This window comes from Balaenoptera musculus, chromosome 18 (genome assembly GCF_009873245.2).
Source record: "Balaenoptera musculus isolate JJ_BM4_2016_0621 chromosome 18, mBalMus1.pri.v3, whole genome shotgun sequence".
In the NCBI taxonomy this organism is placed as follows: Eukaryota; Metazoa; Chordata; class Mammalia; order Artiodactyla; family Balaenopteridae; genus Balaenoptera; species Balaenoptera musculus.
The window spans coordinates 31,005,740-31,294,097 of NC_045802.1; the positions used below are offsets into that span (position 1 = coordinate 31,005,740).

General features: G+C 34.2%; 1 protein-coding gene across 1 annotated transcript; it reads left to right on the forward strand.

Annotated features, from left to right (window-relative positions):
- Positions 1-22,494: 22,494 nt before the first annotated feature.
- On the forward strand, positions 22,495-183,216 carry LOC118884041 (kinetochore-associated protein NSL1 homolog). The gene is made up of 2 exons (XM_036831376.1): positions 22,495-22,542; positions 182,668-183,216. The coding sequence occupies exons 1-2, from the start codon at positions 22,495-22,497 to the stop codon at positions 183,214-183,216; spliced, it is 597 nt and encodes a 198-aa protein (XP_036687271.1).
- Positions 183,217-288,358: the final 105,142 nt, after the last annotated feature.

Sequence of the window (288,358 nt, forward strand, 5' to 3'; positions counted from 1 at the left end):
AAGGAAATGGTAATAGGAACATGCATATCAATAATTACCTTAAATGTAAATTCCTTAAATGCTCCAATGAAAAGACATAGACTGGCTGAATGGATACAAAAACAAGACCCGTATATATGCTGTCTACAAGAGACCCACTTCAGACCTAGGGACACATACAGACTGAAAGTGAGGGGATGGAAAAAGATATTCCATGCAAATGGAAATCAAAAGAAAGCTAGAGTAGCAATTCTCATATCAGACAAAATAGACTTTAAAATAAAAACTGTTACAAGAGACAAAGAAGGACATTACATAATGATCAAAGGATCAATTCAAGAAGATATAACAATTGTAAATATTATGCACCCAACATAGGAGCACCTCAATACATAGGCAAATACTAACAACCATAAAAGGGGAAATCGACAGTAACACAATCATAGTAGGGGACTTTAACACCCCACTTTCACCAATGTACAGATCATCCAAAATGAAAAAAATAAGGAAACACAAGCTTTAAATGATACATTACAAAAAGATGGACTTATTTGATATTTATAGGACACTCCATCCAAAAACAACAGAATACACTATCTTCTCAAATGCTCATGGAACATTCTCCAGGATAGATGCTATCTTGGGTCACACATCAAGCTCTGGTAAATTTAAGAAAATGGAAATTATATCAAGTATCTTTTCCGACCACAATATTATGAGACTAGATATTGATTACAGGAAAAAGTCTGGAAAAAATACAAACACATGGTGCTTAAACAATACACTACTTAATAACCTAAGAGATCACTGAAGAAATCAAAGAGGAAATCAAACAATACGTAGAAAAACTGACAATGAAAACACGACGACCCAAAACAGATGGGATGCAGCAAAAGCAGTTCTAAGAGGGAAGTTTATAGCAATACAATCCTACCTTAAGAAACAAGAAAAATCTCAAATAAACAACCTAAACTTACACCTAAAGAGGTTACAGAAAGAAAAACAAAACAAAACAAAACAAAACAAAAAACCCAAAGTTAGCAGAAGGAAAGAAATCATAAATGTCAGATCAGAAATAAATGAAAAAGAAATGAAGGAAACGATAACAAAGATCAATACAACTAAAAGCTTGTTCTTTGAGAAGACAAACAAAATGGATACACCATTAGCCAGACTCATCAAGAAAAAAGGGAGAAGACTCAAATCAATAGAATTAGAAATGAAAAAGGAGAAGTAACAACTGACACTGTAGAAATACAAGGACCATGAGAGTTACTACAAAGAAATATATGCCAATAAAATGGGCAATCTGGAAGAAATGGACATATTCTTATAAGAGCACAACCTTCTGAGACTGAACCAGGAAAAAATAGAAAATATGAACAGACCAATCACAAGCACGGAAATTAAGACTGTGATTAAAAACCTTCCAACAAACAAAAGCCCAGGACCAGATGGCTTCACAGGCGAATTCTATCAAACATAGAGGAGAGCTAACACCTATCCTTCTCAAACTCTTCCAAAATATAGCAGAGGGAGGAACACTCCCAAACTCATTCTATGAGGTCACCATCACGCTGATACCAAAACCAGACAAAGATGTCAAAAAGAAAGAAAACTACAGGCCAATATCACTGATGAACATAAATGCAAAAATCCTCCACAAAATACTAGCAAACAGAATCCAACAGCACATTAAAAGGATCATACACCATGATCAAGTGGAGTTTAACCCAGGAATGCAAGGATTCTTCAATATATGCAAATCGATCAATCTGATACACCATATTAACAAACTGAAAGAGAAAAACCATTTGATCATCTCAATAGATGCAGAGAAAGCTTTCGACAAAATTCAACACCCATTTATGATAAAAGCCCTGCAGAAAGTAGGCATAGAGGGAACTTACCTCAACATAATAAAGGCCATATATGACAAACCCACAGCCAACATCGTTCTCAATGGTGAAAAACAAATCATTTCCTCTAAGATCAGGAAGAAGACAAGATTTCCCACTCTTACCACTATTACTCAACATCATTTTAGAAGTTTCAGCCACAGCAATCACAGAAGAAAAATAAATAAAAGGAATCGAAATCGGAAAATAGGAAGTAAAGCACTCACTGTTTGCAGATGACATGATACTATACATAGAGAATCCTAAAGATGCTACCAGAAAACTACTAGAGCCAATCAATGAATTTGGTAAAGTAGCAGGATACAAAGTTAATGCACAGAAATCTCTTGCATTCCTACACACTAATGATGAAAAATCTGGAAGTGAAATTAAGAAAACACTCCCATTTACCATTGCAGCAAAAAGAATGAAATATCTAGGAACAAACCTACCTAAGGAGACAAAAGACCTGTATGAAGAAAATTATAAGACACTGATGGATGAAATTAAAGATGATACGAAGAGATGGAGAGATATACCATGTTCTTGGATTAGAAGAATCAACATTGTGAAAATGACTATACTACCCAAAGCAATCTACTGATTCAATGCAATCCCTATCAAACTACAACTGGCATTTTTCACAGAACTAGAACAAAAAATTTCACAATTTGTATGGAAACACAAAAGACCCCGAATAGCCAAAGCAATCTTGTGAAAGAAAAATGGAGTTGGAGGAATCAGGCTCCCTGAGTTCAGACTATACTACAAAGCTACAGTAATCAAGACAGTATGGTACTGGCACAAAAACAGAAATATAGATCAATGGAACAGGATAGAAAGCCCAGAGATAAACCCATGCACATATGGGCACCTTATCTTTGATGAGGTTGTAAGAATATACAATGGAGAAAAGATAGCCTCTTCAATGACTGGTGCTGGGAAAACTGTACAGCTACATGTAAAAGAATGAAATTAGAACACTCCCTAATACCACACACAAATATAAACTCAAAATGGATTAAAGACCTAAAGGTAATGCCAGACAGTATCAAACTCTTAGAGGAAAACATAGGCAGAACATTGTATGATGTAAATCACAGCAAGATCCTTTTTTACCCATCTCCTAGAGAAATGGAAATAAAAACACAAATAAACAAATGGGACCTAATGAAACTTAACAGCTTTTGCACAGCAAAGGAAACCATAAACAAGATGTAAAGGCAACCCTCAGAATGGGAGAAAATATTTGCAAATGAAGCAACTGACAAAGGATTAATCTCCAAAATTTAACAGCAGCTCATGCAGCTCAATATCAAAAAAGCAAACAACCCAATCAAAAATGGGCAGAAGACCTAAACAGACATTTCTCCAAAGAAGATATACCAATTGCCAACAGACACGTGAAAGAATGCTCAACATCTTTAATCATTAGAGAAATGCAAATCAAAACTACAATGAGATATCATCTTACACCGGTCAGAATGGCCATCATCAAAAAATGTACAAACAATAAATGCAGGAGAGGGTTTGGAGAAAAGGGAACCCTCTTGCACTATTTGTGGGAATGTAAATTGATACAGCCACTATGGAGAACAGTATGGAGGTTCCTTAAAAAACTAAAAATAGAACCACCATATGACCCAGCAATCCCACTACTGGGCATATACCCTGAGAAAACTATAATTCAAAAAGAGTCATGTACCACAATGTTCATTGCAGCTCTATTTACAATAGCCAGGGCATGGAAGCAACCTAAGTGTTCATCAACAGATGAATGGATAAAGAAGATATGGCACATATATACAATGGAATATTACTCAGCCATGAAAAGAAACGAAATTGAGTTATTTGTAGTGAGGTGGATGGACCTAGAGTCTGTCATACAGAGTGAAGTAAGTCAGAAAAAGAAAAACTAATACCGTATGCTAACACATATATATGGGATCTAATAACCAACAGAAAAAATTGTCATGAAGAACCTAGGGGCAAGATGGGAGAAGGCTAAGATGGGACAAAGTGAGAGAGTGGCATGGACATATATACACTACCAAATGTAAAATAGATAGCTAGTGGGAAGCAGCCGCATAGCACAGGGAGATCAGCTCGGTGTTTTGTTACCACCTAGACGGGTGGGATAGGGAGTGTGGGAGGGAGGGAGACGCAAGAGGGAAGCAATATGGGGATATATGTATATGTATAACTGATTCACTTTTTTATAAAGCAGAAACTAACACACCATTGTAAAGCAGTTATACTCCAATAAAGATGTTAAAAAAATAAAAATAAAATTTAAAAAAATTAAGAAAAAAAGAAGTAAGGGAAAGCTGGTTTACTAGTCAAGTTCTAAATACTGAAGAAATGACAAATGGAAGAGTGTTTTTTTTTAATCTGAAAATTTATCAAATATCCTTTTTCAATGGAAATAATCTGAATACAACTTTAAACATGTGGTCATAATGGATCACACTTGTTCTAGGTATTCCCAACCTAGGACTTTAGTCATATTATTTGCATTTAGTCTTGCTAACAACTCTGCTTATATTCTTTTCAAGAGTTATTATACTGCCTTCTGCAAAGAAAGGCAATATCTGTATTTCCCAACCTTCTAGAACATAATAAAGAAGCAAACGTTTCTGCCCAAAGCCTCTTTGAGCTATTTAATTTACTTTTTGACAAGAGGAGAATGACACTGAGCACTCCACAAAGAACAAAAGCAATTTTTCATACCATGAAATGCAAATGATAATTTAATCATTACTAGAAAAACCATTAATATATATTCAGGAAAATCTTATCTTGTCTTCTCCTTGTAGAACAAGTGTGGCTTAAACACATGACATCTTAAAAAAAGGTAACTTTCCATTTCTCAAGAAAAACATTTTAAAGTTTTTATTTTGATGGAAATTAGTCAAAGAGAAAAAAATCAATTAAAATTTAACCAACAGAAGAGATTAATCCTCTATATCCCTGATGACTTTCTTCATCATTATATGTTACCATTCATTCACCTAATTTTAGAAAGACATGAACATCTTTATTAAAGGAGATATTTTTAATAATACTGCAAACTATATGTGTGTGTCTATATATATACATATATATATATATATATGGGCAGTTCATGAAATCACTGAAGAGTTGGGTAGGGTGGAAAGATTACAGAAATATTACATGCACAGTATTAATTTCTAACTTGGCAAATGTTAATGGTGAGAATAATATATTTTATATACTATATTAGAAATAAATAATAGTGAGTAGAAAATTTGTATATTATAAAAATAAAATTATTATTTTATACTTATGGCGGTCTGCCTTGAACTTTGTCAGGGCAATATTTCAACTAGAATCCCATAAAATATTGTCATACCCTAGGTCCCAGAAGACTTAGAACTCCCATACCTAAGCAAAGGCAATACTGAAGGAACCCTCTGACTTTGATATCAGCCCAAGTCAGACCATTATGCAATTCTAGAGTAGACAAGCTAAGGGCTGCCAGGCTGATTCATGAAAAAATGTACCTTTCTTCCTTCATAAACACACACATTTTCACAGGCAAGAGACTTGATGTTTGCTGCATTAAATACTTGGGATAACCCATCCGTATTGCCCTGTGCCTCTTTTAATTTACCTTTGTGACCAATAAAACAATCTGGTTCTTAACCTAAAATATATCAGGGATGGATAGCTCCCTTAAATCCATCTTCTCCCTTTAGCATTATTAAATTCCATTTTCCTGTCATGCTTTATTCAACATATTCCAAAAAAGCTTATTGTTATTTCCATTCAAGTTATTTCTTTTGACTTCTCTATATTCTATTAATGGCTTTCACCAGGGTTGAAAATTAGGAATCTGCTTTTCTATGATCCTAGAATAAGCAGTTACCAAATCCTGCTAGTTTCTCCCTGCATCACATTTTTATTTTTATTATTTGTTGATCACCATGGTAGCAATCACTTTCAAGAGTTCATACCTTTAGGTAGTTTCTTGAAGTACCCATCCCATCTTACTCTCTAAAATTTGTCCTGCACAGGAAATTATCCTGTGAAGCACTACTCTGATTATAATCTATTCTTCCGGAAATTCTTTAATTATTGTTCTACACATGTCATTACGATGTTCACATTTATTAACATGCAGTTGTGCAAAATGATGTTTAATAACTTTTAATCTTTTATATTGGTGTGAGTACACCATTTATCACTTTATTGTTTTTAGTTATTTGTGTTATCGTCCTCTTTTTCTTGATTTGATCTCCTAGAAAAATGTATATTTTACTATATTTCAAATGACCCATTATAGTTTTCATTTACATATTTGGTTTTTAGTTCTATATTTTATGTGATTTATCATTGTAGCATCCTGATGTTTATTAATATATACTTTTTATAAAATTTTCTTAAAATTATCTTTTAAATTGTTAAAAATATATAAACAGCTCATACAAATCAATATCAAACAAGCAATGAAATCAAAAAATAGGCAGAAGACCTGAATAGAAATTTTTCCAAAGAAGACATACAGATGGCTAACAGGCACATGAAAAGATGCACAACATTACTAATCATTATAGAAATACAAATCAAAAGAACAATGAAATATCACCTCACACCTGTCAGAATGGTTATCATCAAAAAGTTTACAAATAATAAATTTTGGAGAGAATGTAGAGGAAAGGGAACCTTGCACACTTCTGGTGGGAATGTAAATTGGTGCAACCGCTATAGAAAACAATATGGAGGTTCCCCCCAAAACTAAAAATAGATCTACCATATGATCCAGTGATTCTACTCCTGAGTATGTATTTGGAAACAATGAAAGCACTAATACAAAAAGATAAATGAACCCTAATGTTCATAGCAGCACTATATACAATAGCCAAGATATGGAAGCAACCCAAGTGTCTATCAACAGATTAAGATGTGGCATATATATCTCAGTGGAATATTACTCAGCCATAAAAGAGAATGAAATTCTACCATTTGCAGCAACATGGATGGACCTAGAGACTACTATGATTAGTGAAATAAGTCAGAGGAAGACAAATACTGTATATCACATATGGAATCTAAAAAATAATACAAACGAATGTATATACAAAACAGAGACAAACAGATATAGAGAAAAAACTAGTGGTTACCAGTGGGGAGAGGGAAGGTGAGAGGAGCAATTTAGGGGTATGGGATCAAGAGATACAAACTAATATGTATAAAATAGATAAGTGACAAGGATATATTGTACAGCACAAGGAATTATAGCCATTATCTTTTAGTAACTTTTAATGGAATATAATCTGTACAAATTCTGAATCATTATGCTGTACACTTGAAAGTAATATAATATTATAAATCAACTATACTTCAATAAAAGCTTGTTTAAAATTAACATAACCCTCAGAGATTCTCAGTTGACTACAGAAAAATATCCAAACACCTTAGATTGCATTCAAGAGTTTTCAGTCTCACCTCAAAGTATTTTCTAGGTTTAGTACCAACATGGGATTTCTTTTAAAACTATGTTTCCTTCTTTCCATGATCTCCCTTGCTCTCATTTGAGCCATTTTTATTTTCCTCCTGTATTAGTGCATTGACGACCCTGCTTACATTCTTGTTTCTTTTCTTTGGTTTGTTCTCAATATAACTGCCATTGATCCTGCTAACATTTAAATCAGATGAGTTCATTATTTTGTTCAAAACCCTCTCAAGGCTGTCGCTTTTGCTCAAAATAAAACTAAAGTCCTACTAAGCGCCTACAAAACAAGACTGTCTGACCCTTCCATCTCTCTGACTACATCTCCTCCCAGGCTCTCCAACTCACTTGATGCTCAAACTTCAGGGATCTCCTTATTTCTCTAGAAGAATGCCTCTTTCACTCTTTGTGCTCCTATACTATCTGCCTTGCATTTCTCTAATGATGTGCATCTCCTTGTATACCATATTACAATTACTTGTGTCTCTCTGGCTGCTCTCCTGCTAGTTTATCAGCTTTTTGAAGGAGGACACAATTTATTTTCCAGCTTGTGCTTGAAAAACTGCCCCATCAACATCTAAAGGCTTAGACAAATACGTCTCTGATGTGACGATAAATGCATGTTGACTCATAATAAATGAAGTTGAGGGCATTCAATTCATTATGGGCACAAAATGATATTATATTAGAATTAATTCATATTGCTATTTTAAACATTTTAATTAGATACAATTATGTGTTCATTCTATAAGATTTATAGGAAATATATCATTTAAATATACACAGTCAACCACAAATGAGTGAGTGTAGCCCTTTACAAGCACAATTTCCAGTATGTCTTCAGTTTTTAATAATTCCCTGAGCCTGTTGGGTTGAGAGGGTATTTATATATATGTAGCCTGCAAGAAACTACCAAGACTAACAGGCTTCTCTCAGATCACTCTGCTGAGATCTCAGAATCTGGGAGGGTAATGACAGATACTTAGATCAGTCCCACTTGTACACTGTGGATAAGCCTAACATTGATCAGAGTGGCTAAAAAATAAATTTGAGCTGGGTTCATTACTGAAAGTAAAGTTCAAGTCTGCGAGTCTCTATGAGTCATTAGTTCCCTGCAGAATGTACCGCATGATTCCTGCAAAGGACAATGCTTCCACCGGAAAGGCAGATCTAGTTTTCTCACATTGGGTGAGAATTGGATTATTTAGCTGTGTGTTATTTTTAGCAAATTTGTCTGTAGAACATTTATTAAGACTTTTTTTTCCTGAAGTGTGGGAACATTTAGGAAAATTGACACTTTTGAAAGAGACACGTTGCAAAAGCAGTTCCATGTGGTTTTCTTTGATTGGTCTTAACTATGTTACCATTTCCCTATTGGGCTCCAAAAGAATATCAACAGAAGGAAATGTATCTCTAGCTTTTGTTTTAGTTTTCAGAGGTTTTTTTTTTATTTATTTATTTATTTTCTTTTAATAATGATAAGCACTTCAGAAAAACTGAGAAGTCCTTTCCTTTGGCATGTTTCTTGAAAAAGAAAAAAAAAAACAAAACTCTTTTATTTGAATGTGCCTTCTCTGATGGTGAGAAAGATTCCTGTCTCACACTGTAATTTTAGTTTTTCTGCAGATGTTAGGGACCAAATAGGCACGAGGTAGTCTTGGTGTGCAAATTCTGTAACCAGCAGAACTCTGTTATCTCCTAGTCGGATTTTCAGACAGCAAACTGCATCAGCAAGACACAGCATCTTGTGCAAATTATTTAATGATAAAGTTTTTATTTTCTTAGAGTTAAAACAGCAATAATAAGAATACATCTGTCATAGTAGTATTCTAAGTATTAAGTGAAATAATAAATGTAAAGGATTTAGCACAATGCCTGGCATAAAGTAAGGGACTGGTCATTTTGTTTTAAAATCTGTTTTTGATTTTTTTTTTTCCTTCTGCTTTTCTGTTTCTTTTCCCTAATCCAGTGATATTCAACCAAGGGCAGTTTTGCTCCCTGACCACTGACCTCACCCAAGGGAATATTTGTCAATGTCTGGAGACATTTTTGGTTGTCATAACTGGGAGAGGGGAAGCTAGTGGAACCTAGTGAGTGTCAAACACCTTACAATGCACAGGGCAGGCCCCCAAAGTAAGAATTATCAGTCCCAAAATGTAAGTGTGTCAAGGTCAAGAAACCAGCTTTCATCTATGCCTTTCTCTCCCGTCTATCTACTTACCTCATTCTTATTCCTCTACTGCCCTCTGCTTTTTCCTTTTATTTATTATTATATTTGTGTCTGTATTCCTTAGAAGCAATATTTAAGTAAACCATAAAACTTGAATTTTATTTTACTTTTATGTCTTTAAAATATTGCCATGAAAAATGATCCACATCATTCTCACTCTGGTATTGGGAGAGGCAGTCTGCGTGGGCCCTAAGCATCAGTGACCTTCCGAGTTAAGTGTGTCAGATAGCAAGAGTTATCCTCCCCAGATACCAAGCAGTTTCTGTTGCTAGTTCCAGAAGCAACTACTTAGATCCAAGTGACCAGAGTGTGTTTACCATGTAATTTCTTGCTCCCCAAGGGAGGTGAGAGGGGAGCTGGCTTGTTTGCTGCCTGCTGCTGAAGTTGCTGAACACTTGGCCCTGGATTTCTCAGTCGTGGTGCAGTATTGGGTGCATAATCTTCCTCTGAGCCCATCGTGTCACCCTGTGGGTCTTGAGGGCAATGAGAACGGGCATTACCGTGCAGATTCTCATACTGTTGCTTAACTGCGAATGATCAGTTGTCCTGCTCTGATCCACCATATCTCGTTATCTAATTTTGGGTTGTAGGGAGTTGTGGTGGATTTACTCATTTCCCTCTGTGAGGCTGGGATTTTTTCCTTACTGCACAACCGGCTAATCTGTGCGAATCAGAGTGCCCTGTAGCATTCAATTCGTAAGGTTATTTTTTTGTTTTGTTTTGTTTCTGTTCCAATACTATAGCAATTGATCATAACAGGTTTATTCCATCATCACATCAATCACTGGTAGAGCCAAGATTTGAGCACAGGTCTCTCTGACTCCAAACTCCATTTTCTTTCTACCTCATCAGGTATGCTTATTTTGGTTTTATCCTAATACCTTTTAACCGCTCTACATAAACTTTTTCAAATTTTAGATTTTCTAATAACTCTGCCTTGAGTTGCAATGATTCTTGAGGTATGGACTTGGATTTTAACTCTGCTAGACCGTAAATTCCTCAATATCTGAGTCTTACTAATCTTTGTATTTGTAGACTATAAACTTAGAAAATACCACAAACATCTATTTAGTAAAACTGAGACAGCAATATATATTTCATTCTTACACACGGTTTTGTTAGCCCTTAATATGGTTTTGATATTGTGGGGGGTTTTGTAAAATTATTTTATCAATACTATTTTGAATATATCTCAGTATTATATGCTTTCATGAGGGCTCGTCTTTATGCAATCTGAAGATCCCAGCCTCAGTCCCTGAGGGCTATTAAACAGTTTATCTGTTGAGAAATCTTAGAAGAAAAGGTATGGTCCTCCAAAGGTTAGCCCTGAACTCAAGTCATGTAAAGAAAGCTACACTCAAATAATTATTTCAACAATTTTCTTGGAACTATTTCACCAGCTTTAGCCAATGTTTAGTTCATTTATCTCTTTTTCTCTTTTATGTCTCTATTTTCATATTTACCTCACTTTGATTTTAGTATATAGTTATAGGAAAAATATTTTATTTTAAATCAAGGTTTTACAGCTCACTTGATATTCAACCACTTTAGCAGGACAGTGATATTGTACCATAAATTGAAAGAAAAAAAAGTTTCTGCATAGACTGATAAGAGATTTACTAACTTCTTGCTTGATATTGAAATTCTTCATTTTTTTTTTTTTTTTATTCAATATAACAAGGAAAAATGAAGCATGACTCCAGACCTCATTTTGGTATTGGTGCCATTCTCCAGGGTTCTTCATACATAAATTCTCTTCAGGAATAAATGTTTTACATTGTCCAGAGGAGAAACTTTTTTTTAAAGTAAGTGAATTTTTCGGTTTTGTAGGGAAAATTCTTGAGCAGTTAAATGGCACTCCTATTACAACTGCACACTCAGCACACTTCCTCTACCATAACAGTTTACCTGATTTAAATCAATTTATTTTTTAAGCTTATAGCTTATTCTGAACCAACGAGCATACAATATATGTTTTAAATAATGTTCCTACTGCAAATCAATATTTTCCAGTTTTTATGAGCACTCTATGTAACATGGTAAATAGAAAATAACTTTTTCATTGCATATTCTTCAAGCCCTCTTTAAGAAGCCACACATAGTGGAGAATGGGTTATCTCACATCTTGTATCCTTATGATAGGTCAAACAAATAACTTTTCAAATCTAGCTTCACATATTTTGCAAATGTGTTTGCCATTAGTGATAAATACAAAGAATACTATAATATTTAATTTAAATATGGAAAACAAGCAAACAGAACAGGGAAGTAAATTTATAAATGCTGCCTTCTCTGGTTTTAGAACATAATGCTATATGTAACCTCTTTTTTAAATGTTCTAAAATTGCATTATGTGGGTTATTTCTGAGTTTTGAAAGCCTATTGAAGTCTTATAATCATCAAGAGCAAGAAGGACAAATGTTATAAAGCTTGTTCTTTTTTGTGCTGAGTTATGTGTATTAGTTAAACTTCTAGTTGAACTTCTCAACCTTTGGATAATATATATATATATATATATATATATATATATATATACACATATATATGTATATATATATGACTCCACATTACAGGCAATCTAATACCTAACACATTGGAGAGACGTGGTTTATCACAAACGTTTTTAAACCATATTTTCCTTACTCTCACTGGAATCATGCTTTCAAATTCTCTGTCTGTGCTGCATTTGTTTAACTTTGATTTTAAGGCTATTGAATTGACTGTGTGCTCTGCCATGTCTAGTACATTGTGGGATAAATGGGCTGTAATCAGCTGGAGTATTCCAGTATGCAAATGACTTGCTGGGACTAAGCACACTGGGAACTGCGCTTCCTCTTTCTGATCACCAGAGTACCATTTAGCAAATTGCCATTGCAGTGGGCTCAGTGATAGGCTGAGAGCTCTGAATAAGTTAATTGCAGATCCTTAAGGTACCTAACTTACCCTCACAACCCAGCTGAAAACAGGAATACAGGCAGTTCAGTTTGCCTATAAGCACTGAGTTGATGGTCTATTAAGGGCTCTGAACTTTTTAGAATGGCTATGTAAATGAGCAGGGTTTCTTCACTTGCCCATTTATTCTTTGAAATATCCTGCCCTTCCAGGGACAGAGAAGATACAACTGTTCTTCTGCTTGGCTCAGACTTTGGGGAATCTGTTTTTCAGCTGTTGGCAAAGAATTCCTCTTACTTACCTTCATGACTTAAGGAAGCTTTGTCAGATGTGGGAAAGCTATCACTGTGCATCTGAATTTTGAGGATGAAGTGGAAGTACTCTGCAATGTCTTGATTTTTCTAGGTTTTCTGGGACTGTTTTAAGTACTTCAAAAAATAAACTAATGAGGCTTACATTCTATTTAGGGATGGAGGAAATCAGTACACCGTAGATTTTCCTTGCATATTTCAACCAACAGAACATGCAATTGAAGACATATGGGACTTGGACTCTTCAATTAACTGCTGTGAGAGATGAATTTTGGAAAGGGAGAAGGTCAAATGAGAAGAGAACAGATCAGGGTTAATGCCATCTTTCTTGAATGGCATCTTGGCCTTTGAGCAATGGTAATTAACATAAAACAATTCTCTTTTTCATTAGAAAACATTCCGACCATGGAGCCACACCAAATGATATGACTTTGGGATGTTGAGTCCCTTGGGGGAAAAATATTCAGACATTTAGAACAACTCAATTAGGGAAAAAAAGGTTCTTTCTGAAACTAGAGTGCTTGACTATATGCCCAAAAGTATAGAGAATGGCAGGCATGGAACACCCCCCCAAACCTGCCAAACTCTTTATGAAAAGTACTATCTTCCATTCCATTTATGAGAAGACTGCTGCTTTAGGGGCAGTCCTGAGTAAAATAATTAAATATAAATTAATCTATGAATTTTAAAGGAAAAACGATATGCATTATTTTGCAGGAACATTGGACAGTTTCCATTAACGTTTGCTGTGCCACTGAGATATGTAAGTGGTTAGTCAGAAATACAATTTAAAAAATATTGTATACCTTTTAAAGCATATGGGACTCTAAAATTGTCTAAATCAAAACAGCATAAAAAATAACTCTGTCTTTCACACCAACCCATATTAAGAAATTATATTAAATACACACATATATGTACTGTGTTTATTCATATATATATATATATATATATTGCATTCCTATTTGTGTCTATGTATGAATGTAGATACATATTATTACGTAAGCATGCAAACTGGGAAACAATTGCATTGCACAATAATAATTTATACTTTTCAAATAATATTTTTATTTCAGCTACAGACAGTGGTAAAATGCTTATGATTTTTCAGAATTTATTCCTAAATTTTTTTTCTTCTTTAAATGTGCACTCTTTTAAAACCCAAACTTTTTATATCCTGGTTAAAAAGAAATATATTGGGTTGCAGTTTGGAAAGAGCAATATCTGTCATTGCATTTTCTTGTGACTGTCAAGAGCCTACGTTTCCTTCTGTAAGATCAGTGTTTATAAATCACTTGCTTTCTAAGCAAGCACTTAACAGACATCATCTCTTGAAACATCACAATATTCCTGTGAGGGTAAAAAGGAGCAAATAACATTCTTCTCACTGATCAGAATCTGAGGTCTTTGGCTGAGTTACTGAAACACAATGACAACTGTGTCAAATCACACAGTAAACTTAGAGCAAAAATTATAACCCAGGGGCAGTATTCTCACTACCATGGTTGCAACTGGTTTCTCAGTGCAGTTGAATGTCTTTTACCTTTTCTAAGGGGGTGTGGGAGATGCTACATTTATGATAAAAATAGGTACATATTTCTTCTAACAATACACTTACGGGTTAATGTGAATTTCACTTGCACACTCAATTCCCCAGTTAGATTTAAGCAGCTCACAGTCTAAACAAAAAAATAACATTCACCATATTTCTGCTTAAATTTTATTTTTCAAAAGGCTTTCTCTTTCTACCTGACTCAACTGTGACAACCAAGATGACAAATTAGTTTTCTTTTGATTACCCACCCTCAATATATATCTGTAATCATGTACAGTTTTTTTTCTGGAACATTTTGACATTTCTAAGTGATATGTTTCCTGGGTAAAAGAACTCTTTTGTTATATAAAGGGTTACTACAAGGGTTAGCAATATTAATGCATAATGTCATACATGGTTGTTTGGACATTATAGTGGAGGCTGCTTACAGTTGCCCTGTTTATTGTTGGCTGTGACTGTCTGCTGTTCTAATGTGACATGTTCAGTAAAATGACATGGATCACTGGCTGGTTCAAGGTTTCCGCTATAACACTATGAGGTCAATAATAAATAATTTTTCCCAGTCTAAAATGTTCCTAAACTTTGTCCATATAAAAATAAATGGAGTATTGACTAAAATTCCACTTATTTACACACTGTCATGATATTTAATACTTTAAAGCAGATTGCTAATGACCCCTCCCACATTGGGAAGAAAACCACCCTACTGAGTTTCATAAAAATGTGGTTTCCAGAGGAAACCTTTCTACTGAGTCCAATTGAAAGTTTTATATCTTTTCCAGAGTTCCAGTAGTTTGATGAAAATGCATATGGGTGTGCAAACTTGTTTCTATTTGCCACTTTCACAAATTCAATATATATTTGACTTATATCTTGAGCAAAGACGCAGGTTGTCAAGTGTTAAAATTAGTTGAAGCATTGTTTTATAATCTGAGGAGTTCCCTTAAAAGACAGGCATAAAGGCTGAATTAAGGCAAATGAACTGAGCTCCACTGCTCCCCCCCACCCTCCGCCCCAGGTAGGAGGAGCAGCCCAGCTCTTACTTCTTTTTTTTTTTTTGAATAGTGTGTTTGTGATCAATTATTCTTTTTTTTTTAAATTATTATTTATTTATTTATTTATTTTTGGCTGTGTTGGGTCTTCGTTTCTGCTGAGATCATAACAAACTCATGTGAGTCATTATGATCTCATGAGAAGTATATGAGATGCTTTCATTGAAATTTCACTGAAATCTTAATACAATCATTATGGTTCTTCCACTGAAAGCATAATCCTATGTTGTGAAGCCATCGTGGTGTATTCTGTCAATGCATACTAAGGGAGTCCTCACATACAGATTATTGGCATGATAGACTATAATGGCTCTTTCATAGCTGCCATGGTCCACTGTGTCAATGCACAGTGAAGGAGATTTTAATGCACTGATCCGAGGCTGAAGAGTGCTTCTCCGCTATGCAGAGGAGGGATAGTCTGATGAGTATTTTGATGAAAAGCTGGTTGTTAGATTTTCATTAATTTTTAACAAGCTTCACAGTGATAAAGAGATTAGTGTGCATCATATTAGTGCAAAGTTCAGATTTTAAGAATATATACCAGTTGTCATCTTCCCAAGATGCAAAACAACTTCTGAAAGCCTTTGTCTCTACCTATCAAGGACGAGAGCACCTGCGGGGTTCATTAGTAGATGCTTCAGGGTAGCCTCCCAAGTTAATCATCCCAGAATCTTTGCCAACCACTAAGAGAAGCTGCAGAAAGCACTTCCTCATTATTCCTAAACAATATCTCTCTGCTTGTGATTTATTATTGGGAATTCTGGATCCAAAAAGTGAAGTGTTTTCCTAAATTCATTTCTAAATGGAAGAAAAGAATTCAAATACATTTTTAGGGAACTTCAAAAGTCTTAAAATTAATGAACAAAATATAGTCATTTTCAAAGTCTTAATTAATCATGCATGACCATATGAATGCTTTTTCTTCACTGTGGAAGAAACTGTTAGATTGTACGCATGGACACTCATTTGTCCTGAATTTTAAATTTGCTTGCTTAAATAAAAGCTATAGCCACCTTTATGCATTTTGCAATTAACTAAAATTACTAACCAATTGGGAATCCAATTTACAAGGTAATTCTAAGACTAACAGTCCAATAAAAGTTAGAAAATTAGAAAACATTTTGCTGAGTTTTTAGCCTTTGTTTCTTCTCAGGGCTGGACCTTATCCAAGTTTGATGTTGCCCTTTTCCACTTATAAATTTTTTTTTTCATTCCTTCCGCTTTACATTACTTTTCCAGGTATGTGGACTATTTTCTTAACATACTTTTGCCCTCAGCTGAATGTCAGATCATTCTTTCTAAAGTGTGAACTTATAGCTGCAGTTACCTCTGCCTCTATATCATTTACTTTGTTATTAAAACTTCAAGGAGTATAGTGCTATCATATAAAAATTAAGTCTTACAATCCAACTTCTTAAACATCCCAAAGAAATTAAAGTTAAGTGACAGGATTTTTTTGTGTGTCAAGAAATCTCTTTGTATAACCCATGCCACAGAATTAATTTCATTTTTGTTTGAAAGGCTCTCCATGACTAGACTCACCAGTGGCCCAGAAGTAGTAGAGATAAGACTGAAGACAGATTAATAATAATTAAATAACAATAATATCTAACACAAATATGCTAGTTATTCTCTATCTGTCCAGCCAGATCCATTCTCCTTTTCCTCTGCTTTTTGTCTTGGTGGGTTGAGGCCTATGGGTTTTATTGCTTCAGTTTCCTTGGCCTTTGGTATCCAGTTGGTTGCAATTGATGGGAGGCATAAGCAAGAAGTAGGAGGGAATGAGAAGGTGGTCAGCTATTTTTTTTCCTTTGCTCCCTTCTGCTTCAATTCAGCAGCCTGACAGTGGCTGAGAATCAGTTCTCAGGCCCCAATAAAAATATCAGGCCTATGGTAGAAATGACTTTCTGCTCTTGCTAGTTCCTGGGCATCTTAACATGTATTTTTGGTTCCTTTACACTGGGGCACACATCAGTAAATGGTTGCATCATTAAACATTTTCAGTTAAGTTCTTTGAGTAGAATTATATTTCCTATTAAGACTATTTTTTTTAATTATTAGCACCTTTTTAATTAATTAATTAATTAATTAATTAATTAATTAATTAATTAATTATTTTGGCTGTGTTGGGTCTTCGTCCCTGTGCTAGGGCCCTCTCCAGCTGTGGCAAGCGGGGGCCACTCTTCATCGCGGTGCGTGGGCCTCTCACCATCGCGGCCCCTCCCGTTGCGGAGCACAGGCTCCAGACGCGCAGGCTCAGCAGTTGTGGCTCACGGGCCCAGCCGCTCCGTGGCTCGCGGGATCTTCCCAGACCAGGGCTCGAACCCGCGTCCCCCGCACCGGCAGGCGGACTCTCAACCACTGCGCCACCAGGGAAGCCTAAGACTATTATTGACATAACAAATGGCACCAAGACTGATCCCCAAGAAACAGACTATCAAGATGGCTTTCTGAGACTGGTTACACTCACCAAGGATATAGAAATTACTGTGGCATTTATGCTTGATGACCACAGATTGACTCTAATAATTTGCTTTGTTGGTCCATTGAAGGCTGTACTCAAAAGTATCCTAGTGTCAATAAGGTTAAAACTCAAGAATATCCTTGGCAGGCTATATAAGATTAAATGCAAACACTTTGAGATGGGGAGTGGGTGCTTGGCATGCTGTCATTATTATATTAGGATCCATCCTTTCAGCCACTGTCTATACCACAGACCGGGATATTCCTTTCATCAAGGCACTAAGAAATGCATTGTCAAGAGAAGTACCAACATCATTTGAAAAATTCTGTCTTGGCTGCACTCTGGAGGTTGGAGAAGATGGCTGGATATGTTGCCACTGCATTGTGTGCCTTAATTTCAATAATTAGCTCCTTGAGACACAAAGGTAAGACAGCAGCACCTGATCATCAGAGACTAAGTGGGAGCAATTGCCACAGGAAACAATTGGTAATTAAAGTGCTTTGACATCTAAGGATATTTGGCAATGGCTAATAGATATGTGTCCTTAAGAATGAAATAGCTAAGTAACCTACTAAGGTGCCTCCGCCAGTTTCCCTTTGGCAGGCCTGTGCATCACAGCTTGTGTGAGTGTCAGATGCTAATTGTTCACAAATGCTCCTTCTTCAGAGAATCGTTCTCTGCTGAACAGATGTCACTTTGTTGACAGGGCTGAGAGGACTGATCTCTTTATCCTAGGGCGTCCTATGTCATGTTTAAGTGTTCCATGTCATGGAGTTACAAAAGCCCATCCTCCATTGTCTTAATAGCGAGACAAATTCTGTGGTGCAAATCATGACAAAGCTGACAAAGGGATCAGCCTAAATAAATGTAGACTTAAGCTGAGCTATCCAATCCTTGCATAACTTCTTTCCTCACATTGTCTTGCCTGCCTTACTCCTTTTCTCTAAAGAATGCTCACTTATTTAATAATGTACTCTTGAACCCTTACTTCAGATTCTGCTTTTAGAAGACTTTCCTTAAGTTTACTGGAGCAAACAAAAACAGCATCTCACCTCTCCCCTAGCAAAGGATATTCTTAATTTGAATAAATAATGTCAATTGGCAGCATCTCATTTTCATTTTCTAGGAAAGGAATTGCACCTTTATTACCTAACCTCCTCACATAGATCAAGAAGGACTTTTGACAACCAAGTAAAGAATAACTTTGACTAAGAAATTCATTTTTTGGTGGAGGTGTACAGAAACAGGCTCATGTACACAAAAATTACTGGCCTCATGATATACCCCATTACACAGAAGTAGCTGGACTGATGCAAAGGTGGAATGACTATTGAATGCCCGATTATGGTGCCAACCAGGAGAATACATCTTGTAAAATAACGGTGCTATTCTATACGATTCAGAATAAGCTTTAAACTAAAACCCACACATGTTGGTATACCTTTGATAGCCAGAGAGTAGAGGTCTGGGAAGCCAGGTATGGAGGTGAGTTCTTCCTCCTTCTCTATCTCTCTCTCTATATATATGCAACACTCCTATGCCACTTAGAGAATTTTTATTTCTCTTTCCACAACCTTAGGCATGGCAGGTTTGGAACTCTTAGCGAAGAATGTTTCCATGAAAGAGCATAGCCATTCTTCCAGTAAGTTGGTAGCTAAGACTATCTCAAGCCATTCGGGCTTCTTATGCCACTATACTGCAAGCAGAGTGACCAATCCTAGTTATCAAAAGGTTGAATAGTCATTATAAAATTAGTAAAAGAAGACTATATTTTGAAACAAGGAGACTCTCTGAGGCACATTTGAATAATCCACATCCAGTAATAATGACCAAAAGTAAACTGCAGCGGCCCAGTGAGGACAGGATCATTAAGGTCTTTGATCTTGTAAAATTGATGACTTGGATCACTTCTCTGGGTACAGAACCCAGACCAACTGAGTTGCTGACAGAGGTTAAGGGGAACATAGAATAGATGATGTAAGAAGGAAACAATGGTTAACAATTTAGGATTTATGACCTGCTATAGTAGGTTTTGTTGCAGCTATATTTTATGTTGTGTTTGTTTCTTTTTTCCCTTTACCCTGTCTTTTATATGAAAAGTATTGGCTATGGCTCAAGTTACAGTTTATGTTCTAGATAGTAAGAAGACTGAACTGACACCATCCCATGATGACATGATGGCTGATAAGACCTCTTTGGGTATGAAATATATACATCCAAATAAAGGACAAAAATGGATGCTGAGTGACAAAAGGAGTAGAATGTTCTGGTTATAAAACTTTATTCCTTCCTCCCCCTTCTCATACAATCTCTGCTCCTCTGTGCAATGAAATGCAGGCAGCTGCCCGCTAAGGGCTGTATCACCTGTGTGTCTTTGTCTTCTTTGAGTTCAACCAACATGAAGCACAGGTAGACGATGGTAGAAAGAAGTAGCTCCAGCTCATCAGGCACGGGTATTGTTAATTCCTCTCCTTCCCCTTCAAGCTTAGGTGCAGCAATGACTCTCTACTGTTGATAGTCCATGAGTGTCTCACATTCCTTGTTGGGTCCCTGAACATTCCACACACCTCTTTAAACAGATTATCCTTTAACTCCTCTTCAGTGAAACACATCAGAGAGGAATTTGTTTGTTTGTTGAGATGACAACAAATAACATGTATTGACCATTGATGGGTCAGGCACTTTTCCAAATCCATTACATACATTATCCTACTTATTCCTCACAACCTGATAAGTTAAGAACTACTCCTCTGCCATTTTACTAATGATGAAAATGAGCCACAGATGGCAAATGTCTTGCCCAATACCACATGGACAGTAGTTAGTACCAAACAGAATTGAATTAGAATGATTTGACTCAAGTCCAATCTTTGGGTGCCTTAAAAAATTTAGAGGTATATAGTTTTTGTGTAAATAAAGTGCCCATTAGAAATGGGACATTCTATTTGTGGAAATTCTATTTTAATTCTATTCTTGTTCTTACTTTAAAAACAAGAGACAAAGTTTATCTGGGCTGAAATTCTTTCTACCAACAAGTATAGACACTGAGAAACCTGCACAATATATACAGATATAAGAACCTTGGCACACCAATTTCGTATCCTATAAATAATCTGAGGTCCTAGATTGAATAAATTGTTTTCAGGTAATGTTTTATGTACTCAAACTTTAACAGAGCATTCAGCATTGCTGTCAGAACTTCTCTTCTGAAAATGCGTTTTTATCCTGAATTTGTGACACTTTTCTTCCAGCTTCTCTGGCTGTTTCTTGTATTCCCCAGCTGTCTCCTAATTGCATGTTTAGTTTAAATGGTTTGGAGTTCATGACTTTATCTTGGAGCCTCTCCTGTTCTTTCTTCTGTTTCTCTCTCTTCTTTCTCTTCTTCTCTGTCATTTTAATTTTATATTTTGCATTAGTTTTTCTTGCAAGGTATGTTTGGTTACAGGTTTATCCATCAAAGTAAACTGCTGGCGTGGTTTACCTGGTGGATTTGTCCTGGATGTGGTCTAGTTGGTTGATTTTGTATATTCACAATCTGGAATTACAGAAATGAAATTGAGTGAAAAAGTAATAAATCAATAGAAAGTTATAGTAACAGATACAAAAACATTCAAGCTAGGACTTCAGACTACTGAGACCCGCCATCTAGGAGACCTACAACTACCTGTAACACACAACTTTTCTGTTGGTTTCCTCTTTTGTAAAACCCTATTCATGAGTTAACTCCATATTTTTCATGATTTTAGATTTCTATTTTTCTACTGGCCAAATTAAATAATAAAGATTTGCTTTTGATATCAATTGGTATCCCAAGAAAAATGTGTTACATGTTCAAATAAGTTTGAACACTCCACAATATATTGTTATCCATATTGTTAACTCTGAGCAAATTAACATCTGGGAAAACATTTTTAACTTGTGAAGTTTCTTAAATGGAAGAATGTTTGTTTACACAGAGAAGAATTATGTTATAAGCAGTACATTTTAAATTTAAAGAACCATATTTTTCTACCTAAACTCCTCATTGCACATAACACTGTGGGACAGTCTAAATACAACATGAACTTGGAATATTTTAAGAATTAGTCACCATCAGTACAGCCCTTTTAATATATAGATTATCCAAAATAATATTATATTTGTTCTTGAAGTAAATCCACATGGGGCAGAAAACTGGTCTCTGGATAGTGATGAAAGCCATAGAAGAAAATTGTTGCTTTTCTTAAAAATGAAAAAAAAATCTCATTTAAGAGGTCAGTTTTTTTGGCATGAACAAAAACTCTATTTTAAAATCATCTGAAAATGACTGTCTATGTATGGTTAGTGAGAGACTGAAGCTATTTCAGAGAAAATGAATGAGTCACAGTAATGAGTTCTTCCTTTATTGTAGAGTTTAAAATAGACTGCTCAGGCTCTTTCTTGGTTGAAGCTACAGTATCACACAAGCATCTTTGAATCTGCTAAATAATAGCTCTCATCCAACACTTCTGATACATTTCATCTGAACTAATCATTAGTGATAGAATTGCATACTTGGTACTTATTATAAGTAAAGATTTTGATAAGTAAACTTTTGAGACCCAACATGAAAATCCAGTTTGAATGAATTTTTCACAAAACTGAATAATGACACATTCAAGATGACCCCGGAATGGGCAACTGATTATGAGATTGGACAAAAAGAGAAGGTAAACATATGAGAATACTTTCAGTCTCAGAACATCTTTTCTTCTCTTTTCTCCCCCATTCCTCTCACTTCTTTGCTCCTTCTCCTTTCTCTAGTCTTACCTTTATCATCATTTTTTCTCATCTCTCTTGCTTTTTCTCTTACTTCCCTGAAACATTGTTTGATCTTTCTTATACTCTCTCCTGCACTTTCTAACTCCTTCCTTCTGGTCACTTTTGTCTCATTTCCTTTCCAATTCTTAATCTTCATTTTGATTATACCTTGAAAAAGGAGGAAAGGCTAAACTTAATGATCATTATTATAATTGAGGAATGTATTTTTGAGTGGTAAATTTAGGTCATATACATTAATGTCATCATTTGGTTCAAATGTTATAAAAACTCATTCAATTAAAGTAAAATCACTCTGAGATTTTTTTTAACATGAGGCTTATCTTTTGAAATAATTGTTTCTCAGCCTGGGCAAAGAATAAGATTGAGTTTATGATGAGAGCAATGTGCCAAAGATCAAGCTGGCCTACTTCTCAATGTTGCCCTGCCTGAGCAAATTGGAAGCTCATCAATGCGTTGGTTGATGATGCAAACAAAAATACATGCATGGGAGGCCAGGCTGCCTGTTGCTATGTGTGGCCAGCCAGATGCTGAGTCCAGTTGCAGAGCTGCTCCTGGCAGACAGAGGTTTCCATGGAGCAGGACATTTGGAAAGACTTTCCCATGTATTTGGAAGGGCATGCTGCTAGCTATCACTCTGAGACATAAAAAAGACAATGTTTTTAATGAACTTCACATTCAGAAACATCATGATCTGGAGAGAGAAAAGCATTCAGTTTCATGTCAGGATTTAGGGCCTATCCCACTGAGCCCCATTTTACTAAAGAAATAGATTTAAAATGCTTATTAAGAGAAGCCTGAAAAAGGACAGGGAATTTCAAAGATATAGGCTGAAAGAGGTGTAGAGTATATACATAGGAAATGTAAGAGTCCTACACTATTTGTACTGATATTAGTGTGTTTTAGTCTGTTTATAGTCTTTTTTTATGTATACAGTAAAGATACGTTTTCCCCTATGTACCCATGAACATTAGTAGCTAACCTACCCCAAGCTAAAGATAATCACTCAATTTCCTCCAGCCTAGGTGTAGGTTTGTTTCTCGTCTCCATCCCTTTTCTTTTCTCTTCCCTCCCCTGAAGGATTCAAAGCAACTTAATGGTATTAAGCATATTGGGAAAGGATGAAGCAATTCACCTAAAATACGAAATAGGGGATGGCCATGAGGGCTAAGGACCATGTAGTGGAGGTGGTATTTGTGGTCATAAAGAAAATATATGTTTTTAATGAAATCACAATGTCATTATCACAGCTAACAAAATTAAAAGTAAATCTTTACCATTATCTAATACACAATCCATAATAGAATTTCCCTTCTTTTCCACAAATAACTTTTTTTTATTTATTTGTATCAGGTTCCAAGCTAATTTCCATACATTCTATTTGGCTGTTATATCACACAGTTCTGATAATTTAAATATATCTCTTAAGGCTGGCACTTCAAATAGAACCTCAGCATTGGTTTAATATTATCTTTGCTTTAAGATTTATGAATTATGTGAATTTTTAAAAAAATTAATTCAAAGTTATCAAGAGAAGAACCAATATAACATTGTCTATAATTTAGAAGATAATTTATCAAAAAAAAATTTGAGATAAAATGTAGAAATTATGCCAAAATATTTTGTCTTCAAAGTTAAAAAAATCCTTTAAAGAGAAATGCATATATATATTTAAAAATATGTTTAAATTTATAAATATATTTATATAAGTCTAATGCACTTAAAATACATAACATGCTAGCTCTTATTTTTACTACCTCACTCTACTATCAGAGGGAACATGTCTAATAGTCATTATTAAGAATTGGATAATCCAATATTAAATTTAGATGTTTCAGACATACTTAGAGCAAAATAAAATAATTTTCTAAAGTACTGTTTATATGTGTCAATCAAGAATTTTTTTTAGTCCTGATTAATAATTTGTACCTTGGTTCAGAAGACTCAACTTATAGTCATGGCAAATTCTTAACAATTCATCATTAATATTTGAGATTATAAACATATAAATGTGTAATTAATTTAGTTTATAGACATAAATGTACAGATAGAATTTTCAGCCTCATATTGGCTTCACTCATAAGCAGAAATGGAATTCTTATTGCATATTTGAAATTTCTTTTCTATGAAAAGAATTTTGAAAGATTTATTTTCTTGCCTTTTTAATTTTTTTTTACTAGTTGAAGAGTACTGTGAGCTTATGAATGTTTTAATAGAAAGAAAAAAGAGCCCCAGCTCCTTCTTTTTCTTAAAGCAAATAACATTTTCATTCTAATTCTTCCTCACTCTATAGTTTCACAAGAGTTTAAAAATTCCCCTGTCCACATTTCACAGAATCTGACAGACCCATACCCCACCCCCCACTTTAATCTAGTGACTTCCGTATTGATCAGGTATGAGTGTTTTTTGTGCTATTTGACAAAATGAAATACCGTGTGATTATTTTAACCATGTGAGTGTATGTGCGTGCGTGTATGTACACATATGTGTCTTATTATTGTTATGAAGCCAAATTAAATTGCTATATGATAACTGAGATTTAGATTATTATAAATATTATTTTGAAAAAGACAAAAGGCCAGTATGGATTAATTTTGTACAATTGTAGATAAAGTTGATCTTTTTCTGGCTTGCCTAAAATCAGTGTTTGGAACATATTTACATTGTTAGTAAAAATTTCTCCCTTATATAACCATTTAATCATTTCATGTTTAATTCCTTGTTCATGGCACTGCAGAAAAGTAACAAAATGTCATATTTTAAATAACACTATATCTCAAACATTAAAAAAAATCTGATCATCCTAATTATTGATGACTTGAATTTTATATACTCTGTTTCATTGCTTTTTTCATGAATTTAAAATTTTGTGCGAGATTCTAGCTTAAAAAGTATGTTATTTTCCATGTTCATTAAGGGAGTATTTTTACCCTAGATCTGACGTTTTGTGAGATGGAATATTTGGTGTTTCCCAGGCCTATTATCAACAGTTAACACTGTATTCACTGGACAAATGTTCGGAATTTTTTGGTAAACTACAATCACACAATTTTTCATTTGCTTGATTCCAAATACTGATATTAACAAAAGAAATATAACTGATGATGAGATAAAATATCAAACAAATGAAGAGAAGTCCCAAGCAATCCCAAATGACACTCAAATTTTGATAAGAACAAACTATTTCTACGTGGGCTGGTAGGCAGAACATCTGGTGAAAATGAAGAATCATCGGTTTAGTGAAGATGTTTATAATTTCCTCTTTTGATCTTAATGAAAATTTGAAATTTTGTGGTATTTCTGAACAGATAGAGCTGTGACCAATGTTTCTCAATTCACACAGGTGATTTTTGTCAACTTTTCATATTTAATCTTTTGATGTTATATTTTCTCCCTTTATGGTAATCTGAGGGGAAAGGTATATCATTTTGCAGGTGTACCTGAGGACCATTATTGAGATAACGTTTCAAAAGGTTTATTTTTAGCTTGTTGCATCCAATTTTTTTGTTTTGCTGTTAGGTTGATTAATTGGTTAATGACAACTTTAGGTCAGTGCTACTTGCTTCTCACAAGCTCTTATATAATAGATGGCTATATTTGACAATTTCCCTTGCTGTTGCTTAAAGAAGCACATGTTTTCCCCTGAACAGAAACCTGATTTAGGAATTGATAAGGATGGCAACAATGAAAGAATTATGGGGTGTATCCTAGCCTCCCCTCTCACCAAGTGTAGCCACATAGCAGATGTTTTCTCTATCAGAAAAGCAAGGAGTGAGCACTGGCTGGTGAGAGGAAGGTCAAGAACAGAGAGGAGCAAACTTGGCAGAGGTTGGGGTCTGAGACAGCAGGAGCATTCCCTGCCTCTTCTGTGTCCATATTCCAACCCTGTGACCTTTACAGTCTATCAGTAATATGATCACAAGCGGAAAGTGGCTTTCCCATATGGTTCATTTTCTTCACATAACAGATGAAGAATCATGACAGAGTGAGACCCACAAAAACTCAGTGAGGGTATGTTCCACTAAAAAGGCTGTAATTAGTAGAGTGACAGCCATCAACCTCAGTGATTATCAGTGACACCTATTTCTCTCTTTAAATAAAAGTCAATTTAAAAACATCTTTAAATAGAGTCACAGATGTAGAAAACAAATTTATGGTTACATGAGGTGAAAGGGGCAGGGGGTAAATGGGGAGACTGGGATTGCCAGATGCACACCACTATATATAAAATAGATAACTAATAAGGACCTACTGTATAGCACAGGGAACTCTCCTCAATACTCTGCAGTGACCTATATGGGAAAAGAATCTTAAAAAGAGTGTATATATGTATATGTATAACTGATTCACTTTGCTGTACAGCAGAAACTAACAAAACATTGTCAATCAAATATACTCCAATAAAAAATAAATTAAAAAAAATAAAAAGCATCTTTACCCAGCAGAGTTTGTGCTAAGGAAAGATTGGTTAATGTTGAAATATTAGTTAAAAATAAATACTTTAGATTCCTAAATAACCCACCCTTATAAAACTCAGACTCTAACCTCTTTTTAAATATGCTTTTGAAGACATTCTTTAATTAAGAAGGAAAAAAAAAAATTAGGATGATCAACATTTCCCTTTCTGTTTTAATTCCACGTAGTGAAAGAAGCGATTCCTGGAAATACTCATGATGTGCTTGGAGAGTAAGGACAATCTCCTCCTACTATTTGGAACATTTAATTTGCAGCTTGAGTTGCGGGGGGTGTTCAGATATTTTCTGAACAGCCTTAACATACAATATACAATCTTTTTTGTTTGTCTCATAACACCAATAAGGAGCTAACAGAGCTTACAAGCTCCTTTATAATGGGATGAATGACTGTTGTATTATAATTGCAAACAAAGCTGCAGATGCAATGCAAAATTCTTTTTATGCTTGCAAATATATTTCTCATTGTTCCTTGTTTTAGAAGCAACCTTAATTTGCACTGAAAATTCTGTCAGCATCTTATTTTCATAAGACTATGTATCTTTTAACATGGACCTATTGTTTTTTTCCAATTGGTGAATACTTTTTTCAGGAAAAGTGTTTACTAAATTCACGAGACTAGCACTATTCCTACTGCTATAATTAAGATGCAGTACTTATACCTTAGCCATAAAACTATTCACTCCAGAAACTCATCTTATGAGCAAAGTTTTAGCTTACAGTTTTCTAAAAAGGCCTTTGGGCATATTTTATTTATATATCCATGTGTACAGAAATGTGTTCAACATATTTTTAAAAACTTCTTCCCGGGAGACATAAGGAAATTTTTCAGGTAAATATTTATATGAACCATATCAGAAACCTTACAAATGTATATTACTAATAGATTACTTTAAATAATGTATATTATTTTTTCTTTCTAAAATGTCCCTATATTTGTATAGATAGTCTTTCTGAATAAAATTATAAATCATCATTAAAAAGAATGGAGGGGGCTTTAGATATCTTATTTCTTTGCTATGTATACTAAGACATTTTTCTACATTTCCTAAATGCACCAGAGATATGTATGTCATTGAATTGAACAAAACAATATTAGTTATAACCCTCAAATCTGTTGATCATGTACTATATCCCAGGCATTATTCTTGTCAATTTAGCTGTGTTAATAAGTATAATTATTATAATAACACTATAATGTTAACACTGTTATTATTTCCATTTTACAGATGAGAAAAGTGAGGCACAGAGATTTATTTACTTGCTCAAAGCCATTCAGCTAATGAATTGTAGAACTAGTATTGGATCCTAGACACTTTGAATGAAGAACCTATGTTTCTATCAAGAAACTTTGTCACATTACTAATTCTGGTCAGTCTAGTGGATTGATTTGTTATTTTCCACCATAAATTGCTTATTCCTGGAAAAGAAGATATGCTTTTCAGCTCTAGAATTTTCCTGTATCCTTCCAATTGACTGTGCATGGTCAAGTTGTATGTTCCAAATATATTTATCACTCTTGATTGTAACATTGCTAAAATTAGCTTACATAATTAAATCAAGCCCTTTACTGTTTTTACTTTAAATACTGGAACAATATTAGGAAATAATTATGAACCCATCATTTGTTGCACTCATATCTGTATAATCATCATTGTCATTTTCCTCTGGGGAGAGGATACTGGAATCTGCTAGGAGACTTAAAAAATTACAAATTATTTTACAAGACTTATTTCCAAATAAAATCAAGTTTAGCACATTAAAGACTTTGTTCACAATTACCTTTGGTGTTTTGTGATGGAGAAAATAGCTAAAAATGACAATCAGCTAAGAAATAGTAAAAAAATCCAAGGAATAATGACCTAGGGATCCCCATTGTGTTTGCAGCTTGAAATTTTTCAGTTTATTTCTATTGTATGGGATTTCTTCAACAATGCTAAACCGTGTACTTGCCTAAGTCAGAGGCCATCTGTTGGATGGATGCTGCTCACCTGTGATGCCATAATTGTAGAATCTTTTAGGACAGTGTTCAAATCCAGTGCCTTACTTTTTTCCTGCAGCTTGCATCCCTGATTCTTGCTGCAAGGACTTGTAAAGGGAGCAGGAGAGAGCAATATTCTAGTCTTCCTGGAAATTTGCATGTAGCAAAGCATGTAAATCCATATTCACAATGTGCATGGTTCATGGAGTGATGAAGACAATATGAGCCTCAGAGGGAATGATTGTTTCACAACAAGGAACTCATGCATTTCAAATTGCTTGACACCTGGGCTTGAAATAAGTCCATACTCCTGTTGGTTAATGCTGCTGCTGTACTGGCAAGAAGACTGACAGCTTGAAGGGGCATTCACAAAGTCATACAGCCTGTTAATTCTGGGAATGCATCTTTTTTTTTTCCCCTGACTGGCATGATTACAAGAAAAAAAAAAAAAAAAATGGCCATGTTTTCCTAGGCCTGCATCTGGTTGCACAGCACAATGAAAACATAGACTCTGCTTTGAGTTTATGGAATTCAATTCTCATTATTTCTGCTTGTACAAATGCATTTTGCTGAGATTGTATAAAAAACTGAGATTATCTGGCATAGACTTTCTTTCATGTCCTTCATCAAACTACTATAGTATTATTCATATCCTTTTAGTTTTCTGTTTTAGTTTCTGGTTTTTTTTTTCCATACTGTCTGGGCTTTGCCTCATATAGATTCTTGCATAGAAAGGATAAATATCTGATTACTCTTTGGTCTGTGCATAAACATGGTTTTCAATAGATTTCTTGGTTATATTGAGTACAAACTACTTAAAAATATATTAAGCATCTCTTTATTTTCTTTCTCTGCATGGCTACTGATATGTATATATATCAGTAATATATATATACATATATACACACACACACACACACACACACACACACATATATATATATATATATATATATATATATATCAGTTCACACGGATCCACTTGAAATATATAGGTCCAAGGCTCTCAGCTCCCCATTATCATCCCAATTATCCTCTTAACTAATGTCCCGTGCACTGTGTATTTAAGGTTTATTTTTGACCTTTTCAATTGCAGCTACACACGTTATCTTTGCAGTTACTGGGGAAAATGGAATTAAATCAGCTAATCACAGGTCTGGGGAAAAAAAAAAAAAGGAGCTTGTTCCACTGAAACCTTAGAAAAACTCTGACAGCACACTCTGTAGCTATTCATATCACTTTTTCAAAAACAAGCTCTGTCTTTAATCTGTTATTTGGTTTCAAGCCTGCTTTGATCCATTATTCACTTTGAAATCCAACCTCTGTTTAGACATTCACCTTAGCCCTATATTCTAAAATTGCACCCCACAGTTCAGAAAGATGGAATCTTGCAACAGCAGCATTTTCTTAATTTCCCAGATAATAGAAATCCACAGAGGCTACTGAACAGCCGAACACCTCTGAGTTGGCTCCAGCCCCAAGAAGCACAATAATTGGGATTCAAGCAATTAGACAGTAATTTGTTTTTGTATTGTTAGCTAAGTACAGTAATAATGTAAACTAATAACCAAATATTGAAATGTTTCCCAGCCTTTCTTTCAAAGAGCTCTAAAATTCTGGAAGATTAGCATCTTATCTCTATGTGTTGGTTGGTCCTAGTCAGTGCCCAATAAGTAGCATTTTTCTTTACTGACTGAAAACTGTTTAATTTGAGAAATAATATAAAAAAATAAAAAAGCCTCCCTTTCCTGAGTGGAAGCCCCAGAGATCTAGCAACTGAGGTCATCCTTGGGACCCCCTTACACCGAAATATTGTTCTTCTCAAGTTTTCCAATTAGTAAATAGTTTACATCCTTAGAGATAATATGAGTAAAGGGACAAAAAAGAGGCCAAAAGTACCACTAGGGAAAATTCTCCTCATGGAAACCAGGAATGAGGAAAAGGTATTCACTTCTCATAGAAGAAAATGTTACTTTATGATTTGAAAATGCATTGCTTTCTTAAATGAATTTAATCCCCCTAGTAATCTTGTTTAGATAACTAATTTGATTAGTGATTTTTCATTTCATGAAATATTAAAAAGTTCAACATTATTTTTTAAAGTTATAAGAATTCTTTAAAATTCTGAATGAGAGTTCCAAATTATATGGTATTGATTTACAAAGTAACAGGGGTAAATGCCTTCTTGTTCTCAAAAAGCCCTCAGTACTACTTCTATGTGCTCCTTTAACCAAGGAGAAACTTTCACTACAAAGGGTTTTCGGAATATGAATTTCAGTTTCTCATTGGCAAATTGTGGTTAATCCAGGGTGGCCTAAATTATATCAAAAAATATATCAATGTATTTTATTGATAATTTGGTCAGCCTCACACAGAAACCATGATACTTTATATAATTTTATTTAAAAACAAATTGTACTATACTTATTGATTCACAATCAATCATTTTTTGATCAGCTTCAAAGAATTTAAACAATTTATAATGAAAGTTTCATATTAAATACTAATATCAGATTTAAATTATATATATATCTGAGAGTATTCATGAAGTTTTAGCCAAATACCTGAATATCATAAAATTTACATTATGTATTCTTTTTTCTTTTTTATTGAAATTGATGTACAATATTGTATGTTACAGGTGTAAAATATAGTGATTCACAATTTTTAAAGTTTATACTCCATTTACACTTATGATAAAACACCAGCTATATTCTGTGTTGTACAATATATCCTTGCCGTTTATTTTATACAGAATAGTTTGTAACTCTCAACTGCTACCCCTATGTTGCCCCTCCCCCACATCCCCACTGATAACCATTAATTTGTTCTCTATATCTGTTTCTTTTTTGTTATATTCACTAGTTTGTCATATTTCTTAGATTCCACATATAAGTGATATCATGTAGTATTTGTCTTTCTCTGTCTGACTTATTTCACTTAGCTTAATATCCTTTAAGTCCATCCATGTTGTTGCAAGTGGCAAAATTTCATTCTTTTTAATGACTGAATAGTATTCTATCTTTTATATATGGAGTATGGTAGTTCTATTTTAGTTTTTTAAGAAACCTCCATTCTGTTTTCCACAGCGGCTGCCCCTATTTACATCCCCACCAACAGTGAACAAGGGGCTACCTTTTTTTCACATCCTTGTCAACACTTGTTATTTGTGTTCTTTTTGAGGATAGCCATTCTGACAAGTGTGAGGTGATATCTCATTGTGGTTTTGATTTGCATTTCTCTGATGATTAGTAATGCTGAGTATCTTTTCATGTGCCTGTTGGCCATCTGCATGTCCTCCTTGGAAAAAATGTCTGTTCAGGTCTTCTGCCCATTTTTAATCAGGTTGTTCATTTTTTTTTTGCTGTTGAGTTGTATGAGCTGTTTATATATGTTGGATATTAATCCCTTATCGGTCATATCACTTGCAAATATTTTTTTTTCCCATTCCATAGGTTGTCTTTTCATTTTGTTGATGGCTTCCTTTGCTGTGCAAAAGCTTTTAAGTTTAATCAGGAGAAAAGACAGTCTCCTTCCTGGTTTCCATGAGTATGCTGACTACTAGTTATCCATGAATTTTCTACTAGCACCTAAAATAATTTCACTAATCATTCCATTAAATGTATAAGCTTTTCCAGATAAGCTTAAATTCATGAGAAGTGAGGCCATTTGTCATTTCATTACATTTTCAGAACCTATATATTACCTGATATTTTGTAGGTGATCAATAGTTGTTTTGAATATATGAGCGGTTATATGCTTTGGGGTCTTTTTCTTCCTCTTACTATGAATGCCATCTCTATCCAATGCTCACTCTCTGCAGTATAAATATCCTCCATCCTTTATGGTTCAGCCCACTGTCATTTCATTCACAACACATTTGCTGACCAGTCAGCTCTCCTTTTCCACATAATTGAACTCTATCAATTGTGATGACACTTATTTATCAGTCTTGTGCTAAGATATAAACAGACTAAATTAATTTTCTCTCTACCCAATCCATGCGTGTGTCCCTAATCTCTGGAAACAGAATCTAAGGTAAGGAGGTGAAGCTGTACAAACAGACCCATTACTGTTCTCATGCACTAAACTTTCCCTTTATGATTTCCTACTTAATTATCTTCATCATCATCATACACAATTCTCAGTGTGCAAACAACAGGGATCACAGAATTTAATGCATTTCAAAAGTGATGATTTCTTTTTTTTTTTCATTCTGTACTGTTCACAGCAGAATTGGGATCAATATCCTTTTCAATCTCAGGCTTTTTTACCTCAACATTTCATCTCAAAATATACTTTTCTACCTTTTTTACAATGTTTTCTATTAATTTACCTTATGTCATTAAGGTATCAAGAGGTATGTCTTTATATTCCTCAGTCACATTGCTGTTACTGCATAGGTTAATAGCTGACACTTGAGTGGCAAAAAGGAATAAAGCAAGAGATGTGGTATAATGAAGAATGAGCTCTCCAAGTGTATCATAACTACACTCCCTGAGTATACCCATGGAGACAAGTGGCTTGAATGAATTACCTGAATAAGCATAACTTCTTGTATAGAACTAATACAGATGTCATAAATAGAGAAGAAATAATTTCAGTAAGTTAAAAATAATTTCTTGAACCTTTATTGTGTGTCCATGTGGAAAGTAATCTATTGTAATGATCACATTTGTGCACATTAGAGTCAGACAAACTGGATCCAAGTCTCAGCTTTTCTCCTTCCTGTAAGAGTAACCTTGGTCATTTGATTGGTCTCTAAATCTCATTGGGAAGAATTATAATAATAGAACAACTTATAGGGATATCGTGCACACTGAATGTTGAGCATATAGAGTATGTAACTAGTAGCATAAGTGATATCAGCAAAACATATAGGGCATATTAGATATAGATATGTAATAAGTAGCATGTATGTGTGAGACAAAATGGATTTCATAAGGTGCATAATATATATATTACATATATATAGCTAGTAATCTACAAAATATACTACAGATAGAATACATAGAAATGTGAGTGCTGCTTATAGACAGAAAGACCAACTGGAAAGACCAGCTGGAAAGACCAACTCATGATCATACCTCTGCTTGACAGTTCTGTTACTCTTATATTTGGCATCTACTTGATGACACTCAGCACCATCCTCTTCTGGCCCCCAGATATGCTCTACCTACAACATATGCAAATATAATGCAAGGCTGTTTAGCAGGTGAGTTTATAAGCCACAACTATGGTGATAAACTATCACTATGCTCTCTCTTAGAGCACATGTGTGCAAGACTCAGGCAACTTCTGCCTGATCATGCTCCCTTGTTCCTTGCTGAACTTCAGTTTTCTTAACTACATTATCAGCAGGGAGAGCTGATGTGGCAAAAAGAGAGACAGGACATATGGCTATTATGTATTCTAGGACCCAATTGGTATACACTTTTCACCATTCCCCACTTGCTATCTATCCATGTCAGTTGATTCCTTTGCTTTCCCTTTGCTTCTCATTGTGAGTTTTAAACTGATTTAGTAAACTGTGCAATCCAAACATTTAAATTTGGTCAGTTCCACGACTCATAGCATAGCTTTTTTGGTCGTGACTTAGGGACTATTATAACATCATGGGGTTTCCCATACAACACACTTTAAAAAAAAAAAAAAAAAAAAAGAGGGAAAAGGAAATCAGCAAGTGCATCATAAAAAATAAATACAAATAAGTAAATACATGAAAATAATATTCCTACTAGTGACAAATTAAAGAAAAACTAATTAAAACTAACAGTCATTTTTATTTCTCATGCATGCAAATTTGAAAAAGAATAATAATGGTTAGCATTGACAAGGGTGTATATGTGGCTGGGACATAAATTAATAAAAGCTTTCTGTGTGCAGTTTGGCAATATACATGAAATTACATAAATATGGTGTAGTGTTTGACCTGGCAATTATACTGGTAATATATCAGAGACTACATCCATTAAAAATGTTGATGTTGAGTTCTGCTAATTAGTGTGCTAAGCATTCACTGTGTACTCTTAATTCAGAGTACATATTATAGAATTTCTTTTTGAAATTCATATGCATTTGTATGGTTATATACACAGACAGTACCTGAAAGGAAATATAGCAATTTGTATTGGTACTTCAGAATGGAAAAATATCATTCTTTGCCTTTTTGAATGCTTTATTATGTTTCTATAACAAACATGGATTACTCATATAAAATATGTGTTAAAATGCACTTTCTTTTCTAACCTTTTCATTGTGAAATATAACACACATACATAAAATGTAAATGTTCAGCTTAACAAATAAATATAAAGCAAATACCCATGTAACTATGTCAAAAGATAGAATAGTGCCTGCTCCAGAAGCACGCACCATACGTGTTCTTGGTTCCCCTCAGTGGGCCTGCTCCATTTAATAACTATCTTTGTTTTCTGGAAATTATTTCTTAACTTTTCTTTGCCAACTAGATAGTCATCATGAACAATAGAATTTCATCCTGCTTATTAATAACCTTTCAATAAATGCAATCATACTGTATGCAGTCTTCTGTATATGATGTATGCTGTGGGTTAATTTTTATAGATACCCTTTAAAAGATGAAGGAAATTCTCTCTTATTTCTAATTGCCTAAGAGCTCTTTTGTTTAATGACTGTATCCAACATTTCTTTCAATTTATTAAACAACCATATGATTTTTAAAGTCTCTGTCAATCTGTTGATATAATAAATTAAAATTGCTTTCTAATCTTAGATGCATCTTGCATGCTTTCAATGAATCCAAATTGTCATGTTGGAATTATTTTGCTAATATTTTTCTTAGGATATTTGCATGATTTTGTGACTGAGATATTCTCTTAATTTTCAGCTCTCATAGTCCCCTGCTGATTTTTGGTATCAAGTTTAGGCTATCTCGTGAAAAAAGTTGAAAAGTGGACCCCTTTTTCCTACTCTTTGGAAGACTGTATGAAAACACTGCAAAGATTTCTTTTGTAGGTAGAACACTGGACTCCCAAAGATGCCCATTTCCAAATCCCTTGTACCTGTGAATGCATTTTTTACAAGGCAAAAATAATTTTGCTGATGCAATTGAGAATGAGGACCTTGAGATTAGAACTTAATCTAATCACATGAATCCAAATGGGGAAAATCTTTCCTTACTGTGGTAAGAGAAAGACATGTGAAGACAGAATCAGAGTAGGAGAGATGCTACGTTGCTGACATTGAAGATGAATAAAGGAGGTCAGAATCAGGGAATTGAAAGCAGCCTCTAGAAACCAGGAAAGAAAGAAAACAGATTCTTGCCTAGGAATATGGTCTTGTCGAAATCTTGATGTTAGTCTAGTGAGATCCATGTTGGATTTTTGACCTACAATATTGTATGTAAAATAATAAATATGTGTTGCTTTAAGCCACTCTGTTTATATCAATTTGTTACAGTGCAACATGAAACTAATACAATTCCTTTCATGAATTTTATTGGGATTGGAGTTGAAGTTATATGGTCTTGAGTAACATTTAGGGAAGATATGTAAATTTGGTTAATGTTTATGGGTTAATTAAGGTTTTAATTTTTTATCATCTAAAGGACATTTAATAATTAGCTTTTGAGGAATTCACTTATTTTTTCTAAATTTTAAAACCTACTACATATATTGCATATAGAATTTTTTATTATCTTTTTTAAAATTATGGTAAAAACATGAGACCTATCATCTTAACAAACTTTTAAGTGTATAATTCAGTATTGTAAATTACAAACACATTGTTGTGCAGCAGATGTCTAGAACTTTGTATTCTTGCATGACTGAAACTCTGTACCTATTGAAAAGCAATCTTCATTTCCCCCCTTCCCCTTGTCCCTGGCAACCACCATTCTGTTTTCTGTTTCTATTAGTTTGACTGTGTTGGATACTTCATGGAATGAAGCCGTATTTTTTCTTCTGCGACTACCTTATTTCATTTAGCACAGTGTCCTCCAGGTTCATCCATGTTGTAGCATGTGATACTGCATAAACACAAAACTTGGTACTCACTGAGGCTCTATTTAGAATAAATAAGAAGGAAACTGGAAGAATTTAATGAACTAAAATACAACCCTACACATAGAGAGAATAATTAATGTCAGAAATAGGTTCTTTGAAATTATTAATAAATTTGCTAAACCTGTAGTGAAATCAATCATGAAAAAGAAATGAGAAAAAGCAAAAAAAAAAAAAAATCTATAAAGTGAACTAAAAGGGAACTGGGAGACCCATATACCTAGGATTTATAAGATAATAGGAACTACATCATCTAGATGGTGGAATAGGAAATCCCAGAACATGTCCCCTTGCAGGAAGAAACATTTACCAATGATATATAATCCAAAACACCTTTACAAGATTTCCAGAATCTAGTTAAGAAATTTCAATACTTCAGGCAAGCACAAAGCTGAGAAAAGCCTCACTGAAATGAAAAAGAAATTTCACTTTATCTACATCAGCCCCTTCCCCAAGCCAGAAGATAGCAATGGGTTTGTGACTTCTCCCAGAGAGGGGAGATATTTACTCTATAACATATATTTGTACACTATATGTAATTATATATAATATATGTATATATAATAAATATATATACATAATTGTATATGTGGTGTTTCTATTATATTTTTATCAATGCTCTAGATAATTTCTTCTTATCTATTATTCAGTTAACTAATTTTTTTAGGTTTGTTAATAATCTTTCAGTTATCAAATATTCCATTCCCATAACATTTACATTTCTTTTCCGAATTTGCACTGATTCTCTGTGTAGTTTGATTTTCCTTGTAGGTATCTTCAAGTTTATTGCTGTTTTAAATTTCTTTACGTATAGTTAATTTATAGTCTGTGTTTGTTATTCTAATAGTTGAAATTTCGATGATTTATTTCTGTTTTTATTTTCTATATTTTTAAAATTTTCCCTGCAGCTCTCTCTCACAGTGTCATATTTTTTTTCCCATTTGTGTCTCATTATCACTGATTATGTGATGGATATTAATCTTGAAATATTATCTATAGTAAACATGTGAAGTTGGGTTAAAGTTTCTTTTCCTTCAGAACAGACACTTGTTTCAGCCAAGAACCTGCAAAGAATACTGATTTAGAACCAGTTTAAATCAATTTCAAGATGTAAGATTTCCTAGATTGTCCAAGAAAATTCTGTGAGAGATTAGTTCTCCATTTCTCAGTCTCATCCTGAGGGTGCTGCTTGTTGAGATACCAGCAAGTTGTGAGGAAGGTAATTATTTTGGACTCACTGCTTTCAGTTGTCCTCTGCTTTGAATTCGGCCTCACTCAGTGGAAAGTTCAAATTTCCTGAAATCTGTATATGTACTCAGGACAAAAGTAGATTTAGAATGCATTTATGTCTCTGAATTTCATTTCCTTGTGATATTTCTTCACTCCCTTGTTCGTTGTTACTGTTACAAAAATTTTAATAATATATTTTATCCCTATGTTATTCCTCTCCTCAGAGGGACATGTGGTCCATATATTCTGGCCTGCTATAACCAGAAACAGAAAATCAGAAATGAACCTTTAGTGTGTACTACAGACAATACAAAATCAACTAATTTTAAAAGATTCTTAGGTTCACAAGGATTATTATTTTTAAAAATTTATTGACTTATGGTTGACAATTAAAATTTGTATATATATAGATTTTTTTAATGTATTTAATCCCAATTTCAATGTCCATTAAGTTTCTTTTTTTTTTTTTTTTAGGTTTCTTTTAAAAAATTCATTTTATTTTTTTAAATAATTTATTAGAATATAATTGCTTTACAATGTTGTGTTAGTTTCTGCTATATAACAAAGTGAATCAGCTATATGTATACATATATCCCCATATCCCCTCCATCTTGCTTTTCCCTCCCACACTCCCTATCCCACCCCTCTAGTAGGTCACAAAGCAGAGAGCTGATCTCCCTGTGCTATGCAGCTGTTTCCCACTAGCTATCTATTTGGCAGTGAATATATGTCAAATATACTCTCTCACTTCGTCCCAGCTTACACTTCCCCCTCCCTGTGTCCAAAAGTCCATTCTCTACATCTGTCTTTATTCCTGTCCTGCTCCTAGGTTCATCAGAACCATTTTTTTTTGGTTTTGTTTTAGATTCCATATACATGTGTGAGCATACGGTATTTGTTTTTCTTTTTCTGACTTACTTCACTCTGTATGACAGATGCTAGGTCCATCCACCTCACTACAAATAACACAATTCGTTTCTTTTTATGGCTGAGTAATATTCCATTGTATACATATTCTACAACTTCTTTATCTGTTCATCTGTCAATGGACACTTAGGTTGCTTCCATGTCCTGGCTATTGTAAATAGTGCTGCAATGAACATTGTGGTACATGACTCTTTTTGAATTATGGTTTTGTCATGGTATATGCCCAGGGGTGGGATTGCTGGGTCATACCATAGTTCTATTTTTAGATTTTTAAGGAACCTCCATACTGTTCTCCATAGTGGCTGTATCAATTTACATTCCCACCAACAGTGCAAGAGGGTTCCTTTCTTCCACAGCCTCTACAGCATTTACTGTTTGTAGATTTTTTGATGACGGCCATTCTGACTGCTGTGAGGTGATACCTCATTATAGTTTTGATTTGCATTTCTCTAATGATTAGTGATGTTGAGCATCCTTTCATGTGTTTGTTGGCAATCTGTATATGTTCTTTGGAGAAATGTCTGTTTAGTTCATCTGCTCATTTTTTGATTGGGGTGTTTGTATTTTTGATATTGAGCTGCATGAGCTGCTGGTATATTTTGGAGATTAATCCTTTTTCAGTTGCTTCATTTGCAAATATTTTCCCCATTCTGAGGGTTGTCCTTTCATCTTGTTCATGGTTTCCTTTGCTGTGCAAAAGCTTTTAAGTTTCATTAGGTCTCATTTGTTTATTTTTTATTTTATTTCAATTTCTCTAGGAGGTGAGTGAAAAATGATCTTGCTGTGATTTATGTCATAGAGTCTTCTACCTATGGTTTCCTCTAAGAGTTTTATATTATCTAGACTTACATTTAGGTCTTTAATCCATTTTGAGTTTATTTGTGTGTATGGTGTTAGGGAGTGTTCTAATTTCATTCTTTTACATATAGCTGTCCAGTTTTCCCAGCACCACTTATTGAAGAGGCTGTCATTTCTCCATTGTATATTCTTGCCTTTTTATAAAAGATAAGGTGCCCATATGTGCGTGGGTTTATCTATGGGCTTTCTATCCTGTTCCTTTGATCTATAATTCTGTTTTAATGCCAGTACCATATTGTCTTGAATACTGAAGCTTTGTTGTGTAGTCTGAAGTCAGGGAGTGTGATTCCTCCAGCTCCGTTTTTGTTTCTCAAGATTGCTGTGGCTACTTGGGGTCTTTTGTGTTTCCATACAAATTGTGAAACTTTTTGTTCTAGTTTTGTGAAAAATGCCATTGGTAGTTTGATAGGGATTGCATTAAATCTGTAGATTGCTTTGGGTAGTACAGTCATTTTCACAATGTTGATTCTTCCAATTCAAGAACATGGTATATCTTTCCAACTGTTTGTATCATCTTTAATTTCTTTAATCAGTGTCTTATAGTTTTCTGGATACACGTCTTTAATCTCCTTAGGTAGGTTTATTCTTAGGTATTTTATTCTTTTTGTTGTAACGGTAAATGGGAGTGTTTCCTTAATTTCTCTTTCAGGTTTTTCATCATTAGTGTATAGGAATGCAAGAGATTTCTGTGCATTAATTTTGTATCCTACTACTTTACCAAATTCATTGATCAGCTCTAGTGGTTTTCTGGTAGCATCTTTAGGATTCTCTATTTATAGTCTCATGCCATCTGCAAACAGTGACAGTTATAATTCTTTTTTGGTTTGGATTCCTTTAATTTATTTTTCTTCTCTGATTGCTGTGGCTAAAATTTCCAAAACTATGTTGAATAACAGTGGTGAGAGTGGACAGTCTTGTTCCTGATCTTAGAGGAAATGGTTTCAGTTTTTCACCATTGAGAACGATGTTGGCTGTGGTTTTCTCATATATGGCCTTTATTATGTTGAGGTAAGTTCTCTCTATGCCTGCTTTCTGGAGGGTTTTTTATCATAAATGGATGTTGAATTTTGTCAAAAGCTTTTTCTGCATCTATTCCGATGATCATATGGTTTTTCTCCTTCAATTTGTTAATATGGTGTATCACATTGATTGATTTGTGTATATTGAAGAATCCTTGCATTCCTGAGGTAAACCCCACTTGATCATGGTGTACGATCCTTTTAATGTGCTGTTGGATTCTGTTTGCTAGTATTTTGTGGAGGATTTTTGCATCTTTGTTCATCACTGATATTGGCCTGTAGATTTCATTTTTTGTGACATCATTGTCTGGTTTTGGTTTCAGGGTGATGGTGGCCTCATAGAATGAATTTGGGAGCGTTCCTCCCTCTGCTAGATTTTGGAAGAAGGATAGATGTAAGCTCTTCTCTAAGTGTTTGATAGAATTTGCCTGTGAAGCCATCTGGTCCTGGGCTTTTGTTTGTTGGAAGATTTTTATTCACAGTTTAAATTTCAGTGCTTGTGATTGGTCTGTTTATATTTTCCATTTCTTCCTGATTGTCTCAGAAGGTAGTGTTTTTCTAAGAATTTGTCCATTTCTTCCATGTTGTCCATTTTATTGGCATATAGTTGCTTGTAGTAATCTCTCATGATCCTTTGTATTTCTACTGTGTCAGTTGTTACTTCTCCTTTTTCATTTCTATTTCTGTTGATTTGAGTCATCTCCCTTTTTTTCCTGATGAGTCTGGCTAATGGTTTATCAATTTTGTTTATCTTCTCAAAGAACCTACTTTTAGTTTTATTGATTTTTGCTATTGTTTCCTTCATTTCGTTTTCTTTTTCTTTTTTTTTTTTTAGAAATTCATGTTCTTTTATTTATTTATTTATTTATTTATTTATTTATTTATGACTGTGTTAAGTCTTCGTTTCTGTGTGAGGGCTTTCTCTAGTTGCGGCAAGTGGGGACCACTCTTCATCGTGGTGCGCGGGCCTCTCACCATTGCGGCCACTCTTGTTGTGGAGCATGGGCTCCAGATGCGCAGGCTCAGTAATTGTGGCTCACGGGCCCAGTTGCTCCGTGGCATGTGGGATCTTCCCAGACCAGGGCTCGAACCCGTGTCCCCTGCATTGGCAGGCAGATTCTCAACCACTGCGCCACCAAGGAAGCCCTGTTTCCTTCATTTCTTTTTCATTTATTTCTGATCTAATCTTTATGATTTCTTTCCTTCTGCTAACTTTGGGCTTTTTTGGTTCTTCTTTCTCTAATTGCTTTAGATGTAAGGTTAGGTTGTTTATTTGAGATTTTTCTTGTGTCTTGAGGTAGGATTGTATTGCTATAAACTTCCTTCTTAAAACTGCTTTTGCTGCATCCATAGTTTTTGGGCCCTCATTTGTTCATTGTCATTTGGTTCTAGGTATTTTTTTAAATTTCCTTTTGATTTCTTCAGTGATCTCTTCATTATTTAGTAGCGTTATTGTTTAGCCTCCATTTCTTTGTCTTTTTTACAGTTTTCTTCCTGTAATTGATATCTAGTCTCATAACATTGTTGTCAGAAAAGATACTTTATAAAATTTCAATTTTCTTAAATTTACCAAGGCTTGATTTGTGACCGAAGATATGATTTATCCTGGAGAATGTTCAATGCACACTTGAGAAGAAAGTGTATTATGTTGTTTTTGGATGGAACGTCCTATAAATATCAATTAAGGCCATTTTTTTTTTAAATTTTATTTATTTATTTATCTATTTATGGCTGTGTTGGGTCTTCGTTTCTGTGCAAGGGCTTTCTCCAGTCGTGGCAGGCGGGGGCCACTCTTCATCGCGGTGCGCGGGCCTCTCACTATCGCGGCCTCTCCCGTTGCGGAGCACAGGCTCCAGACGCGCAGGCTCAGTAGTTTTGGCTCACGGGCCTAGCCGCTCCACGGCATGCGGGATCCTCCTGGACCGGGGCACGAACCCATGTCCCCTGCATTGGCAGGCGGACTCCCAACCACTGCGCCACCAGGGAAGCCCAAGGCCATCTTTTTTAATGTGTCATTTAAAGCTTGTGTTTCCTTATTTATTTTCATTTTGGATGATTTGTCCATTGGTGAAAGTGGGGTGTTAAAGTCCCTTACGATGACTATGTTACTGTCAATTTCCGCTTTTTTTGCTGTTAGCATTTGCCTTACGTATTGAGGTGCTCCTATGTTGGGTGCATAAATATTTACAGTTGTTATATATTCTTCTTAGATTGATCCCTTGATCATTATGTAGTGTCCTTCTTTGTCTCTTGTAATAGTCTTTATTTTAAGATCTAATTTGTTTTTTATGAGAATTGCTACTCCAGCTTTATTTTGATTTCCATTTGCATGGAATATCTTTTTCCATCCCCTCACTTTCAGTCTGTATGTGTCCCTAGGTCTGAAGTGGGTCTCTTGTAGACAGCATATATACAGGTCTTTTTTTGTATCCATTCAGCCAGTCTATGTCTTTTGGTTGGGCCTTTAATCCATTTACATTTAAGGTAATTATCGATATGTATGTTCTTATTACCATATTCTTAATTCTTTTGGGTTTGTTCTTGTAGGTCCTTTTCTTCTCTTGTGTTTCCCACTTAGAGAAGTTCCTTAAGCATTTGTTGTAAAGCTGGTTTGGTGGTGCTGAATTCTTATAACTTTTGCTTTTTTAAAAGGTTTTAGTTTCTCCGTTAAATGTGAATGAGATCCTTGCTGGTTAGAGTAATATTTGTTGTAGCTTTTTCCCCTTCATCATTTTAAATATGTATTGCCACTCCCTTCTGGCTTGCAGAGTTTCTGCTGAAAGATCAGCTGTTAAGCCTATGGGGATTCCCTTGTATGTTATTTGTTGTTTTTCCCTTGTTGCTTTTAATATTTTTTCTTTGTAGTTAATTTTTGATAGTTTGATTAATATGTGTCTTGGCGTTTTTCTCCTTGGATTTATCCTGTATGGGACTCTCTGCCCTTCCTGGTCTTGACTGACTATTTCCTTTCCCATGTTAGGGAAGTTTTCAACTATAATCTCTTCAAATATTTTCTCAGACCCTTTCTTTTTCTCTTTTTCTTCTGAGACCCTTGTAATTCGAATGTTGATGCCTTTAACATTGTCCCAGAGGTCTCTGAGACTGTTCTCAATTCTTTTCAATCTTTTTTCTTTATTCTGCTCTGCAGTAATTATTTCCACTATTTTATCTTCCAGGTCACCTATGCATTCTTCTACCTCAGTTATTCTGCTATTGATTCCTTCTAGAGAATTTATAACTTCATTTATTGTGTTGTTCATCATTGTTTGTTTGCTCTTTAGTTCTTCTAGGTCCTTGTTAGACATTTCTTGTGTTTTCTCCATTCTATTTCCAAGATTTTGGATCATCTTTACTATCATTACTCTGAATTCTTTTTCAGGTAGACTGCCTACTTCCTCTTCATTTGTTTGGTCTGGTGAGTTTTTACCTTGCTCCTTCATCTGCTGCATATTTCTCTGTCTTCTCATTTTGTTTAACTTACTGTGTTTGGGGTCTCCTTTTTGCAGGCTGCAGGTTTGGAGTTCCCATTGTTTTTGGTGTCTGCCTCCAGTGGCTAAGGTTGGTTCAGTGGCTTCTCTAGGCTTCCTGGTGGAGGGGACTGGTGCCTGTGTTCAGGTGGGTGAGGCTAGATCTTGTCTTTCTGGAGGCAGTGCCACATCTGGTGGTGTGTTTTGGGGTGTCTGTGAACTTAGTATGATTTTATGCAGCCTCTCTGCTAAGAGGTGGTGTTGTGTTTCTGTCTTGCTACTTGTTTGGCATGGGGCATCCAGCTCTACAGTTTGCTGGCAGTTGAGTGGAGCTGGGTCTTAGTGTTGAGATGGAGTTATCTCGGAGAGCTCTCACTGAGTGATATTACGTGGGCCGGGAGAGGTCTCTGGTAGTCCAATGTCCTGAACTCAGCTCTCCCACCTCAGAGGCTTAGATCTGATACCAGGCTGGAGCACCAATACCCTGTCAGCCACATGGTGTCCTGTAAGTCAGAACTCTGAAATGGATTTCACTGAGCTGAAATCACAATGTTCACAGGATCATCATCATTCTGGATGTTCTGCCGAATCAACTAGCCCTAAAAATGGATGGCACTGGAGCATAGGGCCCAGACCTGCCATCACTGGCAGTCAGAGAGCATGGGCATATTTAGATATTAAAGTGTGGTTTTAAAAAGATGTACAATGATATAATGATGATACAAGTATACATTGTGAAATGCTTACTATAATCAAATTAATTAACACAGCCATCACGTCACTAGTTACAATTTTTGGTGATGAGAACCCTTAGCATTTACATTCCTAGCAAATTTCAAATAAATACAGTATTATTTACTACAAACTCTATGCTGTACATTAAACCTCTGGAACTTATCAACCTTGTAACTGAGCATTTGTATCCTTTGACGAACATCTCCCCATTTCCTGCAACCCTCAGCCCCTGGCAACCACCATTCTAATCTCTTCTATGAGTTTGACTTGTTTAGATTATAAACATAAGTGAGATCATAGAGTATTTACTATTTTGTGTCTAGCTTATTTCATATAGAGTAATGTATTTTAAATATAAGCTATATTATAGAAATATTCTGAAATACTGGTTATCTTTTACATAATTACAAAAAAATTCAATTGGTAACTATGTTAGAAAACACAACCTTTTCCCCCTTTTCATTAATGCCTTAAATTATTAGCTTTGAAACTGACAAGTATAGTGGTATGTATACCATCTAGGAAAAAAGACTTTTAAATAAAAAAACATTTTTTATTCTGAGAAGAGTCACAAAAATGGAAGGTGCTTACTTAGTAAGCTCTTTCACTGATATAATCTAAACAGCTGCCTGGATTCTTGACACATTAGAGAATCTTAAGGAAGAGAGACAAAACCTCTCAGTTCTACTTTTTAAAGAAAACATGATAGCTCTTGTGTTCTTTTAAAATCAAGGTTAAAATAGACCTGTAAATTAAAAATCTTCTACACTCTACTTTTACTCAGAGGATTTGACACTTAGGTATTATGAGTTCCAGAGCATTCATACAAATTCCATAATCAAGAAAGCCTTGCTCTCGATTGTGACAACTTTTCAAGGAGAAGCAGTGTACTACATACTTGTCACATGGCCAATCATGGTTGAAAAGCCTTGCTTTGTTGATTTCTATAAGCATTCTATAAGATATTTTACTCTTTTATTCATTTTGATAGACTAGTGCAGGCAGATATTAAAAAGATCAGTATAGGATCACCTGCCAGTTGAATACAACCCTATATTTAATAATCAATATTTTGTCCTGGTGATTTATGTTTTCTAAATACAATTTTTTTTTTCCTTTTTCCCTTTGTTTTCAATTACAATGAAATAATGCTTTTAGTCTCCAAGTATGTATTGTATATGCTTCTCATTTAAGAGAGTTTTGTTCCTTTGGGCAGCCTGAATTTGATCAACATATATCCTTTGTGACTAAGGGCAACTTATGATTAATTAAGTTTTTAGAAGGAAAAAAAATTAAAATAGAGAGTAATAGACATATGTGGTTTTCTTTTTAAAAATTTCAGTTTATTGAGGTATAATTGACATGTAATGTTTGTAAGTTGTGGTGATTTGAAGTACATATACATTGTGAAAACATTTCCCATTCCGTCTAGCTAATTAACACATCCATTACCTAATATATTTGTCCCTTTGTTTTTATTTTCTTTGGTGAGAGCCTTTAAGTTCTACTCTCTTAGCAAATTTCAATTATACAGTACAGTGTTATAAACTACTGTCCCCATGTTTGTTTCACATTAGCTCCTTAGACCTTATTCATCTTATACTTGAAAGTTTATATCCTTTTACCAATACTTACCCAATTCTTAAGTCTTGGAGAGACAGGTATTATAAAACAATTGGGTGATTTATTTTATTTGTACTTTTCATCGTAGGGCCATACATTTTATTCACACTTTTTCATTAGTGCTTTTCACTGTCACTAAATATTAATAAGGTATCATTTGGCAAGTTTGGTAGGTAGAATTTTAAGATTTTCACATTGTGTTTTACCACCTTGAATAAAAGCTCCCTTTGAGTGTTACAAAACCTGTGAATATAACGGGATATATCTCCTATGACTGTTTTACTTTTTATGGCAAAAGCGCTTTTGCAAATATCATTAAGGCTTCCTAATCAGTTCACTTGGTGATAATCAAAAGGGAGATTATCCTGGGTTGGCTTGATTCTGACAGTTGAGGACATTAAAAGAGTCAAGAAGCAACAGTATAGATTCTCTTACTGGTTTTAAAGGAGCAGACTAAAAGTGGTACAAAGGACCATGTGGCAGGAAGTGATGGGTGGCTGCTAACATCCGAGAATAGCCCTTGGTTGACATGTAAGAAAGCAGGAATCTCAGTCCTACGACCACAGAGGGCTGGAATTCTACTAGCAACCAGTAAGCTTAGAAGAGGTCCTTGAGCTGCAGGTGAGACCACAGAATGATACCTTGCTTTTAGCCAAGTGACACCATGAAAAGAGGGCTCAGCGAAAAAGTGTCAGATTCCTTTCCCACAGAAACGGTGAGATCATAAATGTGTGCTGCTTTAAGCCACTAAAATTTTGGTAATTTGTTGCACAGCAATAGAAAACTAATATAGCAAGTCAAAAGAACATTTGAAGATACAATTTAATGATTTCTATTGCTCATTATACATCTGTGGCAAATATATTACAATGAATAAATTGGTTTTGGGAAAAATTCAATATCAACTTAACTTGCCAATGTTAACTTGAAATTGTAAAAATATAAATTAAATTTTAGTTAAAAAATTTGGGTCACTTTTCTCATGATTATTTACCAAGTTATAACAGCATCATCTATCTAAGATGATTTTCAGATAAGAAAAGAGACAGAATCTTCCTCCTGATACGCTTCCAAGATTATGATTTAGTGATCTTAGTTGCGTGGATTATACCAAGTTACTTAAGTTTTCCATGTTTCAGTTTCATTAACTATAAAATTTAGTTAGATTATATTCCTCTAAGTCTCTTTTATAACAAAAGTTCTCTAGTACTCTGATATTTTAGTGAAAATGTAACTAAGTATTTTGAGGAAAAAGTCAGAGTTTTTAATGTCTATTAACAAAGCAAGTAAATAAAGATCAGTACTGAAAAACTTTCACTACTGGGAAAACCAAATTTTCTAATGGCAATCAAGAACTAGATCTTGTAATTCCTTTTTTAAGGATAAAAAAGGAAACCTCTATGTATACTCCTAGGAATTTAGAAAAAACATTTGTGTGAACATTGAGGAAAGTTGAAAGAATACTTAGATCTTTTCCTTTAATACTAGATTTCTTTTTTTATCTGTTACTGGGCCTATAAAGGCTCAATAAACAAAGTTGAGATAAGGATGAATTCTATTCTAATTCAATTCTGTAAATATTCTATAATAAATATATTAATGTGAACATGAAAGTCGAATGAAGGCAATACCATTAACTCATGCAAAGCATAATTATAATCAGGTCGAGTCTCACACAGGGGTCTCATTCATTTTACCATATAAAAGAAATGTAAGACAATTAATAGTTTTCAAATTAGCTTGATGGGAGAAAACCTACAATTGAGCAATCCATTACTTACTAATGAAGTTACATTCCATAAAGGAGTTCCTCCAAGGAACTTCCTTTTGAAATAATATTTATGTACAGTTTAGCAGAGGTGAGCACTGATTGCTTATCTCAATTGCAAATTTAACAAGTTCCCCAGAGGAAAAAGCACACAGATTGTTTGACTGAATTGTTGTGGCTGGTTTAAAATTATGATGAAAGGCAATGTAAAAATAGAAACCATGTGGGTTTCTTTATTTTGCTTGAAGGGAATGTTACTAACTTATTTTTCCTATAAAAACTCAATGAAATTAGAATTTACATTTTGCTTCCAAATTGGCAAAAACAAAGGGGGGTATTAAATTAACCAGTTTGTTATATTTATTAGTTTTATGTCATTCATTTTAGCCCAGCCACTGAACACGAGTGCTTACTCAATGTCAGAAAGTACTAAAGAGAAATAAATATTAAAAAAAATGATATAAAATGGTGTGTTATTAACTACATGTATGAATGTAAATTTAAAACATTCAGTAAAGATTTAGTTCCAGTGTACACACAGATAGAAGACTTGTAGACATACAAAGAAGCATGCAATATTATCTCTGACTTTACACACTTACAATGAAATTGATTAAAGATTATAAACATGCTTTTTTCAGACCTATAATAGTCTATAATTCATTCATCTATATAATAAATGAATTCTAGTAGATACCTGGCATTGAGAAAAAGCCATAATTCCTCCTATCATGGAATTTCCTGTAAAATGAGAAACACAGAAAATAAACATGGAAACATTAAATAACTTTAAAATGACAAAAGTTTTCTCTGAAGATGTTGAAAAGAATTTAGTGATAGAGAAAAATAGATGAAGGGGCAGCTAATTAGATGGGGGGAAGCAACATATGCCTTTTTGAGTATGCACCATTTAAGTTGAGACATGATGTTTCTAAAAGAAACAACTATGCCACGAAGTGAGAGAGTGGCATGGACTTATATATACTACCAAATGTAAAATAGATAGCTAGTGGGAAGCAGCCACATAGCACAGAGAGATCAGCTCATTGTTTTGTGACCACCTAGAGGGGTGGGATAGGGAGGGTGGGAGGGAGGGAGATGCAAGAGGGAAGAGATATGGGGATATATGTATATGTATAGCTGATTCACTTTGTTATAAAGCAGAAACTAACACACCATTGTAAAGCAATTATACGCCAATAAAGATGTTAAAAAGAAAAAAGAAACAACTATGTAATGAACCCACATAATGCAAATGGTTTGTGCTGGATTAGAAAGGATTTAGCTAATTAAAGGATGTATAGAGACCACTGTGATTGGATTACAGAGAACCAGAATCAGAGTTGTTTAAAATGTGTTGAAAAGGTACCTAAGGGTCAGGGTTTCTAGGCCATGCACAGAATTTTAGATTGCATTGAAAGTTCTACCAAAAGTCAATATAACAATTTTACGAGGTATGATATGTTCTGATTTATGGCTTTTAAAAAAGTTGACCCAGGCTACTTTAGTTTTAAAGATCATTGGTAGTTAATCTTTCATTGTTAGTGTAGAGGAATGCAAGAGATTTCTGTGCATTAATTTTGTATCCTGCAACTTTACCAAATTCATTGATTAGCTCTAGTAGACTTCTGGTGGCATCTTTAGGATTTTCTTTGTAGAGTATCATGTGATCTGCAAACAGTGACAGTTTTACTTCTTTTCCAATTTGGATTCTTCTTATTTCTTTTTCTTCTTTGATTCCCATGGCTAGGATTTCTAAAACTATGTTGAATAATAGTGGGAAAGTGGACATCCTTGACTTGTTCCTGATCTTAGGGGAAATCCTTTCAGTTTTTCACCATTGAGAATGTTGTTTGCTATGGGGTTGTTGTATATGGTCTTTATTATGTTGAGGTAGGTTCTATGCACACTTTCTGGAGAGTTTCTATCATAAATGGGTGTTGAATTTTGTCAAAAGTTTTTCTGCATCAATTGAGAAAATCATATGTATTTTATTCTTCAATTTGTTAATATGGTGTATCACATAGATTGATTTGTGTGTATTGAAGAATCCTTGCATCACTGGGATAAATCCCACTTGATCATGGTGTATGATCCTTTTAATGTGTTGTTGGATTCTGTTTGCTAGTATTTTGTTGAGGATTTTTGCACCTATGCTCATCAGTGATATTGGTCTGTAATTTTCTTTTTTTGTGATATCTCTGTCTGGCTTTGGTATCAGGGTGATGGTGCCCTTGTAGAATATACTCAGAAAATTATAAGACACTGATGAAAGAAATCAAAGATGACACAAACAGATGGAAAGATATACCATGTTCTTGTATTGGTATATCAATATTCTGATAATGACTATACTACCCAAAGCAATCTACAGATTAAATGCAATCCTTATCAAATTATCAATGGAATTTTTCACAGAATTAGAACAAAAAAGTTTACAATTTGTGTGGAAAAACAAAAGACCTCGTATAGCCAAAGCAATCTTGAGAAAGAAAATGGAGCTGGAGGAATAAGGCTCCCTGACACCAGACAATAATACAAGGCTACAGTAATCAAGGCAGTATGGTACTGGCACAAAAACAGAAATATAGATCAATAGAAGAGGACAGAGAGCCCAGAGATAAACCCACACACCTATGGTCATCTAATCTATGACAAAGGAGGCAAGAATATACAATGGAGAAAACACAGTCTCTTCATTAAGTGGTGCTGGGAAAACTGGACAGCTACATGTAAAAGAATGAAATTAGAAAATTCCCTGACACCATACACAAAAATAAACTCAAAATGGATTAAAGACACTGTAAAACTCTTAGAGGAAAACATAGGAAGAACACTCTTTGACATAAATCACAGCAAGATCTTTTTTGAACCACCTCTTAAAGTAATGAAAATAAAACCAAAACTAAACAAATGGGACTTAATTAAACTTAAAAGCTTTTACACAGCAAAGAAAACCACAAACAAGATGAAAAGACAACCCTCAGAATGGGAGAAAATATTTTCAAATGAAGCAACTGACAAGGGATTAATCTCAAAAATATACAAAGAGCTCATGAAGCTCAATATCAAAAAAAATAAATAAAATAAAACCCAACAAAAAATAGCTAGAAGACCTAAATAGACATTTCTCCAAAGAAGACATACAGATCACTAAGAATCACATGAAAAGCTGCTCAACATCACTAATTATTAGAGAAATGCAAATCAAAACTACAATGAGGTATCACCTCACACCGGTCAGAATGGCCATCCTCATAAAATCTACAAACAATAAATGCTGGAGAGGGTGTGGAGAAAAGGGAACCCTCTTGCACTGTTGGTGGGAATGTAAATTGATACAGCCACTATGGAGAACAGTATGGAAGTTCCTTTAAAAACTAAAAATAGAACTAATCTATGACCCAGCAATCGCACTCCTGGGTGTATACCCTGAGAAAACCATAATTCAAAAAGACACATGCACCCCAATGTTCATTGCAGCACTATTTACAATAGCCAGGACATGGAGGTAACCTAAATGTCCATCGACAGATGAATGGATAAAGAAGATGTGGTACATATATACAATGGAATATTACACAGCTATAAAAAGCAACAAAATTGGGTCATTTGTAGAGACGTGGATGGACCTAGAGTCTGTCATACAGAGTGAAGTAAGTCAGAAAGAGAAAAACAAATATTGTATATTAACGCATATACGTGGAATCTAGAAAAATGGTACAGATGAACCTATTTGCAGGACAGGAACAGAGACACAGATGTAGAGAATGGACATGTGGACATGGGGGCGGGATAGAAGGTGGGATGAATTGGGAGATTGGGATTGACATGTATATATATATAAACTACCATGTGTAAAACAGATAGCTAGTGGGAATCTGCTATATATCACAGGGAGCTCAGCTCGGTGTTCTGTGGTGACCTAGATGGGTGGGATGGGGTGGGGTGGTGATAGGGAGGTCCAAGAGGGAGGAGATAGATGTATACATATAGCTGATTCACTCTGTTGTATGGCAGAAACTAACTCAACATTGTAAGGCAACTGTACCCCAATTAAAAAAAAAAAAAAAAAGATTATTGGCAGTTGAGAGTGTAGAGGGCAAGAGTAGAACTCAGGAGACAAATGAGAGACTATGGCCACAGTGCAGCCAAGATGTGGCCTGAATGTTAATAGTAGCACTGGATAGGAAGACAAAGAGGTGAATAGTAGATTTATTTTGATGGTGGTATTAACGAAAATTGCCAGTATTTAGGACAGAGGGGTTTAGAGGAGAGGGATGAATAAAGACAGCCCCAGAATTTTTTGCTTGAGAAGGTGTATGAATGATTGTATCATTTATTGAGATGAGAAACACGTCCAGGTTTCATAAGAAGAAATAATCATGTGCACTGTGGATGTGTTATTTTTGAGATTTGTAAATAAAACAAGAAAGTTGGCTTTAAATATGGGCAGTAAAGATATCCAACAAGAAATCTGAGTCATTAGCAACCATAGGAACAGAATGTAGACAGAAAAGAGCAAAGGATGGAGGAATAAGCCTTGGAGACTCCAACATGAAGCTGTCAGAAAGGTTATTGGAAAGGTTATTAGAAAAACCAAGATAAGATCGATATCCTTGAAGCTGAGAGAAGAGAAGGTTTTCAGAAGACAGGAACACTCAGCTATGATAAAAACTGCAGAGAAGTAAGATTAGGACAAAATATGATCACGGAACTTGGCAAAAGTAAAGTTTCTAAAGATCTTTACAAAAGCCATTTCAGTGTAATAATCGGGAAAGAAAGTAAATTATAGAACACTGAGAAGTGAATGGAAAGTGAGACAGTGCAGTCTGTGTGTAGTTAGTTCTTTCTAAAATTTTATCTATATAGGTAAGCATAGAAATGGAGTAGAAGCTGGAAAGAACTGTGGGGAAAATAAATTTATTAAGAAAATTAAGCAGTAAGGCAAGTTTGTATGCTGATATGAATATTTTACTAGAGAGAGAGAATGATGATTTAGGAGACTAGAGGAATGAATGACCAAAGTAGGAAATTTCTTAATTTCTTAAGATTGTTAGAGGAGACCAGAACCAGAGTAAGTGGAATGGAATGAGAAAGAGGAGTAAACTGTGAATATAACATGAGAGAAGATGAACAAAAAAAAAGGCACATGCAAGTAGGTTAGAAATTAAGCATGAGTCAGAGAATTCTAAACAGATAATTTCTATATTATAAATGCTTTGGAAGCAAGGTCATCATCAGAAAGTGATTAGGCAGATGGGACAGTTGAGGAGTTCCAAATTGTTTGAGGATAAAAGGTAATATGTGAAATTGTTGTTTTAGAATAGAAATATAAGCTTACCAGAGAAATTTTTTTTGGATTGCCAGAGATGTTGAGAGAAGACTTAACATCTGACATCATAAATTTAATATAACACTTTACTTTGAGTCAGCCTAACAGGCTGTGCAGCGTTGATTCTTTATTTTTTTATTTTTTTGTAATTTTTGAATTTTATTTTATTTTTTTATACAGCAGGTCCTTATTAGTCATCAATTTAATACACATCAGTGTATACATGTCAATCTCAAGTACCCAATTCAACACACCACCACCCCACCACCAATGCCCCCCCCCCTGCCGCTTTCCCCCTTTGGTGTCCATAAGTTTATTCTCTACATCTGTGTCTCAATTTCTGCCCTGCAAATCGGTTCATCTGTACCATTTTTCTAGGTTCCACATATGTGTGTTAATATATGATATTTGTCTTTCTCTTTCTGACTTACTTCACTCTGTATTACAGTCTCTAGATCCATCCACGTCTCAACAAATGACCCAATTTCGTTCCTTTTTATGGCTGAGTAATATTCCATTGTATATATGTACCACATCTTCTTTATCCATTCGTCTGTCAATGGGCATTTAGGTTGCTTCCATGACCTGGCTATTGTAAATAGTGCTGCAATGAACACTGTGGTGCATGTGTCTTTTTGAATTATGGTTTTCTCTGGGTATATGCCCAGTAGTGGGATTGCTGGATCATATGGTAATTCTATTTTTAGTTTTTTAAGGAACCTCCATACTGTTCTCCATAGTGGCTGTATCAATTTACATTCCCACAAACAGTGCAAGAGGGTTTCCTTTTCTCCACACACTCTCCAGCATTTGTTGTTTGTAGATTTTTTGATGATCCTCATTCTAACTGGTGTGAGGTGATACCTCATTGTAGTTTTGATTTGCATTTCTCTAATAATTAGTGATGTGGAGCAAATTTTCATGTGCTTCTTGGCCATCTGTGAGTCTTCTTTGCAGAAATGTCTATTTAGGTCTTCTGCCTATTTTTGTATTGGGTTGTTTGTGTTTTTAATATTGAGCTGCATGAGTTGTTTGTATATTTGGAGATTAATCCTTTGTCCGTTGATTTGTTTGCAAATATTTTTTTTCCCATTCTGAGGGTTGTCTTTTCGTCTTGTTTGTAGTTTCCTTTGCTTTGCAAAAACTTTTAAGTTTCATTAGGTCCCATTTGTTTATTTTGTTTTTATTTCCATTACTCTAAGAGGTAGGTCAAAAAAGATCTAGCTGTGATTTATGTCAAAGAGTGTTCTTCCTATGTTTTCCTCTAAGAGTTTTATAGTGTCCCATCTTACATTTAGGTCTCTAATCCATTTTGAGTTTATTTTTGTGTATGGTGTTTGGGGGTGTTCTAATCTCATTCTCTTACATGTAGCTGTCCAGTTTTCCCAGCACCACTTATTGAAGAGAATGTCTTTTCTCCATTGTATATCTTTGCCTCCTTTATCATGGATTAGTTGACCATAGGTGCGTGGGTTTATCTCTGGGCTTTCTATCTTGTTCCATTGATCTATGTTTCTGTTTTTGTGCCAGTACAATATTGTCTTGATTACTGTAGCTTTGTAGTATAGTCTGAAGTCAGGGAGTCTGATTCCTCCAGCTCCTTTTTTTTCCCTCAAGACTGCTTTGGCTATTCGGGGTCTTTTGTGTCTCCATACAAATTTTAAGATTTTTTGTTCTAGTTCCATAAAAAATGCCATTGGTAAATTGACAGCAATTGCATTGAATATGTAGATGGCTTTGGGTAGTATAGTCGTTTTCACAATATTGATTATTCCAATCCAAGAGCATGGTATATCTCTCCATCTCTTGGTATCATCTTTAATTTCTTTCATCAGTGTCTTATAGTTTTCTGCATACAGTCTTTCATCTCCGTAGGTAGGTTTATTACTAGGTATTTTATTCTTTTTGTTGCAGTGGTAAATGGGAGTGTTTCCTTAATTTCTCTTTCAGATTTTTCATCATCAGTGTATAGGAATGCTAGAGATTTCTGTGCATTAATCTTGTATCCTGCAACTTTAGCAAATTCATTGATTAGCTCTAGGAGATTTCTGATGGCATCTTTAGGATTCTCTATATATAGTATCGTGTAATCTGCAAACATTGACAGTTTTGCTTCTTCTTTTCCAATTTGTATTCCTTTTATTTCTTTTTCTTCTCTGATTGCCATGGCTAGGACTTCCAAAACTATATTGAATAGTAGTGCTGAGAGTGGACATCCTTGTCTTATTCCTGATCTTAGAGGAAATGGTTTCAGTTTTTCAGCATTGAGAATGATGTTTGCTCTGGGTTTCTCATATATGGCCTTTATTATGTTGAGGTAGGTTCCCTCTGTCCCCACTTTCTGGAGAGTTTGGTATCATAAATGGGTGTGTTGACATTGTCAAAAGCTTTTTCTGCATCTATTGAGGTGATCATATGGTTTTTATTCTTCAATTTGTTAAAAAGGTTTATCACATTGATTGATTTATGTATATTGAAGAATCTTTGGATCCCTGTGACAAATCCAACTTGCTCATAGTGTATGATCCCTTTAATGTGTTGTTGGATTTTATTTGCTAGTATTTTGTTGAGGATTTTTGCATCTATATTCGTCAGTGATATTGGTCTGTAATTTTCTTTTATTGTAGTATCTTTGTCTGGTTTTGGTATCAGGGTGATGGTGGCCTCATAGAATGAATTGGGTAGTGTTCCTTCCTCCACAAATTTTTGGAAGAGTTTGAGAAGGATGGGTGTTAGCTCTTCTCTAAATGTTTGATAGAATTCACCTGTGAAGCCATCTGGACATGGACTTTTGTTTGTTGGAAGATTTTTAATCACAGTTTCAATTTCATTACTTGTGAATGGTCTGTTCATATTTTCTATTTCGTCCTGGTTCACTCTTGGAAGGTTATACCTTTTTAAAATTTGTCCATTTCTTATAGGTTGTCCATTTTATTGGCATAAAGTTGCATGTAGTAGTCTTTTAGGATGCTTTGTATTTCTGCGGTGTCTGTTGTAACTTCTCCTTTTTCATTTCTAATTTTATTGATTTGAGTCCGCTCCCTCTTTTTCTTGATGAGTCTGGCTAATGGTTTTTCACTTTTGTTTATCTTTTCAAAGAATCAGCTTTTAGTTTTATTGATCTTTGCTATTTTTTTCTTTGTTTGTATTTCATTTATTTCTGTTGTGATCTTTATGATTTCTTTCCTTCTACTAAATTTGGGTTTTGTTTGTTCTTCTTTCTCTAGTTCCTTTAGGTGTAAGTTAGATTGTTTACTTGAGATTTTTCTTCTTTCTTGAGGTAGACTTGTATAGCTATAAAATTCCCTGTTAGAACGGCTTTTGCTGCATCCCATAGCTTTTGGATCATCGTGTTTTCATTGTCATTTGTCTCTAGGTATTTTTTGGTTTCCTCTTTGATTTCTTCAGTGATCTCTTGGTTATTTAGAAACGTATTGTTTAGCTTCCATGTGTTTTTTTTTTCCTTTTTTTCCCCTGTAATTCATTTCTAATTTCATAGTGTTGTGGTCAGAATAGATGCTTGATATGATTTCAATTTTCTTAAATTTACTGTGGCTTGATTTGTGACCCAAGATGTGATCTATCCTGGAGAATGTTCAGTGCGCACTTGAGAAGAAAGTGTAACCTGCTGTTTTGGGATGGAATGTCCTATAAATATCAATTAAATCTATCTGGTCTATTGTGTCATTTAAAGCTTCTGTTTCTTTATTTATTTTCATTTTAGATGATTTGTCCATTTCTGTAAATGAGGTGTTAAAGTCCCCCACTATTATTGTGTTACTGTCGATTTCCTCTTTTATAACTGTTAGCAGTTACCTTATGTATTGAGGTGCTCCTATGTCGGGTGCATATATATTTATAATTGTTATATCTTCTTCTTTGATTGATCCCTTGATCATTTTGTAGTGCCCTTCCTTGTCTGTTGTAACAGTTATTATTTTAATGTCTATTTTATCTGATATGAGTATTGCTACTCCAGCTTTCTTTTGATTTCCATTTGCATGGAATATCTTTTTCCATCCCCTCACTTTCAGTCTGTATGTGTCCCTAGGTCTGAAGTGGGTCTCTTGTAGACAGCATATATATGGGTCTTGTTTTTGTATCCATTCAGCAAGCCTGTGTCTTTTGGTTGGCGCATTTAATGCATTCACGTTTAAGGTAGTTATCAATTTGTATGTTCCTATTATCATTTTCTTAATTGTTTTGCGTTTGTTTTTGTAGGTCCTTTTCTTCTCTTGTGTTTCCCACTTAGAGAATTTCCTTTAGCATTTGTTGTAGAGCTGGTTTGGTGGTGCTGAATTCTCTTAGCTTTTGCTTGTCTGTAAAGCTTTTGATTTCTCCATTGAATCTGAATAAGATCCTTGCTGGGTAGAGTAATCTTGGTTGTAGGTTCTTCCCTTTCATCACTTTAAGTATATCATACCACTCCCTTCTGGCTTGTAGAGTTTCTGCTGAGATATCAGCTGTTTACCTTATGGTAATTCCCTTGTATGTTATTTGTCATTTTTCCATTTTTGCTTTGAATAATTTTTCTTTGTCTTTAATTTTTGCCAATTTGATTACTATGTGTCTTGGTGTGTTTCTCCTTGAGTTTATCCTGTATGGGACTCTCTGTGCTTCCTGGCCTTGTGTGGCTATTTCCTTTCCCATTTTAGGTAAGTTTTCGACTATAATCTCTTCAAATATTTTCTCTGGTCCTTCCTCTCTCTCTTCTCCTTCTGCAACCCCTATAATGTGAATGTTGTTGCATTAAATGTTGTCTCAGAGGTCTCTTAGGCTGTTTTCATTTCTTTTCATTCTTTTTTCTTTACTCTCTTCCACACCAGTGAATTCCACCATTTTGTCTTCCAGGTCACTTATCCATTCTTCTGCCTCAGTTATTCTGCTCTTGATTCCTTCTAGTGTAGTTTTCATTTCATTTACTGCATTGTCATCTCTGTTTGTTTGTTCTTTAATTCTTCTAGGTCTTTTTAAACATTTCTTGCATCTTCTCAATCTTTTCCTCCATTCTTTTTCCGAGGTCCTTGATCATCTTCACTATCATTATTCTGAATTCTTTTTCTGGAAGGTTGCCTATATCCACTTCATTTAGTTGTTTTTCTGGGGTTTTATCTTGTTCCTTCATCTGGTACATAGCTCTCTGCCTTTTCATCTTGTCTATTTTCTGTGAATGTGGTTTTTGTTTCACAGGCTGCAGATTGTTGTTCTTCTTGTTTCTGCTGTCTGCCCTCTCTGATTTTTCATCTATCCACCTTGTTTAGTGGTACATCTTGTTGAGTCCTTGTAATGTTGAGGTTCTTCCTCCTGAGCAGGGATGAAAGTGAGAGAAATGGAAGTTAAGTATTTTTCCAATGTATCATTTATTTTTATGGATTAGAAGACAGAAGAGTTTTGATAGATAGTTAAGATAATGGTGGTTTTAATATATTGGAGAGAATGATGAGGAGCTACCTGAAAAGATGAGCTGGAAGTGGAGAAGTGAGTGGGATTTAATATCTTGGTATTAGGTATGTTGGAATTAGTAAACTTGTGAGGGTATGGCTGAGAAGGAGAGGAAATGAAGGTCAGTGCTGATATGGGCAAAAATAAACAGATAAGACAGTATATTTTGGGAATAAGGATAGGAAATGCGGTGGAGCTATAGAGTCTAAATCTCCAGTTTTTTGCATGGAAAAAGGATTAGAAGGTTGATAAATGATAATAGCATTGAGCATCCTTAATTTTAGATCTCAGCTAGATAATCAAATATTTCTAATAATATACTTGAATTGCTACTTATTTTATTGGTTTTAGAAATTGGTATTTGGCTCTCTGCTATGATGAAAGGGGATATTTTCTCAGTTACAGTAAATATGGCTTACATCTTCTTCCCTCTGATCTTCAAAAACAGTTATATCTAGGGTTTTTGTTCAGTTGGTACACACCAGTACAGCCTTACAAGTTGCTTAATATTGAAATAGGCCTGAAAGTTAGTCCAATAACTGCATTCTAGGGCCCTTGAGTGCCTCCTGCTGCCTCTCCCCATGTCTCCTTGGACAGAGGGAGTTTTCAAGAGCCCTCATCCAGCACTTAGCCTGGTGGGTGGGTACATTCTGAATGATCTAATTAGATGTAAAAGTTGACATATTATGTAAATATTACCCTTGGTTATATGCCTATCTAAGTTCCTTCAGGGGGCCACTCTATCAATATCAAATGCATATGTAAGCCTTTTTAACTTTTTTTTTTTTTTTTTTTGCCTTGACACTTGGCATGTGGGATCTTAGTTCCCCCAACCAGGGATCAAACCCCTGCATCCTGCAGTGGAAGCACAGAGTCTTAACCACTGGACTGCCAGGGAAGTCCCCTAAGCCTTTTTAAAAGATATATACCATCCACTATAAAAATAGGTCCTGATTGTTCACTCTTAAAATTAGGAGTTAGTGACCTACTCTTTTGTTTATCTGCTTTATTTTTTGCCTTATGTCCTATCACATATAGGCCTTACTTTATTAAAATTGATAATATCTGCCTTACATTATATATACAATTAAATGATAGTAATACGTAGTATCTAGTAATTTCTATGTACCACACTATCTCAGGTCATAGGAATGGTTGGAAAATTACCTATAATTATTATTTTTTTCACTTCTTTTGGCTAACAATAAAAAAGGAATTGGTCTGACTGACTAGTTCTCTGTAACATGTTGCGTTCTAGCTGGCATTTACAAATAGCTTCATGAGTTATTTATGATAAAGGTAATCATTCACATTTTGGAAATATTGCACAGATAGTAATTGAATGACTAAGCAAAATTTAACAACTGGTATGAAAAAAAATCTCAATTTCTTGAAATCCTTCACTTCCTTTTCTTGCTGGTAGTTGTATTCTGTACTTGAATAATGACTTTCTGGTGCAGCTTCACTCGTCACTCTGTTTTTTCAACATCTCATCACATTTTTTCTACACTCCCAATAATACCATATGACCTCTGGGGTCTACTTTTTTCCCAAAGGACAACCTTCTGGATTAATTATTTAAAATTGTATGAATGATGATATAGAGAAGAATAAGTTTCCCCAAGTCAGCTTAAGAAATAAAGGGTACCTGTAGAGCTGAGTATTTCTGGATCTCATTTGCTTGCTCTCAACCATCCTATTCCCCTCTGACACTAGTCTCAGCTAACTACCATCCTGAATGTATGGTTTATAATTTCCTTAAATTTCTTAAATAAATATATCACTAACCATACATATACCACTAAAAACCATATAGCATTTTTTTATGTACTGTAACTTTATTTAAATGTTACCATACCATGCATACCATTCACTAGTTTTGCTTTTTCATTTATATTATGTTTTAAGACTATCCATGTTAATACATCTAGTTTTAGATCATTCATTTCCACAGCTGTGTAGTAGTACTTTACTCCATGAACTTAACACAAATTATTTGTCTTCTGAAGTTGATGAATGTTTAAGATTGTCTTCGTCTTATAAACAATTTTCCAATAGACACTTTTATACATGTATATTTGTGAGTCACAGGAAGGATTCTCTAAGGGATTATATATATAAGAGAATAATTGTTGCATCATAGGCATATGCACATATCTTCAATTTTACTAGATATTGCCAAATTACTTACCAAATTGCTTTCAACAATCTATGCTGTCACTGATTAACACTTCTCTAAATTCTTGCCAAAAGTTGAAGCAGTCAGACATATAAAATATTTTGAAATGACAGTTTTAACTATTTCTTTGTTGCTTAATCATTTGCATTTGTTGATTCTACAAATGTCATCTTTATATATCTGGTTATTTTTCTAGTAAGTGTAGTCACTTTTTTCTTATTGATTTGTTAAAATATATGCACAAGGAATATATATTTATTCAATATTTACACATTTTCAGTGTATGACTTTTATTTTCACTTATTTAAAACAGACTTTTGATCCACCGAGTTTTTTTTTTTTTTTTTAATATAGCTTTTAACATTTAATGCCATTTTCCTTCAGGGTTTGTGTTCTTTTTTGTTTGTTTGTTCCTCGTTTAATAAATATTCCTCTATTTTGAAGATGTAAAGTTATTTTTCTCTATTTTCTTCCAAAAGTTATACAACGTTTCATTTGATATCGAATCCACCTGAGTAGACTTTTGTGTAGGAGTAAAGACCCCATTTTATTTGGCTTCAGGAGAATAATGACTTAATTCTGCCAAAACCATCCATTGATGGCTTCCCCAGAGAACTTCACGGATGCCTCTCTCCTTTTGGTCTAAACTGGACATGTGGCTCCCTTCATCTGCTGCACAGCTGCCATTGTGAACATTATTCTTCTGAGTTATATCCATATTTTGTGAGATAGACTATAGTAACTTCCTAAGAATGCAAATGTGAGAAGTAACACATTATATTCTTTATATCTGAAACATATCATCAAAGCAGATCTAGAAACCTGTACCTCAGGCAGTAGAGTATGATAAAGAATTGAGATTCTCCAGACAGATTGCTGGAATTTGTGTCCTAGCTCTTCTACTTACTACTTATGTGATGATCATGCCAATCTTCAGACTGGGTATGTGTAGCCCTTAGGGGTACATGAAGAGCTTAGAGTGGGTGAAAGGGCATAAATAGTTCAAAGGATTCAATTTTCATATCTCCTAACTATGTATACACATATTTATCTGACTGTGAAAGTACCTGGTTTGACTGAGGTTTGAGTTTTCTTTCCTACCTACCTTTTCACAATCACCTCTCTCTACCATTTTATCAAAGAAGGACATAAATCCTACCCATACTGAATCTTAGTATAATCTACTTTTTGTGGATAAGGTCATAGGGCAACTAACAAATGGACAGTTCAAAATGCTGTTTATGAGTGATTCTAAAAACCGAGGATGCAACTAGAGATTATCATACTAAGTGAAGTAAGTCAGAAAGAGAAAGACAAATACCATATGATATCACTTATATGTGGAATCTAAAATATGATGCAAAGGAACCTATCTATGAAACAGAAACAGAATCACAGAGATAGAGAAAGACTTGTGATTGTCAAGGGGGAGGAGGTTGGAGGAGGGATGGATTGGGAGTTTGGGGTCAGCACATGTAAGCTTTTACATATAGACTGTATAAACAACAAAGTCTTATTGTATAGTACACATAATTATAGTCAATATCCTATAATAAACCATAATGAAAAAATAAAACAGGTGCTAAACATTTTGTGTATGCCAACTGATAAGTTTGCTTTCAACATAATTGAAAGAGAACTTGATCCAGTTGTTAGCTGAAATATCACTAAACATAACTTTTGATGATAGATCAGTCTGCGATTTAGCATGTAACTTAGTGAGAAGTCTAGCTTCTGGTTAAAAGCCTGTCTGATTTCTCAGATGGGATCACAGGCAATTACAAAAGTTTTGCCTGGGAGGTCTCATGGAGAAAGCTTTCCTCCCCACACCCAACTTGGTACACAGCTCATGGATTACATGCATTGGGAACTCTGAAGGGATTGTAGTCAAGGACTCAGGGTCCCCTGACTGGTCAGACTCTTTGCATATTTACATTCCTAGCCCTTGGCGCCTTTATCCCTAAATCTCTTTATCTGAGGCTTTGGGCAATAGTCTCCTTCAGACTTCTCTGCTGAGGTCTTCTGTGGGGTGAGAAAGGGGAAACCTTAGAGACTCATTTCCCCACTCTGACTCAGTACAGATAATTTCCCCCTCATAGCCCTCCCCCTTTGCTTTCCCCTCCATCCTCCCTTCCCTCCCTCCTCTTCCACAAACTGCCAGAGTCTCTTCTTCGGAGCTTCCTCAACGACGTGACAATTCCAAATCTATACTGATCCACCCAGCCTTCTACCTGGGCGCTGGTCCATGAGAGGAAGACAGGAGATGCTTTCTCCTCCGTTCTTTCTCTCCTAGATCAACTATCTCCTTGACACTTAGGAGCCAAATAAATGAAGTGACAGTAATATAACAAAGCTCTTATTCTCATTAGCTATTTATGTGAACAAATTTCTTCAGTATTTACATCTAAAAAAATGGGGGGGGGGAGATAGAATTGAGGTTAAATTATTTATCCTTCTAGCAACTAGTAGTATCAAAAATAATTGGAGCAAAGAAATTACATTCATTTCTTTAAGAATTATGTGCATAATTAAATATTTTTTACTTTTATGCTTAATTATTATATGTTAAAATTTTAATATATTTTCGTTGATTTGCAATCAATTTGGAGCTCAGACCAGGGGAATTTTTTTTAACACATAGTTTAGGTTATGGGAAAAAAGTTCAATGTTAATTTATATATTTTTTCTTCAGTGAAGAATGAAAAAGGATCAATAAAATACTTTCAAGAATAAAAATATACTATATTAAGATGTAATTCTGTGTGGGAAGTAAAATGGAAATATGAGTACAAGGAGAAGGGAAAAATGATATAAAATTCTCATGTATTGATGAAGAGCTTTTTCATCAATATATAAATTAGATTATGATGATATCAAATTCTTATGGTATTCTGATACCATTGGGCATATAAGATTGAATGATGTGAGAATAATACTTTACAATATCTAAATTTACAATGCATAGAAATAATATACCTTGCAACTATATTTAAACTTTGGATAAAATATTTGAGATGTCAAGTTAAAAGTATGTGCTGGGTACATTGCTTTTGAAAATTATGTTAAGGGTGCATGATCAAAAATATTTGATGACCAGTTACCTAAGAGATCATGATGTTCTCTGATACATGAGAAAGAACGTGGAACACCTTCGTCCTGGTGAAGTACAGCCTCCATGAGAAAGTAAAGCTTACCGAAAGGAGACAAAATCATTGTCTCCTACACAGATACCCAGGAGGAGTTGCAAAGTCATGGAGGATCTAGAGAAAAAATTAGACATAAAACTTCTCAGGTACCTTTTAAAAACCTCTAAGGGCAAAAATTCAATTCTCACACTTTACATTAATCCCCTCAGGGTTCACTCCTAAATATACCGATTCCTTAGAAGAGTCAACTGTATAAATAATGGCTATAGCATAGATAGGATACTCTCTGTGTCAATCAAGGTCCTGGCAGGAAACAGATGATTTATTCAAACGGGTGACTGAAGGGAATTGAAGGTAGGGACTCTGTACAGAGGTGTAGCCAAGGTTAACTGAAGAAAGAATGCTGAAGCACTAACATGGATGTGAAGCCTTTACTACCTGTGGTCTTTACCAGATCCCATTGAGAGAACTGCAGGTAGAAAACACGGGTTGCTTTTCAGCTTATGGTCTTACACAGAGAAACATAGCCAAGGTCAAATTGGGGTTGGCGGTGAGAGAAACAGGAAAATAACTGCCCAGAATCTCTTTTCTTCCTCCTTCTTGGCCTCCTATTGGGCAAATCAGATTGGAAGGCAGGGGTTAAGGGATCCTGGTGATGCAGTCAGTTAGAGATCAGACTCTCATGGTGATGGAAGGGTGAAGAAACGAACGGTAGAGGGGAAAATAAAGACAGTCTAATATTTTCAAAAATATTAGTGACTTCACTTTTGAGTAAATTAAAAGTTTATCAAAATGTTGTAAATCCCTCTATACTAACCCTAAATTACACAAGGCAACAGAGTAATTAGTCATTCAGAGTTTACAATGAAGTATGGGAGTTGGAGGAGATGTGAGTAAATGATAATTTTAAAATATATGTAACTGTAAGTAACTCCATTTTAATGTGTGAGGCATTCTCTGTTTTACACATAAATGTATTTGCTCAATCTAAAAGTAATTAGAGTGCTAAGGGTCACATACACATTTTTAAAATGTATTGAATTAAGAATGGTGTTTAGTTGTCTCAGGTCTCAAGACAGGTTGTCTGTGTGGGAAGATGCTCTCCTAACAAGTGCTGATCAAACAAATATAATGAGAGCCACATAGGTAATTTAAATTTTCTAGTGGCTACATTTAAGAAAGGATAAATTAACTTTAGTACAGATTTATTTAACACAATACCTCAAAACTATTATCAATTCAAAATAGTTACATTAAAAATTATTAATGAGATATTATTACATTCCATTTAGCTTCATAGTGTCTTACAAGCCAGTGTGGATTTTACATACATGCCACATTTCAGTTGCTCAAGAGGCACACATGGTAAGTAGTGAACTTCTTGGTCAGCGTTGTTCTAAAAAACTGTCAAAATATACTTGATAGAAGCAAATGAGGATCTACTGGTAAAAGTATACTGAAGAGATTGTGTTTGAATATTTTTATGGAATGTGCTTTTATATTTCTAACCAGAAAGGCAGAGAGATTATGCAAATGAATTTTATGGAGCTAAAAATTATGTGAGTTAAATCCATTTAAATTCAATAATTCTACCTATCTCTTTCACTCTCTCTTGTTCTTGCCCTTTCTAGTATAATTTTGAGGTAAATTAGGAAATGTACCTTGGACTAATAAGAACAATATACAGTTGAAGTAGTAAAATAAAAAAAAAAAATCAGGAATGAGACTACAGATATTTAAAGAGGGGAGAAAAAAAAATGCAGACTTTTTCCAATTTCATTTTATTGAGATATAATTCACATACCATAAAATTCAGCATTTTAAAGTATATAACTATGGTTTTAGGAATATTCAGAAAGTTGTGCAACAATCACCACTATCAAATTCCACAACGTTTTCTTTACTGCCAAATAAATGCTGCATCAGTTACCAGACACTCTCCATTCCCTCTTCGACTCATCCACTGGCAACCACTAATCTATTTTGTGCCTCTACGATTGACCTATCTTCGAGATTTCATACTACAGAATCACATAGTGTGTCACCTTTTGTGTTTGACTTTTTAATTTATCATAATGTTCTCAAAATTCATACATGTTATAGCATGTATCAGTACTTCACTCATCTTTATGACTAGATAATATTCCATTGTATGGATATATCACATTTTGTTTGTCCTTTCTTCAGTTGATGAACATTTGTGTTATTTTCACTTTTTTGGCTCTTGTGAATTATACTGCTATGAACATTCATGTACAAGTTTTTGTGTGAACCTATGTTTCCTATTCTCTTGAGTATATATGAGAATTGGAATTGCTAAGTCATGTGGTAACTGCATGTTTAACTTTTGACTCATTGTTAAACTCTTTTCCAGACCAGCTGTACCATTTTACATTCTTACCAACAACAGTATATTGAGGTTTTTTTTCCATAACATCCTCACAAACACTTGTTATTGTCTAATTTTTTAAATAACCCTCTTAGTAGGTGTGAAGTATATTTCTCATCATGGTTTTCATATATGTTTCACTGAAGATTACCAATGTTAAGCATCTTTTCTTGTACTCATTGGCCATTTTAATATCTTATATGTAGAAATGTTTATTCAAATACTGACTTTGCACATTTTTAAAGTCGGTTATTTTATTTATATTGTTGAGTCGTGGGAGTTTTTTATTTGTTTTGCAAGTATTTATCCCTATTCTGTACATTGTCTTTTACTTTCTCAGTTGTGTCTTTTAAATTGCAAAAGTTTGTAAATTTGATGTAGTCCAACTTATTACTTTCTCTTTCTTTGCTTGGTTTTTGTTGTCATATGCAAGAAACTATTGTCTACTCCATTTCACAAAGACTTACATATATGTTTTCTTCTGATAGTTTTTCACCTTTGCTCTTAAATTGAGGTCTTTGGTAAATTTTGTGTTAATTTTTGTATATGACATGGGGTGGGAGTTGAAATTCAGTTGTCACAGCATCATTTTTTGAAGACGATTCTTTCTTCTTTGTCTAGGCATGCTTGTTGAAAATCAGTTGACCATAAACATAACATTTTATATATGTACTGTCAATTCACAGATTTTGATCTATGAATTGTTTTAGTTATATTGTTTTATAGTGTTCTTCAAGTTTTAATTTACTCATTGATCTCTGTCTAAATGTTCTATCTATTATTAAAATAGAGTATTGAAGTCTCCAACTGTTACTGTTGAATTTTCTGTTTCTAGTTCATTTCTTTCTTCAGTTCTGTTGGTTTTGGTTAATGTATATTGGGGCTCTGTTGTTACAAACATATATGTGTTAATTATTATAAGTTTTAGATTTTCCTGATGGATTAACATTTTTATGATTTTAATATTTCCTCTATTTTTCTTTGCCAAAATTTCCATCTTAAACTCTATACTTTGTGATATTACTATAGTCATTTCAGGTCTATTTTTGTTACTGTTTATCCGGCATATTTCTTTTCATCCTTTTACCTTCTACCTATTTGTGCCTTTGAATCTAAAGTTTATCTTTTGTAGACTGTTCATAGTTGGATCATGTTTTTTTTTCATAAACCATTATGCCAATCCCGTTTTTAGGTTGAAATCTTTAGTCCATTTGTACTCAGTGTAATTACTGATAATATAGGATTTATGTCTATCATTTTATTATTTGTTTTCTACCTGTCTTAACGTTTGCTTTGTTTCTCTAATCACCCATTGCTGCCTTCTTTTATGTTAAATAAATATTGTCTAGTGTGCCATTTTAATATCCTTGTTGTAGCATTAAAAAATTTATTTTCCTAGTGGTTTCCCCTGGAATTACAATTAACAATTATAAGTCAAGTTTGAATTAATACCTACTTAATTTCAACTTATACAAAACTTTGCTCCTTTATAGCACCACTACCTCCTTCCTTTGTGATACTATTGTCATACAAATTGCATCTCTGTACATTATATACACCTTAAAATAGATTTGTATGTATTGCTTTGCACAGTTGTATTTTAAATCATACAGAAGAAAAAAAAGATTATAAACAAAATAGTCCTTTATACAGGTATACCTCATTTTATTGCATCTCACTTTATTGCACTTCACAGATACTGTGTTTTATATAAATTAAAGGCTTTTAGCAACCTTGGGTTGAGTAACTCTATTGGTGCTTTTTTTTTAAACAGCCTTTTCTCACTTTGTGTCTCTGTGTCACATTTTGGCATTTCTTGCAATATTTCAAACTTTTTGTTATTATTATATTTGTTATGGTGATCTGTGGTCAGTGATCTTTGATGTTACTATTACAAAAAGGTTATAACAGGCTGAAGGGTAAGATGATGCTTAGCATTTTTTAGTAATAAAGGATTTTAAAATTAAGGTATATGCATTGTTTCTTTAGACATAATGCTATTGCTCACTTAATAGACTACAGTATAGCGTAAACATAACTTTTATATGCACTGGAAAATCAAAAAAATCATGCGACTTTTTCTATTGATATATTTGCTTTATTGCCGTGGTCTGGAACTAAACTTGCATTATCTTCAAGGTAAGCCTGTACTGTCTTTTACATTTACACATGTAGTTACTTTTACCAGATTTCTTCATTCATGTGGATTTGAATTAGTGTCTGATGTTCTTTCATTCAGCCTGAAGGATTCTGTTTAGCATTTCTTATAGGACAGTTTTGATAGTGACAAATTCTGTTTTTCTTTACATATAATGTCTCAATTCTCCTTCACTTTCGAAGAATCATTTTCCTGGATATAGAATCTCGACTGTTCATCTTTTCTCATTGGAAGTTTGAATATGCAATTCCACTACCTTCTAGCTTCTATGGGTTCTGATAAGAAACTTACTGTTAATCTTATTAAAGATACTTTGTATGTGATGAGTCACTTTTCTCTTGCTGCTTTCAAGATTCTCTTTGTCTTTGTCATTTTAGTTTGATTATAAGGTGACTAGATATGGATCTCTGAGCTTATCTTAGTTTAGCTTCTTGAACTTACTGGCTGTATAGATTGTTTTACATCAAATTTGGCAAGTTTTCAGCCATTGTTATTATTATTTTTTTGAATTTTATTTAATTAATTTTTTATACATCAGTTTCTTATTAGTTATCCATTTTATACATATTAGTGTATATATGTCAATCCCAATCTCCCAATTCATCAGCCATTATGTTTTCAAATATTTTTCTGACATTTTTTTCTTCTCTCCTTCTGAGGCTCCTATTACAAATATGTTGGTACACTTGATGGTGTGCCACACTCTCTGAGACTCTTCATTTTTTTTTTTTTTTCTTTTATTCCTGTTACAAACTCAATAATTCCAATTAACCTATTTTCAAGTTTGCTGATTCTTCTGCCAAGCATATTTGCTCTCAAGGCCCTCCAGTGAATATTTTTTTTTCAGTTTTAGTATTTTCCTACGCCAGAATTTGCATTTGGTTATTTTTTATAATTTCTCTCTCTTTATTGATATTTTTTATTTTGTGAGGCATCTTCATTATTTAGACTTGGTTTTGGTTACTTCTTTGAAAATATTTAAAATAGCTGATTGAAAAGCTATGTTTAGTAAGTCCAATAATCTTGAATTTCTCAGGGATGGTTTCTATTCATTCTTTTCCTTCCTTCTGCATATGGGCTATACTTTCTTCTTTCCTTGCATGTCATGTAGATTTTTGTTGAAATTTTATTATTTTAAATAATATAATGTGACAATTTTAATAATCAGTTTCTCCCACTCCCCAGAGTGTGTTGTTGTTGTTTGATTTTGTGGTGTCTTTCCTAAAATAAATTTGTGAAGTCAGCAGTCTTTGTCATGTTTGGCCAATGTCTCTGCTTGATTAGCTCAGTGGTCAACTAATGATTAGACAGGGATTCCCTTAAAAATCTTGAACTAATAAGTCCCCAGCATTTGCCAAGGGGCTCCTTGTGCATGTTGGGTCATACATTCAATCCTAAGGCTGGCAGTCTACAACTCTACCTTAGCTTCAACTTCTCTCTTGCACAGAGCTTCATTATCTTCTGGAAGAGAGATTTTAGGGCCTTTTCAGGTCTTTCCTGGGTATGTGCCCAGTTGTACATATGTGGGTCACTTTTTATATGCCCATGAATTTCTGAAAGCTTTTAAAAGCTCTCAAGGGTATTTCATTTTCCAGCTTTTTAAAAGTGTTTTGATCAGACTCTTATTTGCCCAAACTATTATTGCCTCAGCCAGCTACAATGTAAGCAATTGATGTTAACTGTTTTTTACAAATGCCCAGAAATAAAGACTATTTACACAGAACAATATCAGAGTCAGGTTAAAAAATACAACCTTTAGGAGTGAGAGTTTCCAGGGAACAGCCAAACAGGTCAAACAATGAGAATTTTCTGGCAATGGGGATTTTGTGTTTCAAATCCATCTGCTCTTTACAGGGTATCACTGTAATTGTGGAGCTCTTGGTTTTTGAGGCTTCTGTGGAGCTGGGGAGAGAGGAATGGGAATAGGGCAAGTCAAAATGTCACAAATCTCAATGTCTTTAACCAAGATTCAGTAGTTTTTATTGAATAAGCACTGCAGATTTGGGCAAGCCTTTGGTAAATTTCAAAAACTGAAAAAGTTAATTTTTATTTTTTTTCCCCCAGTGTTCTCATAGCTTTTATTGAGAAACAGATTTTTGGAAGTTCTTATTCTATCACTACTACTGATGTCACTTCAATAGAAGCATATTTAAATCTTATCCAACAACAACAATGACAAAACAAAAGCAAAATCTGGTTCTGGAAATATGGAGATTAAACATGTCACTGCATTTTTTTTGTAAAAAAAACAACTTATAAATATCATTGCTTATCAAAATATTTGTTCAGAATTTAGGGATTTGTATTATATTCTTTTAGATTTCAAAATGTAATTCAAATGCACAATTTAAATAAATTAGAAAATTTAAGTTTTTACTTAATTAATAACATACCAGTAATTTTGATTTTTTTTTTTTATGGCATTGATGATATTTGTACAGAATAAAGAAGTGGAAATTGAGAGACATAGAATATTTTTATACATTTTAAGAACTTGGATCTCTACACTAAAACATAATAACTAACGTTTTATGTGATATAAATTGTTATAAAGTGAAGTATGTTAATCAAAACATATCATGGAGTTGAAGTGTATTATAATTGTTAAAATATTGGTCTTTTTAAATGTATCCATAATAAAACCCAAATAATTTGAAAAAATTATGTTAGCGATGTAACATGTGCCACTCTATTCCAGATATTATTAGTCTAATCCTATTTTTAAAAACTATTCTTATATTTTTTTCTATCATTCCTACTTGCTTTGGGGAATCTGTATATCAACTTGGTAGGAATACAACATTTATCCATGGACATTTGAGAAACTGGATTTCTACTCTAAAGCTGTCCATAATTAAAAATACATTATACTGTTGACCTGTGAGTTAAACTGGTTTTCAAACAAAACTTCAGGAGGTTTTATTTACAAGTATTATTCTTTGCCAATTATGTGAAATTCTATGATGCTAGTTACCTTCTTGATCTTATTTGGAGAATGAGTAGTCTATAATTGGCATTGGCTCAAGATAATGCCAACTGGGAGAAGTAGTTGTGTTTATACACTGCAAATCCAAGTTAATTAAGCTTAAAGGGTTAAGTTAAAATAAGAACCCAGAACTCAAAAGATACATTTTAAAGTTTTAATATTAGAGCAAGATTTAGAAAAATTAAATCGTAATTGTATATGTGATAATGTGTGGCTTTTGATATAATTTGAAATTTATAATATTGAGGCAGAAATTGTCTGTCTAGCCAGCACTTCTGAGTATGATTCCTTTACCTATAATTATGCAATGGATTATAAAAATTCACCATTTGTTGGCAAAATAAAAATTTCACATAAATTTTGGAGAATGGATAACCCATTTTTCATCATCTAAAACAAAACTCATATAGGCTTCTTTATTTTTCTGTTGCTGCATTTCTTTGCTTTTAAAAAACAGAACTGTTAAACATTACAGTGTCAGTGTGTTCAAATAGAAGGTAAATTCAAAAAGTGAGCTAACATAGCCATTACTTAAGCATATATATAGCAAGTCACAGTAAGGAATTATTATTAATTCTAATTTAAATAATTTTCTTGCATATTTATAGGGAGATGCAAAAAATAAAATGGCTACCAAGAAAAATCTTGAACTTCATTTAGTGACTTTCTTTTGTTGTTTTAATATTTTACTGTTGTTTTAGTAACATTTTATCATATTTTCACTTGTTAAATAAGTAATTATGCTTTTTTTTGTTAGTGGTATAATATTTCATTGAAGAGGGGAAAAGAGCTATAGTCATTGACTCAAAAGATTAAAGTAGAAACTATATTACTATATAATTAAAATTTAATTGGATAGCATGGACACATTCTTTTTAGATCTGTACATGGGAAGGTTTTAGGGGTAATGTTACTGTAGATGGCTGAACATAAAGACAATCTAAATGAGTGATCAGATTGTGATTACTAGTGTTATTTTTCCACTAAACTTTCAAGGAAGAATGGTTAATTCTATGTCTGCAGCACAGAGGTTCAAATTAAGGCTGGAAGATCTTGTTATTCCATACACAAGGATGCTTTCGAAGATTAATGGAATTTTGTCAAAAAGACACAGAAGCCAATCTAAAAGGACTCCTACAGCCAAAGTTTGTTAATTTGAGCATGGAAAAGAAGATAATGTCTGTAGATCACAATACATTAAATCCTTGATACCCCAAAGTAAAAATTTAATATAATGTAAATATAAAGTATTTTACAAGGAGACACATGACATCAAATAAAGTAATTTTGAGCCATGCTATTAAATGATGTTGGTATTTTTGATACATTTGCTTTAATGGTGAAAAATACAGAAACTAGTAAGTGTTTTATACTTTGATTAAAATATATTTTTTTTGATTAAAGGTATGGCAAAACCAAGTCAGATATCTAGAATTCAATTAGCTATTTCTTTCTGAGGTATAGTTGATGTGCAATATTATATGTTTCAAGTGTACAACATAGTGATTCACAATTTTTAAAGGTTATTTTCCATTTATAGTTAAAATATTGGCTATAGTGTCTGTGTTGTATGATATATCCTTGTAGTTTATTTATTTTATACATAATATTTTGTACCTTTTAACCCCCTAATCCTATTTTGCCCCTCCCCCTTCTCTCTCCCCACTGGTAACCACTCATTTGTTCTCTGTATCTGTGAGTCTATTTCTTTTTTGTTATATTTACTAGTTAGTTTTATTTTCTAGATTCCACATATAAGTGGTATCATACAGTATTTGTAATGTTATAATTTAAAATATCAACTAAAGTAGCATGATAGGAAGGATATCAAAAAATGCAAGTGCTTATTAAGTGCAAATGATCTAGAGTTATAATGAACAATGTATACAAGCATCTTAAGAATTCAAACTCCAATCAAGTGTTCAGTTTCCAGGAGAGCAACAGATTTCTATGTAAAGATGGAAGAATTGAGTACTGGCTATAGCTTGAAACTGGAAAAGTAGGTAAATAATTACTCATATTTTTGAGTCACAGAATCATTAACATAGCTACAAAAGAATATAAGCACACACCAGGGAATATCAACAAGAATCTGGTCAGCATACCTGTCAGAAATCTAACCCAGTAATAGTCTCAATGAAATGTTAGCAAATATCTCTAAAACCTTGGACAATTAAACATAAGAAGATTAAAAAAGCACAGTATTAACATTTCATGTTAAGGGATCTCTACACACTTGGTATTTTATTTACTTGTAATTTGAGTGAAAATTAATCCTGTTGGAATTACTGTGTTATAACTATGGCTAGAATAAATAATTGAATAATTGATTTATCTTTATAATTTATATCTTACAAGCATACAGTTAGTATTGAAATGTCTCACATAAATATTTACTTACTATGTATTTTTAAAATTTTGCTGGAATGTGAAGAATTATATAGAACTAAGGAAGATTTATGGTATTTCTAGACAATTGCATGTATGAAAGAAAAATTTAATTTGTACATGCTTTTTAAAATCTTTTGAAGTAACATTGAGTAGTTTGTACACTGGTTGAAACTTTATTTAAAAACATCTTGAAAGTGACCTTGTATATGGCAGAATTAAAAATAGAATATTAATGTTTCCGAGCTACACTTAAAAAATGCAGATTGAGGAAACTAGTTTTTTATGGTTTGATGATAGCTTTAATCTAGAAGGGAAATGGTTATCCTACAGCATCCAGAGTGGACTGTGGAAAAACTTTGAAGAACCCTATGGTGACCCAGAAGAAATAACTTTAGGAATTATAGCATGGAAAGGAAAACTATTATTCTAATTTCTACAGCTGCAACATCATTTCATCTAATTTTTCAATATATTCCTCTTGCTTACACGTCTCCTCAGTGATAACTAACAATTTCAGTCTCTGAAATGGATAGCATACAGAACACTTAGATATAAATATATGGATTACACAATAAAAAAGGAAGCAAGGTGATGAAAAATTATCACCTTATAATAAGACAGCATTACTGTAAATGGAAAGAAAAAAATAAAACATGAACAAAATGATAGATTCTTAACATTGTACTGTACGAACCACGTGACCCCTTTCAACTGTGTTATCAGCATCCCTTTCAAGTAACTTCTTTGAAGTTTGCTCTTTTGACCATGTTATTGCTGAGTAACATTAAGTTTTCTTTTCTAAGTGTCAAAAGCCTTATCCTCTGACGACCATAAAACAATTTTTGGAGGAGATCTAGTTTTATTACTGTTTAAAATAAAACTTGTATTTTTGTGTGGTCAGGATCTTTCCTTCCTGTGATGAGAAGGTCTTATTTTCTGCAACACTACATTTTAAGGATAGTGAACAGGATCTAGTTCTATCTGGAGAAAATCCTCAATGCCAAAATGAGGAGGGCTTAACTAAATTGCCAATACCAAAACTAACTGACCTAATTAAACCCAATTTATTCAATCTCTAAAGAAGAAATATCTACTTGTTTTCTCCTCCTAGACAAGAACTGGCTCCAAGCAATTCTGATAGCCAATGCTGTGAAGAAAAGTGGAGAATTTTTTACCTTTTGTGCATGTAGACTAAGGAATTCCCATTTTCATCTCTACTACCACTACTGTATTCAGCCTCATCTGCTGTTTTCAAATCCAAACTTTCCAGTATTCCACTTGGCTGACCAGCCCCTTCCTGGTAACAGAGAGCTCACTTTCTAGGCTCAGTGCCATTTCATCCATCAACACTTCGTACAGTTTCTGTTTTTGAGAAGTTTGTCACAATTTCTTGACCACTGGTTACCTTTCTCTGTTTGCTTAATTGTTCTGGTCTCATTCCCTCTTTTGTTATGTATTATTGTTTTAAGAATCTTGGGCAAAATATAGTAGGCTCTGTCAACCATGTGGTTATTAATCTTCATTTAAAAACCACCCTTTCCCAGGCACTGCACTAAGCACTTTTCTTATATTTCTTCATTTTTACCTCAGACCAATCTTTCAAGATGAGTATTATTTTCTTTTTACATGTGAGAAGTTCAAGAATTAGGCAAATAAAACTTCCTTTTTGAGGTCCTCCTGCCGTAAGTATTAGAATTGGTTTTTCAGTCCAAGTTTTCTTAATTATAAATCTATTATTCTTTTAGACTGACTTCTTTTTATTATCAATGGAGAAAAAAATTTCCTTTAATTTTGAAATTTTGATGCAAAGTTGATGCAAGTTTTTTTCTTTTTTTTCTATACCTTCACCACTATTGAAAACTAGGGAAAAGGTACATTCATTATTGAATGTCTCTAATGTATAACCCTGATAATATTATTTAATACCTATTCTATACAGGTAATATACCTCTTCCATATAGTCAATCCTTCTCTCCCAAGTTAGAGAGAAAAGGTAGTAGTATGGGTGGTCCAAGGTTTTACCAAAATAATACTAAATTGCTAAAAAAAATTTGAGTTGTCAACATTAGAGAAAAAAGTCACTAATAAAGTTTGCAATGGTGATGTCAGAATTCAAGAAGTAAACTGTAAGTATCTTTCTTCACTTTAATCAAAATACAGGACTAGTAATCATAGTAGTAGTAGCAGTAGTGATAATATTCTCTGCTATTGACTTCTTCAACTTTATTCAGTTGAGGAAGCTTTTACTATGTTGTTTAATGAAAATTCGTCCCAGGACTTGTTCTCTTATTTTTAGGCAACCAATATTCTTATGGTTACTTTACTTCAAAAAGCCTCAAATTAGTATTCAAAATTCTAAACAAAAGAATTAATCTGCAAGGATCTTACATTCCTAAAATTAATATGAAAAGGAAATTTAACTCAGTGTTTCTAAACATTAGTCATTGATAGTCTCTCTTTCAAAATGCAGTAAAACAACCAAAAACCTAAAAGATACTTAATTTTAACATATTCCTGAAGAATGTATTTGCTAATACCTCTAGTGAGAGAATAACTTCCAAAAACACTTGATCCCTGCACCACTAAATTATCTCATATATTTTATAAGAAAACTAAATAGTCCCATTCACAGAAGTTCCCAGAAATTAGAGTTTTTAAAGATTTTATTATACTTCACAAGTATAGAATACAGAATAGACATACTTCATAAGATGACCAGTTTGTTTTTTTCATCTGTATGTACACTGAAAGTGATTGAATCCAATTCAGTTGTTGTGAGATAGATATATAGATAGATGATAGATAATAGAGATTTTTGTGTATGTTTTCATAAAATAAAATTAACAGAGAATGTAACTCAGTTAATTCTTAAATTTACAAGTAGAATTAGTGCTTGTGTATGTGCTGTAAATTTAAGACCACTACTAAAGCCCTTCATTACTTTCTTGTTGATACCTGAAATTCTAACATTAATGATTTATTCATTTGGTAGAATTCTATTACAGCTAAAATCAGCAATTAAATACAATATGCTAAAACATTTTAGTATAGTGCTAAAATACTTTATTGTAGATTTTGCTTGTGATAGACAGCAATAATGAGAAAAGTCCCATCTGGTGGAATGGAAGAAGACTCTGAATATAGGACAAGGAGAATAGCATGCAAAATATGACAATGTGACGTGAATTGTAATAGATGACAGATTTTTATCTATGAAACAGTTTTCTCCAGAATCAATTCTTGTTCCAGCAATGAGTAAAATGGTGACACTTTGAAATCCATGAATTGACAAGTACTGTCAAGTGTATTATTACTGTGAGTCTATTATCTGAAGATATTCACCTCCAGGAGTCAACTAATCTTTGCTGAATGTACCATAGTCAATTCTGCCAGTATGCAAAATGGTGAAGAAACATAGGAAATGGTCTCAGTAAATTAAACTGAATTGTCATCTACATTTAGCCTCTGCCATGGCATCATGATTCATATTGTTATGGCAACTCATTTGAAAGAGAGCAAAGATCAGAACAGATATTCTTCTTTGGTTTGATTAACTGAGAGACGTTCTGGAAGAAGAAAGTATAGATTTTGATATACCTTTTATAACGATCTTCAATTCTAAAAATGTATTTTCTAAGAGAATTGCATTTTAATGAGTAAATATTACTTGTATCTACCTACAAACAATATAAAAATATTTGCTATATGCTAATCTATTGCCCAGAATATATCCTGGACTTTGCAGACATAAAGATGGTTCAGAAAATGTTCCTGACATCAAGAAACTTACTATCAACTGTAGACAACAGTTATACTTACTGTTCAGGTAATGTGATGCATATGATACAGTCTTAGACAAAATATCTAAGAAAATGAAGTAGGGAGAATCATTCATCCTGCTGGACAAATCAGAAAAACTCTCAAAGAAGAGAAAACATTTAAACTGGAATTTTAAGAATAAACAGTTACATTTTTTCCATCTGAGGAAATAGTTTCCGCATGAGTATGGTATGATCAGGAACTCTGTTAGTGTCAGTTACAGAATTGGGCAATATAAGTATTTGTGGAAGGAAAGAAACTGTACATAATACCATTTCTACAACACATTATGGTGAATAGGTACTGGTTTAGGAACAATGGCAAATTAGGTGGAAATAATACAACACAAACTCTTAAATTCTCCTTTGTAGACTCATTAATCAGTCAGTTCAACATTTAACAAAATATGATTTATAAATATCATGTAGAAAACAATTATCATCAGACAACCGACTCCCTCTTGCGAGAGCACCAGAATCACAACTAACTGCAGAACAATCAATGACAGGAAAACACTGGAACTCACCAAAAAAGATACCCCACATCCAAAGACAAAGGAAAATCCACACTGAGACAGTAGGAGGGATGCTATCACAATAAAATCAAATTCCATAACTGCTGGCTGGGTGACTCACAAACTGGAGAACACTTATACCACAGAAGTCCACCCACTGGAGTGAAGGTCCTGAGCCCCACGTCAGGCTTCCCAACCTGGGGGTCCGGCAACGGGAGGAGGAATTCCTAGAGAATCAGAATTTGAAGGTTAGTGGGATTAGGTTGCAGGACATTGACAGGACTGGGGGAAACAGAGACTCCACTCTTGGAGTGCACACACAAAGTAGTGTGCACATAGGGACCCAGGGGATGGAGTAGTGACCGCATAAGAGACTGAACCAGACCTACCTGCTAGTGTTGGAGGTTTCCTGCAGAGGTGGGGGGGTGTCTGTGTCTCACCCTGAGGACAAGAACACTGGCAGCAGAAGATCTGGGAAGTCCTCTTTGATGTGAGCCATCCCAGAGTCCGACATTAGCCCCACCAAAGAGCCCAGGTAGGCTCCAGTGTTGGGTCACCTCAGGCCAAACAACCAAGAGGGAGGGGACCCAGCCTCACCAATCAGCAGAAAAGCATATTAAAATTTTACTGAGCTCTGCCCACAGGAGCAATACCCCACTTTACCTTCCCACCACCAGTCCCTCCCATCAGGAAACTTACAAAAGCCTTTTAGATAGCCTCATCCACCAGAGGGAAGAAAGCAGAAGCAAGAAGAACTACAATCCTGCAGCCTGTGGAACAAAAACCACATTCGCAGAAAGATAGACAAGATGAAAATGCAGAGGGCTATGTACCAGAATAAGGAACAAGATAAAACCCCAGAAAAACAACTAAGTGAAGTGCAGATAGGCAACCTTCCAGAAAAAGGATTCAGAATAATGATAGTGAAGATGATCCAGGAACTCAGAAAAAGAATGGAGGCAAAGATCAAGTAGATGCAAGAAATGTTTAACAAACACCTAGAAGAATTAAAGGACAAACAGAGATGAACAATACAATAACTGAAATGAAAAATACACTAGAAGGAATCAATAACAGAATAACTGAGGCAGAAGAATGGATAAGCGACCTGGAAGACAGAATGGTGGAATTCACTGCTGCGATATAGAATAAAGAAAAAAGAATGAAAAGAAATGAAGACAGCCGAAGAGACCTCTGGGACAACATTAAATACAACAACATTAACATTTTAGGGGTCCCAGAAGGAGAAGAGAGACAGAAAGGACCCAAGAAAATATGTGAAGAGATTATAGTCAAAAACTTACCTAACATGGGAAATGAAAAAGCTACCCAAGTCCAGGAAGTGCAGAGAGTCCCATACAGGATAAATCCAAGGAGAAGCACGCCAAGACACATAGTAATCAAATTGGCAAAAATTAAAGACAAAGAAAAATTATTGAAAGCAGCAAGGGAAAAACGACAAATAACACACAAGGGAACTCCCATAAGGTTAACAGCTGATTTCTCAGCAGAAACTCTGCAAACCAGAAGGGAGTGGCATGATATACTTAAAGTGATGAAAGGGAAGAACCTAAAAACAATATTGCTCTACACAGCAAATATCTCACTCAGATTCGATGGAGAAATCAAAAGCTTTACAGACAAGCAAAAGCTAAGAGAATTCAGCACCACCAAACCAGCTCTACAACAAATGCTAAAGGAACTTCTCTAAGTGGGAAACACAAGAGAAGAAAAGGACCTACAAAAACAAACCCAAAACAATTAAGAAAACGGTAATAGGAACATACATATTGATAATTACCTTAAACGTGAATGGATTAAATGCTCCAGCCAAAAGACACAGGCTTGCTGAATGGATACAAAAACAAGACCCATATATATGCTGTCTACAAGAGACCCACTTCAGACCTAGGGACACATACAGACTGAAAGTGAGGGGATGGAAAAAGATATTCCATGCAAATGGAAATCAATAGAAAGCTGGAGTAGCTATACTCATATCAGATAAAATAGACTTTAAAATAAAGAATGTTATAAGAGACAAGGAAGGACACTACATAATGATCAAAGGATCAATCCAAGAAGAAGATATAACAATTAGAAATATATATGCACCCAACATAGGAGCACCTCAATACATAAGGCAACTACTAACAGCTATAAAAGAGGAAATGGACAGTAACACAATAATAGTGAGGGACTTTAACCACTCACTTACACCAATGGACAGATCATTCAAACAGAAAATTAATAAGGGAACACAAGCTTTAAATGAAACAATATACCAGATCGATTTAATAGATAATTATAAAACATTCCATCCAAAACCAGCATATTACACTTTCTTCTCAAGGGCGCATGGAACATTCTCCAGGATAGATCACATCTTGGGTCACATATCAACCCTCAGTACATTTAAGAAAATTGAAATCATATCAAGCATCTTTTCTGCCCCAAATGTTATGAGATTAGAAATCAATTATAGGGGAAAAAACGTAAAAAACACAAACACATGGAGGCTAAACAATATGTTACTACATAACCAAGAGATCACTGAAGAAATAGAAGAGGAAATCAAATAATACCTGGAGACAAATGACAATGAAAACACGACGATCCAAAACCTATGGGATGCAGCAAAAGCAGTTCTAAGAGGGAAGTTTATAGCAGTACAATCCTACCTCAAGAAACAACAAACATCTCAAATAAACAACCTTAACTGACACCTAAAGGAACCAGATGAAGAAGAACAAACAAAACCCAAATTTAGTAGAAGGAAAGAAATCATAAAGATCACAGCAGAAATAAATGAAATAGAAACAAAGAAGACAATAGCTAAGATCACTAAAAGTAAAAGCTGGTTCTTTAAGAAGATAAACCAAATTCATAAACCATTAACCAGACTCATCAAGAAAAAGAGGGAGAGGACTCAAATCAGTAAAATTAGAAATGAAAAAAGAAGTTACAACACATATGGCAGAAATACAAAGCATCCTCAGAGACTACTACAAGCAACTCTATGCCAATAAAACGGACAACCTGGAAGAAATAGACAAATTCTTAGAAAGGTATAACCTTCCAAGACTGAACCAGGAAGAAATAGAAAATATGAACAGAACAATCACAAGTAATGGAATTGAAACTGTGATTAAAAATCTTCCAACAAACAAAAGTCCAGGACCAGATGGCTTCACAGGTGAATTCTATCAAATATTTAGAGAAGATCTAACACCCATCCTTCTTAAACTCTTCCAAAAAATTGCAGAGGAAGGAATACTCCTAAACTCATTCTATGAGGCCATCCTCTCCCTGATACCAAAACCAGACAAGGATACTACAAAAAAAGAAAATTATGGACCAATAATGCTGACGAATATAGATGCAAATATCCTCAACAAAATACTAGCAAACAGAGTCCAACAATACATTCAAAGGGTCATACACCAAGATCAAGTGGGATTTCACCCAGGGATGCAAGAATTCTTCAATATACGCAAATCAATCCATATGACACACATATTAACAAATTGAAGAATAAAAACCATATGATCATCTCGATAGATGCAGAAAAAGATTTTGACAAAATTCAGCACCCCTTTATGATAAAAACTCTCCAGAAAGTGGGCAGAGAGAGAACCTATCTCAACATAATAAAGGCCATATATGACAAACCCACAGCAAACATCATTCTCAATGGTGAAAAACTTAAAGCATTTCCTCTAAGATCAGGATCAAGACAAGGATGTCCACTTTCACCACTATTAGTAAACATAATTTTGGAAGTCTTAGCCATGGCAATCAGAGAAGAAAAAGAAATAAAAGGACTACAAATTGGAAATGAAGAAGTAAAACTGTCACTGTTTGCAGATGACATGATATTATACCTAGAGAATCCTAAAGGTGACACCAGAAAACTACTAGAGGAAATCAATGAATTTGGTAAAGTTGCAGGATACAAATTTAATGCACAGAAATCTCTTGCATTCCTATACACTAATGATGAAAAAGGTGAAAGAGAAATTAAGGAAAAACTTCCATTTACCATTGCAACAAAAAGAATAAAATACCTAGGAATAAACCTACCTAGGGAGACAAAATGCCTGTATGCAGAAAACTGTAAGACACTGATGAAATTAAAGATGATACAAACAGATGGAGAGATACACCATGTTCTTGGATTGGAGGAATCAATATTGTGAAAATGATTATACTATCCAAAGCAATCTACAGATTCAAAGCAACCTCTATCAAATTACCAATGTCATTTTTTACAGAACTAGAACAAAAAATCTTAAAATTTGAATGGAGACACAAAGACCCCGAATAGCCAAAACAGTCTTGAGGGAAAAAAGCGGAGAAGGAGGAATCAAACTCCCTGACTTCAGACTATACTACAAAGCTACAGTAATCACAGTATGGTACTGGCACAAAAACAGAAATATAGATCAATGGAAAAGGATAGAAAGCCCAGAAATAAACGCACACACCTATGGTCAACTAATCCATGACAAAGGAGGCAAGGGTATAAAATGGAGAAAAGACAGTCTCTTCAATAAGTGGTGCTGGGAAAACTGGAGAGTTACATGTAAAAGAATGACATTAGAACACTCCCTAACACCATACACAAATATAAACTCAAAATGGATTAGAGACCTAAATGTAAGACCAGACACTATAAAACTCTTAGAGGAAAATAAAGGAAGAACACCCTTTGACATAAATCACAGCAAGATCTTTTTTGATCCACCTCCTAGAGTAATGGAAATACAAACAAAAATAAACAAAGGGGACCTAATGAAGCTTAAAGTCTTTTGCAAAGCAAAGGAAACTACAAACAAGACAAAAAAGACAACCCACAGAATGGGAAAAAATATTTGCAAACAAATCAACGGACAAAGGATTAATCTCCAAAATATATAAACACATGCAGCTCAATATTAAAAAAGCAAACAACCCAATCCAAAAATAGGCAGAAGACCTAAATAGACATTTCTGCAAAGAAGACTCACAGATGGCCAAGAAGCACATGAAAAGCTGCTCAGCATCACTAATTATTAGAGAAATGCAAATCAGAACTACAATGAGATATCACCTCACACCAGTTAGAATAGACATCATCAAAAAATCTACAAACAACAAGTGCTGGAGAGGGTGTGGAGAAAAGGAAACCCTCTTGCACTGTTTGTGGGAATGTAAATTGATACAGCCACTATGGAGAACAGTATGGAGGTTCCTTAAAAAACTAAAAATAGAAGTATCATATGACCCAACAATCCCACTACTTGGTATATACCCAGGGAAAACCATAATTCAAAAAGACACATGCACCCCAATGTTCATTGCAGCACTATTTAAAATAGGCAGGTCACGGAAGCAATGTAAATGCCCATCGACAGACGAATAGATAAAGAAGATGTTGTACATATATACAATGGAATATTTTTCAGCCATAAAAAGAACGAATTTTAGTCATTTGGAGAGACGTTGGTGGATCTAGAGACTGTCCTACAGAATGAAGTAAGTGAGAAAGAGAAAAGCAAATATCATATGTTAACGCATATATGTGGAACCTAGAAAAATGGTACAGGTGAACCGGTTTGTAGGGCAGAAATTGAGATACAGATATGCAGAACAAACATATGGACACCAAGGGGGGAAAGTGGCTGGTGGGTGGTGGTGGTGATATGAAGAATTGGGAGATTGGGATTGACATATATACATTAATATGTATAAAATAGATAAGTAATAAGAACCTGCTGTATAAAAAAAATAAAATAAATTTCAAAAAATAGTAAATAAATAAATAAAGTTTTAGAGAACCTATGGAAAAAAAAAAAGAAAGAAAACAATTCTCATTATTGGATATCACTACGGCATAGATATAGGGGGGCAACCATGTCTGAAAACACGAATTCATAATAAAAATTTTGTTGATATTTTATTGCAAAACATGATAAGATAATTTTATCTATGTTTTCAGACTTCATGGTCATGCTGTAAAATAGTGAAAAGAGATCACTCAAAGAAGGAACATAGTAGCCTGGTTCTCCTTTACCTTCAAGATATTAAAGATAGGCAGGATATAAATTTAACGAATTCAGTTAAGATTGTCAAAACCATTGTTTGATCAAGATGTGTATAATACTTCATCAGTAATTGTTTAAGGCCTAGATTCCTCCAATACGTATTGAAAAGCCAATAGGCAGAGAAAGGAGGCAAGAAAGAATAATCACAAATGAGCCCTTAAGAATACAGTATAACAAAAATACTGAATCACATGTAAATTCTTTAGTGGCAGAGCACACTTAAAAATCTGAAGGCATGCAGCAGCATATAAAATAGCTCACATTTGTATAAGCTTTGAAAATTAATTTTACACCTGTTTTTACATTTGCTTCTCTCAACAGGCTTGTGTTGTAGAATGGGCAGGAAACTTTATGTTTATTTTGTAAATGAGAAGATGAGTTATTAAGAGGCTAGGTGTATGCCTCATTAATGAGAAGTCCCAGAAATGCAGAGTCTTTACACAGCATCAGGTGCATCAACATAAGTAAACTAAATAAAGATGTCTGTATCATCAAGTTTTCAAATTTAAAAAGTAGTCATCTGAGTATCTGTTTCCATTATAACCAGACTTCAGAATTAATTACCTTGAATTAAAAGGAGAGATCCAATTCATGCCATCATGTTTTCAATTTTTTCCTATCTTGTAGAAAGTAGAAATATCTGAACTCTTTAAAAAAAAAAAACTATTCAATGTGATGTGCAAAACCCTGTGTTTTACTAAGATAATAAATTCCAGAATTTAAACTTATACTCTTGGAGTGAGGATATACACAAATAAGGGTTTGAGCCAGTCAATGATAAAGTCCAATAAATGATTCAGACCATCATTGTAAGAGTGGATTTCAGTTGCTGTAGTCAACCAAGGGTTCACGAATGATAGAGAATTTAAGTTGTGCCTGTACTATGGAATAAGTGAGATGAATATGGAATAAAGGGTAAGCATAAACAAATTTATGATCAGATCAAGAAGTAAATGATTTTTGACTAGTGTGGAATATTTATGAGGCTAGAAAGATAGGTTGTGCTGAGATTACAGGCAGATTTGAGGCAGCAACTTTACTTGATGAATTTTGATGAGGGACCTTAATCATTTTCTATGGGCAGAATAGGTTAGAAACAAGATAATTCTTGAAAGAATCCACAAAAAAAGAGCTCACATAATGCACTGACAATCGATTTGGAATGAAGGCCAGATTTTGGAGACTTTGGTAAGCAAGGAATAAGATGCAGTCAAAGACAGTTTCTGGTATCTCAAGACTATGTTAGCAAGAGAAGTGGTTTAAAGAACTCTTCCTAAGAGCACATACCCTCTGACGGTATTTTCTAAAGGTCTTTTTTTTGGAATTAATATAGAAAAAATTCTGGAAAGCAAAGAGAGATGATTGCAAATCAGGTGTTTCACCGCAGGTTTCTTCATAATCAGTTGTTCATTGATTATGCAAACCCCATATGCAAACCTTTACAATTAGAAAAAAGGCAGCTAAGACTCCAGCATATCATGCTGGAGGTTTGTAAAAACTGATGAGTGCTTTCACTCCAGCATTTCAAAATGTTTTCCATTCAGTTATTCTTCTCAAGGTCTTCCAGATTTTTTTTCTCATAGCTATTCTTCTATAATTTTTTTTTTTTTTCCTGGCAGGATAAACAGTCTTTTAGTTAGGAAACATTATATGCTTCCTCTGCCTAAAGCATATGTCTTACTTCTCTTTTCCACTGGGATTTCAGGAATTGGCTTCCTTACTAAGTACAATACAATGTTGCATCCCTTCTTCCTTAAATTGAAAGTCATGCAGTGATTATTCATTTTAAAATTTCCTTCAACACATATACCTTCCCAACCCCCCACACCCACACAAACCACACTTTCATCTTAGCTGTTAAGTTCCTTACCAGTTATTTGATGAGTTCTGATGATATGCAGAAACTCCTTTGTTTGGCATATTGGTTCTTTCTGATGCACATAAGCAAAGTTTATTTGGATGCTCAGAGTGCATAGAATTTGTTGTTAAGACTGGTAAATTTCAGAAGTCAGTGTAGTGAGATGGTTGTACTTGATTTATTTCTAAAAGATACATGAAGAGAAGCTTTCTAAGTTTTATTGTGCTAAAGCACCTCTTTCCATGCCACCAGTTTTTCAGTGTATGCCGCTCTTGCTAAATTTCGCAGACACCACAAAAAAATGTGGAGAATTTCTGTAAATATAACACTCCCATAATTACTTCAAGAACAGTACACACGTCATCATATTCATTTGCCATTTTCATGGTGGCTTGTCCTTTCTACATTTTATTATTCATTTATGATAGCTATTATAGGCCTTTCAGAGTCTCTCTTGCTCTCCTGAGGAATATTTATGGCTATTATAGGGCTCTTATGAGAAGACCCAAAGATAGTTATTGCAGAAACCCTGTGAAATGCTATATTAGTACAGGGATTGGCTGGCAGTAAAAGATCTCCAGTTGTTTCAGAGTCCCCCTTGATGAAGATAAAGAGACAGGTTATTCCTGGTGAGGTTTCCTTTTCACCCAAGAGAACCAAGTTATTTTTGACGAGGAGGTTAGAACGCATAAATTAACACAGTTCTGCAAATAAAAGCTGTTTTGGAAAGGTCACCAGGAGCAAAGCAAGAAAGGATTTGGGATATATTTGCAAACAGATTTGTGAATGCAGTTTATAACTCTATCTGTCACTAATGGGGAGGTGTGAGGTGCATGAAAAATAAATGACAATGTCTTAGCTAGCACAAAGTACAGGTTTCAACTCTCATCTGAATAGTACTGTCATAGGATGTAGAATGTAAGGTCCTCCAGAGAAGGGCACTAGAATGTTCTATTCACTATGTCTCCTAAACAGATAGAATGGTGCCTGGCACATAATAGGCTCTCAGTCAATACTTGATGAATGAATACATAAACTTCTACCATATCTGCTAAAGGTGCTCATTAATTTATAATTAATTATTATTTCTTTATGCAGAGCATTTTTTATTTTCATTTGTTTTGCTTTTGTTTAAGTTGATTTGTCATAATAGAATGGTGTAAATTTTAGTCCACAGTAAAAAGCTGATCAGTCAAAATACCTTCTGATCTCTTAATGTGTCACATTTATTTTTATTTCAAAAAGATTTTCAATTGTTTCTTTGAAAATGATATACTATTTTCATTGCTTTAAACCCCTGTAACTGATCATAAGACCTAAATATTAAGAAATTCATTTAATTCTAGATTTGTTATAAAGTTATTGATGTTAAACATAATGTTCCACATTCTACCAAACAACTCTAATCTTGATCTAAAAAAAACAAAAAACAAAAAAACAAAACCCAGAAGGGACAAGAGGAAATCATTGAGATATATCTCAATATATCTCAATTTTCATTTAAGTGAAGAAAAGTTTTGCCTGAGGTTTTCTCATTTACCGTTTTCTTCTGAGCAATTATAAAGGTGAGATAGGATTAGATCTGGAGATTTGTTTAATTCTTCAAATATGTATATTTTGATATCAAGTTGTAGTAAATGTTACATTATTGCCCAGAATACATCAACCGTAGTCACTAGTCTAACTTTATTAGAATCAACTCATAAATTATTCACAAGGTACTATTAAAAAAACCAAAAAGACTATTGCAGATTTTGACAAAAAAAAGAAAAAAAATGGACTTTTGCTTGAATTCCAGTCCAGCTATTACTACCCATATAACCTTATACTCTTAATTTTTTAGTCTAATATTCCTCATGTGATAAAAGTAAAATTTTAACAAGTCCTGTAATTCACAGGATAATTGGAGAATTAAGTGACATCAATATTATGGACACAGAGGAGGATGAAAGCATTTAGATTTAGTTCTAAAGCAGTTAGAAATATTCTGGATTCATAGATACTTATCACTTTTGGCAGAAACCATTGGCAGATACCTAGAGTAAAAGCCGTGAGGTCTGGGTGCAAGAGGAAAGGCATAGGTTAAGACACGAAGCTTGGTGACTTGTCCCAGTCCTCTGTTTTTGGTCATGTCCTCCTGGACATGCCACTACTTTTGTTTAAACACCAATCTCTTAATTTACAAAATATTGATACTTATCTGCCTCATTGAATTCTTGTGAGGATACCATTAAATAGTATATTTTAAAAACATTTTAACATTGGGTAATTTCTGTACACGTATAAAGCCTTGTTGCAGCCAGTCAAGCACTATGTCTGTGATCCTTCTTTATACTGAACATTTCTTTGCAACATTAAAAACATGAAGTTTTGTCTTATATTATTCCTTGTATCCTCATATATTCCTGGCCATTTCTTGCTTTCCAAGTATCCTTAGCTACCTGGTTGCAGGTACATTACAAATGTCCTCAAGGCCTATGAGGAAACAGAATTGGCCCCTCAAGGATCACGTCACTGTGAATTTTAAAAGAGCAAAAGCAAAATCCAGAACAGACACAGAAATGAATTTTCTGTGTGATGATACTGGTACCTACCCAATGCATCCCTTTCTTCTCTCTCAAGTTTCTATGAGCGCCTACTCTCATATGTAACTATTGTTAGAATACTGACCAAGAAGAAGGTCATCTAGGCCCAAGGGTATAGAGACCTCTTAATGTGCTTGGAGTAGTTGAGTTTTGTTTTCTTCTATCTGTACTTTGTGAATAATACAAGATACAGTCAATGCTTTGGATTTCATTTTAGCTCAGCACAAAGCTCTTTAATGGACCATGCTTGTTCTGGTGATGTGTTCATTGCCCAGGTATCCAACAGCTTGTGTCAGTCATCTTAGTTGTATTAGCTGCCTATAAATGTAGCTCCCTGCAAGATGAAATGACCTGGGACCAATTAATTGAAAATGGGAAAAAAATGTAGTAAATGCCATTGGGAGTGATTTAACAAAACTAGCTATGCATCAATTGCAGATGGCCAGAGACACTGCTTGCCAAATCGAGTTGGCTACATACGAAGGAGAACATACAGTTCAAGCAGCAGGACTTGTGAAGGATGTAGAAATTCCAGCAAAATGGGCATGAACAGGTGCAACATTACCTAGGTGCAACAAATGTGAGTGTTCTCTCATTGCTTAGTTGTTGTTGTTGTTGGTTCAAATAAGATATATTTTATGGGGACGGGTATGTTAAACTTCAAGTGATTCCCTGAGGTCATTAAGCCTAGAGCCCCATAGATCTCTTGGCTACAAACAACTCTAGAAAGTTACTTATTTGGGACTTAGAGTTAAATTTTCTGTGAATGTTTTAATTGAATAAGAGTTTTCCTAATTATAGTCACATGGCTAAAAATTTCATCCTGCAGATCGTTCTCATCATAAATGATCATTCTCCATCAATAATAAGCCTTTTTGTCTAATCAAAGACAAACCATCATGTCCATGCATGAGAAAGCTGTTCTCCAATGTTTAAACACATCTTCTCTAATTTGAAGCATCTGAACCAATTTCTAGCCTTCATATAAAAGTTATGGATTTAAGAAGTATAGAAATTCCCTAGATGGAAATACTTTTTCATGCTTCTACTAGACATGCAGTAGGCCAAGATCATGAACTTTCACCTGGATCTATAAACATATCTTTATTGAAAGCTTTTGACAATTCCTTTTTGCTTTTGGATATCCTGATATAAGAAATTTCTGAACAATGTTCTAGTGACACATTGAATCTGTACATGAACATCCAACTTAGTGATAGTGATAACCTCTAAGAAGTGAAGCAAACTAGACTCCAGGTAAAATTTGAATAGAAAATAAAAACGTTATAATTGAGTTATTTGTAGTGAGGTGGATGGACCTAGAGACTGTCATACAGAGTGAAGTAAGTCAGAAAGAGAAAAACAAATACAGTTTGCTAACACATATATATAGAATCTAAAAAAAGAAAGAAAGAAAGAAAAGAAAATGGTCAGAAGAACCTAGGGACAAGACGGGAATAAAGATGCAGACCCACTAGAGAATGGACTTGAGGATACGGGGAGGGGGAAGGGTAAGCTGGGACAAAGTGAGAGAGGGGCATGGACATATATACACTACCAAACGTAAAATAGATAGCTAATGGGAAGCAGCCGCATAGCACAGGGAGATCAGCTTGGTGCTTTGTGACCACCTAGAGGGGTGGGATAGGGAGGGTGGGAGGGAGGGAGATGCAAGAGGGAAGAGATATGGGGACATATGTGTATGTATAACTGATTCACTTTGTTATAAAGCAGAAACTGACACACCATTGTAAAGCAATTATACTCTAATAAATATGTTTAAAAAAAAAGAAAAGAAAAACATTATACACTACCCTTCATTCGTTTTTGCCATTTAGAACCTGATTAAAATCACCCAGGGTAATTTACTAATTAGATCTCAGCCACAAGTTCTACTATTCATCCCAGTTGCCAAATAGTTTCCATTACTCAGCAATCATATCATTTTGTGCCCATGTCTCAATATCATCAACGGTAATATTTTCCAAATAATTGTTACTAAGCTAGCCAGTATTCCTACAGTGACTTTAAGATTGGAAAATGGCATGAGAATATTATTTATCAGTATGTCTCGGTTATACTTTCTGACACTTACATGAATGATATCAAAACTAAGTTTATACCATCACAAAATGATTTCTGGGATAATTTAAAGTGCTGGTGCTTAAACTTTTCAAGCAGATGTGTGGGACATTTACTAGCTACCAGTTGTTTGAGGTTGGGATTCAGAAAGACCTTACATGGCACATTGAAAATTGCTATTCATGACTCACTTGTCACTATGTTGCCACAAGTGTCTCTTTAAAATATAATTTAATGGACATATGTCACATACATAGTAGACTATCAACACAGAGGAATTTGATTTACTCTTTTTTTTTTTTTTTTTGATGGTAAGAACCTCTTTTTATTTATTTATTTATTTATTTATTTATTTATTTATTTATTTATTTATTTATTTATTTATTTATTGGATTAAATAACAGGCATTTACTTCTCACAGTTCTAGAGGCTGGGAAGTCCAAGATCAAGGTTTCAGCAATTCGATTCTTGGTGACAACCTTCTTCCTGCTTTGTAAACATCCTCCTTCTGCCTATATTTGTTTTTTTTTAATTTTTAAATTTAATTTATTATTTTTTTACACAGCAGGTTCTTATTAGTTATCAATTTTATACATATTAGTGTATGCATGTCAATCCCAAGCTCCCAATTCATCACAACACTACCCCCACCCCCACCACTTTCCCCCCCTTGGTATCCATATGTTTGTTCTCTACATCTGTATCTCAATTTCTGCCCTGCAAACTGGCTCATCTGTACCATTTTTCTAGGTTCCACATATATGTGTTAATATACGATATTTGTTATCCTCTTCCTGACTTACTTCACTCTGTATGACAGTCTTTAGATCCATCCACGTCCCTACAAATGACCCAATTTTGTTCCTTTTTATGACGGAGTAATATTCCATTGTATATATGTACCACATCTTCTTTATCCAGTCTTCCGTCAATGGGCATTTAAGTTGATTCCAAGACCTGACTATTGTAAATAGTGCTGCAATGAATATTTAGGTACATGAGTCTTTTTGAATTATGATTTTCTCTGGGTATATGGCCAGTAGTGGCATTGCTGGGGCATATGGTAATTTTATTTTTAGTTTTTTAAGGAACCTTCATACTGTTCTTCATAGTGGCGGTATCAATTTACATTTCCACCAACAGTGCAAGAGGGTTCCCTTTTCTCCACACCCTCTCCAGCATTTGTTATTTGTAGATTTTTCTGATGATGCCCATTATAACTGCTGTGACGTGATATCTCATTGTAGTTTTTTTTTTGTTTTTTTTTTAAATTTATTTATGGCTGTGTTGGGTCTTCATTTCTATGCGAGGGCTTTTTCTCGTTGTGGCAAGTGGGGGCCACTCTTCATTGCAGTGCGCGGACCTCTCACTATTGTGGCCTCTCTTGTTGCGGAGCACAGGCTCCAGACGCGCAGGCTCAGTAATTGTGGCTCACGGGCCCAGCTGCTCCGTGGCATGTGGGATCTTCCCAGACCAGGGCTCGAACCCGTGTCCCCTGCACTGGCAGGCAGACTCTCAACCACTGCGCCACCAGGGAAACCCCTCATTGTAGTTTTGATTTTCATGTCTCTAATAATTAGTGATGTTGAGCAGCTTTTCATGTGTTTGTTGGCCACCTGTATGTCTTCTTTAGAGAAACGTCTATTTAGGTCTTCTCCCCATTTTTGGATTGGGTTCTTTGCTTTTTGAATATTGTGCTGCATGACCTGTTTATATATTTGGAGATTGATCCTTTGTCCGTTATTTTGTTTGTAAATATTTTCTCCCATTCTGAGGGTTGTCTTTGTGTCTTGTTTGTAGTTTCCTTTGCTTTGCAAAAGACTTTAAGTTTCATTAGGTCCCCTTTATTTATTTTTGTTTGTATTTCCATTACTCTAGGAGGTGGATCAAAAAAGATCTTGCTGTGATTTATGTCAAAGGGTGTTCTTCCTATATTTTCCTCTAAGAGTTTTATAGTGTCTGGTCTTACATTTAGGTCTCTAATCCATTTTGAGTTTATATTTGTGTATGGTGTTAGGGAGTGTTCTAATGTCATTCTTTTACATGTAACTCTCCAGTTTTCCCAGCACCACTTATTGAAGAGACTGTCTTTTCTCCATTGTATATCCTTGCCTCCTTTGTCATAGATTAGTTGACCATAGGTGTGTGCGTTTATTTCTGGGCTTTCTATCCTTTTCCATTGATCTATATTTCTGTTTTTGTGCCAGTACCATACTGTGATTACTGTAGCTTTGTAGTATAGTCTGAAGTCAGGGAGTTTGATTCCTCCTTCTCCGTTTTTTTCCCTCAAGATTACTTTGGCTATTCAGGGTCTTTTGTGTCTCCATACAAATTTTAAGAGTTTTTGTTCTAGTTCCATAAAAAATGCCATTGGTAGTTTGATAGGGATTGCATTGAATCTGTAGATTGCTTTGGGTAGTATAGTCATTTTCACAATATTGATTTTCCAATCTAAGAATATGGTATATCTCTCCATCTGTTTGTATCATCTTTAATTTCATCAGTGTCTTATAGTTTTCTGCATACAGGTTTTTGTCTCCCTAGGTAGGTTTATTCCTAGGTATTTTATTCTTTTTGTTGCAATCGTAAATGGAAGTGTTTCCTTAATTTCTCTTTCACATTATTCATCATTGTGTATAAGAATGCAAGAGATTTCTATGCATACATTTTGTATCCTGCAACTTTACCAAATTCATTGATTTCCTCTAGTAGTTTTCTGGTGTCATCTTTAGGATTCCCTATGTATAGTATCATGTCATCTGCAAACAGTGACAATTTTACTTCTTCTTTTCCAATTTGTATTCCTTTTATTTCTTTTTCTTCTCTGATTGCCAGGGCTAGGACTTCCAAAATTATGTTGAATAATAATGGTGAAAGTGTGCATTCTTGTCTTGATCCTGATCTTAGAAGAAATGTTTTCAATTTTTCACCACTGAGAATGATGTTTGCTGTGTGTTTGTCGTATATGGCCTTTATCATGTTGAGGTAGATTCCCTCTATGCCTACTTTCTGGAGAGTTTTTATCACAAATCGGTGTTGAATTTTGTCAAAAGCTTTTTCTGAATCTAATGAGATGATCATATGGGTTTTATTCTTCAATTTGTTAATATGGTGTATCACATGCACTGATTTGTGTATATTGAAGAATCCTTGCATCCCTGGGTTAAATCCCAGTTGATCATGGTGTATGATACTTTTAATGTGTTATTGGGTTCTGTTACCTAGTATCTTGTTGAGGATATTTGCGTTTATATTCATCAGCAATATTGGTCTATAATTCTCTTTTTTTGTAGTATCTTTGTCTGGTTTTGGTATCAGGGTGATGGTGGCCTCATAGAATGAGTTTGGGAGTGGTCTTTCCTCTGCAATTTTTTGGAAGAGTTTGAGAAGGATGAGTGTTAGCTCTTCTCTAAATGTTTGATAGAATTCACCTGTGAAGCCATCTGGTGCTGGACTTCTGTTTGTTGGAAGATTTTTAATCACAGTTTCAATTCCATTACTTGTGATTGGTCTGTTCATATTTTCTGGCTCTCCCTGGTTCAGTCTTCGAAGGTTGTAACTTTCTAAGAATTTGTCTATTTCTTCCAGTTTGTGCATTTTATTGGCATAGAGTTGCTTGTAGTAGTCTCTTAGGATGATTTGTATTTCTGTGGTGTCTATTGTAACTTCTCATTTTTCATTTCTAATTTTATTGATTTGAGTCCTCTCCCTCTTTTTCTTGATGAGAATGGCTAATGGTTTACCAATTTTGTTTATCTTCTTAAAGAACCAGCTTTTAGTTTTATTGATCTTAGCCATTGTTTTCTTTGTTTCTATTTCATTTATTTCTGCTCAGATCTTTATGATTTGTTCCCTTCTACTAACTTTGGGTTTTGTTTGTTCTTCTTTCTCTAGTTACTTTAGGTGTAAGGTTAGATTCTGTATTTGAGATGTTTGTTGTTTCTTGAGGTAGGCCTGTATTGCTATAAACCTCCCTCTTAGAACTCCTTTTGCTGCATCCCATAGGTTTTGGATCATCGTGTTTTCATTGTCATTTGTCTCTAGGTATTTTTTGATTTCCTCTTTTATTTCTTCAGTGATCTCTTGGTTATTTAGTAACCTATTGTTTAGCCTCCATGTGTCTGTGTTTTTTACGTTCTTTTCCCTGTACTTGATTTCTAATGTCATAGTGTTGTTGTCAGAAAAGATGCTTGATATGATTTCAATTTTCTTTAATTTACTGAGGCTTGATTTGTGACCCAAGATGTGATCTATCCTGGAGAATGTTCCGTGTGCACTTGGGAAGAAAGTGTAATCTGCTGTTTTTGGATGGAATGTCCTATAAATATCAGTTAAATCTATCTGCTCTACAGTGTCATTTAAAGTTTGTGTTTCCTTATTAATTTTCTGTTTTGATGATCTGTCCATTTGTGTAAATGAGGTGTTAAAGTCCCCCACTATTATTGTGTTACTGTTGATTTCCTCTTTTATAACCGTTAGCAGTTGCCTTATGTATTGTGGTGCTCCTATGTTGGTTGCATATATATTTAGAATTTTTATATTGTCTTCTTGGTTTGATCCATTGATCATTATGTAGTGTCCTTCCTTGTCTCTTGTAACATTCTTTATTTTAAAGTCTATTTTATGTGATATGAATATTGCTACTCCAGCTTTCTTTTGATTTCCATTTGCATGGAATATCTTTTTCCATCCCCTCACTTTCAGTCTGTATGTGTCCCTAGATCTGAAGTGGGTCTCTTGTAGACAGCATATATATGGGTCTTGTTTTTGTATCCATTCAGTGAGCCTGTGTCTTTTGGTTGGAGCATTTAATCCATTCACTTTTAGGTTAATTATCAATATGCATGTTCCTATTATCATTTTCTTACTTGTTATGGGTTTGTTTTTGTAGGTCCTTTTCTTCTCTTGTATTTCCCACTTAGAGATGTTCCTTTAACATTTGTTGTAGAGCTGGTTTGATTGTGTTGAATTCTCTTAGCTTTTGCTTGTCTGTAAAGCTTTTGATTTCTCCATCGAATCTGAGTGAGATATTTGCTGGGTAGAGTAATCTTGTTTTTAGGTTCTTCCCTTTCATCACTTTAAATATGTCATGCCACTCCCTTCTGGCTTGTAGAGTTTCTGCTGAGAAATCAGCTGTTAACCTTATGGGAGTTCCCTTGTATGTTATTTGTCATTTTTCCCTTGCTGCTTTCAATAATTTTTCTTTGTCTGTAATTTTTGTCAATTTGATTACTATGTGTCTTGGCGTGTTTCTCCTTGAGTTTATCCTGTATGAGACTCTCTGCCCTTCCTGGACTTGGCTAGCTTTTTCGTTTCCCATGTTAGGTAAGTTTTCAACTATAATCTCTTCAAATATTTTCTCTGGTCCTTTCTCTCTCTCTTCTCCTTCTGGGACCCCTATAATGCAAATGCTGTTGTGTTTACTGTTGTCCTAGAGGTGTCTTAGGCTGTCTTCATTTCTTTTCCTTCTTTTTTCCTTATTCTGTTCTACATCAGTGAATTCCACCATTCTGTCTTCCGGGTCACTTATCTGTTCTTCTGCCTCAGTTATTCTGCTTTTGATTCCTTCTAGTGTATTTTTCATTTCAGTCATTGTACTGTTCGTCTCTGTTTGTTTGTTCTTTAATTCTTCTAGGTGTTTTTTCTTTAATTCTTCTAGTTCTTTGTTAAACATTTCTTTCATCTTCTCGATTTTTGCTCCGATTCTTATTCTGAGAGCTTGGATCATCTTCACTTTCATTATTCTGAATTCTTTTTTCTGGAAAGTTGCCTATCTGCACTTCATTTAGTTGTTTTTCTGGGGTTTTATCTTGTTCCTTCATCTGGTGCATAGCCCTCTGCCTTTTCATCCTGTCTCTCTTTCTGTGAATGTGGTTTTTATTCCACTGGCTGCAGGACTGTAGTTCTTCTTGCTTCTACTGCCTGCCCTTGGTGGATGCGGCTATATAAAAGGGTTTTGCAAATTTCCTGATGGGAGGGACTTGTGGTGGGTAGAGTTGGGTTTTGCCCTGTTGGGCAGAGCTCAATAAAATTTTAATCTGCTTGTCTGCTGATGGGTGGGGCTGGGTTCCCTCCCTGTTGTTTTTTTGACCAGAGGCGACCCAAAACTTGAGCCTACCTGGGCTCTTTGGTAGAGCTAATGGCAGACTCTCAGAGGACTCATGCTGAGGAGTACTTCCCAGTACTTCTGCTGCCAGTGTCCTTGTCCTCACGTTGATCCACACCCACCCCCTGTCTCTGCAGGAAACCCTTCAACACTAGCAGGTAGGTCTGGTTCAGTCTCCTATGGGGTCAGTGCTCCTTCCCCTGGATCCTGATGGGCACACTACTTTGTGTGTGCCCTCCAAGAGTGGATTCTCTGTTTTCCCCAGTCCTGTTGAAGTCCTGCAATCAAATCCTGCTAGCTTTCAAAGTCTGATTCTCTAGGAATTCCTCTTCCCATTGCCGGACCCCCAGGTTGGGAATCCTCACATGGGGCTCAGAACCTTTACTACAGTGGGTGGACTTCTGTGGTATAAGTGTTCTCCAGTTTGTGAGTCACCCACCCAGCATTTATGGGATTTGATTTTATTGTGATTGTGCCCCTCCTACCATCTCATTGTGGTTTCTCCTTTGTTTTGGATGTGGGGTGTCTTTTTTGGTGAGTTCCAGTGTCTTCCTGTCAATGATTGTTCAGCAGTTAGTTGTGATTCTGGTGCTCTCACAAGAGGTAGTGAGAGCACATCCTTCTACTCCGCCACCTTGAACCAATCTCTTGATTTACTCTCTTAAGTACCAAAACAAAAGGCAAGTTAATATGATTCTCTCAAGACCCAGAAAAAATCCTTTCAAACTCCTTGAAAGAAATCTGCCTTTAGTGGGTTCACATGAATGAGGAGATGCATCCTAATTTTGTGCTAATTCAAAGAACGTCATAACACATGCATGTAAAAAATTAAACTTTGTCACCTGTAACTAGGTTTAATTACTCTTCTAAGTTCCCATCCCACTGAGTTGGTGTGAAAATTCATATCACAGTGGTTCAGGGTTTTCCACCCTGATGAGCCATGTTTAAAGAGCACTAAATTACTTCAAAGGACTTGGGGGAAAAAACTTCCAGCCTTCAGTCACCTGTCCATATATCTTTGACCCTCTTAATTCTATTATTTGCTGTCCAGCAGCTCTTTGTGTTTCACTGTTACCCTTGGGATACCAGAATCTTTGTGAGAGTGAGAAGATGTACTTTATAGCCATGCTGTCAAGGGTTCCTTTGCTTTGATTATTTGACAAATTTCTGTGTGGTTTATTGCATCTTTGCACATTAACGAAATAGGGATGGACCTTTCTCTTTTGGTCTTTTCTTTTCTGCCAAAACTGGGAATTTACCTTCTAATCTCCTTTGGGAGATTAAGAATTAGGTAGGTGCACAATTTTTCCTAATGCTTCTGGGTAAGATGTTTTTCCAATACATGCAAACTCAACTCCAGCTCTGGAATAGAATATTTTTAGGTTGTCTCTTATTTCTACCTTAATGGCCTTGGAGTAATAATAAGATCCTGGATCTCAAAGAAAAAACAACACAACAGGCTAATCATAACATTGATGCTAATGTGTAGGTTATACTTGGATATATTGCCCACCTTAAAAACATAACATGAAACATCCCTTAAACACCTATGCATCAATTTCAATTTGAAAATTTGCAAATTCTCAGAGGCCACCTTGAAGACAAATGAGATATGGAATCACCACAAAATTTTAGGTGTGTTCATAAAGCTTTCTATATTTTGGACACTATGTGTTGAAGCTATAAAGATATCTCAGGAAGTCAGAATCCCTCCAACAAGTGTATTTTTAGAAATATATGCAGAGCTACCTGGTAGCTCCTATGAGATTTCAAACAGCCTTTGAAGGACAAAAAGAGATGATACTTTACAAAAGCATTTCTGAAATAGAAGGAAACATGAGTTTGGGCCATAAAGAACTGAAAATAATCTTCTTGTCTCACTATTATAAAATTAGTCTGTGCTTGACTGTGAAAAAAGTTCACATCAATTAGTGGAAGGAATGGATGAAGTGGAAATGAGATTATTTTCATGGGGAACTGAAGAGAATAAAAAATATACACATGTATCTACCGAAAAAAGAAAAAAAATATTCTACCACAGTTGCCAATGTTAGAAATACCTGTACAGATATTCTAGCCTTGCACCCATGAATTAAGGCACATGAGTAGTTTTCAATTGAATTTTATAAATAAACTGATATAGTTTAAGAAGGGAAGATACTATTTTTTAGTTAGTGATGAATATTTGCAGTAACTCTATTATGTATGTCCCTTTTAAATAAAATATGCTGAAACCGTGAATTTGGAGAAAACAGGAACATTTTTGTGAATGTTTTTGATGTGTATTTTATGATAGACAAAATAGCACATGTCACGTAACAAGCATATCATGTTCTCAGTATGTTGCCAGACAGTAGAAATACAGACGTGAATAAATCATGGACTTTCAAGAAGTTGGCAATAGAGTGAGGAAACAATGACATAAATAGAAAAGTACAATACAATAGTCATGCTACAGTGTGGATGAGAACTTAGAGAGGAGAGGAACTAGCCCTTCACTGGAAAATAGAATTAAAATATCACCATGTAAATGGCATTTGAGATGTACTGTGAAGAGTGAGTACCAACTCTTTAGGTGAACCAGTAATGGAATAGAATTCTAGGTTGAGGGAAAAAAAGAATACGGAAAGGCAATGGGTCAAAACAAAAGGCATGATTAAGTCTGTGGATACTTCTTTGGATCTTATTATTGTCCGTGCAGATTATGAAGGAGCCAGGTATTAGTTGAAATATGAAAATAGAAATCAAATCTTTCCACTGAACCAAATGATTTTAACTCTAAGATATAGCTGCAGTGCACATATCAGTATGGTGATAGTATAGTAATAATAACAATAATGATCATCTCTGTCATGCCTTCATTAAACGGTTACTAAGCGCTAGCTATTTGAATTCTCATAACCATCCTTCATTTATAGCTGAGAAAACCTTGACTCAAAGATGTTAAATAATGTGTTCAATAGCTAGTAGTAAGTTGTAGAGAAAACATTTAAACCTGGTTCCTATTTGCAGCTCCATCACTGAACTGAGCATAAGGAATAAATTATTTGTACTCACTGATTTTCTCCACCTATAAATTGCCCGCTATAATACAAATTAAATCCCAAATTTATTGAGATTAAATAAGAATGTAAAAGAAAGTATTTTGTAAATAGCAATGTATGGAATCACTATTACTGATACAAATAAAGGATATTCTAGTGATTCAGGCTATTTTAAATATTAAAGATGATGAGATTAGGTATATTTAGCAGACTAGCTTTGTATTCCTAGAATAGTTTATTCACGGCAGACAATGTTTTTCAGAATATATTTTCAAAAATACAATTTCTGTACATTATAAATAGTTTTAATTGTGGGAAAAGTGTTACACATTTAGAAAATACTGAGCTAAACATCTTTAAACTTTTTTTTTTTTTTTAATTTTAGGGCTTCTCAGAGGCTTAAATATATGTTCCATGAGTTTCCAAGGACTAGTAGAATCTGAAGGATTCAAATAAATTCTCAAATTGATTTGAGCTCAGAAAATTATTTTCTTGGAAGTTATGGGACTAGGGTTTTGTGGAATACATTTTGGAAATCCTGATAATAAGACATGATTTTAAACTTGGTGTTTATGTATTAACATTCATGTAGATATAAATTTAAAAAAATATATTATTATAATGCTTGGGTAATACATGAATTACCTCACAGTCACCTAGAGCTATTAGTGAAAGAATCTAATGAATTAGTGAATGAACACTAAGTCTCAGTAAAATGGAACTTTTAATATGTCACATTTAACACTGTGTCAGACTCGATTATCAGGTGTTGCAAGTGTAGATAATTGAACTTTTTGAATATGCTCTTCCATGTCTACCTCCCAGTATTTTTCCTTTCGGATATATTTTTTCCTGGACTTCCTTTGCAGCAGGAATTTAGTTCAATTCTGGCTAATTAGATATTATATGATGTTGGCTTAGAAATGTTTTGTTGACAATTTTTGTCCCCATCAGAGAGAGAGAGGCACGTGAGATGAGTGATCTCATCTCATAACTTTGCTCTTATTTCCGGACTTTGAACATAATATTCCTGGACGTGATGATCAAGCCAATGCAGTCAGTTTGCCGTCATGAAGATGAAACAGGACACACTGGAAATTCAGACTAGAAAATCAGGAAATTCTGGGTCCTTGATGACATTGTTAAGCTATCAAAAAAACTGAAAACAGCTTACCTATGACTTCTTGTTACTGACATTACTTACTGTGTGATTTAAATTACAGTTAGTTTCAGTTTCCTCTTATTTATACTCCAATGCCTCCTACCTGGTAGAAGGACATTTTACTAATGGGCTCCTTCCTATATGTGTGCTCTGGAGAGTTTGGGATAATTAAGTATTGCTTAATTGCTTATCCCAACAAAATACATTTCTGTCTTATATGGTCATCTTTTCTTTCTTATCTGTATTCTAACTTTATATCACAAATGATATGTGTGATATATGTAAAATATTATTTTAGAACAATAAGATTTAAAAACAGTATTTTTCTTCACCCACCATCATCACAATAAAAAGTATATATATTTTTTAAATCAATATAATTTTTCTGCTACTGGCAGGTTGGAGTAGACATATCTTTCCCTATTCTACCTGCTAAGTAGAATTAAAAATCCTGAACATTATTTATAATACAAACAAAAGAAATTTCTGAAAGTTAGAGAGAAGAAAGCACACTGCTGAGGTTCTTGGGACACAAGTTATAGCATGTTGAGTGAGTTTCTTTTGGTTTTCTTTGTTTTTTTTGCTTGATCCCAAGCTTGGAGGTGAAGAAGTTGGCAATATGTATTAAAAAAACAAGACCAAACTTTGTGTTGCCAACAAGAAACTCACTTCAAATACAATGAAATAAGCAGGTTGAAAGTAGAAGTACATAAAAAGCTATATCATGAGAACATGAGTTAAATCAATGTAAGAGTGGCTATACTAACATCATACAAGATAGGTTTTGGAGCAGGTAAAATTATCAGAGATAAAGAGACAATGTATTATTTGGATAACATAAAGGGAAAATTTACGAAGAAAACATAGTAATTTTATATGCACAAAACTTACAAAGTTGAGAATTATATGAAGCAAAAAGTGATAAAATTGAAGGAACAAATTTAAAAATCCACAAGCTAGAGATTTCAACACACTTCCCTCAACAACTGATAGCCAACTATATAGAAAATCAGCAAGGATACTGCAAGATCATCATGAAACAGAATGTAGTCAAAATTTATAAAACACTACACTCAACAACAGCAGAATACATACTCTATTCAAGTGCCAAGGAGCATATAGCAAGATAGATGATATTCTGGTCCATGAAAGAAACCTTGGTAAACTGAAAATCATATACAGTGTGTTCTCTGACCATAATGGAATTTAACTAGAAATAAATTTTTAAAAAACAGCAAAATACTTAAACACTTAAACATTTGGACAATAAGTAAAACACTTGTAAATAATCAGTAGGTCAGAGAGGAAGTCTTAAGGAAAAGGAAAAGATGTTCAACATAACTAGCCACAGGGAAATGCAAAATAAAACCACCATGAAATATTAATGCACACCTATCAGAATGGTTAAAAAAAAATTATTGTGAGGATGCCAAGAAACTGGATCACTGATACATTGCTGTTAGGAACATAAAATGGTACAGCCATTTCAAAAAAGAATTTAGGAGTTTCTTATGCAACTAAAAATGCAACTAATATATGACTCAATAATTGTACTATTGAGCTATTATCTCAGAGAAGTAAAGAAAACTTATGTCCACACAAAAGCCTGTACACAAATTTTGATAACATTTTTATTGCTAATAGCCCCAAACTGGAAATAATCCATACATTCTTTAATGACTGAATAAGTAAACAACCTGTAGTACACCCATACGTTAGAATACTACTCAGCAATACAAAGGAATAAACTCCTGATGGATTTAGATGAATCTCCAGGGAATTATGCTGAGTGAAAAAGATAATTCCAAAAGTTTACATATTGTATGACTCTGTGATTGTCTTTAGGCAATATTTTTGACCTGAAAAAATTATAGAAATGAAGAAGAGATTTTGGTTGCCAGGATATAAGGAGTGAATGGGGGCAGGAGGGAGGTATATGTCTCTATAAAATGGCAACATGAGGAATGCTGTGATGATGAAAATGTTTTGTATCTTGACTGCAACAATATCAAAATCATGGTTGTGGTCTTATTCTATAGCTTTGCAATATAGTATTCTTGTGGGAAATGGGGTAAAAGGTACATGGGATTTCTCTGTACTATTTCTTATGCCAACCTACAATTACCTCAAAGTTAAAAGTTTATTTAGAAAATATCACTATGACTTGCCTCTTAGAACTGTTTTTACTGCATCCCACAAATTTTCACATTTTACATTTCTCATTATAGTTTTTATTTCTATTTTGATTTCATCTTTGACCCATTGGTTGTTCAGTAGCATGTTGTTTAATCTCCACATATTTGTGAATTTCCTAGTTTTCTTCACATAATTAAATTCTAGTTTCATACCATTGTGGTCAGAAAAGATGTTTCATATGATTTCAGTCCTCTTACATTTGTTAAGACCTGTTTTGTGGCCTAATATATGATCTATCTTGGAAAATATCTCATGTACCCTTGAGAAATATAAAAATGCATTGTGAACAGATACCTTAACCTGATTAGTTAAGAAAAAATAAAGATGAAACTGTTTGCTTCAACTGTAATCTCTTGTCCCAAGTGGCTGCAGGCTTTTTATTTGCCTTACAGTATTTTCAAAGAATTCCCACTGCTTTCCCACCATGAGTAAGTTTCAAGTTTGTTGAATCAAAGGCAAGCACCTTGCCATGTAGGATCTTGTGATGGGATAAAGAATAAAACAAAGAGATCTTAGCAACCAAATATATATTTCACCACTTAGACAAGGCAGTAATTGAGTCTCTCACATATTTACAGGCTGACAGTGGAGAATCATAATATTAGTTGTGGTGCTGGTGGAAGAGGAGCTCATGGTTCAATATTTCTTTGGTCTTTAGTCCTTAACTAAGCATTTACATTAAATAAAATATAAAATATCAGCGTTTCAGAAATATTTAGACTACACCCTACAGAAATTAAAGTATATGCATCTAGTAGTCATAAAATAACTCCTGCTCCAATATATCTTATATGGTAAATATTGACTTCCCTTTCCAAAAATACTATAACTTAAATATTAATTTCTACTTAATAGTTAAAAACATTCCTCTTGCCATAAGGCATGGGGTGAATAACTATTGTTAGATGTAAAATATCTGGCTGAATTATTGTGCACCAATATTTATTAAGATACTTTGCCAGATAATTTCAATACTGTTCCTTATTAACTTTCAGAAATATTAATTTTCTGACTCTGGCAGACATTATCAAACGTTTAATTGGCCACAATTAAATAACCCCTCTTAGCAAGCATATTGGTCAGTTGTCTGAGGTTAAATATTGTGGTTAACTCATCGTGACACGAGCACCAGGAAGCCTTTCAAAATCAGACATTTTGTGGGAGATTTAAGCCTCTTTTATGATACTATAATAAAATTTCAGTAAATTTAAATTGTTATTTTCCTATTTGACTTTTAGATTCAAAACATTCTTCTCCAGTACTTATTGATAGAAAATTGATGGTAAGATCCACGCTGGTGTTATAGATAAAGTGTCACAAATTTTTTTTAAAAAATTCTGATTTACAGCAATGTTCTAAAAGACTACATAAAAGAGGAAAAGTGGGAATAGCTAGAATTTTATCAATATCTAAATCAGTGCCTGTTATTTCATAATTTATGACAGTCAGATAAATGTAAATTGAAGAGAGTGCTTAGACTCTATGTAGCAGGTCATCTAATTATTACTTAAGTCAAACACTAGAACAGCACACTCAGAAAGAAGAGGGAAATGGTTAGATATACATAGGACCTTTAATTCTGTCACTATTATGGCCATATGACTTGGAAAACAAGAATAAGATGACCCTTCTGACCCAATGGTCTGTGACTTGGTTATCAAGGGAGAGAAAAGATTCCTGAATTTCTCCCTTTCAGATGTAGTAGTACTTCCCATTAATATACTTTAACACTATAAATATATTTTTCTTTAACATTTTAAAATAGAATTCCACCTTCTTTTGGGAAGACTTTGAAAAAGTTGTAGAAATGACCCTATAGAAAAGAGAAGTTAAAAAAACCCTCAGTATTTTTTTTCTTTATGGTTGGCTGAAGTTTATTTTTTGTTGTTGCTTTTTATTTGTTTAGTTTCATTTTATTAAGACTTTGGTTTTTAGAGCAGTTTTAGGTTCACAATAAAATTGTGGGGAAGGTACAGAGATTTCCCGTATACTCCCTGCATCCACACATAAAGCCTCCCTCATTGTCAACACACCCACCAGAGGGGTACATCTGTTTTAACTGAGGAACCTACACTGACACATCATAATCAGCTAAGGTCCATAGTTTACATTGCAGTTCACTCTTGGTGTTGATATTCTAAACGTTTGTTATAGATATATATGATATAATATTATATAATAATATATTATATATATTATTTGTATATTACATTATAAATTATTTATTTATACTATATTATATCTATATAATTTAATATTTATATAATATACATATATAATGATGTGTACCCATCATTATGATGTGTACAAAGTATTTTTACTGCCCTAAAAATCCATTGTGCTCCATCAATTCATATCTCGCTCTCCCAATCTTTGGCAACTACTGGTCTTTTTACTATCTGCATACTTTTGCCTTTTCAGAATATCATATAGCTAGAATCTTACACTGTGTAAAGTCTTTTTCTTAAATTAATTTTTATTGGAATATAGTTGATTTACAATGTTGTGTTAATTCTGCTGTACAGCAAACTGAATCAAAGATATACATATATCCACTCTCTTTTAGATTTTTTTCCCATACAGATTATTACAGAGTATTGAGTAGAGTTCTCTGTGCTATACAGTACAGTCTTATTAATTACTTATTGTATATTTAGTAGTGTGTATATGTCAATCCCAATCTCACAGTTTATCCCTCACCCCCTTCCCCCTTGGTAACCGTAAGTTTATTTCCACCTCTGTGACTCTATTTCTGTTTTGAAAATAAGTTTATTTGCACCAGTTTTAAAGAATCCACATATAAGTGATATCATATGATATTTGTCTTCTTCTGTCTGAATTACTTCACTCAGTATGACAATCTCTAGGTCCATCTATGTTGCTGCAAATGACATTATTTCATTATTTTTTATAGATGAGAAACATTCCATTGTATATATGTACCACATCTTCTTTATCAATTCATCCATTGATGGACATTTAGGTTGCTTCCATATCCTGACTATTGTAAACAGTGCTGTGATGAATATTGGGGTATATATATCATTTTGAATTATTGTTTCCTCCAGATATATGCCCAGGAGTGAACTGCTGGATCATATGGTGCTCTATTTTTAGTTTTTTAAGAAACCTCCATACTATTCTCCATAGTGGCTGTACCAATTTACATTCCACCAACAGTGTAGGAGGGTTCCCTTTTCTCCACACCCTCTCCAACATTTACTGTTTGCAGATTTTTGCATGATGGCCATTTTGACTGCTGTGAGGTGATACCACATGGTAGTTTTGATTTGCATTTCTCTAATAATTACTGATGTTGAGCAACTTTGCATGTGCTTTCTGGCCATCTGTATGCCGTCTTTGGAGAAATGTCTATTTAGATCTTTTTCGCATTTTTTGGAAAATTAAGTTTAAGTTGTTTGTTTTTTTGAAATTGAGCTACATGAGCTGTTTGTATGTTTTGGGGATTGATCTCTTGTTGGTCACTTTGCTTGCAAATATTTTCTCCCATTCTGTGGATTGTCTTTTCGTTTTCTTTATGGTTTCCTTTGCTGTGCAAAAGGTTTTTAAGTTAAATTAGGTCCCATTTGTTTATTTTTGTTTTTATTTTCATTACTCTAGGAGTTGGTTCAAGAAAGATCTCACTGTGATTTATGTTAGAGAGTGTTTGGCCTGTTCTCCTCTAAGAGTTTTATAGTATTCGGTCTTACATCTAGGTCCTTAATCCATTTTGAGTTTATTTTTGTGTATGGTGTTAGAGAATGTTCTAGTTTCATTCTTTTACATGTAGCTGTATAGTTTTCCCAGCACCACTTATTGAAGAAACTCTCTTTTCTCCATTGTATATTCTTACCACCTTTGTTGTAGATTAGGTGATCATAGGTGTGTGGGTTTATCTCTAGAATTTCTATCCTGTTACATTGACCTATATTTTTGTTTTTGTGACAGTACCATGATGTTTTGATTACTGTAGCTCTGTAGTATTGCCTGATTTCAGGGAGGCTGATTCCTCCAGCTCCATTTTTCTTTCTCAAGATTTCTTTGGCTATTTGGGGTCTTTTATGTTTCCATACAAATTGTAAAATGTTTTGTTCTAATTTTGTGAAAAATGGTATTGGTAATTTGATAAGGATTGCATTGAATGTGTAGATTATTTTGTGTAGTATAGTCATTTTGACAATATTGATTCTTCCAGTCCAAAAACACGGTATATCTCTCCGTCTGTGTGTGTCATTTTTGATTCCTTTCATCAGTGTCTTATAGTTTTCTGAATATAGGTCTTTTGCCTCCTTAGGTAAGTTTATTCCTAGGTAATTTATTATTTATGATACAGTGGTAAATGGGATTGATTCTTTGATTTCTCGTTCTAATTTTTTGTTGCTAGCATAGAGGAATACAACAGATTTCTGTGTATTAATTTTATATCCTGCAACTTTACCAGATTCATTGATTAGCTCTAGTAGTTTTCTGGTGTCATCTTTAGGATTCTCTATGTATAATATCATGTCATCTGCAAACAGTGACAGTTTTACTTCTTCTTTTCCAATTTGTATTCCTTTCATTTCTTTTTCTTCTCTGATTGCCATGGCTAGGACTTCCAAAACTATGTTGAATAAAATTGGCGAGAGTGAACATCCTTGTCTTGTTCCTGATCTTAGAATAAATGTTTTAAATTTTTAACCATTGAGAATGATGTTTGTTGTATGTTTGTAGAATATGACCTTTATTATGTTGAGGTAAGTTCCCACTATGACCACTTTCTGGAGAGTTTATATCATAAATGTGTGTTGAATTTTGTCAAAAGCTTTTTCTGCATCTATTGAGATGATCACATAATTTTTAGTCTTCAGTTTGTTAATGTGGTGTATCACACTGATTGATTTACATATATTGAAGAATCCTTGCATGCCTGGGATAAATCCCACTTGCTCATGGTGTATGATCCTTTTAATATGTTGTTGGATTAAGTTTGCTAATATTTGGTTGAGGATATTTGTATCTATGTTCATCAGTGATATTGGTGTGTAATTTTCTTTTTTTGTGATATCTTTGTCTGGTTTTGGTATCAGGGTGATCGTGGCCTTGTAGAATAGTCTTGGGAGTGTTCCTTCCTCTGCAATTTTTTTGGAAGAGTTTGAGAAAGTTAGGGGTTAACTCTTCCTTAAATGTTTGATAGAATTCACGTGTGAAGCCAGCTGGTCTTAGACTTTTGTTTGTTGGAAGTTTTTTCAGCACACTTTCAATTTCATTTCTTGTGATTGGTCTGTTCATATTTTTTATTTCTTCCTGGTTCAAATGGAAGGTTGTACCTTTCTAAGAATTTGTCAGTTTCTTCTAGTTTGTTCATTTTATTGGCATAGCATTGCTTGTAGTAGTCTCTCATGATCCTTTGTGTTTCTGTGGTGTCAATCATAACTTCTTCTTTTTCATTTCTAATTTTATTGATTTGAGTCCTCCCCTTTTTTTTCTTGATGAGTCTGGCTAAAGTTTTATCAATTTTGTTTATCTTTCCAAAGAGCCAGCTCTTGGTTGCATTGATCTTTACTATTGTTTTCTTCATCTCTATTACTTTTATTTCTGCTCTGATCTTTATGATTTCTTGCCTTCTACTAACTTTACGTGGTTTTTTTTTGTTCTTCTTTCTCTAGTTGATTTAGGTGTAAGGTTAGGTTGTTTATTTCTTGTTTCTTGAGGTAAGACTACATTGCTATAAACTTCCCTCTTAGAACTGTTTTTGCTGCATCTCATAGGTTTTGGATTATCATGTATTTGTTGTCATTTGTCTGTAGGTATTTTTTGATTTCCTCTTTGATTTCTTCAATGATCCATTGATTGTTTAGTGACATACTGTTTAGCCTCCATTTGTTTGTGTTTTTTACCATTGTTTTCCTATAATTTACTTCTAATCTCATAGTGTTGTGGTCAGAAAAGATGCTGGATGTTATTTCAATTTTCTAAAATTTACCAAGGCTTGATTTGTGACCCAAGATGTGATCTATCCTGGCAAATGTTCCATGTGCACTTAATAAGAAAGTGTATTCTTATGCTTTTGGATAGAATGTCCTATCAATATCAATTAAGTCTATCTGGTCTAGTGTATCTTTTAAGGCTTGTGTTTTGTTATTAATTATCTGTCTGGATGATCTGTCCATTGGTGTAATTGGGGTTTAAAGTCCCACACTATTATTTTGTTCCTGCTGATTCCCCGTTTTATGGCTTTTAGCATTTTCCTTATTTATTGAACTGCTCCTAAGTTGGGTGCATATATATTTACAGTTGTTATATTTTCTTCTTGTATTGATCCCTTGATCTTTATGTGGTGTTCTTCCTTGTCTCATGTAACAGCCTTTATTTTAAAGTCTATTCTATCTGATATGAGTATTGTTACTCCAGCTTTCTTTTGATTTCCACTTGCATGGAATATCTTTTTCCATCCCCTCACTTTCAGTCTGTATGTGTCCCTAGGTCTGAAGTGGGTCTCTTGTAGAGAGCATATATATGGGTCTTGTTTATGTATCCATTCAGCCACCCTGTGTCTTTTGGCTGGAGCCTTTAATCCATTTACATTTAAGGTAATTATCGATATGTGTGTTCCATTGCCGTTTTCTTAATTGTTTTGGGTTTGTTTTTGTAGGTTTCTTTCTTTCCTTCCTGTTTTGTTCTCTTCTCTTGTGGTTTGATGACCATCTTTAGTGTTGTGTTTGGGTTGCTTTTTCTTTTCTTGTGTGTGTATCTAGCATAGTTTTGGAGTTTGTTGTTCCCATGAGGTTTTGATATAGCAGTCCATATATGTACAATGTTATTTAAGTTGCTGGTCTCCTTCCTGCCTATAGAAGTTCCTTTAGCATTTGTTGTAAAGCTGGTTTGTTGGTGCTGAATTCTCTTAACTTTTGCTTGTCTGTAAAGCTTTTGATTTCTCCATTGAATCTGAACGAAAGCCTTGCTGGATGGAATATTCTTGGTTGTAGGTTTTTCCATTTCATCACTTGAAATATATCATCCCACTCCCTTCTGGACTGCAGAATTTCTGCTGAAAAATCAGCTTATAATCTTATAGGGATTCCCTTGTATCTCATTTGTTGATTTTACCTTGTTGCTTTTAATATTTTTCCTTTGTCTTTAATTTTTTCCGTTTGATTAATATGTGTCTCAGTGTAGTCCTCCTTGGTTCATCCTGTATGTGTATCTCTGAGCTTCCTGGACTTGAGTGAGTGTTTCTTTTCTCATGTTAGGGAAATTTCAGCTATGATACCTTCAAATATTTTCTCAGGTGCTTTCTCTTTCTCTTTTCCTTCTGGGACCCCTATAATGTAAATGTTTGTGCACTTAATGTTACCCCAGAGGTCTCTGAGACTGTCCTCATTTCTTTGCATTCTTTTTTCTTTATTCTGCTCTGTGGCAGTGATTTCCACCACTCTGTCCTCCAGCTCACTTCTTCATTCTTTTGCCTCAGTTACTGCTATTGATACATTCTACTGTATTTTTCATTTCAATTATTGTATTATTCATCTGTTTTTTCTTTAAATCTTCTAGCTCCTTGTTAAATATTTCTTGTATTTTCTCAATCTGTGCCTCCATTCTTTTTCTGAAATTTTGGATCATCTTTACTGTTATTGCTCTGAATTCTTTTTCAGGTAGATTACCCATCTCCTCTTCATTTAGTTCTTCTTGTCGGTTTTTATCTTGCTCCTTCATTTGCAACATATTTCTCTGTCATCTGATTTTGTCTAACTTTCTGTGTTTGTGGTCTCTTTTCTGCAGGCTGCAGGATTATAGTTCCTCTTGCTTCTAGTGTCTGCTCCCTGGTGCATGAGGTTGGTCCAGGGGCTTGTGCAGGCTTCCTGCTCAGAGGGACTGGTGCCTGCCCTCTGTTGGGTGGAGCTGGGTTTTGTCCCTCTGATGGATAGGGCTGTGTTAAGGTGTGTTTTTTGAAATGCCTGTGAGCTCAGTACAACTTTAGACAGCCTGTCTTCTGATGGGTGGCTCTGTGTTCCTATCTTGTTTGTTGTTTGGCCTTAGGCTTTCCAGCACTGGAGCCTGCATGTTGTTTGTTGGGCCCAGCTCTTGGTGCTGCAATGTGGACCTCCAGGAGACCTCACTACAACCATTATTCCCTAGGGCTTCCACTACCAGTGTCCTTGCCCTCACAGTGAGCTATAGTCGATCTTAGCCTCCCCAGGAGACACTCAAAGACCTCTAGGTAGGTATAGCCCAGGTTCCTATGGAAATACTGCTTTGTGTTCGGTTCCAGTGCATGTGAGACCTTGTGTGTGTGCTCCAACAGTGGAGCCTCTGTTTCCCCCAGCCCTGTGGAGCTCTTGCACTCAAGCCTCACTGGCCTTCAAGGATAAATGTTCTGGGCATTCTTCCTCCCAATGCCAGACACTCAGACTGTCTTGGGGGGTCTATTTTTATGTGGGAACGTCCAGGTGTAGCCTGTGTGGATTTAACAGGTTTTGGTGTGAGGGCTGTTTTTAGTATAGATTTCTGTCACCTCTTTTCTCAGTGTATGCTAGCCGTTATCCTCTTGATAGGAGGTGTGACTAATGTTGTGGTGACCAGAGCCTGCAATGGATATTGAGCAGGGTCTCCCCTTTGCTCTGTGGTTGTCACTGCCTTATCAGAGGCGGGGTCTGCTCCCTAGTTGTTGGAGTAGAGACCCCCAGATCTGTTTCTGAACTGTGTTTCTGATCAGTGGTGCAAGATAGGTGGGATTGGAGCACACCAACTGGGAGGGAAGCCACTGAGTATTCCTCCTCTGGAGCTGTTCACCTGTGCGTGTGCTCTCTTTTGTCACCTACCACCCCTTATACAAGCTCTCAGATTACACTGCTGTTGGCACTGCTTTTAGCCCCACCTTAACTGTGGGTATGCCAACAATTGGCCCTGTTGTCTCTCAGACGTTTTTACCAGGCCATCAGCGTAGATCCACTGAAGTCAGGTCCCAGAATTGCAGTAGTCATGGATCTGGACTCCCTGTGGGTGCTGTTGGAGCAGCTCACCTGGCCTAACCCCTGCATGTATGTGCCCACAAAGTCTACAGCTGCTAAAACCATACCTGTCTTTGCTGCAGGATCACTCATTGTCCATTCATTCAGATGTTCTGTAGGCTCTGGTTTATAAAGCCAGACGTGGAGGTGTCGATTCAGTTTGTGTAGCTGTGAGGAGAGATTTCAGCTTTTCTTCCTCAGTTGCACGCCCCCTGGGATTCAGTTGTGGTTTCAGCCCCATCTCTGCCTGTGGGCCACTCACAAGGGTCTGCTCCCAAGGCCGCCCTTGTGCACACGAGTTCGCCCAGTGAGGAGGGGGCACAGAGGCGATGGCAGCCAGGGTTGCAAGAAAGCTGGCCCCTGTGGTGATGAGTCACATGGGTTAGCCGGCAGCCATGGGCACAAGAGAGCCAGCCCCAGTGAGAGCACTTCCTAGTGTCCTGGCAGGCAGGGGCCAGCACGTGGGGAGAGAAGCTGCAATGGCAACCTCGCCCCTTGTGCATCACTTAACAATGGTGCTTTGTTTCTATGGCGGTCTAGGTTTCCTCCACGAGCATTCCCAGTTGCAGAGTTCTTCATTCCCATTCCCACAGGCTGTCTCCTCGCAGCCAACAGTAGTCCTCTCCCTGGGTTTGCTCTCCAAACCCCAAATTCCTGCTCCCAGCACCATTTGCAGCACTGGTCACATGTCTCAGTCTGGAGCATACAGGGCTGTGCATGAACCATCTGTGTAGGTCTCACTCTGTCCTGCCTGCCAGAGACGGGTTGCTGTGCTCTCCTCTGAGAGCCCCTGAAGCTCCCCTTCTGTCCCAACTGATCTCCCTGATGGTGAAGGGGCTTCCCCAGATGTGGTAACCTCCCCTCTCCTTCAGCTGCTCCCTCCTCCACAGGGGCACAGGTTTCATCTGCTTTCTCTCCTCTTCCTTTTCCTTTCTTCTCTCTCTCATCCTACCCTGTTACATGGGGATCTTTCTTGTCCTTTTAGGTGTCCGAGGTCCTCTGCTAGTGTTCAGCTGGTGCTCTGTGAGAATTGTTCCATTTGTAGATGTATTTCTGATGCATTTGTGGAGAAAGATGAACTCTATGTCCTCCTGCTCCTCCACCATCATGACTCCTTGTGTGTAGTCTTTATAAATTGCCTTTTTTCACTTAGTATTATGAATTTAAATTTTCCCCACATCTTTCCATAGCTTGATAGTTTATTTCTTTTTAGTGCAAAGAATATTCTATTGTCTGAATGTGCCATATTTGTTTGTCCATTCAACTATTGAAGGACTTCATGGTTACTCAGGTTTTGGCAATAGTGAGTAAACCTGCTATAAACACCTGTGTGCAAGATTTTGTGTGGAAGTAAGTTTTCAACTTCTTTGGATATGTACCAAGAAGTGCTATTGCTGGATTGTATGGTAAGAGTATGCTTGGTTTTGTATAAAACCCTCAAACAGTCCTCTAGAGTGGCTGTATTATTTGGCATTTCCACTAGCAGTGACTGAAGTTCCTGTTGCTCCACATCCTCACCAGCATTTGATGTTGTCAGTGTTGCAGATTTTTGTCATCTTAGTAGGTGTGTAGTTGTTTCTTATTGTTGTTTTCATTTTTATTTCCCTGATGACATATGATGTGGAGCATCTTTTCATGTGTGTCTTCTTTGATGAGGTGTTTATTAAGGTATTTGGCCCATTTTTTAATTGAGTTCTTTATTTTCTTCTTGTTGACTTTTAAGTGTTCTTTGTATATTTTGGAGTTGTATAACAACTCTTTATCAGGTGTGTCATTTGCAAATATATTCTTCCAGTCTGTGATTTGTCTTCTCATACTCTGAAATCTTTCACAGAAAAGATGTTTTTAATTTTAATGAAATCCACCTTATTAATTATTCCTTTCATGGATTGTGCCCTTGATATCTCTAAAACGTTACTGCTATACCAAAGGTCATCCAGGTTTTCTTATTTTTCTATGAGTTTTATAGTTTTGCATTTTATACTTAGGTCTGTGACCCACTTCAATGAATTTTTGTGAAGAGTATAATGTCTGTCTAGATTCATTTTTTTTGCAGATGAATTTCCAATTGTTTCAGCACCATTTGTTGAAAAGACTCTCTTTGCTCAATTCTCTTACCTTTGGCCCTTTGTCAAAGACCAGTTGACTATATTTATATGGATCAATTTCTGGGATTTATATTCTATTCCATTGATCTATCTGCCTGTTCTTTTGCCAATACCACACTATCTTGATTATTGTAGCTTTTTTTAATAGTAAGTTTTGAAATCAGATGGAATCAGTCCTTCACCTTTGTTCTCTTTCAATATTGACTACTCTGTGTCTTTTGTCTCTCCATATAAACTGTAGAGTCAATTTGTCACTATCCACAAAATAACCTGCTGAGATTTTGATTCTGATTACATTGAGTTTACGGATCAAGTTGGAAGGAACTGACACTTTAACAATATGGAGATTTCCTATCTATGAACATGGAATACCTCTTCATTTATTTATTTCTTATTTGATTTCATTCATCAGTTTTGTGTTTTTTCTCATATATGTCTTGTACATATTTTGTTAAATTTATATCTAAGTATTTAATTTTAGAGGGAGCTAATGTAAATGGTATTGTATTTTTAATTTCAAATTCCTGTATCCTGCAACTTTTTATAATAGCTTATTAGTTATAGGATTTTTTTGTCTATTCTTTTGGATATTCTATATAAATAATCATGTCTTATATGAGCAAAGATAGTTTTATGTTTTCCTGTCCAATCTGTGTAACTTTTATTTTCTGTTTTTTTTTTTTTTTTTTGGTTTACTGCATTAGCAAGAACTTCTAGTAGGACTTTGAAAAGCAGTGGTGAGTGGGGACATTCTTGCCTTGTACCTGATATTAGTAGGAAAGAGTTCAGTGTCTCAGCTTTAAGTATGATGTTAGCTATAGGGTTTTTGTAGATAGTCTTTATCAGGTTGAGGAAGTTCCCCTTTATTCCTACTTTATTCCTATTTTAGGGACCCAGTGAACTTGCTCATTGTAGTTTGTATGGGTGCTGAGGCTGTTTTCAGTGTTGTAAATAAAGTCTTATTGGGGAAAAACATAGAGCAATTTGTTGTCATTTTATTTGGCTTATGAATAAATGCATTCTTAAAAGATTTTTTGCATTTGAATTATTACTTGGCTTCTTCAGTTCTAAGTGAACTAATTTAATGGAATGTGCCTTTTCTCTTGAGTTTAGTCTTACTTCTACATAACATCTATTCCCTTCCTTCCTATTTTTTCACCCAAATGAACAGTACTGTTTAGCACAAACATGTTTTTCTACTTTGTTATCACTGGTGCACAGTATTGATAGAAGGGTATTAAATATAAGGTTGTGTTGGAATGCGATCTGGTGGTGGATTATGGGTAGACTTGTACCTGGGAACCTGACTAGATATGAATCACAGGAGTCATTTTGGATTATCTAGCACAAAAATAATTATTTTGAAATAGTAGTGAAACAAAGAGAAAGTTTTGCCCATGTTCCCACTAATACCCACACCCCCCACTCCCATGTAAGATTTATTCCTGGTCAAAATTTTTGTTAGTAGAGGTGTGAAAGCAACCTCTCTTCATATAATAGTTCTTATGGTGTTAAGGAAACCAGTATCAATGAAACATGCACTATTTTTAAATGAGATTCAAAAACAGTTTGTGGAATCAGGCCCCCAGACTTCAGACTACACTACAAAGCAACAGTAATCAAGACATTATGGTACTGGCACAAAAACTAAAATATAGATCAATGGAACAAGATAGAAAACCCAAAGATAAACCCACGCACATGTGGTCACCTTATTTTTGATAAAGGAGGCAAGAATATACAATGGGGTAAAGACAGCCTCTTCAATAAGTGGTGCTGGGAAAACTGGACAGCTACATGTAAAACAATGAAATTAGAACACTCCTTAACACCATACACAAAAATAAACTCAAAATGGATTAAAGACTGAAATGTAAGGTCAGACACTATAAAACTCTTAGAGGAAAACATAGGCAGAATACTCTATGATGTAAATTACAGCAAGATCCTTTTGTCCCACCTCCTAGAGAAATGGAAATAAAAACAAAAATAAATAAATGGGACCTGGGCTTCCCTGGTGATGCAGTGGTTGAGAATCTGCCTGCTAATGCAGGGAACACGGGTTAAAGCCCTGGTCTGGGAAGATCCCACATGCCGCGGAGCAACTAGGCCCGTGAGCCACAACTACTGAGCTTGTGCTTCTGGAGCCTGTGCTCCGCAACAAGAGATGCCACGATAGTGAAGAGGCCCACACACCGTGATGAAGAGTGGCCCCCGCTTGCTGCAACTAGAGAAAGCCCTCACACAGAAACGAAGACCCAACACAGCGAAAAATAAATAAATAAATAAATAAATAAATAATAAATAAATAAATAAATGGGACCTAATGAAACTTAAAAGCTTTTGCACAGCAAAGGAAACCATAAACAAGACGAAAAGACAACCCTCAGAAGGGGAAAAAATATTTGCCAATGAAGAAACTGACAAAGGATTAATCTCCAAAATTTACAAGCCGCTCATGCAGCTCAATATCAAAAAAGCTAACAACCCAATCCCAAAATGGGCAGAAGACCTAAACAGACATTTCTCCAAAGAAGATATACAGATTGCCAACAAACACATGAAAGGATGCTCAATAACACTAATCATTAGAGAAATGCAAATCAAAACTACAATGAGGTAGTTTTGATTTGCACACACCAGTTTCCTCACACCAGTCAGAATGGCCATCATAAAAAATCTACAAGCATTAAATGCTGGAGAAGGTGTGGAGAAAAGGGGACCCTCTTGCACTGTTGGTGGGAATGTAAATTGATACAGTCACTTTGGAGAACAGTATAGAGGTTCCTTAAAAAACTAAAAATAGAACTACCATATGACCCAGCAATCCCACTACTGCACATATACCCTGAGAAAACCATAATTCAAAAAGAGTCATGTACCACAATGTTCATTTCAGCTTTATGTACAATAGCCAGGACATGGAAGCAAGCTAAGTGTCCATCGACAGATGAATGGATAAAGAAGATGTGGCACATATATACAATGGAATATTACTTGCCATAAAAGGAAAAGAAATTGATTTATTTGTAGTGAGGTGGATGGACCTAGAGTCTGTCATACAGAGTGAAGTAAGTCAGAAAGAGAAAAACAAATACAATATGCTAACACATATATATGGAATCTATAAAACAAAAAAAAGTTCTGAAGAACCTAGGGGCAGGACAGGAATAAAGACGCAGACGTAGAGATTGGACTTGAGGACATGGGGAGGGGTAAGGGTAAGCTGGGACGAAGTGAGAGAATGGCATCGACATATATACACTACCAAATGTAAAATAGATAGCTAGTGGGAAGCAGCCACATAGCACAGGGAGATCAGCTCGGTGCTTTGTGACTACCTAGAGGAATGAGATAGGGAGGGTGGGAGGGAGACGCAAGAAGGAAGAGATATGGGGATATATGTATATGTATAGCTGATTCACGTTGTTAAAAAGCAGAAACTAACAAACACACCATTATAAAGTAATTATACTCCAATAAAAATGTTTAAAAAATAAATAAAGACCAGAGAAACACAAGTAAACAAGACAAAATTGGCCCATAAAGACCTACTTCGAAGTCAGACAGAGAAAGAGAAATATCGTATGATATCACTTATATGAGGAATATAAAAGAAATGATACCAATGAACTTATTTACAAAACAGGAAAAGACCCTTACACCTAGAGAATGAACTTATGGTTACCAGGGGGGAAGGGTAGGGGGAAGGGATATAGTTAGGGACTTTGGGATTGACATATACACAGTGCTATATTTAAAATTGTTAACCAACAAGGACCTACTGTATAGCACAGGAAACTCTGCTTAATGTTGTGTGGCAGCCTGGATGGGAGGGGAGTTTGTGGGAGAATGGATACATGTATATATATGGCTGAGTCCCTTTGCTTTGTACCTGAAACTATCACAACATTGTTAATCATCTCTACTCTGATATAAAATAAAAAGTTAAAAAAAAACAAACAAACAACAGTTTGAAAACATTTCAGCAAATATGAATAACTTGATATTTAAATGATCTTTGTCCTGGTAGATACATTTTCACAAGTTATACACACACCTTGGAGCATAAGAAAGTTCAACGGCTTGTCTCAAAGTGAACGTGAATTTGCACCTTCACATGGACAAACTGAATAACCCCATAAAAATTCAATTAGCTTCTGTAGGTGTGATTCAATTCCTCCTCCTAAAGACTCAATCACAGTTTTATCTCTATGTTTTATTTTCTGTTTTAGAAGAGGGATACATAAACCCTGTTTTTTTTTTTCCATGTCATTGAAGTGTAATTGATTATTGGATTTAGTAAGAAGCATTTATCTAACTAATGGAACTCCTAATAAATATTGTCATATTAAGTCATTTCACTGAATCCTGATTCGTTAACCACTAATTTTCTGTTTTTTCTGGTTTGCTTACTTTGGAAAAGATTTGGCCATCTTTCTAAGGTTGTGTTATGAAGGTAATGGATGATAGCAGCTCCTGAACTGTTACTGCTGTGATAAGTTGAAGTCAGCAAGAGGGATGGACACAGAATCAGGATTTCAACCGCACCTGTGTTCTCTGGAGAGGATTTAACTTCACATTCCAGATGTGGGTTTCAGAGACCTAGGGAATGTTATGAAGTTGGAATAAATGCTGCCAAGTAGCAATCCATATACTTTTGGTTATGTAACTGCCTCTATTTTGACATTTAGGGACTATTTTGGAATATATTTAGCAATATTAAAGTTGTGTTGCTTTTTCTTACTTTTTTTTTCTTGTAATTGATGGAGGGCTTTTTGAGGATGCTAAATAAACTTACTAGAGAATGGACTTGAGGACACGGGGAAGGGGAAGGGTAACCTGGGACAAAGTGAGAGAGTGGCATGTACATATCATATATACACTACCAAATGTAAAACCGATAGCTAGTGGGAAGCAGCCACATAGAACAGGGAGATCAGCTCTGTGCTTTGTGACCACCTAGAGGGGTGGTATAGGGAGGGTGGGAGGGAGGGAGACGCAAGAGGGAAGAGATATGGGGATATATGTATATGTATAGCTGATTCATTTTGTTATAAAGCAGAAAGTAACACACCATTGTAAAGCAATTATACTCCAATAAAGATGTTAAAAAAAATACTAAAATCCACTGACAACATGAGTATGACTAAATTAATACACAAGTATGTAAGACTGAAAGGATTTTTTATTCTTAATCTATTTGCTTATTGTGATCTTAAAAATAAATATTTGGAGAAGGTGTTGTGTTGCCCAATATCATTCATTGATTGTTGACAGTCCTTTTGTATCAGAAACACTCTGAATAACAGGTCATTTACTTTTGTTATAAAAGTGAGACATTCTATTTGCCTCAAAATGGAATCCATAGCTTCTTAAAGCAGTAGAAATCTGATTCCCAGAACATCAGTAATAACTGAGACTTGTAATATATATTATTGTTAAATGTATTTGTAAATGGATGACATTGAAGAGGGTTTAAACATGACAGCAGTTAAGTGACAAAAATGAGCAATGGTACTAGGCAAGACAAATATGAAAAGATCTAAATACCATGGGTCAGGAAATTTAGCAAAACTCTATTAGAGAAACCAAAAGATCAGAATTTTAAATATATTCTTAAAGTAGTTACGGGCAAGGATTCTGAAGCAAACTGCTTTGGTTCAAATCCTGGGACCTCCAATTTCTTAACCATGTGACCTTAACTGGGCAAATTACTTAACCAGTCTGTAATTCATTTCTCTACTGCAACATGTTTCAGTAGAGAGTTTTTGAACATTTTATGAATTAATACGTGTAAAGCACTTAAAAAAAGGACCTGCTTCATGTAAGTATTATGTCAGTATTGGATATTTGTGTTGTCATTCTTGTTCTGCATATAGAAAATGAGAATTCTTTTGGACTATGAGATCCTTTGGGCATTGGGTCCCATGGGTGAACAATACTGCTGTTTTTCTTGTTTTTTCTCACTACACTGTCTTCCCAACATGATCAATGAAGGTCACATCTGCAGCCATCTTGAGACAATTCTAGAATAGGATTTCCAGGTCCAGAAGGTATATAATGGTTTCCATGTTTTGATATATAATCTGTTTAACTTTTGTAGTGCTGTTTATCTGTTTATCTTCAGGTTATCAGCAAGCCTCAGTGTTGCTGGTATAAGGAGTGATACAGGATCAATTAATGGATCTACATGAAAAACATATCTATTAGTACTGATGAGAAAAATAGTACAGACATTTCTATTAGAAAACATTTTTATTTATATTGGGAATTGAGATAAGAGAGTGAAGGGATTGTAACATAAGTTTAAATAAAAGGGCTGAATCGGAGGCACAGGGACTTGGAATTCCATTTCTAACCAGTGGGGGCTCAAGGTCTGGGTTTGTAAGATATGGATGATAGAGTTGGAGCAGATCAAGACTACGGTTTAAAAATGAGTTAACCTTTGCCAAACTAATGCTGTGTGAGATCCTGTGAATAAAAAGAGCACTTGGAAGAGACCTGTGCTGGCTTTGGAAATTTTCCTTTAGTAAAGCTTAGGTAAGGATAATAAAAGACTACTTACCCTAGTTAAGCAATCCCCATAACTTCTATGGAAAATTCCAAATCCTCCCTATCTTTGTAAATTTGTAACCATCTGGAGAAGCAATTCAAGTACCAACTACAGGAAAATCAGAGAGAATTCCTTTTACTCTCTCTCTCTCTCTCACACACACACACACGCACACACACAATCACTCTCTATCTCTTAAAGGTAAAAGAAAAATCAGTAAGTAATCTGATGCCCAGAGGTTTGCATAACCAGAATCTCATAGATCACTGTTTAGAATGCAACTCTGCAAATTCCCAGGCATCTGTTCCAGGACATAAAACTACATGCTTTTTCACAATTCTTTTGTGTGACATTAAACTAATATTTGCAAAGTATAAGAGTAGCAAGTATAAATGGCATTTACAAAGAGTTAAATAATTTTAAATATAATTTCTCTGTTGATAATAGTTTGGGAGACAATCATAGTGTGTATATAAAAAAACTCATTTATTTCCATTGAACTATTTATTTTAATTTACTTTAATTTGATTTGAAGGATTTGCCTCCACAACACATAATGAAATCTTAATCAAAATGGGAACAAACATTATTAATTTAGTTTCTGCATTCATATGCCAAAACAGTTTAAAATGTTTTTTCACTTTAACATGCAGTGTTTCTCTATAATGATTTGATTCCAATGGGCACAAAATTTTGAATGTTACCTCTTATGTGAAACCGTCATTCAATTCTGAACTAAGATGTCATTGATTCCATTACAGTTTCTGTAAAATAATGATGGCCTGATATGGCTATAGAATTGCTTTTGATGTGATTAGTTGTCTATGCATCTTACTATTTTATTTCAAGCCAAAAGTCACACTTTAAAAGAACATCTAAAGCAAACAAATTAAAATATTTACAATTTTAGAATCTAAATGGTGAGTATATGGTTATTCACTGTACATTTCTATCAAATTTGTAGTATGTTCATAATGTTTATAATAAAATATTGGAAAAAAGTCTCATATAGAGAGATAGTTATCAAAGTTATGGTATACTCTACTTCAGTACACAGACTGACGTTCATTGGCTTCTGGGATGCTTTTAACTGCTACATCTTTACCTCTGTTAAAATCACAGATAACATTAGAATCATTGATCAATGAGTAATGTTTTCTTTTCTCTTAATACAATACTAATTAACATTTAGTTTATAGTAAATAATGCATATAGTAAATTTAGATTCATGACTGTTTTAGTCTTTGGCGCTGACTCTTTTTTTAATAAATTTATTTATTTTATTTATTTATTTTTGGCTGCGTTGGGTCTTCGTTGCTGCACGTGGGCTTTCTCTAGTTGCTGTGAGAGGGGGTTACTCTTCGTTGCAATGTGTGGGCTTCTCATTGCTTCACTTGTTGTGGAACACTGGATCTAGGTGCATGGGCTTCAGTAGTTGTGGCACGCAGGTTCAGTAGTTGTGGCACACGGGCTTAGTTGCTCTGTGGCATGTGGGATCTTCCTGGGCCAGGGATTGAACCCATGTCCTCTGCATTGGCAGGAGGATTCTCAACCACTGTGCAATCAGGGAAGCCCTGGCACTGACTCTTTGAGTTACTTTATTTGGCAGAATTTTAAACTCAAAACAGGATATTTAAGTATCAAGTAAATATTTAAATATCAGTATATTTAAAACCTTTTATGTTATGTGGTACATAGTAGACTCATCATCAGTAAATGTCTGATGAAAGAAGAAGAAAAAAGAAGCAAGAAAGAAGAAAAAGATAGAAAGGAAAGAAAGAAAACACTACTGTTCTTTGCTTTGGCCAGTGTCCAGCTATGAAACTAAAGGTCCCTTTGTTAATTACCTCTCAATATAAGGTACTACGGAAAATCAAATCTAAAGAGAAAGTGTTTTCTTAATTTCTTAATTCCATTCAACTGTCTTGCCTTCCCTTGTGCTTTTCTCATATGTTTCCCTAATTCAGAGAGAAAATGGAATGTCATTATTGAGCTAACATTTATGAAACAAGGGGACAGCGGGTGGTAGGGAGAGGAAGGTATCAGTAGGAATCCCTAGTGCCTTGTAGTGTGAATTGAGTCCTTGAATATTTATGCAAACAATAAGTTTCAGTGAAGTGAATCATTTCAGAATTAAATCTATTAATTATTCTTCATGTTGTTTAAAAGTGTTTTCAAATGGCCTTCAACCTGCCTTGCCCAATATGTAGTCCCTTAAACAAGACAGCTTGCCTTAAATTGACCACATTTAAATTTAAACCGATGCAGCCAATTGTATACATCAAGTCCTATGGGCGAGGTACAGCACTGTATGTTGTGAAAAAAAGTAATGTGAAGAAAAATCAAGTTTCTGATTATATTATTATCATTTTAGAGATAATGGTAAACGGTTAAAGGACAAAAAAATAATTCAGCTTCAGCTGGCAGGCATCTTTTATAATAATTAGAAGGAAGGAATAGAAAGAGGTGGGCATTGTTTGCCTACCTTACTAATAGCCATCTGTGTCCTCAGGATTGACCCTCACCTCTCCACTCCACTGCCCACATCGTTTCTTGTTCTGCTTTTGTCTAGTTGTAAAACAAATTAAAATCCTCAGCTATGAATGCTGTGGTTGGCAGAGTTAGAGCAGTGATATAGTTCAAAGAACCCCATCTGGCAAGCAAGCTCCAAAAACAAAAATAAAACCTTTTTTCCAGCTCACAGAAGTCCAGAGAGAGAGATTAATTAAAGTCAAAGGAGACAAAACACACACACACACACACACACACACACACACACACACACAGAACACTTCCTAGTATTGTCAGGATGATGATTTATTTTCTACTCTCTGCATACAAAGTCTTTCTCCTTCACAGTATGTTCTTTGATAAACCAATAGTCTCTTCAAGTACAATTCAAAACATTATAGTATATATGAATAAATCTCCTTGCTGAACCCATATTTCCAGAATTCTAAAAGAGTTGACTGTATAAATTGTGTCACATTTACATATTATGTTTTTTCTCATCCAGTTTTAACTTTGGCACAGTCATTAATCTTTGGAGTTGGGTTTATTTTCACTTAAGGTTTAAGATTTTTCCTAGTCTATTGACACAGTGTACCATTTGCTAACCACATCATCCCCTTTGAGCTCCTCACGTACTTATTTAAATGGCATGGATAATGCTAGATTTCTCCCATATGATGAGGTAATTTACATAAGCATCCTCAGGGGTCTCTGAAGTTCTTGGTGAACATAACATTGTCCAAGATAATAGGATGCCTAGACAATGCTTTGTCCTTTGAATCCTGACTTTTCCTTGTGGTTTCAGGATCCCTTTAGAAGAGCCTGGACTTCCTTTTAGGTTTTTGTTTCTATGAGGAGGGAAAAAAATGCAAAATCAAAGCTCTATAGTGTGCTTTCAATTCTACATTTTAACAGATACTAAAAGCGAAAGAACTGAGCTATCTCTGAAGTATTGTTGGTTCGATGGCTAGGGAGGAGGGAAAACCTGCTGCTCTGTGGTGGAAAAAGAAATTCAGGGATCTTTTGTGCTGAGTGAAATAACATAGCCTTTACTTGTTCTCCTACACAGCTGGCAAAAATGACTTTCTTCCTTTATTTCTTTCCTCTTCTCTTTACTTACTGCACCTTATTGGCTCGTTTGCTCAATGGGAGGAAGAGTAGATGTAATGCAAATTGTCTGATGTATTGAGGAGGAAATCCTGAGGGTAAACACTTGTATTTTGTAAGGTGATTTCCTATCACCAAATGTTACAAAACTGGGCAGGATAATTCCAGTTGGAGAAATATGTTTCCATTGTTAAGTTATGTGATTTCAGAATTGAAATGGTACTTTAGTAGCATATGACTTAATCTATTGATTTGATTTTTTGGTTTTTTGCATTTGCTTTGATTCAGGCTTCATTTTAATTTTAAAATATTAAGATATTGTCAAAGTATACATTATGTTTTTACTCCTGATATTTCTACTTTAAGTCTGCAGTGACAACTGCAAAACTATGAGGATGTTTCAACTCACAGAAGCGTCTGGTACACCTCAAATTATTTACCAGCACCTCAGATCTTCCTGCCAGCCCCACAACATGGGTTAACATCATGGGTCAATTGAAGTTCAATTTACTGCCACAGTATATCATATGAATACTATCAAGATGACTGTGGTTTTAGAAGCGAACTAGTAGCTCAGAATGTTAGGAAATTTTAAAAATCCCCTTGCTTTTTTCTTTCTAGTTTTTCAGTTTGAAATGAAAGCAGACTGTTTTTCAGAAGTGAACAAAGCTTAAATATGTTTTGATAACTAATGGAATGTAACAGGATCTTTAATACCTAGTCTCTAAGGAGATGCCAAATTGATGTAGCAGGAAGGAGCCTGGATTGAAATCTAGAATAAGGTGGGGAAAACCTTATTCTAAAGTCCTGTCACTTAATAACTGTGTGACTTTGGTCAAGTCACTTTACCTATTTAGTCATCAGTTCCAATGTATAGAATACATTGTTATAATACATTTATTTGGAGAAAAGTTAGGGAAATTAGAGTTCCATGGCAGGGATTCTGGAAGGAATTTCCCACATAACCTTTAATAGAAACAAGCACACACAGAAATATACACATCATACAAGTGTTCTACCAGCTTAGATATAAACTACAGTGGCCTACAAAGCTGATTAAACAGTCAATTTCTCCTGTCTATTTATTAAGCTTTATGAGAGTGAGACAAATGTAAAGATACAGATTCTGTCACCAATAAACAATAGGTATACATGAAAAGAAATTTAACAATACAAGACCTTTTATGAATGTATCCCAATTAATAGTTTATTTAGGACTAAGGGACACCATGTGTTTTGAATAATCTAATTTTAAAAGGAAATATTTAAGGATGGAGATATTCTCACAGTAGTTCAGGAAAAGCTGACTTAACTAGTCTTGAAGAAGGTCACAAAATAGGCCAGCTCTGGGTGAAGTCTCATTTCTTCACTGTTTTGATTTCACACTCCTAATTTGGTCTTCTCCATCACCTATGTCTTCCTAATGTTGGCATGCAGATAGACCCATCATTCCCTCCTTCCTTCATTCATTTTGCCATTTATTGACCAATTCATTTATTTTTTATTGAGTTTTCATCACCTGTAAGACATTATCTTGTTTACCTCTGCAAATATAAAATGGAATAAGACATACTTTTAGTTTATAAGGAAATAGAGGACTACAGGTGAGGTAAAACAGATGCAATAAACATATTGAAGGAAAATGTGGCTATTTAAATAAAAGTAGTGCTTGTGTATTATACGAAATGAATACAGTGACTTGCAGGATAAAAAAATCAGTCAGGGAGCAAACGTTATTTGAGCTGGATTTAGAAGTATAAATAGTATTTCATTTCACAGAGAAAGAAAATCATACATTTCATGGAGAAGGATTGGCAAAATTAGCACATAAAAAGCAAGAGGGTAAAGTATTTAATGGGGAAGAATATGTATTCTTATTTAAGGAGAACCTAACAAAGAATAGTAGTTGTAGGTAAGGTCTGCAAGGTAGGTCAAATTCAAACACGGAATGTGGAATTTAAACATTACTCCATTTACAATGACATCCAGTGTTTTTATCAGCTATATGCTTGATTAAAATATGTTTGTAGAAAAATAAATCCATATGGATAAGGAAAAACATAATAGAGAGTATGGAAATTACAATCTGGAAAACCAGCTAGGACTATCATGAAGATCTTAACCAGGAAACTGGCATCAAAACAAAAGGTGACTATGAGAGAAATTAATGAGGTATAATTAAAACATCTGGCTGCTATTTGAATTTGAGGTATGAGGAAGAAATAGAGAGGAAAAAAAATGAATCTGAAGTACTCAGCTTGAATAGCTAAGCAAATTGTTTCACTAATAACAGATACAAAATATAGAATAAAAATTACCATGGAAGTATGAAGGAGATTTTGGGGTGTTGTATAAGTTCATTATTTCACCCTTTGAATATCAGCATATGTATACTTTTGTGTGAAATCATATGCTTTAAGAAATAATTCAAGTAGCAGTCAAAACGTATCAATTTAAAAAATATATCTTTTGACTGATACTTAAAGAATATAGAGGAAACACAGGAGATAAATTCTGCTTTTAAAAGTCTTGTGATATAACTGGAGGAAGAAAATAATATAGTAATAATTACTACAAAAATTCACTGGAAAACAGATGCAAACTAAGTTGTGTCATGTTAACTTAAAGATTAAAAGAATCTCAGCAAAGAGTAAGAAGAGCATCCGTTGTCTGCTACCATGTTAACAGGTCAGCTTCATCGAGTTAGGCAGAGGAACAGCATTTTCAGGAGACAGTAAGGTAAAAATGTAGATGTACCTGATGGATAGGATTCCGTGGTTGGAAAGAATCTGCTTATCAAGTCATCATTAGCTCAAAAACCTGAATGTTCAGGGGAAGATACAAAGCCCAACTGTTTGCATATTCAGTTTAATAACTTGAATGACTTGAACAGGACCATGCAGAGAGCGAAGCAAGTTCTTCCTCTGCTTTACATTATCATATGTTAAGCTCACAGGGCTACAATATAAGCACTCAGAGAAAAGCCAATGCATAAATATTGATGGCTGAAATAGGAATTCCTTCCTCACTTGGAACAGTCCTAAAATGAGGAAAGTTTCAGTTAATATTCTGGAAGAAGAGATAAATTTATAATTTTCCCGGAAATTTAAGGTAGAATTACTCCATTAATTTACCTATACCAACAATGTTAGCAATTTCTTCTGTTTTTCTGAAGTAGGGAATTGCTGATTCTTTTGTAATTACTTTACTCCTCAGGGACTATCTCAGTGCCACCTAATCATATTAAGCTAGAGTTTAGCTAACTCCGTTTCTCACTTTCACATAATCACAAGCTTTCCTATAGGACCTGTTTTGCTGTGGTTTTCTAAGGCTGATGTTTTATTAGTGCTTCTTGTCTTGCCACTTGAATTATATAAGGTAGTTATCAACTAATAGCAGACCACCAAAATTTTAAATGTATATATATATATATATATATATATATATATATATATATATATATATTTATAAACAATACCCAAGAACAGGTTTCTTTTAACGAATACTATTCTAAAAGTCCCAGATTATACACAGAAGTTACACATCATAAAAAAAACAATTTTGGGGCCTGAATCTTAAAGAATAATTAAATAAAAATAGTTCTTTATTATATTTTTTAAAATTCCTTCATTCAACAATTATAACAATTATTTACTGAATATCTGTTATAAATTGCAAGTTTGTGTCCCCCCAAAATTCATATGTCGAAAATCAAATACCTTGTGGGATGGTACTTGGAGATTGGACCTTTGGAAGGTAATTAGATCAAGAAACTGGAGCCCTCATAGTGGAATGAGTGCCCTTGTAAGAAGAGACCTGAGAGAGCTTTCTGTCTCTTTCTCTTTCTCTCTCTCTGTCTCTTTCTTTCTCTCTTTTCTCTCTCTGCCCACAGAGAAGAGAGCTCTAATCAGAACCTTACCATGCCACCACAGATCTGGGACTTCCCAGCCTCCAGAACTATGAGAAACAAAAATCTGTTTTTTAAGCCACTCAGTCCATGGTGTCTTGTTTCAGAAGCCTGAACTAAGAAACTACAGTTGTCCCTCGATATCTATGGGGTATTAGTTCCAGATACTCAAGTCTGAAGATGTTCAAATCTCATATAAAGTGACACAGTATTTGCTTATAACCTGTGCACATCCTCTAGTGCACTTTAAATCATCTCTGGAGTACTTATAATACCGAATACAATGTATATGCTATGTTAATAATTGTAAATACAATATAACCACTATGCAAACAGGTGCATGGCATGTGGCAAATGTAAGTTTTGCATTTTGAAACTTTCTGGAATTCTTTTTTCCAGAATATTTTTGATGCACATTTGGTTGAGTCTGCAGATGGGAACCTGGCAGATACAGGGGGCTGTGTGTACCTGTTATGTTTTACCTTCTGTTCCATATGCTGGGACTATAATTTTGATATAACAAAGTGACTGTTCTCATGGAATTTATGCTCTAGTACCAGAGACAGACAACAAGCAAATAAAAAAGTATATATTGTATTTTTATAACATACTTTCACATAATAAAAAGGGGCTATTACTAAAACAAAAAACAGGAAAAAAACTTTAAAAAATGGTATATGGAGAGATATTACTTTGCACAGAATAATCAGAAAATCTTCTTTGGGAAGTGGTGTTTGAGGGAAGACCTGAATCAAATGAGCATTTAAGTGATAGGGAGCTCTTGGAGAAAAGGCTTCCAGATAAATGAAACAGCAGATGAGAAAGGCTTGTATATGAAGGGTGGGAAATGGGGGAAAGGATAGAATGATTATGAGTGGAATAAGTGAGGGGAGCAGGTGATGAGGCCAAATATGACCTGATAAAGCAATACAAGTTTATTGTAGAAAAGAATAAATATAAATATAGATAAATGGGGCTCATGTGAACTTAAAAATACAAAGCAAAATTAATAAATGATAGAACTCAGAGATCACTCTGGAAAAGAGAGAAATTATGCTGATTGGCTTAGATTAAAGCAGTGGCCACAGATATCTCATTGCCAATTACATAAACCAGTGATTTCTAATTCTGGTTTTGAGACACATGGGGTGGTTTTAATTATCCCAAGAGGTATAATATAATTTTTCAATACATGATTAAAACTTAGAAATGGAAGAATATTCCAAACTCAGTTTAACTTGCCTACAATTGTCAATAATCTAAACTTATGGTCAGAAGAAAAAAAGTTCTTGCAAATGAATTTATCTTTAAATTGACTTTTAAATAGAAATTCAAACGACACTGAAGACATTGTGAAATGCTTCTGGCACCATCACCTTATTCTGCTATTTTATTTTAACTTATAACTTCAATGCTTGCTGAAAAGTAAATGTGTAATTATGTTCACCTGTAAGCTAACAGTAACCTAATATGTGTATCTTTACTTAACTCCTGTCTATTACAAGCATAATGCCTGGGATGACATTGACAGAAGCATTCCCTGTTTAAATGTGAAAAGAAAATGATGATAAAGAAGGGTATATTCTTACTCTTGCTGAAAGATACCTTTTCATTTTGTAAGCAAAGCTTTTCCATTTCTTCCTTTTCCTTAATTTAGTACAGCCTATTGCAACTTTCCAGAAAGGCAAGTTTTTTTTTGTTTTTTTTCAGTTTGTTCTCCAGCTAGGGAAACTGTTTAGAAAATTGGTTTCTTTTAGTTTGGCCCTGTGCAGGCTTGACCTATTTTACCTTGTTACAGTGATGGAGAGCTCCATTCCTACAAAAATTTAGTTTCAAAGAGTTCTGTTAATGGAAGAACTATAGGCACCTCCTTACAAACAAGGACAAACAAAACTTCTCTCTTTAAATCTTTTAATATAGTTACCAAATTAATGTGTTAAATATATACGTTTAAATAAATAAAGTGAGAATAAGCTAATAACAATAAAGTATTCAGATGTAATTTATACATTGTCATACAAGAGCTGTGATTTACAACCACAGATTTTTAAACTAACATTTTCTTATTAATCAAAATAATGTGATGTACAAAATTAAAGTGAATTCAGATGATAATCTTGATAATTCAAGCATATATGTTTAAATATTATCTTTCCCTCTTGCATTGCTTAAGATAAAACAGATCCAATCTCAAGTTTCTAGCAAATAATTTGCTTTCCCCTTTACAGGACAGTGTAGGACAGCAAGATTGGTTAGCTGCATTGGTTTTAAACAACAATTTGGTCTATAAATGAGCCAACTGCTTATTGTTGTTTTTAATGGAAAAACAATTTTATGCAATAACTAGAGGGTACATCACTAACCTGGGCCAGATTCATTAATTTGTGAGCATTTTTTTTTTTTTTATTATTCATAAGTGAAAGAGTGAGTGAATCAACATAACCCATTGCCACACCTGGGAACAAGAACCTCCCGCATATTCTACAGGAATATTGGAATGTTATCTCATTACAGGAGGCAGGATCCCAATTATTTGAGTGTAATTACTAAATTTTTGGCCAAAGTGCTTATTTCATTTTCTCAACATATTAATGCTGCTTTGGCTGGCCTAACTCAAGGTAGCTGATTTTGCAGTAAATGTATTTCATACAGTTGTCTTCCAGAAGTAACAATGTGTTATTGAATTTTCTCTAAATAAAAAATATTAGAATTTTGTTCATGACATTGACTAATTAAGATTCAATGAAAGTGCACACTTTGGTCAGTTGAAGACACAAACTAGTTCAAAAGTTATTTCTACACCATTCAACCAATATTATTATAATGGTAGCATGTGTAAATAATAAGTATTATTATTATTATTTAATTCATGTTTTAGTTTATCCTGAAGCGCATGGAAAAAAATATTCCTGAGACAGAATAACTTTGTTTATACTGCCAGGGAAACACACTTTTCTAAACACATTTTTGAAACATCTGTTTAATGTCTCCGATTGTTTTTCACTTACAGTAAGCTTGTCAATAAAAATAATCGTTCAGAGAAAATTTCATGCTTGAATATATTTGGAAAAAACTCAGTATATTTGGTATAAAAAGCTTTCAAATAATAAAACATTTGCACTTATACTAGAAGTACATAAAAAATGATATGCATAAACAACTGATATGGGTGGAAGGTTTCACATGAAGGGCCTTATTTTTATAGTTGGAATGCTTTCTCAATGAACGCTTGTTATTACTAACTGTCCTTCTAGCCGTCCTCTCTCAGGACACTTACATTTTGACAAAGCCTTGCCACAGAATCTTACCCTTCCTCTAGTTAAAGTCTCCAACAATAAATTTATCTTGATCATGTTCCTTCATTTCAGTTTTTGCCCAGTCTTTCACATTCCAGTTTTTAATTCACTGATTTTTTGTATTGCTAGTCTCTTTAAAAGAGTTATAAGGGGCTTCCCTGGTGGCGCAGTGGTTGAGAGTCTGCCTGTCAATGCAGGGGACACAGGTTCGAGCCCTGGTCTGGGAAGATCCCACATGCCGCAGAGCAGCTAGGCCCGTGAGCCACAATTACTGAGCCCGCGTGTCTGGAGCCTGTGCTCCACAACAAGAGAGGCCGCGACAGTGAGAGGCACGCGCACCGCGATGAGGAGTGGCCCCCACTTGCCACAACTGGAGAAGGCCCTCGCACAGAAACGAAGACCCAACACAGCCATAAATTAAATAAATAAATTAATTAATTAATTTTTTAAAAAAGAATAATCTTTAATTAAAAAAAAAGAGTTATAAGGATTGTAATATTATAAATAATATTTAAACATCAACTATGAGCCATACATCATTAACCTGGATTCTTGAATTTGTAATTAATCTTCCTAGCAATGCTGTTAATATTCTATTATATTCATTTTACAAATAAGAAAATAGAGGCCCAGAGAGTGAGTAACTTTTCAAAGTTAGAAGTAAGGGGCAGGGCCAGATTTTAACCTTGGTCCCTCCAAGTCCAGAGATCATATGCTTTGCAACAAGCCACATGATTTCACTCACTTTATTGGTGAATCAATTTTGCTCTCATGCATCAAGTACAAGATATGATAGGATCAATTGTACTACTGGGTTGCCCTCTCTCTAGATCTCTCTTTCTCTCTCTTGGTGAGCTTTGTCAGTCATCCATGATAGTAAGGTTAGAAGACTACACCAAATCTGAGAGAAATACGAAGAATGGATGAACCTATCTCTAAAAAAATTGTGTGAAATTTCCCAGTTTAATGGGACCAAATTGAATCTATAAACTCGAATTGCACTTCCAAACATTTTGACTTAACTGATAAAATGATTGCCCAAAACATTTATGGGAATTTAGAAATCAATTTGTTCAAAATCTTCATCTTATAGTAATGAATCTAAGGCTCAAAATGATAAATGAGTTCCTTGAAGTCTAAGTCAACTGTATTTTATCATTAATGGGGTTTTAGAATTTTATTAAGTTCATATCCTTTGCTGTGAAGGTTTTCTTTAAAAATTTATTTAGCTAAGAAAATACACAGAATGAACTAGTTTTATTCATAAAGAGAATTTCTGGAAAACTTTTCAACATAATTATATATACATTGAATTGTGGTTCCTACTAACTTACACTGAAACTTAATGCTTAATAAAACATATTTTAGGAGACCTTAATTTTAATATTGCTTTACTCAATTTCCTTTTCTCAAGCATAACCTTAAATCAGATTTTAAACTTGTGGTAGTGTGAAACAGTGAAAGAATTTGTGTTTCAGATTCACGTAGTTCTTTCTGTTCCGATGCTATCTATTGTTCAATATATTATATTTCTCATGAATTATTTAACCTTTCTGAGCTTCATTTTTAGTTTAAACTAAAAGCTATTCTCTTCATAAGAGATATTATAAGAATTATATATGATAGCTGACATAAAACTCTAGCCCTGTGATTAGTTTGTAATTGAAGGAGATGGTGTTGTAGTTGCCCAATATTTTGTGGCCTATCCTCCTGGGAGGCTTTTATAATCCTGACCCCTGAAGTCAGTCTTGAACCATGATTTATGAGTAGAAGTGTTATGTTACCCTGCCATACAGATGTTTCAAGTGTCTATCATGACAACTGAAATGTCTCATACTGGCTTTCCAGCCAGCAAGAGTCTTGCAATGAAGAAGGCATGGCCACCTTTGATGAAAATGTAAAGTGAAGAAAAGACAAGTCTTTGTTTTTTGTTGTTGGTAGCATGTTGTAGCTGTTATAAAAGCAACACAGTCTAGCTTATTTTAGCTGATTCAGAAATAATTAACATGTGATAGTCCTCCTAGTAGACATTTGTGATTTACTCTCCAATATTTCTTCCTCATTTCCCAATAGAACCTGATTTCTTTTATGTCACCTAGGAAAAGTTCATTCTGCCCACTATAGAGGAGGGGTATTTAAGTCTGAGACCTTTAATGTATTCCCTCATTTTTTTTTTCTAAGACATGCCCTTTCAGCTGTTCACTGTAACACAAAATTGGCTAGCATTCTCTTTTCCAGAATTAGAGAGCCAATTTAAGTGGATATAGTAAATTCTAGGAAGGTAGGAAAGTGGTAAACTGATTAAAAAACTTTAAGGCCAGGAACACCTCCCTCCATCACACTCCCACCTTCATCCTCACCTCCCACACACACAACACACAGCTGTTGACTTTATCTACCCCCAAAATAGAGAAAAATAAATATAATTATGCAGAGAAATTTGGAAAGCAACCTGTACTTTAGAAGTACATTATTGTGCCTTCCTATCCAACTTATTGTTTCAGATTTCTCCTAAACAGAGGATTATGCTGAGTCAACAGAGTGCTATGAGAATGCAGAATACTAAGGTGAGTTAGAGATTTCAAGACACTCTCTTGGACTCAAACTTAAGTATTTAAGGACTCTGGCTTTGAGGACCAGCCTATGGAATTTCTGGGTAGCACACAGATCAAAATTCTTCTAAGGTTTTAGGGAGTTATATTGCTAGAGAATGACAAAAATAACAAAAATATGACTGTTGGTCCTTTGATGATCTCTAGGTCTTTAGAGCTCCATGAATAGGAAGGAGGATGCTAAAGCCAGAGTAGCTCATGAAAGCTTTCTAATGTTCATCTCCAGTGTTTCAGTGGAAGACAGTGTAGAGTGGAGACTGTCTTAGTAAACTAAACCAAGGTAATCCTTGGAGACCTGGATTCTGATAACAAAGATTTTTTTTTTTTTTTTCCTCCTTTGAGGAGTATATAAATGCATTTCATATAAGCATGACCATTTTTAATGGTTCATGTTATGTGTATAGACATTAGTTAATTAAGATAATTGACTCTTTGAGACCTTTGTCATGTCCTACCATGAATTTATTTTCTCTTTTTTACCTTCACTATTATTCTTTTGGGGATTCACATGTCCCAAGAAAAGCTAAATTCTAGAACCAAGAACATGCCCTAGTTTGCTTCATCTGGACACAATTTTTGATTAAAAATTGAGCAAATGATATAAGCTGTATTATATATACATATATATATATATATATACACATATATATATGTGTATATATATATATGTATACATATATATTTAAGTCATTTCCTGGGAAATCTGGGGAAACAAAAAGTCTGTCCCTTGTTCCAGATGGTATTTTGTGCATATGTGATGTTTTGAAATACTGCTGCCATTTTGCTATCAGAAGAGAATATCATAGATGTGAGAACCAAAAAGAAGCAAACAAAATCTGATCCAATATGTCTGCATTCTCTTCTAGTTCTGAAATTTTTACAAGAAACCATGACCTGCCTTATCCAAAAACTTCCACTTTTGTTGATGTTACTTAAAAAAATACATTTTGCCAAGTAACTTTTTAAAGGACTTTATTTTAGAACATGTTCATGTTTACAGAAAATTGAGAGGAAGGTACAGAGATATTCCATATGCTGCACACACACACACACACCCATGCATAGCCTCCCTCATTATCCTCATCTGCCACCATGGCAGCACGTTAGTTACAGTTGATGAACCTACGTTGACACATCATTATCACCCAAGGTCCATAGTTTACATTAGGGTTCACTTTTGGTGTATTTAGACAAAGATATAATAGCATGTATCCATCATTATAGTATCATAGAGAGTATTTTCACAGCGATAAAATTCTTCTGTGCTTCACCTATTCAAAAAGAAACTCCCCCCACCCCCTTGTAATCTTTCTACTCTTTCCATAGCTTTGCCTTTTCCAGAAGGTCGTATAGCTGGAATCATGCAGTGTGTAGCCTTTTCAGATTGGCTTCTTTCACTTAGCAAATGGCATCTGAGGTTCCTCCACATCTTTACATGGCTTGATAGTTTATTTCTTTTTAATGCTGAATAATATTCCATTTTCCAGAAGTACCACAGTTTGTCTATTCACCTACTAAAGGACAGCTTAGTTGTTTCCACGTTTGGGTAATTTTGAAAAAAGCTGCTATAAACATCTGTGTGCAGATTTTTGGTGTGCACAAGTTTTTTTTTTTTTTTTCTTCCAATGTTCTGGTTGCTTTACCTTATCCTTTCCAAGGCCCTGAGGTAATCTATATTAGTATTTTGCTAGCACCTTCTATGTTTTCCTCCATGCCAATATGAAGATACACTCATATAAAACATATAGAACACACACACAAACATATACATTTGTAGTCTCTTTGCTGTCATTGTGAAAAACAGTGGGATCAACTTTTAAACACATTTATGCATCCTAAATTATCTCCTGGAAATCCATGTCAGTTAACTGGTTGAATTTTAAGTCATTCCTTTAAAAACTAGGTAATATCTTTTGGTGTGGATATACTAATTTTCTATTGATGGGTATTTATTTAGGGTTTTTGTTTTTGTGTGTGCTTACATTTTTACAAGTATGAGAAATATTCTGATATTAATATTCTTGTACTTATTTTAATTTGCATCATTCTTGTATTTATATAGGATAACTTTTCTAGGAGAGTAAATTACAAGGTCAAAAGATAAATTTTTAAAATTATATCAAATTTTATTATATTTTTCCATAATGCTGAAATAATTCACATTTCCTTGAACAAGAACTGAGCACACTGTCTTCCCTACTATCCTACAAGGAATAGATATGTCACTAATTTTTCCAGTCCAAAATATACAAATTACTATCTCTTTGTCACTTAAATTTACTGGCTACTGAGTTTAGGCATCTTTTTTTCAGTGTTTGGACAACTGGATTTACTCTTCTGTGAGTGGCCTAAGCACATCTATTTTTGCTCACTTAGGCCTAGTGTCTATTTTTCACCAGATTACATGTGATTTTCCAGTTTATCTCTAAGAGGTCTGGAAATTTGAATTCTTAATATAAATATCTTTTTCCCAGTTCCCAAAATTTTGTAGACTTCATTTATGGTATATTCTGAAATACAATCTTTTAAGACATTCTATATAGCAAATGTTTCTTTATTTTTACAGTTACCTGACCTAAAGATTGCTTCTAGATTTTAATACAGCTTTTTTGATTTTCTTGCTATATTTTTATCAGTATAAAAATTGATATAACTGTTTTTAACCTTAAGTCTGATACCATTTGGATATTTTATCAGTATGTGTTATGTAACATAGAAATCCAACTTACATTTATTTCCAGATGAAGATACAATTATGTCAACAACATTTATTAACTGCTGTTTTTTATTTCCCCCTCTGGAGTTGAAGCACTACATTTGCAAGATAGACGTTAAATATTTATATGTACTGGGAACTATTTCAAGATTCCCAATTCAGTTCTATTAATTGGTTTGATTATTCTCAAGTCAATATTGACATATGTGTTTATCCCCAAGCCAATATTAATTTTATTACAAACACTCTAAATGTATTATGATATTAGATATATTAGAACTATTATTAGGATTTTATCAGCCCTGCTCACTTCCATCTACCAACAAACAAATCAACATTCTGTTGAAATATGATTGGATTTGTATTAAATTTATATATTAATTTTGGGAGAGTGGCTATTTTTATTATTTGAAGTCTTTCCCTCAAAATCATTTTTATCCCTTTTTAAGTTTAGATCTTGCTTTATGTTCTACAAAAAATGTAAAGAATTTTGCATTCTGTCTTTTTTTATTAAAATTTCCCAGGATTATTATAGTTTTGCAACATTACAAATATAATTTTTTCTTCATTTACATTTAGATACTTACTGCTAAAATTAAAAAAAAAAAATTGAACTATTGATTTTCATGTATTTGTCTTGAAACTAAAACATTTCTATACTTTATTATTTCCAGAACATTTACTTTACTTGGAGATCATAATCCTAGAATCACAAAATCAACAATTGCTATAGTATTATTCATTATTTTTCAATGTTTTTATCAGTTCTTTTTATTATATTATCTCACTTTTTATTTTACTATGTTTTATCTTATATTTCATCTCTGACACTATGGAATAATAATGATGAAAGTAGTCATCCATTCTAGTTCCTGAGCTAAACTGAAATCATCTTTCTGTTGTAGAATAATATTTACTCATATTTTTGATAAATTGTCATGATTATATTTTAAAAGTTTATAGCTAATCCTATTTATCAGCAAGCAGGTAAATTTTATGTACAATTATAACCTTACTTATTTACCAAATTTTACTTTCTTTTTTGTAATACAAAGCATTTTAATTGACACCATTTGTTACCTTCAATCTACACAATGACAAAGTTTATAAACATATTTAAATATAGTAGTATCAATTCCCAATCTTACACATTCTATATGAATTTAATATTTAAATGGTCTAGTTTTTACCTAATAACTTCAAATAGAATTATTAACTGAAAATCTATTGTTCTTCATTCAGCTTTATCAGTGAGTGTAGATAGTATAGCTTATTAAGACACTCTCTTTTTCAAAACTTTAAGTAATGCTGTAGTGATTTACTTTTATGTATTAAATTTAATATTTGAGAGCAATTACATATTGTCATACATTACAAGCTGCAAGTGTTCTATTAATATTGTTGATTATAATTAATTTAAATATTTTTGACTTGAAGGTTTTTGGTGATAAGGAATTCAAGATTATGCATTAAAAAACTAAAATTTACAATTAATAAATTTTAATCTATATTTTGAAATGTCAATATTTCATAAATGCAAAAAACAAAACCTAACTTACTGAATATGCAATATGGATATTACTTTATTTCATACTCAGAACATTAGGATTTTACCCTTGTTTTGTTCCTGATCAAACACATTTCTCTGATTTTTTGTTTCTTTGCAAATTTTATTTATTTAAAAGTTGTTTTCACTTTTTAAAACATCTTTATTGATATATAATTTATATATCACACAATTTACCCATTCAAAATGTACAATTGAATGTTTTTTAAATTGAAGCATAGTTGATTTAGAATGTTGTATTGATTTCTGCTGTACAGCAAAGTGATTCAGTTATACATATGCATACATTCTTTTTTATATTCTTTTCCATTATGGTTCATCACAAGATATTGAATATAGTTCCCTGTACTATACAGTAGGACCTTGTTGTTTACCCAATTTTAAATTAGTAATGCTTAATATAAATAACATTACTGATTTTAATTGAGAAGATTCATTCAGGCTTTTTTCTTCAATATATACATACTTTCATCAACAATGTACAACATAATTTAAAGAAATAATAATATAAAATAAGTAAAACAAATCAAAATACTTCTTTCAGGGTCTAAAATAATATCATATTTGCAAGCCAAGGTTTTACTGCTATCATTAGGCTGAATAAATAACAAGCAATTGTAGTGTGTGTGTGTGTGTGTGTGTGTGTGTGCTTTCCCTGTATGTGTATTAGATTACAAGTTTAGGTTCTTTGATATATTTAAAACATCAGTGAACTTTCTAAAGTAACTGACATCTTCTAGGATATCATTTATGTTAGGGTAATAGGACTAATAATTTACCATGGATTTAAAGATTCTGTACATATAGTTCTACACTGAGTAATTCAGAGTTGATGAAGTAGGACCAGGCCCTTGACCAGAAATATGGGAGAAACACTTAAATAGTCATAACATGATCTGATAATCTTACTCATAAATTAAGACTAATAAACGTTGGAAGAGTACTGTGTTTGATTGATGTAATAAACTTAATAGACATGTGTCCCAGCTTTAATAGGAAAATGTGTTAATATTTTCTTCAAATTTCTTCTTGGTTTTACCATACTTAATTATCTAAAAATATTCTTCTTCATCTGAGAATTATGGGTAAAATATTGATTATCAAATGAGAGAAAAAAATAGACTATTTCCTCTGCTCATGTTAAAGTTGCCAAAGCCTTTAGTCAACTATTTGAAAGAACTTAGCTCTAACCTACCTATTAGAGAATTATAGAGAATATTCTATAAAAGTTTGTGTTTATAGATAATTATAGGTAATATCCTATAAAAGTTTGTGCTTTTTATTCATAGCGTATTTTATTGTAAATTTGTCATTTAAGTTTTCATAAAAATGCTGCACATCAAGGAACAAATTGTGTCCATCATCAGTGTGGTAATTGCTACAGACCAAGATACCCAAATGCAGAAATACTAAGAGCTATATAATTAACCAACCATGAAATAATTTGGCTGGCATCATACAAGTCTACTTTGCTGACAAATGATAAGGCCAATATTCTGCTTTGAAATGGAGAATGTTGATTACATTTCCAACTCAAAGAAATTGCATTCTTTAAGTCTCCAGTGGAAAGCAGGAGTCCAGAGTTAATGAAAGAAAATTCAAGACTATCTGGAATTCCTGGGGCTTCCATATTATTATAATATATAATGAATATTTATGGCAAATTTTTGAAGTGCCAATAAAAATAATTATGTGTGTGTGCATATGTGGTTATGTTCAAAAACTTCCTAGAGACAAGAGTACAAAAACTCAAGAAAAATACAAGTTTAGATAAATAAAAAGCTATTACAGTAAACTTGCCAAGTTTGACCCTAATTCCTTGAAGGAATTAAGATGATATACTATCATTTCACATTAAACAGATTTTGAACATTACATTATTGTATGATGACCACACACCATCATCTATCCTAGACGGACACAGCTTTAGATATTTTTATTATTTTCTACAAAGCTGATAATTTTGATCTCTGAGGGTTTTCTTTTAAGTATATAAAAAAATTAATAACTTTTTTTGGATTTCTGTTTCTACATAAGTCATTAATTATGGAGAATGCTCAATATGAATAAGAGATGACCTTGGAAACCTCCCATTCAAACACACACAAGAAAATCTTCAATTAAGTTTTTGTTAACTCTATTACTTTCTATAAAAAAGATAATTCATTTGAGGGTTATTTCTACTTCAAATATCACTAAAAATATCAATTTCAGTAAGGTAAATTTTTCTGACTGCTTTTGTGTCTGTGTTTTCCTTGCCAACTGGAATTTGCCACCATCATATTTACCCTGCCATTTTACACTTATAATTACAATTTTGCAGAATTTTAGTGTACTTTTTGTAATGGAACTTAAAGATTATACAGTTTAGCATTCTTATTTTAATTTACTATGTTCACATCTGACCGGGGAGCAGAAGCACTCTATAGTTGTATGATTATATCAGTCTGGTGAACCAGTGTCCCTGGACTGTGACCTTCAACAGTGCTTCTCAGTTTTTTCCCCACTTAAGTGGACAAGATGCCTGGTAGAAACTGGAGTTACGTATTTCGCTTCTCCCACATGATAGGATAGAGTTGTGTATTTCCCTGCTCCCTAAGTACGTTAGGCTCTGATTAAACTCCAGCAGGTTAGACTCTGGTAAAATAGTTTCTCCTAAAGGCAGGCTTTGTTAAGAACAGAGTGCTGCTGTGTATTTCAAAATGGTTCTTTTTTCCTTTCCCCTGCTGGAAGTTGGAGGGTATTTTTCTCTGATATTTACTATGAACAATGTTAATAAATAGTAATATACTATTACTATATTACTATATTTACTATAAGATCCTGGAAGTAAATATCACAAACAGGCAGGGTTTCCCCTATAGCTGGGTCCCCTGGATTTTTTTTTTTTTTTTACAACTTTATTGGAGTATAATTGCTTTACAATGTTGTGTTAGTTTCTGCTGTACAACAAAGTGAATCAGCTATATGTATACATATATCCCCATATCCCCTCCCTCTTGAGCCTCCCTCCCACTCCCACCATGCCTATCCCACCCCTCTATGTGGTCACAAAGCACCGAGCTGATCTCCCTGTGCTATGCAGCAGTTTCCCACTAGCCATCCATTTTACTTTTGATAGTGTATATATGTCACTGCTACTCTCTCACTTTGTCCCAGCCTCCCCTTCCCCCTCTGCGTCCTCAAGTCCATTCTCTACTTCTGCATCTTTATTCCTGCCCTGCCAGGAGGTTCATCAGTACCATTTTATTAGATTCCATATATATGCATTAGCATATGGTATTTGTTTTTCTCTTTCTGACTTACTGCACTCTGTATGACAAACTCTAGGTCTTGGATTTTTAAACTCTCAGCGTTTTTTACGCTGAGGCTCCAGCAATTCGTCAATTAGAATTTAGGTTTTCCTACCTCAACACCGGCTCTCATGGAGGTTTCTACTCATGGGTTTTTGCATTGGTAAGTTTTTCTTTTTTTTTTAAGTTCTCATTTTATTATTTTATTTTTTCAGCTTTATTGGACATAATTGGCCAAGTTTTGTATCTGTCTTTCTCTCCAATTTTGGAGGCAGGGGTTTGCCCTGTGTCTTAACTTCTCGGACAGATCTAAAAAGGGTTGTTTATTTTTCCATTTGTTTTAACTTTGTATTTGTTAGGACAGAGTGGCAACATCTAAGATCATTTCATGCTAGACTGGAAAAATCCAGAGTTGTAAGTTTTTTGTTTTTTTTTTAAAGTTTTTAAAATTAATTAATTATTTATTGTTTGTTTGTTTGTGTTGGGTCTTCGTTTCTGTGCGAGGGCTTCCTCTAGCTGAGGCAAGCGGGGGCCACTCTTCATTGCGGTGCACGGGCCTCTCACTATCACGGACTCTCTTGTTGCGGAGCACAGGCTCCAGACGCGCAGGCTCAGTAGTTGTGGCTCACGGGCCTAGTTGCTCCGCAGCATGTGGGATCTTCACAGACCAGGGCCCGAACCCGTGTCCCCTGCATTGGCAGGCAGATTCTCAACCACTGTGCCACCAAGGAAGCCCCAGAGTTGTAAGTTTTTAATGAAAGACTACATTAACACTGTAGAAGCTCTGTGGGATGGAGGAGTAAGCACGCCACAAGTGCTGAGGTCAACCTTGAGCTGCTCTACAGATTTGAAACAGTCTAGTTTTGCTGTGTATAACTGTGTTACAGCTGAAGAGGTAGAAACTCAAAAAGTATTTAGGAAAACAGGAGGAAAGACTAAGAAACATCCTATATATGAATTAATCATATTAAAGGGTCATCATGAGAGGCTCCCAGACAGCAATATTTCTATTCAGTTCTGAAACACCTGCAGGGATTTTTACCAAATTGATTGTCTTTTTTGCAGATTTTATATAGAGCCGTTTGGTAGGACAGTATCAGCCATGGAGCCTGCTTCATAATGGCATTTCTCATGTGCCAGAGGGTTTATATTGCCAGAGTCCATATTGATCCACTTTATCTGGTTTACCTTTATAGAGCATTTCATATCTTTGTTGATAACGCTAACTGAGTTGCTGCAGGACTGAAAGATTGTTCACAGTATATTGCAATGTAAGTTGTCAAGCATCTTTAGAATGCAGTGAAATTGACAAGATGGAGAGCTTATGATTCTGAATGCATTGACAATAGCCCTTTAAGATGATTATCTCAACAGAGAATTTTTAGGCTGAATTCAATCTGTAAATTTCCCAGCTAGTGTCTCAATCACACTGTATAGTGTGATATTTCAGAATATATTCCCTTTAATAAAAGCATGCTATTGTGCCTTTTTTAGTTGCTATGGTTAATAAAATTTAAGATTTACCTTTGGGCAGTATTCTCCTGTTTTACTGGGTAAATCATTTTTCCCTCACTGGGCTTCAAAATCTACATTTGTCAACATTGTTCATTAGTTATTATCAAATAGGTATTACTGCTATGATTCTAACAACTCAAATTATTTTATTTATTTATCAGTCTGTTAATTTTTTTGTTTATTTATTTATTTGGATTGCAATCTATACTACTGACCCTAGAAATATGTCAAACTTCAGTCACACTATTTTATCATTCACATTTGGCTATGGATATATCTTAAATTAACATGTAATTACATTATTATCCAAATTATGCATATGATTTAAAGAGTCAAATAAATTTACACAACTTGTATATGTCTAGAGAACAGGGACTATTAACTCTTTTAGCTACTTATTGTAGGACATCCACATTGCTAAATAACATGCTTGTAATTATTTTAATAAACTTTTTTCAATTTTAGACATAATTTCTGAACTTTTATTTTGGGAAAATAAATATTTTTCTTTTTCTTTGTTTGCTTAAGCCACTCTACCACTGGCACAGGTTTTTCAGGTCTTCTTATCATTAAAATGTAGTTATTTATTAATTTTGATTAATTAAAATTTAGAACCTATGACCATCTAAACATCATTTACATCTTGTATGTCAAAAGTGTGTTTTTTTTTTTTTTGACTTTCTTGTTTTCTCTGAAAGTAATACGCTGCTTGTTTGCTTGCTTAGTTTTCTGTATACTACTTAACATTAATTCAACCCCAAATTCTCTACTCCATAATTTCATCTCTTCTGTTTTTCACATATGACTGGCAATCCTTGGCTGTCCACTCATATTTAAGAGTGGTCAGTAGAAAGCTGCTTGGAAGTTACTTGTAGGTGTACAGGTTTGTCAATTGTGGCCTTATTTTTAAGGTGGCTTAGTCAGGTTCTTTTCTTGGGAGACTCCTGCATCTACAGCCTTATATCTTTTCCAGTACACCAAGGAAACTTCTTCTAGACTCCTAACTTCTGAGTATGATGGTGGATTCCAGCACTCTAGAAATGAGTGGGGAAAGAACGTTGGGGCCATGTCATCCAGTGTGAGAGCATTGTCTTAGCCTCTGACATCACAATGTACTCAGTCCTCTCCTTTGCCTTGTGTTTCCCCTCATTCACCCTGCATTTTTTTCTCTTACCTTCTCTAGAGTTTAAATGTCTTTTACCTGGGAGGAGAGAAGGCAGTGAACAATGCTGCATGGAAAAAAGATTCAGGGATTCTTAAAAAGTCTTTAATTCAGTGGGCACTGGTATTACCCATTACTAAGCTTTTTTATTGCAGGGGGCCTTCTATGATACAATTTATGTAGTTTCATGTTTTTTCTTACAGCAGCCTAAGGATTAAGCATTCCTGGGTCTCCTAAATAATTTACACTGCTTTATACTCTTTTGCTGTTACTGTTCCCTATTCCATTCTCAATCTCTTTTATTTATTTTTTTAATCTCTTTTAAATATATATCTACTTTTTAAAAATGCTACTTTGAAAAAAAATATTTATTATAATTTTAGGGCAGTTTCAGGAGGGAAGAGAGCTAAATATGTTTGTTTAATCTAACATCTCTAACATCAAAATTTTTCTTTTATGTTTCTTTGAATATTAATTTTTTTCAGTTATTATGTTGAAAATTCCATAGATAAAAATTGATGAGTGTTTCAGAGATATCATAACAAAAGAGGTATAGTTTAGACATTGACTCTGATAACTTGATTATTTTAAGAATATTAAAGTACTTGATGTTAACTATTTTTAAAAAGTTAAGAATACAGAAAAGTAAGAAATGATGTTTATCCTTATCACCCAGAGGAACCAGAGTTAATATAGGCCCACAAACAGTGAGACAGTGTTTTGTTTTTTCCAACATAACTTTACAGGCTGAAACAGTACATCGCTAATGCACTTCATGTAACTAGCATTTTCAATTGACAATATATAGTAAAACATTTGTGAGCAAAATAATTCCATAACATTATTTTAATAACTACATGTTATTCTACCATATTTATATACCAATAAGCATAAATATTTATTATATATTTATTTTGGACATTTCAGAATATTTCTAAAATTATACCATGAAGATGATTCTTTTTTCTTTTTTTTGCAGTTTTATTTTTATTTTTAAATTAATTTTTAAATTTTAACTTATTTTTTATACAGCAGGTTCTTATTAATTATCCATTTTATACATATTAGTGTATATATGTCAATCCCAATCTCCCAGTTCATCCCACCACTACCACCACCACCACCACCACTTCCCCACTTGGTGTCCATATGTTTGTTCTTTACACCTGTGTCTCTATTCTGCCCTGCAAACCAGTTCATCTGTACCATTTTTCTAGGTTCCACATATATTTGTTAATATATGATACTGGTTTTTCTCTTCCTGACTTACTTCACTCTGTATGACAGTCTCTAGATCCATCCACGTCTCTACAAATGTCCCAATTTATGACGATCATTCTTGAATTCAAGAAACGTTGTTGATCTCAGTTGACAATTAATACTAGAAACAAACTATTGTCAGAAAGACTAATTTGCAAAACTAGTCAAATTATATTTAGCAATCAGTTTCCAAGTTGTATTTCTTTAGTTCAAATAACTACATATAACTGACAAATCAGTGCAGTTATCCATGAGTATGTTTTGCCATAAGTTCATCTCATGGGCTTGGATACCATAGTAAATGTGTTCATATGTTTCAGTAGATTCAAAACTGCTCCCTAAAGAAAAATGTGGGTTTGCTTGACCATATCTCTGTCTTTTAAGAAATTGAATATCCAAGTTAGACCCTCCAATTTTCACTGGGAATTACTACAGATTCCTTACAACCTGGTCATCTTTTGTCTTAAGCATGTGAGTCTGTCTTTGAACAACAATATATTTTATCACCTCATTGACAGTATAGTTTTACCTAGTCAAGAAATCCACTCTATCAAAAAATTTGATTACTAGAAATAATATTTATAAAATATTGTCTGACATATAAGCAGTCTGTTTTTTGTAATATAGATTGTATTTTCTAAATATAGTTAATTGACCACATTAATTCACCAATAGATTTGCCTTTTGGGGGATATGCAATTATACTCCCCATTGGCTACAAGAAAAGGCCACGTGAGACCACATTTGAATTATAATATAAATATTTAATATGCTGGTCAATGTATCATTTAGTAGTCTATATATATAAACCATATATGAGAACTTTCTTAAGGAATTAAGTTCTATGAATATGTACCATGAATGTCATGAAAAGGAATCATGAATCTTATTCAGTGCCCATCTCTCGTGCTTATCATTATATATGCTCTCTCTCTCTCTCTCTCTCTCTCTCTCTCTATATATATATATATATATAACAATGAAAATCATTTTTATTTGGTCGTATAATTTTTTGTTTTGACAATTGTTTCAGTCTTACTGTTAAATATGAAGATAGAATTAAGTAGAGTTTAAATGTTATTGAAAAAAAAAAGAGATTGGGAAAAGGTAAGGAGAGGCAGTTAAAAAGAGACATCGCTCCACTCTTGTAATTATGACTACCTTTATGTGTTAACTCTCTGCAGTGTTTCTATAATTTAACGACATCTGATACATTTAAGAATTGGCCTCATTAAATAACCACCTACATTACTGACTGAGGGTTTATAATGTTTTTGCTTATTATTTTGCTTTACTTTGTGTACTCATTTGAAATTCTCTAATATTTTTAAGCATGTTAAACTACTTTTTTTTTTTTTTAATCATGTCTAAACTCTGAATTCCCTTACAAAAATTAATTCAAAGAAGGAAGAACAGTGTGAAAAATTGTCACTAATGAACATTTTACTATCCGTCCCCATTTGAAAAAGGCAGAAAAACTAACTAAAGAAATACTGAATAACTGTGTTGATGCTGCTTTAGTCAGCCAGCTATCTATTTCTGTTTAGTATTACAAAAAAGGTAGATAGTCCTCCCAAGTATGTAAGTTAAACAAAATGTGAGATATTTTAATTTATAAAGCCCATATCAAAGTAATTTTTGCTTCTCACCATATATTTTCATTAAGAATGCATCATTGATTTGAATGGGCAATTCTGTATATGGATCGATGGGATACTGTGACTAGCTCTGAAAAGAACCTAACTACAAAATAGCTTGTGGCTAAATGTCGTATCTAAAACATTAATCCATCTGTTCAAATTAAGTCAATATATGTCTCAAGAAAATCAACTACAAATAAATAAATTGAATGATGAAATAATGCCTATATTCTCTCTGGGACAAATATACTCTGGATATAAAAACATCATCACTTTTTTTTTTTCTTTTTGCCTATTCTGAAAGGCTTTTTTAAAAATGAGTTTTCACATTTAAAATGGTTATCTTGAAATAAACAAGTCAGTTATGTGAAAAAATTGGTCTGAATTATTTTAATTTTACATTATTCTATAAAGCAGGCCATAAATATATACAAACACATTCTGCAACACATTCTGTATGAATCTTAGAAGTTATCATCAGTGCACATTATTTGCTACCTGTCTTCCACATAAAGAGTGAGCAGTTGGCACACAGCGCAGGTGGAAGCGAAAAGGAGTGCCCAGCCCAAGGGGGGAACATTCAGAGAGCTTGCTTATTTTTTCAGCTACCCCAGCTCACTGATACAAACTGAATGAAATCCTTCTCTGACTTTTGAAGATGCATTAATTGACATTTAAATGCTGAAGATCATGTATAGGATACAAATTACAAACCTGTAAGGATTTTAAGTATTTATGTTGCAGAAGTAATGTCTGATACAAGATAAACACATTTTCCCAAATATGTAAATTTACGAGGTGGAAAATTTGAAGGAGACATAACTAGAGAGAGTCAAGTTTGGAGGGTTTGACTTTGACACCTTGAAGGTGTTCTCACAATGGGCTCATGGAACAGAGACAAAGTATAAGTTAACTTCTTACAAAACTTATTTTCTTTGTATCTGGAACAGGGTCTTCTGGATCTCTTCCTTCTTAAATCACTAATGAAGACACTCTTTATACATATAAATTTATGTTCTTCTATTAAATCCTAAAAGTTTCAGGTTCCCCATATTTCTGTTCTTTGTCATTTTATGTTCTTGTTTTCCTGTTGAAAGGGGATTTCATTTTCTCTTGCAAAATTCAATCCTATCTATACTTATATCATCTAAAGCTTCATTCCTGGTCTTGACCTTTCTCCTATCTCCAGTAAATGAGTTTAGGCAGAATATAAGTAAAGCAGAACAAATTGCTACAAGAATGCCCTGCAGGTAATCACCACTTCAAATTGACCAAGCCTACTCAATTTCTTTCCCCAAATCCATTCCTGGTTTTGCCTTTCCTATCTTAAGAGCATTATTTATTTAGTTAGTTAGTTTAGTTTAGTTTAGTTTTAACATCTTTATTATTGGAGTATAATTGCTTTACAATGGTGTGTTAGTTTCTGCTTTATAACAAAGTTAATCAGCTATATATATATACATATATCCCCATATCTCCTCCCTCTTGTGTCTCCCTCCCACCCTCTCTATCCCATGCCTCTAGGTGGTCACAAAGCACCGAGCTGATCTCCCTGTGCTATGCAGCATTATTTATTAATCTGTTTACTTTCTTAAGGAAAAAAAAAATCCAAGTACATGAGTTCTAAAATTATAAGTTACATACTTTCTGTGTCTAAAGCTTCCCTCACATAAGTCTTCTATCAGCCATTCTTAACCTCTTTAACAAATTCTTATTTCTCACTAATTGTCTCAACATGATTGTCTTAGGCTCTCTCTGATTTTGTTAAGACTTCTTTTCAATCCATCCATCATATTGCTGCTAAAATTTTCACTCAAAAATACCGGATTTAACTGTCACTTTCCTGTTTCAAATCTTTTATTTTTTCTTAAAAAATTTTGAAGAAATTCAAAGGACTCTCCATAACATAGACTAAATTATTTTCTGTTTTCTTTTCTATATTTTCTCATCCAAATATATAGCCACACTGAATTAATGGCAGTTTTCTCACGTGTGTCATGAAATATATATATTCTACATTATGAGTCCTTTGTCTTTTTTTTGCTATGATGTCTCTTCAATTTTGGTAAATCTAGTGGACAAATCTGATAAACACTTCAAAGTCAAATTCCAGTTTCATGTCTCCTTTGCTGCTTTGTAAATAGCACACCATCAATATAGGCTTCCACATTTATTCTCCATTAAGTTATGACAATCTCTAATTTTCACAGCTCATTATAACTATATGCTTATAGCACAGCCAAACTGACCAGATGATGAGCACCTGGAGCACGTAACCATTTTTCATTTATATGTGTAGGTCCTGTATTTAACGGGCCCATTGTAGGCACTTAATACATTTTCATCATTTAAAAAACTGAGCTTGTGACTGAGTTTGTGACCTTTCCAGTTGAAATGGAAAAAAATGAGAATCAAGCATCTTTCTAGAAAAGTATAAAAAATGTCCTTGCGGTCCTAGCCAACGTTCTACCTATCAACAATATGTGCTGTAATATCCCAAGGCCAGCTCTTGTAGAGCACTCACCTAACAGCTTCAGAATTACCCAGACTGATATTTAGCTCCATTACAAAGCACTTTAGGAGGTGCCTATAGCATGAAATATACACTATAAAACCATATTCTCAACCTTTCCTTCTGTGCAACTCAGTGATAACTGGACTGTTAGGAAGAAAACATTTTGTATGGTTTCTGACTAACCCTTCTGAGTAGTTTTTGTGCTGTTTCAAAGTAATTTAACTCTGGGGAGGGAGCAACAATCATCAGTCTAGGATCAGAATTAATAGGGTCTGTATTGATCGGACAAAGCTCTTTACTGGAGTTCTGGCCAGAGTCAAAAGTAACATTTCTTCACTTCTAACTTTGATTGTCTTTAGGGACCAGCATCAAGAGATGTGTGAGTTGCAAAATGTTAGTCATCTTTTTCAGACCATTAAAAAGCAGAACAGTGTGTCAGGTGATTGAAAACAATGTGAACTATCATTAGATCCTGAATTTTAAAAATCTTGTAGAATAATAAAAAAAAGTTAAGTAGAAAAAAAGACATAACCTACCATTTACTACCCATGTTAACAAATGTTTTCACTGTTTTACTTTTTATTTATTTCTAAATACAGAAACATAGGTAATAAATGTTAAGCCTCCTAGTTATAAATCTGTATTACTCATAATTGTAGGTTTTTTTTAAGTGGCTTATTATTTTTTCCATGTTCTCCTCACATAACAGCAAGATTTACATATACCATTTTATAATGCTGTTTAGGTATATTTGTGGAATCAATTGTACTGCATATCTTACTTCATGGCTTATTTTTTAATTGAATGTTTATTTTTATGTCTGATAATAAAAATTCAGGAGAAAACAAAGTATTACTCAGTTGATTTATATTTTCTCTCCTGTGATTTTTTTCCAAGATCTTTGAATGGGAATTCACTATTGGTTCTTATATTTAGATCAATAATGTAAAGGTAGGTACAAGACATTTTATAGAATGAAGAGGAAATAATGAGCAAAAATGGAAGACACAAAAGAATACAAACATATGCAGAATAAGTAGATCAGTGTGAGATTGGAAACTAAAATTTCATTCATGCCTTATTCTATTTGATAATGGTAGTGATTTTCTTTGGTGTAAATGTTAGAATCCCATCTCTATCCTCAAGCTCATCTATATTATTCCACTGAGTTTAATAATAAATGCTTACATTTTCATTTGATTTGTTTAATATGTTAATTTATAATTTTAACTAGTTTAGTTCACACCTTGTTTGCTGGTTTAAAATATCTTTGTCATTAAAGTAAATATATATGACACAAGCTGATAAAATTAAAAAAGAAAAATAAAAACACTAAATCTACTGTTTTATCCATATAAGTCCAAGGAAATGACTTAACACATTTCCCTTACTTTTATTTCAATAGCTCTCAGTGAATTCATATTTCTGAAGCTGATGATTTACTTACAAGACTGACATTTTTGTATGCAATCCTTACCTCAGATTCTTACTCTATCTTGCATATAAAATTAAATAATAACAATTTTCATGGTGTTTTACAATTGTCTCTTTGCATATCTGATATTTACTTGCCTCCTAAGCATTTTTCTTTCACTTTTATATGTTTATTGTCTAGCCTACGACTAACATTAGTAAGTGAATACAATAATTGATAAATACATGCTAATATTAATATTATTATCTCTGAGGAGATAATCCACAAAATGCTTAGTCATGACATGGCATTTTTTCGTACACAGTCTTTCCCTCCACAATCATTTCCTCATGGTCCTCATTTTAATCTTCCTGGAAAACTATTACTATTTTCTGGAGACAACATTAAACAAGAGATAAATCTTTTAATTGTATGTTTTGTTAATAGAAACTGTTGAGAAAACGCATGATATCTATGAAGGGACATGCCCCCTCCTATGAAGAAAAAGATAAATTTCACAACACTGGGTACATACTATCTCCATTTGCACCTTTCCTCTTTTATTGAACTACATTCTATTTCCCCCTCAAACACAAGAGCTATAAAGTCATACAAGGACATGTCTTGATTTGTAACTTACAAGGTGAATTTAATTACTGACATTTTGATGAAAAAGTCCACATAAATAATAAAACAAAAACTGATAGAGTAGACTGCATTTGCTAAATAGTATTATAAGGATCTCTATATGGTCACTTCTCAGGGAATTTAGTTTGTATTGTGAGCATACCACAATCATCTCTATTTTTATTTCATATAAGGGCAACACAATTTGTACCTGCTTTCATTTTTCAATGTCAATTGTTTTTTCTATTCACAACACACAGTCAGTGTTTGCTGAAGATAATTCTTCAGATAATCTCTATAGTAAACCAGTGACTGTACATTATAAAGACCTATCATCATACACATATCCACACTTACAAATATATATTCTTTCTTCCTATGTCTCTAAAAGATTTTTTTTTCTCAACACAGTTATTGTTTATTATTATTAATCCCTTATTGGTCTATTCCCACTGGGCTTTATACTTACAATTATCCTTTCTTCCACCAGTTTAAATTTCCCATTTCAAAGATTACTTAGCTTCTGTTAATTCAGTAACATTGAAACACATAATCCAAAGAATGAGTGGAATGAAATGAGGCTGGAATGATACATTAGAGCCAGGATATGAAGGTAGTAGGAGTTTTACTTTTCCTAAGAACAATGGAAAAAATGATATTTTGGTAACATATTTAACTTATCATTTAAGTGGGGTTATTTAATCTGCTATGTGGAGAACAACTATTAAGGGGACAAAACCAATAAAAGGGACAAAGGTTGATTTAACAATCTGAGTCAAAGTTGGTTTGATATGGTCTAATGATATGGCAGTAGTCACTGAGTGTAGGCATAGATTTATGAAATTTATGTGGGAGAAAGGGAGATAGAGAAATAATTTATGACAGCTACGTTTCTATCTTGATAGCTACTTGGATGATGATAGTGTACACAGAGTTAGGGAATGAAGGAAAAAAACTGGTTTGGAGAACAATAGCTTGGAGGGTTGCACCTTAGTTTGGATTTCTTGATGAACAGACGCTGAGGAGATGACTCTAATTCAAGGAGCTTATTTGGAAGAGTACTTTAAAAAAGACTGATGGGGAGGAGAAAGTGAAACAGGGAACTGGATACAACAATGCAGGATATGTTACCTGGTAAATTGCCACTTAAGTTAAATTGCTAGATACAGTTTCCAATGAAAAACTGAAGTTTGATCAGGCTGGCATATTTTGGTGTCCGTCATGTATAAAACATGCTCCCTAGTGTTATCTCCACTGTGAGAAAAACATATTTACAGACTGCAGAGTTAGAGTATTGATAGAAGAGGACTTCTCCCAAAGGATAATTTCCTTCCACTTCTGGCCTATACGCAGGTGGTAAAGGGAGCTCCACCCACCAGAGAAAGCTCTGTTTTGGTGGTTGGACCTGAATGTGTACTGCAGGGAACAGGGTATGAAGTTATGTGTGAAGCAAGAGGGCATTTGTCACACAATGGATTGAAGAAGAAAGAAGTAGTAAGTTGAAACTCATGAGAATGCATTTTTTTCCAGAAACCAATAAAAGAGGGAAATTTCAAGAAAGATAAAGCTGAAATATTGAATCTTTAGAATTCAAGGGGAATACAGACTAAAAAGAATACAGTAGATTTACAAATGTTATTTCTGACGTTGTATGAAAACGTGCAGAGTAATAGTAGAGGTAGAATTCATAAGTTACATAGTGTTTTTTTCTAATTTTGCCCTTTCAGTTATGGTATACTTATTGTAATTTTTATCAGGGTCACATCTACTTTTGGACACATGAGAGGACTGTATTTCCTTATAACCTTACATTTATGTGACTTGCTTTAGTCAGCTAAATGTCAATAAAGATGATACATGTAGAAGACTGGAATGACCAGGGATCTTCTGCCTGGCACTACTGCCAATTTCTTTGTAGATAAGTTTGTGTTCTGTAATACACACTCTATTGGCTACTGCTATAACACAAACCCTAACATTGCAGATTTCATATTCCTCTTTGGCTCAGTGGTAAATACACATCTGAATTCTATGCTGGCTTTCTACTTCACAGCTCATTTTAAGCTATAGACCTTCCTCTTTAAATCAAGGTGTGTAACTGGGCTCATTCAATGTGTCCCCACCAACATTCCACGTTCTGAAGATTGTGAATGGTACCTCTTTGTTGCTATTCTTTTTTTCTTGGTGCATTTTCACTTTTTCATAAATTCTAAAATTGTCTAACATTTGTGTTACATTATTCCTTATTTTCTAGTGTGATTACTTATTATTATTATTATTATTGTTATTGTAATGTAGATTTTAATGTACGGTAAATCTTCACTGTTTTTTCCATTCCCTTAATCTGAATCTGGTATTTACTTTGTTTCACTGAAACTGCTTTGTTTATTTATATATTTATTTAGTATAGCCAATAACTTTATTATGTTCAATCTAATGGCCTTTTAAATATCTTTTTTATTCTCTTTGACTTTTCAAATTTAAATTATAATTTCTTCAAATTCTTTACTCATTTTGTTTAAGTAATGATACTTCCATTTTTTAAAAACCATTTTTTTTGCTTCAATACCTTGCTTCTTTGTACCTATTAACCTTGTGTATGTGGATAACCTTTAAACTTAAGGCTTTATTCTCAAATTTACCTTTGTCTTCTTCAACATACAGTGTTGGGAGAAATCTAATTGATACTCATGTATTACATTGTAATTTCTAGACTTTCTTTCAGGTAACCATCTTTGCCAATGGTCTTTCCTCTGATTCATATTTTTATTTTACTGGTCTACAAGCAGAATATTTCTATTTTGTGTTTTAATGACCAATATTCAGCAAGTATAAAGCGTAATTAATTTATAATCCCTGTCTTTTCTCCTCATGGTGGTGAATGGCATTACAATACCCTCACTCCTTCATTCAATTAACTAAAATTATTAGTTCACTTTAACTGTATATAAGCATATTTAATGGTTGGGGCAAAATTTAAAGATAAATAAACATGTTTCTGATGTCAAAGAGTTCATGATACATTAGGGGATATAAGTCAGCATAAAAATACCATGATAGTAGCAGAATGTAATAGCACAATGAAGAGAATTTTGTATGAAATATAACAAGCATTCAGATCTCTGAAGACTTCTCCTTGGATTTCTTGCAAGTAAATTACTAAATACAACTGACTCCTCTTTTGAGAATTCTCTTAGATTCTTGTTTCCTTTTTATTCTCACAACCACCACTCTACTCTAGGATATTCAGTTTGTCACACAGAGTTAGGTTATTTTCTTCAATGAAGAATGATAATATAATTGGTTTTGTAATCTGATTATAAAATATTATATTGATTAGGGCCTATCTATATGCACAGCAACTATCATGTGCTCCAAAAGGGGAGAGAACACATTTCATTAATGAAAATGAGAATAAAAGATAATATCTTGTTTTACCATTCTCTGAAGACACAGAAAAAAAAAATCATTTAACATTTAAATATTTTTTTTTCCCTCACAATGAAGGGAAAATATACAAAGTTTTTACATATTTCTCATCTGGGGACACATCAGGGAAGCCAATCAGCATTAGTCTTCAGTTTCAAAGATGACTCTACCTGCTGATAACTTTCAATACATCATTATGATGTATCTTTAAGGGCTACAGAAAAATAATACAGGCATTTTTCTCACTTGTAAATAAATTTAAAAATAATCATTCTGGAATTCAAGATCTATCCTAGAGCATCACCTCTTCTCTGAGTTCCTTGTTCACTTGAATACGTTATCTACTTCACTCATGCCAGATTAATTTTACCTCAACCATCTTTCTTGTTGTGTTCTCCTTAGTTCTCTATGTACTTGATATTAAAATTAGAAAAAAAAAGTGATAGTTTACATTGACTATGATGTCTACCTAAAGTATGCCAACATATAAGTGCCTGTTATAATTAATATAACTTGCTTAGAGATATAGATTATTAGAATCTAGAATTCTATCTAGAATCTTAGAATTCTCCTCTAGAAATGTCATGATTTCTTAAATGTTTTACTTATGCAGCTATATTGTAAACTCCAAACCAACTGTCATATCTAATGATTTTGTGTCCTTCAAAGAATTTCACAAAGGAGTGTGCTTTCAAAAGGTGTTCAATCAATCTTTGTTAATGTAAGTTCATAAAAAGAGTTATCAGAATAAGGCAGTCATTCACAAGTAATATTTTCTCTCATATATTTTATTTTCAATAAAAATAAAGAGATGTAAAATGCACAAAAATGCTGTATTTTAAAATATTCAGAGAACTGATGAAAAGTAAATTTGGAGGTTAATGTTTCCAGTTAATTTCACTCATTCTCTATTTAACTTTATATAGATAATAATTCATATTCAAGTATATTCTCTTAGTGTTGAAAATGTTTGTTATTTCATTTTATTTTATTTTTTTAACATTTTTTTAGAGTATAATTGCTTTACAATGGTGTGTCAGTTTCTGCTTTATAACAAAGTGAATCAGTTATACATACACATATGTCTCCATATCTCTTCCCTCTTGCATCTCCCTCCCTCACACCCTCCTTATCCCACCCCTCTAGGTGGTCACAAAGCACTAAGCTGATCTCCCAGTGCTATGCGGCTGCTTCCCACTACCTATCTATTTTACGTTTGGTAGTGTATATATGTCCATGACACTCTCTCACTTTGTCCCATCTTACCATTCCCCCTCCCGGTATCTTCAAGTCCACTCTCTAGTAGGTCTGCATCTTTATTCCCATCTTGCCCCTAGGTTCTTCTGACCATTTTCTTTTTAGAGTCCATATATATGTGTTAGCATACAGTATTTGATTTTCTCTTTCTGACTTACTTCACTCTGTATGACAGAATCTAGGTCCATCCACCTCACTACAAATAACTCAATTTCGTTTCTTTTTATGGCTGAGTAATATTCCATTGTATATATGTGCCACTTCTTCTTTATCCATTCATCTGTTGATGGATACTTAGGTTGCTTCCATGTCCTGGCTATTGTAAACAGAGCTGCAGTGAACATTGTGGTACATGACTCTTTTTAAATTATGGTTTTATCAAGGTATATGTCCAGTAGTGGGATTACTGTGTCATATGGTAGTCTTATTGTTAGTTTTTTAAGGAACCTCCATACTGTTCTCCATAGTGGCTGTATCAGTTTACATTCCCAACAGTGCAAGAGGATTCCATTTTCTCCACACCCTCTCCAACATTTATTGTTTGTAGATTTTTTGATGATGGCCATTCTGACCGGTGTGAGACGATATCTCATTGTAGTTTTGATTTGCATTTCTCTAATGATTAATGATGTTGAGCATTCTTTCATGTGTTTGTTGGCAATCTGTATATATTCTTTGGAGAAATGTCTATTTAGGTCTTCTGCCCATTTTTGGATTGGTTTGTTTGTTTTTTTGATATTGAGCTGCATGAATTAATTGTATGTTTTGGAGAGTAATCCTTTGTCAGTTGCTTCATTTGCAAAAATTTTCTCCCATTATGAGGGTTGTCTTTTCATCTTGCTTATGGTTTCCTTTGCTGTGCAAAGGTTTTAAGTTTCATTAGGTCCCATTTGTTTCTTTGTGTTTTTATTTCCATTTTTCTAGGAGGTGGGTCAAAAAGGATCGTATTGTGATTTATGTCATAGAGTGTTCTGCCTATGTTTTCCTCTAAGAGTTTGATAGTGTCTGGCCTTACATTTAGGTCCTTAATCCATTTTGAGATTATTTTTGTGTATGCTGTTAGGGAGTGTTCTAACATCATTTGTTTACATGTATCTGTCCAGCTTTCCCAGCACCACTTATTGAAGAGGCTGTCTTTTCTCCATTGTATATTCTTCCCTCTTTTATCAAACATAAGGTGACCATATGTGCGTGAGTTTACCTCTGCATTTTCTATCCTGTTCCATTGACCTATATTTCTGTTTTCATGCCAGTACCATACTGTCTTGATTACTGTAGTTTTGTAGTATAGTCTGAAGTCAGGGAGCCTGATTCCTCCACCTCCCTTTTTCTTTCTTAAGATTGCTTTGGCTATTCAGGGTCTTTTGTGTTTCCATACATATTGTGAAATTTTTTGTTATAGTTCTGCAAAAAATGCCATTCGTAGTTTGATAGGGATTGCATTGAATCTGTAGATTGCTTTGGTAGTAGAGTCATTTTCACAATGTTGATTCTTCCAATCCAAGAACATGGTATATCTCTTCATCTACTTGTATCATATTTAATTTTTTTCATCAGTGTCATAATTTTCTGCATGCAGGTCTTTTGTCTCCTTAAGTACGTTTATTCCTAGATATTTTATTATTTTTGTTGCAATGGTAAACGGGAGTGTTTTCTTAATTTCACTTTCAGATTTTTCATCATTAGTGTATAGGAATGTAAGAGATTTCTGTGCATAATTTTGTATCCTGCTACTATATCAAATTCATTGATTAGCTCTAGTAGTTTTCTGGTAGCATCTTTAGGATTCTCTAAGTACAGTATCATGTCATCTGCAAACAGTGACAGCTTTACATCTTCTTTTCTAATTTGGATTCATTTTATTTCTTTTTCTTCTCTGATTGCTGTGGCTACAACTTCCAAAACTATGTTGAATAATAGTGGTGAGAGTGGGCAACCTTGTCTTGTTCCTGACCTTAGTGGAAATGGTTTCATTTTTTCAAAATTGAGGATGATGTTTGCTGTGGGTTTGTCATTTATGGCCTTTATTATGTTGAGGAAAATTCCCTCAAGCCTACTTTCTGGAGAGTTTTTATCATAAATGGGTGTTGAATTTTGTCAAAAGCTTTTTCTGCATCTATTGAGATGATCATATGGTTTTTCTCCTTCAATTTGTTAATACGGTGTATCACATTGATTTATTTGCGTATATTGAAGAATCCTTGCATTTCTGCGATAAACCCCACTTGATCATAATGTATGATCCTTTTAATGTGCTGTTGGATTCTGTTTGCTAGTATTTTGTTAAGGATTTTTGCATCTAAGTTCATCAGTGATATTGGCCTGTAGTTTTCCTTCTTTGTGACATCTTTGTCTGGTTTTGGTATAAGAGTGATGGTGGCCTCGTAGAATGAGTTTGGGAGTGCTCCTCCCTGTGCTATATTTTGGAAGAGTTTGAGAAGGATAGGTGTTAGCTCTTCTATAAATGTTTTATACAATTCTCCTGTGAAGCCATCTAGTCCCAGTCTTTTGTTTGTTGGAAGATTTTTAATCATAGTTTCAATTTCAGTTCTTGTGATTGGTTTGTTCATATTTTCTATTTCTTCCTGGTTCAGTCTCGGAAGGTTTTGCATTTCTAAGAATTTGTCCATTTCTTCCAGGTTGTCCATTATATTGGCATATAGTTGCTTGTAGTAATCTCTCATGATCCTTTGGATTTCTGCAGTGTCAGTTGTTAGTTCTTTTTCATTTCTAATTCTATTGATTTGAATCTTCTCCCTTTTTTCCTTGATAAGTCTGGTTAATGGTTTATCAATTTTGTTTATCTTCTCAAAGAACCAGCTTTTAGTTTTATTGATCTTTGCTATTGTTTCTTTTTCATTTATTTCTGATCTGATCTTTATGATTTCTTTCCTTCTGCTAACTTTGGGGTTTTTTGTTCTTCTTTCTCTAATTGCTTTAGATATAAGGTTAGGGTGTTTATTTGAGATGTTCCTTGTTTCTTAAGGTAGGCTTGTATAACTATAAACTTCCCTCTTAGAACTGCTTTTGCTGCATCCATAGGTTTTGGATAGTTGTGTTTTCATTATCATTTGTTTCTAGGTATTTTCTGATTTCCTCTTTGATTTTGTCAGTGATCTCTTTGTTATTAAATAATGTGTTGTTTAGTCTCCACGTGTTTGTATTTCTTACAGATTTTTTCCTATAATTGATATCTAGTCTCATACTGTTGTGGTCGGAAAAGATACTTGATACGATTTCAATTTTCTTAAATTTACCAAGGCTTTATTTGTGACCCAAGATGTGATCTATCTTGGGGAATGTTCCATGCACACTTGAGAAGAATGTGTGTTCTGTTGTTTTTGGATGGAATGTCACATAAATATCAATTAAGTCCATCTTGTTTAATGTATCATTTAAAGTTTGTGTTTCCTTATTTATTTTCATTTTGGATGATCTGTCCATTGGTGAACGTGGGGTGTTAAAGTCCCCTACTATGATGGTGTTACTGCCGATTTCACAATTTATGGCTGTTAGTATATGCCTTATGTATTGGGGTGCTCCTATGTCAGGTGCATAAATATTTACAATTGTTATATCTTCTTTTTGGGTTGATCCCTTAAGCATTATGTAGTGTCTTTCTTTGTCTCTTGTAATAGTCTTTGTGTTAAAGTCTATTTTTTCTGTTATGAGAATTGCTACTCCAGCTTTCTTTTGACTTCCATTTGCATGGAATATCTTTTTCCATACCCTCACATTCAGTCTGTATGTGTCCCTAGGTCTGAAGTGGGTCTCTTGTAGACAGCATATATACGGGTCTTGTTTTTGTATCCATTCAGCCAGTCTGTGTCTTTTGGATGGAACATTTAATCCATTTACATTTACAGTAGTTATCGATATGTATATTCCTATTACCATTTTCTTAATTGTTTTTGGTTTATTTTTGTAGGTCTTTTCCTTCTCTTGTGTTTTCTGCCTAGAGAAGTTCCTTTGACATTTGTTGTAAAGCTGGTTTGGTGGTGCTGAATTCTCTTAGCTTTTGTGTGTCTGTAAAGCTTTTAATTTCCCCATAAAATCTGAATGAGATCCTTGCTGGGCAGAGTAATCTTGGCTGTAGGTTTTTCTCTTTCATCACTTTAAATATGTCCTGCTACTCCCTTCTGGCTTGCAGAGTTTTTGCTGAAAGGTCAGCTGTTAACTTTATGGGGATTCCCTTATGTGTTACTTGTTGTTTTTCCCTTGCTGCTTTTAATATTTGTTCTTTGTATTTAATTTTTGATAGTTTGATTAATATGTGTCTTGACATGTTTCTCCTTCGATTTATCCTGTATGGGACTCTCTGTGCTTCCTGGATTTGATTAACTATTTCCTTCCCCATATTAGGGAAGTTTTCAACTATAATCTCTTCAAATATTTTCTCAGTCCCTTTCTTTTTCTCCTCTTCTTCTGGGACCCCTATAATTTGAATGTTGGTGCGTTTAATGTTGTCCCAGAAGTCTCTGAGACAGTCCTCTATTCTTTTCATTCTTTTTTTCTTTTTTCTGCTCTTCAGTATTTTTTTCCATTATTTTATCTTCCAGGTCACTTACGCGTTCTTCTGCCTCAGTGATTCTGCTATTGATCTCTTCTAGAGAATTTTTAATTTCATTTACTGTGTTTTTCGTCACTGTTTGTTTGCTCTTTATTTCTTCTAGGTCCTTGTTAAACTTTTCTTGTATTTTCTCCATTCTATTTCCAAGATTTTGGAAAATCTTTACTATCATTATTCTGAATTCTTTTTCAGGCAGAACCCCTATTTCCTCTTAATTTTTTAAGTCTGGTCGGTTTTTGCCTTGTTCCTTCATCTGCTGTGTGTTTCTCTGTTTTCCCATAAAATATTCTTTACTTTAAATTAGACATAATTGGAAGATGAACTCACTCTTAGTACTATTTAAAAACAAATCATAATATAAGAACATCATCTCTTGTCTATTTCTCTACAATCCCATGATGATTTCATCTTGGGGGAAATTATAGAAAGAATATAGCAATAAAACAACTTAAATTTTGGTTTTGCAAAATGTAAGATGCACGGATATTTAAAAGCTTTTCTTAATATATTTATATTATTTCTTTTGCAACTTGCAGTGTTTTTCATACGTTATTGATCGACTTTTTCCAAATTAAATTATCAAGAAATGAGGTATTTCCCTAAAAATAAACCTACCTAAAGAGACAAAAGACATGTATGCAGAAAATTATAAGACACTGATGAAAAAAATTAAAGATGATACAAATTGATGGAGAGATATACCATATTCTTGGATTGGAAGAATCAACATTCTGAAAATGACTATACTACACAGAGCAATCTACAGATTCAATGCAATCCCTATCAAACTACCAATGACATTTTTCACAGAACTAGAACAAAAAAATTCACCAATTTGTATGGAAACACAAAATACCCCTAATAGCCAAAGCAATCTTAAGAAAGAAAAACAGAGCTGGATGAATCAGGCTCCCAGACTTCAGACTATACTACAAAGCTACAGTAATCAAGACTGTATGGTACTGGCACAAAAACAGAAATATAGATCAATGGAATAGGATAGAAAGTCCAGAGATAAACCCATGCACATATGGTCACCTTATCTTTGATAAAGGAGACAAGAATATACAATGGAGAAAATACATCCTCTTCAATAAGTGGTGCTGGGAAAACTGGACAGCTACATGTAAAGGAATGAAATTAGAATACTCCTTAACACCATACACAAAAATAAACCCAAAATGGATTAAAGACCTAAATGTAAGGCCAGACACTATCAAACTCTTAGAGGAAAACATAGGCAGAACACTCTATGACATAAGTCACAGCAAGATCCTTTTTGACCCACCTCCTAGAGAAATGGAAATAAAAACACAAATAAACAAATGGGACCTAATGAAACTTCAAAGCTTTTACACAGCAAAGGAAATCATAAACAAGAGGAAAAGACAACCCTCAGAATGGGAGAAGATATTTGCAAATGAAGCAACTGACAAAGGATTAATCTCCAAAATTTACAAGCAGTTTATGTAGCTCAATATCAAAAAAACAAACAACCCAATCCAGAAATGGGCAGAAGGTCTAAATAAATATTTCTCCAAAGAAGATATACAGATTGCCAACAAACACATGAAAGAATGCACAACATCATTAATCATTAGAGAAATGCAAATCAAAACTACAATGACATATCATCGCACACTGGTCAGAATGGCCATCATCAAAAAATCTAGAAACAATAAATGCTGGAGAGGGTGTGGAAAAAAGGGAACCCTCATACGCTGTTGGTGGGAATGTAAATTGATACAGCCACTATGGAGAATAGTATGGAGGTTCCTTAAAAAACCAGAAATAGAACTACCATACAACCCAGCCATCCCACCACTGGGCATATACCCTGAGAAAACCATAACTCAAAAAGAGTCATGTACCACAATGTTCATTGCAGCTCTATTTACAATATCCAGGACATGGAAATAACCTAAGTGTCCATCGACAGATGAATGGATAAAGAAGATATGGTCCATATATACAACGGAATATTACCCAGCCATAAAAAGGAAACAAAATTGAGTTATTTGTAGTGAGGTGGATGGACCTAGAGTCTGTCATACAGAGTGAAGTAAGTCAGAAAGAGAAAAACAAATACCGTATGGTAACACATATATATGGAATCTAAAAAAAAAAAAAAAAGATAAAAATAGTCATGAAGAACCTAGGGGAAGATGAGAATAAAGATGCAGACCTACTAGAGAATGGACTTGAGGACACGGGGATGGGGAAGGGTAAGTTGGGACAAAGTGAGAGAGTGGTAGTGTATATATGGACATATATACGCTACCAAATATGAAATAGATAGCTAGTGGGAAGCAGTCTCATAGCACAGGGAGATCAGCTCGGTGCTTTGTGACCAGCTAGAAGGGTGGGATAGGGAGGGTTTTTGTTTTTTTTTTAAAAGAAAAGAGAGTGAGTGGGGAAATCAGGTAAAGATAACAGATGAAATTATTGTATGAAAAGTATGTAATGTAAATAAAATAAGCTATTTTTTTAAAAAAAGAAATGAGGTATTTCATAAACCTCTGGGTTTAACAATTATCCTATGGCAACATTTTCTAATGAGGTTAACTCAATGTAATTATAGGAAATACTTTTTAGGAAATATTTGTTCAATGCTTACTATGTGCAAGGTGCCTTTTTTAATGCCTATAATATTGCATGGTACACAGCAGGTACTTAATAAGAATGTGTGGAATATATAATGAATGAATATGCTAAAATTGATGATACAGAGAAAACGTAAGTCAAATAGCTAAGGAAAGTATCTCTGCAGCAATTCATTGATTGATAAAAGTCATTCGGGAAGTGTTTATTGAGCTCTACCATTTGTCTTATAAGTGAAGGGAGTGTGTGGTGAACAAGATGGATTCCTTGCTCTCATAAAGTTTATGTGTTTAGTAGGAGGAAACAAAGAACTAATATAATTTTTTAAATGATAAGTGCCATTACTATAAACAACTTTAAGTTAATATTAGGAGATTGGGTAAGATAGTGACTGGTGTTATCACCTGTATGTTTGTATCTCCCCAAAATTCATATCTTGAAATCCTAACGCCCTGAAAAGTTGGTATTAAGAGTTGGGGCTTTAGGGAGGGGATTAAGTCCTGAAGGTAAAGCTGTTATGAATGAGATAACTGCTTTTTAAAAGAGACTCCAGAGGGATCCTGAGCCCCTTCTGCCCTGTGAGGACAAAATAAGAACTCTGTGACCTGGTAGAGGGCCTTCACCCCATTATATTGGCACCCTGACTTCCAACCTCCAAAACTGTGAGCATTAAATTTCTGTCTTTTTATAAACTACCCATTCTGTGGTATTTTATTAGAATAGCCTGAATGGACTAAGACAATTGGGTAGGGATATTAAATAGGCAGTGTCGGAGAAGGCCTAACTGAAAAGGTGACATTTGGTGAATAGAAAATTCAAGAAAAAGAAAAAAAGGAGTAAAATAGAAGTTGCCTTTTGGTAGCTGAGCGGGTAGTTTTGGTTAAAGTATCTCAGATGATCCTAGATATTCAAAGAAATAATAAACCTATAGGAGATTAAAGGGAAAGTTTGGGAGTGATAGATATCCATAAAAGTATATTAGGAGCAAATACGAGAAATATTCGCATTTTTTTGAAATGCAACTTTATTCCTCTTACCTTATGTGGTCTGGAGAAATAAGATTTAAATGTGAACATTCAGATTTTTATAAGTCAATTTATATTATATTTAACAAATAGCTTAGTAGTTGTTAAATTAGTATTAAATATGAATTATTGTTATTAAATATTGTCCTTACCTGCAATCTGTAATGCTGACCACTTCCTGCTAAAATAAGGAGGAGGGAAAATAGATATTATATTATTCTTATTTTATTTCCCAAGGGACTCTTTAGGACAAAGAGAAGAAATGAGAAGGAAAAGGCAAAGCGAAGGGTACAGATAAAATGCTGAATCATTTGATAGTAACAGAAACTGGAGAGGAAATCTGGGTATCAACTAGGAGCTAAAATGGAGTAAGGAGTGTAGAGAAGGGGCTATCAGGAGTTGTGGAGAGAAGTGCATTGTGAACCCTGCAATGAGGAGAACATTAGAAGAGTCACTGGAGCCAGAGGCCATTGATCAATCTGTCACCCTCAGTACTGGTGATCATTTTTGATTTGAGAGGTAAATTTGCACAGGCAGCTTTGTAGGATCTTTTTGAAACACAAGCATCGTCTCCTTAGTAAGATGTCTGAAATTCTTGCTCAGAGACAGTTCAGGGGCCAGTATCTGATACTAATTACCAGCACACGTAAAAAACAAATTTTACTGATTATATGGAATGTTAAAAATATCACTCCTCCCTCAGTGAACTATGGTGACAAATTCCTGCCCAAGGGGAATCAGAGTTCTTACAGCCCAGGCAGAGCTGTTTGCCGAGCTGTTTGGAGGTAGCTTGTACAACAAAACGTCTATCTGCCCTTTAACTGATTTAAGGCTGTGTGAGCATTCTATTTACTTAATATATGAGAAAAATGTGTAAAGGAAAACCTGTGTAAATTGAATTGGCGTTCAAACCAAGATGTAGTTGTCAGTTATAATAAGACTGTGAGTGCTATGTGACCTTAGCTTGCAGCAATGAGCAGATTTAACAGTGATTCTGGAAGAAGGAGGCAAAAAACAAATTACTATCTTTCACAAGTAACAGCTCATAATATTAACGCAGATCAAGAATAGCATAGGGAAAAGGTGCATTTTAACAAATATTGCACTACAATGATCTTTGTAGGCAGAGATGTTGATTGACAACTAAATAGCAAGCATGTTATATAGTTCATTGCCTTATTTCAGCATATATGGAAACAGAAAATGTGGCATTAAATTTGTTCAAAAAAAAGGAAAATAAAGGAGAAAATGCACCATTTAGAAAGCAATTGCTGGCAATCTGAAGTTTATCTTTTTTTTTTTCCTCATATTTTTTGTCTAAATCCCCCAAAAGAGATATTGCTAATCTTTCCAGCTCCTGGATAAATTGTCATTAGTTCCAATCCAAACATCAAATGAAGGACACCAAATTCTACTAGTCAGCAAGGCTACTGAGAAATTTAATGTAGTGTTGGCAGAGCTGAGAGTAAGTTGTCAAATTGAGCAAGAGAGACAGAACTTCATTAGCTTCTATGGAAATGTGATTTCAGTACAAAAAAGTCCCTGATTTAAATCATGGTGACCAGACACATCCAAAAGATCTCCTTCATGGAAAAGAAGAAGGTTGATTAAACAACATGGAAAAGAAGAAGGTTGATTAAACAATCTTAAATAACAGTTTATGTTTTACTTGAAAGTTGGGCATTCGGCCAGTAGATTTTAGAAAAAGAATTACATTCCTTATTGAGTTTTAAAAATAAAATTATTAAAGACTAAAATGTATATATTCAACAATAAAATTCAACATGAATAAGCTTCTTCTGTTTAAAAACTATGATCTTAAAAAGTGGATTGACTTGGTGGATGACATGAAAATTTAGGGATTGTATTACTCAGAATGATTCAATATTTCACAGGTGATAAAATAAAAAAATATGAGGTAGCATCAAATTTTATAAGCAACTTTGCTATTTTGAAAGTTATCTTTTACAAAATATTTCTCCATTAATTTTGGTATGCTTAGATGAAATTAGTTATATGATGTGGCCACATGTGTAGAAAGTTCAAGGAAGGATTTGGACATGTTACAATACTTTAAAAATTATCACCTTTCATTAAATTTATCACATTGCAGTACACTACCTGAATTGTTTGCAAGTAGATAAATCTATTTCACATCACTCTTTCAAAGAATTTATTTTTCCTTTGGGGAATTAAGGGGTCTACATAAGAGGTAAAATTGAAAGAATTAATAAGCAACACCAGAAAGATAAAACCATACTTATGTCCTACTTAGTATCTGATTAAGTGAACAATTCTTATTCCCTAAAAATACAATGCTATATTTTAGAGTTTAGATATTATAACTTATTTCAAATTGTAGAAATTCCAATGTTTGTTATGAAACAAAAATATTAAAAGTTAATTGTATGAATGAAAGCAAATGTTTTAAAAACCAAATATATGCTTTTGGAGGAATTTTCAGCATAGTCTACACAGAATGATATTGTTTTTAATATCAGTTCAATAAAATCTATACTTCAAAAAGTGATTGTTTCAAGAGTGTTAAATTTATATTTAAAATTGGAGTGCTTATCTGGGAAAGTTTTCATAGAATATGTATTTTAATGTCTTAAAAAGCTTTGATTGATGAATACTGGGAGGGAGTGAGTTTCCCTGATAGGTGTTACATATCTGTCTCAGACATTAGGCTTTCTCTTTATTATTTCAGAGTATGTTTCTGGAAAATTCTTTGACATTGTGTTGGTAATTTCAGCTTTCTTCAGAGATTTGATGATATGCCTACTAGTTGTCTTTCCATTCACAGTTCTGCCATAATTTTTCTTGTCACCATTAATTGAATGTGGTCTAGTAACAATTTATAGGCATTATTACATAGGCAATAATGTCACCATTGACTGCAACAGTCAAAAAATTGTAAATATAAGATAGGGTCACTACTTTGGGCTTCATTATTACAGAAGACTTCAAACCACTGGGAATAACACTTCAGTACATTAGTAAGAGACTTCTTCTACTATGGAGTAATTTGAATTCAAAAAAACTATTTCCTAAAAAATAATGACATTTCTAGGAACATTTTTTTTCAAATCGTATTTGTTTACTTCTCTTTTTTATTTCTATTTTACATTGTCTTATGTGAAAACACGTCATTTATTTCTCTCAAATAAATTTTATCTTTAAAAGCTGGCACCATCCCATCCCTGACCCCAGGCTTGATTATTAGGATCTTCTGCTAGCAAGAACAAGACAGTTAAAACCAAACAGAATGTACTGATTTTCCCTGACTATACTTTCTTGATACAGGTTTTTTCCACTATCGCAAAGTAGAGTGTTTCTATGAAACCTTTTGTAAGCCAAATGGCATAAAGAAGCAATTGCCATAGGACACGTTGCTAACAGATGCACAAAGTAAATCCAGATCAAGCACAGAAGCTCACAGAAGCACAGAAGTTCAAAGAGATCTTGATGCTGAGATACTGAGTGTAGTTTGCAGGGAAGGAGCTTGGTGGCACCCCTCTCTCTGCTCATGGTGCACTGCCTCTATAACTGCTCCCTGAAAAACAAATGCTGAATGCCATCTTCACTGTTCAATTTTTTCCATAAAAGTGAAAATCCTCTTTTGCTTCATTTCACTTATCTAAAACAGGTACTAATATAGAACTTTGGTAAAACAGCAAAGTGGTATAAAGCGAACTTTCTAAAAGCCAGGTATACCTGTACTCTAGAGCTGCTTGGGTTTGCTGAGTGGTCATATCAAGAAACTTTATAATTTAATGGTAGATAGATAAGTATACTTCCAAACTGAATGAGAGTGCAGTTTTTATTCCCTATTCATAATAGAATTGACTCACATTATTCTAAATTTTCAATTTAGAAAATACTTTTCTCACTTGATTCATACCAGTGTTACCAATCTTCTACCTCACTCTAACTTCAGGTAATATGCCAAGGGAAAAATTAAATATACAGTGATGAATCCGTATTAGGGATAATGTTGTTATGAGAAAAACTTGAGACAAAATTATCACTTTCTTTCTGGGTTCCTTTCTTTTATTGTCTTTTAATGCATCTGGTCTTGCATTTTGATTTCTGCCTTACGGTTAATTCTCTGTATTGGACAGTTACTTGGAACAAGAGTGAGCATTAAAAAACAAGATTCATGGTATTGTTTGTGAAGATGTACCTTTTGATCTGAACTAAGTTGAGAAGAGTAGGGAATAAAGGAGTCTGAATTTATGTATTAGCTAACAGGAGAGATATTGGGTGTTCCCTGTAGAACTCAAGCCAGGATTCAGCGCACATTTGACTGAAGTACTCTTGTGATAATCTCTCAGGAAGGAGAGCAAATTAGTTGGCAGTTGGATGGGCAGTTGAAGGCAAGGAAACTATAAGTGCTGGCAAAGCCCAGAGGATATGAATTCAGCATATGAAAAATCTAATATCTTCATATTTGGCAGTAGAGACTCCAAATCTGGATATTATTATCACTTTCAATTTAGAGGGGGAAAGTAGTATAGATATAATAACAGGAATTAGGGAATTAATGAATCTGGGACTTAAATTCAAATTTCTTTCCTATACAATGAGTTCAAGAAGGAGGAATGAAACACAGTTTTACACATACACACACACACAAACACACACACACACAAAATGAGAAGAGAGGTATTTTATAATGTTGAAAAATATTGATATGTTTTAAAAATAAATAGATCAAATATTGGTATGTTTTACTGTCTTATGAATATTTCAATGTAAAAATAAATTAGCTAAGGGAAAAGAGTGTAGTGACGGTTTTGATTTCAGTAGACATGGGTTTTGTTTTCAGTGCCTCCACAGGGATGGGCTAAAAATTATAACTAATATGTATAATTTGTAAATCAATACAATCTTATTATCTCATTACAGAATATTTATCAAGCCTTAGTCAGCTAATCACCATATAATGTGAATCCAAATGATAATTTTATAATAATCTTGTAATAGAAGGTAATAATATTTATTATTGAAGGTAAAGTGGTTCCCCACTCTTCATTCTTTTACATCTTTCTCATATATATTAAAAATGACAAATATTTCAGCCATATGCTTTCTTATCTTCTTAACTGAATCCAAGCCATACTCGTATGTAGTTTGATTTTTTTTATATTTTACTGTAGGTTCAGGGTAATTTCAAGTGAACCAACTACGAGAATATTCAATAGAATATTCCACGGGACTTCCCAGGTGGCACAGTGGTTAAGAATCTGCCTGCCAATGCAGGGGACAGGCCTTCAAGCCCTGGTCTGGGAAGATCCCACACGCTGCGGAGCAACTAAACCTGTGTGCCACAACTACTGAAGCTCATGTGCCTAGAGCCCCTGCTCCACAACAAGAGAAGCCACCACAATGAAATGCCCGCGCACCGCAATGAAGAGTAGCCCTCGCTCGCCACAACTAGAGAAAGCCCGCGCACAGCAGCGAAGACCCAATGCAGCCAAAAATAAATAAATAAAATTTAAAAGTATTCCCATTATCTATTGAGATTATTTTTATAGGGATTCTAGGCATTACACTCTGAAATAGAATTTCACATTTCTACATAACAACACTCCACTCACCCAGAACCCAAATAAATACAAATCACGTTTTTAATAAACAAAATTACTTGATGTCCAGGAGTAAACCTAATCTGTAAGAGTAGAAGCTAGTGAAAATGCCACTCTCAACTTTAACAAAAGGCCTGTACAAATTTCATAAAATGCCTGGTTTATCTATATGGTTTTATACATATATAATCATTGGGATATGTAGCCCAGGTATCTTCTCTACAGAAAATGGAAGGTCCTTGGGAAATTATTATAAAGGAATTTGTCATTCAATTGTTGCTTTATTCTACTTCATTTTGTTTTTTAAGATATTATTGTCACTCCCTGTGATGAGATTTTCTAGAGATAATAAGTTTAAAAGTAGTGATGTCATATGCATACATTTTCAAAATTAGAATAGTAACCTAGTTTCTAAAATGGACTAAGATTTTGAGTATAGCCATCCAGATATTAGGATTTACAGTTTATCTTTAAGTGCTCTCTCCCAAATATTTGATATAGTTAAATGAATCCTGGATTTGGTTGCAAGTGGTTTGTGTTTAAGACTTTGTTTTCCTATATACTCTCTTTGTGAACTTAAAAATATGAGGGCATCTTGTAGAATAACCAGCTCCACACCCACATCCACTAAATGGTGTTAAAATATTGCTGCCCTTGATAGCTTATAGGCTTATTTTTTAAATCAAGTGAAATGACATATATGAAAGCACTTGGTAAATGATAAAGTACTAAGCAGTGCAGTATATACTTTTTGTTATAACATTCTTTAATTTAAAATGCATACATTTTTCATTTTAAAAAAGATGATTTTAGCATGAATATATAAAAATTAGAGGTTTTAAAAATCAAATCCAAGCAATTAAAATTTCAAAAATGATCCCTAGGAAGCATAGATGATGTGCTTCTAGCATGATAATCTCCATGACAAGTAAAACAGCAAGTCATTGTGTAAAATTACAGACTATCTGCTTTTGCAGTAATCTTCATTAAGGCTTCAAAGAAAAATGATAATGTCAAGGTCGTGGGTGGCTCTAGGACATTGACTGCTATCCAAACCATTCTTGCAAATATTAGTAAACTAAGGACAGCAGACTGCTGCAAGCTATTTTTCAGCCAGAAGGTTTAGATTTGTCTCCTAGATGGGTCTGACGTGTTATAGATTTCCAGTGGGTTGAGGTTTTCCCAGTTACAGGGTGACTTTCTATGAGTTGCTGCTTTCTGAGGGTCAAGAATGGCCCCTAGTGGGGGACTGAAATTCAATATTTTGCATATAAGTGCAATAAGAATTCCTCCATAAGAAGTTCTTAGTTGAAGTCCCTCCATTGTAACTGCTTAATACATGGGACCATGTAATACATGGGACCACTGCTGCTTCAAGATTCTTGTAATAACAGTTGATGACATTTTGGTAGTGGTTGCCATGTGCCAAGCCCTGGTCTAAGCATGTTACTCATATTAACGTTTCTAATTCTCATAGCAATCATATGAAGTAACTATCATTATCATCTCAATAACAAGTGAGGAGACTGAGACACAGAAACATTAATTAATTCATCCAAGTTCTCACAGGTAGCAAGTGATGGAGCAGGGAATCAAACACAAGCCCATTGTCTAATTCTGGAAACTGATCCCAAGACTTCTATCCCATACTGCTGTACCAAACCTATAAGTTTTAAATTGCAACAAAAAAGGGAATAGTACAACTTAAAAATTCCACTTTAATATGTCTTTTTTTCCACCTTTTTTTTTCTGAAATGACAGGAAGAAGAATCATATTAAATACTTTCCACCCATACATAGTTGTCCATTTTCAAATACATATAATCTAGAAAAACTGGACCATCTCTTATTCTTCCACATAGAGCCAAAGATGGGTACGTACAGGGTGAGACTCCAGAGAATCTCCTTTTTATAATCATGGGGAAAGGATCCGAGCTTATTTCCTTTTCCCATCCTCTATCCTTCATACTCTATAGAAAGAAAATGAGAGGAAATATTTATAATTAAGTAAAACTGGTAAGATACACTTACCAGTTCAATTCAGCTTTAACAGTGAATTTTACTTGTTTCTCTAAAGATATCAACATTATCTATTTAAATAACACCAAAGTGCATCTGCTATTTAGCTTTGTTTGAGCTTTTCCCTATCACTGAGATTTAGGGAATACCACTTAAGAGAAGAAAAGCAATTTTAAGGTTATCATATAAGTGACAAAGACTATGGTCTGACAAGATATGCTCAAGAGACCAAAGACAGCTGTAGAATTCCTTTTGGATCTCTCACCCATAATTTCACAAAGCTTGGTATAATTAACACACTTCATGTGATTTAAGTAACATTTGTTGCTTCTCTATCAGAATGCAAATTTGAGAGTGATATGGATCTGCACAGGAGACAGGAACAACTGTTCTCGAGGTAATAACTTGTGCACTACTTCCCAACATAGAAAGAGGTGACAGATACAGCATCACTCAGGTTTTATTAGGGAGTTAACATATGTTTTATTGCAGCTGCAAGTGCTAAAACCAGATATGTCATAAAATCAACTAAAATTAAATGGTTTCTTGTCATTTTGGAATTCTTAGTTTCCATGTTCTTAAAAGCTATATTGAATAATAGGACCTGCTGTTGTCAGATGAGCGACCATGTATGGGTAAATGGAAATACAATCTACCAAACAATGAAAAAAAATTTCACTGGGTCAGCATCCACTGTTTAGACAGGAAGAAAATTTCTCAACAATAGGAAGTAATTACTGGTTGGAGTGTGTGTGTGTGTGTGTGTGTGTGTGTGTGTGTGTACACATTAAACAGTGATACTACAGTCAAGCTTTCTAATCCTGGGACTCATTCTCTTCTATAATAGGTGGAGCATTTGATAAAAGAATCTTTTACAGAAATAGTTTATTCCCCTGTCCTATATTTATGTAAAATGAAAGAAACAGGACCCAAACCCTTTACTATATAGAGATGAGGTAGTCTGATTTGTTTTTTTCTAATTTTGAAATTTGCCTGTAAAAAATCAGTCTAATAGAATACAGACATAGAAAATGAGGCAAACAATCCATTATATGGTAGATCTTTTGAAGTGACACTTTAATATGGAAACAAATTTCAAGGTTATGTATGTAATACTTCACTTAACAAAAAATTGAATGCAAATGAATAAATGTATAAATGCACTTTCTTATATATGTGTAATGCATTTGTACATGTATACACTTATAATATGTATAATGAAGAAAGGAATACTGGACATACTATCTAATGTTTCAAGTTTATGTGTGTGTATGTATATTATGTATACACATATACATAATATATATTTCTTAGCTGCATTATCTATAGTAGTTCCACTGATCACATTGCTCTCTCATCTAAGACAAGAATAAAGAAATATATAAATTCAGAAACATGCTATTGTACAATTCAAGCTTTCCTTAATGTGTTCAGCTTTGGCAGGACCCTCATCCAAAAGAATGCTCCTATGCTTTTATACGCATAAAACTGTATTGAAAGCTCATTTATCCCATATGTCTCTTATTTTTATTTAACCACAGACAAATTATTTTAAGCTTTCAAGATCATTTTGGGGTACTACAGCAGTACTTCTTTATATCAATAGTGGATTTCAAAAATACTCTATGAGAAATGTAGTGGCTAAGCTAGCATGAACGGCTTACTGAATAAAATCAAAGTCTCATTATCATACCACATGAAAAGGAGCTATGAGCTCCTAAGTAGAAATGGTGCTTTTAAATTCTAAACTTACTCTATAGACCATATATCAAAGCTTATTGAAAAGGAGAAATCTACTAGAAAGAATAAGGAATGAAGTCTATGTAGAAGTTAAGTTTCTTGTAAGTTGTCAAAGGGAAGTATGCCACTACTGAAGTAAGTGGAGTAGAAAAAGGCAAAGGTAACGCATATAGTTCTACTCAGACTGCAGATGCATGGAGAGAAGTTTCAACCAGAACGTCAATCCATGCACTGCTTCCTTCTTCGAGAATATCTTGCTAAACAACATGATAGGAAAGTCCTGTGAACTTGGTGAACTAAGTGACTTAGTTGATTTATATTTTGCTACAAGCTCCTTAACGGCTCCTAGACTGGAAACAAAATCTGAGATGAGTAGACGAGCCACAAACATACTTGGACTAGCCCTCCAAAGAATTTCAAGATTCAAGTTATTAAATTATAACACAGAAATATTTCATGTGCTTATACAATGTAATTATGTAACTAAATAGAATATTAGAATTTTAGGGTACAAATATTTTTGTGTTTATTTGATAAATCGTATTCTTTAAGTAAAACTTTTAAGTAATAATTATTTATTTGCAATGTATATTTCTCTTATCGGGAGGTAAATGGTCACCTCATCTAATCTTGAATTAGAATTTTTTCAAATGAACTCATTACATTGTCAAATGACAAAAATATTACAATTTAGCAATGAGTTTGGTGTCCTTTAATTTAAGGGAAAATAATCCATGGATTGGGGGAGTATGGTGCCTCACAAACAGAGGAGCAGATTTCCCTAAGGATTTTGGGCAAGAGCAAGTTTTATAGAGCATTCGAAGCAGCAGTGTAGAAACAAGGCATGATTGACTAGAAGTTTGAGGATTTCCTGGTAAAGTTAGCAAGTCCTGTTTTCTAGGGAAAGGTGAGCTAGTTAGAGCTGAGTTGAAGGATTGTGATTGGTGTATGTTAGTTCTCCTAGACAGTGAGACATTTCTCCTGAATGCAGGTTGATTTAGGATTAGATTTGTGGTGTGGGTGGGACCACTGGGGCAGGCTTCATTTTGTGGGTCCCACTATAGGAATTTCTTTATCAACATATACAAAATATATATAGCAAAAGCTGAACTCAGGAATAGTTTTTCTAAGATAATATGAAATGTATTCCTCCTATCATCTTTTCAGCCAGAATTTGCTTTATATATGTATTCTAGCTATTAATATTAGGTCATTCCATATTAAATCACACAATGCCAAGCACTTTAGTGATGATAATTCTCAGCAATCTATTTTAATTTTTACACATTTACTAAATCACAACTAAATTTTAAGTGTTTATATTTTATAACCCTCTGAAAATCATTCCTGAAACACTTACTAGATGTGTTATGATTTGCACAGTTTTAAGGTTCCCAGACACTTGCCTCCAGGTCACCAATATTTTTCAGAAGGCTGTGGTTGGTTCTGTGGTACAAAGCCGTCTTTCTTCTACAAACTTCATTTCAAAAATCAGAGAAAGAAAATTAAGTCTTTGTTTTTATTTGTAACAATCCACAGATTACCTTCAGATTTATCTAATAATACATAAGGTAGATCATTTTTTCAGACAATATGGCTTTAAGTTGAGTAGGATTTACTCCTAATTTATCCATTATTTAAATATCAAATGAAAGATTTACTATTTTATCTAACATAATATCTGTTCTGCAATATTTCACAAAGAAATTATGTTGTTTATCTCCAGATTAATATGGGTTAGATCTTGGCTCAAGTCTTGAAGTTTCCAATTTACAAGAAATCATAACACAAATTTCAGTTACATATGCATATTTAAGAATTTAGCCCAGATGGTCTGAAAAGTTACTAATAGTGCATGCATTGGCCCTTCCAGTTTCAATTTTGAGATGTCTTGTGGTCATACTACCTTTATGTCATCTGGCTGAGGAACTCTTTTAAAAAGAGTTACAGGCTGCAGATTAAATTTATGGAGATTATGTTGCTATTTTTTTGATAGATTAAATGTTTCATGTTTATGAGACCTTGTAAATAATTTTGGAAAGTAAATAAAACTCATTGTAACAGGGTCTCATGTTCATCCTAATGTATATTTTTCCCAGAGTTTAGGCATGTCTAGGCAAGTATGAGGATTAGTGGCATGTCTTCCTGCCCTACCCCCATCCTCATTATTTTTACATATGGGAATAAAGGGGGTCTTGAGAGCTAAATCATTTAGAGAAGACTGCAGGAGCATAAGTGTAGTTAAAAAATGTGTCTAACTTGGAAAGAAGTGTTAATTCTCAGGGCATCACAGTGCCTAGCACTCAGTGACTGACAGTGTTTCAATCTCCTAAAGTCATGAATTAATCTTAAATTGAGAAACCTGGGGAATTCCCTGGCAGTCTGGTAGTTAGGACTCTGAGCTTTCAATGCCGAGGGCCCAGGTTCAATCCCTGGTTGGGGATCTAAGATCCCACAAGCTGTGCAGCGCAGCCAAAAAAAAAACCTGAGAAGCCTGTAATAAAAGAGCAAGAAAACAATTCTTTGTTTTTACATGCCATTGCACAATCTATGCAACTTTGAGAGAGCAAAATGATGTTAGTATTTCTGACAATTTCTGCAGCATTGAAGGTTAGTGTTTTCAACATCAGTATCATCAGAAAACAGCACCCAGTATAACTATTAGCTTCTTTGGCATGTCCAACACTGTTGACAAAGATATTAGTAGTCTTCATCAGGACTGATAACTTCAGTGGGCACCAGCTATTGACTTGCTGCTGTTGACATTGTCATCAATGGAAGACAGGAAGAGTGAAGAATGAGAATAATGAGAGTTTTCAAAATTACATAGGATAGACTGTGAGAAAGACATACTTCTGATTTCTACTGTGACTTGGCCTTACCATTTTACAACTCTCACTCCTTCCCCTTCCAGCCTGGTAAATAAGTGATACATTATTAAACAGTGGTAGAAACAGCATACAGAATTGAAAATGTTATTCTTTGCTGCGTTATTTTGATTCAACCTATCTTTTATTGACTCAAATCTAGTTATATGAATATTATAACTCTAAAACATAAATAATATGTATAGTATAATTTTTTGCTATTATCACAATAAAAATAATTATAAATATTGTGAATGTTTATACAGTACAATTATGCAAATTTTAAGGACATCTTTCCATAATGGGACATTTCTTCAAATATTCCTAAAATATATCTGATGCATCATAGCCAAAATGGGAAGTCTCAAGATAGGAATGAAGTTAAACAAAAAAATGCTGCCCCCCCCCAAAAAAATGCTCCCTGTGTCTCTTGAGAAGTGTACAAACACTCAATAAACATTAATAAGTGAGTACAACCTACAGTCTTACCTAAAAAATAAAAATTTTTGATTTAAAAATATTTATTTATTTTTCTTGGCCTCGCCATGCCATACAACTTGTGGGATCTTAGTTCCTGAACAGAGATCAAACCTGGGCCCTCAGCAATAAAAGTGTGGAGTCCTAACCACTGGTCTGCCAGGGAGTTCCGCCCAAAATACTAATTTAATAGCAAATTCATTTAGTATTTGGTACATATGTACATAGTACACATTTAATAATCTTTGTTAAACATATCCTACTAATGCTTATGATATAGATGTTCCTGTCAGAAAAGAGCATAACTCACAATTTTGGTTTTCATTTATTTGTATCAAAAATTATTTTGACTTCTCTGTAAATTTGAATGGCAAATCTTCTGAGATAACAACATGTAGGAACAGAAACATTGTTCCATGTGCGGAGATGTGACAATTTCTGTAGTTTCCTTTCTTTGTACTCATCCCTCCCCATACGCTAATTTTTTTTAACATCTTTATTGGAGTATAATTGGTTTACAATGGTGTGTTAGTTTCTGCTTTATAACAAAGTGAATCAGCTATACATATGCATATATCCCCATATCTCCTCCCTCTTGTGTCTCTCTCCCACCCTCCCTATCCCACCCCTCTAGGTGGTCACAAAGCACCGAGCTAATCTCCCTGTGCTATGAGGTTGCTTCCCACTAGCTATCTATTTTACGTTTGGTAGTGTATATATGTCCATGCCACTCTCTCACTTTGTCACAGCTTACCTTTCCCCCTCCCCATATCCTCAAGTCCATTCTCTAGTAGGTCTGTGTCTTTATCCCCATCTTGCCACTAGGCTCTTCATTAACTTTTTTTTTTTCCTTAGATTCCATATATATGTGTTAGCATACGGTATTTGTTTTTCTCTTTCTACTTACTTCACTCTGTATGACAGACTCTAGGTCCATCCACCTCACTACAAATAACTCAATTTCATTTCTTTTTATGGCTGAGTAATACTCCATTGTATATATGTGCCACATCTTCTTTATCCATTCATCTGTCGATGGACACTTAGGCTGCTTCCATGTCCTGGTTATTGTAAATAGAACTGCAATGAACATTGTGGTACATGACTTCTTTTGAATTATGGTTTTCTCAGGGTATATGTCCAGTAGTGGGATTGCTGGGTCGCCCATACACTTATGATTTCTAACATTCATAACTATCCTCCCATTAGAACTACCTCTCTCAAAACTCAATAACTACAGACCAACTGCACTTTAATTACAAGAAAAAATATCTTTGAATTCTACTAAGCACACGATTTATTCAGAAATCCTTAATCAGAATTTCAGGACTCAAGACATTTAAATTAATTTATTCTTTAAAGATGAAAACAGATTGCCCATCAGGAAAGGAAAACTTTAAAGGCACTTTCTACAAGAAGCTTAAAGAACTCACCAGACATTGCTGAAGCCTTGGGGTAAGGAGAAAAAAAAAAATCTTTTTGATAAATTAAGTATATGTGATTCAAATACAGCATAATTTTATTCACATTACATTTTATTACATAAATTTTTAAATTTGGAGATTTGCTGTACCCAGAATGATTGATGAATTATATCTGCTGATTATTCAATCTTGCAGTGATAAAAAACATATGCTTCTCTTTGCTTTGGTTTCTCAATCTTTCATCTAAGCATCTATATGATACCCATGTAGTTGTATTTAATTTTTGAACTGCATAGTCAAAAATCAAATTATATTTCCCTTTAATTTTTCTCTTTGATTCATGATTCCTTCTGAGAAATGGGCTCACCAAAAAGATAATCATAAGATATACTTATCTAAGTACTTGATAATTTGGTAGTGATTTACATTCAATTCCAAAGCACATTAATGAGTAATGTCTCTCATTCTTTCTACTCATACAGAATATATTATCATTATAATCCACTAGTCATTTTGAACTCTACTCTTAGTTATATCACCTTTCTCACTGAAAACATTTTGTTCATAATATATTTCCAGCTGTTTTAGTTCCCCAAATTCAAGTTCCTTTCAAAAATCCCCTAACTATATCTAGTTCAACTGCAGGGACCTTGTATGCTTCCTAATACAGTGTCTTGAGTATGTTAAGTGCTTAACAGTGCATACTTTAGAGATATATTAATATAATCCCAAACAGATGGTCTAATGATAAAAATTATATATTTTCTCAAGGTGATGTAATAAAAATGATCTCTGTTACAAATGAGTAAAATGAAGGATCACTTATAATAATAACTCTTTAAAGGATATTATCAAGGAACAATTTTTTTTTTTTTTTAATTACAAATGGAGACTTTGAAGAACATTAAGGTTTGAATACATTTGCTTCAAGCAAGTGTGCTGTGGATATTACTTATATGTCTTTACTTCCCAGCAAAAGAGAGGAGACTACACTGTTTACCCTGAAGAACACTTTACAAGCCACAACAATCTTGAAGGCAACCCTTTTTTAACTATTCAATAATTATTTGTTTGAACCGCTTTAAAAATATTGTTACTTATTAGAATTTTTGCATGATTTTCCACTCAAATTTGCATATAACATACATGTCTAAGCATGAAAATCTTTATCTTAGATCAAGCAAAGCTACAAAATAGATAAAAATCAATAGCATAATATATTTTTAAATGGTCAATTTAACTTTATCAAAATTAACAATTTCTGTTCTACAAAAGACACTGTTGAAAGAATGAAAGACAAGCCATAGACTTGAGAAAATATTTCCAATACATATATATGTTAAATAAGTTGTATCTAGAATAAAAAATAGATTTTGAAACTCAATAATAATAAAACATCAACCCAACTTTAAAAACAGTTAAAGATTTGAATAAACCCTTCATCAAAGAAAATACACAAATGACTGAGAAACACATGAAAAGATGACATCTTTAGTAAGTAGGGAAAATGCAAATTAAAACTATGATGAGATGCTATTATATACCTATGGATTGGCTAAAATTTAAAAATATTTATTATGCCAAGTTCTTTCAAGATCAGAGGAACCATAACTCTCATCCATTGCTCATGGGATTACAATATGTTAAGGTCACTTTGAAAAATATTTTTGCAGTTGCTTGCAAAGTTAAACATATGCTTATTAAATGACCCAGTAATCTCAACCTAAGAGTAATGAAGATTTGTGGTTTTGCAAAAAAACTGTACACAAATGTTTGCAGCAGCTTTTTAATAATCTTCCCACTGAAGACAACCTAACTGACATTCAGTGGTGAATAGATGAACAAGCTCTGGCCCATACAATGAAATACTACCCAGCACTAAAAAAGGAGTAAACTAGTGACATGCAACAGGCAAATCTCAAATGTGTTATGCTTAGTAAAAAGCCATATTCAAAGAGCAGAATCATGTGCTATATGATTCCTTTTATATACACTTCTGGACAAGGTATGGTACGGGGACAGAAAAAATCTGCAAACAGTTGTTTATAGCAGCTTTATTTATAATTGCCAAAACTTGGAAGCAACTAAAATGTTCTTCAGTAGGTGAATGGAGAAATAAACTGTGGTACACCCAGACAATGGAATATTATTCAGCACTAAAAATAAATGAGCTATCAAGCCATGGAAAGACATGGAGGGATCTTAAATGTATATTATGAGTGAAAGAAGTCAATCTGAAAAGACTACATGGTGTAAGATTCCAACTATATAATATTCTGGAAAAAGCAAAACTATGGAGACATTAAAAAAAGATCAATAGTGCCAGGGTGGCATAAGGGGGAAAGATGAATAGGCAGAGTACAGAAGATTTTTAAGACAGTGAATATGCTCTGTAGTGGTGGATACATGTACGTTTGTCCAAACCCATAAAATGTACAACACCAAGAGCAAACTTAATGATTTGCCACTGTAGGTTCATCCTTGGTAACAAATATACCATTCTAGTGAGTGATGTTGATAATGGAGGAGGCTATGCATGTGTTGGGGCAGGGAGTATATGGGAAATCTCCGTACCTAAAACTGCTCTCAATTTTTTTGAAATAAAAAAAGAGACAAATAGGAGTCGGTGGCCCTTTCTTCTCCGCGGGACGTGGAGAGTGTGGCCGGGACAGACGATGGGGCCTCCGTCCTTGCCACCTCCGGAAAAGACTTCCGAGTGCATTGCACCTCGAAGCGGGCCTTGACAGAAATGCTAGAACTTTGCGGCCGCTTAGTGCAAAAGCTGGGGGACGTGCTGCCAGAGGAGATTCAGGAGCCCGTGTTGCGAGATGTGCAGTGGACTTTTGAATCAGCTGTGCAAGAGAATGTCAGCATTAATGGGCAAGCATGGCAAGAAGCTTCAGACAATTACTTTATGGATTCTGATATCAAAGTCCTTGAAGACCAGTTTGATGAAATCATAGTCGATATAGCCACAAAACGTAAGCAGTATCCCAGAAAGATCCTTGAACATGTCATCAAAATCATAAAAGCAAAACAAGAAATTTTGAAGCAGTACCACCCTGTTGTACATTCATTGGACCTAAAATATGACCTTGATCCAACTAAAGACTGCCCCCAGAGAATATGGTATCCATTGCGGCCAAAGAGAATCAGTCTTCACATATAAACTCTTTGTTCATCTTGGAAGTTGAGATTAGTCACTATCAACATTTAGATTACAGCTTAATGCCTGGACGGGACTTCATTTAAAACAACAGATACGTAGTGATTCTTTTATACAAATATACTAGCTCTATGCTGGGGTATGATATATTGTATTTCTTTCCTCACCTTTGCATTGATAGTCAATGAAAAGCATATTGTTTGAAAGTTGACACAAAGCCCGTCAATGGTCATTAAGAGTGCAAACTTTTACTGTCGTTGAATACCATCAACACTTGGCTGCCTTACAGCTTTTATGGAATTTCAGAAGTAACGTATTCCATTGGGTTTCCTGGATATACATCTTTCTCTAAAAAAGAAAAAAAAGAGCTCTGTAACTGTTGTCGTTATTTAAGGGCTGAAAGTCATGCCCTCCCCAAAGCAGTTTGATTTATCAAATTAACGTACAGATGGCAAGACTGACTCTGACTTTGTTACTCTAAATTCCGCTAATTTGGATTTGTTGGATTAATTTTAGGATTTTTTGGTTTTGTTTTGTAAGACAAAGACAATGATTATTTGTGTAAGAATTTCTCTTAGAAATAAAAATTGGCATGTAGGCAATGTTTCTAACCCACGCTTTTGTTTTCCGTAGATCTCTTAACCTTTAAACATAATTTGACTTGGAACTAATAGTTTCTTTTCAGGATTTCTCACTATTTCTTTGTAAATGACCCCAGTTCAAAAATATATATCAGATTAATACATTAAATTGTCATTGTGGAACAAATATAGATACAATCATACTGAACTATTTTACATTTAAGAATGTTTATATATCAAGTATATAATCATTGGTAGAAGTCTGAGAAAGCTATATTGCCTATACTTCTAACATTTAACTACAGTTTCTTATTTCTTATTGTGTCTCTTACATTAATACAAGGTAGGCAGGGTCATCTAATTTGCCAGCTGTTTCCCTATTAATGACTCAATACCTTCATTCTTTTGCAGAGGACTTTACTAATCATGAGGCTGGAAAATCTGTACTTCTCTTGTTCATTGTGTCTTAATAATCATAAAGATCTAAATGTGACAGAAAATCTGTCACAGTGCAGAAAACTTACAAAGCTACTTTGTCACATTCTGTATTTGAATATTACAACTTGAGATCTGTATATTTGTACACAGTAGTGTGTTTTTTTATTAAAATAATGTACAAAGAAAAAAAAAGAGACAAACACAAGAAGTAGATAAATATAATGTAAAAATTGCTGCAGCTTAAGTGTATGTACAATGCAGTGAGAGCAGAAAGTAATTCTAAATATATCTGATATCAAAGAAGTACTCTCAAGCCTACAGTAAAATTCCAAAGTATCCTCTGATGCAGACAACTCCAAAGAATGTTACAAATATTAATAGTTCCAGTTGTTATTTCTTTTTTGGGGAGGAGGGGACGGAGGGTGAAGTAAAAAAGTATACCCTTATTGCTTTCCCAGGCAAAGAGGGCCACAGCAGGGTAATGCCCTCAAAACTGTGTGTTTCTTGATCAAATCTTGGTAAACTACTTATCCTTTATCCCAGATTATTGGACCACTTACAGATGAGATCCTACAAGAAAGCAACTATTTTAACATTCTTTAATCCACTATTACCTATAAGTAATTGTCCATGGAGTCCTTACAAATTTTATGTCTGGTAGTAAACTAACACCAAGAAATGAATGTTAATCACTTCCATTTTAGGGACATAAATATTATCCTTTGCTGTTTATTTACAAAAAAATTTTGAATTATGGTTAGTAGAATGTTCTCATTTTGGACATCTCTGCTTTGAATACTTTTAATTACTACTTCAAAAAATTTTAATATAATATGAAAATGTTATGTTTAATCAATTCAATTAATTGAAAAACTTACTGGGTAACTGCTATATGATAGGTCTGTGTTAAATGCTGAGAAGACACTAATATACAATAGAGGCTCATTTGAGGAGACAGCAAAGCTAGCATGAAATACAAACCCTGGTGTTACTGTTGCATCAAAGGCAGGTGCCAGATGCTATGGAATTTGTAGGAAAGAAACTGAATGAAGTCATAAATAAAGGGGCATGTCAGAGAAGAAAACCATAAAGGAATTTTTAAAATATTCCAGACTACTTTATTTCTGAACTCTACCTTGCTGGAAGAACTTTGGTTTTTTTCTGATGAATCCCACTCTTGATTATTGCTTTGCTATTAGATAAATCATTACATTGTCCTTCAGGTAGATCAAATGCATTATCCTCTATACTCTTTTCTGACCCACGTTCCTGATTTCTTCCTGTACACTGAATAGGTAGATCTTGCATTCTTCATAAGGTTTCTTTTCCACTTATCTGCTATAATTATACCCTCAAGAATAATTGGTCTTTTCAAAAAGTTTGGATAATTCAATCATCACAGATCCAATGGACAAAGTATACAATGATCGGTACTGCAAATTTCAATGTTCTATCAAAAGTATTAAAATTAAGTTCTAAATACATTTTTGTGTAAATTTAGTTTCCCCTGGGACAAGCCTGTCTCCAAACTGTAGACATGCACAGTGCTATGCTTTGTGGCTAGAATATGGGTGTACTTTCAAACACCTCTTTTGGTTCAGGTCTGATAAAATATATATCTGACACATACTTTTTATTTAGGGCTAAGGGTGAGGACAATGATTTCAAATTAAAGTGATTTTACTTTGTTATTTTCTTTTCTTCCTTTTGGTTTTCTCACCTATGCCACTTATTCTAATGAGATTTAATTTTGAAACTGGAAACCTAACTCTCTGTTTGTAGACTTAGCTTAATTTATTTGACCTATTTGGCTGCCTTGTTTTCAGTTTTAGTTTCCTAGGTAGACATGTGAAAGACACCTAGGACTGCTGTTCAACCTTAAACCCGCCACCTGATTTCCTGAAATAATCATACCTACTGTTTTAGTGTCCTGGTGACAATGGGACAGAGTTTCCCATTTCTAGACTGCTATTCATAGAATTATAGGATCATAAAAGCCTTCATAGGTTATCTGTTTTCTTAGCTTGCTAGAGAGTTTTCTTCTTCCTCAAACATTTCAGGAAAAGAGAGCAACAGAACTCAGCCTTGAATCAATTCTGGACCACATAATCATAAAAGTCAATTGCCCTTTCTTCACCGTGATATATGGAGGGTATAGCACAGCATCCAGGTGCTAAAATAAAGTGTCAATATATATACAAAAGCTGAAAAACTTTGCAAGAATTTAATGGTATAGAATCTATAAGTAGCACCATGTGAAAAATAGTTGGATAGTCAGTTGGCTAAATACATTTTCTGGAAAATGTCACACTAGGTCAAATAAGTTGGATTATCTAAAATAACTAAGAATGAGACATCTATTTGTCTAATATTTAATGAACATATAGCCTAGAGCTTTTTTTAGTCTCTCTTTTTTGTTATTGAGTAGCTCTTGTGACTAAATCATGTTTAAAGAGCAGAAAATAAATCATAGAAATCTAAAGCTGAGAAGAACATTGGGGTAGAATTATTCATGTCTGTTCTACTAACATAATAAAACTAAGACCTAAAATTCTTAGACACTTGAACCACATTCACTTGTAGCTGATGAGCAACACCAAGACTCAAACATCACAAGGTAGCATGATATAGTTCAAAGAATGACCTGATGTCAGGGCAAGTAAATAAGATGGTTCCAAGCTCATGACAAATCTGTCCCTTAATTTGTTATCAAAAAAAAGTAGTAAAAGGAAATAATTCATCCATGAGTCCTGGCTTGTTATTGACTCTGTTTGGTCAATCAGAATAACTTCTAACTGATTCACATTCTTTATGGTTAGTCAGAAGGGGTTGTGGCTTCTAATCAAATCAGCAGGTCTGGAGACCATAGATGGATGAAAAATGAAGACAGTCAGGTGAGTATTTGGATTAGTTTCTCAACAGGGACCTTAGAGTGGATCTTCATGAATATGAGTACAGAATAGCCAAATCTTGAAACTAACAAATTGCACTCAGTTATTAAATATGGAGAAATCTGTTCATTTTTATTTTTCACAACTTGGTAAATGGATTACAACATATTGATCTTGTTATGTTTCTATGGATATCATGGATTCTTATTTAGATCATCTATTTTTTAGAGGTTAGAATCAGAGGTTTTCTTGCCATCTCCTTTTGTGTGTGGCTTATGATAATGCATTCAGGAATTCAGAAATTTTGAGTCAAGAGTTTAGGGATACTTTCTATATGTACTTTATCTTAAAATAGGTGTTTTAGCATTAAGAATGATAAAAATAATTTTGTTTGGCCAACTCAGTATTTAAAAGATATTTATCTTATCTTTCATTGATTAATTGGCTATCTAAATAACAAGGATATAGAACTAAGATAGGAACAAATGTTTTATATATACTATCTCTTACATTTTATTTTAATCCATCTACTATTTCATTTGCTTTCCTTTTGGTCATTTATTCTAAAAATTGATAAGACCTAAAAGCATTGCTTCTCTGAAAAGGTTTTTATTTATTCATTTATTTTTCTTTATGTAGAACTGGCCATGGCTTATAGGATGCAATAAATCACAATCAAGCAGTATGGAAAACATTTTTGAACTGGTAGAGACTTATAGATAATCTAAGACATGCACATATAGAATATGAAGAGTAATACATAGTGGCATTTAATTACCATTTCAGTTGGAAAGAAAAACTAGAAGAGTCACCAGCCCTTCAGAGACTTGGAAAACAGAATCTATCAAGATAAGGAAATAGAAAATGTTTAATGTTTCATAAGCAGATTACTCAAATTTTTAGATTCGTCAACATCAAATTTTTAAAGAAAAAATTAAATATTCAACAAATATTTCTTGAGAACTTAGTATGCATGAGCATCCTTTCTTTAGCTGCAAAGCATAGAGAAAAAAATACACGATCACATTCTGAATATTGTATTACAATCTAGAAGACAGTGAGAAACCTGTATAAATAAATGTTTCTAAAAAGGCAAAACATAACTACCAGTTGAAAGAGATAAGTAAAGTGCTATCTCTTTTTTTTTTTTTTTTTTTCTTAACTCTTTGGAGAAGCATTTAATAAAATTAAAATATGTCTGCTGTGTAGCACCTCTTGGCACTTGAGTACCTATTGTTTAGTGTAGAGAGAATAACAGGATAAGGTCAGGTGACAGAAGGGTGGTAGACAGAAGTATAGGAAGAGGACAAGTAAAGCAGTTGAGAGATCTAAATATTAGGAAAAGGTAGGGGTAGTGATGAATGCAGTCAGAAAGACAAAAATAGGGACCTGAAGAATCCAAGAAACAAGGAAGGACTGAGATAGCAAATAAATAACTTGCCCATTGATTGGGAGTGATTCTTCCTAGCAACTTAACAAAGCTGGTAATATATAAGTTCTCAGAGAATAACAAAATTAATTTCAAAAGGACATTTAATGAACCTTTAATAAGGTAAACACCTGACTTCTCCATTATCCCTTTTTCCTGAGAATCAATAGACATGGAGTCACATTTATTATTCCATGGTCCAATATATTTTTCAGAGACTGAGGATTCTTTTATTGGTATCTTTTCATTTTCAGGGAAATTGTCAAAAAAATCCAAAGGTTGGAGAACACAGATGAAGCTCATAAAATGTGCATGTTGCCCTGTCAAGTTTAAAGGTAAAACACCAAACATGAAATAGTAAGCCTTCCCCGGGAGTGGGAATAGTGAGTGTACTTCTCATTAAGCAGATGAATAAGGATAAATTAAAAACAATATCAGGCATTAGTAATGGATTTTTCCTATTTTTAAATATACTGGGTAGTGAAAGTGTTTATTACTCATATTTTATAAGTGAAGAGATTGAGGTCTAGAAATTTTAAATGACTGGGAAAACTCATAGAGCTTGTAGTCATATTAAAACAAGTTCTCACACTCCCACTGCTCTGTGGCCCTGAAGACAACCATTCCCTTTACCTTGGAGTATGCAGTGTTCCTTCCACCATGCCATGTTATCTCCCCAAAACAAGATATTCTTGTCTATGCTGAGACATCCAATTATTTTCAAAGTTAAAAAATTTATCAAAAATGTTCTTTGTTGGTAGAAAGATTTTTTTCTTTGTTCGTTATATGGAGAAAGTAGCTAGCATATGTATTATCTTTTCTCATATAATAAATTATTAGTATACATTCTCAGCTTATCACCAGCCATCTAATTACTAGTTACTGATATATACACTGAGGCTTACCAATCACCACTCCTAAATAAATAGCTATGAGAGGAAAGAAAACAAAAAGAATGAAGAAAAATAAACTCAGATTCTTTTGTTTGTACTTAGCTCATTTATTTTGACAAGCACAGTTTAAATTTAACAACTGGCTTAATCAGCCTTAATGCTGACTCACTCCAGGGTACACTTGAAGAGAAAGCCAGAATCATCAACTTGAGGGCAGAAAAGGTCTTCATTGCCTTGTGATGGAAGACAGAATGTTTATTGCTTCTGTGTCTTTGATGATAGAGCTTCTCAGACTAACAACCAAAACATTTACTAAGCAAGTTCTCTGTCTGTAGAGCTATGAGAATTGGCACTAGAAATATTTTTTGTGATTTTTCTTTTCCATTACACAAATAAAATGTTAGGTACTTATGAAAATGTATTATTTTTTTCCCTTTCGTTCCATGTTTGGACAATTCCCTTGTCTATTTCTGAAATTTACGTTACTCTCCTGATTATGGTAAAGGCTCCAAGTCCTTACTGATCTGAAGATATTTACTTGTCTTTTTTTTGGATGATAAAGTGTAATGAAAAATTAAGGGGACTGCCACTCAAGATAAGAGAGAAACAAGTTGACCTGTATCATTTCAAACTGCGTATTGTCAACAGATATTGAAAATTAAATTTATAGGAAATGCTATTATAAAATGCCTCTAAACGTCAAAAACTTTCTACTGAGTTTTAAGTCACATTGCTAGGAATATACAGACAAGAAGCAGGAGGAGGCTAATGTGCAAATAAATGAGTAAATACCCAGAGGATTTACCATACAGCATGAAGTACCATAGAGTATTGAACAATTCTTCAAGTTAAAGGAACCAATGTGCCCTTGCCCAAGGCCCCCAGGCAAGGTGGTAAGAATGAATTTAACAGTATATTCACATGATGACACATTTATGTGACACTTGTAAATTTAATCAGTCAAGTCCACTGAATTGCTCCACATCAACTTCATCATACTTTCCCTTGTGATCATGGAAAGTGACTGTGGGCATTATTGGAATCTTTCTAAGGGAAGTTGAGTTGGAAATACACTTAATTTGGCTTTAAAAAGACAGCTGTGTTCTTACAGCTAAGGTATTACCAACTGCCCTAATGTAGGACAGTTTTCTGGGAAAACTTCTACCATTCACTGCACCAACTTATATGGTATGTTTACCACCTCAGGACTTCTGGTACAAGCCAGAATCATAGAACCAAAAGGCCATATTTTATGTACACAGCACCACATATAGAGCTATGTGGGCAGTGAAGCTAAAATAAGATTTGACATGTGTGGAGCAAGAAGCTTGTTTGTGGAAAATTCTTCTAATAATCAGACCAACAAAATTATAAGCAGACAGTTTTAATACCCAGTGAAAGCAGAACTTCTTTCCTGTCATGAATAAACTCAATAATGTGGCATATACAATTAAAAAAGTACCACACAATAAAATTTTAATTTATTTCTGCGTGAATTTAATAGGAATTATTCTGACAACAGGGAGCAAATCGTAATAAAAAGTTTCAAATCATAATAAAATCATTCATTCTAAGATTTGGAATAGAAATTGTGAATAGGCTCTTGAATTATTTGATAATACAATTAATAAAGAACATATCATATAAACATATTGAAAAATATTTTTAAATTTAAATATTTCAATTCCTCCCTAAATAATAAAATAAGTGCACAAAATATAGAACTCATAGTATATCTCTAAATACAAATAATTACAAACTAATTGAATAAAAATATATTTGTTATTGCACAAAAATGTTTAAAGCCTGAAAGTTTTACATAGAAACTTGATATGAATATGATACATACTATTAAATATCAGTGGTTCTGAGGTAATAAAAGAAAAACTAGAGATTTAGAATAAACAAAGTTGGCTTCTAGCTCTTATGATTAAGAATAAAATTTGGGTTAGGATTTCGTGAGTAGAACTTGTGTTAAAAAATGTTAAGGAAAATGTTGGCAAAATAAAATGTTAATAAAGGTCGAAGTTGGTTCTGAAGGGAAGTAATATGGCTGAGGAGATGATTTGTGGATTAGGTATGTGATATTAATTACTTTCATCTTAACTAGTTTATATTATATTGTTTAGACAGTGTAGAACTTTGGACTATTGTTGAGGAAGATAGTCACATAACTGTTGTTAACAATTTTATATCTTTAATACTAAAGACAATACATGTGGTTAAATGAAAATCTGATATGAATATGCAGAAATAGATTCATATTTTTGGATGACTGAGGACAATGCATTAACTTCAACATCATTTTCCTCCATTATAGTCTATGGTTGAAATTTACTTATGTAAGTGACATATAAAATTGTAAAAGATGTTCTAATTTTTATTATTATCATTGTTTAAAAGGAAACATGTTTATGATAATTTATTTATAAAAACAGAAATTTTCTTTTGGTAGTTAAAATCCATATACCCTACAAATAGTATTTATGATGTGTTGAGAACAAAAGTTACATAATTTTTCCAACATTTATGTGGTAAAATGGCAGTCCGTATTTATATGTTCACTGGTACATTTTTAGATTTTAAAAGAAATTATGAACTACTTTTTAAATATATTTGCTATCAGTAGTTAGTAAGAATTTGATTTTTTTTTTTTTTTTTTGGCCAATCCTCTACTCCTTTGGTGACACTTTTCATCAGAATTTAAGGATTGAAGATTTAGAAATTTGCCTTCCAAGACAATATAATTATACTAAAAAATAAATTCAGGGATAGTAATCAAGTTTTAAATAAAGTTCAACTTCTGAGATCGACATCACAGATGCATGAACAGAATAATGACGTGCTCATCCATGTTTACGTTTATGTGTTCATGTGTGTTATGGGTGACAGATATTATATTCTTAAAAATAAAATACAGTTTTTCTAACACTGCATAATATGCAACCTGTTTTTTTAACATCTTTATTGGAGTATAATTGCTTTACAATGGTGTGTTAATTTCTGCTTTATAACAAAGTGAATCAGCTATACATATACATATATCCCCGTATCTGCTCCCTCTTGCGTCTCCCTCCCACCCTCCCTATCCCACCCCTCTAGGTGGTCACAAAGCACAGAGCTGATCTCCCTGTGCTATGTGGCTGCTTCCCACTAGCTATCTACTTTACATGTGTCAGTATATATAAGTCCATGCCACTCTCTCACTTCGCCCCAGTTTACCTTTCCCCCTCCCCGTGTCCTTAAGTCCATTCTCTATGTCTGCATCTTTATTCCTGTCCTGCTCCCTAGGTTCTTCAGACCCTTTTTTTTTTTTTTTTTGTAGATTCCATATATATGTATTAGCATACTGTATTTGTTTTTCTCTTTCTGACTGACTTCACTCTGTATGACAGACTCTACGTCCATCCACCTCACTACAAATAACTCAATTTCGTTTCTTTTTATGGCTGAGTAATATTCCATTGTATATATGTGCCACATCTTCTTTATCCATTCATCTGTCGATAGACACTTAGGTTGCTTCCATGTCCTGGCTATTGTAAATAGAGCTGCAATGAACATTGTGGTACATGACTCTTTTTGAATTATGGTTTTCTCAGGGTATATGCCCAGTAGTGGGATTACTGGGTCATATGGTAGTTCTATTTTTAGTTTTTTAAGGAACCTCCATACTGTTCCCCATAGTGGCTGTATCAATTTACATTCTCACCAACAGTGCAAGAGGGTTCCCTATTCTCCATACCCTCTCCAGCATTTATTGTTTGTAGATTTTTTGATGATGACCATTCTGACTGGTGTGAGGTGATACCTCATTGTAGTTTTGATTTGCATTTCTCTAATGATTAGTGATGTTGAGCATCCTTTCATGTGTTTGTTGGTAATCTGTATATCTTCTTTGGAGAAATGTCTATTTAGGTCTTCTGCACATTTTTGGATTGGGTTGTTTGGTTTTTTGATATTGAGCTGCATGAGCTGCTTGTAAATTTTGGAGATTAATCCTTTGTCAGTTGCTTCATTTGCAAATACAATTGTAAATATTTATGCACCCAACATAGGTGCACCTCAATACATAAGGCAAATGCTAACAGCCATAAAAGGGGAAATCGACAGTAACATTTTCAATGTCATTTCCAAAACTATAAAGTTAACAGGAATTTCATGCAGTAGTTTTTGAAAAGTAGTATTTACCCAAATTAGCATTCTATTCTTTATTACATGTTTTTCTGCTATGCTGTTCATTGATGATATTATACCCCTCCTGAAACGGCAAACATTGAGCTGGTGGGAAAATTCTTGTCCATCTAATTTGCAATAAAGAACATTGAATATAAATTCCATTTATAATTGGACTAGTGGCTCCCTCAAGAAATCCTTTTAAGGCCCTCTGAACTTGAAAAGCAATAATTCAGTAAATACTAAGTCCCCTACTGTGTGTGAAGTATTGTGATAGCAGTAGGGAAGAAGCATAGAAGTAAATAAGAAATAATCTTTTATTTCTATCATGAAATCCAAAATGATACTAAGAACCAGTAGGCATGTAAGTCAAATGTTAAAAGGGACTTAGAGTAAGGAGTAGAAGAAAACTTCCTAAATCTGGTTAGTTCTTTTACCATTAGGCATCAAGATCCACTTCTTTCAGAAAAGCATGCAGAAAAAATGATTCTGAACTTTGTAGTCTGCATTTATATCTGTAAATAGAGTAGGAATATGAGACTATGATTTAGACCTCAGCCTTAAGTCCATAGGAGTGACATGTCACATTTCACATGCTGTGTGGGCAACCTTTTAAATCTAATTTGCATGAGTCTGCCATCTCTGTTCCACAAGTTCACATTTGCTAGGGCAAGATCACTTCACGGAAGGACGATGGGCTTTCTTGGGCATGCGTTCTTTTCCAATTCCCTACCTGTCTGGTTGTGTTGTTATGACAGTTAGTTCATCTGGGCAGGCTAGTCATTCCTGTTCATGTGACTAGATGACTTCCTAAGTTTATGTTTGCCCTGCTAGTCCAGTCAATCTAGTCAATCTATTTCAAGGAATTGGGTAAGCAAAGAGCCTTTGTAGACCATTAGACCTACGCTTTAAGTGACTGAACAAACCAGCATTGGAACATAACAAGTGTATCCCAGCCATTATTGAAATTAATGATGCTCCCTCTGCAAAAATGATGGAAGGAAGGAAAGGATGGGATATTCAAAAATAGGACTCCACACTGAACCATTTTAAGATGTATTTTCCTGGCTTCCCTGGTGGCGCAGTGGTTGAGAATCTGCCTGCCAATGCAGGGGACATGGGTTCGAGCCCTGGTCTGGGAGGATCCCACATGCCGCGGAGCAACTGGGCCCGTGAGCCACAATTACTGAGCCTGCGCGTCTGGAGCCTGTGCTCCGCAACAAGAGAGGCCGCGATGGTGAGAGGCCCGCGCACCGCGATGAAGAGTGGCCCCCGCTCACCGCAACTGGAGAAAGCCCTCGCACAGAAATGAACACCCAACACAGCCATAATTAATTAATTAATTAATTAATTAATTAATTAATTAATTAATTAATTAATTAAAAAGTCAACATCCATTAAAAAAAAAAGATGTACTTTCCAATTAACTGTTAAATAAAAATTGAGCAAAAATGATCAAATAATTGAGGATTTGAATTTCTATCCCTATAATGTTCATGTGTCCAATAAAACAAAGCATCACCTTATGAACTGTATTTAGCCTTACCCCATATAAAATTTGAACAATTGCCATCAGTCTTTTTTCTTCTAATTTCTATAACTTTTACCACTAAAATTATCTAAAAATTCTTATGTTAGATATCAATTTTGCTTTCTTAATGTATAGTTGTGATTGCTTGTGTGTATGACTAACCCATATTCAAAATATACATTCAAAGACATCCACTATATCTGGTGAAGCAGGCTGATTTTCTCATAGCCTCCCATTATTTATGCCTACATATATTTATTTTCTTTCCTTTTTTTTTCATATTTATTTAAAGCCACAGATCACATTTCTACTTACCCAGAAGGGTTTTACTTACCCCTTAGTTCTTTGCCATAGCTATTTGTATTCTCTAACTTTACATAATATAGAATTAATATTGTACTTTCCTAATAAGTGCCATTATTCTATAGCTCCTTCTGTATAACACTAGCTTAACAAGTTTAAAAATATCAGCAATTTTTGTATGATCACAATTTTGATGCTTTCTGTGTATTTATTACAATATTATCTGGGTGAATAAACACAAAATGTCAAAATCATTGGCTGTGTGCTTACTTAACCTATGAATCACAAAAGTGACAGCCACAAATAAACCCAACAAAAAACCATCTACCCAATAAAAGGGAAAAGCCTGATTTCTTCTAGTGACCATGTAGCTAGTTTTAGACAACACACTAAAGGGAAGTGACCATCTCTATATAAAAATAATTCCAAAACAAAAAATACTCAATTACTCAAATAATAATTCAAAAAACACTCAAATACTCAATTGTAAACCTATTACACAATGGAATTTCTGTAATTTAATTGTTCTTATTTCTAAGTGATGAAATATTTTATTTTATTGGTCAATATTTTCAGGCAAATATTGGTCAATATTTCGTAGCAAATTATTCCCCGTTTTTTCTCTTCTTAAGAAATATTAGTAAATTCAATATTGAATAATCTTTTAAATTTCTGGCTTTACTACATGTAAAATTTAATATTAATTAAACATTTTAATCTATGTACAATAAAAAACATTGCTTTTCCTTTTTTGAATCTATCTCACTTAGACATCTTTCATCTCTGTTTAAATCTTCTGTATTTCTTTGACACCTCCAATTACCTGAACTCAAGAAGCTAGGTATAAAACAATTCAGTGATGTGAGAACTACCTTCTATGACACAGCTTTACAAACTCTGCCCACTGTGTACTCATCCAGATGTTTATATTATGGAAAATGCCTGTCATTAAATAGGAGCCCCAACTTCAAGGAACATGCAATCCTGACTTAACATGGAAATAAGAGAGCTATTGCTTCTGAAGGCTGCAGTGCTGATGTGCAGCTAAGGAAGGACACTCCGAACCTGGTTGACCAGGTTTTGTAATCCGTATCTCATTTACTATCAACACATTTCAAGTGTTAGTGACTTGTATTTAATATAAAACTCACATGTCTCATCCATAAACTTTAGTTTTCTATCTGTGATGAAATTTGCATGTTGACTTTTCTTAAAAGGAAGACAGAGACATTCATATAAGGCAAAATACTACAAGTGAGACATATGAAATTTATGCCAAAATGCTATTTGAGTAAGTTTGTTACACCTGATTCTATATATGGAATTGTTTGGGGTAAACTCACAGTAATTTAAATTATTTGGAAAATTAGGACATTTAAACTAGGACATACATATGGAAAATATGATCTTGTAAACAATCCGTATTTACTACAGTGTGCACTGTCTGATTGCCAGTCTGCTGGTGGGATTTCTGTGTCCTCTTTGCACTTATCAGTTGTTTGTGAGTATATGGATTTTGAAACTAATCTTTCATTCCTTTCTTTCCATCAAATAAAGAGAGCTGTGATGGTTCAGTGTCACATGAATAAATATTGCTTTCTTAAAGGTGAATCCAGAATCTTAACTCTAGATCTATAAAATAAATGAAAAGTGAGAAAAATAGATGGCATAATCAGTTTCATCAATGATTTTCTCTGTTGTGCTCTTATTTTAAAACCTTTACTATTGAGTCAATTTAATATTTTATTAAACTAGAATATATATACATATACATCTCTGAATAATTTATTAAAAAGTATAGGCTTTTATTGGTTATTTTCTTACAAAAAGTGCTTATTTAGGCCTAAATCAAATGGCAAATTGCTGTAATTCTCTACCCATGTTGTGTAGCTAAAGAACACTATCAAACTATTGTCCCATTGTGTTGTAAGGAATGTAGCCTAGTCCAAAAAGAGGTCTGGACTTCATCCCTGGCTAATGCTAAACCCTTGGAATTTCCCAACAAATAGAAATATCTTTGTTATTCACGGTGGACACTTGGAATTATACTGATAATTTATGCTATATAATGTAATATGGAATTATATAATAATTTATGCTAACAAGCTGACACATGATGGGACCCTGAGGCCACATGATATCTATCATTCAGACCTCTGGAGGGGAGGGGAGACTGGAGATAGAGTTCAACCCAGTGGGCAATGATTCAATCATGTTGATGTAATGAAACCTCAATAAAAACTCGGAGCGCCGCAGCTCAGGTGAATTTCCCAGGTTGGCGATCCTCCATGCGTGGTGTCACATGTTATAGTGGGGAAGAGGTAACAGTCTGTGACTCCACAGGGAAAGGGTGACCTGAAGCTCCATGTTTGGTGTTTTCCCAAACTCTGCCCTATGTGTCTTTTCCTTCAGCTGCTCCTAATTTGTATCCTTTTCCTGTAATAAACATAACTGTGAGGATAATATGTTTCCCTGTGATCTGTGAGTCTGACTAGCAAATTTTCAAACCTGTGGGTAGTTTGGGAAAACCAGAAACTTGCAGTTGGTATTTGAAGTCTTGGGCCGACTTGTCAGTGTGGAGGACTGCCCCTTAAACTTGCAGTTTGATTAACTCTGGATACCCATCAAGCCAAACTCTTGTAGGGCAATTCTTTTTATTTTAAATATATTATAATCAAATGAGTAATCAAGATATGAACAGAATTCTGTATTTAAATTTGAATAGAACCAACTGGTAGCCCCTGTAATGTAATAATTCACTATCTTCAGTTAATTAATTTCTACAATAATGTACTTGATTTTATTTTATGAAATTATTTTCACACATTAAAAACTTCCACTTCTTGAAAAATTATGTATAAGAACATAATTTAGAAAATATTTGCTTAAAGGTAATATATTTAACAGTTTTGATTAAGAAAACTTTTTAAATTTTAAAATCTTATCTGTGTAGCCAATGCATTTTTTTAATGTTTGATGTACTAGTTTATTTTTTAAAGATGATTCACTGGTATATTCACTAATACTCGCATGATACTGCTTAACTTATTCTCTCTCTTTTTTTTTTTGCCTGTGTTGGCTCTTCATTGCTGCGTGTGGGCTTTCTTTAGTGTGGCGAGTGGGGACCACTCTTCCTTGTGGTACATGGGTTTCTCATTACTGTGGCTTCTCTTGTTGCAGAGCATGGGCTCTAGGTGTGTGGGCTTCAGTAGTTGCAGCATGTGGGCACAGTAGTTGCTGCATAAGGGCCCTAGAGTGCACAGGCTTCAGGCTTTAGTTGCAGTGCACAAGCTCTGTAGTTGTGGCCTCGGACTCAGTAATTGTGGCACACGTGCTTAGTTGCTCTGTGGCATTTGGGATCTTCCTAGACTAGGGATCGAACCTATGTCCCCTCCATTGGCAGGCGGATTCTTAACCACTGCACCACCAGGGAAGTCCCCTAACTTATTCTTATATGAGGTTTGATGGTGACTAGGGGCAAACAGATTCTGATAATATCAAAACAATTATATTTACCTCTAAAAGATAACATGTTAGTAAGCAAACATATAAAACAATTAATTTTTATATTAAATGTGACATATTTAGTAAGTATTGAGTGATATCCTAAAAAATATTAGTGAAATAACCAGGACTTGGTGTGAAAACAATATTCCTAAGAGCTGCTTGGAAGAATAGCACAGTGAATCTACATTCCATTGGCTATCATTTTAAAAGACAATTGCAAAACACTAGAAAATAAAGAAATCTTTTTGTTTAATCACTCTTGAAGTCAAAGATAGTATACTTTCCCAGTAGGCAAAGCAAAATACTCATTTTTATTTTTGAATGATCAAATTTTCCACTCCCTAGTGGCTTTTTCACTCTATATAGTGATCTTTTAGATCTTCGTAGTGAGAAAAAGACAAATTGCTTAGATGGGAAGCGTTCCAGAAAATGAGCTACAATACTTGACCCAGTGTCAAGCTGGAGTCTGGCTGCTTTTTTCCCACTTTAATGAGGCTAACCTTCAGCTATGATGGGAAAATGGAATATATTTCTTAATGGCAGACTGTTCTTCAGTATCACAAAACCTAGATGTTGTGCAAGAGAATCAATGACAGCAGGGAAATGATTTTAACCCTGTTGGCTTCTGGCCAAGGAGTGAGCTATTACATTAACACCAACACTTTGTAAGGTTTTAATTTCTAAAATGAGAATACAAAAGACTTGGCAGAAATATTTTAAGGACAAACTCTCTAAAATCACAAGAAATTACTAGAAGGCAAAGTAAGTTGCCTTTTTAATACATGAAATAAAATGTTTCCATTTGAAGCTAAATTATCCAAATATCAATAGTATGGTGAAGTATTAATGATGTTCTGTTAGTTAAAATTAGTATTTAAAAAATCTTGCCAAACACAGCAGGAACAAGAGCAGATGGAGTTAAGATGATGCAGAAACTTCTGCCTAAGCTCTTGGATACATTAGCAAATAATCAAACATTTTAGAAAAATTGAAATATGTTCTGGTAAGAGATGTGAACGATTGCCAGTTTCTAGAGAACAACTAGGTTCTTTTTGGAGAAAAAAAAAAACACATTATGAAAGAATTATTATGGTATTTTCCCTGGTATATTTTATTTTAAAAATGGATTTCCATTTACTATGATAAAACAGACTATATTAAAGTAGAAAATAGAAACATAGTGGACTAATAAAAATAGAAAATACAATGTAACACTTTAATCAATAGCCCTTTCTTTAAGAAGTTTTCCCAACATCCTGAAATTCAAAAATATAATTTTCACATACAAAATTTCAAAATGCACTAAAAATAATTTAAGAACCTGTTCCCACAAGATAATTTATGATTTTGTTATTTCCAAATCTCTTTTTCTTATTAATATAAGAGTTTTCTGCTCACTAATGAAGGTAGCATATTTTTAAGTTGTGATTTCTGTGTATATTTTTATTCTGTTTTCTGGTTATTTTTTATTTGATGTTTTGATCCACTGTTCTTTTTTTTTTTAAGCTGGTGACGTCATCAATTATTTCTTGTTTTGTTTTCCAAACAAATAATGCTATTATTTCCCAGTCCGCAAAAAATTATTCTTATAACACAGAACAAAATATCTTTCTTTCATGGCTTTTTATGGCAAATTAACATGAAAAAATGAGCATTACTGTAAACACTAATAACAGATAAATTTTTCTCTTAATACAATATGTAATATATGAGGAAATTACTGTATATAACATTGAAGTATTTTAAAAGCATACTGAATTTTCTTTAGACCAGAATAAAAGTGGTATGAATGAAATCCTTCCCTGATTAACACGTTAACATTTTATATTATAAATTGTCTTCAACAGCCTAAGAATCTGCTGGCATCATTGCAAAAAATAGCAACCTTACTTGATAAACACATTACTTGAAGAACTAAACATTCTTATGGTTTTTAAAAGATTTGAAAAGCAGCCCTAAGAACAGATTTGAAAACAGGAAGCCAAAGTAAGGGGTACTTGTTTTTTCCAAATTCTCAAAATGTTTGCAAAATGGCACTAACAACTTGCAAGTGAGATTTTTGGATCTTGTTTTTCATTGGAAAAGGCTTGAAGTTTGAAGAAAACCAAAGTAATCTCATGAAATCAGTAATTTTTATTATTGCTAAATTTGAAAATGTGTAGTATTTGTGCCCTGAAATGCTTCTAAGTCACTTTGTCCTTCATCTATTGAATATGAATTTACATAGAAAATTTTAATTCTAGAAGACCTCATTTATTCCCTGTTATCTGATGTTTCTGAGTCATTTCCCCTGGGCACATTATCAATGTTACTGTTTTACCTAATCAGCATTTTTTGACAATACCTACATTTTCAGACAATTTCTATAATAATCAGAGTTAGTATAATGAAAAATAATTGGTCTTGTTGTTTGTTATCTTGCTACTTATTTAATAACCACATATTGAAAGTAGCAAAATTTCTTCAATCATAACTGACCCTATCTCTATCTTTATTTTCACCCAAGAAATAAAGAAAAATGGTCAACATTTATATTCAGAAATCTAGTTAAATCATTCAAAGAAATGGTCAAAGTGAAAATAACCCACTGAAAATTTCAGGAATTTAATATTATTTTCATAACAAAACATAAGGGGAAATAGTACATGTGATTTGGACACTAATGGAGAATATTGGTGTGATTAGTTTTCCAGTGAGTAGAACACAGGGACTGATATATTGTTCTTTAGAAAATAAAATAGATTTCCAAAGTTTCTTCAACATTTTCCACAAACTGCTTTTAGCTGATAAGCGGTGGGGAAGCTATTCATCTTTCAGATGAGAACATGTTTAGTTTATTCTCAATAATAAATGTTTGTAGATTAGAGGGGGAAAAAAACATACACAAAGAGTAAATGAACTTTAAATTAGAATACTGACATAGAATTCTTATTAATGAAGTTCAAGTTTACAACTCCCCTTAAATAGAAATTTTATTCCCACGTGCAGGCCAGAAAAAATAGTGACTTTCTAAAGCAGACCCTCATTAGCCTGGGACTTCCTGGCACTAATATTTTCTAATAGTACCTGATTTCCTTAAAGGGAATTGCCTCTCTTCCACTGAGTGTAGTCTTGATAGGAGGGTATTTTCTAATTCCCTAGGATCGCTGCCTACATTTTACCTTAGAAGCCTGGTGGGCACAGTCCTTCCATGCACCACTTGAGACAGCCCGTGGCTGCCATGGGACCAGCTATAACAGAGTCATTATCAGTAAGGCTCACTGCAGGGGAAGGAAGAGGTGATGACAGAGGCAGAGACTAACTAGTCAAGGTAAACTCTTAGTTCTCAGGCACTTTTTTAAATTTCAAGAGTCCCCACGTTTGGACTGTTTGATTCTGCCAACTTCCCAAATCTTTCTCCCATTTATCAAAAATTCCCTTTTCTTGAGTTGATTCCTGTCACTAAGAACACTATCTATGGACACCATCTATCCACCAATGATACATATACTGAGAAGTTAATTTATCTTTAGGCATTTCTTATTCTAATAAGAGTTTTTTTCAGAATGATTCATATCAATCTATTTTATGAGACCTGTACTATTTAGCTGATAAATTCTACCTTTTTGCTATTTTCAAGTTGCTATTCCAAGATACTAGTGATTAAGCATAATATTAATAACATTTCACTACATTTTGGACACAATTTTTCAATTTTAAATATGCTTACACATAAATTGCTTCATCTCAACTGATTATCATAAATGCCAAGTTTTCAACAGACAAATACTACACTTTTATTTTACAGATGGACTACCATTCACTGAGGATAACAAGATTTCTAAGTATAGACAATAATAAGTTTTAAACTCTGTATTTTGTGTTATTTACCACACAACACACTGCCTCCCATCATTGCAGTTGGGACAATTAAAGAGCAAGAGGATGGAATATGTTACTATGTATTAGTGGTTCTGATAACCAATTCCAACGTGTATGTGTAGGGGGCAGATTGCCCACACACAACCAAGCAATGCTCAGGACCCCATTGGGGTGTCTTACAATTCAACTCAGTTCTGACTCTGATTACCTGGAGATAGTATCAGATTCCACAGGTAGAGGGCTCAGTCCCACAAGATCGCCCTCCAGTTGGAAACCCAGGTCGTTACCTGCACATCTGAGGGATGGCTATAAATCAGAAGTTTCCATGACCCCCTCTTTGGGTTTGGTTAATTTGTTAGAGCAGTTCACAGAACTCAGGAAACATATATACTCACTAGAATACTGGTTTATTACAAAGGATATTAAAGGATACAAATCAACAGTCAGATGAAGAGATAAATAGTTGAGGAACCAAACAAATGAGTGTCTGTCCTCATGGAGTTTGGGACCCAGCATGGTGGGAAGTGTAAGAGTTCTGGTTTCCCAACCTAGAAGCTGTCTGAACCTTCTCCTTTGGGGTTTTTGTGAAGACTTCATTATGTAGGCAAATGTGACTAAATCATTGGCCTTTGGTGATTGATTCAATCTCCAGTTCCTCTCCCCTCCCCAGAAATTAAAAGGTGAGGCTGAAAGTTCCAAGTCTCTGTTCTTGGTTGGTTCCTTTGGAAACCAGCCCCCATCCCAAAAGTTACCTTATTAATATGAACTCAGTTGTGGTGGAAAGGGTATTGTTGTGAATAGCAAAACACTCATTTCACCTTTATAACTCTGAAGTGATGCCCGGAACTGGGGATTAGAGACCAAATATGATAAGAGATGTTCCCCTTGCTCTTATCATTTAGGGAATTCCAAACATTTTGGGAGCTGTGAGCCAGGAATCTTGGGTGAAGACCCAATATATATATATATATGAAATATATTTTGGTCGTCTGAATGACCAAGTATATATTTCTTATAAATCACAATACTGCACTAGAAACAAAGAAATAGGAAAATAAATAGGAAAAAGTCCATAAGCATTGTTCTTAGGTCAGTGGTTTAAGATTGTGTGGAACAGTGTCAAAAATTAGTGGTAATGTCATAGATCTTACTGACACAGTAAGAAGAATCTACAACAGTATCTCTCTCACACTTTAAGGGCTCTTACAGACATTTGGGGTCTGGGAATATCCTGCTGCCTGACTTTTGCCAGGACCCCTCCTCTAGATAAAGGTAGAAAGTGTTCTAAAAATTCTGGCTGAGTCTTAAGCTTTTTCCTCTCCTCACTTGATCTCCAGGCTAAGGACCCTATTTGCTGTGTCAAGGGAGGAATATCTAGGTATTGATGGAGAGTGGCAAGCACAAAGAAGCATTTAACTGAATTTGTTAACTTTAATATTTGACTCATACTTGTAAGCTCTCAAATAATATTCACATAATTAGAAATACACATAATCTATTTCTTCAAGGAACATCCTTTCTAAACAATTGCCAAAGTACACAAAGAGAAATGAAGGGTGTGACAATATATATGTGAATCAGAATTATATTTGGATGTAAGAGGTCAATTATTCAGCTGCTATTTCTATTTGAATGAGCTTACACAGTAAAATGTGGGGATAAGTTGAACTTATGGTGATGAGCAGAGGGGCAGAGAGGGTCAGGAGGAGCACAGTGATCTATGGTGGAGAAGAGCTGACAGGTCCCAAAGGCTAATGGATCTGAAGAAGTTGATAACATTATGTATCTAGCACCATGCTCCTAAGGCCTTGCACATTGCATGAAAGGTGACTGCACTGCTGGATGAAATTCCACATGGAGCAACGTACACTGACTGTCCCAAGGGAACATTTGAACTTTTGGTCAAAGGACAGGCCAATGAATTCTGGAGGAAAAGAACATTACAAGTGTCATAATATTTTTGCTCTGAAGAGTATACAGTCTAGTCATATTGTATTGTGCCTAGTCATATTGTACTTCTCATAATATTTATTCTGGTGTGATTTGCTATTTGAGAGATGTTTTTCTCTTTGAAATAAGGAAAACTTGGATCATTCTTGACCAAATTCCTGTAAACAATGACAGACTTATTGGAACTTACATAAAGGCATTAAAATACAACAAAATTCAGCTCTTAGGAAGATGAACACTTACAACAGACAAAATTTACATTAATTATTTTTTCCTGTCTAAGTCGTGCATGCCCAAGGACCTCACACCACCTGTATTCTCTCTCCAGAGCTGAACTTAACCTCCTAACCATCTGCTTGCTTGCTGCTGTTAAAAGACAAACAAACAAAATTCAACTAAGTAAATGTAAAGATCTAATTGGCTTTATTCAACAATTCACAAATCGGGTAGCATCCCATCTAGCAAATAGTAAGGAGCTCCAAAAGGTTGTAGAAAAGGAAAGATTTTTAAAGGTGGAAACCGGACAAAACAAGAAGTTATTAGGAAAGAGTGGATTTTTTCAGGCTAGGTTACCTTCCTCAGAGGGACAAAAGGGGTTTTAAGGGGCAGATTACCTTACTAGTGCTGAACAGGTAATTCCAGATTGACTGGTTAAAGGTTACATGCCTGGGAGAAGCTGAAACTTCAGTTAGGTTAGACATTAAGTCCTGCTTTGTTGACATGGGCTTTGCATAAGCGACTCCATCTGGGGGCTGGTGTCTCTTTTTTAACACTGTTATTATGATGTTCACACAACAGGCCACTGGAGGGAGGTGGAAAAATGTCAAACAGTAGCCACATCACATCAACAAACAGTAGTGCGGGAGTAACATAAAGCAGTTCCACAGAGCTGTGTAATTTTTTGACCTGGATATCTTCTTAAACATGATATGGTCTTGATCCTTTGCTTTTACCCTATGATGGACTCTACTGCCAGGAAAGGACTTACTCTGTTTCTTTCCTGTTCTTAACTTCTGTTTATCTAAGCAGCACAGGCAAACAACTGAAAAGCACTATATTATTATAGATAACGTTTTGAGCATTTGTTATTTATGCTTTCATAGCTACATAGTATCTATAGGGAATTAAGGAACAATACTTTTTGAGTGTTTAATTTTATTTACTACTATAAGATCAGCTTGTATGTCCAACACTGATTAATAATTAGAATAGTAGAATATTTTCTGGCACGAGAAAACTTACTAAGAAGGCAAATAAAGTTGGTTTAGGACACTTTTGCTATTACCTTGTAGGTGTTAATATAGGCCTTATCTGTTCTACTTTAATCCAAGGATGCAAGTATCAGATTTCACCATTGCAGCATGGATATGTTAAGGGATGTCTTTTTTTTTTTTTTTAACATCTTTATTGGAGTATAATTGCTTTACAGTGGTGTGTTAGTTTCATTTGTGACACTGTTGGAAGGTATTTTCAACAATGGACTGAGAGATCACTGAATAATTCTGTGGTCTAGCCACTCCTTGACCTAGTGAAATTATGAAGGAAATGTACGCTTGATGGACCATGGCTAAAAAAAGATGTAAATCTTTGTTTATTAGTAAAGTTTATGTTCCACATCCTAGCAGAGAGGTCTCTCTTAACAAATGCAGTTTGTATCCTAACCCCCAAATCCTGAATGACAGACTTTTTCTTCATCCTTAACTGAAACCAAATATCAAGATCTTGCCACCTTGCAACCAGCTCCAGGATAAAGGAGACTATAGGAGACCACAGAGAAAATAAGTTCACATGAAAGATAATGAAAAAACACGTGAAATTATGTTTGATTATTATTACCTTTAAAGAGTACACCATGAATAACTTAGGGAACTTTACATGTAAATGGTGAAAGAATGAAGGGCAGAGGAAAAATATCTTAAACACACAATGGCCATCCCTATAAAAGCATAGTCACATCAAGGTCAAACAATGAGATCAATCTTATTAATGATTTCTCCTCCAAGGATTCAGTCAATTAAGCAAATCTACATTAGAGTTTTATTTATTGAGCTAGCATTGATTTTTAAATCTAACAATTCTAGCCCTAAATTCTTTTTATGTGAGTTTTTTTAAAGTTGTTTTTTTATTGAAGGGCAACATTAATGAAGAAAAGTGTACAAATTATAAGCATTCTGTCTAGTAATTTTTTACAAAGTTACTACATTCATATAACCACTAACAAGACTAAGAACACAGGATATTAAATAGACTTCAGAAGCCTCCCTCCCTTGTGCCTCTGTACTGTTAAAACCCTTCCTGCCATAGCTAACTACTATTCTGACTTCTAATGTCATACATTGTTTGACTGTTATCGATCTTTATGCATTGAATTGCATATACACTTTTTCTTGCCTGTCTTTCACTAGCCAACAGTATAGGATATTCTTGCCTGTTGTTGCATAAAATAGTTTATCTATTTTCTTTGCAGCATAGTGTTCTGCTTTGTAAACAGACTACAATTGCTATATTTTACAGCTGATGGACAGTTGGGTAAAACATAATTTGGAATGATTATAAATACCACTGTTATAACACACACTTATATATGTCTTTGGAGACTCAGGTGTATTCATTCCTATCATGAGAATACAGAGAAGTGGAATTCATGGGTTGAGGTGACACACCCATTTAGCTTTAATATCAGTTTTTCAAAGCAGCTGCTCCAATTTGTATATCTACTAGCAGGGTATGAGAGTTCCAGTTGCTCTAGTTTAACACTAATTCTTCTTCTTCTTCTTCTTTTTTTTTTTTTTTTTTTTTTATGGTAGTCTTTCTGGTAAGTGTGTATTGGTAACTTGCAATTTTCGTATTAAGTAATCTTTGCCTAAGCCAAAATCATAAAAAGTCCTATATTAACTTCTTGAAGATTTCTTTTTTTACATTTGACATTTAGTTTCTTAATCCATGTATAATTGATATTTGTATAGCTGGAGAGGTAAGAGTCAAGAATATTTTTTCCCACATTGATACCAACTTGACCAGCACCATTTATTTCAACAACCATCCTTTTGTCACTGCATTGCAGTGTTGTATACCAAAGATTTGGTAACAAATACATATAAGATTTCTTTTTCTGGGCTCTATTTTGTTATAGTTTTATATTTTTCTTCCTTGTTACCCTGTTACTTGTACAATTGGCATTGTAATAAGTCCTGATATGTGATAGAACACATTCTCCAGATTCATTACTCTCTTTCAAGATACTCTTGTCTATTCTTGGGCATTACAGTTCCATATAAATTAAGAGTTATTTTGCCAATTTTGGAAAACATTTCTCAGATACTGATCAGTTGTTCATTGAACACATATATATGAATTTAAGGGGATTTAACATTTTATTATATTGTGAATACTAATAAATAGAGGTCTTGAAATCTTTTGTTACATTAACTCCTAGGTATTTGATGCATATTATTTATTAAATATTCTGTTTGTTGTTGTATGTAGATATAAAATTGATATTCATTATGTTGGTTTTGTGTGCAATAAAATTCTCAAGTTCAGCTACTTATTCTAACAGTTTATCTGTAGATTATTTTGATTTTCTGCTTAAACAATCATATTGCATCAAAATAATTATTTTTTAAAAAATTTCTTCCTGTCTAATCCTTATGCTGTTTATTTTGCTTTCCTTAATGCATTAGCAAGGCCCTGCTAGTATTGTGATGAATAAAACTATTGATAGTGGTCATTCTGTCTCATTTCTAAATTAAGGGGGAAAGCTATCATCACCTCACCATTAAAGAGTGATGCTTTACGTATTTTTGTAGATGACTTATCAAATTAAAGAGAGTCTCTTAACTGTTTTTGCAACATTAATTTTCATAGGCTAAGCCAATGTATTCTTCAAATAATTCTAAGATATTATGATATTTTATCTTTTTAATGTATTGCTATATTTATTTGGTAATATTTTGTTTAGATTTTTTGAATCTTTGTTCATAGTTTTTGCATCTTTGTTGCATCTTTATTTATCTTATGTTTGCTGAGGCCTGAATCTTGCCTTTATTTTAATATCTTTATCAGTCTTGGAACCAAGTTGATGACTAACTTACTTTATGGATAACTTACTTTATGGATTATTTTCTCTTTTTATATATGCTAGAAGAATTGTATAAGATTGATATTATTTCTTATATTTTGGTGAAACTATCTGGAGTTTGCCTTGTGAGAACTTTTAAGTTATTGATTATACCTCTTAAGTTGATGCAAGAGAAGGAAATATTTCTTCCCAGGATGCCAAATGAGGGTCCTTGGCTTTGTACAGAAAGAATTCAAGAACTAGCCAAAATAAAATAAAAGCTAGTTTATTTAGAGAGATACACATTCCATAGGCAGAATGTGGAGTGTCTCATATGGTGAGAGCTGCCCCAGGTATTGGAATATTAGTTTTTATGGGCTGGGAAATTTCATATGCTAATGAGTAGGAGGAATATTCTTGTTAAGGGGCAGGGATTTCTAGAAGTTGGGACATTGAACACTTTTTGGCCTTTTATGGTCAGCCCCGGAACTGTCATAGCATGAGGGGAGTGTATTTTTTAGTATTCTAGTGAAGGCATGATAAGCTAAAAGGTCAATGACCAGACCATGTAGGGTGCCTTCTTGGTGTTAGCTGGTTCCAGCTGGTTTTTGTCCTATCTGCTTTTTCTCCTCAGCTGTGCCCCCTTCTACATTCTTTTAACAGTTGTGCTCTGTCTCCTTCTTCCCTATCTCAAAGGGACATAGGATTAGTCAGATTTTATATTTCTTCTTGAGTCTGTTTTGGTGAGCAATATTGTCTATGGAATTTACCCATTTCCTTTAACTTTTCAATATTATTAGGCAAAGAATTGTTAATCATATTCTATTGTGAGTTTAATATCTATAGTCTTCATAGTGGTATTCCTTTTTTTATTCCTACTATAGATATTTAATTTTTCCCTTTTTTAAAAATAATTTTTGTAAGGATTTATCAAACCAACTTCTGTCTCTGTGATTTAGTGTGATATGTTTGTTTTTTATTTCATTAACTTTCTTTCTTTAACAATCTTAATAGGAAAGACCATCAATGTTGAATAAACCAAAAACAATATTATATTCTGCAAGAAATGGTGGAGATGAATGCCATCCTTAAGGATGTATGTAGGGATAGTGGACTCATTACATCTTGGTTTGATTTCCTGCCCCTGCAGAACCAGATGGACCCTAGAGGATGACTGTAGACTACCTCAGGCTCATTCCATAGTAGCTCCAGTCACAACCACTGTAACAGATACGGTATATTTCCTAGAGCAGTTTAGTAAGATCCCAGATACATAATGTGCATCCATTCATTCGATGGATGCATTCTTTTCTATCCTAATCAGAAAAGTGTTAAAAGCAGGTTTCATTCACATAAAAAGGACAATAATATATACTTACAGTTTTACTGCAGGGCTATGTAAATTCTCCCACCATTGTTCATAACATAGACTAAAGAAATATGGACTATCTTGACAATCTCAGAATATCACATTGACTCACTGTATCAATTATATTCATTGGGCTGAATGAGAAAGAAGTGACTAGTAGCCCAGAGAACTTGGTAAGACACACGCATTCCTAAGGGTAAGAAATAAACCTGGTGAAGTTCAGGGGTGTGTCACATCCATAAAGATTTAAGTGTCTGTTGATCATGGGAGTGCCACAATATTACTTTCAAATTAAAAGATAATCATTAAATCTTACAGCTCCTAAAACAAAAACAAAGCATAACATTAGGTATGCCTCTTTAGGTTTTAGAACCAGTTTGTTCTTTCTGTAGGGATACTTATCTGCCCAATATTCTAGGTGACATAAAAATCTGCCAGCTTTGAATGGAGCCCAGAGCAGAAGAATACTTTGCATCAGGTCCAAAGTATGGTATAAGTCATACTTTACCACTGGTAAAAAAGTTAATAAACCAAAACCTTAATTAAATAGAGTTTGGAGACCATAAGGGGAGCTCTCACACCCTGCTGCAATAGCAGAGCCCAACAGGAAGAAGAAAGACTCCTCTTCTTTCCTAGCAAAGACTCAACCAATAAAAAGCCATGACTCCCTGTTTATCATAGCCCTCTCAACTTCCCTTTTCTCTCTCTAAATGCATTCTTTTTCCCTTGCCGTGGGGTAACTTGGATACAGCTGGCCATGTTTTCAGACTCTGAATTGAAATTCTCTGCTGATGACCCCAAAAACCCCTCTTGGCTGGAGAAATATCTGGCAATTTATTTACTTCAGGCCGACACACTTGAGCCATATAATTCTCCAGACCCTATGATTTTTGAAGTATCAGTGGTGAGAAATGATGCTGTGTAGAACTTTTGACAAACTAGTAGGAGAACCACAATTCATGGGTTCTGGAGCAAGGCTACTCGTGGAAGAATTACTCTGGAGCAAGGCTATGCCATCTGTAGTGGAAAATCATACATCTTTAAAAAAAGAAAACAATGTACTTGTGCTTCTGGGCCTTGATTATCATGAGTGAGGTCCTGTCAGACCCATAAAGACATAAGGTTAAGGAGGTCCACATACAATCCATTGTATGGTGGAAGTTGTCTATCTAAGATTAAGTACTAGCTGGATCAGGGGCCATGAGCAAGCTGCATATGCAGCCTGGACCCACTGTTGTATCAGCACCTTTCCATCTGTTCAGGCCTATGACCAGATGAAAAGGACTTATGACCAGAAGAAAGAGGAGGGTTATGCCCCATCTTGGTTTATAGATTGTCAACTCAATATGTAGGTTTAGACTAATTATGTATGACCATTTCACTACAGTCTCACTAAGGAGTACGTTTTTAGACAATTATGAGGGAAAAATCCTCTAACTAATCAGAACATCAAGTAGTGCACTAGCATTTACTTTTTTGTAAAAATAAGTGGCCCCAAATTAGAATATACACAGATTCATGAGCAGTGGCAAAATGGCTTGGAAAGCTGATCATAGACCCATAAGGGAAAAGACAGGAAGGTAAGAATAAGGAGACCTGAAGTGGAGGTTTATGGGTATACCCATGAAATCGGACAAGAACTGTGAAGATCTTTACCCACCACAAAAGAGCATCCATTGTAGAAAGGGCACTAAACAACAATGTACAGCAAATGGCCCAGCCAGTTGGTATCAGCCAGTTTTTATCTTTGTATCCATGACTGGCATGATGGGTACAGAAATGAAGTGACCATAAAGGCACAAATGGAGGCTAAGCACAGACCCCAAAGCATGAATTGATCTAGCTGCTATCATCACAGAATGTTAAACTTGCCGTCAATGGGGAATTATGTTAAGTTCTCAATATGGCACTCTTTCTTGAAAAAACCCAACAATTTACTTGTTGGTAAGCTGGCTGCTTTGGGTCTCTTGCATCTTGGAAAGACCAGAGGTTTCTTCTCACAGGATAGATACATATTCCATATATGGGTTTGCCTTTCCTGACTTCAGGCCCTGTCCTCAATCAGCAACATTATCCAGGGTCTTATTGCGTGTTTGATCCACAAGCATGAGATCCCACATAATATCATATTGGGCTAGGAGATCCACTTCTTAGTTAAAAGGGAAGCAAGAGTAGGCCCACGACCTCAAGATCCACTGGTTAGATTATGTATCTCCTGGTTTATCATGCCGGCTTGATAAGATGTTGGGATAACTTGTTGAAGGCACAACTGAAATGCCATATGGAGGCAATACTCTCTGAGAATGTGGTACCATCCTACTGGATATCATATGTGTATTGTATGAAAGGACTTTTTGTGGCTCCGTGTCCCCAATATGAAGAATACGTATGTCTGGGACCAAGCAGTGGAAAGAGGAATGGTCACTCCCGATGACCCACTTTGGCCTCTGTAGTGTTGGTGGTCCTGGTCCAGGAGATCCAACAAGAATATCATTGAATCATATACTACAGCTGCCAACTGAATACTTTGGTTTCCTTATTGTTCGTGGACCAGCAGTCAATAAGTGAAGTTACTTTATTAACAGTGATATTAATCCTGATCACCAGGAGGATGAAGGGACCAAGGAAGAATATGTGTGTAACACAGATGATCCACTTGGTTACTTGGTAACTCCTTTCTCAGTTGTGCTGTAGATAGATGGATACAGTCAACCCATCCTGAAAAAGACATGCTGATCAGCAGGAGGTCAGGCCTCTCTAAGATGCAGGTTTGGGTCACACCACATGCTAAGCCATCAAGCAGAAACCTAGAATGGATAGTGGAGTAAGGATAGAATGAGTTTCAACTGAGGACCCCAGACCAACTGAAGTAGTAGGGGCTGTGGATCTTCTGACTAAACTCCCATTTCTAAATCTCCCTCCAAGATGACAGGCCCACTGGACGAGTGGCTTCCTTGGTGTTCATGGAGAAATAGATATAAACTGTGCAAAAGTTTAACTATGGAAGAAGAGATGCATTTCCCATATACCCTTCAAAGAAGGACTTGCTTCCCAAGCATGGGGAGCATTGGCAGCAAATACCTCCTAGATATCAGCTCTGTCAGTGTCTGCTTTACCTTCAGAGAATCAGCAAACCAAAGATTACACCCATCCTGCTGCAGTCCACAATCAGTGAAAAAGAAATGCAGGGGTAGAGATCCCAACTATTTTGGTTTGAGGCAGAACATTATTACCAATCATTTCTTACTCAAGAACTTCTCGCTTTGTTGTGCAACAGAAACTAACACAGTATTGTGAAGCAATTATACTCTAATAAAGATCTATTAAACAAACAAACAAAAAAAAAAGGAAAAGACAAACTATGGAAAGGGAGAAAATACTTGTATATCATACATCTGCTAAGAGGTCAATACAGCATACCTTGGAGATATTTCAGGTTCAGTTCCAGACCACTGTAATAAAACAAATATTGCAATAAAGTGAGTCACAAGAAAAAAAAAAAAAAAAAGAAACAACTCTTACCGGGCTGAATAATGTTCTGCCCAGACTGCATTGCATTTTGATGATCTCCTTTGATATTTACTGTACCACAACTTTCCTTTCACAGGTATTGATCCTTACCAGTGTCTTGCACCCCAAATTTTAGTGTCTGTCTCTGAAGAACCCAAGATACAATGCTTTGGACCCATGAAATTACCAACATTTCTAAGCCTCTTCTCTCAAAATACTCAAAATCTGCCTCTTCTTGACTTTTTTTTTTTTAATTAATTTATTTATTTATTCATTGGCTGTGTTGGGTCTCCATTGTGGCGCGCTGGCTTCTCACTGTGGTGGCCTCTCTTGTTGTGGAGCACTGGCTCTAGGCACGCAGCCCTCAGTAGTTTTGGTGTATGGGCTCAGCTGCTCTGTGGCATGTGAGATCTTACCAAACCAGGGATTGAACCCATGTCCCCTGCATTGGCAGGCGGGCTCCCAACCACTGCACCACCGGGGAAGTCCCTTGACTTTTCTTAATGCCACGTACAGGTTAGCAAATATTTTGTTTCTTTTTTTTTTTTCTTTTTTTTTTTTTTTTTTTATTGAGGTATAGTTGACTTACAAGATTATGTTAGATTCAGGTATAAAATACAGTGATTCAATAGTTTTATAGATTATCTCCATATAAATTTACTATAAGATATTGGCTATACAGACACATGAAAGAATGCTCAACATCATTAATCATCAGAGAAATGCAAATCAAAACTACAATGAGGTATCATCTCACACTGGTCAGATGGCCATCATCAAAAAATCTAGAAACAATAAATGCTGGAGAGGGTGTGGAGAAAAGGGAACACTCTTGCACTGTTGGTGGGAATGTAAATTGATACAGCCACTATGGAGAACAGTATGGAGGTTCCTTAAAAAACTAAAAATAGAACTACCATACGACCCAGCAATCCCACTACTGGGCATATACCCTGAGAAAACCATAATTCAAAAAGAGTCATGTACCAAAATGTTCATTGCAGCTCTATTTACAATAGCCAGGACATGGAAGCAACCAAAGTGTCCATCATCGGTTGAATGGATAAAGAAGATGTGGCACATATATACAATGGAATATTACTCAGCCATAAAAAGAAATGAAATGGAGGTATTTGTAATGAGGTGGATGGAGTTAGAGTCTGTCATACAGAGTGAAGTAAGTCAGAAAGAGAAAAACAAATACAGTATGCTAACACATATATATGGAATCTAAGGGAAAAAAAAAAAAAAAGGACATGAAGAACCTAGTGGCAAGATGGGAATAAACACACAGACCTACTAAAGAATGGACTTGAGGATATGGGGAGGGGGAGGGGTGAGATGTGACAGGGTGAGAGAGTGTCATGGACATATATACACTACCAAATGTAAAATAGATAGCTGGTGGGAAGCAGCCGCATAGCACAGGGAGATCAGCTCGGTGCTTTGTGACCACCTAGAGGGGTGAGATAGGGAGGGTGGGAGGGAGGGAGATGCAAGAGGGAAGAGATATGGGAACATATGTATATGTATAGCTGATTCACTTTGTTTTGGGGCAGGGGCTAACACACCATTGTAGGGCAATTGTACTTCAATAAAGATGTTGAAAAAATATATATATTGGCTATATTCCCTGCGCTATATGTTACATCCTTTTATCTTACTTATTTTATGCCTAGTAGATTGTTTCTCTTAATCTCTTTTACCTATCTTGCCCATCTCCCCATCACTCTCCCCACTGGTAACCACTAGTTTGTCCTCTGTATCTATGAGTCTCTTTCTGTTTTGTAATATTCATTTGTTTTGTTTTTTAGATTCCACATAAGAGTGAAAACACACAGTATTTCTCTTATTCTGTCTGACATTTTTATCAAACATAATACCCTTAGGTTCATCCATGTTGTTGCAAATGGCAAAATTTCATTCTTTTTAAGGCTGAGTAATATTCCATTTCGTATGTATACCACACCTTTATCCATTCATCTGTTGATGGACACTTAAGTTGTTTCCATATCTTGGCTATTGTAAATAATGCCACTATGAACATGAGGGTGCATATATCTTTTCAAATTAGTGTTTTCATTTCTTTGGATATATAGCCAGGAATGGAATTGCTGGATCATATGGTAGTCTATTTTTAATTTTTCAAGGAACATGCATATTGTTTTCCATTGTGACTATTCTATCTTCCAGGCCACTTATGTATTCTTCTTTTTCACATAATCTGCTGTTGGGGCCTGAGGGATTGGAGCCACACTTCTTAGCTGGCTCTGGATCTCTGCCCTGGCTAGATGCAGGGCTGTGGCCTGAGCTGGCTCTGCTTCTTCCCCTGTGCATGCAGGCGTGTTGGCAATGGCGGTCTCCACCTTAGCAGGAACAGTGCAGAAACAGGAGGGTCTGGAGCAGGAGTTTGGCGCAGGCTGGGGTTTGCACTGGGGCAGTCCTAACAGGCCAGCCGGAGCATCAGACAGTGTTTGATCTGCTGCCCCTGTGCTGGGACTGGGAGAAAGCAAGTCTGTGCATGCTCTTCTCAAGAGCAGACTCCCTTCTTCTTACAGCCTTCCAGGAAACCCCTCTGGTTTTCAAGCCGGCTAAGAGGCTTTCTTCCCAGTGTTAAGCCCCGTGGCCATTGTGCCTAATATAGGGCATATATTTCTCCTTAGGGAAAATCCCCAAGCCTGTAATATCCCCCCTCCTATTCTGGGTCACCCACTGGGCGTGACTAGATTGCTTCTCTTTACCTCCTACAGGACTCCTTGTGGCTCTTTCTTTACAGCCTTGGTTATAGAGGAGCCATTCTGCTAGTCTCCAGGTCATTTTCAGTGAGAGTTGCTTCGTATGTAGTTGTAGTTTCGATGTGTTTGTGGGAGGAAGTAAGCTCAGGGTCTTCCTGCTCCACCATCTTGATTCTGCCCAGATTAGCAAATATTTTGAAAGTGAAAAATGGCAGACAATGTCATCTTCACCATAATAAATCTTACTTCTCTCTTCTCTCTAGGACCTATTTCCCTCAACTTCAGATTGCCTTGACTTTTTTCCAATGCCTTTAGATACAAACTTTTGTAGTTCATTTAGCTTTTTTATTTGTTCTTGGTGGGAAGATCATTCTAATTCAAGCTACTTTTGTTTTAATCAGATCACAATGCCATAAAAAGTATTACAGACTATATGGTTTAAACAATAGAAATTAATTTTCTCACTTCTCTCTGAAGGCTGAAAGTTTGAGATCAGGGTGCAAGCATGGTGGTTTTTGTTAAGAACACTTTTCCTGGTGTAGGGGCAGAAAGGTATTCCCTTTCTTCCCTTCTAGTTTCTTTGGCTGCTCTGATAATTAAATTGACATAAGACAGATTAACAGCAGAAAAATTAATTTTATATGTACGGGAGTGCCATAAAAATACAAGACTCTTTGGCAGTCAGGTAATTGAAGTTTATGTGCCATCCTGATCTAAAGAGAGGAGCTAGGGGTCTGCCTCTTCAAAGGCGAGGAAGATAATACATGGGAAGATGAGAAGAGCAAATATTTGGTAAATAAATGTATGCCATGCCATAAGTCTTTTGTATATAAAAAGTTATCTCTGGTTAATAGCTCTCTTCCTGGTATAGGCCCCTTATCTAAGTGAAAATACTCTGGTGTCTCTTCTTATGAGAGCTAATCTCATCATGAGAGCCCTTCCCTCATGATCTCAGCTAAACTTAATTTCCTCCCAAGGCCCTATATCCAACTGCTATCACATTGGTGGTTAGGACTTCAATACATACATTTTAAGGGGACACAATTCAGTTTGTAGCATGTCATAACCAAAAGTTGATTATGATTATTTTATTCATTTACCAAATATATGTAAAAATTAAAAAATAAGTCTTTAATGTTCCCAAAGTTCTTTCACCCTAACTCATTTCTAAGAGGAAAACAGTGTTTTAGTTGTTTCATCTGTTATTTATTTCTATACTCCTATATTAATGTCAAGCTATTACAACTTGTTATGAGCTTTTATATGTGCATTCATCAATTTTGACGTTGTATATTGACTCTCTATGATTGTAAATAAGAGTACTAGCTTATTTACATTTAGAATCTTTTATTCTGCCAATGTAATTATCTCTAAAATTTTATTAAATTTATATTTAATATTTTAATTACTATGTTTATATAAATATTGTTTCCTGTTGAGCCAAGCACTATACTGTCAGTTTATTTCATTTATTATATAACTTTTTAATTTTAATTTAATTTAGTATTTCCTTTCTTACATTTTTTCATTATTATTTCACATCTGATATTCTTTCTACACTCCCCCAAAGCTCCAAAAATGTATCTTCATTTAAATTGACATATGATGAAAGCTATTTTGGTAATTCATCAATTCTATTGATACTTTCCCAGACACAGCCTTCTGAGAGCTCTCTGGCTTCCTACTCTATTCTTACCTGTTAGTTCACCAGACCTTTGGCACAACACTCGTCCTATGCTTGCTTTTCTATCATCCTGAGAATTTCCTTCTCCTTCTTTGGTTCTATGTCTCTTGTTCATGTCTTCTCTTATATTTTCCTCATTATTTTTCTAGTCTTTGCTTGCCACACAGTCACAAAGTCAATGCTACATATTTTACGTTTCTGTTAGGGTATTACCCCACTTCTGGGTACCAATTCTTGTATCAGTTAGATTTTACATAACAAATCACCACAAAAAGTAATGGCTTTACTCATTTTCTAAGAGGATTGTAAGGGTAGGGAGGTTTTCTCATCCGGGTCACCTCAAAAATATCTGCTTGGCTACTTCATGTATTTTTGGTTAGCTGGTTGATGGGCTAATGGCTAAATGTTTAAGATGGCCTTGTCTATTGGTTGGCAAGTTGTGAACCAGGTAACTTTAGTTCTATTCTGAGTGATTTCTCATACTCTAGCACAATAGCTCAGGTTTCTTCACCTGGTAGTCTCAGAATTATAAGTGCAACACAAGAGCAAGTGCCAGTGAACATATATATCTGAGACCTCTGCTTCTCTTATATTTGCTAAAATCAAATTGGTCAAGATAAACTGAATGGTCATTGCAAAATCAAGGGGTCATAGAAAGGGAAGAATTTGGAGCCCTGTTTGCCATCTACCACTCTATCTTCCATAACAATAAATTTTCCTACCTAATCAAAACTCTAGGCTCAAAACTTGTGAATCATCTGTGATTCTGTCTATCTATCAATCTCTCTAATTATCTATCTATGTACAAATAATTCTAAATAGTTTATGATTTGTTGGGCACTGTTCTAAGTCTTCTATAATTATTTACCTTTTAATCTTAACATATCTAGGAGATGGCCCTATTAATATTCCCAAATAACAGAAAAAAAAAATCTGTGGCCAAAGAGTTTAAAGGCCATACCCAATAACGAAAGTGGAATTTGAAGCTAGGCTGGCTGGATCTGGAGTCCATGTTCTTCATTTTGGCCCCAGAGGTTATGTTTTAGGCCACCTAATCATGCTGCCTGCCATAACTATATTTACTCTCTGATTTTTGTTTTTGAGAGTTCTTTTACCTTTGACATGTATTTATCATCACCCCTTTCTTTTCTGTACTGCCTCCCTAATTTTCCTTTATAAATACCTATGAACTCATGATTAACTACAATAATTGTCCCCTAATAACCTAGTATACTTCTTTCCTCCAAAGCTACGTGACTTTTTTCAATTTCCTCACATTGTGTGCTTAGTCAACCTTTCCACCAGTGTTTAACAGCCTGAGACACATCATATTGTGTTTCTTATTTTTCTCCTTCCTTTCCATATTTCAAGCCTCAAGACTTTCTTTTACATGACCTTCTCTTTTTCAGTTCCCATGTAAATCCATCTCTCTCAAAATATTCTGAATTTATATTAATCAGTACTCATTTTGACAAATCATTTTTAGTCTTAATAGTCACTTCTTTGTTTTAGGAGTGTATGTGTGTTTTTTCAAAATAAAATTTAAATTTACGTCATCATCAAAATGATTTATTTTTTTGTTGATAATTGCTTCTTTGTTGAGCATTACAGAAAAGATATTATATTGTGAATACCAGTGTAAGTGGAAAGTACAAGTCTTATCAACAAATTTTACCTTTAGTAGTTGACATGGAAAGAGTTGATTTTCAAGACTGAGTCTTGTGGAGAGTTACTAAAAATAATTCCAGGAAATTGTTAAGATTTCTAAATATATCTGAAGATAAAGAAAAATGTGTGATTTATTGAAAGAATAATATCATTCTAGGAGTAGGGGAACATGGTAAGAAAAGTTTCAATGCTGTGCTTAGGTAAATTATAAGCAAAGTGGTAAATAGAATAATAATAGTATTAGGGGCAGGAGAAGGTCATTTTGGAGATTCATAGTTAGTAGTTCCAGATCTGAACACAGTTCAAATGAAAAGTATAGTTAACACTATTTTTTTAAATTTATTTTCTTTCTTTCTTTCTTTCTTTTCTTTTCTTTTCTTTTTTTTTTTTTTTTTTTTTGACTGCATCGGGTCTTAGTTGCAGCACTCGGGGTCTTCTTTGAGGTGTGGGGAATCTTTCCTTGCAGTGTGGACTCTTCGTTGTGGTGCAGGGACTTCTCTTTAGTTGTGGCGAGCAGGCTCCAGGGCGTGGGGGCTCTGTAGTTGTGGAGTGCAGGCTCCAGGGAGCATGGACTCAGTAGTTGTGGTCTGCAGCCTTAGTTGCCCCAGGGCATGTGGGATCCTAGTTCCTGGACCAGGGATCAAACCCGTGTCCCCTGCATTGGAAGGAGGATTCTTTACCACTCCCTAGTTGAATCCTTTTTGCTACTAGTAGGAGAAATAGAGACAGAGCTGACATATTTAGTTTTAAAAGACCAAAAAGTGATCTAATAGAACAAGCTTCATTTAAACTCCATAAGAAATATATTGTCCTAATTTTCAGGTCTGTTTTTGTGATAAATAAATAAATACTTAATCCACTCCAGAAACTTACTTTTATTGTAATCTGTTTTAGAAAATTTTGTTTAACCTCTAATTTGCCTGTTTTATAATCTCATAGCTTTCACTCTCAGCCTAGGATTTATATAGCTAAACCATCACAGGATGTACTACAACAGCAATAGAATCAACCAGCCACAATTATAAAGCAACAAGACTCATTGCCAAAGCAGTGGGCCATGTGACCGAATGGGATCTGATACGACAGTATAGCTTTCCTAATTAAGAGGTCCACAAATCCTAAAGGTATATTATAGCAGACTTAGACTATACCAAACTTCATAGTAAAGTAGAACAAATATTCAGAATGTAGTTATAGTTTTGGATTAAAACTACTCAAATTTATATTCTGCCTTTCACTTAGTTATGAAAGCTCAAATAAAATAAGCTTTAATTCTTTAATTCTAAGTGCTCTTGAGTACAAAATTTGAAGATGATGATACCTGACATAGAAGGATATGGCAATTGTTAAGAGTTATAAAATACAAAATAGCTAATGAATATTAAGCTTGTTGGACACTCTTTTATGTGCCCAAATTCTCCTTCAGGAGCTAAAGATTTATGGTCCCAGCTAACTTTTATCCAAATGATTTAGTTGGACACCCAGATCAACAAGAATTCCTATAAGTTCTTTTCTATTCCTGTTAACAAGCTATTTGCTTCTTTTGACCAAAGGCTTGAAAAGAAGTCTTGCTACACCAGCTTTTTCTTATTATTTTTGCGTTACTGATGTCTTGTCTTTACCCCTTGCAAGCTGTAAAAAATTAATGACATGACATCACATGTGTCTTAATAAAGGAGATACACTGAAATTATTTTGCTAGTAGCATAAAAATGTGTATTAGAGAGGAAGCATGGGGAAAATGGAGAAAATGACTCAGTAGAAATACTAAACTATAATTAAGAGGGTCAGAGGTTGATAAGTACAAATTTACTTGGTGGTATATCAAACCAATTTTTGTTTTATATATTATAGTGAATACTAACCTATATGCGATGCCTTTGGGACAATGTCATAACTGCAGCATGACAACTTACTACTAGTCTTAAATTTAGAAAAATAGCTGAGCAAAAAGAGACATTGAGACAAAATTATATTATGAGATACATTCGGATGAACATGTTTGATTCGTATATATTACCTTCCAACATAGAGTTAGTTACACAATACTTACTATAATGACAGGTATTACCAACCAATCATAATACTTTTTCTCACTGAAATCAAAAGTAATTGGATTGAGTGAATAAAAGGGTTCCCTTATCCTTTCCAATAAAGAACTCGTAGGCAGCCATAACCAGTAATTTGGTGCTTGCATGTAGATTAAAAAATTGCTTGTCAGGCCTCTATCTAGTGGTTTATTTTATTTCTCAGAGTGAGCTCATATTAAATGATCTGACCAGATTGGGTATGTGCAATTAGAAAATATTTGGAGTAACCAATATATTGGCTGAATAAAATATGTGTAACTTGTGGGGGAAAAAAAGAAAGGAGAAAAATTTGAGTTGGTCACTCCACCTTCTTTAAAGGTCCCTCTTTAATATACATATATATATATATATATATATATATATATATATATATATATATATATATGTATTTATATATGTATAAATCAGAGTATATATACCTCTGATTTACTTTAATATTCAGGCACCTAGATGCTTTTTGAATGAAGAAAAAGTAAGTTCCCTATATATTCTATGATTATTTCTACATCTACATATCCTGTACTCACACCATCCCATCATCTTATCCAGTTTGTTTATGATGTTTTGCTATTTCAAATATTATTGCATAAGCTGGTCTTCAGATTCTGCATATCAATGTAATATCTGAAGGTAGTAAAAAGTTTTCTGAGGAGAGCATGATCCTCAGGTTATAAATCCTGTCTACTTATCCTTTATGTAAAAAAAAGCAGTAGACAAATGTTCTCATATTGAGCCCTTTTTTGAAAAGAAAATAACCATAAAAAGCATAAAACAAACACATGAATTTTAAAAAATAAATAAATTCTGACACATAGAAGCCAGGGTAGAAATATCGTAAGCAGTATTCTTCCATCCATCCATCCATGGATGAGCAACTAAAAGTCATATGAAGACAAGGGCAAACATTTACAGGTATTAGGGCTTTTCACAAAAGATAAATCATGGTTGAGTGGAGGGAAACTAGAAAAAATGTATTTTCTATATTTCATGCCATCCCTATTATTGAAAAAAAATTGTTTTTTGTAGATAAAATATGTTTAAGACATAGCAACTTAAGTTGTTTTTTTTCTTTGTTTCACAGAGTTTTAGGAATTAATATACTTAGTTGTGATGAAATGTTTATATTTCAGCAAATTTTTCAATTTCCTTTATTTGTTGGTATTTATTTGTTTACATTTAAGAAAAATTAAATTCAGTGATTTTTGCTAAAATTAAAATAATGATAAAATCGTTTAAAAATATTCTCTGGATCCATTTATTTTTCTCTCCCTTCCCTTACTTATATTTTTCCTATTTAAAAATTTGTCTGTGTATTCATATAAGTAAATGATGTTTATATATTAATAAAGGTAATTTCTTAATGGTGGGCTTCTTGGTGTTGTATAAAATTTTTTTCTTCTTGATGGTTTAGAAACTTATTTTTCATAAACATAGTCTATGATATAAGCAATTTAATAGTGCTAAATCATTATTTGGAATTATTTGGAGGAAGAATTATAAATTCAAATAAAAGTTGACAAGAAGAACCAGTCCTTAAGGGCTACAGTATAAGAAGGTGTTATGTTTTATGTGGACTTTCAATTTTCATCTTATAAGTTTGATTAGATTTTTACCTGTAAAAGATTTTAAGAGGGTATTATAATAAAAAGAAATAGAATGAGAAAAATAATTACTTAAAGAAGATAGACAGACTGATGTGATATGAATACAATTAAGAAACTAGTTTAATTAATTAATTAATTTATTTTTGGCTGTGTCGGGTCTTCGTTTCTGTGCGAGGGCTTTCTCTAGTTGCAGCGAGCAGGGGCCACTCTTCATCGCGGTGCGCGGGCCTCTCACTATCACGGCCTCTTTTGTTGCGGAGCACAGGCTCCAGACGCGCAGGCTCAGTAGCTGTGGCTCACGGGCCTAGTTGCTCCGTGGCATGTGGGATCTTCCCAGACCAGGGCTCGAACCTGTGTCCCCTGCATTGGCAGGCAGATTCTCAACCACTGCGCCACCAGGGAAGCCCCAAGAAACTAGTTTAGACATAGAATGGGTTGTAAAATTGCAAGATAAAATGTAAGGAGACATTTTACTTATTGTTCATTCATTCATCCATTCGTGCATTCATCTGTCATATTTTGACAGATATGTATTTAGTTTCTATTGTTATCAAGCATCATTCTAATACTTTGGTATTAATCAGTGACCAAACATGAAAGCCCTTGCTGTCTTGGATTTTGCATCCTAGGGATGGAGGAGACTGTGATTGTTGGATATGAGATGCTGAGTGGGTCTTAACTATGGTAATGATGTTAGCAGTGGGGAAATATGAAAATACAGAAAAGACAAATCAGATACATAAGCAGCATCACATATCCACATATAGATTAAGTGAATGTTTAGGAAAATTATTACTCCTAGTAAGGGTGTCTGGTAGACTCCTGTTATCGTTTATATATGAATTATCATGAATTCCACCCAAATGTAATAATTCCTCTTTCCTGATCTTGTCTTTACTTATTTACTACAGAGTTCAAAAAGGATTTAAGGTATCTTAAGGAAATATGTATAACAAAATAGAATAATTCTCCATAGTCTTTGTTTCCAAACTCTCTGGAGATTGAGTTTTTTTCTAAAAAAAAATAATCCCCTTAACAAGATCACGTAACTATTCATAAAAGAGAGGACGCCTCTAGAAAATTGTCTTTCTTGGATCACTCAATAATTATTTTGAGGATTACGTGCTTCTATAATTCTTACTTCATTGGGATTTAAGGATTGATGTGCTCAGAATCTGTTAAGGATTCAAGAGATTTTCAAGGAAATGATCTATATAAATACAGGGTTTTACATTACAATATTCTCCTTTTTTTTTACTGCCATGTCAATATGGGGCTCACTCAGAGAGCAGCTTATGTGGCATTTACTCCATAAGCTGCTGATTATGTTCTTTAATGTCTGTAAGGCTCAACTTCTTGCAGATGGTACCTGCTTTACTCATCACTTCCTCACATGGTGTGTCAGTCATCCCAGGATTTCTACATGGCCACAATTCTTTTTAGGTTCTTGGGTGACATTTGAAGTACATCATCTTTGACAGCTGTTACTCTCACTTGATAAACAGTATTGATAACAAAGTTTTTATAATTTTTGTTTCACTGACTCCATTTACAACTTAGAGTTAATTTGTGTTTACACCAGAAACAAATTTTCAAATTAATTGGAAAATTACAATAATTTTCTAATTAACTAAAAGAAAATTGAAAACAAAAATTACCCTCAATTACCAGCTAATTTCAGGGAAGAAAACTTGTGAATTCCATGAATTACTTGATTATAATTATTTCACATTTTCTCCTGTTCTTTTTCCATATGGCTTTGAGTAGCCTACATTTAAAAAAACTAAACTATTATTCACACATTTCTTTTTACCCTGTAATGTTATTGACTGAAATTACATGGAGTTTGTACCAATGCCCCATAAGAGTAATAAAGAACATTACTATTTAGCAACAACATTGACACTAATATCTGTTTTATTTAGAACAATATGTCCATGATATATGCTATATTTGTATTCTGACATCTAGAGTGCAAACTCCTAGGTAGAGAGGATACGGTGAAGAGTCTAAAGAAGAAATCAAGTGTGCTAAAATTGTGTGCTGGGGGAAGGAGAGGGGAATGTGAGGTTAAATCTGTTAATAGATAAATAGATGATAGATAGATAGATAGATAGATGATGATAGATGATAGATAGATAGATAGATAGATAGATAGATAGATAGATAGATAGATAGATAGATAGATAGATGATAGATAATTCATTTTGTGTGGGAGATTTGCAGTTTTCTCTTTAGTACTCAATTTGTTTTAGCCTTTTCAAAGTATTACCTATGTTATGGTTTAAACCATTACTTATGCTATGGCAGCCTTGCTACCTTTCAATATGTACTGGAAATCATTTATAATCTTGATGTGGTCTCTCAGCCAAGTGTGCTTCATGAGACTCTTATCTTGTGCACATGCTAGTGACGAAGAAGGCTTTAACTTCCCCTCAGCTTCACTAAAATTTAGATAGGTTTCTTCCTGACTATAGGCCCCTGACCTCCCTTTTGTTAGAGCATTTACATTAGAAAACTTTTCATTGTAATTTCTTATTCTGCTTCTTTGAGCTGTAAATATTCTCCCAGCTTCTTGCCAGTTTTACAAGCCAGGAACATCTTTCTCAAGGACCTGGGAGTCATCCCTTTGAAATGCAATCATCAGGAAAGATAGAGCCCCTATCTCCCAGGCTGAGTGGAAGAGTAGTAGCCTAACTTCAGCAAGCTCCAATTAGCAAACATAGATAGACTCATCACAGGGAGTAAGTTCCCTTCTACATTTTTTAGTACTTTTCTACTAGCTAAACTTAGCCCTTAAAAATCTCTCCTGCCTTTTTTTTTTTTTTCAGAGAAATTAAGTTCAGTCTCTCTTCCTTATTGGAGTAATCTTGATCTCCATTACAATGGTCTTAAAATCTTCCTTGTCAGAGCAATTTTTCTTTGATTTTCAGAGAAAGGATGTGTCATTTTGTACCTGAATCTCTAATTATGAGCTGATTTTTCAATTGGGTGTGACTATTGTAGAGATTTACTAATATGTTTTTAAAAGTGAAATAATAATAATCGCATTAAGAAATGGTGAAGAAAACTCATCTTCTCTAATCAGGACACATTTTTATTAGGAGCTTGATTCTTGTTTCTGGGAGAAGAAAGAGGCTGTCAAGGTTACAGAAGGTTGGCCCATGATTTTATATGAGATGGTAGGTGTTTCCCACCTTCTTGGCTCTATGTTGGGTCACTGTACTTTGGCATGGGCTTAGCTAGAGAGATCTTTAGAAAAAGAGGTACACCTAAGGGGGCAGGAGTGCTGAGAAAGGATAGTCATTCTGATACCATCTTAAGAAGTCAATTCTTGTATCATCTTAGAAATTCTTGCTCTAGATATCTCATTCCAGTAGCATATGATGGCCAAAAAAAAGAAGTTTGTTCTGCTCAAAGAAATTGTTGGTTAAGAAGCAGAAAATGAATTTTTTTTCTTTTGGCATTATCTCTTTTTTCTTTAAATTTTATTTTCTCAAAACTTGAAAAGGTATTTTAAGTTGACTTATAAATTTAAATGGAGGAAATGCATTTTCCATAATATTTTTCCACATTCAGTTCAAGTGAAATGAAATGTTCTTAAAAATACTCAAATCATGTTTATGTATGTTAAAAACAATTTTTTACATCTCCATGTACATATATACATATATTCTTTAGTGTTTGCACAAATGTTTTGACAGCAGTAATAAACACAGACATTTGTCTGCAGTACTAACATTAATATATGTTGGATTTAGAGTTAGATTCCATGCTATATGATATACATGTATTTTGACCCCTGGAATATGACCTCTTTCTCAGTAGAGAGGATATAGTGAAGAAACTAAAGATTATATTTCTTTATATGTTATATAAACTTATGTGTGTATACATATACACACACACATACATGTATATTTAAATGCATTATATATAAGTATACATGTCTGATAGCCAAAGTTTGTAAAATAAACACATTTTTTTGCATACTCTAATATCACATTGACCTGGAAAAAATACTAGAATGCAGGTTGCAAGAAGTTTATTAGATAGAAATTTATGCATTTATTTAAATTTCTTTAAATTTAAGATAAAATATTTTGTTTCATTTTTACTTACATTTTGATCAACTTCTCTAATAGTCAGGATCAAAACATACTGATGGGGCCTCTGGTGAACTTTAAGCCTTCAAGAGCCTTCTAGAATCAATGGGAACACTAAAGATTTCCTTTATTTGACTCTTAGTTTCTCATTGATTTTCCAGGATATCCATTTGAGTGTAATCTAAAAAAAGATTGTAGAAATGCTTAGTCAATATGCCATTAGTTTTCATGAATTCGGTTGATTACCCAGTTACTTTGTTGGATATTAGGTAATAGTTCAACAGTGCAGTTCCTGACTGGTAACATTTTGCTAAAGCCAAAAATCTGGCTCATCTTAAGTCTGAGCGAACATCAAACTTACTAGTGACCTTCTTGTACATGACTCCAGCTCTCTCACAGATTCTAATGCTGCAATTTAAGTTTAATTAACATGAAAATACTTGGCCTTAGAAAACCTCAGCCTTCCTCCTTGAGTAAATATGATTCAAAGAACCATCAAGTGAAGTGGCAACTCAATTTAATGGGGATTAAATTTTCTCTGACTCTGTAATGAAAGGTAACTAAATTTACATTTCACTATTACAGAAATATTTAGTTTTAAATAGATCAAGAGTATAGTCATTTGAGGGTCAGTGCCTGAAGTAATGAAGGGTACCTCAAAACAAGAATAGTTTTAGGAATAATTTTGTAAAAGACAGTATTAGCCTGGTTTTCCACTTGTGGGTAAAGAAATTTGACTGCAACATTCACCCAGTTAAAATGCTTCACCTTAATTTCACTTGATAAAGTTCTATTAACCTAAAAACTTAAAAAATAACAAAACTGAATAGTTGCAAATATCTGAACTGACACCATGGGATGAATTGTAAATACACAGTTTGCTTATATTCAGCAAATGGAGCTAATATTCAGAGATTAATTGTATTAGTACAATTTCTAGAAAAGGAAACAGAGGCTTAGAATGGTTGAATACCTTGACAAACTTCACAGAGCAAATACAGAATTTGAAAGCAGGTAGAGCTGACCCTATGGGCTATGTTTTTTATCACTATGCCATATACTTAATACACCTTAGACAGAAAATTTTCAGAGAATTGTTTCAGTACTGATTCGTGTCAAGGTCGTTTTAAAAGGAGTTTGTGTTCCTGTTCCTATGTTAATCCAAGGCAGATGGGTCATTTTCTTTCACCACACATGCTTTAATCCTGAAAAATTCTTAATTCCCATAAATGGATCCTATCAATCATTGCAAAACGTCAGTGGATAGCAACGATGCACTCTCTTCTTTGTTCATCACAGTGACACCTATTTTTGTGACCTGCCCAACTGCTCCTTGTTCTAAGCTTCTCAAACTCTCCTCTGGCTTTGCATTTCAGCTCTCAAAACTTGCTTCAGGTTTGTTGCCATTGGGATCCCTTTGGCATGCCATTTTTTTATTCTATGGATTTTGTTTTATTTTTTAATTTTTTTTATTAGCGTATAATTGCTTTACAATGTTGTGTTACTTTCTGCTGTACAATGCAGTGAATCAGCTACATGTATACCTATATCCCCTCCCTCTTGGACTTCTCTTCCACCCACCCCCCCATCCCACCCATCTCGGTCATCACAAAGCACCAAGCTGAGCTTCCTGTACTTTATAGCAGGTTCCCACTAGCTATATGTTTTACACATGGAGTGTATATATGTCAATCCTAAACTCTCGATTCGTCCCACCCTCCTCTTCCCCCCCTTGACCATTTGATACTTAGTCTTCTGGAATTTACCTTTCCTGACCTACAAAACTTCACTAAAAGGAAGAGATCCAACAACTTTTATTTCTGACACCATGAAGAAAAAAAATAAATGACATCTTTGGTAAGCCCCACTCAACAGCCCCTGAGTGAGAAATCAATCAAAGACGTATGTATGCAGTTAGCCAATATCAGGACCCAGAGGCATAGAGTCTCCATTAAGTGTAAGCTTGTTGTTCTAATTCTTTCCTTTACAGATTTGCTCTTTCACACACTTGTGAACATGCTGGAGTTGTGCCTCTTGTCCAGTTTTTATAATATGTCTGTCAACATTTCCTGTGGTCCTCCATAAATGCCATCTGTGGCTTCGGTGGGAGAGGACTTTAAAATCTCACTGGCTTTTGGAAGAAAATAACCTATCTCCATCTGAATGACTCCCTCCTACCTGTAACTTTAAAACCTAGAATACTCTGGTTTCTTCTTATTTTCAAAGCAACTACCCCCCTCCCTTACCCTTTAACACTTAAAGCTCCCCAGTCATTTGAACTAACTGGAATTAGAAATTTATACTCATATAAAGTATTTTTTCTCAATCCCTTTACTTCTAATTCTAGGTAACACACAAAACTACATAAGTAAGGTAGCATAATTATAATATAAGAAGTAAATAATAAAGAAATAAAATACAGTAAATACTTTAAGAATAGTTAAGATAATAATATAAATATAAATATATAATTTAATATAATATTTAAAACTTATCAGCAAAGTTAGAAATTGTATCCTTTTAGGTACCTATAGAAAGAAAATACTGAATGTGGAGCCATTACTATGTGCCAGCTAGAACTATGCTAGATATTCAGATATCAAAGCTAATAAGGAAAAGGTTTTTTCTCAACAAATTTGAAATGTAATATAGGGAAAGAAAGTTTAAACAAGTAATGGTAGCACTAGATGGATAAGTGCTGTATGGATGTGTAAAAGAATGTCAAAGAACAAATGGCACTCTGCAAGAAAGTCTTCACAAAAGAAATTTTTTATTTTGCTTTAAAAGTGAGAACATATTTTTCATACGGTTAAGAGGGATATTGAGGCAGTTAGAATGATATGTGCTCAAACTTGAGTCATGAAGGAATATTGTCTTTAAAAATGTCCAGTACTTGAATCATAAGATGTAGGTGAAGGCAGAATTGAAGAGATAAGATTGGTTTAAGAAATATTATCCACTTTAGGCATTTAAAGATAAAGGATCTAATACAGGAAATTAGGAGTTTACAAATTCATTGAGATGGCTGGAGGAGTAGATGTCATGGAGTTGCCCCAGGATGTACTGGTGTCCAGAGCAAATTATTTTACTGAAGCTGTTCTTCAGAAATAAAGGAGCTGCTGCTCCAGCATAGTCTTTCATACCCATAAATCAGTTACTAGATACTGGAATGCTGAATACGACCCTTGATGTTTCCTCTTAATAACAGTCTCCCTACAACTTCTATTGTCAGCTGAAATAGCAACAGGAGGATGGACTTGACTTTATCTACCAAATATCACTGAAATTCATTTGATTTGTGGAGTCTAATTTACAATGTCTTTTCAGTATAGGAGGGCACTCTAGAGAGAGAGTTGAAAAAACAGTTCGTATTCTCTAAAGACCATCTCTTTGAGTACTCAGTATCCATATTTAAACTTCCACATATACTTTCATTCCCAAAGGATAGCAGTAGTAACAACATATCTGCAACACTATAAAACCATTCATTTTTGTAAATAAAGATGCACTCATTCTGTCCATAATAACAAAGACTCAAGTCCTATCAGTCATCATATAAACCCTATATGCTATTCATTCCTCTTCTAGTTCAGTCAAATTTCTACTTGTTATCCTATAATACAAGAATATTATAAAGGTAATTTTCAAATTACATCTTATATTAAATAGTAGGGGATAGTAAAGTAAAATAACCAAGGTTTGCATGTAAATAATTAATGACTTTTTATATAGAGAGACAGCAAATACATTCATTATTTTTACAAATGCTTATTATTATTGATAACTTTCTTTTTCTTCTAAATAGAAGACACTCCAAAACGTTATTGTTCTATAACCTAGATGAACTGCTTTCTCTTGCTTTAGCCCTTATGAGTCACTCAATGAATGAGTCAGAGTAACATACCAAAATGTGATATATTGTCTTCAATATCCAGAATCTTAGGAATCATTTTATCTCTAAGTGGTAAGAAGGTCAAGAAGTGAAACTTTTGTTTCTCCCTGGAGGGGTTATTTGAACCTGTTCCAGACTACAATACACCTACAAAGTTCACTGAAATGAAACTCCTTAAATATTCATTTACATCTTTTCTCTCTGATGTGCTTGTATCTTGTCAAAGCATTTAGGATACCCCATTCTTCTTACTCAAAAATAAATGGGCTTAAGGTAACCAGCTGATATAACTCTAAAGTAACATAGTGAAGGTGTACGTCAGTTGCTACATGGTGGAAACCAATCATTACTGTTTTTAGTCTTATTGCAGTAGAGGAATAGTGGTCAATTATAGATAAATAGCCATATGTTGGGTACCGACACGTGGTTATGTATCAAATTACCCCATAATCAAATTACCTCAGTTTAGAAACCACATCTGGGATATCACCTGTAATAGGATTCATTATTTGAATAAGTTCAACGTATTCCATTGTCATTCATTTCCTATGTATTACCTGTCTTTGGCACCGACCAGCTGAGTGAGTTATTTGGAATGTACTAGAAATTTCATTTGGCATTAATCTGTCATTTCCTCTTTTGTATTACTATTTTGGTGCACAAATGTAGCCTCAGGGATCCCCACATTCCCCTTTGCATCATAATTACCTCAACCCATAGGCCCAGAATTAATGTATGAATATTCCAACTCTTCACTCAGAGACTGGAGCATATCTGTTGGATAGACTCTTGTCCTACAGCAAGACAAAACCAGACTCAAACTATTTTTTGACTTGATTCCCAGGGGTGGACTTCCATGATATTTGGTTTCCCATAAATTATAATTTATGAGAATGTATCCAAAAATCTCTCCAAATAGTTTTTTCTCTTTTCTCAATATACAGCTATCTTAGTAAATATCTGCATACCATCTTGGAAAAAGCAAACACACATTCATATCAGTGTCACAGGGCTCTTCTTCAAAATTCCCCAGCTTTCTCTTCATTGATGAGATATGGATCTGTGATCTGGATCATATCTGGGAATTGACTGTCATTGAATGTAAAGCCATAAGTACATAAAGTTGAACTCGTCTCTTGCTTACCATACAGAGATTTCTCAGATGTTTGAATCAAGAAGGATCCATATATTTCAGTGCTAGAATAGCATAATGAATTAGAAATCATAAAAATTCCACATGGATGTAATTTCTGCTTTGGCACTGCTGTCTTTTAAAGTAATTGTTCCAACCTTGCCTATGGAATAGGGATTGGATGCTGCTACTAAAGACTTACTATTTTGAGATTCTTTCATCAACATTAAGTTAATGCCAACACCTCTTACCTTCAACAGTGGCCTATAGAGAAGAACAGTTCTTTAAAAGGATATTTATACTCCTGTTATCTATGTATTCCTCAATGCTTTTCTTGAGAATTTGTCCCTTAGCTCTTTCAGGAAACATGGTAGTAGGTGAGTAATAAGTTAAATATGATAAATACACACAAACATTCTTATCTTTCTATTATTTTAGATTATTTTCTCCACATTACATCAATTCCTTCTGATACTTTAGCTTCATTCAATGTAGGCCAAAGTTGAATCCAGTTTTAGTCAACTGATTGAGGTAAAACATATTGCCTCTTTCAGCTACTTACGCTTAGATGTTAAGTCCATAGTTTGGGGCCAGCATGCATATAGTAAACGGAAAAACTGAACTACAATCCAGAATCCAGATTCTGAGAATTTCTTTAACAATTCAGACTCTTCAATAAAGAAAGGTATCTTAGAAGTGTGGAATACATATTGAATGAGTCAATCCACAATATCCTCTTCCAGAGAGAAATGTAGCTTTCAGAAGTCTTTGTATTCAATACTTTAAGTTTCAGCTTTAGCTTTTAAGCAATCTGGGATGGGAGGGTTTTTAGGTGGAAAGAATATACCAAATTTCATTTAGGGAAGGTATTTTTATTGAAAAGTTGGAGCTTGGTTTGGTTTGGTAATATTTAAGGGTTGGTTGGTTGGAGTCATGACTGGGGGAAAAAAAGACACCAGTTAAGAAAAGAATGGTGGTATAATGGCTGAGAAATTCTAGTGGGATTAAAGAGGTTAAATCATAGGATGTGTCATAAAAATGGAAGTTTTCCCCATGGATGTGCTTGCCTATGAAAATTAAAGCTCAGAGGGAAAAAAAAGTTACAATTTTAAAGATTTCACCATTAACTTTAATGTAAATAATGGTGTAACAGCAAAAGTAAAAACCTTAAAAATAAATAAGTTGATCATCAAATTTAAAAGCTATTATTCTTTAAAGAATACTATTAAAAGAATTAAAATATAGACTATAGACTCAGATAAATTATCTGCAAATCACATATTTGATAAAGTATTTTACCCAAACTAAGGTACTCTCAAAGCTCAACAATAATAAAAGAAAAACCTAATGTGAAAAAGCGCAAAATTTGAAGACTTCTCATCATAAAAACATGTCAATGGCAAATAAGTACTTAAAAATAGAAGGGGAGGGCACACTTCCCACATCATTTTATTAGTCATTAGGAAAAATGTAAAATAACACTAAATCTAATACTATTACACCCATATTAGAATGTTTAAAATTAATAAGACTGATCATATTAAATTGGTGAAGATGTAGCATGACTAGAATTCTCATATACTGCAGGTGGGAATGGAAGATGGTACAATCACTTCAGAAAACATTTTGGAAATTAGTTAAAAAGTTAAACATATTTCTAGCATATGATCCAGTTATTTTCCTCATGATATTTACCCAAGAGAAATAAATGCATATATACAAGCAAAAACTTACACATGAATGTCCATAGCAGTTTATTTTTTTAAATAAATTTATTTATTTATTTGTTTGTTTTTATCTTTGGCTGTGTTGGGTTGTCGTTGTTGTGTGCGGGCTTTCTCTAGTTGAGGTGAGCGCAGGCTACTCTTCCCTGTGGTGCACAGCCTTTCATTGTCGTGGCTTCTCTTGTTGTAGAGCACGGGCTGTAGGCACGCAGGCTTCAGTAGTTGTGGCACATGGGCTCAGTAGTTGTGGCTTGCGGGCTCTTGAGCATAGGCTCAGTAGTTGTGGTGCATGGGCTTAGTTGCTCCGCAGCCTGTGGGATCTTCCTGGGCCAGGGTTAGAACCTGTGTCCCTTGCATTGGCAGGAAGATTCTTAACCACTGTGCCACAAGGGTAGCCCCTAGCAGTTTATTTTTAATAGTCAAAAGCTGGGAAAAACTGAAATGCCCATCAACATTGAATGGATAAACAACTTGTTATAAACAAGTTGGAATATATTAATATTCTATCTTATGATGGAATATTAATCAGCAAGAAAAACAAAGGAACTAAAACAATAATATAAATGAACCTCCAAATATCTATATTGTGTGGAAGAGGTCAGAACAAAAATGAAAAAAACCAACAAAAAGAGTATATACTCTTTGATTTTATTCATATAAAACTCTAGAAAATGCAAACAAATCTATAGTGACAAAAAGGGAATCAATGGTTTCCTGGAAGTGTAAGAAAGCAGGAAGAGCAGTTATTATTTTTTAATAACTCCAATAGAGGCTAGCCTTTTTATCATTGTAGCTGGTAAGATATTTTTGTTGTTCTTAGTAGAGAAATCATACTATTACATTTATGTACTATTCTGCACACATTTTTTGATAATTTTTTGTCCACTTTTTACAGTTAGAGGAGAGGAGACATATAAATAATAAGTAAAAGTAGAAGGAGATGATTAAGAATTGACCTATGGCATGAAAGTGTCTAAGCAAATATAAAATGTAACATCAGTAAAAGTAAAATCAGTTATTATTTTTGGCAACTAAGGTTATTCTTTTTGGCTCTCTAAAGGAACCAGAGATCTATCTTGTTTTATTGCTAATTCAAAAAGTGTTATGTTTAGACATTTCATATATTACAAAAAAAAGGTTTGTAAAACAAAAGTAATTTATTGTAATGTAGGTAGGTCTATCACCCTATGCTGTTACAATGAGTTAAAACCTATTTGATTTATAAAACTAGACAACTACAATAATAAACACTTCACAAAATTATATATAGTGAGTTTGTTTGTTTTTTTTTTTTATTTAGAGGCTGGCTGATTTTCAAAAATGCATGTATCTAGAAAATGTACATGTGATCATCAAAGTAAGGTTGTGTCCTATGATTGAAGCTTGAAAGTATTTGACAAATATGATACATGGTTGGAAGTATAAATGACAAGCAAGAATAAAGCGTCTGAGCATGGATGTTCTATTTAAACATGCAAGAATGTTTCAACATAATGAATAAACTTATACATCAAACTAAGGCAGACACTTTTGGATTGCAAACTTATTTACAGAATGTTTTTTGTTTAGTTATTTTTTTATTTCCCTTTATTGTTAAGCCAAAAGCACTACAGTTGAATTTTGAAACCAAATGAAATGAATTGGAAAGGAAAAGAAGTTAAATGATCAAAAACAAAAGCGATTATACTAGTGCTTGTTATACTCAGTTATAAAGAAAATCTTTGAAAAAATATGGTATAGAACAATGACAGAAAAAAACTTAGATGGATTGTATTATGTTTCCCACCGATTTTAAAGATAGTGTAGATTTCCAGAGTTTTGTATCACTAATATAATTGAGCTCTGATATCTCAGGCAGCTGTTAAGAATTGTGCATTTATTACCTCATTTAATTTTCAGAAAAGCCCATTCTATTTCATCAATTTAAAGTCAATAAATTTTGTTTTTCTTTCTCTTTTATTTTATCTTCTCTGAAGTCAGGATTTATGTTACAATTAATTGAATGCCCTTGTGTAATTGTTGAGGTTTTTTTTCTTTGCTAATGATACATAGAATAATGATACATCTCAAACTGTATGGCATCTTAGAGTACCTTATAGATGGCAATGCCTGTTTTCTATATGAAAAAAAAATGATGATCAGAGAGGCTGATAAGACTGATTAAAGTGAAATAATTAAGTTTTAGAACCAGGATTCCAACTCAGGATTCTGATAACTGTACATATACACTTCACAAATACTCTATAATACTTTTCCCCATATTATTTGTACATAATATTTCCAACATTAAGATTTACTTAATGATTACAAGGATGATTTTGCCATTATTTCAGCTACAGCTAAGTAATTAATTCTAATAATAGTTACTATTGAAATGAAAATAAGTTAACATTTTTATTGTCTCATGTGAGTTGGTGATATGCATTGTTAGTTCTATTCTTTGAACTTGAAAGAGTACCAGCAATGACCTTTGACAAAATGTTACAAAACAAAATTATTCTTATTACTATAATATTCACTGACATACTGACAGCCTTTGGATGCTTGTGTGGAAAAACTTTTTTTTCATAAGATAACAAAATGTCCTATGCGATTGTCAGAATTTACTTGTAAACAATGGATCTGTTCATTCATGCCTTAACTCCATAACATATTGTCCTGAAACTGTCCACGGAGGGAAAATATTCAATTTATCTTATATAAACATGTTTTATACCTATCTTTGCTTCTCTTTATGAAGATTGAGGTAAAGATGAGGTCATTGTAAAAATACCACATTTAATAATTTAACACATATTCATTAAATGCATCTATTAAATTCTGTACACAGTTCTTGATATAGAGGATATATTATTAAAGAAAAATTATCTCTATTCTCAAGGATAATAAAACTAGAGGAGAGTTATATTAAATATTTGTACAAATGCACATATTAATACAAATTCTGATGTGCTCATTAGAGAAAGGGACATAACTGTCTAAGCTATTACAGCAGTTAGACTTCCCCATAGCGAAAGAGGAGAGAGCCATGGAAGACTTCTGTAAGAGAGTAACATTTAAGATGAATCCCAAAGTATGAGGTGAAATTGGTAAGAGTGAAGTGAAGTGTATTTCATGAAAATTGAACAACTAAGTGAAGTCCCCATGTCAAAAGGCGGTCTTTTATGCACCACTTCAACTTCTCTTGGCCTCACCTGTGTCTTGTTCCACCTGCCCCTGTGTGGATCAGGTCTGCTTGGGTTTTGATTGACCTCATGCAGCCAGAACCTGAGTGTGCCCCATCTCATTCTCTTGCCATGTGCTTTGCTTCCAACCCATGACTTCCCTTTTAGTGCCACTGGATCCTACTCAAGGCTCACAAATGCATAACTTATAAGAGCAGGGAATTTAACACTTACTGGGCCAGAACTTTCAGCATTGGAAATAGCAGCTTATTAATAAATTTCTCCCCACTTTTCCCCTATTAAGGATCTTCCTAGAACACAGTTTTAATTATTTCTTGGATATTGTACCATGGGATCAGAAAATCAGTCCTACTTGCTGTAAACTAGCTTAGCAACCAACGCTCATACTCTCTCCTTCCTTACCTCCTTCTTCACTACGTCCTGCTCGTGAGGCCTGTGTTCCTTAATAAAGCAATACTACAGAGTCCACTGACTTAGTTTCTGGAGCAGCCAGGTTAAGACAGGGATGTTCCAGGAACTGCTACTGTATTGATGACTTGCCAGATTAAAAAAAAAAAAAAAAAAAAAAAAAAACCATTCTAACTAGTTTTAGCAGAAGGGGTCTATTACACTTAATTAAATGGCTTACATCAGGTCTCACACGGATCACAGGTCTTCACACCTCATGGAACACTCAGGCCTTTCTTCTCAAACCCAAGCAAGCCTGTCTCAGGGACTCTGACCTACTCCACCCCCCGGGCCCAAAACATTGCCCAATGAATGAGAGCAATCAATATTAAGGCATCCATAACCCATGCGTAACACACTAGCACATAACACACACAGAGCACACTAACACATTTTTGTAACTAAACGATGCATGCGTTTATTTTTTTAAATAGATGATGACCATCAAATTGATATGTATTTCAATTACACTGAATATGTTTAAAAGAGTGATGTAATGGTTTTATTTAAAAATATCAATATTTACATGACACCAGAAAGTATATATTTTGGCAACTCTACCTTCCCTTGAAAAATTTTAGCTGACAACTTAAAAGTGTGAGGGATACATTATTTTTTTTTTTTACATTATTTTAAAAAATACTTTCAGGGAGTACCTGAGCAGAACAGTGTGGGGACCACTGCTTTTCCAATCATTTGGGAAGTTCTAGCTAACAGATTCATTAGTAAGGTTGAAGAAATGCCAACATGAGCACTAAAGAAGACTACCAGAGTCATACATGGAACAGACCACCAAGGAGGTTGCTGTTTCTACCATGATCTGAAACGGTCTCAAAAAGAAGCCACTATAGCTGCTGGTTCTAGAATAACGCCAATGTTGAAAGTTAAAGAAACCACCTTTGCTCAGTCAGGAAATTGTTGCTACAGCTATCAGCTGCAGAACTAAGAGACTAAAAATAAATGTGACTTTCAAACTTACTCTTCCCTAGGATCAAGTTAAAATATATATGTATAACTATTAACTTTAAATACATATACATAAATGTATATATATATATATATGTGTGTGTATATATATATGTATAATTAGGTGGTACTAGAAGATTGCAAAAAATTCTGAGCTGTTTATATATCTGACATAGTCCACCCCCTTAGCTACTCAAAGTTTATATAAAAGATTCTTTCCAAAGAAAGTTAAAAGCCAGTTTCTCTAAGCACTTACACAATGAATGCCACAGCATACTCTGGGGACGGTTAGGAGTTAGGAGGAAGACCATGGTTCTTGTGGTGTTACTGAATGGTCCTTCCTCAAAAGTTTATGGCCTGTCCTTCCTTCAAGGGACTCTAAGTTTGTGATCTGACTCAACCTTGGGATTCAGTGAAAGGCTGTGACGTACTTAATTCCATTTGGCATAAACTGTTTCTTTCTTCCTTCCTTCCTTCCTTCCTTCCTTCCTTCCTCCCTTCCTTCCTCCCTCCCTCCTTTCCTTCATTCCTTCCTTACTTCCATCTACAGATCAGAGAGAGCTTTATTAAGTTTACCAATAGGTATAACATAAGACCATGTAGAGTATTCCTACTTATTAAAACTTATTAAACCATCTGATGACTTGCTTTCCAGAGAAATGTCCACGCCTAACATCCCTGGCATTAGGAAGCGAATCATCCTCATTGAAAGAGATCTTTCAAATAGCAACATCTCCCTTATTACAGAGAACAACTACATTTCTTTTCAGAGATAAGTAAACTTTCTCATCAATGTATTTTGCAATGTCTTGGTGGATGCGTTTTACTGTAAATCTTTTGGTGCACCCAGTTATGATGTTGACAGAATATATATTTTGTATTCCAATCTATGAACATTTTTGGATTAATTCTTTTGCATTTATAAGAAATTTAATGTCTTAAAATCATTTAACAAAGTGATAATTTAGTCCTGGCTTCAGTTAACTAACTTAGAAAACAATTAAATCCACTGAAGATTGAATCTTTTTTAAGTGTACCAATATCTGTGGATCAACCTAAATTAGATTTTTCCCTCTTTGACTTAGCATACTTAGAATCTATTCTCTTATATACTTACTATATTTATACTAATATAAAACAGAATCTTGCAGAATTTTGCACTAAGGTATGTAGTTCTTCTGAGACAGCTTTTACATATACACCTCCCTCCTTCCCAATATGTATGTGTATATGTTTGCAAGTGTGTGTGTGTGTGTGTGTATGTATGTGTATATATATATATATATATATATATATATATATATATATATACACACACACATATATATATGTATATACACAATAGTTAGATGGAGACAACAAAGGTAGTAGGAAGGTCTTGCAGAGAACTATCATCCCCTTCCAAGGCCACTTCTCAAGGTGAGGTAATTATAAGCTGTTAAGTTAAGCCTCTATCAGGAAGGGAAGAATGGGAGAAACGGCTGCTTCTGTTGTTGGCTGAGGTTTTGTGGACTGACTCTTCTCCTCAATATGGGTCATGCTTTCCTGCCTAGAAAGACTTTTCAGAGTACTCAGCCCAAGTCCTGTGAATCATGAGTTTCCTTCAGTCTGACTAGTGGGAAGAGGAATAATTCCAGGCACAAAGTACTGCTCCTTCTAATGATTTTGGATGGTTCTTTCCTTGGCTTCAGGTAGTTTCCTCATCTGTATTTACTAATCAGAATGCTGGCGTTCCTTAGCTATGTAGCTCTCTCCTCCCCAGTCTCTGTCCTCTGAAATCTAACTGCATTGCTCTTCCCAGCTCTCAATTGTCTCCTTGGTTCAACAAGTCCTCTGAGCTCCAATTCAGTTCTCCCTGTCTGCATGAGTCTTGAATAATTTCTTAGGACATTGAGCTGGGGCAATCATAGGGCTTACTTTGTTTCTCATCTATCAAGAATCACTGTCCTTTATTGACAAATTTCCAGTGTCTTGAAAACCATTTTTTCATATATTTTGTGTGTGCATGCTTTTTTCTTTTTTGAGAGGTGGGGTGGGAAGTGGAGTGTTTTTCAAGCAGAAGGGTAAATCTGTTTCGTTTTACTCCATTTTAGATGAAGCAGAAGTCCTCATGATGGTTTCTTAACTTCTAAAATATCAACCTTCATGTTTCATAAAGAGTGGACTGATATACTATAAGAGCGAAGGCAGAAAGATCTGTTTGAGCCTATTCTAGAAGAAAAGGGAATAGCAAATGCTGAGTTGGACTAGAAAGGTGGCTAAGTAAGTAGAAGCAGATATGATATTTATTTTAAAGGCAGGTAATCATGATAATCGAGCAAAGTAATTTTAATCTATTACATTTTCTTATCCTACTAGATAGTAGGATGAACAGTCTATTAAAAAAGCACAGGCCAAACTTTTCATGCCATAACTAGTAATAAGAATGTTATTAGATATTAATAGAATAAATTGTTTTTTCATTACCTAGTAAGATTCAGTATTATTAAACTTGAGCATTTATTATAATGGAAGATTTTCCTTGTTTTCAAAAACATGAAATGGAAAAGTTAGAAATAGAGGATTTAAACAAAATTCTCTTAGGATCTGTTAAACTGAGTTACTAAATTCAGAGACATACATAAATGGGTTATAGATCACATTATTATTCTCAGCTAATAATGTATATATTTGTAATTTATTGGCTTCCCAGTAAGTTCAGTAGATTTAATTTTTGTGATTTTTATTCACCTTGCCACAGAACTTAAAGTTAGACCATAATGACAGTGACAGTAATTTATTTGATTTCACAGTCCTGCAAGCAATACCATCAAGCAATAGATAGGAATATCTGAAAAATTTTATAATTCAATATTATATAAGTTGTGTAAAATATTTTAATCCAAAACAGTTGCATTTTACATAACTGGGAAAATCCTATATTTTTAAGAAACTTGATCGGTAAGTAGATAGATGGATTTATATATAAATATATAAAATAATATGTGCTTTCTAATAAATATAATATACAGTTGCCCTTCGATATCATTGGTTTATAACTTAATCATTGAATTTTTGTTAAACCACATTTGAATAGCTTTTCTTTTTAAAGAAATCACAATGTTTTTTTTCCTGTTGGAACTTCTCTTACATTGAGCAATGAAAATTCTATGATTCCTTCTAGTTTTTGCTTCAAGTTGCTTATCTAGAGGTTTTTTTTTTGTTTTTTTTTTTGCCTTATTTAGACATTTTACTCAGCAAATATTGTTTCTGTCTTATAGCTATTTCAACACCCATATTTGATCTAGTACAAAGATAATACACTCACACTACTTTAAAAATTGCCTTAGGGTCTTCCTTTAACCGCCTATTTTTATTATCTTACCAACTAATGGTCCTAAACTTATTTGAAAAGTGAATATTCATTCACTGAGAAGGAGATGAGACACAAAATAAAAATTTAAGACACATATGATCCAGAATATGAATACTAAGCATTACTTCCAATATGTTGCACTCAATTATAAATTGCATATACAAGGCACACAGAATGCACAGACTCTTTTCACTAATGTCTTAAGATATTAAGAAGCTAATTACTTAAATAACGCTTGACTATTCAAAATGATAAATTGAAAGTTAAATATATATTTCAAAATGTGCATGTTCTTGTTTCTAATAACTTATGATTATTTCTGAATTTTAAATAATGACATTAACTATTCTGCCTTTAAATGAAATTAATATGAACTGGATTTAGATTCTGTGGGGAAAAAATGACCCTATAAGAATCAACATACATAAAATTTAAATGCCCTTAACATTGTACAATCTATCAAGTCTTTCATTGGATCTCAGCTGTTAACTTGGCTCGTCTTAATTTGTTCTGCATGAATATGTACATTTCTATCTATGCAATATGGAGAGCTACTAAATGTATTACAATGTACATGACAGGCCGGTTCAACCAAAATTGTTTTCTCATGCTCCACAACTTCTATGTGTCCTGTTAAGCATGTGTGAGAATGAGAATTTTTGTATTTGGAATAACCTGAATTTAGAATCTGAATTCACTTGCTGTTCAAATATCAATAGGTTTGTACAATTTTACTGCTTACTGCCATTTACCAGAAGACAACTACTGTATTCATTGAGGAAACACTATTTAATTTGTAACTTTGCCAAGATTCTTTGCCAAGATATCTCCTAATCATGAGTTCAACCTGAAATTTGTTCCTGTTGGATCTTTCCCCATTTCATTATTTCAACTACATTCTTGCAGTTTATTAGGCTCCATGCTTTTGGAACATCTGATTCTTCTCTTTCAAATGACATGACCAGTCTACATATTTGAAAGAATATTCCCCCTCAGGAAACAAGAAAAATCTCAAATAAACAACCTAACCTTACATAAAGGAACTAGAAAAGAAGAACAAGCAAAACCCATATTTAGTAGAAGGAAAAAAAAATCATAAAGGTCAGAACAGAAATAAATGAGATAGAGACTAAAAAAAATTGAAAAGGTCAATGATATGAAGAGCTGGTTCCTTAAAAAGATAAACAAAATTGATAAGCCTTTAACCAGACTCATCAAGAAAAAAGAGAGCAGACCCAAATCAATAGAATCAGAAATGAAAAAGGAGAAGTTACATCCGACACCACAGAAATACAAAGGATCAGAAGAGATTAGTATGAAAAAAAAAAAAAAAGAGATTAGTATGAATGAATATATGCCAATAAAATGGAAAATCTAGAAGAAATAGACAAATTACCAGAAATCTACAATACCTAAAGACTGAACCAGGAAGAAATAGAAAATATGAACAGACCAATTACCAGTAGTGGAATAAAATCAGTGATAAAAACAAACAAACAAACAAAAACTCCCAACAAACAAAAGTCCAGGATGAGATGGCTTCACAGGTGAGTTCTACCAAACATTTAGAGAAGAGTTAACACCTATCCTTCTCACAATATTCCAAAAAATTGCAGAGCTATTCTCTCCCTCTGGTTCACTTGACCTCTGCTTCACGTGTGTATTTCCACCTGTGTGTCTTTCCTTTTTTGTTTTTTGGCTGCACCGCGTGGCTTGTGGGATCTTAGTTCCCCAACCAAGGATTGAACCTGGGCCCTCGGCAGTGAAAGCACAGAGTCCTAACCTCTGGACCGCCAGGGAAATCCCTGCATTCATTTCTTACTCTGACCAGGGCACACTTCTTCCATAGTTTGCACTCTAACTTCTTTTAGGTGTCCGATCAGATGTCACCTTTTAAAACAGGACTCCCTGAATCATTTCTTAAACAAACAAACAAACAAAAACTAACTCCTCCTTCCTGGTATAACTTTTCCACCTTACTCTGTTTTGTTTTTCTACATAGCACTTATCAATATCTGATAGGGTGTATATTGACTATTTATTTATAACTTTTCTTATTTCCAGGAGGATGGGTACTTTATTTTTTTTCTCTACTATATTCCCCACATGTAAACCTGCACTGTTCAATAAAGTGATCACTAGTCACATGTAGCTCTTTAAATTTAAATTAATTAAAATAGAAAACTTAGCTCCTCTGTGGAATGTTACATTTCAAGTGCTCAATAGCCACATGTGACTAGTGCTACCATAATGGACATGACATTACAGATTATCTCCATCACAGAAAGTTCTATTGGATAGCTCTGGTCTAAAATATGCTGAGAGCAAATGTAGACTTTTAATACATATTTGTTGATTAATGGCCTAAAAAATTAAAGGGAAAAGAGAGAGAAATGTCAAACAGAATTAAAGGTATATAATCACAGATACAGAAGTAATTATAAGAATATTAAGTCCCTATTACATGCAAATGTATGGCAGAGGTTTAAAAAAGCTATGTGAAAACTCTGTATTCACAACAAAACTTAGTTTAGAAAAATCTGTCTAAAAATAAGTTGAGAAACTAGCAACTATCATAAAATATTGATAAAATGATTAAAGATATACTTTTTAAAAAGTACAAGGGCCAACAGGGATGTGGTCGAAATTAAACTTTAGATACTTTAAAGAGCAATGATTTCAATTAATCTACTTTATTCTGAGACATATAAAATTTAAAAATCCATCCTGATCCATTTTATGAAAATGGCATAACTGCATTATCAATATTGAAGTAATGAAAACTATAATCAATATTATTCATGAACATATAGGTAATGGTATGAACAGATAATAAATAATTTAATATTTGAATCAACAAAAGAATCAATATAAGAATAATACACTATGACTGAGTAAAATTTGCTTTATGAAGGTAAAATATAATTAATATCACGATGTCTGCTACTATAATTTATTACATCAACAAATTGAAGAAGAAAAATAGACATGATTTTACCAATGATCAAAAATATTTGCTAAAATAGGTCAGAAAAGAAAATACTAATAAAATTCTAGGTAAAATGGAATAGAAATAAACTGCAATGAAAATTAAAACAATTCAATCAATTTCAAGATCTAGACAGAAATTTCCTTCATCATTTCCTAACTTTACTTGAATGTTCTTGTCCATATCAGTCGAGATATTACAAAATGGAACAATCACAAAAAAGAGGAAATAAATCTCCCTTTGTTATTAATATGATTGTTTAGTTAAATAAGAACTGGAATGAAAGTGAAAGTTTTTTTATTGTGAATAGATATTAGTTGACTACTGTACCAAATGATTTTCTCCATTTTAGCAATATGCACATAGGAAAAGGATATAACGTATAACACATAATGGTGATAATATTTTAAATTTAAAAAATCTTGAAGTAAAAGAATATGATCAACATAAAATCTAGTTGAAGAATGGAAATTGAAGTCTGAGCAATGTAAACAATATATATGTTCTTTTATATAAACACAATATTATTAAAAACTTAGTTATTGTAAAACTAGTAAATAACTTAAGCAATTCCCGTTAAAGTCCCAGCAGAGTTGTTATTGATTTTAAATGAATAAAATTATTTTTATATTATTATATAATAATAAATGTCCTCAGTAAAGCCAGGTAAAACTAGTTAAGGACATTTTTCTTCCCAGTATCAGAACATACGTTAAATCTAGCAATTATATATGTTTTTAGTTAATGTATTCAAAGTCAGTTAGAAAAGGTACAAATATATATTCACTGAGAAGAAAAAAAATTGTACTGATAATTGTACTATCTTGAAAATGAATTACACACAAATTAAATGCTTAAATGTAAACAAAATTAAAGAGGAAAATAAGGAAACTACATGCGTGGCAAAAGTGTTGGGGAGGATTTCTTCACCAAGACTGGAAAATCAGAAGCTAAAGAAGAAAAGATAGGCACACTTGATTTTAAAAAATATGAACATGGAAGAAAAATAGTATGAACAGACTATATAGATAGACAATAAATTATAAAAAAATATTTGCAATGCTGAAGATAGGTTATTATCTCTATAATAGTAATTGATAAATGACAAGAAGAGTGTTAAATATTAGAAAATGTACAAAGTATCATCTGAAGAGGCAATTCACAGAAAAACAAATTCTAATGAAAAGACGATTTAGCTCATTAGCTTTCACGGTAATGCAAAGTAAAGTAACAATAAGCTGTCAGATTATAGGAATCAGACTGACAAAAATGAAAAACTCTTTTAACACTTTTTGGTGGAAAAGTATGTATGTACCAATGTAATGTCAAATGTGAATTGTTACATCTTTTTAGCAAAGCATTTGGGAAATATATATAGATACATCTGGTTTAACCCATCAGCCCCATTCTTGGTTATCTACCCCACAGATACAAAAGTAGTTGTCTATAAGGACAGGGAGCAAATAGGTTATGATAACATTGTTTGGAATTCCAGAGAATCATGAAATAAAGTGGATTTCTATTCATAAGGCAATAATTGTTTAAATTGCAGTATTATGGAATAACCACATATTAGAATATTATGTATCAGTAAAAGTGAATTGGAAATATACCAGGTTATTTGAAATAACAGCATAAATTGTAATTGAATTAAAAATGAAGACAAGCGTGTTGACAACAATCTCACTTTTATACAATTATAATAAATCCTGTGTAATACATGTGTACATAATTATATATAACTATGTATTATATATGCATATATAAATTCACACAGGTATATATATTTACACAGGTGTATATACACATATAGAATATATAATCATAGAGAAAGATACAGAATAAAATATGCCTAATCGATTATATTTGTGTGTATGTGTTGGGTGTGAGTGTGAATGATTTGTAGAGGGGTAGGGAAAAGGAGAGAAAAGAACCATAGAAAATTAAAATAGTAAACATAATGAAAAATAAAAAGTAGTATATATGACATTATGACATGCATGCATTTATACAATAAAATAATTGTGTAAGTACATTCTTTTAAAGGAAATGGGAAAAAATGAGCATTTTAGCAAGCTGTTGAGTTGAAGATAATAGACTAAACACAATTACCTTGTCATAATCCATTAAATATCGTTTATAATGGTGCAACTACATAAAGAATGGGAGAAAGACATAAACAGACTAGAGACTTGATCACATTTTCAGTAGACACATAACAGATTGCTCTTCGTGGATGAAGCAGTGTGGTGGAAGCTGAATGTCTCTGAAGAAATGAATCAGGCTTCCAATATTTGACTTTTAGCTTCCACATACTAATTCTACAAAGATAGTGCATAACCAAATAGAACAAGCCTAATCAAAACATCGTGTGTCAGAGCCAATGATTCTATAAAGGTGTAAAGTTAAGTGAGCATTTGTCCTTGGAACTAGGATGCATTTGATTTTCCATTGCTTTGCCATCTGTATCTTATGAATATTATAATTCCAATCTTTTTCTTCACTTAGTCAAACTAAGAGATGAAATAAGCTGTCTATATATTCTTAAAATATTCACACAATGCTTTAAGTATGCTAAATAAAACTTTTAATTATAAAAATGCTTGAAATAATTACTATTATATAAACATCTTTAAAAATTTGTATATACAGAAATCATGTATATTTTAAAATCATGAATGCTCAGTCATGTATAACTGAGGTACCAAAAGTTAACAAAGGGGTTAATAGATATTATTGCTACCATGAAGAAAGTAAAAATTAAGATATCGATAATTCTCTCAAATATGTCTTAGGCTCTTTAGGATCTAATTGGGAACCTCACTATGATTAAAGAGAGAAAATTGTTTTCAGTAGGTAGTGGGAAGGGGAAGAAAAGTGGAATAAGAAGGATGGAAATTAATATGCGTATCTTCACTCTTGTATCTTAATTAAGTAATAATTACCTAATTAATGATGTGTTTAATTAATAATGTATAAGTTATAATACTTAAAATAGGCAACTTTAAATTGCTACGTCATTGCAAATCCCATTTAAAGGATGTGATTTTGTATTCCGAAAAAATGTACAAATATAGGCCAAAGTAATTCAGGAAGGGGTAGTTCTTTTCTGATACACTGAAAAATAATTTTAAGAAGACAGAGTTGTCTTTAATATTTTAATATAGCTTATCCAGTTATTTGCAAAGTGATTACTGAAAAATAACAACTTCATGGGAAACACTTTCTTAGGATCTGCAATGGGTCCTAAGATTTACTGGGAAGGTAAGAATTTGTGTCCATGATTAGAAAATCCATTTGAGACGATGTTTACAATTGTGTATTTATTTGCTTTTGCTTTTATATTACCTTTTATCTCCTCTACTAATCTGTGAGCTCCTTGAAGATAAAACCTGTATATTATCTGCTCAGCTTCTTTATTTCCCTTGTCTAGAACATGGCCTAGCTCTTAGCTGAGACCAAATTCTTAAATAATAATGAATGAATAAATAAACTGTAATATAACTAGTTGCCCAATGGGATGGAGTGAATCATTGTTGACATAAAACACCAGCACTATGTGGCATGCATAGTTATTATGTGCCACTACATGACATGTACCATTATTATTCGATACCTAATAAGTAGACATTTTAATGTGGTTATGTGGTTACACCTTTGTAATTATTCAAATAGTCACACAAAGAGTAAAAGATCATATATGCAATCTAAATTAAAGCTATTTTAAAATTGAATATAAATATACACTGAAGGTTAAAGAGATATTAAGGAGGAAGGAGCCTCTAAAAAGAATGAACTTAACTTTTGAAAGTTGCAAAATATGTGATAATATAATAACAAACAGAAAGCCAAGGTAACAGGTGCACATTTAGATAGATAACAGGTAATATTTCCAGCCATAATAAAGTGATTTGGCTTTATGATTATAGGTACTTTATTAGGATATACACTGTGTAAATTCAGGGACATCATCCATCCTGATTTTCATTTCTGCAGAAACTAGAAGAATATCTGGTATGAATTAAATGCCGAGTAAATATATGTTGGGCCAATTAATTAAATTGCATTGCCTTGCACATTCTTTAGTTAGATTTCCTCAATTTAAAAAGGAAGTTTAAATATATATATGTTTTATAAGCATATATTACATACTTATGTATATATATATCTTTATGTATAAATATATATAGCTTAAAATTACAACATTATAACTCATTTTCTTAATGATAATACTAAAAAATCAATATATTTAAATTTTATTTCTCTAGCTAGTTCTTGTTACACTAATTCCATGTTTTTAATGCTACTAATTTTGTTTATTACTATATGAATTAACTATATGAATCAATTTATCTCTTTTCTTGCATATATGTTTACTTCCTTGGGCAATGAAAGGAGTTTATGATATGAAGAAGATTTCAAGTTATGAATTTCAATCTGCAATACACATTAGGAAAACAAATATTAAAATATGTATTTCATAAATTACCAAATTTTATCACATGAATATTTCCATAAATATGTATTTAAAACACATTTCTCCAATTAAATCACTAATTACAAGTTCTTTACAGACAGTGCTCCTGTAGTAGACTCATCTCACAGTTTGTAACAGTATTCAGTATTTACTCTCCAGAGGTGAAGTATTTCATCATATTAATGCATATAGAAAGTAAGAAAAGGAGGTTTAAAAGAATTTGTTTTTTTTTTTTTTTAAGAAAAAAGGTCTACTTCTAACAATAAACTTAGATTTTATAGGCTCTAGAGAAATTAGAAAAAAGTCATCCTTATCCAAATGAGTTTACATCTTCTGAACCAAAATAGATTATGAAACTAAACTTCTTCTAAAAGTATGGGTTATTTTCTCTCTTTCTTTTTTAATTTTAAATATTTATTGCTACAGGTAGTTTTTTGGAGGATTGAGTAGTGAGATCATATTCTTACTAGAGTCCAGGAGCACTCTATACCTACTGGATGCTCAATGACTTTTGTTGAGACGTCTGCTGTGACAACTCATGCTGCCAACAGGTTCCCTAAGAGCTACTCCCTAGTTGCCTCACAGTGGATCCTCCTTGCTCACTTCATTTGTTTTGGAAACATCTTTTGCTCTAGGTATTTTTATTCATTAAATAAATTTTACTGACTGCCTCTAGATACACCAGGTTCTGTGTTTACTGTTAGCTTACTATGATGAACATAATAGTCTTTAAAGACAAGGAGCTAATACATTTGTGTGAGGCAAGCGAGAGAACAGACAACTATAAATGATATATGTTAGTGTAGGGTTAGTTATAGGTTCTTTTAAGGAAGCTAAAGCAGTGCACTTCACGTTAGCAGGGAGTGAGGTAACCTAGGGAGATAAGGACAAATAGTAGTCCTAAACTCAGGTTTAGTTCTGAGACCTAAACTAAGTCTGAGACTTAAGGAATGAATAGGAATGAACCTGGTTAAAGAGGAGGTTGATAGGGTTTACTTGGATAGTAGATAGCTGAAGGAAAGAAAGGAAGAAAGAAAGAGAGAGAGGGAGAGGGGAAGGGAGGGAGGGAGTAAGGAAGAAAGGGAAGAGTATGAGTGTATGTCCCTGAGAGATGATGGAAAGCATAAACTTAGGTATTGTTGGACTATAAGGTATGAGGGAATGTCAATAGATGAGGCTGGAGAAATAAGCAAAACAAGAAATTTTTGAACAAGAGCAAAGATTGTACAATACATTAATTGTTTAGTGTGGCATTAACTGGGTTTGCATATTTAGTTGTTTGTATTACTTTTTTTCTAAAGTCCACTTTAGCTAAATATATTTATTTATCTATCCTTTCTTAATCTAGATTTTATTGATTATATCCTTTTACTTATCTCATGTATTGTTAACATTAACATTTCATTTTGGTTTATTCCATTATATACTCCCATCTCCTTCTTAATATATGGTATTACATAATCTAATTTACTTTTGAAATGTATATTTACTGTATCTTTAGATCAAAAACTTTAAGCAAGTATGAAAAGTCAGTCTTGAGATGGTTGGAATGCCTTTTCTCACTATCTGGCATGGTTGTTAATCATCTCTGCTCTTTCCAAGTCCCATATATACTTACCCTCTTCTACATTCATTCCAAATATAAGCCTTCAAACTATAAAGCCAAAAACTAAGCAGCAATCAATATTTATAGGCAAAAAATTCCTCTATTTTTCTCTCTTCTCTCTTTTCCCTTGTTAACATTACTCTACTTTTAGTAATAAGGTACCAGACATTGTTGCAGTCTTTTTGTTGTTGTTCCATTCTTATATTGCAAAAAGCCAGCTTTAGTAGAAAATTCATGAAATAAAATCCAGTGTTTCCATTACTGATCAGCACAGAGGCTAAACTGTTAAGAGAACTAATTAAGAGTAAGAAGTAAACAGAAACTTTCATGAAGGAACACTTTCAACATGTCACAACTTTCTGATTTTTAAAATTAGGTAAAATTACAAAGTATACAATTAATCAATTTTAAGTATACAGTTGGGTGAATTTTGACAAATGTGTACAAACTTGTACTTCTTATCATTATTATGGTAGAGAATACCTCCATCTTCCTGAAATGTTTCCTCATATCTCTTTGCAGTCAATGCACCTCTCCTTCCTCTCACCACCTACTTCCAGTCTCTAGAAATTGCTGAGCTGCTGTCTCTAGTTATAGTTTTGCCACTAAAAAAAAGTTATGTAAATAGAATAATGTACTCTTTTTTTACAAAACAGAAACAGACTTACAGATATCGAAAATAACCTTATGGTTACCAAAGGGGAAACTTTGGGGGGAGGGATAAATTGGGAGCTTGGGATTAACATACACACACTACTATATATAAGATAGATAACAAATAAGGACCTATTGTATAGCACAGGGAACTCTACTCAATATTCTGTGATAACCTATATGAGAAAAGAATCTGAAAAAGAATGAATATATGTATATGTATAACTGAATCACTTTGTGGTACACCAGAAACTAACACATTTTACATCAACTCTAATCCAATAATTTTTTTAAAAAAAGGATAATGTACTCTTTGTAACTGGCTTATTTCATTTAGCACAGGACTTTTGATGTTAGTCTATTGTAGAGGGCTGAATGGTGACTTCCAAAAGATATGTCTGCATCTTAATGATTGGAACCTGTGAATATTACCTTACAAGACAAAAGAATAGAATAATGAGATGTGCTTATCCTAGATTATATGTGTGGTCCCTAAATGCAATAACATACAACCTTATAAGAGAAAGCAGAGGGGGTTTGTCAGACACACAGAGGAGAAGTATATGTGCAGATGGAACAGAGAGAGATGTGACCACGAACCAATGCATGCTAACAGCCACTAGAAGCTGGAAGAGGCAAGGAAAGGATTCACTCCTAGAGCCTTCAGAGAGTTAGGCTTTTAGCAATGTACGAGAGTTTCATTTGCTCTGCTCCCCTTGCAGTACTTGGTGTTTTCAGAGGTTTTATTAGTTTTAAAGTTATTTTATTTGCTGCTGTTTTATTGTGTGTGTAATGGCATTTCATGTCAGCTTAAATTTGCATTTTCAAGCAGCAAATAATGTAGAGCACAGCTTCACATGTGTATTGATTATCTGTCTATCTATTTTGGTGAAGTGTATGTTCAAAACTTTTGTCTATATATTTATTGAGTTTGGAGATTGTATTAGTTTGCTAGGGCTGCTTTAATAAAGTACCACAAACTGAGTGGCTTAAACAACAGAAATGTATTGTCTGTTCTGGTCAGTAAGTAAACAAAACTTGAAAATAAAAGAGTCATGGAGACTAGAAGTTTGAAATCAAGGTGTCAGCAGAGCTGGTTCTCTCTGAGGGTTATGAGAAAGAATCCATTCTATGCCTCTCTCCCGGTTCGTGATGGTTTTCTGGCAATCTTTCGGGTTCCTGGGCTTGTTGAAACAGCACTCTGATCTCTGCCTTCATCTTTACATGACCTTCTCTTTGTGTGCATGTCTACCTCTAAATTTTCCCTTTTTATAAGGACACCAATTGTATTATATTAGGGTCTAGCTTCATGACTTAATTTAACTTGCTTACCTGTTTAAAGAGCCTATCTCCAAGTAAAGCAACCTTCTGAGGTACCGGGTGTTAGGACTCCAACATATGAATTTTGGGGGACACCATTCTTCCCATAACAGTGATGAACATGAGAAGTTCTGTGTTAGAGATGTTAGTGATGTTAGTTAGATGTTCCTCTAATACCTCCAAATGAATATGTCCAGGAGTCAGCTGATAGTATTGGTCTGTACCTCAGTAGTTAAGTCCAAGTTATACAAATACTATGAAGAGCAAAATCTAATACTGAGAGTGGTTTATTATGTCAAAGGCTACTATCAGATTAAATAAAATAAAACTAAAAAGTGTCACTTGGTCTTGGTAAGATGGAACTGACTGGTGACTGTAATGAAAGTATTTTTCTGCAGAATGGCGGGGTAGTATACAGACCACAAAGTGGTGGCAGAGTCTTTTTTTAATTAATTTTTTTATTGGAATATAGTTTATTTACAATGTTGTGTTAGTTTCTGCTGTACAGGAAAGTGAATCAGTTATACATATATACATATATCCACTCTTTTCTAGATTCTTTTCTCATATACCTTATTACAAAGTATTGCGTGGAGTTCCCTGTGCTGTACAGTAGGTTATTATTAGTTATCTATTTTATATATAGTAGTGTGTATATGTCAATCCCAATCTCCCAATTTATCCCTCCCCCGCTTCCTCCTTGGTAACTATAAGTTTGCTTTCTACATCTATGACTCTATTTCTGTTTTGTACCATTATTTTAGATTCCACATATAGGCGATATCATATGATATTTGTCTTTCTCTGTCTGATCTACTTCACCCAGTATGACAGTCTCGAGATCCATTCCTGTCACTCTTATGTGGGAAAACTCATGGTGTCATCAACTTACCACTTAGAGGCTGAGACATTAGATCAAAGAACCCAGAGAACTCTAAGTCAAGAACCAGATAAGATTTTTTTAAGGTAGTCTAACCCAGATTTCTCTCTTTCAACTTAAATTTACACATTCAATTCATACAAAATGAGTTGCCCTCAACCCTATATTCTACCCAGTTCAAGTTGTACATACTCTATGAATTATCTCCTGACTAAAGTAACACATATTAATTTCCTTTTTCTTCAGTTGTTATTATCCAGCATCATTTTTAAATTATCTGAAGCCAAAATGATTATAACATTTAAAAATATTGGTAATATATATTACATTTGTTATTATACAATGTATGTGACAATATAAATGCACATATATAAAAATAGATATAGGTATACAGATAGTATAAATTTCTTCCTTTCTAACTAATTGAAATGTGAATTTGAAGATAGCTTTGTAGTTTTGTGACCAATGACACATGGCTCTGTGCCAGACACTGAATGCTGCATCGAAACATTGATTAATTTGATAATTGAGAAAACGGGTAACAAAATCTTTCATTAAAACACACATTTATTTTACATTAATGAAGTGTTTTTTTTGTCATTTTTGAGGGAAATAGAAGATGTTTCTTTTCAATTAAAGACAACTGTCAGCTAACTTGGTAGCGTTTATAAAATTATGAACTAATCAAATGACTATTTACAGATTCCCACCATAAATGCACTCATCTTACATTTACTGAGTTCCTACTCTGTGACAGACATAGTGCTAGTGGTATAATTAGATGCTAAACAAGACTGACAAGACCCTGCCATACTGCAGCTTGCATTTGTGGGAGAGTGACAGATAATACAATAAACAAGTGATTCAATCATGTCTAATGGAAGTGGAGGCTCCTTTAGATTCAGCAGTACACACTGAACCTCAAGAAACATGCCAAGCTAAGAGCCAGAGGAGGAATATTCCAGTTGTGGAAAAGGACAAACAAAGCCCCTAAGACATAAATATCATGTTGTATTAACAGTAATTCTCAGATTTTAGCATAGGTCAAAATCACATGTATTGTATAATTGAAGTTTGCTAAGAGAGTAGAAGTTAAATGCTCTCATACACACACAAAAAGGTAAATATATGAGGTGATGGATGTGTTCATTAACTCACTGGGGGGAATCCTTTCACAATGTTTAAGTAATATCAAATCATCACACTGTATACTTTAAATACTTTTAAGAATCAAAACATGACTGGAGGAAGGTCATTATTTTCCTTGGAACTGGAAACCAGGTAGAGAATATGGTACAAGATGATGCTAGGTGTGGTGGTGGAATTAAGTTAAAAGTTCATCCATTTATTTTCTATTTTCTCAGTAGAGTATGATGTAAGGCTATCAGCTAAGAGATGAAAGAGATGAAGTTTGAAATTATTATCTTGTATATTAAACAGGTGAAATTAGTTTGGAATCTATAGGATTTCATGGCAGTGTTGAGCATTTGAAACATGGAATCATGAATTTAAATTGAAATTTGAATTGAACTGAAGCCAGTATTCGACTTACTCAACAATGTCAAATATTGAAATGAAGGCTCAGAGAGGAGGTTAATTGGTTTAAATCAGAGTAAGGGTTTTGCTTGTATAGTAGAACAGAGGCAATGAAAGGAAAAGGAGTTGAAATATTTGGAAGGGAACATTATAGCTTTATGCTATGGAACATAAGTTGGCAAGGTAAGAAATGATGGCTAAAATAAATAATTAGTACTAAATGAGAGGTCAATGGATGAAGCTATTTATCAGCAGTTGAACAATTATCACAGTTTAAGTACAGAGTCAGTGAGCTGGAATATCAAATATACGTGTGATAAATATATATTGTCCAAATAATTATATGATTTATTTCAAAATTATTTCATCCTCTCTCAAAGTTCTACTGAAATGTGCCTGACTGCATTTCCAGTACAGCATATAAACCATGATGTGGGGACACGGGTCTTGGGGAGAGAATAGTGCTAAAGAGAGAAAAACAGAGAAGAAAGAAAAACAAATAAGAAAAGGAAGACATTTCTTTTTTAGCATTATTTTATTCATAAAATTTTATTTTATAAATTCATATTAAATATACATTAACTATTTTAACTACCCTCAAATAAATATTTTATCACTTTCCCTAATGTGGCAGGACAAGTAATTAATATATAGTATAAATATATCTGTACATTATTTAGCTTTTAATATGTATATAATTAAGTTGAAAAGTTAACTGTGCTCATTCATTAGATAATACAAATTATAATCACCTTGATGGCCTTCTTTCTTGCCTCTCTTAAATTCTAAGATAGAAGGTCCTCTTGGACTTTATTAACTGTAGTTTCTGAAAAAGCTTACATACCAATAATACAAGGGTGGTGAATAAATGCTGTCAAGCCTTGATTGTAAGTACTTTGAACCACTAAAAATTATACTGTGGTAGTGCAATTATTTACAAGGAAATATTGTCAAATGTATTGTTGAAAGACAAAAAGTTTGAAAAACGTAGCTGAAGTACAATTTTAATTTTTTAACATTTGAATTTATTACAGTGTATGAACATACTTATATAGGGAATAATTTGGATACACACATATATAATTAACAGTTATTAGCTCTAGGTAATGTAATATTAGTTTATTACTATGCTTTTCTTCTGAATTTTTTTTCTCTAACAAACATGTATTACTCAAATAATTTTGCAAGTTTATTTTTAAATCTTAAAAAAAAAAAAGTGTTTGAGACACAGCCTGGTTCTTCTCAAAAGGTACTATTTTCCTCACTTCAGTTTGATCTCTATATTTTAGATTGGATACTTTACACTTCAAGCCACACTAATACACAGATGTTATAGCCATATTAAATGCTACTATACAATTAAAAATATTAAATATACTTGAATATTTCTCTATTAAGGAGAGAAAATATTTCTCATGGGAAATACTCTTGTGTATGACTCTTTTTCATTACATAATTCTTGATCAGCTACTGAAATTATCTTTTCTGTTCCCCTTTCTGAAAGTTGAAAATAAATCACAATCACTGAGAAAAAAATAACAGGTTATCTGAAAGGATTATTTTATTTATTGGGAAAAAACAAACAAACAAACAAAAACTTCTATTGCTCACAAAACATTAACATAGTCCATTCTGGTAAACTCTACCATATAAGTAAAATTTCCTTTTACTCTTTGTTATTCTTTTCTTTTTCACTTTACTGAATATTTTCTGTTCTTTTTCTTTCATTTTTCTGATTGTAAACTGTTGTCATTCCATTTTCTCACTAAACTGGCACCTTAGATTTTTATTTTATAGAAATCTGTGATCATCTTTTATCTTCTTAATTGCTTAGTACCAAATTAAGCTTACGTGATTTGTTTTAGACAACATGTTTCAATGTCCAATTTTTAGTCATTGACTTTCCTACCTTGACTCACAAGATAAGCCAAAAAGCTTGATTCCCCAAAACCATCCAAGTAGTGCTTGTGGCAATATTTTTAATTAAAAATTGCAGCTACTGAATGTAGAGATTTTTAAAAAAGCAATGTAGTTTTTTTTTTTTAAACCAACTATATAGGAAGTGCAAATGTACATAAAAATCACCATTTTTTCATAAAAGTTTATTTTATAAATCCATATTCACTTAGATTTATTATTCCAACCTAGATCTGCCCTAACTAGCATGACTTAGGCATAAAACTTCTCCCTCCTTTTCCTCAAATGTTCTCTGTTATCAACAATTTCATCACTCCAAGAAGCTTATGAATATATTAACTCACAGAATAATATCTTCCTTAAGAGAAAATTCCAGTGATAATAAAAATTATGTTATCTATCATTATTTATTAATCAATGAGAACAACAGTAAATGAGCTGGCTATATTTAATTTTTTAAAACTTGGTATCTCACACATTTGAGTTTGTCTAATTTTAAATTTTAGCAACTTTTAGTTAAAATATTCTTTACAAAGTAAGATATGTGATTATTAGTGAAGAGTGTGAGATGAAGTTGGGGATTTACACCTCATAGCAAACAAGCAAGCGACAGTGTCTTTATGGCACCAGTCAGTGATTTATCTCTCCTTGTCAGGTTGCCACCATATACAACATCAAATAATTATCATGTCCAGTTATTTGGAGAATTAAACTTGGCCTAGCTTCTTTCTTCACATTGGCATATTCAAAATGGAGGTCAGCAAATTCTTCTGTGTGTAAAAGCTGGATAGTAAATATTTCAGACTTTTCAGACCATGTGGACATTTTTTGCAACTACTCAATTCTGCCATTTTTGGGCTAAAACAGCCAGGGAAAATATGAAACAAGTAAGTTGTGTTCCAATAAAATTTTATTTACAAAAGCAGGTGACAATTCCACTACTGGATCATGATGGTGTAGACTCACTTTTCCCTGCTTCTACTTACAACTAAATGCCCCAGAAATAATTCAACAGACAATGGTAAAAGTATTTTGAAAGTTGGAAAGAAGGATGGGCTAAGAATATTAATCCTTAAGGAACAAAGAAAGTATTTAGTTCCTTGGGTTTTATTTTTATTTCCCAAGTACGTTGGACTGGTCACTGGAGAGTTCTATAACTTGAAACCATCAACTGGAATAAAAATAAATAAATAAACCCAAATACACCTTCTCTGCTCAAAGGACCAGGAAAGGCAAAGGCCAATGCTTATTCCATGTCTAAGATATTTGTTGGTTAATTCACTTGCAGCAGCAGCTTCAAAGCCTTAGTGTCCTGAACCACCCCGGCTCCAAACCTTGGGCACCAGTGACCAAGCAGATCTACCCACAGGGAAAGGAGCAGAGGAGACCTGTGTGTCTTGACCTTTTACCTAGTAGCATAAGGACACTCAAACCTAGTCTATCTCTTCCCTGCTACACCCACTACTCCCCACCACCTCTGCCAAAACATACACAGAAGATTTCCCCACCAACAATAGGCAACATTGGAAAGAAGCTTCTGTCCCTGAAGGAGGCACTGATAGGGTTTATGCAGGAGTCTCAGTAGCAACTGAAGAAGGAAGCATGATAGAATAGTATTATAAGAGCTCTGAAAATTAAACAGTCGTGGGAAATACAGCCCACAAAAGAAGATCAGAATCTATCTGCTAATCTTGCATAGAATAGAATCAAATACCTCCTGACATAATAATCAAAATGTCCATGATGAAACAAAAAGTCACTCATCATATCTGGAACCAAAAAAAACACAATTTGAATGAGGGAAGACAATCAACTGATGCCAATGCTGAGATGAACCAGATGTTGGAATTACCTGATCATGACTTAAATAGCATTACAATAAATATTTAAAACAAATAAAATGATTTTAAAAATCTCAGGAAAGATGTAGAGGTTTAAAAATGACTAAAAGAAAATGATAGACCTGAAAAATACAACTGAAATAAAATCTTACTGGATGAATGTGACAGTAGAGTGGAGATGTAAAGGATAAAATCAGTGATTTAAAGACAGATCAATAGAATTTACTTACTCTAAACAACAGAGAGAATAGTTTTTTAAAAACTATATATGGGATATATACAGGAATATATGGAAAAATAGCAAAAGATGTAACATTCATATCATTAGAGTGTCAGAAGGAGAGAAAATAGGAATAAAAAACTTTTTAAAAACTGGGTGAAACTTCCCAAATTTGGTGGAAGACATATACTTACTACATGTTCAATAAGCTTAGCAATGTTAAGTTGGATAAGCTTAAAAATTCTCACCAAAATACATCATAATTAAACTTATTAATATTAAGATAAAAAAAACTTGTAAATATCCAGAAAGAAATAATACATTACCTACGGAGGAACACAAGGCAGCAGATGTATCATCTAAAATAATTGAGGCCAGAAGAAGCAGAACAACATTTTCAAATGCTGAAAGAAGAGCCATCAATTCAGAATTATATATCCTGAGAAAATCTCCTTCAATAATGAATTAAAAATAAAGAAAATTTGTTGCAAGCAGAACTGTCATTTAAAAATAGCTATAGGAAACTCTCTAAAGAGAAAAGAAAGGATAACCAAAGAAGTGTAGGACCTTCACAAAGAAAGAAACATATCAGAATGGGTAAAAAATAGAAATAAAACATAACAGGCAATTTTTCAAATAATGAGTTTCTTTAATCATATTTTATGGTGGGAGCAAAAAACTTAATATGTTCTGATATGATGCTCAATGTAGGTATAAGAAACAAACACTAGTTATAAAGCAGAAACTAACACACCATTGTAAAACAATTATACTCCAATAAAGATGTTAAAAAAGAAACAAACACTTATCATAATTATATTTAAAAGTCAAGAGAGTAAAGGGAACTAAATGAAAGTAAGCTTTCTACATTAATACAAATAGATTGTGACAAACAACTTATGCATATAGTAATATGTAGAAGTATTACTAAGAAACTACAGAGCAATATACTAAAAATACAGAGCAATATACTAAAAATTAAAATAGAATTCTACAAAAAAGTTCAAGTAACCAATAGGATAACAAGATATAAGAAAGAAAAGAAGCAGAGGAAACATACAAAAAATAAATAATAAAATGACAGACTTAAACCCTAACAAACCAATAATTATTTTAAATGTAAATGGTCTAAATACACCAATGAAAAAAAACAAACAAACAGAGATTTGGATTAAAAAACACACAAGACAAACTATATGTTGTCTAAGAGAATCTCACGTCAAACATAACAACATAGATTAGTTGAAAGTAAAAGGACAACTAAACATACATGTAGCACACATTTTAAGAAAACAGGACTGGCTACATTAATATAAAATAAATATACTTCAGAGCAAAAAGAATTATAAGGAATATCATATAATGATAAAAGAATCAGTGCACAAAGAAGATATAATGATCCTGAGTGTGCACTAAATAATAGATCTGCAAAATGCATCAGAAATACTACTAGAAACAAAATAGGGAATACACAAATCAGCAATTATAGTTAGTACTTCAAAACCTACTCTTTGGGGTTAATAGAACTACTACATAGAATCTCAGGAAGGATGTAGAATTCAACAACACCATCAGCTAAAGAGATCTAGTTGACATTTATAGAACACTCCACCCAACAATGGCAGAAAACACATTTTTTTAAGGGCCTTTAAAATATTCAACAAGATAGATAATACTTGTAAGAAAAAAAACTATAAAAATTTAAAAGAATTAAAATTATACACAGTATGTTCCCAGACCATAATGGATCAAACTGGAAACTGATAACAGAAAGACAATAGGAAAATTTCCAAACACTTGAAAATAAAGCACACGTATGATTGACCCATGGGACAAAGAAAGAATCTCAAAGTAACTTTAAAAATACATAGAACTAAATGAAAATAAAAACACATCATAAGAAAGTATATGGAATGCTGCTAAAACAGTGTTGAGAGGGAAATTTATAGCACTAAATGCTTGCATTAGAAATTAGAAAAAAATTCAGTAATCTACCTCTCTACCTCAAGAAACTAGAAAAAAAAAGAGCAAAATAAACCCAAGAAAACAAAGGAAGGAAGCAAATCATAAAGAGCAGAAATCAATGTAATTGAAAACAGAAAAAAAGAAAAAATAGAAAACACTAATGAGAGGAAAATCTGGTTCTTTGAAAATATGTTTTTAAATTGATAAAATTCTAGTAAAACTGACAAAAATAAGAGAAAAATCATAAATTACCTGTTTCAAAAATGAAACAGAAGATATCACAATAGATCCTGCTGCTTTAAAAGGATAAAAAATGATTAAAACAAATAATTTGACACATCTATTCAACAGCTCAGGAAAACAGATTAACTCATCAAAAATTCAAGCTACAAACTTTAAGCCAAAATGAAATGCAACAAATAACCTGAGTAGTCATGTAACCATTAAAAAAAATATAATGTTCAATTAAAAAGCTACTGATGAAAGAAATAAAAGACAACAAAAGCAGATGGAGAGATATACCATGTTCTTGGATTGGAAGAATCAATATTGTGAAAATGAGTATACTACCCAAAGCAATCTACAGATTCAATGCAATCCCTACCAAATTGCCAATGGCATTTTTCAAAGAACTAGAACAAAAAATTTTTACAATTTGTATGGAAACACAAAAGACCCCGAATAGCCAAAACATCTTGAGAAAGAAAAACGGAGCTGGAGGATTCAGCCTCCCTGACTTCAGACTATATATGACAAAGCTACAGTAATCAAGACAGGGGGGTCTGGGCAAGATGGCGGAAGAGTAACACGCAGAGATCACCTTCCTTCCCACAGATACATTAGAAATACATCTACACGTGGAACTGCTCCTACAGAACACCCTCTGAATGCTGGCAGAAGACGTCAGACCTCCCAAAAGGCAAGTAACTCCCCACGTATTTGGGTAGGGCAAAAGAAAAAAGAAATAACAGAGACAAAAGAATAGGGACAGGACCTGCACCAGTGGGAGGGAGCTGTGAAGGAGGAAAGGTTTCCACACACTAGGAAGCCCCTTCGCGGGCAGAGACTGCGGGTGGCGGAGGGGGGAAGCTTCAGAGCCACGGAGGAAAGCGCAGCCACAGGGGTGCAGAGGGCAAAGTGGAGAGATTCCCACACAGAGGCTCAGAGCCAAGCAGCACTCACCAGCCCAAGAGGCTTATCTCTTCACCTGCCGGGGCAGCCGGGGGCTGGGAGCTGAGGCTTGGGCTTCGGTCGGATTGCAGTGAGAGAACTGGGGCTGGCTGCATGAACACAGCCTGAAGGGGTTAGCGCACCACAGCTATCCGGGAGGGAGTCCAGGAAAAAGTCTTCAGCTGCCGAAGAGGCAAGAAACTTTTTCTTGCCTCTTTGTTTTGCGGTGCGCAAGGAAAAGGGATTCAGAGCGCCTCCTAAACTAGCTCGAAGCAGGCGTGAGCCACGGCTATCAGCACGGACCCCAGAGATGGGCATGAGATGCTAAGGCTGCTGCTGCCACCACCAAGAAGCCTGTGTGCGAGCACAGGTCACTATGCACACCGTCCCTCCCGGGAGCTTGTGCAGCACGCCATGGCCAGGTTCCTGTGATCCAAGGACAACTTACCTGGGAGAACGCACGGCACGCCTCAGGCTGCTGCAATGTCATGCCGGCCTCTGCCGCGGCAGGCTCGCCCCGCATCCTTACCCCTCCCTCCCCACCGCCTGAGTGAGCCAGAGCCCCGAAGCAGCTGCTGCTTTAACACCATCCTGTGTGAGCGAAGAACAGATGCCCTCAGGCGACCTACACGCAGAGGTGGGTCCAAATCCAAAGCTGAAACCCTGGAGCTGTACGAACAAAGAAGAGAAAGGGAAATTTCTCCCAGCAGCCTCAGAAGCAGCGGATTAAAGCTCCACAAACAACTTGATATAGCTGCATCTGTTGAATACCTGAATAGACAACGAATCATCCCAAATTCAGGAGGTGGACTTTGGGAGCAGGATATATTTTTTCCCCTTTTCCTTTTTTTGTGAGTGTATATGTGTATGCTTCTGGGTGAGATTTTGTCTGTATAGCTTTGCTTTCACCATTTGTCCTAGGGTTTGGTATGTCTTTTTTTTTTTTTTTACTTAAAAATTTTTTTTTCTAAATAAATGTTTTCTTAATAATTGTTTTCCTTATTATCTATTATTAAAAATTAAAAAAAAATTTTCTTAATAAGTATTTTCATATTTTTTATTTTAAAAAATTAAAAATTTTTTTTCTTAAAAAATTTTTTTCTTAACATTATTTGTCTTATTTTTTATTATAAAAACAATAAATTTATTTTAAAAAATTAAAAAAATTTTTCTTAATAAATTCTTTCTTAATAATTTTTTCCTTAATTTTTATTATAATAGCTTTATTTTATTTTATTTTATTTTATCCTCTTTCTTTCTTTCTTTCTATTTTTTCTCCCTTTTATTCTGAGCCATGTGGATGAAAGGCTCTTGGTGCTCCAGCCAGGCATCAGGGCTGTGCCTCTGAGGTGGGAGAGACAACTTCAGGACACTGGTCCATAAGATACCTCCCAGCTCCATGGAATGCCAAATGGCGAAAATTTCTCAGAGATCTCCATCTCAACATCAAGACCCAGCTTCACTCAACGACCAGCAAACTACAGTGCTGGACACCCTATGCCAAACAACTAGCAAGACAGGAACACAGCCCCATCCATTAGCAGAGAAGCTGCCTAACATCATAATAAGGCCACAGACACCCCAAAACACACCACCAGACGTGGACCTGCCCACCAGAAAGACAAGATCCAGCCTCATCCACCAGAACACAGGCACTAGTCCCCTCCACCAGGAAGCCTACACAACCCACTGAACCAACCTTAGCCACTGGGGACAGACACCAAAAACAATGGGAACTACGAATCTACAGGTTGCAAAAAGGAGAACCCAAACACAGTAAGATAAGCAAGATGAGAAGACAGAAAAACACACAGCAGATGAAGGACCAGGGTCAAAACAAAACAGACCTAACAAATGAAGAGGAAACAGGCAGTCTACCTGAAAAACAATTCAGAATAATGATACTAAAGATGATCCAAAATCTTGGAAATAGAATAGACAAAATGCAAGAAACATTTAACAAGGACGTAGAAGAACTAAAGAGGAACCAAGCAACGATGAAAAACACAATAAGTGAAATTAACCATACTCTAGACGGGATCAATAGCAGAATAACTGAGGCAGAAGAACGGATAAGTGACCTGGAAGATAAAATAGTGGAAATAACTACTGCAGAGCAGAATAAAGAAAAAAGAATGAAAAGAACTGAGGACAGTCTCAGAGACCTCTGGGACAATATTAAACACACCAACATTTGAATTATAGGGGTCCCAGAAGAAGAAGAGAAAAAGAAAGGGACTGAGAAAATATTTGAAGAGATTAGAGTTGAAAACTTCCCGAATATGGGAAAGAAAATACTTAATCAAGTCCAGGAAACACAGAGAGTCCCATACAGGATAAATCCAAGGAGAAACACGACAAGACACATATTAATCAAACTATCAAAAATTAAATATAAAGAAAACATATTAAAAGCAGCAATGGAAAAACAACAAATAACACACAAGGGAATCCCCATAAGGTTAACAGCTGAACTTTCAGCAGAAAATCTGCAAGCCAGAAAGGAGTGGCAGGATATACTTAAAGTGATGAAGGAGAAAAACCTACAACCAAGATTACTCTAACCAGCAAGGATGTCATTCAGATTTGATGGAGAAATAAACCTGTTTTACAACAAATGCGAAAGGAACTTCTCTAGGCAAGAAACACAAGAGAAGGAAAACACCTACAATAACAAACCCAAAACATTTAAGAAAATGGGAATAGGAACATACATATCGATAATTACCTTAAATGTAAATGGAATAAATGCTCCCACCAAAAGACACAGACTGGCTGAATGGATACAAAAACAAGACCCATATATATGCGGTCTACAAGAGACCCACTTCAGACCTAGGGACACATACAGACTGAAAGTGAGGGGATGGAAAAAGATATTCCATGCAAATGGAAATCAAAAGAAAGCTGGAGTAGCAATTCTCATATCAGACAAAATAGACTTTAAAATAAAGACTATTACAAGAGACAAAGAAGGGCAATATATAATGATCAAGGGATTGATCCAAGAGGAAGGTATAACAATTGTAAATATTTATGCACCCAACATAGGAGCACCTCAATACATAAGGCAAATACTAAGAGCCATAAAAGGGGAAATCGACAGTAACACAATCATAGTAGGGGACTTTAACACCCCACTTTCACCAATGGACAGATCATCCAAAATGAAAATAAATAAGGAAACACAAGCTTTAAATGATACATTAAACAAGATGGACTTAATTGATATTTATAGGACATTCCACCCAAAAACAACAGAATACACATTTTTCTCAAGTGCTCATGGAACATTCTTCAGGATAGAGCATATCTTGGGTCACAAATCAAGCCTTGGTAAATATAAGAAAATTGAAATTGTATCAAGTATCTTTTCCGACCACAATGCTATGAGACTAGATATCAATTACAGGAAAAGATCTGTAAAAAACACAAACACATGGACGCTACACAATACACTACTTAATAACGAAGTGATCACTGAAGAAATCAAAGGGGAAATCAAAAAAGTACCTAGAAACAAATGACAATGGAGACACGACAACCCAAAACCTATGGGATGCAGCAAAAGTGGCTCTAAGAGGGAAGTTTATAGCAATACAAGCCTACCTCAAGAAACAGAAAACATCTCGAATAAACAACCTAACCTTGAACCTAAATCAATTAGAGAAAGAAGAACAAAAAAACCCCAAAGCTAGCAGAAGGAAAGAAATCAGAAATATCAGATCAGAAATAAATGAAAAAGAAATGAAAGAGACAATAGCAAAGATCAGTAAAACTAAAAGCTCTTTCTTAGAGAAGATAAACAAAATTGATAAACCATTAGCCAGACTCATCAAGAGAAAAAGGCAGAAGACTCAAATCAATAGAATTAGAAATGAAAAAGGAGAAGTAACCACTGACACTGCAGAAATACAAACGATCATGAGAGATTACTACAAGCAACTCTATGTCAGTAAAATGGACAACCTGGAAGAAATGGACAGATTCTTAGAAATGCACAACCTGCCGAGACTGAACCAGGAAGAAATAGAAAATATGAACAGACCAATCACAAGCACTGAAATTGAAACTGTGATTAAAAAGCTTCCAACAAACAAAAGCCCAGGACAAGATGGCTTCACAGGCGAATTCTATCAAACATTCAGAGAAGAGCTAACACCTATTCTTCTCAAACTCTTCCAAAATATTGCAGAGGGAGGAACACTCCCCAACTCATTCTACGAGGCCACCATCACCCTGATACCAAAACCAGACAGAGATGTCACAAAGAAAAAAAACTACAGGCCAATATCACTGATGAACATAGATGCAAAAATCCTCAACAAAATACTAGCAAACAGAATCCAACAGCACATTAAAAGGATCATACACCATGATCAAGTGGGGTTTATTCCAGGAATGCAAGGATTCTTCAATATATGCAAATCAATCAACGTGATACATCATATTAACAAATTAAAGGAGAAAAACCATATGATCATCTCAATAGATGTAGAGAAAGCTTTCGACAAAATTCAACACCCATTTATGATAAAAGCCCTGCAGAAAGTAGCATAAAGGGAACTTTCCTCAACATAATAAAGGCTATATATGACAAACCCACAGCCAACATTGTCCTCTATGGTGGAAAACTGAAACCATTTCCACTAAGATCAGGAAAAAGACAAGGTTGCCCACTCTCACCACTATTATTCAACATGGTTTTGGAAGTGTTAGCCACAGCAATCAGAGAAGAGAAAGAAATAAAAGGAATCCAAATCGTAAAAGAAGAAGTAAAACTGTCACTGTTTGCAGATGACATGATACTATACATAGAGAATCCTAAAGATGCTACCAGAAAACTACTAGAGCTAATCAATGAATTTGGTAAAGTAGCAGGATACAAAATTAATGCACAGAAATCTCTTGCATTCCTATATACTAATGATGAAAAATCTGAAAGTGAAATTAAGAAAACACTCCCGTTTACCATTGCAGCAAAAAGAATAAAATATCTAGGAATAAACCTACCTAAGTAGACAAAAGACCTGTATGCAGAAAATTATAAGACACTGATGAAAGAAATTAAAGATGATAGAAATAGATGGAGAGATATACGATGTTCTTGGATTGGAAGAATCAACATTGTGAAAATGACTCTACTACCCAAAGCAATCTACAGATTCAATGCAATCCCTATCAAACTACCACTGGCATTTTTCACAGAAATAGAACAAAAAATTTCACAATTTGTATGGAAACACAAAAGACCCCGAATAGCCAAAGAAATCTTGAGAACGAAAAATGGAGCTGGAGGTATCAGGCTCCCTGACTTCAGACTATATTACAAAGCTACAGTAATCAAGACAGTTTGGTACTGGCAGAGAAACAGAAACATAGATCAATGGAACAGGATAGAAAGCCCAGAGATAAACCCACGCACATATGGTCACCTTATCTTTGAGAAAGGAAGCAAGCATATACAGTGGAGAAAAGACAGCCTCTTCAATAAGTGGTGCTAGGAAAACTGGACAGCTACATGCAAAAGTATGAAATTAGAACACTCCCTGATACCATACACAAAAATAAACTCAAAATAGATTAAAGACCTAAGTGTAAGGCCAGACACTATAACACTCTTATAGGAAAACATAGGCAGAACTCTCTATGACATAAATCACAGCAAGATCCTTTTGGACCCACCTCCTAGAGAAATGGAAATAAAAACACAAAGAAACAAATGGGACCTAATGAAACTTAAAAGCTTTTGCACAGCAAAGGAAACCATAAACAAGACCAAAAGACAGCCCTCAGAATGGGAGAAAATATTTGCAAATGAAGCAACTGACAAAGGATTAATCTCCAAGATTTACAAGCAGCTCATGCAGCTCAATAACAAAAAACAAACAACCCAATCCAAAAATGGGCAGAAGACCTAAATAGACATTTCTCCAAAGAAGATATACAGATTGCCAACAAACACATGAAAGAATGCTCAACATCATTAATCATTAGAGAAATGCAAATCGAAACTACAATGAGATATCATCTCACACCGGTCAGAATGACCATCATCAAAAAATCTAGAAACAATAAATGCTGGAGAGGGTGTGGAGAAAAGGGAACACTCTTGCACTGTTGGTGGGAATGTAAATTGATACAGCCACTATGGAGAACAGTATGGAGGTTCCTTTAAAAACTAAAAATAGAACTACCATACGACCCCGCAATCCCACTACTGGGCATATACCCTGAAATACCATAATTCAAAAAGAGTCATGTACCAAAATGTTCACTGCAGCTCTATTTACAATAGCCAGGACATGGAAGCAACCTAAGTGTCCATCATCGGATGAATGGATAAAGAAGATGTGGCACATATATACAATGGAATATTACTCAGCCATAAAAAGAAATGAAATGGAGGTATTTGTAGTGAGGTGGATGGAGTTAGAGTCTGTCATACAGAGTGAAGTCAGTCAGAAAGAGAAAAACAAATACAGTATGCTAACACATATATATGGAATCTAAGGGAAAAAAAAAAAAAAGGTCATGAAGAACCTAGTAGCAAGACGGGAATAAAGACACAGACTTACTAGAGAATGGACTTGAGGATATGGGGAGGGGGAGGGGTAAGATGTGACAGGGTGAGAGAGTGGCATGGACATATATACACTACCAAATGTAAAATAGATAGCTAGTGGGAAGCAGCTGCAAAACACAGGGAGATCAGCTCGGTGCTTTGTGACCACCTAGAGGGGTGGGATAGGGAGGGTGGGAGGGAGGGAGATGCAAGAGGGTAGAGATATGGGAACATATGTATATGTATAACTGATTCACTTTGTTATAAAGCAGAAACTAACACACCATTGTAAAGCAATTATACTCCAATAAAGATGTTTAAAAAAAAAAAAATCAAGACAGTATGATACTGGCACAAAAACAGAAATATAGATCAATGGAACAGGATAGAAAGCCCAGAGATAAACCCATGCACCTATGGTCACCTAATCTATGACAAAGGGGGCACAAATATACAATGGAGAAAAGGCAGCCCCTTCAGTAACTGGTGCTGGGAAAATTAGACAGCTACATGTAAAAGAATGAAATTAGAATACTCCTTAACACCATACACAAAAATAAATGGGTTAAAGGACTAAATGTAAGGCCAGACACTATAAATCTTTTAGAGGAAAACATAGGAAGAACACTCTTAATGTTTTAAGACTGGAAAATTTCCCTCTAAAATCCAGAATAAGGCAAAGATGTCTACCCTCACTATTAGTCAATATAGCACTGAAAATTCTAGCCACTGCACTAAGGCAAGAAAAAGAAATAAAAGTCAGACAAATTTGCAAAGAAGAAATAAAATTACTTCTATTTGTATATGACATAATTATATTTGAAGAAAGTGCCAAGAAATCTACAAAAACTCCTAAAAAAGAAGTGATTTCAATGAAGTGACAAGATATAAGATCAACACATAATAAATACGTTTTTTTTCTGACAATAAGTGGAAACAAATAAAAAATGCAATTCTATTAATAAGTACTCCAAAGAAAATTAAATATATCAATATAACCCTAAGAAAACATGTACAGGATTGTGTATGATGAGTAAAATGCTGATGAACGAAATTAAAGAAGATATAATAGTTGAAGAGATATAGTGTTCATGGATTGGAGGACTCAACTTTGGAAAGGTATCGATTCTCAAAATTCTATCAGAATGTCATCAAGATTTTTTTACAGACATATTCAAGTTAATTCTAAGATTTATATGGGAGGGAAAGGGTCCTAGAATAACCAAAATAATTTTGAAAACGAAGAATAAAATGGGAGGAATGATTTTTCCAGATGTTAAAGGATATAATGTAGATGCAGTGTTGCACTAACAGAGGAACAGACAAATCGATGGAGCAGAACACAGAATTTAGAAACAAACCAACACAAATATGCCTAAATCATTTTTAACAAAGGAGTAAAAGAAATTCAATTCAAGAGGACTGACTTTTTTTAAAAAAAGTTGTGGAGTAATTAGACATTCATAGGCAAAATATAAGCTTTGACATAAGTCTCACGCCTTTTACAAAAACTAATTCAAAATGAATCATGGAGTTGATTGTAAACATAAAATTATAAAACCTCTAGAAAAAAATAAGAGAAAAATTTTGGTATCTGGAACAAGGTAAAGAATTCTTAGACTTGGCACCAAAATGTGATCCATAAAAGAAAAGAAAATGATAAATTGAAGTTCATCAAGATTGAAAACTTTTGCTCGGCGGATGAATCTGTTAAGATGATTACAAATTTCAGATTAGCAGGAAATATTTGTAAATTACATATGTGACAGAGATCTTGTATCTAGATTAAAGAACTCTCAAAACTCAACAGTAAGAAAGAAAAAAAATCCATTTAGAAAGAGTACCAAAGATATTAGCAGACATTTCACTAAAGAGGAAATACATATGCCTAATAAGTACAGGAAAAGAAGTTCAAAATCAATTAGTGATTAAGAAAATGTACATTAAAACCACAATACACCCATAGGAATAGCTAAAATTAAAAAAAAATAGCTACAATATCAAAGCTAGTGAATATTCGGAGAAAATCAATCACTCATACATTGCTGGTAGGGATGTAAAATGGTACAGTTGTGATCAAAAACAGCTTGGCAGTTTCTTTAAATAAGCACACATGTAACTGTCATACAACTTAGCACTTGCACTCATTTATCTCAGAGAAATGAAAATGTATGTTCACAAAAAAAACCTGTACATGAATGTTTACAGCAGCTTTATTCCATTATAAAATTATTTTCAGTGTTATCATATGTGATTTTGTCACTACTTATGAAAAACAAGGGACTTGTTTCTGTTACCATTTTAATGAAATGTAGGCCAAGGCTCAGAGGATTTCAAAGTCTCATAGTTGAATAAGTTGAATAATGGAGACTAGGAGAAATTTCAGTGCTCTTTGCATTCTATCTGACTCCATCTCACCCCACCACAGACATTACTATAATAAAACCAAGAGAAATAGCAGCAAATAATAGTTACTTCTTTCAAGATTCAACCTCAATAGTTAATATATTGCAAAAAAGTGGCAAAATTTGCAAGTTAAAGGCATTATTTGTTTACTGGAATTGAAGATAAATATGAAAGACTGAATCACCACATGACTGAAAATGTTCAAGAAAAATATAGTAGCTCTGCCAAAGTATGGCATAGCCAGAAAAAGCAGAAGAGAATAAGTAAAAACCATGCCAAATATCGTCCAGTTAATCTCAGCCGTATTTAATGGAGCCCTGAATTGACTCATATGTAAATTCCCAGTGCTGGTGTTGATTGCCTTGTGTTTACATAGGTCTTTTTCAAAGGAGTTCAGAGCTCTTAAGACTTCAGTTAGGTCATTCATGAGAGTCAGCACATATTTGCATATACTCTAATAGAACCAGGTTGCTTCTCTAAAATAATATTGTTAAAACCATTACTCTTCTACCAACTTTGATGAATTTGGTAGTCAATGTGCTTCACAGAAAAAGTCAATAAAGTTTCCTTGCCAGATACTGTTCTCTTTTTATAAGTTGCAGTAAAACCATTTGGAAGGAAAAGTATCATTCTCACAAAATTATTTGATATGTGAAAACATTTTGGAAAAAATCATTATCAAAGTTGACTTATCAGTGTTTACAAGGCACCTGTCATGTAACCTCAGAAACCTTGCAACTAATTAGTATAACTTGTCCAGGGAAACCAGTAAATAAGTTCAGATTTCTCATTCTCCTCAGAAATCATAAAACCATAATAGATGTTTATAACTATATAATGTTCGACAAGGGATTTTTTTTTTTTAAGAATACATTCAGTGGGGTCACACAGTACACTGTGAGCTCCTAGAAAGAACTGTGGTGAAAATTTAATAGCAACATGTTATTTTTGTGATTATTGTACTTACGTGAAGTTCTTAAGTAGAGGATTGAAGAAAGCATATCTGATGGAGCATTTACCACTCTACTAATTTTACTGGAACACTGAGGTCTCTTTTTAAAGGCCCTTAAAAATGGAACTGATGAAAAGATGAGTTCAAGGAAATGTCATTTTTTCAAAATACATTTCCTCAAGTTGCCATTTTAAGAGTAAATTAGTTTTGCTCACTTGCTCTTTCTCCTTTTACTGTGCGTGAAGTACTGTAAACCTGTATGCTAATGATCACCAGTTACATAAATGACAAAATGAGAGACCATTATGTGACAAACAAATAGCAGCAGTAGTAGCTGGTAAATAATATCAGCCATTATACTCTATTTGCTGTTCCCAAAGTGTGACCTCCTAAGACAACCTTTGGAAATATGTTATCATTTAGGAGGTTAATCACATGCTAAAAGCAATTCTTGGCAGAAAACACGATTTTGGCACTATAGCTTTTTATGTTGCAAAATCTCGAAAGTATTATAAATCCAAGTTGAAATTACGCAGGGCTATGACTTACTCTTATCATTGGATCTGTTGAATTCTAAAGCTGGTCTATTTTCAACATAGCAGAGGCAAGATTTCTTGCATTTTCTGAGACATTTTCTTGTCTATCAATTTGTCATAAATGGCTAATTCTTAGATACAGTGATTTACCCAGGAAACACTGCTTCATTTTTCCTGACTATGCATTCATAAATTTCCTTTACAATGAATGCATTTGCTTTCTTATACACACCATAACGCATTATGTTATCACAAAGGGCCTAGGAAACTATGATGTTCAACAAAACAACACATTAATTATCTTTAATATTAGTAAATCCAGTGGTAAATAAGAATGAAAGAGAAGGATATTAAGGGAAAAAAAAAAAGATGACCTAAACAAGATATTTCTGTTACTGCTAAGGAGGGGAATCTAAACATTTCAAAAGACAAAACAAGGGATCAAGATGACATGGTAATGTAAAAATCATTGAATTCAATTTATACTCTGCTCTCAGGTCAAGATTAATGCAACCAAATAGTTATATCAATATTTCCAATATAAGATACAACTACTCAACTTATTTGGGGGAAAGAGTAGTATTTGTCTATGGATAAAATAGTTGGGTCCTTTCTTTGCTTACTGGGAATAATCTAATTCAAGATCTTAGCTAGTTTCAAAAATTTATCAATTCAAACATGGATACTTTTTTTTTAAACATCTTTATTGGAGTATAATTGCTTTACAATGGTGTGTTAGGTCAAACATGGATTCTTTAGGCATAAAAAATAAAATATCCAAGTTTGAATTAAGAACATTTCACCAATTTAAGAACAGAGAAAAATTTAAGGAAATAAAAGTAGAAATTATTTCTTTTTTTTTTAATGGAGACAATGTGTTACTATCACCTGATGGAGAAATACACATAGCAGAATCAGAATCACAACCTCCCTAAATGTTCAGATCAAAATTTGCCAGAGGCAGGAAAAATCACAGTAATATGCCACCGTACCTGAAAAGAATTTACATGACTCATAAAATCTGTAAGTAGTACATATAGTAGTATGTGCATATAGAATCATATATATATATATATAATAGTGAAATGCAGAGCAAGTCTCTTTTACATACATGACAAGTGTAAATACTGATTTAATCATATTTAGTAATCTCATGATTGAAGTGTAACCTCTTTTGGAAGAGAGAATGAAAGGAAGGAATATACACTTTCAGAAGAAAACCCAGGCATTGAATTTGCCTTTATTTTCTATAAGACAAAGCTGAAGAGCTAATGGAATTATTTATACCCTAAAAAATTTTAAATACAAATACCAAGACTAAATTGACCCAGAAAGACTCAGCTCATAAATGGATCACCACAACATCAGATATATTCTGTCAACTCTTGATATGGATTTATTAAAATAAGCCATCAAGGAGATGAGTATTAGGTAAGCTGAGAATTCTGAGAAGCCAGCTTAGATTTGAAATGAAAAAGTCCTGACAACGTGACATATTAAGCTATTTCATCCAAGCTGTTACTAAAAGTAAAAATGAGTTTGCTCTTCCTTTGTCTCTTTCTTACAATAAACTTATTTAGTGTCTTTCCTGTGTAAAACACTGTGCTGGGAAATGATTATGAAATTTCTTCCCTCTTCGAGTTTACAGTATAATAAATGATGTCAAAAAGTTAACAAGAAGGGGCTTCCCTGGTGGCGCAGTGGTTAGGAGTCCACCTGCCAATGCAGGGGACACGGGTTCGAGCCCTGGTCTGGGAGGATCCCACATGCCGCGGAGCAACTGGGCCCGTGAGCCACAACTACTGAGCCTGCGCGTCTGGAGCCTGTGCTCCGCAACAAGAGAGGCCGCGATAGTGAGAGGCCTGCGCACCGCGATGAGGAGTGGCCCTCACTTGCCGCAACTAGAGAAAGCCCTCGCACAGAAATGAAGACCCAACACAGCCAAAAAATAAATTTATAAAAAAAAAAAGTTAACAAGAAATTAAAACACAATGTGATACATGTTATAATAAACACAGTACAGATATTAGGGGTCATGGATAGATACTCAAGGTAACATGTAAGATCTAATCTGAAAGATGAGTAGGTGTTAAACAAGTGATAAGTATGTTTATTTTAGTCTTTTAGTTAGAAGGAAGATAATGTGTAGTGGGGTTAGAGAGAGTTTTTAACTAAACAAGTTGTTAATAAAAAGAGACATATAGAAGTGGGCCAATCTAGAAGATAAGGATGCCAAATCCATAATAGGAAGTTTAAACATTTTCTTAAAAGCAATGAGGAGTCACTGACGTTTTTAAGCAGTGGAATTAACATGGTGAGATTTTGTTGTTGTTGAAGATAATTCCTTATGCTGTGAAGAAAAAGATTGGAAGATTGAGAAACAAAATTATTTACTTATTAATAATAATAAAATAGGAGAGAGAAAAACAATATTTGTCTTTGGAAATGGACAGCAGAGAATAAGGAAAAATAATGGATTAGTTATACTTTGGAGGTATACTTGAAAGGAGTGTGTGACAAATTGGATGCAGGGTATGAAAGTGGGACAATTCAAGAGTGATGTCCTGACATCCTGGTTTATTGTCTGAGAAACTTTATAAATATAAAGTAGCCCTTTTGAGTTAATGTTGGTAAATATGAACATACATTGAAGATATCTAAATCTGCTGAATATTAGAATTTTATATCAGTTACATTCAGAATGTTCTTCACAAATGTTCAATTATAGAAGTAACAGATATTTTTATTTAACATCTAACAAAAATTGGTTATAAAATGAACACACACAAACACAAACCCACATGAACACACAAACACAAAAAGTCCTCTCTAAAAGGACAATAGGAAATTGTGCTTCTCAATTGCTGTGCAAGAAACAATTTTTTTCTCTCCAAACAAATTTCATAATCAACTAAACTGTCCATATAAGAAAGCTTACATTGGTAAATATAATCAGAATTTTATTTTGACTTTGAATTCACTTTTGGATTTTTTTTAAGATTCTTCTTAGAATAAATAAATAGAAGATTTATCCTTAGTAATAAATTCAGTATCAGTTACCGCTCTTCTTTTCAATAGTGTTTATTTTTCAGAGCAGTTTTTGGATTTTCTACATTGATCATATGTCATTTGAGAACAAAGACAGTTTTATTTCTTCCTTCCTAATCAGTTTAGCTTTTATTACTTATTCTTGTCTTATTGCATTACCTGGGACTTCAAGCATGATGTTAAAAAGCAGCAGTGAGAGAAGACTTCCTTGCCTTGTACCTGGTGTTAATGACTTCAAGGTTTTCACTATTAAGTATAATATTAGCTGTAGGTTTCTGGTCAATATTCTTTATCAAGTTGAAAAAGTTTCCATCTCTTCCTAGTTTACTGAGAGTTTTTATAATAAATGGAATTTGGACTTTGTCAAATGCTTTTTCTACCTCTATTTATATGATCATATTAATTGTTCTTCTTTAGAATCTTTTTTTTTTAACATCTTTATTGGAGTATAATTGCTTTACGATGGTGTGTTAGTTTCTGCTTTATAACAAAGTGAATCAGCTATACATGTACATATATCACCATATCTCTTCCCTCTTGCATCTCCCTCCCACCCTCCCTATCCCACCCCTCTAAGTAATCACAAAGCACTGAGCTGATCTCCCTGTGCTATGCAGCTGCTTCCCACTAGCTATCTATTTTACATTTGGTAGTATATATAAGTCCATGCCACTCTCTCTCTTTGTCCCAGCTTACCCTTCCCTCTCCCTGTGTCCTCAAGTCCATTCTCTAGTAGGTCTGTGTCTTTATTCCTTTCCTTCCCCTAGGTCCTTCATAACCATTTTTTCTTTTTTTTAGATATGTGTTAGCATACGGTATTTGTTTTTCTCTTTCTGACTTACTTCACTCTGTATGACAGACTCTAGGTCCATCCACTTCACTACAAATAACTCAATTTCCTTTCTTTTTATAGCTGAGTAATATCCCATTGTATATATATGTACCACATCTTCTTTATCCATTCATCTGTCGATGGACACTTAGGTTGTTTTCATGTCCTGGCTACTGTAAATACAGCTGCAATGAACATTGTGGTACATGACTCTTTTTGAACTATGGTTTTCTCAGGGTATATGCCCAGTAGTGGGATTGCTGGGTTGTATGGTAGAATCTTGATGTGATAGAGTACATTAAATTATTTTCGAATGTTCAACCAACCTTGCATACCTGAGATAAATCCCACTTGGTCATGGTGTATAATTCCTTTTATGCATTATTGGATCAATTTTCTATTTTGTTGAGGATTTTTATGTCTATATTTATGATAGACATTTGTCTATAGTTTTCTTTTCTTGTAATGTCTTAGTCTGGTTATCATATTAGGGCAGTACTGGTCTCATAGATTAAGTTAGGAAGTATTCTCTCTGCATTTATCTTCTGAAGGAGATTGTAAAGAATTTGTATAATTTCTTCTGTAATACTTGATAGAATTTACCAGTGAACTCATCTGAGCCTGGTGCATTCTGTTTTGAATATTTATTAATTGTTGATTCAGTTTCTTTAATACACATATATGCCTCATCATATCATCTATTTCTTCTGCGAGTTTTGGAAGATTATGTCTTTTGAGGAATTAGCCCATTGCATCTAGGTTATCAAACTTGTGGACATAGAGTGGCACATAGCATTCCTTTACTATCCTTTGAAGTCCATGGGATCTATAGTGATAGCCACTGTTTGATTTCTGACATTGTAATTTGTGTGATCTCTCTTTTAGTTTTAGCTAACCTGGTAGAGGTTGATCTTTTTGGCTTGGTTGATTTTCTCTGTATATTTCCTATTTTCAATGACATCAATATATGTTCTAATTTTTATTATTTCTTTTTTTTTTTCTCCTTATTTGGAATTCAATTTGCTTTTCTTTTTTTAGTTTCCTAAGGTGGAAGCTTAGATGATTGATTTGGCAATTCCAGGACTTTTGTAGCTTCATACAAATTTTAGGAGTATTTGTTCTAGTTCTAGTTCATGGTTATTTTGATAGGGATTGCATTACAGCTATAGATTGCTTTGGGTAGTATGGACATCTTAATAACATTCATTATTCTAATCCAAGAATATGGAATATGTTTCTATTTATTTGTATCATCTTCAATTTTCTTTATCACTGTTTTATAGTTTTCAGAGTATAGGTCTTCCACTTTCTTGGTTAAGTTTATTCTTATGTATTTCATTCTTCTTGATGAAATTTTAAATGGGATTTTTTTTTTTTTTGCTTTCTCTTTCTGATAGTTCATTATTGCAGTATAGAAAAATAAAATATTCTATATATTAATCTTGTATCTTGCAAATTTACTGAATTCATTTATTAGTTCTAATAGCTTTTTGGTGGAGACTTTTGGATTTTCTCTATATGGTATCACGTCTTTTGCAAATAGCAACTGTTTTACTTCTTCACTTCAGTTTGGATGCCTTTTATTTCCTTTTCTTCTCTGATGGCTGTGGCAAGGTCTTCCAACACTATGTCAAATAGAAGTGGTGAGAGTGGGGATCCTAGTCTTGTTCCTGATTTTAAGGAAAGGCTTTCAAATTTTCACAGTTCAGTGTGATGTTTTCTGTGGGTTTGTCATAAATGGTCTTAATTATATTGAGATATGTTCCCTCTATACCCACTTTGATTAGAGCTTTATCATAAATAGATGTTGAATTTTGTCAAATTCAAATCATAGATGCTTTTTCTGCATCTATGGAGATGATCATGTAATTTTTATCTTCCCTTGTTAATGTGATGTATCACAGTGATTGATTTGTGAATATGGAACCACAATTTTATCCCTGGAATAAATCCCACTCAATTAGGATGTGTGATACTTTTTGATATGTTATTGGATTTGGTTTGCTAATATTTTGCTGAAGTTTTTTGCATCAATATTCATTAAAGATATGGGTAGGTGTTTTTTTTTTTTTTTTTGTACTGTCTTTTCTGATTTTGGTTTCAGGGTAAAGGTGGCCTAGTAGATGAATTTGGGAATGTTCCATCCTCTTCAATTTTTTGGAATAGTTTGAGAAAAATAGATATTAGCTCTTCTTTATATGTTTGGAAGAATTCCCTTGTGAAATCATCCAGCCTTGAATTTCTGTTTCCTGGGAGATTATGTATTACGAATTTAATTTCACTACTAGTGATTTGTCTGTTTCTTCCTGATTCAGTCTTGTGAGGTTGTATGTTTCTAGAATTTGTCCATTTCTTTTTGGTTGTCTAATGTTTTGGCATATAAATGTTCACAGTATTCTCTTATGATTTTTTTTTTATATCTCTGTGGTATCAGTTGTTATTCTCCTCTTTCATTTTTTATTTTGTTTATTTGGGTCCTCTCTCTTGTCTTCTTGATAAGCCTGGCTAAAGGTTTTCAATTTGGTTTATCTTTTCAAAAAAAAAAAAATCTCTTGGTTTCACTGATCTTTCTCTTGTTTTTTGGTTTTTTGGGTTTTGTGGGGTTTTTTGTCTCTATTTTATTTCCTCTCTGATCTTTATTAGTTCCTTCCATCTTCTGACTTTGGGCTTTGTTCTTCATTGTCTAATTCCTTTAGATGGTACATTAGGTTGTTTATTGAGATTTTTCTTATTTCTTGATGAAGGCCTATATCACTATAAACTTAATCTGCTTTTGCTGTGTCCCATAGAGTTTGGAAAATACTTTTTCCATTTTAATTTGTCTTGAGTTATTTTCTTATTTCCTCTTTGGTTTTTTTCACTGAGTGTTTTATTTATTTATTTATTTTTTAGTAGATGTTGTTTAATTACCATATGTTTATGCTTTTCCCATTTTTCTTTCTGCAATTGATTTCTAGTTTATTCCACTGTGACCAAAAATACTGCTTCATATAATTTCTTTCCTCTTAAATTTGTTGAGACTTGTTTTGTGGTCAATAATGTGATCTATCCTGAAGAACATTTCGTGTGCACTTGAAAAAAAATTTGTATTCTGTTTTACAGTGGGATATCCTGTAAAATTTTTTTTTCCCCCCTGGTTTATTGTGTCATTTACAACCACAGCTGCCTTATTGATTTTTCTTTCTGGATGATCTTTCCATTAATGAAAGTGGGATGGTAAAGTCTCCTACTATTATTGTATTATTGTCAATTTCTCCCTTTATATCTATTAATATTTGCTTTATATATTTAGGTGCTCCTCTATTGGGTGCATATATGCTATTGAGTGTAATATTCTCTTCCTGTACTGACCCCTTTATCATTATGTAATACACTTCTTTTTCTTTTGCTATAGACTTTGTTTTAAAGTCTATTTTGTCCAATATGAGTATTGCTATCCCCATTTTCTTGTCATTTCCCTTTGCATGAACTCTTTTTTCTATCCCCTCTCTTTTACTCTGTGTATGTCTTTAGCTCTGAGATGAGTCTCTTATAAGCAGCATACAGATAGGTCTTGTTTTTTATCCAATCAGCCACCCTATGGCTTTGATTGGAGCATGTAGTCCATTGACATTTAAAGTAACTATTGATAGGTATATACTTATTACCATTTTATTACTTTTTTGTTTGTTTTTGTAGTTCTCTCTCTGTTCATTTCTCCTTTTTGTTTCTTCCCTTGTGGTTTGATGGTTTTGTTTAGAGTGTGCTTGTGTTCCTTTCTTTCTAGTTTTTGTGTTTCTGTTGTAGATATTTGATTTGTGATTACCATGGAGTTCACATATGTTGACATAAAACTATATTTACTTATTTTAAACTGGTAGTCATTTAAGTTCAAACACATACGAAAAGATCTACAATTTTTTACTCCCCTCCCACACATTTCTTGTTTTGATGTTCTATTTTACATCATTACTTTTATCCCTTATCTGTTTATTTTAGTTATAGTTGCTTTTCAGATTTTGTCTTTTAATTTTTATACTAGCTTATTTAAATGGTTGATCCTCAGCCCTTACTAAATATTTTCCTTTCCTACTGGAATTTTTCCTTTCCTGCAGATTCTTACTTCTTGTTATAGCCTTTTCTTTTCCACTTAAAGAAGACCCTTTAATATTTCTTTTATGGTAGAGTAGGTATTGATGAACTCTTTTAGTTTTTGCTTGTCTGAGAAGTTCTTTATCTCTCCTTGAACTCTACATGATAATCTTGCTGGGTAGAGTATTCTAGGTTGCAGGATTTTCCCTGTCAGCACTTTGAATATGTTATGCCATTCCCTTCTTGCCTGTAACGTTTCTGCAGAAAAATCAGGTGATAGCCTTACAGTAATTCCCTTGTACATGACTATTTTTCTCTTGCTGCCTTTAGAATTCTTTCTTTGTCTTTAAATTTTGTCATTTTAATTATTATGTGTCTTGGTGTGGATCTGTTTGGGTTAATCTTGTTTGGGACCCTCTTTGCTTCCTGTACCTAGATAGCTGTTTCCTTCTTCAAATATGGGAAATTTTCAGCCATAATTTCATAAAAATGTGTTTTTGACCCTCTTGTCTCTCTTCTTCTGGGACCTCTATAATGAGAATATTGGTACATTTCATGTTATCCTACAGATCTCTTAAACTGTTCTCATTCTTTAAATTTGTTTTTCGTTTTGCTGTTCTTATTGGGTGACTTCCATTATTCTATTTTCCAGATTGCTTATGCATTATGTATCACTTAGTCTGCTATTCATTCTTTCTGGTTTATTTTTTAATGCAGTTATCTTATTATTCATTTCTGACTGGTTCTTTTTAAAATTCTGTGTTTAGTCTTTTTCCTAATTCAGTTAGCATTGTTATTACTAATGTTTTGAATTCTTTATCTAGTAAATTGTTTATTTCTGTTTCATTATTTTTAGGGATTTTCTATTGCTCTATCAATTGAGACCACTTTCTCTGTCCTTTCATTTTGCTTAACTTTCTCTGTCCCTATGAATTTAGTTGAAACATGTATTATTGTAACCTTGAAGAGTTTTTCTCATCTGGGAGTTTCCCTATACAGTCTGCAAGTGCCTAGTGCCTTTGGTGGGAGAGCTGAATTTGCTGTAAACAGAACTCAAATCTTTCCTCAGGGTGTGCTGGCAGTTGTCACCTTGTTAAGAGGTGGGGCTGGTGATGTAGGGGTAAGGCAGGAGCCAGTTATGAAGTGGAGCTTTCCCTCTGCTAAGTGGCCATCACTGCCCTACTAGACGTGGTTGGATCCCAAGTTGATGGAGCAGAAGCCCTGAGAGTTGGATCCAAGCTGGCTCTGTTCCCTTTAAGTCTTTGTTCTAAATTCTCCCAACACAGGTATCCTCATCCCAGAGAGGAACAGTGCTGGACAAAAGGAGTTTGTGTGGTGTCAGCAGCCTGGCCATAGACAAATATCCAGTCTGCCTCTGATGCACTGCCTATGTGACCACCAACAATGGTAGCTTCTCTGCATCTGAGTCTCCTTTGTCCCTCACAGCTGATCACTCTTCCCTGCCTCCCCCACACACTCCCTGTTGTGGAGCCACATGGCAGGTCAGGCAGTGCTCATGTGGGCTCTAGGCATGCATGGGACAGGGGCTGTGGCAGTCAGGGCACTGTCAGAAATTGGGACTGCCCATGAAGTGTTGTCAATGCAAGCATCAGCTATGATTGATGTTGCCCTGCTCAGATGTGGCCCCAGGTCCAAGTCACCTCTGAGTCCCATGGCTGAGCTTTCTCCCAGTTGTGGCAGCCATTGCTCCAGTGGGGATCTGTGAGGTGAAGTAAGTAGGGCTGGAGCATTTGCCTGGCCCAGGCTGGGGCATGCACAGAGACAGTTGTGGGAAACCTTAGACTGTAGCACCTCAATCCGCCCTCTCTGTCCTGGCATGGGAGCTAGCCAGTGCTTGTGTGCTGCTCAGAAGTGGAATCCAGGCTTCCCACAGCTCTCCTATTAGTCCCAGTGGCCTCCCAAGCAGCCAAGATGCCTCGTCCTCCCTATGTCAGACCCCAGAATTGGAGTGCCCAATATATAGTTCAAATTACTCACACCTCAGGGCAGATCTCTGCCAATGTATTCTCCCTTTTACTCTGAGTATCCTCCCAGGGGCACTGGTCCCAATTGGAATGCTTTTTTTTCCCTTCTTACCCAATTTTTTGTGGATCTTTCTTACAGCCTTGGTTATATATGAGTCTTTCTGCCAGTTTCCAGTCAGTTTTCAGTGAGAAATTTTCCACAAGTAGATGTATTTCTGAAGCGATTGTGGGATAGGTGAGTTCCATATCTTCTTACTCCACCAGCTTGACTGATAACCCCCTGTTATGGGAAACTCAACCAAACTAGTTGTCTCTCAGTACAAATTTGACTGTTTGCTCTACTTCAAAAAGGAGATTTTACATACATCTTAATCTTGCACGATTCATCTATATTTTTCACAAATTTTTTACTATCCCTATTTATTATTGCTAAGATAGCAAACTCATAATCAAAGCAAACGTATAATCAACTATGAAACTTTGACAAAATTGTTGCACAAATTCTGGAGCCAACTTTTTACCTTTGTCTCATAGTAGGAAGAAAAATTGTATGTATTTGTGTTAAATTTTTTCCAGGTTTATTGAGATATAATTGACATGTAATATGTACATTTTAAGTATATAATGTGTTGATTTGAAAAACATGTGTTGTGAAATGATTACTAGAGCAGGGTTTGTTAACACCTTTACCTCACATGATTATCACTTCCATTTTATGTGGAGAATATTTGATATCTACTTTCTTAGCCACTTTCAAGTATATAATACAGAAATTTGAGATCTACTCTTAACAACTTTTCAAGTACATAATACATTTCAAATATAATAATACAACTATATATAATGTAATTTTAAGTTAACTCTAATCTTGAGATTCATTCATTCCCCAGAACTTATTCATCTTATAGCTGGAAGTTTGTACCCTTTGACTACAGTCTCCTCATTTTTTCAATTCCCCAGTCCCTGGCTAACCCATTTCTACTCTGTTTCTATGTTTGGTTTTTGGTTGGAGTTTGGTTTTTTCAGAAAAGATTTCACATATAAGCAATATCATGCAGTAATTATCTTTCCCTGTCTGATTTATTTAGTATAAATAAATACATTTCATTTAGTATAATGCTTTTAAGTTCTATCCATGTTGCAAAAAGCAAGATTTCCTTCTTTCCCATGGCTGAGTAATATTCCATTGTGTGTGTGTGTGTGTGTGTGTGTGTGTGTGTGTGTGCGCGCATGTGTGTGTTTGAATGTATCTCACATCTTCTTTATCCATTCATCCATAGATGTACAGTTAGGTTATTTCCATATTTCTTGGCTATTGTAAATAATGTTGCAATGAACATAGAGTTTCAGAAATCTCTTCAAGATCCTGATTTAATGTCCTTTGGATACACCAGAAGTGATATTGCTGGATAATATAGTTGTTCAACTTTTAATTTTTTTGAGAACCTACATTCTATTTTCCACAGTAGCTGCACCAATGTATATTTCTACCAACAGTGCCCAGAGTTCCCTTTCCTCCACATCTTTGCCAATACTTTTTATCTCTTGTCTTTTCAATAATAGCCATATTAACATGTTTGAAGGCTGTCTCTTTGTGGTTTTGATTTGTATTTCCCTAATAATTTGTGAGCATCTTTTCGTGTACTTTTTGGCCATTTGGATCTCTTCTTTAGAAAAATGCCTATTCAGTTTATCTGTCCATTTTTAAATTGGATTTTTTTTAAATTAATTTTTATTGGAGTAGGACCTGTGTGGCAGGGAAAGGCAGCCTGGCCTGAGGGGGGCCTCTGAGTGCCTCGGAGTGCAGAGATCCAGAGTTCAGAGTAAACAAAGGATGTTGCGGCCATCAAGCCAGCAACCACTACAGCCACCCCGACTGTGCACACTGAGGTGATTCAGGATGGGAAAAAAACAGGATATTGACACTAGATAGTTAAGGCTTCCCTACTGTGCCTCAGAGATCATCAAGTTCAAAGTCCTCATTATGCATATGATGAAGCTAAGGCCCAGGGAGGAGAGTGACTTTCCCAATTCCACCCAGGTGACTTGTGCCAGTGCCCAGACAAGACGCCAAGTCACTTGGGGTTGAACCCACCCCAAATCACTGGGTACAGGAACTCAAGAGACTCGTGCCAAGTCGACCTGCCCTGTAATGCAGACTGGTGGCATGAGAACCCCAGACTCCTGACTCATTTTTCCATGCCACTTCCTTTCAATACCAGCATCTAACTCAGGGCACTGGGATGCTCTGTGCTGCAGGGACCCTGTCTCCAGGAGATGTCAATGTGCCCCTGTGCTCTCTCCAAGCTCCCTTCCCAGTCCCTGTCACCTGGCTTTCCTCCTCTCCCAGCTGCCCTTCTTCTCTCCTCTGATACCTACCTTTTAGAGATTTCTTGCCTAGAATCTTCTGCCGCATTTTCCTCCCACTTGTGTCTCTAAAGATCATTCCTCAGAACCACCCATTCCCCGAGTCATGACAACTCCATACCCCTCTAAGTCCCAGCCATGTTTCCTGTTCCTCATGCAGACTCTGTGGTGTCAGACCGTCAGCCCCCACACCCATCCTCATGTGGAATACGTGGAATGTGGGCGGGGCTGTTGGTCTTCTGCTCAGTGTGTCTGACTACCTGAAAGTATCTCATGAGAGACTCATTTGTTTGACTTGAAGGCAAATGCCCCCAGGAGTGGTCACACATGAAGCCATTGACAGTGCTGGTGTCTTGAAGAATAGGAATGACTTTTTCAGTGAAAATGAGAGGGCAGGTAAGTTTCAGCAGGAGCTCAGATCCTCAATGAGAAAGGGAGGCATGGTATTGGGGGTATCTGTAGCAAGCACAGATTGTCTGGGGGGTGTTGGCAAACCTTTTCTGTAAAGGGCTGAATAGTAAATAGTCCATAGACTTTTACTTTAAATCTATTTGTAATAGTCTTTAGGGACCACATGGTCTCTGTCACAACTACTCAATTCTGTTGTAGTGCAAAAGCAGCCATAGGCTGAGTTAAAGGCTGAGTTGTGTCCCCCTAGATCTATATGTTGAAGGTCTAATGCCCAGTATCTCAGAACGTGTATGTATTTGGAGATGGGGTCTTTAAGAGGTGATTAAGTTAAACAGAGGTCCTTGGGTGGACCTTGATCCAATATGGCTGGTGTTTTTGTAATAAGAGGAGATTAGGACACAGAGGTGTTCAGAGGGAAGGCAATGTGAGGACACAGGGAGAAGACAGCCGTTGACATGGCAAGGAGAGAGGTCTCACGAGAAACCAACCTGCTGACACATTGATCTCTGACCTCCAGCCTCCAGAATTGTGAGACTGATTGGGACTTACTTGGCCGTCCAGTGGTTAGGACTTGAAGCTCCCACTGCAGGGGGCATGGGTTCGATCCCTGGTCGGGGAACTAAGCTTGCACATGCAGAGTAGCATGGCCAAAAAGAAATGTCTGCTGCTTAAGTCCCCCAGTACAGTCTGTGGTTATGGCAGCCCTAGCAAACCGATACAGGCAGCCTGTACACGAATGAGTGTGACTGTGTGACAATCAAACTTTATGAACATTGAAAAAACATTTTTTATTGGAGTATAGTTGATTTACAATGTTGTGTTAGTTTCTGTTGTACAGCAAAGTGAATCAGTTATACATATACGTATATCCACTCTTTTTTAGATTCTATTCCCATATAGGTCATTACAGGGTATTGAGTAGAGTTCCCTGTGCTACAGAGTAGGTTCTTATTAGTCATCTATTTTATATATAATAGTGTGTATATGTCAATCCCAATCTCCCAATTTACCCCTCTCCCTTTTTCCCCTTGGTAACCATAAGTTTGTTTTCTATCTCTGTGACTCTATTTCTGTTTTGTCAATAAGTTCATTTGTACCATTTTTTCAGCTTCCACATAGAAGTGATATCATATGATAATTGTCTTTCTCTGTCTGACTTACTTAACTCAGTATAACAATCTCTAGATCAAACCATGTTGCTGCAAAGGGCATTATTTCATTCTTTCTAATGGCTGAGTAATATTCCATTGCATATATGTACCACAGCTTCTTTATTCATTCCTCTGTCAACAGACATTTAGATTGCTTCCATGTCCTGGTTATTGTAATTAGTGCTGCAATGAACACTGGGGTATATGTATATTTTAGAATTATGGTTTTCTTCAGATATATGCCCAGGAGTGGGATTGCTGGATCATATGGTAGCTCTATTTTTAGTTTCTTAAGGAACCTCCATACTGTTCTCCATAGTTGGTGTACCAATTTACATTCCTACCAACAGTGTAAGAGGGTTCAGAGCTGGAGGAATTGAAGACAACACAAACAGTTGGAAAAATATATCATGTTCTAGGATTGGAAGAATCAATACTGTGAAAATGACTATACTGCCCAAGACAGTCTACAGATTCAATGCAATCCCTGTCAAATTGTCAATGGCATTTTTCACAGAATTAGAAGAAAAATATTTACAATTTGTATGAAAACACAAAACACCATGAATAGTCAAAACAGTCTTGATAAAGAAAATGGAGTTAGAGGAATCAGGCTCCCTTACTTCAGACTGTACTACCAAGCTACAGTAATCAAAACAGAATGATACTGGCACAAAAACAAAATATAGATCAATGGAACAGGATAGAAAGCCCAGAGATAAGCCCACACACATATGGTCACCTAATCTATGACAAAGGAGGCAAGAATATACAATGGAGAAAAGACAGCCTCTTCAATAATTGGGAAGACTGGATAGCTACATGTAAAAGAATGAAATTAGAGCACTCCCTAACACCATACACAAAAATAAACTCAAAATGGTTTAAAGACCTAAATGTAAGGCTGGATACTATAAATCTCTTAGAGGAAAACATAGGCTGAACACTCTGTGACATAAATCACAGCAAAATCTTTTTTGATCCACCTCCTAGGGTAATGAAAATTTAAAAAATAAATAAATTAATGGGGCCTAATTTAGCTGAAAATCTTTTGCACAACAAAGGAAACCATAAACAAGACGAAAGGACAACCCTTAGAATGGGAGAAAATATTTGTCAACGAAGTTACTGACAAGGGATTAATTTCCAAAATATACAA

Excerpts from the sequence above, each read along its gene's own strand:
- LOC118884041 (XM_036831376.1), top strand. The coding sequence starts at position 22,495 with ATGACCCCGGAATGGGCAACTGATTATGAGATTGGACAAAAAGAGAAG. Across the intron at positions 22,543-182,667 it reads AGATTGGACAAAAAGAGAAG|GAGTCGGTGGCCCTTTCTTC; the intron begins GTAAACATATGA and ends AGAGACAAATAG.